At 46.2% G+C, this 288,358-nt stretch overlaps 1 protein-coding gene across 1 annotated transcript; it reads right to left on the bottom strand.

Annotated features, from left to right (window-relative positions):
- Window positions 1-62,731: 62,731 nt before the first annotated feature.
- LOC135057415 (carbohydrate sulfotransferase 15-like) lies at window positions 62,732-166,245 on the bottom strand. Its single transcript, XM_063963305.1, has 7 exons — window positions 165,979-166,245; window positions 132,159-132,480; window positions 129,883-130,029; window positions 129,620-129,776; window positions 92,580-92,736; window positions 86,251-86,398; window positions 62,732-63,000 (listed from the first exon to the last, which is right to left on the bottom strand). Exons 1-7 carry the CDS (start codon window positions 166,243-166,245, stop codon window positions 62,813-62,815), a joined length of 1,386 nt encoding a protein of 461 aa, XP_063819375.1. The 3' UTR covers window positions 62,732-62,812.
- Between the last annotated feature and the right edge of the window lie 122,113 nt (window positions 166,246-288,358).

Raw genomic sequence — 288,358 nt, forward strand, 5'->3', positions numbered from 1 at the left:
GTGTCGGCACTCGGCAGCCCGTCCATAATTGTATATACCACCTAACCGTGGTTTTTTTTTCTTTCTTTATACATACATACTAGTTACGAGTATACTATCTCTTTATCAACCAGTCTATATTAGCAGCAGACACAGTACAATGCGGTAGTTCACGGCTGTGGCTACCTCTGTGTCGGCACTCGGCAGCCCGTCCATAATTGTATATACCACCTAACCGTGGTTTTTCTTTCTTTCTTTATACATACATACTAGTTACGAGTATACTATCTCTTTATCAACCAGTCTATATATTAGCAGCAGACACAGTACAGTGCGGTAGTTCACGGCTGTGGCTACCTCTGTGTCGGCACTCGGCAGCCCGTCCATAATTGTATATACCACCTAACCGTGGTTTTTTTTTCTTTCTTTATACATACATACTAGTTACGAGTATACTATCTCTTTATCAACCAGTCTATATATTAGCAGCAGACACAGTACAGTGCGGTAGTTCACGGCTGTGGCTACCTCTGTGTCGGCACTCGGCAGCCCGTCCATAATTGTATATACCACCTAACCGTGGTTTTTTTTTCTTTCTTTATACATACATACTAGTTACGAGTATACTATCTCTTTATCAACCAGTCTATATTAGCAGCAGACACAGTACAGTGCGGTAGTTCACGGCTGTGGCTACCTCTGTGTCGGCACTCGGCAGCCCGTCCATAATTGTATATACCACCTAACCGTGGTTTTTTTTTCTTTCTTTATACATACATACTAGTTACGAGTATACTATCTCTTTATCAACCAGTCTATATATTAGCAGCAGACACAGTACAGTGCGGTAGTTCACGGCTGTGGCTACCTCTGTGTCGGCACTCGGCAGCCCGTCCATAATTGTATATACCACCTAACCGTGGTTTTTTTTTCTTTCTTTATAGTCATACTAGTTACGAGTATACTATCTCTTTATCAACCAGTCTATATTAGCAGCAGACACAGTACAGTGCGGTAGTTCACGGCTGTGGCTACCTCTGTCGGCACTCGGCAGCCCGTCCATAATTGTATATACCACCTAACCGTGTTTTTTTTTTCTTTCTTTATACATACATACTAGTTACGAGTATACTATCTCTTTATCAACCAGTCTATATTAGCAGCAGACATAGTACAGTGCGGTAGTTCACGGCTGTGGCTACCTCTGTGTCGGCACTCGGCAGCCCGTCCATAATTGTATATACCACCTAACCGTGGTTTTTTTTTCTTTCTTTATACATACATACTAGTTACGAGTATACTATCTCTTTATCAACCAGTCTATATATTAGCAGCAGACACAGTACAGTGCGGTAGTTCACGGCTGTGGCTACCTCTGTGTCGGCACTCGGCAGCCCGTCCATAATTGTATATACCACCTAACCGTGGTTTTTTTTTCTTTCTTTATACATACATACTAGTTACGAGTATACTATCTCTTTATCAACCAGTCTATATTAGCAGCAGACACAGTACAGTGCGGTAGTTCACGGCTGTGGCTACCTCTGTGTCGGCACTCGGCAGCCCGTCCATAATTGTATATACCACCTAACCGTGGTTTTTTTTTCTTTCTTTATACATACATACTAGTTACGAGTATACTATCTCTTTATCAACCAGTCTATATATTAGCAGCAGACACAGTACAGTGCGGTAGTTCACGGCTGTGGCTACCTCTGTGTCTGCACTCGGCAGGCAGTCCATAATTGTATACTAGTATCCATCTCCATTGTTTACCTGAGGTGCCTTTTAGTTGTGCCTATTAAAATATGGAGAACAAAAATGTTGAGGTTCCAAAATTAGGGAAAGATCAAGATCCACTTCCACCTCGTGCTGAAGCTGCTGCCACTAGTCATGGCCGAGACGATGAAATGCCAGCAACGTCGTCTGCCAAGGCCGATGCCCAATGTCATAGTACAGAGCATGTCAAATCCAAAACACCAAATATCAGAAAAAAAAGGACTCCAAAACCTAAAATAAAATTGTCGGAGGAGAAGCGTAAACTTGCCAATATGCCATTTACCACACGGAGTGGCAAGGAACGGCTGAGGCCCTGGCCTATGTTCATGGCTAGTGGTTCAGCTTCACATGAGGATGGAAGCACTCAGCCTCTCGCTAGAAAAATGAAAAGACTCAAGCTGGCAAAAGCAGCACAGCAAAGAACTGTGCATTCTTCGAAATCCCAAATCCACAAGGAGAGTCCAATTGTGTCGGTTGCGATGCCTGACCTTCCCAACACTGGACGTGAAGAGCATGCGCCTTCCACCATTTGCACGCCCCCTGCAAGTGCTGGAAGGAGCACCCGCAGTCCAGTTCCTGATAGTCAGATTGAAGATGTCAGTGTTGAAGTACACCAGGATGAGGAGGATATGGGTGTTGCTGGCGCTGGGGAGGAAATTGACCAGGAGGATTCTGATGGTGAGGTGGTTTGTTTAAGTCAGGCACCCGGGGAGACACCTGTTGTCCGTGGGAGGAATATGGCCGTTGACATGCCAGGTGAAAATACCAAAAAAATCAGCTCTTCGGTGTGGAGGTATTTCACCAGAAATGCGGACAACAGGTGTCAAGCCGTGTGTTCCCTTTGTCAAGCTGTAATAAGTAGGGGTAAGGACGTTAACCACCTCGGAACATCCTCCCTTATACGTCACCTGCAGCGCATTCATAATAAGTCAGTGACAAGTTCAAAAACTTTGGGTGACAGCGGAAGCAGTCCACTGACCAGTAAATCCCTTCCTCTTGTAACCAAGCTCACGCAAACCACCCCACCAACTCCCTCAGTGTCAATTTCCTCCTTCCCCAGGAATGCCAATAGTCCTGCAGGCCATGTCACTGGCAATTCTGACGAGTCCTCTCCTGCCTGGGATTCCTCCGATGCATCCTTGCGTGTAACGCCTACTGCTGCTGGCGCTGCTGTTGTTGCCGCTGGGAGTCGATGGTCATCCCAGAGGGGAAGTCGTAAGCCCACTTGTACTACTTCCAGTAAGCAATTGACTGTTCAACAGTCCTTTGCGAGGAAGATGAAATATCACAGCAGTCATCCTACTGCAAAGCGGATAACTGAGGCCTTGACAACTATGTTGGTGTTAGACGTGCGTCCGGTATCCGCCGTTAGTTCACAGGGAACTAGACAATTTATTGAGGCAGTGTGCCCCCGTTACCAAATACCATCTAGGTTCCACTTCTCTAGGCAGGCGATACCGAGAATGTACACGGACGTCAGAAAAAGACTCACCAGTGTCCTAAAAAATGCAGTTGTACCCAATGTCCACTTAACCACGGACATGTGGACAAGTGGAGCAGGGCAGGGTCAGGACTATATGACTGTGACAGCCCACTGGGTAGATGTATGGACTCCCGCCGCAAGAACAGCAGCGGCGGCACCAGTAGCAGCATCTCGCAAACGCCAACTCTTTCCTAGGCAGGCTACGCTTTGTATCACCGCTTTCCAGAATACGCACACAGCTGAAAACCTCTTACGGCAACTGAGGAAGATCATCGCGGAATGGCTTACCCCAATTGGACTCTCCTGTGGATTTGTGGCATCGGACAACGCCAGCAATATTGTGTGTGCATTAAATATGGGCAAATTCCAGCACGTCCCATGTTTTGCACATACCTTGAATTTGGTGGTGCAGAATTTTTTAAAAAACGACAGGGGCGTGCAAGAGATGCTGTCGGTGGCCAGAAGTATTGCGGGACACTTTCGGCGTACAGGCACCACGTACAGAAGACTGGAGCACCACCAAAAACTACTGAACCTGCCCTGCCATCATCTGAAGCAAGAAGTGGTAACGAGGTGGAATTCAACCCTCTATATGCTTCAGAGGTTGGAGGAGCAGCAAAAGGCCATTCAAGCCTATACAATTGAGCACGATATAGTAGGTGGAATGCACCTGTCTCAAGCGCAGTGGAGAATGATTTCAACGTTGTGCAAGGTTCTGATGCCCTTTGAACTTGCCACACGTGAAGTCAGTTCAGACACTGCCAGCCTGAGTCAGGTCATTCCCCTCATCAGGCTTTTGCAGAAGAAGCTGGAGACATTGAAGGAGGAGCTAACACGGAGCGATTCCGCTAGGCATGTGGGACTTGTGGATGGAGCCCTTAATTCGCTTAACAAGGATTCACGGGTGGTCAATCTGTTGAAATCAGAGCACTACATTTTGGCCACCGTGCTCGATCCTAGATTTAAAGCCTACCTTGGATCTCTCTTTCCGGCAGACACAAGTCTGCTGGGGTTGAAAGACCTGCTGGTGACAAAATTGTCAAGTCAAGCGGAACGCGACCTGTCAACATCTCCTCCTTCACATTCTCCCGCAACTGGGGGTGCGAGGAAAAGGCTCAGAATTCCAAGCCCACCCGCTGGCGGTGATGCAGGGCAGTCTGGAGCGACTGCTGATGCTGACATCTGGTCCGGACTGAAGGACCTGACAACGATTACGGACATGTCGTCTACTGTCACTGCATATGATTCTCTCAACATTGATAGAATGGTGGAGGATTATATGAGTGACCGCATCCAAGTAGGCACGTCACACAGTCCGTACTTATACTGGCAGGAAAAAGAGGCAATTTGGAGGCCCTTGCACAAACTGGCTTTATTCTACCTAAGTTGCCCTCCCACAAGTGTGTACTCCGAAAGAGTGTTTAGTGCCGCCGCTCACCTTGTCAGCAATCGGCGTACGAGGTTACATCCAGAAAATGTGGAGAAGATGATGTTCATTAAAATGAATTATAATCAATTCCTCCGCGGAGACATTGACCAGCAGCAATTGCCTCCACAAAGTACACAGGGAGCTGAGATGGTGGATTCCAGTGGGGACGAATTGATAATCTGTGAGGAGGGGGATGTACACGGTGATATATCGGAGGGTGATGATGAGGTGGACATCTTGCCTCTGTAGAGCCAGTTTGTGCAAGGAGAGATTAATTGCTTCTTTTTTGGGGGGGTCCAAACCAACCCGTCATATCAGTCACAGTCGTGTGGCAGACCCTGTCACTGAAATGATGGGTTGGTTAAAGTGTGCATGTCCTGTTTTGTTTATACAACATAAGGGTGGGTGGGAGGGCCCAAGGACAATTCCATCTTGCACCTCTTTTTTCTTTTCTTTTTCTTTGCATCATGTGCTGATTGGGGAGGGTTTTTTGGAAGGGACATCCTGCGTGACACTGCAGTGCCACTCCTAAATGGGCCCGGTGTTTGTGTCGGCCACTAGGGTCGCTAATCTTACTCACACAGTCAGCTACCTCATTGCGCCTCTTTTTTTCTTTGCGTCATGTGCTGTTTGGGGAGGGTTTTTTGGAAGGGGCATCCTGCGTGACACTGCAGTGCCACTCCTAGATGGGCCCGGTGTTTGTGTCGGCCACTAGGGTCGCTAATCTTACTCACACAGCTACCTCATTGCGCCTCTTTTTTTCTTTGCGTCATGTGCTGTTTGGGGAGGGTTTTTTGGAAGGGACATCCTGCGTGACACTGCAGTGCCACTCCTAGATGGGCCCGGTGTTTGTGTCGGCCACTAGGGTCGCTAATCTTACTCACACAGCTACCTCATTGCGCCTCTTTTTTTCTTTGCGTCATGTGCTGTTTGGGGAGGGTTTTTTGGAAGGGCCATCCTGCGTGACACTGCAGTGCCACTCCTAGATGGGCCCGGTGTTTGTGTCGGCCACTAGGGTCGCTAATCTTACTCACACAGCTACCTCATTGCGCCTCTTTTTTTCTTTGCGTCATGTGCTGTTTGGGGAGGGTTTTTTGGAAGGGACATCCTGCGTGACACTGCAGTGCCACTCCTAGATGGGCCCGGTGTTTGTGTCGGCCACTAAGGTCGCTTATCTTACTCACACAGCAACCTCGGTGCAAATTTTAGGACTAAAAATAATATTGTGAGGTGTGAGGTATTCAGAATAGACTGAAAATGAGTGTAAATTATGGTTTTTGAGGTTAATAATACTTTGGGATCAAAATGACCCCCAAATTCTATGATTTAAGCTGTTTTTTAGTGTTTTTTGAAAAAAACACCCGAATCCAAAACACACCCGAATCCGCCGAAAAAAATTCGGTGAGGTTTTGCCAAAACGCGTTCGAACCCAAAACACGGCCGCGGAACCGAGCCCAAAACCAAAACACAAAACCCGAAAAATTTCAGGCGCTCATCTCTACTTCACATGGGAAACAGTAATTAAATTACATGAGAACAGACAACAAAGATAACAGGATATGCAAAGAAACACTTGGTAACAGTTCACTGTAAAGAGCACTCAATACTTACATCACTTGATCATAAAACATATCAGTAATGATCCTCTCACACATCCTATAACATCAAACATGTATATTAACATTCTCCGGGAATAAAGCAAGAAAAAGCAATTAACCGTACACCTGGACAAACCATGCATTTTACAAAGGAGACATGATTCAATGAGAAGCGCATCATCAAACCTCCAGTTGGGAAGTGGACAGCACCGGGAGACAGTCCAATTCTGTTAGGAGGCCAGGAGAGACCCCTATATTCAGGATTCTTCCAGACGAGTTGCAAATTGAACACATTTCACTCTTAGTACTCCTTATGACAGGAGAGGTGGAAGAGATGAGGGAAGTAATGGGAAATCCTAGGCCAAACACAGTAAGGGTATGTTCCCATTAGCAATTGCTTTACTTTTATACTTCGCAGGTCCCTGCAAGAAAATATTGTCACATATCCCCAATGATTAATGAACTTGGCACAAAAAAATTATGGGGTCTATGTAATAAGACTTGGAGAGTGACAAAATGGTTAAAGATAAAGAAACAGCCAATCAGCTCCTTTCTGTAAATGTTTAAACACAGCCTGTAACATGACCGTTAGGAGCTGATTGGCTGGTACATTATCTTAATACACTTTATCTCTCTCCAAGGCTTAGTATATAGACCCCTATCTGGGAAGTATTGTAGCGCTTGAAACATCACCCTCTTTACCCATGAAAGCTGCACTACCATTAGGAAAATATCGTTCAAGCATTCCTCTTCCATTAGCCGAATCCCAGAGGAAAACTGTTGCAAATAGCAGGGAAAGTGGAATGAAAAGACCAGTCAGAGATTGTTGCTTTGGATTGGCATTCCCCACTCGCATACAAACCCTCTGCTACATTTTAAAGATGGTAAGATATATTGAAATGCTGGTTATGGATTCACCATAGTCAAACATTAGGGCCAGATGCATCATCGCTTGGAAAGTGATAAAATGGAGAGTGAAAAAGTGCCAACCAATCAGCTCCTACCTGCCATTTTTCAAACACAGCCTGTGACATGGCAGTTAGGAGCTGATTGGCTGGCACTTTTTATTTCTCCATTTTATCACTCTCCAAGCGATGATGCATCTAGCCTTTCATACATAGATGTGCGCAGCACATTTTATTAGGGGGTGCACCGTCGGAGGGGAGTGTCTAGCACCACCTTTTGGGCGTGTCTAGCACCATCTATTGACGGTCAACGCAATATAAAATATCCACCCTTGTACCAATCCTAATAAAGCAGATGCATTGTCAGATGTTGTGATGTGCACCAAACAAACACCCCTGATGGCACTCACTGCAATTACAGTGCTCCTCCTCAGCCTGGTCTGGCTCCCCCTCTCTTTCCCCTGCAAGCTGCAGCAGCTTACTTACAAGTCAGTCACTCACTGACACTGACAGATGCAGACTAGTACTGCTGCTGATGGAAAAATGAGTGACGTGTCAATGCTGCAGACCACCTGCCAGTTTTGAATTTGTCTTCCTAAGAGGAACGCTGGCTGCATGCTGCTCCTCATCAGTGGCTGGCGCTGGCATAGCATAGAAGGAGAGAGGTGGGCATGTGGCGGGTGGGCGTGCGAGCAGCATGACATAATCACATCACGCTGTTTTTGTACATGGTGGAGGAGCTGGGAGTTTGAAAGCCGGTGGCAGTGGCACCCTTAATTAACGTCAGTAATGCAGTCCTGACAGGGTGCAGCGCAGAGGGGACAGTAATAAGCCTGCTCGGCGATCGCTGCATCAGGCATGTAAGATCGGGGTGCCAGACATTAGGGGGTGTCTGTGCACACCAGGCCCCTCCCCCCCCCCCCCCCCCTGCGCACACCTATGCTATCATATCTTTTTTACAGTTAAAAAGCTAAATTAGACTTTAGAAATAGTAAAAAAAAAAAAGATCAGTGCTCCAGGGTGGTCAGGGTTAGGACACGTGCAGAGAATGCCAAAGAAGAGGGGATGTCAGGGCAGCAGAGAGGCGGAATCCAAGACAGAAACCTTGTGAAATGGTCATGAAGGAGCTAGAGTGAACCCGGGAAACAGAAGGTTGTGGTTGGCACGATGGTAGAGAAAGACATTATGGGGAAGAGGAGCAACAAACAAGATAAAGTGTTCCAGTGTAAGTTGAATCCACCCTCAGGAGGGCAAGCTAAACCTCTGCTGAGTACTGTTCTAGTTTAAATAAATCATTTATTGCCTTTACCTATATAATTTGCCATTTTGTGAGATTGTCTTTGTTTTAATGCTTGTATTAATCAGTGGTGCAACGCAAAATGTAAAGGCCCCGATTTGCCCCAACTTGTGCACACAAAGACCTAAACACAACCCTAGTATACCAGCAGTTACTTTTTGATTAGGATTCTGGATATTTTAGTTTGTTAGATAAGAGCTGCAATCAGTTAAGTGAGACAAATAACTATCTCTGGATGCACAGTGTGATAAGACTAGTAAGTTGATGATAAATATGTAATGTGTCAATTGGCTTGTTAGAATGGCATTTAGATAAGTGAGTAGGAAATCGTAGTCACTATTTTGTGTTCTATAAGTTTTTGTTAATTAATATTAAAGCTTGCATACTAGTTCTATCTCATCCTATGTGATCTGGATAGTGGTTTAGGAAATTGTAGTCTGTGACAATACTGTGCTTCATTTGCAGTATATGTCAAATCGACTTAAGCAACAATCTGCCCTATATTCTTTATGGTGGAGTCTTTGGTACAATTCTGGGCTGAATCCTGTGTGTGTCTAGGGAGATATCCTTGCCTCTCTGCTGTGGTGTGAAAAGGGGATGTAACAAGAGTGCTGAAGAGAAGAATTGGAAAATACATATTCAACAATATCATACATATATTTATTATGGGCACCACAGGAAGAGTGCACTATATTAGCAGTACTCTAAGAGGAAGAGTGCAGTACTTTAGTAGTCCTTTAGGAGGTAGAGTGCAGTACATTAGGAGTGTTTTAAAAGGAAGGGTGCAGTACTACATTAGTAATACTTTAGACAGAAGAGTGCAGTACAGTAGTAGTATTTTAGGAGAAAGATTAGGAGTACTTTAGAAGCTAGAGTACAGTACATTAGGAGTAATTTAGAAGGAAGTGTGCAGTACATTGGTAGTACTTTAGGAGTAAGAGTACAATACATTAGGGGTGCTTTAGGAAGAAGAGTACAGTACATTACGGGTGCTTTAGGAAGAGTACAATACACTAGGGGTGATTTAGGACTAAGAATACAGTACATTAACAGTACTTTAGGAATAAGAGTGTAGTACATTAGGAGTGCTAAAGTAGGAAGATTGCAGAACATTAGGAAAATATTAGGAAGAAGAGTGTAGTACATTAGAAGTGCTTTAACAGGAAGAGTGCAGCACATTAGGGAAATACGAAGAGGAGTGCTATAATAGGAAGATTGCAGCACGTTAGGGAAATATTAGGAAGAAGAGTGTAGTACATTAGAAGTGCTATAGTTGGAAGATTGCGGCATATTAGGGAAATATTAGAAAGAAAAGTGTAGTACAATAGGAGTGCTATAGTAGGAAGAGTGCAGCACATTAGGGAAATACGAAGAGGAGTTCTATAGTAGGAAGATTGCAGCACACTAGGGAAATAGTAGGAGAAAGAGTGCAGTGCATTAGGAGTGCTATAGCAGGAAGATTGCAGCACATTAGGGAAATATTAAGAAGAAGAGTGTAGTACATTAGGAGTGCTTTAGCAGGAAGAGTGCAGAACATTAGAGTTCTGTAGGAGGAAACGTACAGCTTAAATATTCATGCTAAACATTGGCATCAGTCACTTACAACATTGGGTAGTTAGGAAAAGCATTAGATCAGTATAAGCATGCACTGGTTATCTCCTATATATTTGTCCAGATCTGTGACTCTGACTCATTTGATAATGCTGGGCGTGGCTAGGAGCTCTGAGACATAGAGTCACAGATCTGGATAGGAGAGACCAGGCCTGCATGTGTTGCGGTACGCTTGGGTACGGCATACCGCTAAGAATCTAGCTGCCGGTACGCCGTACCCGCGGGCCGCCACTCAAACCATAGCCGCAGTTAGCGGCTATTACTGTAAAAGCCGCCGATGTGCTCCTCCTCCCCTTCCCAGCCCGCTACTGTGTCAGGGAAGGAGAGGAGAGGAGAGGGTAGCGTGGTCCCGTCCCTCAGTGCTGATCAGTCAGACTTTGGTCTCTGGCCGCAGCGTGTATCTTCTCAACTGAGCACCGGTTCGTTAGGCAATCAGTGCTCGCGGACCGGCAGCCACGGCTCCAGATTGGCTGCCAGTCCGCAAGCTCTAATTGGCTAATGAACTGGTGCCTCATTTGAGAACATACAAGCCGCTGCCGGAGACCACCAGAGTCTGACTGAGCTGCACTGAGGGATGGGACCGTGCTCTGCTCTCCTCTCCTCTCCTCTCCTTCCCCCGACCCTGAAACAGCAGCAGCGGGAGGGAGGTGGGTGTTGTAGGGTGGGTGGGGCATATGTATAACTGGCATTGTGGGGCATATCTGGCACTGGGAGCATATGTATATATGGCACTGTGGGGCATATGTATATCTGGCATTGTGGGGCATATGTATATCTGGCATTGTGGGACATGTATAACTGGCACTGTGGGGAATATGTATATCTGGCATTGTGGGACATATCTGCCACTGTGGGGCATATGTTTATCTGGCATTGTGGGACATATGTATATCTGGCATTATGTGGCATATCTGGTACTGTGGGGCATATGTATAACTGGCACTGTGGGGCATATCTGGCACTGTGGGGCATATGTGTTTCTGGCACTGTGGGGCATATGTGTATCTCGCACTGTGGGGCATATGTAAAAAATACATTTACCAAACATTGTATTTATACCTAAAATATGTACACATAACTTATTACTAACAAACTAGGTAATTCATTGTGCCCTGCATCCACTCTTCACGCCGTCGCAAGGGCCTACGCCCCCTTGACCATCGTACGCCCTTTGGCCATAAAATATTTAACCACTAACAACATTATGCTTGAAGGTTATACTCCATTTAATACAAATATTGCCCGCCCAAAGGACGTGCAGGGGTTAAGGATGCGTAGCCCCTTGCGATGGTGTGAAGAGAGCCCATAGGGCGCGATGAATCACCTAGTATATAATCATTTCTGTTCATTGAGGAATGAAAATATATGGACGAGGCATGAAAATATGATTTGAGTCATCAGCGGGTTGCAAACAAAAGAGATAAGCAACCTGATTTTATCTGGCATGGCCAGGGGTGCCAAAGAGAGTGGGGGGTACTAATTGCCCTGGCCTGCTTGTGGTCCGGACCAGCTGCTGAAGGGGGCAAATCCCCATTTGCAGCGCTGCACACAAAGTGTCTTCCATTCGTTTTTTTCCCCTGGCGCTTCTAAATGTATCCACTGCTCCTTCAGTACCAAGGCCCTGTGGCTGTCTCAGTGACCCTGGACACAGCATACTGCAGACCCACAAGGGGACTAAGCGTGATATACATATTATCATATTTGCCTACTGCTCTGGGAACCAAATCATCATGAAAAAAACTGTGCAGTAATAATTATCAATGGAACTTGCAGCGAGTTCCATGAACATCTCTGAGGCATACCTCGTGCCTCTCTAACTTTCACTTCCGAAAAGCTGCTCTTTCTGCGAAGTTAGCTTTTTGGAAGTGTGAGACCCTTCACCTTCTCCTCCGCTGTTCTGGCTTCTCACTGGTCAGATAGCCCAGTACTCACTCACATGCCAGTAAGAAGATGAGGCCATCACAGAATAAAATGTAGAAGGCAGTTTATAGCAGTCTCAGGGCCAGCGGTGACACCAGCCCCAGCCAGTGTCGGACTGAGGCATAAAGGGAATGCAGTGGTAGGGGCCCATGTTTAGAGGTGTGTCCAGTCTCCTGAAGGGGTGTGGCCAGCCACCACATTGGTTTGCCTAACCATGAGAGAGTGCATGGACTGGGCCCCTTGATAAATATATGTAGTAAATATTGCTAATGCATGCATGATAATGTACCAGAGTAATACACCATAGTCCTGTGCAATATAAGGTAACATGTATACTGTACAATTCAAGTGCACAGTCTGGAACCTGTCTATAGTGGAGGGGAAGGGCCCCTCCAGACAGTGGGGCCCACCGGTGGTTTCCTCTGTACCCCTGTGGGCCAGTCCAAGCCTGAGTATAAAACATAATGAGCTCCACAATTAAATAACTGGTTAATTACAGACCATCGATTTGGGGCAGTTATGAGGCAACTTGGTGCAAGACAGGGTCATGTATGTATAGACTCGGTCCTGCTGTAGTCCACTGAAAATCATCGATCTAATGGGTGGACACGCTTACCCCAGCCTCTATTCAGGTCCGTGAGGTCTGTCCTCCTGTTGCTGGCGACAGCTAGCCAAGCACATTCGGAGCAATAACTAGGGCTGACGGGAGCTTGTAGCAACTGACGCCGTGGATCGGTCTGCAGGCATCAAAGTGTAGCAGTACTTGACGCGTTTCTCAGCCACTGAAGTGGGACTGTTTCCTCAGAAGTCCCACCTATTGAGCTCCATGACTATTTATACTTTAGTAGACTCCTTAATTAAAAAGCACAGCCTTCTATAATTAGAGTCTGCAGCCTTGGCAATGTAGTATCAAAATGAACTCTTTGTAGCAGCTAAAATAACTAATTATAAATTTAGACTAGTATTAAATCTTTATAGACCTTGTACAAATTAATAAGTATTTGTAGTGCCTCACAAGATTATCACCAGAAATTGTATGTATATATATATATATATATATATATATATATATGAAAAATATATAAATATATAAAGATAACTTATAAATTGTAAACACTGAGTTGTTATTATAAAAAGTTATAGTCACATTTCTACATTACGTAACTTCCTATTATTATCTATACAGTTTATATTATCACACAATTATTTTTTGTTTGACTCACAATTTTATTTACAGTCACTCAGCACAGCGATGGGAACCAAGTTCACCCCGTGTCCGCCACCCCAAATGTGGTGCTCTTCAAAGCGCCCCATATAGGGGTTCGCGAAACTCGGGGGGAACTTGGTCCCCATCGCTGTGCTGAGTGACTGTAAATAAAATTGTGAGTCAAACAAAAAATAATTGTGTGATAATATAAACTGTATAGATAATAATAGGAAGTTACGTAACGTCGCTGACATCAGTGGATCTTGTTGTAAAAAAGATTGTACTGCTGATAAACATATATTGTGTGTGATATTGGTACAGTATATAAAGCCTCTACGTCACATGTAATTAATTTGTATGTATCCTTCCAAACAACATTATTAATTTTAATTAAAAAATCTGAAGTATACTTTAAATATGATTGAAGTGACGTTACGTAACTCTGGAGATATGAATCAACAAAAGAAGATAAATTAGTGATTAGTGACCCCACACCCAAAATTATAGGATGACCCGGTGGTGATGTGATGTGTTTATGAATCTTAGGTAAATGATAATAGATAATAGATAGGAATGATGGGATGTGTAGAAAACAAAAAGTACCAAGTGTCTTTTGATAGAGTGCCATCCATAAAAGCTGCATCCAAAAGATCCCTCAACTGCTGTTTAAACTCAGGAGTGTGGTCTTTACAGTAGGTAATTTCTTATAAAAAAAAGTTAAGCTTCAAGGAGACCTAGGCCTCCTTCTTTATCTACTTGTCTGAAAATTAAATTAGTATCAGCCATAAGTTTTTTCAAAGCAGACCTTTCCTTCCCAGTAAGATTATCCCTGAAGGATCCTATTTTTGTCATTAGACTCAGTCTTTTTGCACAACTTCCTGAAGTCCTCCAATGTTGTAAAGTAAAAACTCTCAACAAATGGTCCCTGATACTGTAACGGGTAAAAATCAGAAGGATTTTTAAAAACTTTACATATAGTATCAGCATTATAAATCTTTTAGAATGTCTGAGGTGTCTCTTGACACCCAGAACTCTCTGATAACAAAGATTCCAATATATCCAGTGGAATCTGATCATTAGTATCTAGAATGATAGGGTTTCCCTCTATGCCTCTTTATTAAGTTCTTTAATGGCAAAATATCTTTTACGACTGAGGGTCCTAACAAATTTATTCAAATCAACAAATAGACCAAACATAGTAACATAGTAACATAGTATCTGAGGTTGAAAAAAGACAATTGTCCATCGAGTTCAACCTATTTGTGGTCTCCTATGCATGATGATTTGACTAAAATTTCTGACTGATGCTGCTGTCAGCCGTTGCATTTTATCCCTACTTATAGTAACTATAATGCATGACTATGCACCATACCCCTGGATATCCTTATCCATTAGGAATTTATCTAACCCATTCTTAAAGGTGTTGACAGTTTCCGCCATTACAACTCCCTCAGGCAGGGAATTCCAAACACGTATTGTCCTTACCGTGAAAAAGCCTTTACGCCGTATTGTGCGGAATCTCCTCTCCTCTAACCTGAGCGAGTGTCCACGAGTCCTCTGTGTTGATCTAACCAAAAACAGGTCCCGCGCAAGCTCTGTGTATTGTCCCCTTATATATTTGTAGATGTTGATCATATCCCCTCTTAGTCTCCGCTTTTCCAATGTAAACATGCCTAGTCTTTCAAGCCTTTCCTTGTATTCCAGCGTCTCCATGCCCTTAATTAGTTTGGTCGCCCTCCTCTGAACCTTTTCTAGCTCCAGGATATCCTTTTTGTAGTACGGTGCTCAGAATTGTACACAGTATTCAAGGTGTGGCCTCACTAGTGATTTATATAACGGGAGTATAATACTCTCGTCCCTAGCATCAATACCCCGTTTTATGCATGCTAATATCTTATTAGCCTTCTTTGCTGCAGTCCTACTTTGGGTACTACTGCTTAGTTTGCTATCTATGAGGACACCTAAGTCCTTTTCCAGTACAGAATCCCCTAATTTTACCCCATTTAGTAGGTAGGTGTAATTTTTGTTCTTGTTACCACAGTGCATTACCTTACACTTGTCTGTGTTGAAGCGCATTCTCCATTTGGCTGCCCATGCTTCTAATTTAACTAAGTCGTTCTGAAGAGACTCGGCATCCTCCTCTGTATTTATAGCCTTACACAATTTGGTATCATCTGCAAAAATTGACACCATGCTCTCTAGACCTTCTGTTAGGTCGTTAATGAAAATATTGAACAATAGCGGTCCTAATACTGAGCCTTGCGGCACACCACTTAGCACTTCAGTCCAAGTTGAAAAAGATCCATTAACCACAACGCGCTGCTCCCTATTATCTAACCAGTTTTTGACCCAAGTGCATATTGTGCTTCCTAGCCCTGATTCTTGTAGCTTGTAGATAAGTCTCATGTGTGGTACAGTATCGAACGCTTTGGCAAAGTCTAAAAAGATTACATCCACGTCTTTACCCTGATCTAGGTTTGCGCTTACTGTTTCATAAAAGCCAAGTAAGTTGGTTTGACAGGATCTGTCCTTCATAAACCCATGTTGATTCCTTTTAATGACCTTATTGACTTCAAGGAACTTCTGAATACTATCTCTTAGAATACCTTCCAATACTTTCCCCACTATAGATGTAAGACTAACTGGTCTATAATTACCTGGTTCAGCTTTACTTCCCTTTTTGAATATAGGCACTACTTCCGCTATACGCCAGTCTTTGGGAACCATACCTGATATAACTGAATCCTTAAAGATCAAAGATAGCAGCTTTGCCAGTTCAGAGTGAAGCTCCATTAGAACCCTTGGGTGAATACCATCGGGCTCTGGTGATTTATTAATCTTTAAATGTTTTAATCGGTCACAGACTACTTCCTCGCTTAAATAAGTACCTATCAGTGGGATATTCTCATTATTGAGATTGTGTGTCAGTCCCTGAATTGGGTCCTCTCTAGTGAATACTGTTGAAAAAAACTCATTTAGTGTGTCCGCTATGTCATTATCATTTTTGCTTAAGACTCCCAACTTGTCTTTTAAAGGGCCTATACTCTCCTACTTTAATCTCTTGCTATTAATGTATTTAAATAATTTTTTGGGATTCGCTTTGCTTTCCTTTACTACTAGTTTTTCAGTTTCTACTTTAGCCACTCTTATTTCCTTTTTGCAAATTTTGTTACATTCCTTATAGTGCTGAAATGACTCTGCTTCCCCGTCAGATTTGCATTTTTTAAATGCTCGCCTTTTCTTGCCCATAAATTCCTTAATCTTTTTGTTAAGCCACATTGGTTTATGATTTTTATTCCTTTTTTTGCTGCTCATAGGAATAAATTTGAGTGTATTTTTAGCTAGCAGGAATTTTAGTACCTCCCATTTCTCCGTAGTATTTTTTCCTAAAAACAAACCTTCCCATTCAATATCCCTGAAAAATACCCTCATCTTTTCAAAATTTGCTTTGCTAAAGTTTAGAGTCCTAGCTGAGCCAGTATAGGGCTGTTTATGGAAACTGATATTGAATGTGGCCATATTGTGGTCGCTGTTTCCTATGGGTTCCTCTACTATAATACCTGATACCAAATCCCCATTGTTTGTTAATACCAGGTCTAAGATTGCATTGTACCTAGTTGGTTCCTCAATTAGTTGGACTAAGTAGTTATCATTAAGTGTGTTTAAAAACATATTGCCCCTAGCAGTATCACATGAATCATTTTTCCAGTTTATCTCTGGATAGTTAAAATCTCCCATCACTACTATGTCTCCTACTCCTGCTGCTCTTTCAATTTGCTTTAGTAACAATTCCTCATCAGATGCGTTGATACCAGGCGGCCTATAGCATACACCCAATACTAACTTTTTTATTCCTTTTTCACCGCATGCAATTTCAACCCATAATGTCTCGACAATGTCTACAGTCCCCTCCTGAATATCTTCCCATATATCAGGTTTTAAAATCGGCTTTACGTAAAGACACACCCTTCCACCCTTTTTATTTAGTCTGTCTCTCCTAAACAGTGTATAGCCCTCTAGATTGACTGTCCAATCATGAGATTCATCCCACCAAGTTTCAGTAATGCCTATAATATCATACTGTTTGCTTGCTGCAAGTATTTCTAGTTCACCCTTTTTACCAGTAATGCTTCTGGCGTTTACATACATACAACTAAGATAAGTATTTTCCCTTGCGTTAGGGACATCTTTCACCTTATGTAGCAATGATGACCTGTAATCGTCATTGGTTAGTGCTTTGGTAAAATCTCTTTTAGTACCCATGTTAGTAACCTTACCGCCTGCTCTTACCCTCCCCCCAACTTCTCCCCCATCTCGTTTACTACCGCCATCCCGACTATACTCACTGCATGACCCGTAGTTTCTAGATTAACCCTCCCCCCAGGTTCCTAGTTTAAAATCTCCTCCAACCTTCTAACCATCCTTCCCCCCAGCACCGCTGCCCCCTCCTCAGTCAGGTGCAATCCGTCACAACAAAAGAGATGGCGCCTGACTGAGAAGTCCACCCAGTGTTCCAGGAACACAAACCCCTCTTTCCTGCACCAATCCCTAAACCACACATTTACCTCCCTAATCTCCCTCTGCCTCCCTGGACTAGCGCGTGGCACGGGTAATAATTCCGAGAATATTACCAAAGATGTCCTTGCCTTCAGTTTCTTTCCTAAGTCCCTATAGTCTTTCTTAAGGACATCCCACCTTCCGCTAACTTTGTCATTGGTGCCAACGTGCACCAAGACCGCCGGGTCTTTCCCAGCCCCTCCCAACAATCTATCTACCCGGTCCGCGATGTGCCGTACCCGAGCACCCGGGAGACAACAGACTGTACGGCGATCACGGTCCCGGTAGCAGATTGCCCTATCTGCCTTCCTGATGATAGAATCCCCTACCACCACCATCTGACTAGGTACCTCACTATCTTTTATCCCAACTGCGCCAGAGGGACCGCTCCTCTGGATGCTAGAGGGAGCAGTCTCCTCCGGCACCGTCATTTCTTCACTATCATCCTCCGATTCCTCGTCCAATCGGGCAAATTTGTTCGGGTTTGATAGTTCGGAGATGTCGAGCCTCCCCCTCTTTTTCTTCCTTCTAACTGTGACCCAACTGGCTACCTGATCATCATCCTCTTCTACCAGTGACCCCTCCCGCAACTCCTCCACCGTTCTGTCTAAACTACGCTCGAGATTGTGAATCTCCCTCAGTCGTGTAACGGTTTGCTCTAGATCAGTTACCTGGGCTTCCAGGGCACCCGTTCGCACACACCTCGTGCAGATGTAATCACACTGGGCCGGTAGCTCCAGGTGTGCATACATATTGCACGACATGCACTGAGTGAGGTCCCCAATCACAGCCCCTCCCATATTGTTTGTAAGGTCTAACTCCCTGTTACTCTCACAGAAAAAGCAGCAAAAATAAAAAGTAGAAGACAAGTGTCAAAGTCGGAAAAATATCATGCTACACGTTGCCATATATGCACCCCATGCACGTGCCTGCTGCACGTGCACATTCTCTCCCGTGTGTGCGGATACTCGCAGCCGCGTGATGGCGCCTCGGCCATGCGCACGAGCGCGTGGTATGTGCATTTACGGTAGAGTTTGTGTGCGTCTAGCGGGCGACTCAATCGTTAAATAATAAAACCAAATAGTATGTTTTATAGATAATGTTCCCCTTAATAATGACTGTAAGTTTGTTTAATGTAAATGGTCGCTGGACAGAGGAATTCCTCTTTGTATGGTACGAAGGGTCAGACAGGGTTTGAACAGCTGTGCTTGGTACCTAACTAAAGAACATTTTATTAGAAACAATCCGGTGCTGGTTAGGTAAAGATTAATCGCTCCTGCGCATAGTTATGGCCATTAGTATTTTCTGGACATTTACTATATTTGCGATTCATTACCCATGCGGCGGGAATCTTCAGATTCCCTCCCACCTGAGCAGTTTGATATAGTCGCAGCCCACCTGTTCAAACTAACCTATGACCTTTTGTTATGATGCAGGGAGACATTCCTGTGTCCAATGAACAATGAGATTATAGGTCCCTTTGTAGTATACTGTACTCAGTGTATATAAGATCAGCCAGCCTGGGCAGCTCTCTCACTCTCCACAAACGGTTTTCATACTGACTAACTTGGAGCTGGTACCAGAAGCTGCGCAGCGATCGTTCCCAGTGTGTGTAAGTAATTCTCTGTAATCAACTTGTTCTCTGTTTGTATTGGCCTTTCCCTCTCTCTCTGTTATAGTATAAGTTTGTGACGCTATTGTATATTTCTGTCTAGATATTCTGTTAGAATTATATATTAGCTTGTAGTGTATGACTTGTAAACTGTTTCCCCTTTTCAATATCACTAAAAGCTTGTTAGTAAAGGTGTTGGAACCTTAGCAAGGTATCGTGTGTTTATTATATTGCAGAGGGTAATAGGAGCGTCTCAAACGCTCAAGCAGCTTTAGCATTAACAAGGTTAAGCAGCGTTATATCGCTACAGTATTTCAGTACAAGGTATACAGTATAAGAGTATCCTTTCGGTGCGTTACATTCAAGGTTTACTGATCGTCATCCTGTGAGCGTCTGCGCCGCTCGTGATCTCCTCGTGGTCTCGAGCGTCCGCTATGCTGCCCGACACCACGCATTAAGCTGTGAACGAGCGTGTCACATGTGCGTCTCGATCACGGCCGAGCGTATGCTACGCTAAGTGCGTACCCTTACGGTACCTCATATGCCAATTGCGTACTGTGTCTCTTACCCATTTATTGTGAATGTTATAAGATAAATAGTTAGCTTTATCAATTGGCGGCTCGTCCGTCCTCCACATATCCGCACTAGCGAATACAGACTTTATCTGTCAGCAAGGGCGGGAAGGCAGTATCCCTTCGTATCGGGATACAGTAGTGCTGGCTAGATAAGCGTCTGTTTCGCTACGTTGAAGGAGTGCTGGTGGAATCCGGAACCGGAGGTAAGAACAATACGCTTGTGTCTTTTAAAAACTGTTTATTTCTGTTTTGCGTACACACGCACGCACGCACACACCTGTATTTCTTTTCATTTGTGTATTCTCACATATCACTTTCCTGGTTGCCATTTCACAATTGATAATGTGCTGAGAAAGATGTGTTGCTATTGGTAGTTAAAAGTAATATTAATACGTTAAGGAGTAATTTGTAATACACGCGCACGGCTTGCCTAAGATACAAGGAAGTTTGGTGTGGTGTTCGGTAGATGATTACAGTTAAAGATCATCTACATTGATATAAACGTGTTAAATTGTATTTCTGTGGATATACCTGGCTGGCGTACACGTGTCTCTAACAAAGGGCGGGACTAGTGTACGCGACGCAAGGGCCGACGCACGGAGCGTATATTACGCAACGGAGCGTCTGGGTACGCCCACATAATACAAATCACACGATAGTATTGTTTTAGTTAGGCGATAAGGAGGCAACGCGATAATAGCGCAAATCGATCTCAGTGTCCAAAATTTTAAGCTAATAGATCCTTCTCTAGTTGTAACTCCTCGGGATTAGCCTGCGATACTGAATGAAAGGGATTTCTGCGCAGAAACGAAAGTAAAGAGTATATGAGGTGAAAGAGTGTGTATACATATATATAAGTTTCTAATTTTTGGGGTTGAACCAAAGGAAATCATCGAGTTCTCGTGAAGGTACATACGTGTAAGTGACTGCACGGTGGCTTGGGAGGCATCCCTTGTTAAACATTTAAAAAAAGAGCATTAGAGTATAGCAGACCAGGAGGTCTACTGTAGCACAGACCAGGAGGTCCAGACAGACCAGGAGGTCCAGGTACAGCAGACTAAGAAGTCCGCTATAGATAAAGAGTAAAAGAGCACAACACCAGAAAGGGTTGGTGCGGTACCCATATAGGCCATTAAGCTCAGGCTGAAGGAATTCGCAGACGCAATTTTCGATTCCACTGGTCGCTCCGCACATAAGATTAGTTGCTTATGTGCAGAACGATTGTACCGCACGTAATTGTGTGCATTAGTTAGTAACTTGACCCAGTACCATTTGCGTACGCTAGAGGGGTCATAAACGCTATTTGTACATTCTAACGTGATTTGTGAATTTTTTTTTATTTTAAGGGAAGTTCGCTGGTCACTTGGGAACTATCCAACAACCAATAGTTACTGGAAAGGGTTAAGTGCTCTTCGGATCACACCCACATGTTCCAGTAAATAGAGGTTCAGGTCGCAGGGGCACTAGGTCGAGTACGCCAGCGCTAGGGCAGTGTGTGGGCGTATTGGTCGACGTGGGCGAGTGAGTGGAGTACTCGGTAAACTTCCGCTGCCGGCCTACCCCGGACATCTTGGTTTTTGTAAGGGTTCGCTGAAGATCCTGATTTGAAGGTCAGAGGTAGTGAAAGCAACACCTGCAAAGATGGGGGCCAGTTGTTCAGGTAGGGGGTGATCAACCTCGGTTCGGGTTGACTTAGTAAACCGACCAATCGGGTCGGCAAGGTATGTAATGTGTGAGAAATACGGTTCACACACAGAAGTTTTGTGCGATGAATGGGAAAGAATGACTGTGCACGATGGGGAAAAGTTCCCACGGGTAGGCAGTTTTAGTCCCGAGGTGTTACAGAATCTAAGGAGAAGAATATGTCTCATTAAATCTGCAAAGAGACGGATCAAACATTATGATTATTTACAGTTATGGCAACAGGAAGGTGAAATACAAAGAGGATTGGCTCAAGCGGGTGGATCTAACCCTATCAGAAAACTGATAGCCACCGCGCCACCTCCACCATACATAACGGGAGAGAAGGTGGTTGCAGAGAATGGCACACTGGTGAATGATAAACATGCACTTAGTAACTGTATAAATGTTAAGACTAATGTAACCAAGATTGTTGATGCTAATGTTAACCCGTGCAAGCTGTAACCCGGTTTTAAACTTTCCCCAGGATTGTGACCAAGAGGATGAGCCAACAACAATATCGGCACTCTCTCTAGCAGCCACCATAGCAGAAACAACAGTGGGCATGGCCCAACCCATAAGATTAGTAGCAAAGGCCCCTAGTGGAGGGACAGGTGAGATCGTATCAACTGGTAAGTACGGCACCATACAATATGCTGAAACCATTTCACCACATGCTGTAGAATCTACTCAGAATGATGTTATTGAACTTAATCCCGTTAGGGTAATTGCAGTGCCAAATGGGAAAACTGACACTTCAGGAGTCACTCCTCTCAGACACATCGCCATGCACTGCCCCTTTTCCCGAATGGAATTAAGATCAATGGTGTCTGAATTCCCTGATCCTAGGAAAGATCTAGTTGCAAGCCAGGAATACATTAGAGAGCTAGGAAATACTGTGGAGCCCAATAACAAAGACTGGCAGAAATTGCTGAGGGCATGTTTACCCTCCAATGTCGACTCAGCAAGATTTTTAGCTGACTGTAAATTAGATGAAGATGTACCCCTTACGGATGTGTACAACCAAGATAATGTAAAGAGAATAAATTTACAGTTAAAAGAGTATTTTCCAGCTGTTGTCAAATGGAACAAAATTTTCTCCATCAAACAGAAAGAGAGAGAAACAGCAGCTGATTATTTTCATCGGGCACTACAGGATATGGCTAAGTATACAGGCATAGAAGACATTAAGACAAATGTGAATCATAGAGAAGTAGCAGTATCTGTGTTAATGGATGGTTTAAAGGAAGTATTGAGGACGAGGGTACAGACCACCCAACCATGTTGGCGAGGTCTGTCGGTGGCTACTTTGAGAGAGGCCGCTATTGATCATGATCGGAATATCACCAGACACAGGGAGTCGCAGAGTGATAAGTTAATGGCCGTAAGTATACAGGCCCTGACCACAAGGCCACCTCAGTATAAATCTCAGACCCCTGTTGGTAAGTCAAATGTGGTAACTTGTTATTTCTGTCATAAACAGGGACACTATGCACGAGACTGTAGATCAAAGAATGCACAAAAATCATATCAACCCCCTAGACAACGACATGACACACGAAATTGGGATCAAGGACCGCAGAGACGGAGTTATGAGCCACACGCAGGGGAAACAAAAAGGTATCCCCCAAAAAGAGACTGGCAAGTCACTGATAGATCCCATTTACCCCCCTCACAGGTAATAGCTGCCAGCGCAATGCAGGGAGGCCACCACGCACCATAGGGGCGAGGCCACACCTGTAATCTGCAGCCAGTGAAATTAATTGCGAACCTTGGATGTGAACCCGAGGTCACAATTGATGTAGCTGGTAAATCTCTAAATTTCCTTGTAGATACGGGGGCGGCCAAGTCAGTGATAAATTCGACCGTGGGCATGAGAACCACTGGTAAAACAATTCCAGCCATGGGAGTAACAGGAGTAGTACAGCACTATCCTTTAAGCAAACCTGCAGAGATTACGATAGGGTCTTTGCATACCAAGCATTCTTTTCTGCTGGCTGCATCGGCTCCGACTAATCTCCTAGGGAGAGATTTACTGTGCAAAATGGGATGCGTCATATACTGTACTCCTGAAGGTGTGTTCTTGGACATACCCGAAAACCATGCTCAGGAAGTGCAGGATATGCTAGACTCCCCAACAAGATTAATGTCACACACTGTTGTTGTAAATAGGTGTCTGTCCAAGGTAGAGGAAATGATTTCCCAGATACCGGAATCACTTTGGACCAAGGATGGACAAGACACTGGATTGATGGCAAACGTAGCCCCAGTAGTTGAGCAAGTAAAAGATGGTAGGATAGCTCCAAAAATCCCACAATATCCTCTGAAGCCAGAGGTGGAGTTAGGAGTTTTCCCTGTAATAGAGCGCTTGCTACAACAGGGCATTCTGGTAAGGACGTCCAGCACTGCAAATAGTCCCATCTTCCCTGTTAAAAAGAGTGGGGGGAGGGGTTACAGATTAGTGCAGGATCTAAGAGGGATCAACAAAATAGTTGAGAGTCAATTCCCCGTAGTACCAAATCCAGCTGTCATCCTTATGCAAATCCCTCCCACTGCCAAATTTTTCACTGTGATTGACCTCTGCTCCGCTTTCTTCTCGGTACCTCTGCACCCTGACAGTCAATACTTATTTGCATTCACATACAGAGGAGTTCAGTACACTTGGACTCGATTACCACAAGGTTTCATAGACAGTCCAAGTATTTTCTCACAAGCTCTGCATGATTGTTTACAGTCTTTCCAACCAGAGAGTGGATCAATATTGATACAGTACGTGGATGATTTACTACTGTGTTCAGATTCACTGGAAGCGTCCCTGAGAGATACGAAACAGCTCCTGTTTCATCTTTCAGACACAGGACACAAGGTTTCCAAGGACAAGTTACAATTATGCCAGACCCGTGTGAAGTATTTGGGACACTGTCTAACACAAGGACTGAGACACCTTACCGCTGATAGAATTCAAGCAATTCGTGACATGACCCTGCCACAAACCCAGCAACAGATTAGAACGTTTTTAGGAATGTGTGGGTATTGCCGTAACTGGATCCCAGGTTTTTCCATACTGGCCTTACCTTTGCAGGAGATGGTCTCATCAAGCAAACCTGATCGGATTTCGCACACAGACGAATCTGAGATGGCATTTGAGAGACTTAAACAGTGCCTAACGCAGGCACCAGCATTAGGTATGCCTGACTATGGGAAACCCTTTGAGCTGTACGGAACAGAGAGTGCTGGGTGCGCAGCAGGTGTCTTAACCCAGAAGCATGGTGATGCCAGCAGGCCGGTAGCCTACTATAGCGCTCAGCTAGATACGGTAGCGTGATCCCTCCCCACATGCTTGCGAAGTGTTGCAGCAATAGCATTGCTAGTCACAAAAAGCGAAGATGTAGTGCTAAGACACAACCTCACAATTCATACACCACATGCAGTGTCAGCCTTACTGAATTCTGCCCAAACCAGACACGTCTCATCAGCACGGTTTACAAGATGGGAATTGGCATTGATGGCCCCCGTAAACATCACCATAAGGAGATGCAGCGCATTAAATCCTGCAACGTATCTCCCAGGTGTGCCTGGACAGGCACAAAGGGTGGAGGATGAGAGTAATGGTGAAGGAGGATTTAATACAGGGGATGACACGCATGATTGTATGGAATATTTGACCCAAAATTTCACGGCAAGGCCTGACATCAGTGACAACCCACTGGAAGATGTAGATTTTACCTTCTACACTGACGGTAGTTGTCACAGACAGACGGACTCGGGAGACTTGTGTACTGGATACGCAGTCGTAGATGACCAAGGTACCATAGAAGCAGAACCGCTAGGCCCACCTCACTCAGCACAAGTTGCTGAACTGGTTGCCCTAACCAGAGCATGTGAATTGGCTAAGGGCAAGTCAGCCAACATTTACACAGATTCTAGGTACGCCTTCGGAGTAGTCCATGATTTCGGAGCCCTATGGCGCCTCAGAAATTTCATGACGGCAGCTGGCACACCCGTAGCGCATGCAGCCCACATCAAAAGACTTCTGACAGCGATACAGGAACCCGACAGAGTGGCTGTTATCAAGTGTAAAGCTCACACATATAGCCAAGACCCGGTATCACTTGGTAACAGCCGAGCAGACGAAGCTGCTAAATCAGCAGCCGGTACCCCCATACAGACAGACAGACACCACACAGCTGATGGTATTTAATACTGTAAACACACATAAATTGTGTGAAATGCAAAATTTGTGTTCCCCACAGGAAAAGGCAGTTTGGAGATCAAAAGGATATGGCCAGGAGTGCTCAGGACTCTGGACAGATGGACAGGGTAAACCAGTGGCACCCAGAGCATACCTTCCAAGTCTAGCGGAAGCAGCACACGGGCTGACTCATCTAGGCATAGAAGGAATGTGTAAGCTAGTAAGAGCTTATTGGTGCGCCCCAGGATTTTCTTCCCATGCGGGTAAAAGAGCAATGACATGTCTCACCTGCTTGAGGAAGAATATCGGAAAGGCAATACCGACAGAGCCATCCCATATCCCTCCGACAGATGGTCCTTTCCAGGTAATACAGATTGATTTCATACAATTACCACCTTGTAGAAATTTAAAGTATGTATTGGTCTGTATTGATGTGTTCTCAAATTGGGTTGAAGCATTTCCCGCGGCCACAAATAACGCTGTATTTACTGCAAAGAAAATTGTGCAGGAATTTGTGTGTAGGTACGGTATCCCTAGAATAATTGAAAGTGATAGGGGTACCCATTTCACAGGTGAAGTCTTTCAAACAATGTGTAAGTTGATGGGAATTAATAGTAAGCTGCATACTCCGTACCGCCCCCAGGCGAGTGCGAAGGTGAAAAGAGTTAACAGCACTATTAAAAAATAAATTGAGCAAGGTAATGACTGAAACAGGACTGTTATGGCCTGAAGCTTTGCCAATCGTACTATACAGCATCAGAACGCACTACGTCTACCTCCCCCCTCCTACAGGCCCTCCACTGGCTTCCCTTCCCTTTCAGAATCCAATTCAAACTTCTCACACTCACTTACAAAGCACTCACCCACTCCTCTCCCATCTACATCTCTGACCTTATCTCCCTTTACTCTCCCACCCGTCCTCTTCGCTCTGCTAATGCACGCCGTCTCTCCTGTCTTCTGATTACTTCCTCCCACTCCTATCTCCAAGATTTTTCACGTGCTGCTCCATTTCTCTGGAATTCTTTACCTCTCCCCCTCAGACTCTCCACCTCTCTACAAAACTTCAAACGGGCTCTTAAGACCCATTTCTTTACCAAACGTAGCCAAATCTCAACATAACCCTCTGTTCCACGCTCTCTATGTACCCCATCTGTGTCATCCCTGTCTGTCTACCCCTCCCCTTAGAATGTAAGCTCTCACGAGTAGGGCCCTCTTCCCTCATGTGCTTATACTTTTCTTACTTTAATAATCCTCAACCGCCCAGATCCCACAGTTTTTTGACCACCTGGAACTTATCTCTATGTTTACTGGTGTAGTTATGCTTAGCTGCCCTGTACTTGTCCTATATTGTATTCAACTGTAAGTCACTGTTTTCCTATTTTTTATGTGCATTTGTACTCTGTAATTGGGCGCTGCGGAACCCTTGTGGCGCCATATAAATAAAGGATAATAATAATAATAATAATAATCAGAACCACACCCAGGTCCCCTCTAAATCTGTCTCCTTTTGAAATTCTGTTTGGTCGACAACCCCATGTTATGATTAACCCCCAGGATGATTTGAAATGTAACAATGAAGTAACCGTAAAGTACTTGGTTAAGATGAGTAAGCAATTGAGGAATCAGAATGATAATCTAAAGTTGGTGATTCCTGATTTGCCAGACAGTAATTGTCATGACATTGAACCTGGGGATTATGTAATGATACGGAATTTTCTACGCTCAGGTTGCCTTATTGACAGATGGGAAGGACCATATCAAGTCTTATTGACCAGCACAACTGCTTTGAAGGTTGCCGAGAGAGAGACTTGGGTCCTTTCGTCTCATTGTAAAAAGGTCACTGACCCAGAGAGGCCCCGTGATAAAGAACAGACGGTAGAGGTTGTATCACTAGAGTGTATGTTCAGGGAGGATTGAGACGACACCTGAGCGCTGAGAATAACAAGACCGGAAGCTTGTCGAGCCAGATTTCTTTTTCCCATTTGTTATTTTCTCCAGTTCCCACCTCCCTCCTATTTCCTTTCCCCCTTCTTATTTTTCTTCTTTTACTCCTCTAAGATGGACTTGCCCCAAGAGACTGTGATCCGGATTTTCCTGTTGACCATGATGTTGACCAGAGCAGTCTGTTTCGGTGAGAGTACTGTACCATGGAGGTCGAGAAAAGATCGGGAATGGGTTCTGATGACCAGGATGCAGGCGTAGATTTCCAAGAACAACATAATCTCCGAGTAAAGGCGAGTATCAGAAAACGATCTGGTAGCATTGACAATAGAAGGAATTGTGAAGGATTGTTAGCTGAAGAGAACTGCATCTGTAGGCATTGTGACAATATAGTTGAGGATGGGTGCATAAAGAAATGTCAGTCCAGTTTTAATGTCCACATGGACCGGCATCCATTGAGTGACTATCACTCCTTAGTGGGTAAAGTGTTAAATCAGACAGACTGTTGGGTATGCTCTCAAGTACCTCAAGGCCATAGCAAATCAGGACTAGTACCATTCCCATTAACTGTAGGAGAGGTACTTGAGCTAAGTGGTGGGAGGCCGGTGGACAAGAGGTTTAATATCTCTAGTCCTCCTAGTTTAAAGCTCCACCAATATCATGTGGATAGGTCTTTAGTATGCTTTAACAGTTCCAATCCCCGAAAGCCGGGAAATTGGGAAGTGTCATGGAGTAATCAAACCATGACCTTTTCATACAGACCCGACAGAATGCCCATAGACACAGAGCTTATACGCCAGATAGCCGACCATAGGAAATTTTTCCGGTATAGGTACACCTTAGGAAGTAGGACCATGCGAATTGGAGAGGTATCACCAGGATACTGTGCACAGATCGTACAAACTGATACGTGTACTAAACAGATAGGAGAATTAGGGTTAGGAGATTTCACATGGAAAATTTGTAACATGATAATGTCATACTCCGTCCCATATGTTCTCCCCGATGATGCATATTTCATATGCAGGAGGAAGGCGTATAAGTGGCTTGCCCCAAACTCAGAGGGATTGTGCTATATTGGAAAAGTACTGCCTGAAGTAATGACTGTAACCCATAACAAAATGAAAGATATTCACCGCAGTGCCCAAGCTCCTTATACTCACACTCATTACGAGCACATTGTTAAACGGCACCTGATAGAGAGAACAGAGCATCCGGCCTCTGACCTGATCCATGAATCCACCGGGATTCAATTCCTAATCGCGTTAGATATTACTCGTACCGCCAGAGGAGTGATAAATTATAAATATATATCTGCGCTTGCAAATTTATTAGACAATATCACCGAAATGTATGACGACACATTCAGGTACACTGGGAAAGAGTTACAAACCTACAAAACAGAACTGGTTCAGCATAGGATGATTCTCAATTACCTCACAGCTGTGACAGGTGGGTATTGTGTTACCCTGGCAACTCAATATGGAATAAAGTGCTGCACGTACATTACAAACAGCACGGAGGACCCAGCCGAGGTCATAGACCAAAAGATGGATGACATTTTACAATTAAAGTGGGAGTTTCGAAGAAAACACAATCTCACACTCGCTGCTGTGGGTAATGAGCTGACCAGTTGGGTGTCATGGTTGAACCCACGAAATTGGTTCTCGGGCTTAGGAGAATGGGCCCAAGGTATTATTATGGATGTAGGGAAATTTCTTTTGTGTATTCTGGGAATCGTCATATTGGTTGGCCTGATATTTAGATGCGTTTGGGTTTTAGCGAAGCGTAAAAGTAATACCAGGGTGATGAGTCTAAGGAGCGAGGACACTGTACTAACAACGACTAATTTGATGTATGACCCAACGATAGAGACAATGTTGTGATGAAAATGTGATTCCACTGTCCGTTTCTTTCACCCGTTTCTCCTTTGTTTTCCTCCAAGGTACAAAGACATCCGCTTGGAAGAAGAATTTGACAACCTCTTTTATACAGACCATTGATGGACAATGCCATAGACCCCCAATATCCCTAGTGACTTAAACTTTCACGATAGCCCAATACTTTAAAGATTGTAAGTCTATGGACATTGAGAAAGCTTTTTGCTCACCATTTATAGCAAAAGCATCGGGAGACTACAGTCAACATGTACATCGAGACAAGACACAAGACAAGACCTCAATCGGCAAATGTATATTAAACTCACATAGTTTATGACTGCATTTACCATAATTGCTTCTTATCTTCATTTCTACAATCTTCAGGTAATGACACACATAGTCAATAGGGAATATAGGCACAGATATCAGCACTCACATATCCCCCCAATCATGTATCATCAACTAAAATGTGCTCCCCCATTTTGTTACAACCAAAAGCCGAAAAGAGCTCGGTAAAGTTTGACAGCCCATCCACAGACCCGTAATACGGGATAAGAAGGAATTCAAATGTATACTTCGCAATACCTCGAAGCTTGATCTAAAACACGTACGGCACGATGATACATGACCCCTCAAACATGGATTCATACACACATGCTTCTACTATCTCACTAGGTCATACCTTTTTCCCACCTGATCCTCTTCTCCCTTACCTAATCATAGAAATGTATTTACATATGACATATATTTTTCTTTTTTGAACTGTTTTAGGAAGTGGCAGTTATTGATGACTGCCAAATGGTGGACTGTCAAAGTCGGAAAAATATCATGCTACACGTTGCCATATATCCACCCCATGCACGTGCCTGCTGCACGTGCACATTCTCTCCCGTGCGTGCGGATACTCGCAGCCGCGTGATGGCGCCTCGGCCATGCGCTCGAGCGCGTGGTATGTGCATTTACGATAGAGTTTGTGTGCGTCTAGCGGGCGACTCAATCGTTAAATAATAAAACCAAATAGTATGTTTTATAGATAATGTTCCCCTTAATAATGACTGTAAGTTTGTTTAATGTAAATGGTCGCTGGACAGAGGAATTCCTCTTTGTATGGTACGAAGGGTCAGACAGGGTTTGAACAGCTGTGTCTGGTACCTAACTAAAGAACATTTTATTAGAAACAATCCGGTGCTGGTTAGGTAAAGATTAATCGCTCCTGCGCATAGTTATGGCCATTAGTATTTTCTGGACATTTACTATATTTGCGATTCATTACCCATGCGGCGGGAATCTTCAGATTCCCTCCCACCTGAGCAGTTTGATATAGTTGCAGCCCACCTGTTCAAACTAACCTATGACCTTTTGTTATGATGCAGGGAGACATTCCTGTGTCCAATGAACAATGAGATTATAGGTCCCTTTGTAGTATACTGTACTCAGTGTATATAAGATCAGCCAGCCTGGGCAGCTCTCTCACTCTCCACAAACGGTTTTCATACTGACTAACTTGGAGCTGGTACCAGAAGCTGCGCAGCGATCGTTCCCAGTGTGTGTAAGTAATTCTCTGTAATCAACTTGTTCTCTGTTTGTATTGGCCATTCCCTCTCTCTCTGTTATAGTATAAGTTTGTGACGCTATTGTATATTTCTGTCTAGATATTCTGTTAGAATTATATGTTAGCTTGTAGTGTATGACTTGTAAACTGTTTCCCCTTTTCAATATAACTAAAAGCTTGTTAGTAAAGGTGTTGGAACCTTAGCAAGGTATCGTGTGTTTATTATATTGCAGAGGGTAATAGGAGCGTCTCAAACGCTCAAGCAGCTTTAGCATTAACAAGGTTAAGCAGCGTTATATCGCTACAGTATTTCAGTACAAGGTTTACAGTATAAGAGTATCCTTTCGGTGCGTTACATTCAAGGTTTACTGATCGTCATCCTGTGAGCGTCTGCGCCGCTCGTGATCTCCTCGTGGTCTCGAGCGTCCGCTACGCTGGTAGCGTAGCATTACGGTAGTCGCCCGCCTATAGCGTGCCCGACACCACGCATTAAGCTGTGAACGAGCGTGTCGCATGTGCGTCTCGATCACGGCCGAGCGTATGCTACGCTAAGTGCGTACCCTTACGGTACCTCATACGCCAATTGCGTACTGTGTCTCTTACCCATTTATTGTGAATGTTATAAGATAAATAGTTAGCTTTATCACAAGCAATCTCACTTATACAATAATTAAGCTGGCTTATACTTATCTATCTTTGTGCGGTTCTTGGTCCTTCACTTTTATGCAGCCGTAGTACTCTCTCCTGCGGCACCTATACTCCACTTAGCAGTTGCAGTTGTTCCAGCTCACTGCACCTCCTTTTCACTCGGCTTCCAGCTCCTGCTAAAAAAAAAAAAAATGCCCCTCACACACGCACAATCACAGCCCCTCTGCTACTCCAAGTAAGAGACCCTCTCACTCACTCACAAGGTCAGCCCCTTGCAGCCTCACCAGAAGTTTAATGGTACTGCAAAAGTGTGTTCCTGATTGTGTATTATAAAACTCACCTTTTTCTGTATTCTAACTCACCTTTTTGCTGTTTACAACTCACACTTACAAATCCAAGCAGCACTTAAAAAATACAAGCCCTTACACAAATCAGGTTAAGTCGATGGAGCAAATGTAAGACCCTTCTGGAGTAATGTCATCTCGTCAGCAGAAAGGGATTTATCTGAGAGATTAAAAATACCCGTAGGGCCTATCTCTTTCTGAAATTTTTGTTTGGGTTTCTTGTTATGTTGCCCCCCTCTGCATCCTCTCTTTGTTCTTCTCTCTCTCTTTTTCCATTCTACCTGATCCCTCTTTTCTTTGAGATTGTGGGGATCTTGGATGATTTGTGTAGCGGTCTTTCCCCAAAAAATGCTGTTGTTGTTGTGTAGGGGAATTATTTCTTAAATCTTTAGATGGAGAATTGTCCTGCTCTTGAGTGTTTCTACTCCTAAGTGGCTCAAACCTGTTATATGTAGAAATCTCATTACGTCGGTCGTCCCTTAAATCACTGTATTGGGCAGGGCCGTCTTTTCGTATGGGCTCAATGGGCTCTTGCCCAAGGGCCCCAGGAGTATAAGGGCCCTAGGCTAATAGCTCTTTCCAGGGGTATCAGATTTTTGAAAATCGGCCCTGGGGAACCAGAGATATCCGACTTCAAAGCAGTGGTCCCCATCCAAGCCTGTTAATTGCTCTTCCCAGCCTGATATCTCAGGGTCTGTCTGACTTAAGGTGCATACACACGGAGCGATATAACTGAGCGATTTTGACTATATAGTCAAAATCGCTCAGAAAGTTAGTGCAGATCGCTCCGTGTGTACACAGCCAGCGATAGCGATGTGCGTCCCCGCTAGGTCGCTATCGCTGGGAAAAATAGTCAGTGCAGGCAAGTCAATTTTGACTATGTCGCTGCAAAAGTTAGGCAAAATCGCTAACACTTTAAGAGGCCAGCGATTTTGCCCAGCGATAGCGATGTGCAGGCGGCGGTGGTGCGGGCGGCGGCGGGTTGTGGCGGCGGTGCGGGCGGCGGCGGGTTGCGGTGGCGGTGTGGGCGACGGCGGGTTGCGGCGGCGGGTTGCGGTGTGGGCGGTGCGGGCGGCGGCGGTGCGGGCGGCGGCGGGTTGCGGCAGCGGTGCGGGCGGGGGAAATTTACCTTTCTATTGCAGAGTTTGGCAGCGGAGCGGTACCAGTTTCAAAAATGGCGCCTCAGCGTCATTTTTGAAATTCAAGATGGCCGCCGCGAGCCAATCACGGCTCGCCGCGTCATCGCCCCGCCCCCTCCCGCTGACTTATATAAGTCAGCGCGAGGCAGCGGCTGTCAGTCCGACGGCGGAGGAGGAGCGGAGAAGAGCTCCTGAAGACGCCGTGGAAGTCCTGGATGGGCGGCGGCTATGCAAAAGAGCTTAGCAGCCGCCGCCCACCAGGTGAAGATGCCGGAGCAAGACCACAGAAGCCCTGGGGAGGTGGCGCCCCCCCAGGTGAAGACGCCGGAAGCCCTGGGAAGGCGGCGGCCATGCAAAAGAGCTTAAAGGCTGCCGCCCCCAGGTGAAGACCCAGTTTAATAAAGGATTTTTAAAAGAATGTGTTGTGTTTTTTTTTAAATATTTTCTTTACAGGTGGACTACAGGTGCCAGCGGGCCCTTTATGTCCGGGCATGCTGGCACTTGTGGTTCTCCAAGTGCCAACATGCTGGGGCAGGCTTGCTGGGACCTGTAGGCCTCCTGTAAAGAACAATATTACTATTGAAAGGCTATCAGCCTCCCATCCACCGGGCCACGGATGGGGGGGACAGCCTCGGGCTTCACCCCTGGCCCTTGGGTGGCTGGAGGGGGGGGACTCCTTGATTTAAGGGGTCCTCACTCCTCCAGTGTACCCCGGCCAGGGGTGACTAGTTGGGGGGGTAATGGCACGGCCGCAGGGACCAATATAAACGTGTCCCCCGGCTGTGGCATTATCTCCCTGGCTAGTGGAGCCCGGTGCTGGTTTGGAAAATACGGGGGACCCCTATGTCTTTTGTCCCCCGTATTTTTTAAACCAGGACCGGACGCAGAGCCCGGTGCTGGTTGTCTAAATATGGGGGAACCCTACTCATTTTTTCCTCTGTATTTTAACAACCAGGACTGGCTCAAAGAGCCCGAGGCTGGTTTTACATAGGAGGGGGGACCCCACGCAAATTTTTTTTTTAACTTTCAGCTATTTAAATACCAGCCACCCTGTAAAATCGTCCTATATATGACACTCATCCCCTTATTTAAATGAGATAGTCAAAATCTCCCATAGCCAAAATCTCTTGCATAGTTAGACAAAATCTCTGGTAAAGTTAGTCAAAATCTCCTACTGCCAGTTCAAGGGAAAAGTTAGTCAAAATCTCTCATAGCCAAAATCTCTCCGTGTGTATGCACCTTTAGAGTTTTTCTGAGGGTATACTCCAAAAGCTGGCACTCTACCCTTTCAGTGGACACTGGCAGCTTGTCTCTACTATGCCCAAAACCAGAGATATCAGCCTTCAAGCAGCTGGTCCCTGCTCCAGCTCCACATGTTTAATATGCAGTTTTATATTTTTGTTGGTGGATTGCTCTGGCTCCTGAACTCTGATCCTCAAGTCCCCAGTACCTCGTGAAAGGTGGGATTCTCTAGTCTTTTTTTATCCCATTAAAGCTAAGAAATCTATTTCCAGGAACTGGAGATATCTGCAGTAAAGCAAGCTGCCCTGACCCCCGGAAAATTATGAATATTAAGCCCACTCCACTATCCACCCCTCCCCTGTGTATTAAACACCCCTTGCCACCCTGGAAGTCATGTACCAGGGCCCCTTCATTCAGCAGAATGTCCCCTTCTACAGTTTAGTGTTCTCCCTCCCGTCCCATTTGTGCAGTAAAGGAGTAACTAGCAGAAATTACTGCTCCAGGTCCTACATGCTGAGCGAAAGATAGATCACCCCCTACCGCCCGCAGAACATCAAAGCTGCCGCTGATAGCACCCCCCACCCCTATCGCTGATGGGTGGGTAGGGGCCCCAGTGCATTGCTGTGCCCAGGGGCCTACACTGCTGTTAAGACGGCTCTGGTAATGGGTTCTGTGACCTCTGTGATATCTGTCTGTCTGTCTGTCTGAAACTCTAAGTCAGCGGTGGCCAACCAGTGGCTCTTGAGCCACATGTGGCTCTTTCTTTATTCAAATGTGGCTCCCAACACTCTAAATCATGTGATCAAGACAGATACAGAAACCGCTGCACTCCAGCCAGACACGCAGCAGCACTACAGGGACTGAAAACTGAAGGAGCCAGATACTAGAGGTGAGACACCCACCAGCAAACAGAGGACACATTAGGGTCTGCTGCAATGGCACGAGTTGGTGGGGGGCTGTAGTGATACATGAGAGTGTGCTAGAGTGACACATGGCAGAGCTGGCTGGAGAGACATAGGAGGGTCCTGGCAGGAGTGACGTGGGAGGGTGCTGGCTGGAGTGACTCATGGTAAGCTGGCTGGAGTGACATAGGAGGGTGGTAGCAAGAGTGACACATGGGAGAGCTGGCTGGAGCGACACAGCAGGGTCCTGGCAGTAATGACACATGGGAGAGCTGGCTGGAGCGACACAGCAGGGTCCTGGCAGTAATAACACATGGGAGAGCTGGCTGGAGCGACACAGCAGGGTGCTGGCAGTAATGACACATGGGAGAGCTGGCTGGAGCGACACAGCAGGGTCCTGGCAGTAATGACACATGGGAGAGCTGGCTGGAGCGACACAGCAGGGTCCTGGCAGTAATGACACATGGGAGAGCTGGCTGGAGTGACAGCAGGGTGCTGGCAGTAATGACTCAAGGGAGAGCTGGCTGGAGTGACACAGGGGGGTGCTGGCAGAAGTGACTCATGGGAAGCTGGCTGGAGTGACATAGGAGGGTGGTAGCAGGAGTGACACATGGGGGAGCTGGATGGAGAGACACAGCAGCATCCTGGCAGTAATGACACATGGGAGAGCTGGCTGGAGTGACAGCAGGGTCCTGGCAGTAATGACACATGGGAGGGCTGGCTGGAGCGACACAGCAGGGTCCTGGCAGTAATGACACATGGGAGGGCTGGCTGGAGCGACACAGCAGGGTCCTGGCAGTAATGACACATGGGAGAGCTGGCTGGAGTGGCAGCAGGGTCCTGGCAGTAATGACACATGGGAGGGCTGGCTGGAGCGACACAGCAGGGTCCTGGCAGTAATGACACATGGGAGAGCTGGCTGGAGTGACAGCAGGGTGCTGGCAGAAGTTACTCATGGGAAGCTGACAGGAGTGACATAGGAGGGTGTTAGCAGGAGTGACACATGGGGGAGCTGAAATTTATCATGTGAATCTGGCTTTTTCAATTATTTTATGTGAAAGTGGCTTTTTTAATGGATATGGCTTTAAAAAAATGTATTTTATGTCATTCTGGCTTTTTCAATGTATTTTATACCAGGGGCATGGTCTAGCAAGCACAAGGCCACATTCCATTTTTGCATGCGTGCCGTTGGCTCGATGTCGGCTCTTTGACGTACCTAACAAGGTTTATTGGCTCTTTGTCACTGACTGGTTGGCCACCCCTGCTCTAAGTCATGTATGGACTTTGATAATTCCTATTATGTTTTTAATTTTCACCTACTTTTTTTTAGAAATTAATGGATGATAAATAGACTCCCTGATGCGTTCAGGAGGCTCACAAATGTTGGAGCTGTCACAGACTCCGAGAGAGTAACTCAGCCTTCCACATCTTCTCACTTTTCTGTTAAAGTAGGTAGAACAACAATTTAATGATGAACTTTACAGTGAAATGTGCCATGAGGACATCCCCTGTCTGAGCAGCAGGGGTGAGGCCACAATGATGCATTTATTCACACCATGCCCCATGCCCCGGCACCTACCCTTAGGGCAGTTTTACAATGTCAGCAACTATGTACATACTTTGTGATTTCATTATAACTCCTGTTATCAATTCTGTGCTGGTAAATCTACAGTAACATCATTCCTATTGTGAGATCATAGATATTGCAGAACACTTGTTTCTGATTATAGGGTTTCCAAAACATAACCCAAAGCATGCGTGTACAGGCCTAGTAAAAGCCTTGTACACTAAATTACTAGCAGATATCAAGCTGTTAATCTTCTTACAGAAGCTTTGAGCTACTGCTTGTATGTGATCCTGATGTTACACAATGATACGTAATAGGAGGACATCAGGGAGTCCAAACACTCTCTTCCAGGTTACATACAATGACAAAGCGACTCAAACTACATTTCACTTGGTTTTGTGATTTTCCATTTCTTGGCTTTTAAAGATGCTTCTATTCTTCTTATGTGTATACCTACTGTCATCATGGATATGTGACGTCTTTATTGTGTAATGGATTGTATGTCATCAATGATTGTTTTGTGGTGCTTTCAACAATAAAAACTTCAGCAGTGTGTTCCCTAAATGCACTAAGCGTCTCCATGCCCCCGTGTGCATAGCATCACTACACTATATCCCCCGTATGCGCTGCACTACACCACTGAGCTACATCACCCTGTGTGCTGCACTACACCACTTAACTACATCACTACACTACATACCCCCATGCGCTGAACTACACTACATCCCCCTATATGCTGCACTACATCACTACACTACATCCCCCTATATACTGCACTACATCCCACTATGCTCTGCACTATACCACCACACTACATCCCCTTATACGCTGCACTATTTCACTACACTCTATATGCTCCTATATGGTATATTACATCCCTTACCAAGGCTGCCATCAGAAATTGTGGGGCCCGGGACTGACAAAATAGACAGGGCCCCTTCCCCCCAAAAAAAGATTCTGCTGTACTGCTCCACCCCTATGTGATGTTATACATTGTGACGTTACACATAGGTGGAGTGTTATGGACCTATAGGAGAGCTGATTCGCTGATAAGGCTTCTTTTTAAGTCATTCTCACTGCGCATCAGCCTGCTGTTGACTCACAAACTGGTGCAGCTCTACAGGTACTAGCAGTAGGAGCCAGAGGTGGGCCCCCTCTCTGTTTGGGCACAGGACACCAGTCCCCACAGTCCCCCCCTGATGGCTGCCCAGTCCCTTACACACTGCTCTAAATCACTATACTACATCCCATATATGCTACACTGCATCCCCTATACACTACACTAGATCCCCACTATATGCTGCACTACATTCCCCACAATAACAACAGAACATCCCAGAGCCTCCCTCCACATGAACCTACCATGAGAAAGATCTCTCAGCTACTCTGTCCTGTGGAGCTCCAGACAAGGGTGGCAGGCAGGGTAGAGTGGGAGTAGGGGGCAGGCCTGGTCTTCTGAACTGGAGGGAGCCAAATAGAGGGCAGCAGAGTAGAGGGAATGAAGGGTGGCATGCGAGAGGGAAAAAATGGGGTGGTCCTGGTCCACTGAACGGGAGGGAGCAAAAGAATTGGAGGGGAAGGAGGCCAGATCCTGCAGAAGGGAGGGAGTTCTAGGGATCATACAACTGCAGCACATGGGAGGCTGTTCCTGGAGGAGGGACAACCAAACATGCAAAAAAGGCAGGTGCAGCAGAGATTGAATGCGCTGAAAGTCACTCAAGCAGTGATGATGTACACTGTGCTGCGGTCCTCTTGTAAGAAGGGAGGAGCCCCCTCCTCTTGTCCATTGGCTGTGTCGCCTCCAACTACATTACAGCCTGCAGTGGCTGGCCAAAGGCGTACTATAATGAGTCATTTAGACTCATTATTAGTTCTGCTAATGCCGGCAGCGGGCCCTTTAAGTGCAATGCACTGGCTGCACCACCGGTACTGCTGCCACTGGGCAGCTCTTGCCTTTGCAGGATGGAGGGTCTTGTAATTATGCACATGTGCAGGACTGTCAACATGGTAACTGTCAACGAGCCATTGCACACTAAGGGGGACATTTACTAAGCAGTGATAAGAGCGGAGAAGTGAGCCTGTGGAGAAGTGCCCATGGCAACCAATCAGCACTGAAGTAACATCTATAATTTGCATACTATAAAATTATACAGAGCTGCTGATTGGTTGATGGGGAAATATCTCCACTGGCTCACTTCTCCGCTCTCATCACTGCTTAGTAAATGTACCCCTTAATGTATTAAGCCTTAAAAAGTGATAAAGTGGAGACAGATAAAGAGTGATAGATGACCAGCCAACCAGCTCCTATCTGTCATTTTTCAAACACATCCTGTAACATGGCTGTGTGGCATATCGTGATTTAGGGACATATTGTGTTGCATATTATGTCAGTTGGGGCACAGTGTGGCATATTATGTCAATTGTTGGCATACAATGTGAACGTTTTTAAGTAGCCTAATATGTCAAACAAAAACAGATAGGGGGCGCTCCATATCTGTCTATGTTTGACAGATTGCGTTTGACCTGTGGGATCCCCGAATATAGAGCACAGAAGAAGAGCTGCGGTCCTGATATTGGAAATGGACATTGGGGCAATAATACCCTCACTAGATTATTGAGCAAGTGACATGTTTGAGCACCAGTTAGGAAGGGACATCTCAGAGTTGGGTGGGTGGGAGAGAGCTCCTCCTCCTCTCCTCCTCTCCCATGTTGCTGCTGCCCTCCTCTCATCATGTTTGCTGCTAATTACTTTTATGCAATAAGAGATCATTTACGAAAGGGCGGGGAGATTAATTGTCTCATTCTACAAAAATAAGACTTTGGGGTGGATTAACTAAAGCTTCTAATAATAAAAAGTGGTGGTGCCCACAACAACCAATCAGATTCTACAGTATCTGTCCTTTTCTGGGATTCAATAGATACATTAATAGCTAGAATGTAATTGGATGCTGTGGGCAACGCCACCACTTTTTACATTTAGAAGCTTTAGTAAATCTACACTTTTATCTCCACTGTAATAGGCCCTACACACTGGCCGATAATCCTCAAACATATGAACGATCTCGTTCATTATTGAACGAGATAACATTCATATCTTTGAGTGTGGAGTCACCAGCGATGAATGATGCGCGGCCCCACGCTCGTTCATCGCTGGTGCCTTGTCGACTGTCCATGCAGGCCAATATGGACGATCTCGTCCATATTTGCCTGCACTTCTATGGAGCCGGGTGACGGGGGGAGTGAAGAAACTTCACTCCCCCAGTCACTGCTACCCCCCCCCCCCCCCTTGCCGGGTCGCCCATCGGCCATACCCGCCGTCGGGCAGCTCTGTGGTGGATCATTAAATGTGCAGGGTCCTTAAGGGACACTGTACAGAAATATATTATCGTTTTAAAAGAACAATAAGCAACTGTTTCTGATACATGATGACAATGGTAACACATCACCACTGGCATTAATCTAAAGCAGGAAAATAAATATTAAAACGAGAATGTAATGTAACTACGGCAACATATAAAGTGAGCATTCATTGTAGCATTTCCTCTATACTTCCTGCATTGTACAGTGAGCCCTGACATTAAGATTACCACATAATGAGTAGGTTTGTATTCCATTCTCTAAGTGTCAGCAGTCTGTCTCCCCTTCCACAACCACTGAAAGCAGAAATAGCCTTAGGATACCAGGATGAGGATGTGATCCGTATGAGGTCAAGTTAACGCAAGCTTAAATAAAAATAAGATTACATATTAATATAGTGCAGTACTGTATTTACTGGAACTGAGGGGCATTACTATGAACCCTCTCATAGGGGCAGATTTATTGTGGGGTGTGCCCCCAAATATTAAGAATCCTTGTCACGGCAATAATGATTCATTTTTCCCTTAAATGTACCAATTTAAATCGCCAGGACAAGGTCTCTGATAAGAGCCCGTTCCGGCTATCAGGAAGAAGTAAAGTGATCGCATCTGTGACACCCTGCCGCTATTGCCCATACGCACCTTTCCAGACGTATATGCATAATTAGAGATGAGCGGGTTCGGTTCCTCGGAATCCGAACCCCCCCGAACTTCAGCCTTTTTACACGGGTCCGAGGCAGACTCGAATCTTCCCGCCTTGCTCGGTTAACCCGAGCGCGCCCGAACGTCATCATCCCGCTGTCGGATTCTCGCGAGGCTCGGATTCTATCGCGAGACTCGGATTCTATATAAGGAGCCGCGCGTCGCCGCCATTTTCACACGTGCATTGAGATTGATAGGGAGAGGACGTGGCTGGCGTCCTCCCCGTTAGAATAGATAGAGACACTTGAGTTGATTTACTACTAACTTAGTAATTTTGGGGAGCATTAGGAGTACTCAGAGTGCAGAGTTTTGCTGATAGTTACTAGTGACCACCACCAGTTTTATTTATTATTTAATATAATCCGTTCTCTGCCTGAAAAAAAACGATACACAGTCACATACCATATCTGTGCTCAGCCTCAGTGTGCTGCATGATAATATCATCTATGTATATCTGACTGTGCTGAGTGCTCACTGCTCACACAGCTGAATTGTGGGGGAGACTGGGGTGCAGTTATAGCAGGAGTACAGTGCACACTTTTGCTGCCAGTGTGACTGACCAGTGACCACCAGTATATTGTCTGCCTGAAAAAGTTAAACACTCCTGTGGTGTTTTTTTTTTAATTCTATAAACGCATTCTGCTGACAGTGTCCAGCAGGTCCATCATTCATTATATTATATAAATATTTACCTGCAGTAGTGTTATATTTTTTTTGTTCATCTCTATCATCTTTATCATCTCTATATTAGCAGACGCAGTACGGTAGTCCACGGCTGTGGCTACCTCTGTGTCGTCAGTGCTCGTCCATAATTGTATACCTACCTGTGGTGGGTTTTTTTTTTCTATCTTCTTCATACTAGTAGTTTAGGAGTCTGCTGACAGTGTCCAGCAGGTCCGTCATTATATTATATATACCTGCAGTAGTGATATATATATATTTTTTATATCATTATCATCTCTATACTAGCAGACGCAGTACGGTAGTCCATGGCTGTAGCTACCTCTGTGTCGTCAGTGCTCGTCCATAATTGTATACCTACCTGTGGTGGGGTTTTTTTTTCTATCTTCTTCATACTAGTAGTTTAGGAGTCTGCTGACAGTGTCCAGCAGGTCCGTCATTATATTATATATACCTGCAGTAGTGATATATATATATTTTTTATATCATTATCATCTCTATACTAGCAGACGCAGTACGGTAGTCCACGGCTGTAGCTACCTCTGTGTCATCAGTGCTCGTCCATAATTGTATACCTACCTGTGGTGGGGTTTTTTTTTCTATCTTCTTCATACTAGTAGTTTAGGAGTCTGCTGACAGTGTCCAGCAGGTCCGTCATTATATTATATATACCTGCAGTAGTGATATATATATATTTTTTATATCATTATCATCTCTATACTAGCAGACGCAGTACGGTAGTCCACGGCTGTAGCTACCTCTGTGTCGTCAGTGCTCGTCCATAATTGTATACCTACCTGTGGTGGGGTTTTTTTTTCTATCTTCTTCATACTAGTAGTTTAGGAGTCTGCTGACAGTGTCCAGCAGGTCCGTCATTATATTATATATACCTGCAGTAGTGATATATATATATTTTTTATATCATTATCATCTCTATACTAGCAGACGCAGTACGGTAGTCCACGGCTGTAGCTACCTCTGTGTCGTCAGTCACTCGTCATCCATAAGTATACTAGTATCCATCCATCTCCATTGTTTACCTGAGGTGCCTTTTAGTTGTGCCTATTAAAATATGGAGAACAAAAATGTTGAGGTTCCAAAAATAGGGAAAGATCAAGATCCACTTCCACCTCGTGCTGAAGCTGCTGCCACTAGTCATGGCCGAGACGATGAAATTCCATCAACGTCGTCTGCCAAGGCCGATGCCCAATGTCATAGTACAGAGCATGTAAAATCCAAAACACAAAATATCAGTAAAAAAAGGACTCAAAAATCTAAAATAAAATCGTCGGAGGAGAAGCGTAAACTTGCCAATATGCCATTTACCACACGGAGTGGCAAGGAACGGCTGAGGCCCTGGCCTATGTTCATGGCTAGTGGTTCAGCTTCACATGAGGATGGAAGCACTCAGCCTCTCGCTAGAAAATGAAAAGACTTAAGCTGGCAAAAGCACAGCAAAGAACTGTGCGTTCTTCGAAATCACAAATCCACAAGGAGAGTCCAATTGTGTCGGTTGCGATGCCTGACCTTCCCAACACTGGACGTGAAGAGCATGCGCCTTCCACCATTTGCACGCCCCCTGCAAGTGCTGGAAGGAGCACCCGCAGTCCAGTTCCTGATAGTCAGATTGAAGATGTCAGTGTTGAAGTACACCAGGATGAGGAGGATATGGGTGTTGCTGGCGCTGGGGAGGAAATTGACAAGGAGGATTCTGATGGTGAGGTGGTTTGTTTAAGTCAGGCACCCGGGGAGACACCTGTTGTCCGTGGGAGGAATATGGCTATTGACATGCCTGGTGAAAATACCAAAAAAATCAGCTCTTCGGTGTGGAAGTATTTCAACAGAAATGCGGACAACAGGTGTCAAGCCGTGTGTTGCCTTTGTCAAGCTGTAATAAGTAGGGGTAAGGACGTTAACCACCTCGGAACATCCTCCCTTATACGTCACCTGCAGCGCATTCATCATAAGTCAGTGACAAGTTCAAAAACTTTGGGCGACAGCGGAAGCAGTCCACTGACCAGTAAATCCCTTCCTCTTGTAACCAAGCTCACGCAAACCACCCCACCAACTCCCTCAGTGTCAATTTCCTCCTTCCCCAGGAATGCCAATAGTCCTGCAGGCCATGTCACTGGCAATTCTGACGAGTCCTCTCCTGCCTGGGATTCCTCCGATGCATCCTTGAGTGTAACGCCTACTGCTGCTGGCGCTGCTGTTGTTGCTGCTGGGAGTCGATGGTCATCCCAGAGGGGAAGTCGTAAGACCACTTTTACTACTTCCACCAAGCAATTGACTGTCCAACAGTCCTTTGCGAGGAAGATGAAATATCACAGCAGTCATCCTGCTGCAAAGCGGATAACTGAGGCCTTGGCATCCTGGGCGGGGAAAAACGTGGTTCCGGTATCCATCATTACTGCAGAGCCAACTATAGACTTGTTTGAGGTACTGTGTCCCCGGTACCAAATACCATCTAGGTTCCATTTCTCTAGGCAGGCGATACCGAAAATGTACACAGACCTCAGAAAAAGACTCACCAGTGTCCTAAAAAATGCAGTTGTACCCAATGTCCACTTAACCACGGACATGTGGACAAGTGGAGCAGGGCAGACTCAGGACTATATGACTGTGACAGCCCACTGGGTAGATGTATTGACTCCCGCCGCAAGAACAGCAGCGGCGGCACCAGTAGCAGCATCTCGCAAACGCCAACTCTTTCCTAGGCAGGCTACGCTTTGTATCACCGCTTTCCAGAATACGCACACAGCTGAAAACCTCTTACGGCAACTGAGGAAGATCATCGCAGAATGGCTTACCCCAATTGGACTCTCCTGTGGATTTGTGGCATCGGACAACGCCAGCAATATTGTGTGTGCATTAAATATGGGCAAATTCCAGCACGTCCCATGTTTTGCACATACCTTGAATTTGGTGGTGCAGAATTATTTAAAAAACGACAGGGGCGTGCAAGAGATGCTGTCAGTGGCCAGAAGAATTGCGGGACACTTTCGGCGTACAGGCACCACGTACAAAAGACTGGAGCAACACCAAAAATGCCTGAACCTGCCCTGCCATCATCTGAAGCAAGAAGTGGTAACGAGGTGGAATTCAACCCTCTATATGCTTCAGAGGTTGGAGGAGCAGCAAAAGGCCATTCAAGCCTATACAACTGACCACGATATAGGAGGTGGAATGCACCTGTCTCAAGCGCAGTGGAGAATGATTTCAACGTTGTGCAAGGTTCTGCAACCTTTTGAACTTGCCACACGTGAAGTCAGTTCAGACACTGCCAGCCTGAGTCAGGTCATTCCCCTCATCAGGCTTTTGCAGAAGAAGCTGGAGACATTGAAGGAGGAGCTAACACTGAGCGATTCCGCTAGGCATGTGGGACTTGTGGATGGAGCCCTTAATTCGCTTAACAAGGATTCACGGGTGGTCAATCTGTTGAAATCAGAGCACTACATTTTGGCCACCGTGCTCGATCCTAGATTTAAAACCTACGTTGTATCTCTCTTTCCGGCAGACACAAGTCTGCAGGGGTTCAAAGAACTGCTGGTGAGAAAATTGTCAAGTCAAGCGGAACGCGACCTGTCAACATCTCCTCCTTCACATTCTCCCGCAACTGGGGGTGCGAGGAAAAGGCTCAGAATTCCGAGCCCACCCGCTGGCGGTGATGCAGGGCAGTCTGGAGCGACTGCTGATGCTGACATCTGGTCCGGACTGAAGGACCTGCCAACGATTACGGACATGTCGTCTACTGTCACTGCATATGATTCTCTCACCATTGAAAGAATGGTGGAGGATTATATGAGTGACCGCATCCAAGTAGGCACGTCAGACAGTCCGTACGTATACTGGCAGGAAAAAGAGGCAATTTGGAGGCCCTTGAACAAACTGGCTTTATTCTATCTAAGTTGCCCTCCCACAAGTGTGTACTCCGAAAGAGTGTTTAGTGCCGCCCAGTGCCAGATTAAGGTCCACATGGGCCTGGAGCTGAAATTTCTGAAGGGCCTATTGTGTGCCGCCACAGGAAGTGTGACTAGTGATATGTGGGGCATATCCATTAGCATTTATATAATAGGTGCAGTGTGTGTGTGGTGTACAGGGGAGCCCACACCACCCACACTTATCTTTCTGGTGTCCCGAGTCAGCACTGCAGCAAAAAAAATCACTGTGAAAATGGCTGCTGCACATATACAGAAGTGATTAGTCTCCGGAACATGGCGGCAGCTTGTTTCCAAAGACCTTTGTATGCACAGTCGACTCTGGCACAATGCCAGAGTCTACAGCGCCATAGAGAGGAGTTTGCACATGGGCCCCCTCTGATATCCACTCCTGGGCATGACTAGTGCTGTGGGGGTGTGGCCTGCATCATGGGTGCCCTTCTCAATTTGTTTAAATCCACAGTGTGATTTGAAAGTCTGCAAATGAACAAAAGGAAACACCCCTTGTTAATGTGACAAAAAAAGAAAAATGGCCCAGACCGCAGTGCTTCTGCCATTGGTGGGGTGCTTGCAGCGTCACCTGAGTGCAGAACGCCCATGACTAAGATTTAGAGGATACACCGAAACAGCTGTCTCGAGCAGTGACATCTTACAGGATGACTGCCACTTGATCCATTCCTTATATTGGATAAGAACTGCATTTATGCTACCTATTGGCTTATTCAGTCTCCTGTTTAAGCTGTCTGTTTTTTTAACTTTATGGAACATGCACAATTTGTACAATAAATAAAGACTCTCTGTTCTTTTGCATAGGATGTTGCTGGTTGCTTTTTTCCAGGGCAGTAACTAGGTGTGTGCCAGCAGTGCCTGGGAGGCAGCGCATAAGCACTGTAGGTGCAGAATCGCCGCCCACAAACGCTGGGCCAGGCTGCCCCGCACTAGTAAGTCTGCCTGCCACCATCTGCAGCGTCCGGCTGCTTCTCTGCTGGGCATAGTGCTGCCATTACATATAGCAGTGGAGCGGACAGGGCTGTAGCGGTCTGTCCCCTCCCCGACTCGTCTGCAGGCTTCCCCATGCTCATCCTGCCCGGCCACCTCTCCCATTCGGTCTGCCCACTCCCTGGCTTGCCTGCAGGTTTACCGCTGTACTCCTGCAACCCACCCAGCAGCTGTGAGATGGACTCTGGATACAGTGTGTGGGATGCTGCTGTGGAAGGGTGTGTCACAGCAGCGGTGCTGCGTCTCTGTGTGTCCGTCTCCATCACTCACACTGGCTGATAGCCGCCTGCCTGTGTGCCGCGCAGCTCCTCGTAGGTATTTCCGAGCTGGACTGGCCAGATGGGTGAGCACTGAATATAGCAAGGCCTGTCGGGTGCTGTAGTTCATTCTAACTGAACAATCAGTAGTGCAGAGCGGTGCCAGACTGCCACCTGCCCACTCCCAGCGCCTCCGGTTACACTGGCGGATGGCAACACTCCAGCCTCACAGCTCGTTTCCTTGGCAACCAGCTTCTACCACCGGCTCCAGGCTCCAAGGGCAGTGGTATGGGAAACAACTACTGTGGGCATTAATATGTGTCTTTACGCAGCACAACTACTGTGGGCAGTACGTGTGTAAGCGGCACAACTACATTATGTGTGTAAGGGGCATAACTACAGTGGGCATTATGTGTATAACGTGTGCTACTTGGCATAATGTGTATAAGTGGCTGTATCTGGCATAATGTGTATAAGGGGCTGTACCTGGCGTAACGTTTATAAGGGCTCTATTCTGGGATTTAATGTGTATAAGGGGCACTACTGTGCGGTGTAACGTGAATTACGGACACTATTCTATGGTCGCGCCCCTTCCCCATAAATACCATGTCCCTATATTGTTGGCATGCTGTTTAGGCACACACTGTCCCTATTTTAAATATGGGGGGGGGGGGGGCACCAATTCTCTTTCTGGCACAGGGCATTTATTGTATTGGAAACTCATTGGAACATTGCGTGCGGCTTGCTTCATGCTGGAAATATATATATATATATAAATATATGTGTGTGTGGGTGTATACACACTTACAAGGACGTACTAGAAAATAGTCGTAAGATTTCACAAATATGTTCTTACCAGCCAACCCCCTTCCTCCTCTGGTCCCTTGTCCCTTCCTCCTCTGCAGGATGAAATCGGGATTGACCCACCCGGTTATTCACAGGGCGTTTGGCAGCAGCTCTTACTCAGGGCTTTGCCAAAGGACAGGATGCTAGTGCTGTGTGAGGAAGACATGATCCCCAGTGCCATGCTGGGTGAGAGAGAGGCTGCTCAGTGGCAATATCAAGGTTTCCCTGGCAGTGGTCTCATTTCCAGAACTGAATACAGCAGTAGGGAGGTTCAATGTCATCAGATCCAGGGACTACTGGCAGGTGCGTAACTAGAACTTTGTGGGCCCCCCACCATTGTCACCACAATGCCCCTTAGGGGGGCAGGAGAAAGGGGAGTGAGAGATAGAGTATGTTGGGGGGAGAGGAGGTAAAGCGAGAGAAAGGGATGAGAGGGAGAAGAGAGAGAGGGCATTAGGGAAACATAGAGGGTGTCAGAGGGAGAAAGGGGGAGGAGCAAGAGAGAGAGAGAGAGGGAGGGTGCGAGTGGGAGAGAGAGTGTCAGGGAGGGAGGGAGAGAGAGAGTGTGAGTTTCAGGGAGAGAAAGAGGGAGAGACGGAGACAGACAGTGTCAGGGAGAGAGAGAGAGAGAGAGAGAGAGAGAGAGGAGCAAGAGAGAGACTGTTAGGGAGAGGGTGGAAGAGAGAGCGAGCGCGAGGAGGAGGAACAGGAGAGACACTACCTGATTAAAGCACAGAACAAGGGGTGGGCATAGATGGATGGGGGCCATAGAAGGACAGATGGACGGAGCACTATATGGGGCAAAGACAGACAGATTGATAGACGTCGGTGCATAGAAGGATGGATAGAGCACCACATGGGGCAATAGATGGAGAGATGTACAGACAAACAGGGGGCGGGCATAAACAGACAGAGCACCACATGGAGAATAGATGGAAAGGGGGCTGGCACAGATAGACGGACGGACGGGGGGCATAGACAGACAGAGCACCATATGGGGGCATGAAAGGATAGAAAGACAGACAGACATGGGGGGGCCATAGATGGGCTGGACATAGATGGCTGGGGGGGGGGGGGCATAATTGGACAGAACACCATATGGGGGCATACTGTAGATGCATAGATGGATGGGGCAGGGAATATACGGATGGACGGCAGGCATACAGACAAGTGGGGCATAGACGGACAGACAGTCGGATGGATGGTAGGGGAGATGGGAACTCACCATCAGTGGGACTGTGTGTGTGGCACTGTCCAAGCATGACCTGTCCATCAGCCGTGCAGCGCCACCGCTACTGCAGATATACTTCTGGGTTCTCTCCACCAATTGGCTCTGGTCATACATTGGGGGCGGCTCTACAAACTGCACCTGGCCTCCCTCCCAGAAAGTAAATTGACAGGTCCTGAAACTCAGTAGTACAAAGAAAAAAAAAGAATGAAAATGGAGCAGTGGAATTGCATCCCCTGCACCCTCTAGTTACCCCACTGACTACTGGGACTGCTGCGCTTGTGATGGTGCAGACTGCGGAGGTGGCAGCGCTGGGACCGGCACTACCACGGCTGACGCTGTAATCTGCAGGGTGACACAGTCCCAGAAAGGGCTGTCATTGCCGCTGCTGATACTACTGGGGGCGGGGAGCGGGCATTATGCCCGTGGTTTAGTGTAACCTCTGGTGGAAAGGAGGGACTCGGACATGATTGCCCATGTACACGATTCCCTGCTCAGTAGTGTAACCGCGGGTGGGGGAGCTCCGGCGGCGGGGAGGGGAAGGGGGGGGAGCTTTTGACTCACCTCCTGTGGGGATTGAGGGAGTCCGGGCTGCCCTGTTAGCTCCGGGGTTGGGGTCGATCGGACATTACTGCCCGCGGGTCACTGTGACATCCGGTGGAGGACAGGAGGGGGTGGTCAGTCTGCACTTCAAGCTCCAGGTGTTGGGGTGGGATGCCCAGCCCGTGCCGCGGCTGCACTGTAAACTGTGGTGGAGAGCGGGGAGGCGGAGCTGACATGAATGCACCTGCATTCTCCTGGCGGATAGTAGGGAGGGGAGGTGACGGCCAGCAGGGTTTGCATGGGGTCTGGGAGGACGGCCGTTGGCATTAATGTGATAAAAACAGTTTTTTTTCCTGTCAATTCTGCCTGTCTCTCATGGGCCTATTTTAATGGGGAGGCCTGGAGCTGCAGCTCCATCCGCCCCATTGTTAATCCGGCCCTGGTGCCGCCGCTCACCTTGTCAGCAATCGGCGTACGAGGTTACTTCCAGAAAATGTGGAGAAGATGATGTTCATTAAAATGAATTATAATCAATTCCTCCGTGGAGACATTGACCAGCAGCAATTGCCTCCACAAAGTACACAGGGAGCTGAGATGGTGGATTCCAGTGGGGACGAATTGATAATCTGTGAGGAGGGGGATGTACACGGTGATGAATCGGAGGATGATGATGAGGTGGACATCTTGCCTCTGTAGAGCCAGTTTGTGCAAGGAGAGATTAATTGCTTCTTTTTTGGTGGGGGTCCAAACCAACCCGTCATTTCAGTCACAGTCGTGTGGCAGACCCTGTCACTGAAATGATGGGTTGGTTAAAGTGTGCATGTCCTGTTTATACAACATAAGGGTGGGTGGGAGGGCCCAAGGACAATTCCATCTTGCACCTCTTTTTTCTTTCATTTTTCTTTGCGTCATGTGCTGTTTGGGGAGTGTTTTTTGGAAGGGCCATCCTGCGTGACACTGCAGTGACACTCCTAGATGGGCCAGGTGTTTGTGTCGGCCACTATGGTCGCTTATCTTAGTCACACAGCTACCTCATTGCGCCTCTTTTTTTTCTTCTTTGCGTCATGTGCTGTTTGGGGAGTATTTTTTGGAAGGGCCATCCTGCGTGACACTGCAGTGCCACTCCTAGATGGGCCAGGTGTTTGTGTCGGCCACTAGGGTCACTTATCTTAGTCACACAGCTACCTCATTGCGCCTCTTTTTTTTCTTCTTTGCGTCATGTGCTGTTTGGGGAGCATTTTTTGGAAGGGCCATCCGGCCTGACACTGCAGTGCCACTCCTAGATGGGCCAGGTGTTTGTGTCGGCCACTTGGGTCGCTTAGCTTACTCACACAGCTACCTCATTGCGCCTCTTTTTTTCTTTGCGTCATGTGCTGTTTGGGGAGTGTTTTTTGGAAGGGCCATCCTGCGTGACACTGCAGTGCCACTCCTAGATGGGCCAGGTGTTTGTGTCGGCCACTTGGGTCGCTGAGCTTAGTCACACAGCTACCTCATTGCGCCTCTTTTTTTCTTTGCGTCATGTGCTTTTTGGGGAGTGTTTTTTGGAAGGGCCATCCTGCGTGACACTGCAGTGCCACTCCTAGATGGGCCAGGTGTTTGTGTCGGCCACTTGGGTCGCTGAGCTTAGTCATCCAGCGACCTCGGTGCAAATTTTAGGACTAAAAATAATATTGTGAGGTGTGAGGTGTTCAGAATAGACTGAAAATGAGTGGAAATTATGGTTATTGAGGTTAATAATACTTTGGGATCAAAATGACCCCCAAATTCTATGATTTAAGCTGTTTTTTAGGGTTTTTTGAAAAAAACACCCGAATCCAAAACACACCCGAATCCGACAAAAAAAATTCGGTGAGGTTTTGCCAAAACGCGTTCGAACCCAAAACACGGCCACGGAACCGAACCCAAAACCAAAACACAAAACCCGAAAAATTTCCGGTGCACATCTCTATGCATAATGCTGCAAAAAATGCTGCTTTCAGGAAACACATTAAGAAACCGTACATATTTAGCTGTCTTTCTGCAATGCTTATATACAGGATGTGGGATGTAATACCACTGTCAGCAGATTGAGCAATGATTTAAAGTACAAGATGGGGACATACCAAAAAAAAAAAATATATATTTATTTATTTTTTAAATGCAATAATGTTTGCTAAATTTTCAACAGGGATAGGGCACAGATAAAAGTAAAAAGGGGAGGGAAATACGGGAGAAAGTTACACAATGCAAGTACGGCAAATATACACAGCGATGAAACAGAGTGGCGGAGTTTCATAAAAGAAAAACATGTTAAAAACAATGAGCCGGAGCGCTCCTCGGCTGTCCCCTCCTATTGTTTTTCAGGCCATGAAGATCTGGCAGGCTTTGATACGTATGCTTGGGTACGATAGTATGGACCCGGATACTCCCCTTTGGCACTCCGTATCACTCCCTGAACTGGGTTCTCTTGAGGGAGGGGGGGGGGGGGGGGGGTATGGGCCCCATACTCAGTAACCTCCATATTTCAGTTATATGACAATGGTATATTGGTCCTTTCAACAACTAAAGGAGGAGTTTGGTCTCCCAAACTCTTACTTATACAGATTTTTACAGCTCAGGCATGCTTTACAATCACAGTTCGGGGATTCACCCCCGGCGCTCCTCCCTTTCCCCATAAAGACCTTTCTATGCTCATTGGGTTGGGTCAAGGTGATCTCCTTCACTTACTCGTACCTTATAAAAACAATTCATGCAGACCCGCTCCCGACCCTTCGGGAGCGCTGGGAGCGTGATCTGGGTCCCATAGATGCGGAGGACTGGGAGGTTGCGCTGGGGAACCCGAGCCAGGTCACCAAGTCATTACGGTTCCAACAAATCCAACTCTTTATATTACATAGATCATATATGACACCGAACAGGTTGGCCAGGTTTGGGGCAGGTGGAGCAGCCGCCTGTCCTAAATGCGGGACGGCTGGCGGATCATTCTGGCACCTGATCTGGGAGTGTCCATCCTTACAGACGTTTTGGGTTGGGGTCGGGTCGATTCTGGAACGTACGGGAATACAGAGAGGAATGTTGACTCCAGGATTTTGCATTCTGGGAGTAGGAGGACCTGAATCTGGGTCTTAGTGGGAGGACTTGTATGCTCGCAGTATCTGCGCCCTCGCCAAGGTGTGTATTGCGCGGACATGGATGGCCCCACACTCCTCTACGATGTCTGCATTTAAGGCCCTGGTGAACGACACAGTACTGAAGGATAGGTATATCTATATGAAAAATAATTTCCTAAACATGAGAAGATATGGTCCTATTGGATTAATTCTACATATTCTTCCCCTGCCCTTAGAATTTAGAACCTAAAGAATTTATAATTTGACATGCCGCACGTCCTCTACGACAGCTGGGCTACCTGGGTCCCGTGGGGACGAGCCGGGCTCCTCTCCCGTATTATACACTGTAGGGATAGCGTACCTCACTTCGCACACCTGTATGAATCTAGGATAGATGGAGTTGTTTTGGTTTGCTCTGCTTATGGTTCATGCTGTCTTTTTGGTTGTTTTCCCCCTTTTTTTTTCCTCATCTTTCGGTTCACAGGTGTTTTGTAGGCTTTACTAGGCCTTATAGTGTGGGGAGGGGGGGGGGGGGTTATTGTAGTATTACGGGGAGAAAACAAGAAATGTTAGTATGTGTTTCAATTTTGATTGCAGTTTTCAGAGAATCTGGTGTATTACGGATTGACAACATACAGTCCTGCGAATACTAGCTGCACCGCGTATTTACACATAATGTTTGAGAAGGATATGTGCATGAATATATTGTATAATAATAACTGAAGTTCCCAGTATACACTGAAATGTCTATAACGTTTTCATCCGTGTTGAATAAAAATACTCTATTCAAAAAAAACAATGAGCCTATTTCAATCCTGATCGCAATTTTGCAGAGGTCTGCAATCAGATAGTCGCGCCCGTAGAGAGTGAAAACCCGCCCTGTGCAAGTGTGCCAATGCATTTGTACGCCATGCGAAAATCTCGCCATCAAATTATTTTTCCATTCTGTGTGTAGCCCAGGACTTACTCCTACAGTGCAAAAGAATCAGGCTGATCGGGCCGGAGCTGACGTCACACACCTTCCCAGAAAACGGTTGGGAACGCCTGCTGACACTCAGAGAAAATGGCCAGTTACCAGTGGCGGATCTTGCCACGGGCAAGCAGGACTTTTGCCCGGGGCGCCGCCTTCCGGAGGGCGCTGGCGCCATCTGGAGGGCGCCGCACCGTGGCAAGATCCGCCACTGCTGCCCGCTGTGTCCCTGTCCGCCTCCGCTGCCGTCCCCGTCCCCATCCCCGTCCCCGTCCGCCTCCTGAAGGGAACTAGACGCTATGCGTCTAGTTTCCCTTCCTGGAGAGTAACTTTGCTGAGCGGTGCGCGATGACGTCATCGCGCACCGCACAGCAAAGGTCCTCTCTACGAAGGGAACTAGACTCATAGCGTCTAGTTTCCCTTCGTGGAGAGGACCTTTTGCTGTGCGGTGCGCGATGACGTCATCGCGCACCGCTCAGCATTCAAGCGGCGCTTTTAATGTACAGGGGGCGTAATTGACCACGCCCCCTGTATTAGGCCACGCCCCCTTTCCTGCCCGGGGAGCAGAGCGCCCTTGAACCGGCCCTGCCAGTTACCTCCCCCAAACGTCCGCTTCCTGTCAATCACCTTGCATACGCCTAGCGATCTAAATTTTTGCACCATTCTGACGCTGTTTGGGCTCACGCCTGCGCATTGCAGTGCATACACATGCGCAGTCATTTGATAATCGGCCACTGCGCGATTTCGAACAGCAGCGATCAGGTCTGAATTAGGCCCAATGTACGGGAACTGTCAAAAATAAACACATGCCAGGGAGACCATTTCATTATAGGCGAGTTGGCTGAGGAGGAGTATGGACAGAGCAAGGTTTCCATATGCAAGGTATAAGTGAGTTTAGATTTAATGAGCTCACCAATAACAATTTTTTATAACATTGATCTCTAATTTAATGTATCTGCATTCTGCATTCTAGACGTGAGACGCCACTGTCAGCAGATTGGGAGATATCTAAATGTATAAGGTGAGGAGTGGACTTACCAATATAACTTAGCGACCCCAATACCACTGTGTCAACAGACATAATGGGCCGGATGTAATGGAGTGCGAGACGGCTAAAGCTCAGAGATTCTGGCCGAACTCGTGCGTTTTTTTTTAAAAACAGAAAACATTTACAAGACAAAGCCAAGTTGGTTTTGCCATACAAATGTTTGCGGTTTTAAAAAAATGTACCAGTTCTGCCGGAATCTCGGAGCCCCGGCCGACTCACACTCCATTACATCCGGCCCACTGTACGAATACACATAGTGATAACAGATGGTGAATAATATAAGCCATCCTTTAAATATTTTGTCTGTGTAATAGACATGGCAAAGACTATTACTACTGTAGTAATATACTGAATAGTTTAGGGTCTATCTATACATTGATGGAAGGTGCTTATCATAGCTAGCATCCATTTTCATCAGTCTACATAAATAGACGTGGCCTGGAGCACCATTAAGAGTGGATGTAAATACTTACCCACGAATGACAAGCTCAGAGTGGTCCCATTCACTTGGTTATATGAGATGCAGTTAAAATACCGGCTGTCGGGATCCCGGCAATCAGGAGACCGACACCGGAATCCCAACAGCCGGTGAAATACAGACGACCGGAATTCTGACCAATCTAGGTTATTCGCATTTAGTTAGGGGTTCCATGCCACCAACCGACTGGGAATATAACCTGTGGCGAGCAAAGCAAGCCACCAGACCAGAAGCGTGGTGAGCGCAACGAGCTTGCGAGACTGCCGGGATTCTATTTCAAGATACTGACAGCCGGCATCCTGTCTGCCGGTAAAACATATGTACTGTATTCCGGTTATACATATCCTCTAGCATCTATTAGAACTATACACATAATATACATGTAATTAATGTATCAACAGAACATACAGTAGAATATCATGTACAAAGTGGAACCAATACTCCTCTACATTTGGTCTTTTATATATATTATTAGCATGTAGATGCAATACTATATGTGGAATCTATTAATATAGAATAAGACCTGAGAATCAATAAATAGACAGTGAGTCAATTTTAATCCTTTATTTCAGTTCACTTCACTTTATTTCAATGTATTTTAATTTTCACATACAAAATATATGGAAAACATTTTTTCTTTCTTAGGAATAAAATCTATCAAAGTTAATTTTGAATGATCATGTAATAATAATAATAATAATAATAATTTTATTTATACAGCGCTCTTTCTCCAATAGGACTCAAGGCGCTTATGAAAGTTATGTTTTACTATTTCCTTTTTTAAGTGCGCCAGCAAAGAGACAATTCTTTCTTCTATCCTTTGTTATATGTTTAAATGTATTGTGCATGGCAGCACCCCCACACTGTTACCAGTAATATAACTTACAATTGATATTTGGAGATTTCAGAATAAGTTCTGTAGTACCCGCTGGTGCAGAGGTTCATTCCTTTCCCCTTATTCCCGCCTGTTGTCGATTAAATACTGGCTGCTTAATTTTTACACTGCATATTAGATTTCAGTTTGAACACCCCCCTCTCGATTCTAACCCTCTCTGCACATGTTACATCTGTCCTACCTGCACTGCACATGGGGGGTCATTCCGAGTTGTTCGCTCGGTAAAAATCTTCGCATCGCAGCGATTTTCCGCTTAATGCGCATGCGCAATGTCCGCACTGCGACTGCGCCAAGTAAATTTGCTATGCAGTTAGGATTTTTACTCACGGCTTTTTCTTCGTTCTGGCGATCGTAATGTGATTGACAGGAAATGGGTGTTACTGGGCGGAAACAGGCCGTTTTATGGGCGTGTGGGAAAAAACGCAACCGTTTCCGGGAAAAACGCAGGAGTGGCCGGAGAAACGGGGGAGTGTCTGGGCGAACGCTGGGTGTGTTTGTGACGTCAAACCAGGAACGACAAGCACTGAACTGATCGCAGATGCCGAGTAAGTCTGGAGCTACTCAGAAACTGCTACGAGGTGTGTAATCGCAATATTGCGAATATATCGTTCGCAATTTTAAGAAGCTAAGATTCACTCCCAGTAGGCGGCGGCTTAGCATGAGCAAATCTGCTAAAATCCGCTTGCGAGCGAACAACTCGGAATGACCCCCATGGTTTTTCCCAGTTGCTTGATAATTTCCTTTACTTACAAACATGAATCCGGCTCTTAGTTGTCCAAACTGAAATAAAACCATATTAGTAGAAAATGACTGTTTAGGTTCTATATTTATATTGAAGGGGCAATATTAGGTAATTATTAACTGGTGTTTAAAAATGTATTTTTTTTAATGATGGGGAAGCATTATTTTATGGCTATAGAAATGGTACCCACATCATAAAATATATAATGCTTCCTCTATCATTAAAAGCATTTTAAAACACCAGTTAAAAATGACTTAACAGTGCCCCTTTAATATAAGTAAAAATGGGGACATACGCAAAAATTTTACATTTGCGCCTGCTTATGCGCTGTAACCTCTAAAAATATCTCCAGCGTTTTTCTTAAGCCACTTGCTGAACAGTAGGTACCATGTGAAATAGGATTAATTCATCTCCACGAGGCGGTGGGCATTGAGCACAGAAATATAAACATAACATGGCACAATGAATGCTGAAAAGTATCTATGATGGGTGCAGGGTGTGCCCATACCTCCCAACTGTCCCCATTTTCGCAGGACAGTCCCATTTTTTGTGGACTGTCTCGCTGTCCCACCCATGGACCGCAGTGTCCCGCGGTGGGGGGACAGTTGGGAGGTCCCTGTAGTCACTGCTCTGCTTAGCAGAGCAGCGGTGAAAAGACGCTATGCGCATGTGCACAGCGTCTATTCAGTGGAGACAAAGGGAGAGAGGGCATGCCAGCATCTCACAGAGCGCTGGGCATGCCCCCTCTGTGACAATAACAGGGGCGTGGCTCGTGACCGCGAGCTCTCCTGTGAAGCCACGCACCCTTTCCCATAGGTCACGCCTGCTTTTTGGGAGGGCGGGCGGGACCTAATGTTTCTAATGTTGGGAGGTATGGTGTGCCTATGGAACAAAGTGCCCCCCCCCCCCCCATATTTGATGCCAGCAGTGCCATCTTTCCAGTGATATCTGCGGAAAGATGGCACCAGCACAGTAGATTGCACAGACTCTTGCATTGATAGACAGATGATTGATTGATTGATTGATTGATTGATTGATTGACTGACTGACTGACTGATTGATTGATCGATTGATTATACTGTATATCAATGGTTAACGAATAAACTCTGCATTTAAAAGTCAGAGTTTTAGTCATTTGTGTCACCACCTGTAAATGTTGGTTTTTACATACGCGTCCAAAGAGCAGCCATGACATCAGGTTAGCCTGGGTACTGGGGAAGGGGACACTGGAAGGGGATACATATACCTTGTCGTAGTGCACCAGGGCGCTTGGTTACAGCATTGTAGGAGGCAAGTTACAACTCCCATATACTCCTGGGGCCCTACAGAGGCTTGTGTCCCTATATGGATAAAGGCGAGTTATTAGTATGTGATTGGCACACAGGGGCTCCTCTTCCCTCTCAGTGCTCAGGTGTGCCCATCAGATACTAAAACTTTCTCTCTATTGTAACATAGTAATACATTATCTTATAAGGCAATGTCCAGGTTATAACCTCTTTTTAGTCGTGTTTAAGGAGAATTCAAACAAAAGTGCGTCATCACAGTGCCTGATTCTGAGCAGGACCCAGCGCCTTTTGTGTGTTCATTTTGTGACTGTCACTGAAAGTGCAATAAGTTTCCAAATACACACCAATTATTATATTTACAAACAGTGTAAAACAGACATTAAATATTAAAATACATTTTTAACATATCCATTTACATGCGCGTTAATATAAAACAGCATATCAAACAATGCCACATGCGTAGGCGTGCGCAGCTAATTGTATTTGGGGGTGCACCGCAGGAGGGGCGTGTCTAGCTCTGCCTTTTGGGCGCGTCTAGCACTATTTTACATTCTCTCAGTAAAATCACATGGCTTAGACTAATTTCTCCCTAGTTCCTAATACTACAAGTATAGTATAATACATCCCAGAGAAATAAAAGGAAACATAATGGTGTGATCACCAGAGAATAAAGCTTCAATTGTCTCTAATGTATAAAGGGGTGGTATTCAGTATGTCGCCTGTTGGGATCCCGGCGCTCAGTATACCAGCGCCGGTATCCCGACACCCGGCATACCGACAACTTCTGCCTTTTGGGGGTCCATGACCTTCCTGGAGGGAGAATAAATAGCGTTCATAGCACGTCGCCGTGCCCGCAGCGTGGCGAGCGCAGCGAGCCCACAAGGGGCTCATTTGCGCTCGCCCAGCTGCCGGCATGTCGGCGGTCGGGATCCCAAGCACCGGTATGCTGGGCACCGGGATCCCAACCGCTGGCATAACATACTACACCCGTATAAAGTGAGTGCATAACTTCTATGATTTTTACTTAAACAATGTTGTCACATTATAATATAACATACAGTAACAAAGATGTATCTCTGATTCTGCTGCGGACCCTCCATAGCTTTGCGGTTGGATTTACTGAGCTGTTGGCCCCAGCAGTGTTAATTTTGTTAAAGTACCATAATCGCTGACGACAGTTTAATTTCAGGACTAAAATGAAAACTGGGATCAAGACTAAGGGGGACATTTACTAAGCAGTGATAATAGCGGAGAAGTGAGCCAGTGGAGAAGTTGCCCATGGCAACCAATCAGCACTGAAGTAACATCTATAATTTGCATACTATAAAATGATACAGAGCTGCTGATTGGTCAATGGGCCAACTTCTCCACTGGCTCACTTCTCTGCTTTTATCACTGCTTAGTAAATGTCCCCCAAAATCTTGACTTAATAAAAGAGATTAAAATGTGACTTTACACCTACTACAATTTTAAGTAAGCAACTGAGACTATGGCCTGGATGTAATGAAGTCCAAGTTCGACGGCCGTGTGGGATGCCGGACGAACTCTGACTATTTTTTAAAGGAGCAATCATGTACCGTACAAGGCTAAACCATGCCTTGTAAATGATTGTCACTTTGAAAAAAAACGTCCGAGTTCGGTCGGCATCCTGCACGGCTGCCAAACTCGGGCTTCAATACATTGTAGCCTAAAACGAAATTTAAAAAATCCTTGTCAATATTAACACTGGGCCCCAGCAACTAAACGCCATATTCAGGTGGCATTGACCGTTGTAGCCTATGGGCTACATTAGACAAAAAGTACCAGGAGAGATCCTTGCACATACGCAGTAGCATGCTGGGGTCCAGAAACTGAAAGTACTGTAAAGTGATTGCATCAGCGTTCAATTTTTTCAGAAATTATAATTGTCGTGACTAAAACTTGATAATTGGTAAATATGGACCTTAGGGGGACATTTACTAAGCAGTGATAAGTGCGGAGAAGCGAGCCAGTGGAGAAGTTGCTCAGTAAATGTCATCTCTGATCCCTGAGGAAGTCCCAGCACAGAATTATGGGACGAAACGCGTTGAGCACGCCTGATGACTTTCTGCTATTTACAGTGATTGACAGATAAGCACTTGTATTTCTACTAAATTGTACGAGTCCACCTATATGTTTTTTATTTGTTATAATAAAAGTGTGTTAAAATAGTATCACACTATTAGAGTCTTTTTCTCCCCTGGGAGCATTCTAAATTTAAGGTATTCGTGGTGGGACAGACAACATTGAGACTACCACCCATTCATTGCACCTTAAGAAAAAAAAAACGTGAGTGCTGCCCAGTTGCTAAATTTATCAATATATATAATTTTTTCGTGCCGCACCATTCTGACATCGGTAAAATAAGCACACTAATGGCAGGGTGCTTTTTCTCTCTTTTTTAAGCATTTTTGAGCATTCTTGGCACAGCATAGCACTGTAGCACTTTTTTTGCACTTTTTTGCACCTGTTTGTTTGCACGTTTATTGCACTTTCTATGCACTTTAGCACAGAGTCACTTTATTATTGAGCTGTGCACTTTTTTCTAATACATTGCCTTCCGTCCCACATCTATGCGAAATATCACGTCAAACGTCCGGAAGGACATAAGAGGAAAAGTGAGTGAGGAGGAAGACGGAGATGTAAAAATCCCTCTATAAGCACACAGTCATCTATATCTGGTACGCATATTGGGTATCTATTAGAGGACACTGTACTGAAGGCGCGGCTGATTTACCCTTGATCAATATATATACATATATATATATATATATATATATATGTATATATATATATATTATACACATGCTCTCTGTTTTGTACAGCGACAAGCTTCTCTTCCTCTTTTAACATGGTAATTCTGAGGTAGAATCATACTTGCCTACTTTTGAAAAAGCATTTCAGGGAGATTGTAAAAGTAACACCTATCAGCGCGGACGGTTACTGATACATCTGAGAGGCGTGTCATGAAAATGACTTAAATCCAAATGTAAATGAGCCCCAAAGTTAGTAAGATCTACTTGTTGAAGAAAAGACACTGATATTTTTCAGGGTTTGTTTGTGTATTGTGTTTTACAAGAGGTTCCATATACTGTAAGTGGCCACGAGAAACCTTATTTAAAATGTATGTAGCCATAGGAATTATTGGGGTAAATTTACTAAAATGAGAGTTCGATTTAAGAGCGGATGTTGCCCATAGCAACCAATCAGATTGTACTTCTCATTTATCTAGCACCTTCTTGAAGATACCTGGAATTTGATTGGTTGCTATGGGCAACATCTCATCTTAAATAGAACTCCCATCTTAGTAAATTTACCCCATTGAGTCTTATAACCAATGCAGGGGAATGGCACTGATGATCCCATTTGAATGTATACAGTATATCTCTGATTTCTTTTTTCCCCTCAAGAATGTAACAGCTGCATAATAGGTATAAGGTGCAATCAGGGAGATTGCTGAACTATTCAGGGAGTCAGGGAGATTGCTGCTATTTCAGGGAGTCTCCTGCAGAATGAGGGATGGTAGGCAACTATGGGTAGAATAGAATATTATCCAGATCCCCTGGAGGAGTTGTGATACAATAAATAGTGTAATCTGGGATCTTTCAATATGGACGATCACTGATAAAATACTGTACATCTGTGTTGTCTAATGTAGACATTCCATACCTTGCGACCAATCTTAAAAATACACGACACCCAATGTAAATATTTATTTATATTTCTGTTTAACACGGAAATTGAAACATTTTCTTTGATTTAAGACGTTTCTTTCTCCCACCACAAAGGCTAGCTCTTTCTATTTGTTTTTGTTTATGTATTGCTTGATCTTTTTTTTAGATACCATATACAGCAATATAAAGTATATTATATACCTCAAGGCATTAATGAAGAAATATCACATCTTCAAGGAAGTGCTGCAGCTGCTGCAGATGATGTAGCATCTGAGTGTTGTTCCACAGTTTGGACTAGTAAATTGTGATTCAGTCTGATACATACAATTTCCACATCAGCCACTAGGGGGGATATTCTATTAGCCTCGGTAAAACATCGGGTACGAAAACCGTATGTTGTTTGTGATTTTTCCCGATGTTTCACTGTTTTGTTTTTTTACAGGCAATCCAGATTGATCGCCTGTAAAAAAAAGCCCTTTCTCCCGAAAACACACAGGTTCAGTGAAACCTGTGTGTTTTCGGTAGAAACAGCCCCATTTTCGCACAGGTGAAACAAAATCCCCAATGACCGGGACAACGTGCAGTGTCCCATGCCCGCTGCAGCTGTAGCAGGCTGGGACTGCAGGCATGGCGCTGTGGCCGGAAGCTGTCACTTGGAGCGGTGAACCCCAGCGGGGAAGCCGGGGCAGCGCCGTGACCGCATCGCCCCCTCTCCCCCGCCCCCGGCAGCGGTCACATGACTGACTGAGAGAGGCCATGTGACCGGGGGAGCCAGAGGAGCAGCACTGCACCGGGAGCTGTCAGCAGCTGGCATATGGTGCAGCATCAGGTAGCCCCCGATAAGCCACCGCTCGTCCTGGCTTCTCGGGGTTAATAGGATAGTCCCCGGCTGGACAATTAGCCCCAGTAAATTACCGGGGCTAATTGGATATCCCCCTAGATTTCCGAGCAGAGTTACCCCTTTATATGCAATTGATCATGCAGCAGTGGTAAAAATGTATATTTATTTAGATGATGCTTTCGCTACATCTCCCACATATAAGCATTGTTGGCAAGCACCTGAGACAGCTTCTGGTTGTAGGGTCTGTAAAAATCCAACAGGAGCTGTCTGGTGTGAGGAAGCATAGGCCCCAGGTTACGGTCATCTGGGCGACGGCTGTTGGAAGCTTGTTTGTGTGCTATGGAGGCCGCCTGTTCATCACTCAATGGCCCTGCAAGAATAAGGACAGCACGTATTAGGGTAACCTGCAGTGTTACAGCTTTACAAGTCAGTTGTGGTGGAGAGTCACACAGTAAGAGCATTCAGGAATGAATGGACCAAACATATTTGCTATTGTTATAACTTTGGGCCTAATTCAGACCTGATCGCAGCTGCAAATTTGTTAGCTAATGGGCCCTTAGATAGAAAATAGTTAAATAAAAACATAAACTCTGCACTTATATCTTAAACAAGCAATGTAAGGAGCCCTAGCTCGGAGCCCCGCAGAGGTGCTTACCCTGCGGACGGGGAGAGCTCCGGTCGGCAGGGGGAGGCCATGCGAGGGGGGTCAGGCAGCAGGCACTCCAGCTGCAGCGAGGGCCAGCGGTCACGGTCTAGTGTGGAGGATTGGTGGGGGACCGCACCATTCGTCGTCGGGGGGGCCGGCAGATTGCCGGCGGACCAGGCGGTTATTTGGCCGTCGCGTTCCCCGTCGGCACCTGTCGGCCAATGGGCCAGGAGCAGTGTGCCGGCATCTGCGGGGGGCTCCCGCCGGTGCCGGCCGCGACTTTTGGGGAAGTCATGAGGCTTCCAGCGAGCTGGCGTCGGCCCTCTCTACGGTGGCGGTGGCATTGGGCCCATTGGCCGCGGCCGCATCCCCGGGGGTGGCGAGGCATTCCAGCGCTCGCGCCGAAGCCGGCACGTCCGGTGCGCAGCAGGGGTCAGCGGGTCGGCGAATTGCGCGCGCTTGCCGTGACCTGGGGGTGGCCGCGGCGCAGTTGGGACACCGTCCAGTACGGACGGAGCGCGGGCGCGAGGAGAGGACTTCTTTGCCCCAGAGTGCTAGGAATCCTCCTGGAGTGGCTTCCGGGTCCCGTGCTGTGTCTTATTTTTCAGAAGATTGCGGAGAGGTTGATGTGGTCGTGAGCGATGAGGAGGATGTCGCAGTTTCCACGCGGAGGACTCCCAGGCCGATCAGTCGTCAGCGTCAGGTGAGGTTTACCAGTCGGCGTTGGGGTCCACCACACGCTCCAGCTCTCTCAGTTCCTCCTCCTCTTCATCACTCTCGTCGCAGGCGTCCGACGTCAGTAGCGTGACTAGGGCAAAAAAGCGGGCGACAAAGTACGCTAAGAGGGCAGCGGGGCGGCAGGAGCGGCGGAAGAGGCGTAGGCGGGTTAGCGAGGACACTCGCAGGGCCAAGAAGCGCCGTGATTTGCCTGCGGTGGTACACTGTGATTACACGGCAGTTTTGAGGGGGTTAGGGGATAGCTGCCGTAGGAAGATATGCAGGGGCGATTACGTGGACATGTTCGTGCTGACCAAGGACGCAAAGAAGGATTATAAATCGGCGGCAGCAAAGAAGGGCATTGGAGCTGAAGCTTTCCGTACTTTGCGGCGTGCTACCTCGAAGATAGGCCTGACGAACATATGAACGTCATCCGATACCTGCACTTGATTCACGATATGCAGCGCACTTCGTCGGGTATCGAATGGCGGATGTATGATGAGAAATTCCGAGAAAAGCAGGACTGCTTGCAGGTTATTGACTTTGGTTGCAAAGACGTGGAAGTCTGGCTCCAGGTCACCCGGGCTTCTCAACCCGCAAGGGAGCCCCGGAATCCGGGGGCGGACGGGCAACGCGCAGGGTCGTCCGCCCAAGGGAGCGGCGCGGACGGCGGATCGGGCAAGAAAGGTAGATTGGCCATCCGCGGGGGAGGGCAGGCCGCCGCGAAAGGGAAGTGCTTCGCATTTAACTATGCGTCCTGTTCCTTCGGCAAGCAGTGTCTGTTTCGACATTTGTGCTTGCAATGTGGCGGCTCCCACCCAGCCTCTACCTGTTTTAAATGCAATCGCCAAGGTGCGCGGGGTAAGCAAAGCTACGCAAGACCCGGCGCTAGCGGGATCGCTCCACAGGGCACCAACGCCAATTAATTTGGACGCCATGGCCAAATGGTTGGATTGGTATCCGAATAGTACGGACGCTCAGTTTTTGTTTCAGGGTTTTAAGTTTGGTTTTCGCTTGAATGTTGCGAGCGATGTATCGGTCCGGGCTCTCCGGAATCTTCAGTCCGCTCGCGCCTTGCCGTCTGTTCTGCGCGAGAAAGTTGATAAGGAGGTACGGCTGGGTAGGATGGAGGGCCCGTTTAGCTCACCCCCCCGTGGATGACTTAGTTCCCAAGAAGACTCCAGGTGCGTTTCGGCTCATTCAGCATCTTTCTTACCTGTCAGGGTCGTCGGTCAACGACGCGATACCACCGGCTCACTGCTCGGTGGTGTACCAGTCGTTTGATGAGGCGCTAGAGTTGGTCCGTAGTTACGGCCCTGGTGCCCTGATGGCTAGGATCGATGTGGAATCCGCGTTTCGGTTGCTCCCGTTGCATCCAGACTCATTCCGTTTTATGAGTTTTCGGATCGGAGCAGAGTATTTCATCGACAAATGTTTGCAGATGGGATGTTCCGTTTCCTGCTCGTTTTTTGAACGGTTTAGCACATTTTTACATTGGTGCGTGGAGTCTTCATCAGGGGGTCATGGAGTTGCGCATTTCCCCGATGATTTCCTGTGCAGCGACTTGCTATTCAGCAACCGAGCGCTGTTTTTTCACTTTGGCGTTCCTGTGGCTGAGGATAAAATGGAGGGGCCGGTTTCCTGTTTGTCGTTTCTTGGGGATTGAAATCGACACGGTGGCGGGATCGTGTCGCCTTCCTCAGGCCAAGGTTGCGAAGCTCCGCAAAGTTATTTGCCAGTTCATAAGGTCGCGCAAAGTCACGCTGCGGCAGGCGCAGTCCTTGCTGGGCCTTTTGAACTTTGCTTGTCGGGTGATCCCGATGGGCAGGGTTTTCTGCCGAAAGCTGGAGAGGGCGACGGCGGGGTGTGCCAGGCCGCATCATTTCATCCGCTTGTCCTCCGAGATTAAGAGGGATTTGGCCGTATGGGCCTCGTTCCTGGGGGATTTCAACGGGGTGCGTATCTGGCAGGCCCCAACGGTCGACAGCGCTCGGTTACAGCTGTTTACCGACGCGGCGGGTTCCTCTGGGTTCGGTTGCTTCCTAGAGGGGTCTTGGTGCGTGGCCTCGTGGCCTAAGGAATGGCATCGCGAAGGTTTCACTAAGGACCTTTTGCTGCTGGAGCTTTTCCCCATTATGGTAGCACTGGAGGTTTGGGGCGATCGTCTGGCTCATCGCGACATTTTGTTTAGATGTGACAATCTGGGCAGGGTGCATGCGATCAATAACCAGAGGGCGAAGTCGCTGGTGGTTCTGAGGGTGCTGGGGCGGTTGCTGCTGACATGCTTGCATAAGAATGTATGGTTCCGCGCGCAGCATGTGCCTGGTCTGGAGAACGGAATTGCCGACGCGTTGTCCCGTGGTCAGTGGGAGAGATTTCGTTTGTTGGCACCTGAGGCTAATGAGCGGGGGTTTCAATGTCCCGGTTATGTCTGGCAGGTGATCGGACCGGACTGGAGGGTCTAGCGATGCGGTCAGTGGCTCCGAACACGCTCAAGGCTTACGGTCAACCTTGGAGCGAGTGGGAAGAGTTTGTCTGAGGACGTAGTCAAGAAGGTAAGAGCGGGCATCGGATGATGCTTTCTTTTATTTGGCAGCTCTTTGTCACGGGTAGGTCAGAACGGTGGTGTCCCGGCACTTAGCAGGGATTTTGTTCTTTAATAAAATCAAGGGTGTCCCTGACATGACAAAGACCGGGCTTCTGGTTAAGGCGATGAAGTGGTGGGCGCGCGTGGCGCCAACGCCGCCTGATAGGCGGCGGCCCATCAATGAGGCCTTGCTATACCGGCTGTCATCGAGGCGGTTGGCGGTATTGCGTCGTCTATTTCTCTAACGTCCTAGTGGATGCTGGGAACTCCGTAAGGACCATGGGGAATAGCGGGCTCCGAAGGAGGCTGGGCACTCTAGAAAGATTTAGGACTACCTGGTGTGCACTGGCTCCTCCCACTATGACCCTCCTCCAAGCCTCAGTTAGATTTCGTGCCCGGCCGAGGTTGGATGCACACTAGGGGCTCTCCTGAGCCCTTAGAAAGAAAGTATAATTTTAGTTTTTTTATTTTCAGTGAGACCTGCTGGCAACAGGCTCACTGCAGCGAGGGACTAAGGGGAGAAGAAGCGAACTCGCCTGCTTGCAGCCGGATTGGGCTTCTTAGGCTACTGGACACCATTAGCTCCAGAGGGATCGACCGCAGGCCCAGTCCTTGGTGTTCGGTCCCCCTTACAGAGCCAGAAGCAAGAAGAGGTCCGGAAAATCGGCGGCAGAAGACATCAGTCTTCACCAAGGTAGCGCACAGCACTGCAGCTGTGCGCCATTGCTCCTCATGCACACTTCACACTCCGGTCACTGAGGGTGCAGGGCGCTTGGGGGGGGGTGCCCTGAGCTGCAATAAAAACACCTTGGCTGGCAAAAATACCACAATATATAGCCCTAGAGGCTATATATGTGGTAAATTCCCCTGCCAGAATCCAGAAAAAAGCGGGAGAATAGGCCGCGGAAAAGGGGCGGAGCTATCTCCCTCAGACACACTGGCGTCATTTCTCCTTCACAGATCCGCTGGAAGGAAGCTCCCTGGCTCTCCCCTGCAGTCTACACTTCAGAACAGGGTAAAAACAGAGAGGGGGGGGCACTAAATTTGGGCGCAATACATATATAATATAAAAAGCAGCTATAGGGGACATAACTTAGTTAGTCCCTGCATTATATAGCGCTCTGGTGTGTGCTGGCATACTCTCAGTCTGTCCCCCCAAAGGGCTTTTGTGGGTCCTGTCCTCATTCGGAGCATTCCTTGTGTGTGTGCGGTGTGTCGGTACGGCTGTGTCGACATGTTTGATGAGGATAATGATGTGGAGGCGGAGCAGATGCCTTTAGAAGGGATGTCACCCCCTGCGGGGCAGACACCTGAGTGGATGGGCTTATGGAAAGTAATGAGTGCACGTATAGACTCCTTATATAAGAAAATCGACGACATGCCAAATATGGGACAGCCGACTTCTCAGCTCGTGCCTGCCCAGGCGTCGCATGGGTCGTCAGGGGCTCTAAAACGCCCGCTACCTCAAGCAGACCCAGATGTCGACACGGATACTGACACCAGTGTCGACGACGATGAGTCAAACCTGATGCCCACTAAGGCCATTCACTGTATGATTGAGGCAATGAAAGAGGTGTTAAACATTTCTGATATAACTACTGGTACCACTAAAAAGGGTATTATGTTTGGAGAGAAAAAACTACCCGTAGTTTTCCCCCCATCAGATGAATTAAATGAAGTGTGTGAAGAAGCGTGGGCTTTCCCTGATAAAAAATTGGTAATTCCTAAGAAGGTACTAATGGCGTTTCCTTTCCCGCCAGAGGATAGGTCACGTTGGGAAACACCCCCTAGAGTGGATAAAGCGCTCACACGTTTGTCTAAAAAGGTGGCACTACCGTCTCCGGATACGGCCGCCCTCAAGGAACCTGCTGATAGAAAGCAGGAGGCGATCCTGAAGTCTGTATATACACACACACACAGGCATTATACTTAGGCCAGCTATTGCGTCAGCTTGGATGTGCAGTGCTGCAGCTGCGTGGTCAGATAAACTGTCCGAAAATATTGACACATTAGACAGAGACACGATCCTGTTAACCATAGACCATATAAAAGACTCAGTCTTATATATGAGAGATGCACAAAGGGAAATCTGCCGATTGGCATCTAAAGTAAGTGCATTGTCCATTTCTGCTAGGAGAGGCTTATGGACTCGCCAGTGGACAGGAGATGCAGATTCAAAAAAGCACATGGAAGTGTTACCATATAAGGGTGAGGAATTATTTGGGGATGGTCTCTCGGACCTAGTTTCCACAGCAACGTCTGGGAAGCCAGCATTTTTACCCCATGTCCCCTCACAGCCTAAGAAGGCGCCGTTTTATCAGGTTCAGTCCTTTCGGACCCAGAAAAACAGGCGTGGAAAAGGCGGGTCCTTTCTGTCCAGAGGCAGAGGTAGGGGAAAAAGACTGCAACAAACAGCAGGTTCCCAGGAGCAAAAGTCCTCCCCCGCTTCTTCTTCCAAGTCCGCCGCATGACGGTGGGGCTCCACAGGCAGAGCCAGGTACGGTGGGGGGCCGCCTCAAGAATTTCAGCGATCAGTGGGCTCGCTCACAGGTGGATCCCTGGATCCTTCAAATAGTATCTCAGGGGTACAAACTGGAATTCGAGGCGTCTCCACCCCACCGGTTCCTAAAATCTGCCTTGCCGATTGCTCCCTCAGATAGGGAGGCGGTGCTAGCGGCAATTCACAAGCTGTATTCCCAGCAGGAGATAATCAAGGTACCCCTACTTCAACAAGGCCGGGGTTACTATTCCACACTATTTGTGGTACCGAAACCAGACGGTTCGGTGAGACCCATTTTAAATTTGAAATCCTTGAACACATACATAAAAAAATTCAAGTTCAAGATGGAATCGCTCAGGGCGGTTATTGCGAGCCTGGACGAGAGGGATTACATGGTATCCCTGGACATCAAGGATGCTTACTTGCATGTCCCCATTTACCATCCTCACCAGGAGTACCTCAGATTTGTGGTACAGGATTGCCATTACCAATTCCAGACGCTGCCGTTTGGACTGTCCACGGCACCGAGGGTATTTACCAAGGTGATGGCGGAAATGATGATACTCCTTCGAAAAAAGGGAGTTTTAATTATCCCGTACTTGGACGATCTCCTAATAAAAGCGAGGTCCAAGGAACAGTTGTTGGTGGGAGTAGCACTATCTCAGGAGGTGCTGCACCAGCACGGCTGGATTCTGAATATCCCAAAGTCACAGCTGGTTCCGACGACACGACTACTGTTCCTGGGTATGATTCTGGATACAGTCCAGAAAAAAGTGTTTCTCCCGGAGGAGAAAGCCAGGGAGTTGTCATCTCTAGTCAGAGACCTCCTGAAACCAAAACAGGTATCAGTGCATCGCTGCACGCGGGTCCTGGGAAAGATGGTGGCTTCTTACGAAGCAATTCCCTTCGGCAGGTTCCATGCCAGAATCTTTCAGTGGGACCTGTTGGACCAGTGGTCCGGATCGCATCTTCAGATGCATCGCTTGATAACCCTGTCTCCAAGAACCAGGGTATCGCTACTGTGGTGGCTGCAGAGTGCCCATCTTCTAGAGGGCCGCAGGTTCGGCATACAGGACTGGGTCCTGGTGACCACGGATGCCAGCCTTCGAGGCTGGGGGGCAGTCACACAGGGAAGAAACTTCCAAGGACTATGGTCGAGTCAGGAGACTTCCCTTCACATAAATATTCTGGAACTAAGGGCCATCTACAATGCCCTAAGTCAAGCAAAATCCCTGCTCCTACACCAGCCGGTGCTGATCCAGTCAGACAACATCACGGCAGTCGCCCATGTAAATCGACAGGGCGGCACAAGAAGCAGGATGGCGATGGCGGAAGCCACAAGAATTCTCCGATGGGCGGAGAATCATGTACTAGCACTGTCAGCAGTGTTCATTCCGGGAGTGGACAACTGGGAAGCAGACTTCCTCAGCAGACACGACCTCCACCCGGGAGAGTGGGGACTTAATCCAGAAGTCTTCCAGATGCTGGTAAACCGTTGGGAAAAACCACAGGTGGACATGATGGCGTCCCGCCTCAACAAAAAGTTAAAAAGATATTGCGCCAGGTCAAGGGACCCTCAGGCGATAGCTGTGGACGCTCTAGTGACACCGTGGGTATACCAGTCGGTTTATGTGTTCCCTCCTCTGCCTCTCATACCAAAGGTATTGAGAATAATAAGAAAGCGAGGAGTAAACACCATTCTCGTGGTTCCGGATTGGCCAAGACGAGCGTGGTACCCGGAACTTCAAGAGATGCTCTCAGAGGACCCGTGGCCTCTACCGCTCAGACAGGACCTGCTACAACAGGGGCCCTGTCTGTTCCAAGACTTACCGCGGCTGCGTTTGACGGCATGGCGGTTGAACACCGGATCCTAAAGGAAAAGGGTATTCCGGAAGAAGTCATTCCTACGCTTATTAAGGCCAGGAAAGATGTTACGGCAAAGCATTATCACCGCATATGGCGGAAATATGTTGCATGGTGCGAGGCCAAAAAGGCCCCAACAGAGGAATTTCAACTAGGTCGATTTCTGCATTTCCTGCAAGCAGGAGTGAATATGGGCCTAAAACTAGGCTCCATTAAAGTACAGATCTCGGCTCTGTCGATTTTCTTTCAAAAAGAACTAGCTTCAGTACCTGAAGTTCAGACATTTGTGAAAGGAGTGCTGCATATTCAGCCCCCATTTGTGCCTCCTGTGGCACCTTGGGATCTCAACGTGATGTTGAGTTTCTTAAAATCACATTGGTTTGAGCCACTAAAAACCGTGGATCTGAAATATCTCACGTGGAAAGTGGTCATGTTATTGGCCTTGGCTTCAGCCAGGCGAGTGTCAGAATTGGCGGCTTTATCATGTAAAAGCCCTTATCTGATTTTCCATATGGATAGGGCAGAATTGAGGACTCGTCCCCAGATTCTCCCTAAGGTGGTGTCAGCGTTTCACCTGAACCAGCCTATTGTGGTGCCTGCGGCTACTAAGGATTTGGAGGACTCCAAGTTGCTAGACGTTGTCAGGGCCCTGAAAATATATGTTTCCAGGACGGCTGGAGTCAGAAAATCTGACTCGCTGTTTATCCTGTATGCACCCAACAAGCTGGGTGCTCCTGCTTCTAAGCAGTCTATTGCTCGCTGTATTTGTAGTACAATTCAGCTTGCACATTCTGTGGCAGGCATGCCACAGCCAAAATCTGTAAATGCCCATTCCACAAGGAAGGTGGGCTCATCTTGGGCGGCTGCCCGAGGCGTCTCGGCTTTACAACTTTGCCGAGCAGCTACTTGGTCAGGGGCAAACACATTTGCAAAATTCTACAAATTTGATACCCTGGCTGAGGAGGACCTGGAGTTCTCTCATTCGGTGCTACAGAGTCATCCGCACTCTCCCGCCCGTTTGGGAGCTTTGGTATAATCCCCATGGTCCTTACGGAGTTCCCAGCATCCACTAGGACGTTAGAGAAAATAAGAATTTACTCACCGGTAATTCTATTTCTCGTAGTCCGTAGTGGATGCTGGGCGCCCATCCCAAGTGCGGATTGTCTGCAATACTTGTAAATAGTTATTGTTAACTAAAGGGTTATTGTTGAGCCATCTGTTGAGAGGCTCAGTTGTTTTTCATACTGTCAAACTGGATATAGTATCACGAGTTGTACGGTGTGATTGGTGTGGCTGGTAAGAGTCTTACCCGGGATTCTAAATCCTTCCTTATTATGTCTGCTCGTCCGGGCACGGTGTCCTAACTGAGGCTTGGAGGAGGGTCATAGTGGGAGGAGCCAGTGCACACCAGGTAGTCCTAAATCTTTCTAGAGTGCCCAGCCTCCTTCGGAGCCCGCTATTCCCCATGGTCCTTACGGAGTTCCCAGCATCCACTACGGACTACGAGAAATAGAATTACCGGTGAGTAAATTCTTATTTTTTGAATCGCTTTTGTTCCGGTTGGCGTTCTCCATGGCTTACCACGGAGCCTTTCGGATTTCGGAGCTGGTAGCACCATCTTAGCAGGCAGACTCGCGCATGCTTCTGGATGACGTGGTGGTGGGTGAGTGGTCCTTGCTGTGCAGATTGCGTTGCTCTAAGACGGACCAAGTAGGTAGAGGTCGATGGGTCACCTTGGTTCCGTCGCTGGAGGAGAGCATTTGCCCGGTGAGGTTGGCATCGAAATATGCGGCGGTTCGGCCCGGTGGGCAGGGGTCGTGGTTGCTGCATTATGACGGTTTACCCTTGACGAAATATCAGTTTCGTTGGATGAGGGGTCCCTGTCTGGCGGGCTTGGGCCTCTCACCCGCTGCTTTCGGTACGCATTCCTTCCGAATCGGAGCAGCGACGTCGGCTGCATCGGCAGGTTTTTCCGTGGCGGAAATCCAGGCAGTGGGGCGATGGAAGTCGTCGAGTTACAGACGATATATTCGCCCAGTTCAATGAGTTGTTTTGTTTGACTAACGGTTCTGTTTATTTGTAGTTGTGTAAGTCATGTTGTAAAGTTCAGTACGTCCTTGTGTAGTGTGTCTGTTTGTCTCCCCTGTTCATCCTACTCAGGGATTAGCTACTCGCCGCTGCTGGCAGCGGGGGTCTGGAGTTCTTTTGCGATTTTTTGCCTGATTTGACGGACTGAATTCTAATCTACAATTCGGCTGATCAGTTCAAATCAAAGTCCCTCAGCAGGTTTTTACGCTTTCACCTCCAGCTGAGTTCTTACATGTTTTTCCCAATTTTATACCCCCCCTCCCCCCCCCTGTTTATTTTCCTTCTATTATTTTGATTTTTCCCATTGTGTGTTTATGTTCTGCTTCGATTGGCTGGAAGCTTGTTCAGATCGGCTAGGCCGTGACTTCTACAAAACACGAAACCCCTCTTTTTTCTTTTGGCAGATCCTTCAGGTTAATGCGTTTAATAATATCCGTTTTAGATTCTTATTAACCGAATTTTACTCCTTTCCTTCTCTTCAGGTTGGGTAGAAGATGATTTGGCAATCTGGGTGGTTGGCACTCTTATGTGTACTGGGCAGCCAGGTTTTTGGCCTCGGAGGGGGCACAGATGTTTCCTAGGGCTCATGACGTTCGTTGGCTTGGTTGGCGGGGGATGATGTGGAAAGATCTGAAGAGTAGATTGGTCAGTCAGGTCAGCGAGCATGGAGTCCCTAAGGTGCTGGTTGTCCATTTAGGTGGCAACGATCTGGGGAAGAGGACATCTTTGGAGCTGCGGTGGGCCATGATAGAGGATCTGGCCAGTGTGGCCGCAGCGTGGACCAATTGTGTCTTGGTGTTCTATATGATGGTGCCAAGGTTGCGTTGGCAAGGAGTGGCGGACGGTCGCCTGATTGATGAGGCCAGGCAAAAGGTGAATGGGGCGGTGGCGAAGTGGGTGTTGGCCCACAGAGGCAAAGTGGTTCGCCACCCTAGGATTCGGTTTCGTGACAGCCACCTTTTTCGGCCTGATGGTGTGCATCTGTCCAAGGAGGGAATTATGCTTTTCCTGGAGGATCTTTTTCTGGTGTTACAGGAGTTAGGTTAAGGGTATGGTGGCGGTGCGAAGACTCTGGGGAGGAGTCTTTCGCTGTTGGCGGAAAAGAACGGCAGGTTGTAGTTTGTCTTGTTAGTTGCAGTGATTTACAGTTTGGTGTGGTTTAGGTGCACTCACCTCCATTGACTTTTAAGGCCGCTAGACCACCCGTCAGGGGGCAGCGTCATCACCCATCAGGGTGGGTAGTCAGCATGGAGGTCTGAGTCGGGCACCTATTACCTATTTATGGTTTGTGTTAAATCAGGATTGTTTGGAATTCTAATGTTTTGAGGTTATCGTCAGTTGAATATAGCCGTTCTTTTTTCTGCCACCATATGCCGGCTGAATCGGCATGTTAACTAAAATTTTAACTTTACAGGTTTTTCTAATGGTTAGGGTACAATAAATAGCTAACAATTTTCTGCCAAATTCAAGTCTCCGTGTCATTATTTCTTGGTATTAAAGGTACTGAATGCTTTACTTTTTGAATAAGGGTCCACACATTATCATTAGGAGGTTTAATGAAAATAGTTAAGAGAAGATTAGAAAAAAAAAAGCCAAGGGGGCGTGGAAAAGGTCAACCTTATTTTGGTGGTCATTCCGAGTTGATCGCTAGCTGCTTTCGTTCGCAGTGCAGCGATCAGGCAAAAAAAGGGCACTTCTGCGCATGCGTATGGGGCGCAATACGCACGCGCGACGTACTTTCACAAAAGCCATTGCAGTTTCACACAAGGTCTAGCGACGCTTTTCAATCGCACTGCTGGCCGCAGAGTGATTGACAGGAAGTGGGTGTTTCTGGGTGGTTTCGGGGAGTGTGTTGAAAAACGCAGGCGTGTCAGATACAAACGCAGGAGTGGCTGGGGAAACGTAGGCGTGGCTGGCCAAACGCAGGGCGTGTTCGTGATGTCATAACAGGAACTAAATAGTCTGCAGTGATCGCAAGCTAGGAGTAAGTCTCGAGCTACTCAGAAACTGCACAATCTTTTTTAGTAGCAGAGCTGCAATCTTTTCGTTCGCACTTCTGCCAAGCTAAGATACACTCCTAGAGGACGGCGGCTTAGCGTTTGCATGGCTGCTAAAAGTAGCTAGCGAGCGAACAACTCGGAATGAGGGCCTTTGTGTCAACTTTTTCCATGTCGACCCTGTGCATGTCGACCTTTTAGGGTCAATCTCAGAGGTGGAATTACTGCTAGGCAACCTACTATAGGCATTGACCTAGGGCCCGGCGGGTCTCAAGGGGCCCGTGGTCAGGCCCCCTGGATTCCGGCTCTGATCTGAGGTCCCAGGGCTCAGTGCCGGCCCGCCCATTAAGCGGACTACGCATGTGTGTATAGAACCAAGCTGTAAGGGAGCCGTAGACGCGGCAACTGCTGCCACCTCCGCGGGATAAAGAGGAAGAAGCACTGTAGTGAGATGCTGGCTGGCTACCTGCAGGTGCTGTGTGGTCGGGCTCCGGTGACCTGCGGTAGAGGAGGCACGCAGGAGGAGGCCGGGCTCCAGGGACCTGCGGTTAAGGAGGCAGGCGGGAGGAGCGCTGGGGTAAGGTGCCAGCTGGCTGTGCACCTTGGCCTCAGGGGGACAGGTGCTGATGGTGTAAGTGGAAAGGCTGCTGGCTGGGGTGAGGCGCTGTGCACTGTAGCTCGTGTTCCACAATGAAGCTGCTGGAAGTAATTGGAATTAAACCTATTTTCAGTGCTTGTGTGTATAGAGTGAGGTACAGTGTGTGTGGGGCAGCATGTGTGTACAGTTATGTGGGTGATGTATTTGTGAGGCTATGGGGGCAGTGTGTATGGGGGGTGCCTGCCTATTTTGTCAGTCCCTTGCCCGACAGTTTCTTATAGCAGCCCTGCCAACTGGTCACCCCAGGCTGCCGCTACCTGCCCCTGTCTCTTGCCAACCAGCCAGCGCTTACCTGCCTGCCCGCCAGCTGGATTGTGGACTGCAGAATGAGCTCCTCTAGGACCTTGCAACTGAGCCTGTCGCTGCATTCTACTTTACTACGGTCAGTGACGGTGAGCAGCAGGAACCGCTGGAGGGCAGATCACCCACTGTACTATCTCCCTGTCACCCCTGCCTCCCGGGTCACCCACTGTATTATCTCCCTGTCACCTGTGCCTCCCCGGTCACCCACTGTATTATCTCCCTGTCACCTCTGCCTCCCCGGTCCCCCACTGTACTATCTCCCTGTCACCTCTGCCTCCCCGGTCCCCCACTGTACTATCTCCCTGTCACTCCTTCTTCCCCGGTCACCCACTGTACTATCTCCCTGTCACCTCTGCCTCCCTGGTCACCCACTGTACTATCTCCCTGTCACCCCTGCCTCCCCGGTCACCCACTGTACTATCTCCCTGTCACCCCTGCCTCCCCGGTCACCAGCTGCACTATCTCCCTGTCACCTCTGCCTCCCCGGTCACCCACTGTACTAACTCCCTGTCACCTCTGCCTCCCTGGTCACCCACTGTACTATCTCCCTGTCACCTCTGCCTTCCCGGTCACCCACTGTACTATCTCCCTGTCACCCACTGTACTATCTCCATGTCACCCACTGTACTATCGCTCTGTCACCCCTGCTTCTCCAGTCACCCACTGTACTATCTCCCCGTCACCCCTGCCTTCCCGATCACCCACTGTACTATCTCCCTGTAACCCCTGCCTCCCCAGTCACCCACTGTACTATCTCCCTGTCACCCCTGCCTCCCCAGTCACCAACTGCACTATCTCCCTGTCATCCCTGCCTCCCGGGTCACCCACTGTACTATCTCCATGTCACCCACTGTACTATCTCCCTGTAACCCCTGCCTCCCCAGTCACCCACTGTACTATCTCCCTGTCACCCCTGCCTTCCCGGTCACCCACTGTACTATCTCCCTGTCACCCAGGTCACCCACTGTGCTATCTCCCTGTCACCCCTGCTTCCCCAGTCACCCACTGTACTATCTCCCTGTCACCCCTGCCTCCCGGGTCACCCACTGTACTATATCTCCCTGTCACCCCTGCTTTCCCATTCACCCACTATACTACCTGTCACCCACTATCTCCCTGTGTGGCCATGCCCCTTTCTTGTCATACCACACCCTTTTCGCAGTACGTGCCGCTGTCCCTATATAAAGGTTATTCCATCAAGGGTGTCAAAATCTCTATTTGCTATATTTTCTCTATATGTCTCTCTCTCTCTCTCTCTCTCTCTCTCTCTCTCTCTCTCTCTATCTATCTATCTCTCCATGTCCATCTGTCTTTTTCCCACCTCATGCCTCCCTCTCTCCAAATGTGTCTCCCCCCACTTCTCCCTCAGCTTTGTGTGTATGTGTGAGTGTCTCTCTCTCTCTCTCTCTCTCTCTCTCTCTCTCTCTCTCTCTCTCTCTCTCTCTCATATATATATATATATATATAGTAGAGTTCCTTAATGCGCTCTTATTTGGAAACTACTGTTCTTTTACTTATTCTATATCACTTAGTTTCTTCTATGTCAATTTGTTTATCACTACTTCTTTTCAATAGGCACAGGCACCCCCTAATGTCTGGCACCCCGATCTCACATGCCTGATGCAGTGATCGCCGTACAGGCTGATTACTGTCCCCTCTGCGCTGCACCTTGTCAGGACTGCATTACTGACCGGACGCCTGGGTTAATCAAGGGTGCCACTGTCACCTGCTTTCAAATTCCCAGCTCCACCTCCATGTACAAAAACAGCGTGATGTGACGTGATTACGTCATGCTGCTCGCATACCCACCTGTCACACCCGCCACATAGCACACCCGCCACATAGACACCTCTCTCTTTCTATGCTATGCCAATGCCAGCCACTGATGAGGAGGGGTGGTCTTCAGTATGCCGAATGTCGGCATCCCGGCGCACAGTATACCGGCACCGGGATCCCGACACCCGGCATACCGACAGCTATTCTCCGTCGTGGGGGTCCACGACGCCTCTGGAGGGAGCATAAATAGCGTGGCGAGCGCACTTTGCACTCACCACACTGTCGGTATGCCGGCGGTCGGGCTCCCGGTGCCGGTATGCTGGTCGCCGGGAGCCCGGCCGCCGGCATACCATACTACACCCATGAGGAGCAGCAAGTCCTCTTAGGAAGACAAATTCAATACTGGTAGACGGCCGGCAGCAGCATTGACACGTCACTCATTTTTCAAGCTGCAGCAGTACTAGTCTGTGACTGTCGGTGTCAGTTTAGTTACTGACTTGTAAGTAAGCTGCTGCTGCAGCTTGCAGGGGAAAGAGCGGTGGAGCCAGACCAGGCTGAGACGGAGCAGTGTAATTGCAGTGAGTGCCATAAGGGGTGTTTGTTTGGTGCACACCACAACATCTGACAATGTATCTTCTTTATTAGGATTTGTACAAAGGTGGATATTTTATATGCATTGACCATAAATAGATAGTGCTAGACACACCCAAAAGGCGATGCTAGACACACCCCTCCGACGGTGCACCCCCTAATAAAACGTGCTGCGCACGCCAGTGTCAATAGGCAAGCTTCAGCACAGAGAAGATCCCTTGTCGATAGAGATCAACATAGAAACAAAAAGTATCTCTGTGGAGCTCTCTTTTTTAGTAAATTAAATAATCTAATGGAAACACTTTTTCCCTGAATCTCCTATATATTTGCCTTAGTCTGTGACTCTGTGCCCGTAACGCTGGGCGGAGTCACAGAGCTGGGCGGAGTCAACTGCATCTGCTGCAGGGAGCTACCCCATACCCAGTGCCAGCAGCAGTCAGGTGCAAGACCCTACCTTACAGTATAGGAGGTGAGGATGGCCACTAGCTGCCGGCTGCTGTGCCTGCCCTCCCCCCCCCCCCCCCCCCCAATCACCTGTGACAGCGGGCTGTGTGCTGTGCAGTGCGGGTCCTGAAAAGGGGGCGGAGCTACGGTGGCACGAGGGGCGGAGCTACACGGGATAGAGGGGCGGAGCTACACGGGACCAGACAGCAGAACAGTGGTGGAATCCGCATTGCAGTGACGGCCAGCCAGACTTGGTAAGTGGAGGGTGAGAGAGAAATGTGTGTGCGTGTGTGTATATAGTGTGTGTGTGTGTGTGTGTGTGTGTGTGTGTGTGTGTGTGTTTGTGTGTGTGTGTGTGTATATAGTGGGGGGGGGGGTGTGGGTGTGTGTGTGTGTGTGTGTGTGTGTGTGTGTGTGTGTGTGTGTGTGTATATATGGTGGGGTGTGTGTGTTTGTATATATGTGTGAATTGTGTGTGTGTGAGGTATGTCTGTGTGTGCGCACTTTATGGACGCCACTGCTGGGGGGGCCATTACATGCAAGGACGCTACTAATATAGGGGGGGGCATTACGTATAAGGACGCTACTACTATAGGGGGGGGGGCATTACGTATAAGGACGCTACTACTATAGGGGGGGCATTACGTATAAGGACGCTACTACTATAGGGGGGGCGTTACGTATAAGGACGCTGCTACTATAGTGGGGGCATTACGTATAAGGACGCTACTACTATGGGGGGGCATTACGTATAAGGACGCTACTACTATGGGGGGGCATTACGTATAAGGACGCTACTACTATAGGGGGGCATTACGTATAAGGAGGCTACTAATACTGGGGGGCATTACATATAAGGACGCTACTACTGGGGGGGGCATTATGTATAAGGACTCTATTACTTCTGGGGGGCATTATGTATAAGGACGGTGCTACTACTACTGGGAGGGCATTACATGTAAGGATGCTACTACTACTGGGGGGGCATTATGTATAAGGACAGTACTACTACTGGGGGCACATTATGTATAAGGATGCTACTACTACAGGGGTGGCATTACGTATAAGGACGCTACTATTACTGTTGGGGGGCATTACATATAACTGCTACTACTACTGGGGGGCATTACGTATAAGGACGCTACTACTACGGGTGGGGCATTACGTATAAGGATGCTACTATTACTGTTGTGGGGCATTACATATAACTGCTACTACTACTGGGGGGGCATTATGTATAAGGACACTACTACTACTGGGGGGGCATTATGTATAAGGACGCTACTACTACTGGGGGGGGCATTATGTATAAGGACGCGACTATTACTGTTGGGGAGCATTACATATAACTGCTACTACTACTGGGGGGGCATTATGTATAAGGACACTACTACTATTGGGGGGGCATTACGTATATGGACGCTACTACTACGGGTGGGGCATTACGTATAAGGACGCTACTACTACGGGTGGGGCATTACGTATAAGATGAATAAGATTGTGCTACATTGTGGCGTAATTTTAAATGGGGGTACTATTGTGTGGCCATGCCCCTTAGTTGTGAGACCACACCACTTTTCCCGATGCACAACAAAGGAATATGGGAGGGCGCAAAATTCAGTTTGCAGGGGGGCGCCGAACATCCTAGCACCGGCCCTGGCCACCAGTAGCAAAAGTACACCACGGCCACTGACACTATCTGCAGGGAGGGGAACAGCGCTGATATGGAGGGTACTTGCAGGCAGCGAGTCGCCGCCCGCAACTCCTCTCCCACCTACACACCATACCTGCCGCCTGACACCCACACCCCAGGGAGAGGGCGCTAGCTCAGGCACCGCTAGATCAGCATCTGCAGCATACACACAAGGGCTGCCATGCTCATCGGCAAGCGGTGCGGAGCATGTGCAGCGGGACAGCGCCAGGACGGGACACGCACTAATCAACATTGCTGCTGGGCCGGAGCTCCCTCCGTCTGTAGCCTAAGGACGCGCGCCGCACCTCTCCAGGGAAACACCATGCCTGCCCGCCCACAGGGCTCCGGACGCTTACCTATGCTCCGCGATCACAGCAGCTGACGCTGCCATGCAGGATGGAGGAATGACGCCCGTCAGACGGGGCGGACAGTGTGCCGCGGAACGGGGCCAGGAAGGAATGCTGACCACGACCCATTGCTGCTGGGTCTGAGCTCCCTCCCTCTGCAGTCACCATCTCACAGCAGCAGCCTGGAGGTTAGTGGCCACCACGACCCGCACATCCTTACCTCACACATACCTCACATATACCTCACATATGCCTCACATACCTCACACATGAGAGCAAAGGTACACACACTGTGACATCACACCTGTAGCCCACCCCTATATCTGCTAAGTACTCCCCGTCACTATGCCCTGTCACCCTCATCCTTCTCTCTAACTGCCTGTCTGTGTACTGGCCTTCACCCCTCTTACACCATCACCAACCCTCACTAACTACCACAGAGACTATGTGCACTGATATCTGCCCCTCCACCACCTGCAGCGCCCCTGGACCCCTCCCCATCCCCCGCAAACCCCCGCACCTGCCCCTCCACCACCCGTGGCACCCCCACCCACTGCGCCTTCAGACCCCCTACCCCACCCGCAGTGTCTTCCAAACCCCTCCCCCATCTGCAGCAGCCCCTCCCCCATCTGCTGCACCCCCGGACCCATCCCCTGCACCCCCACCCCTCCAGCAACCGCAACACTTTCGGTCCCACTAGCCCACCCGCAGCACTCACCCCACCACCAACCACTCCACCTGCGGACCCCCTACACCACCTGCTCCTCCACCACCTACAGCCCCTCCCGATCCACCGCACCCTCACCCCCCTCCCTCCCTCCCTCACCCGCAGCGCCTCCAGGCCCCCTACCTCACCCGCAACACCTGCACCCTTCTCCACCAGCAGCGCCTCCGGAACCCCTCCCCCATCCGCAACAGACCCTCACCCGCCTACTCCACCCACAGCACCCCCACCCCTCCCGCATCCCCTGACCCCCTCCCCATCTGCTGAACCCCCGCACTCACCCTCCCCCATCCGCTGCACCCACTGACCCATCCCCTATACCCCCACCTCTCCAGCAACCGCAACACCTTCGGACCCACTACCCCACCCTCAGCACCTACCCCTCCACCACCCACTGCACCTCCGGACCTCCTCCACTACCTGCAGCCCCTCCCCATCCACCGCACCCCCACCCGCAGCGCCTCCAGGCCCCCTACATCACCCGCAACACCTGCACCCTTCCACCCTGCAGCGCCTCCGGAACCCCTCCCTCATCCGCAACAGCCCCTCACCCGCCTCTCCCCCACCCACAGCACCTCACCTCTCCCACACTCCCGGACCACCTCCACCATCCGCTGCACCCCCGCACCCACCCCCTATCCCACCCGCGCACACACCCCTCCACCACCTGCAGCACCTCCAGACCCCCTCCCCCATCCACCGCAAATCCACACACCTGTCCCTCCACCACCCGTGGCACCCCCACCCACAGCGCCTACAGACCCCACACCTCAACACACACGGACCCTCCCTCCTCCGGACCCCTAACCCCATTCACTGCACCCCCCCCTCTCCCACCCGCAATGCCTCCACACCTCCTACCCACCCGCCACACCCTTTCCCACCCGCAGTACCTCTGGAACCCCTCCCCCATCCAGCCCAGCATCTGCCCCTCCCCCACACACAACGCCCCCCCGGCCCCCTCCCCCGGTACCCACCCACGGCGCCTCCAGACCCCCTATGCCACCCGCCCCTCAACCACCTACATCACCTCCGGACCCCCTCCCCCATCCGCCACACCCCGCATCTGGCTCTCCCCCGCCCGCTGCACCTTTGGATCCCCTACCCCACCCACGCAGCAGGCCCTTCCCAATCCGCATCGCCTACACCATTCGCAACAGCACCGCACCCGCCACTCCCCCACCCACGTTACCCCTGCATCCACCCCTCCCCCACCCACCGCGCCCCCTGGACACCTCCCCCATCCACTGCACACCCGCACCCACCCCTTCCCCATCTGCAGCGCCTTCGGAACCCCTCCTCCATCCGCAACAGCCCTGCAGCTGCCATCCCCCACCTGCGACACCCCTGCTCCTACCCCACCCACAGCGCCTTCATACCCCCTCCCCCATCCGCGGTCCCCTCTCACCAAACCCCTTCCTGTTGCAAGGGACTACGCCCCCTTCACCATCGGAAGGCCTTTCATTGTGCAATATTCAAACACTAACAAAACTAGGAATGCAGGTAATACTCCATATATTGAACCTCAGAAAGGCGTGCAGGGGTTATGGGGGCGTAGCCCCTTCCGACGGTGTGAAGAGCGCCCGTAGGGCGCGATGAAGCACCTAGTATTTATAAAGAGAGGATGACCTTACTATTATAAACACTTTGCTAAAATATTAGCCCCTTACCTTACCGCCCTTTTTAACCAGATCTTGGGGGGGCGCATCTTTTGCTCCGGCGACTACCCAAGCTGATATCGCTGTGATCCCTAAGCCTGACAGAGACCCCACTCAGTGCGGTAATTATAGGCCCATTTCATTGCTCAATGTCGATTTGAAAATTTATACCAAAATTCTGGCTTTGAGGTTGGTCCCCCTTCTCCCTGGACTGGTACATCCCGATTAGGATGGATTTATCCCAGGCCGACAGGCCTCTGATAACACCAGAAGGGCCATTGATATTATCCATTCTATCCATCGACAAAGTCCTCTTCCCTGCTGCTAGCCCTGGATGTGGAGAAGGCGTTTGATCGCATTTCGGGGCCCTTCGCCTTCGTTGTTCTCCAACGCATGGGCTTTTCCGGTAATCTTTATGATGGCGTCTCGGCCCTGTATCGCAACCCCTCAGCGCGGGTCTCTGTCAATGGGGTCACTTCTTCATGCTTTAAAATATCTAATGGTACCAGACAGGGATGCCCGCTCTCGCTCTTGATTTTTGCCCTCGTCATGGAGCCTTCAGCGGCCCGGGTTCGTCTCAACCCAAATATTACGGGGATTCAAACCGGCCACACGGAACACAAGATTGCACTTTATGCTGACGATGTACTGGTTTCTCTTTCAAACCCGACATTGTCACTATCTTCTCTCCTCTCTGAGATTGACCTCTATTCGCAACACTCGGGTTACAAGATTAACGCTACTAAAACTGAAGTACTCGATTTTTACATTACTCCTGCGTCTAGGACACAACTTGAATCAACATTCCCATTCTCCTGGCATAACCGAAAACTCAAATACCTAGGTATTTATCTAACCCACAGACACCATCAACTCTTTCAAGCGAACTACCCACGCCTTTTAGACCGAATTCACTCGGATCTCCAAACTTGGTCCTCCTATTTCATCTCATGGATTGGACGTGCCAATTCTGTAAAGATGAATGTTCTGCCCAGACTTATTTATCTTTTTCAGACGCTCCCGATCTACGTTCCCCATACGTTTTTAAATTCTTGCAGCATCAAACTTCCCGTTTTGTTTGGGCCAATAAACACCCTAGAATTAAACTCGTGCTTCTACAACGGCCTTCCGGGAGTGGAGGTTTAGGTATACCCAATTTTAAATACTATTATCACGCAGCTCAGATGGCATCCTGTGTCCAGTGGTGTGATCCGAGGGCGGACAAGGTATGGATAACTATCGAAGCCGGAGAGCTGGGACTCTCCACACTTTCTTCCCTTTTATGGCTTCCGAGAGCCGCTCACCCTCGTGCCACCTCATCTCACCCAGTGATGGCCCGTTCTTTATATATTTGGGATTTTGTAGTGAGGAAACATCAATTGACCCCTAACCCTTCCCCCCTCATACATCTGTTCCATAACCCTGCTTTCCCTCCGGGAATGGTAAAATCTGCTTTCTCACCCTGGAAACAGGGAAACATTGCCTTCCTCAACGACATTGCCTCTGGCACGCCCTTTCCTTCGTTTACCCAGGTTCAGACACAATACTCTCTCCCTCATAGTGAATTTTTTCGCTACCTTCAACTTAGACACTTTCACTCCGGGGTTCAAACCACTCTCTCTTCTAGGCCTCTCACTACTCTTGAAAATATATGCATGCGACGCGCTTCGAGAGGTCTTATATCGGATCTCTATGCTTTACTATTGCAGGGCTCTGCTACTTCCAGAGATCACAGAGAACTGGCCTGGGAGAGAGATCTGGGTGTCACTTTGGAGGAGGAGGAGTGGGGTGAAATTTGGAGTAATGCGTCCTCTAGCTCTATCTGTGTCAGGATAAAGGAAAATGTATATAAACTGGTATACCGTTGGTACTATGTACCTTCTCGTTTGAAGACGATGTACCCTGATGTTTCTGACGGTTGTTGGAGGGGTTGTGCTTCTGACGGGATGTATTTGCATATTTGGTGGACTTGCCCGAAACTAGTGCCTTTATGGAAGGAAGTTGTCCGACTTCTTTCGTCCCTATTTTCTACCCCAATCCCCCTGGACCCTAAATACTTTCTACTGCCTCTGGACCTCCCGACTTTAACTAAACATCAGAACAAGTTATTACGTCATGTGGCTACTGCCACGACATGTCAAATTGCGAAGGCCTGGATGTTGCCCTCCCCACCATCCCTACAGTCCATTGTCGTTTACATTTGGTACATTTATAAGATGGAATATATGACCAGTATCATTAGACATTCTGCCAGGGCGTTCGATAAAATCTGGGCACCTTGGCTCACTACTCAAAATGCCCCCTCCCCATTTAGTAGCTGATTAAGATACGTTATCCACCTTGTATGTTGGCTGCCCGGACCCCGCCACTCGGACCTCCCTTCCTCTTATATCCATTTCCCCTTTTGCCCACGATCTTGCCTCCTCCTTTTCCTATCTCTATTCTTCCTGTTCTCTCACTCCCCTGGGCTGGTTGGCCACACCATGGACCCAGTGGACTTTTTCTTCTCTTGCACTATCTCTGTCATCTCTCTTAAAAAAAAAAAAAAAAAGGTTTACTCATTTGATTGTTATGTTACTTCATTGTTGTGTGTATTTTAATACTGCTTTGCTTTTCTATGTCTGTGAAATGCACCGTTTCTATGTATTACTGTAAATCGACCAATAAAACTTAAAAAAAAAAAAAAGAGATGATGACCTTACACATTTAGACACCCATATTTAAAACACATATCTTTTTAGTATTAAGACAATATAGTTCAAATTCACATTTGCATTAAAAGGAAATGATAATGAACATTTCTTTACAAAGTAATGTTAATCATTGAAAATACAATTGTTTGTTCAATTTAGACTTTTAAAATGATAATAAAAAACTTTCACCCATGAAACTCTGCTAGCACCATCATCTAAACTAACAAGACTATGTTTATGCATTTATGATTTATCCCTTAATATTTTTATTCGACAAATACAAAAGGTCCTCAGACCTAGGTACAGATGAACGTTGAGACAAACTCTGTACATACCCAGACTGAGGAACTTGTACACCAGCCTCATGCTTTGTGAGATATTAGCAGCATGATCTTCTAGTCGGAGAATAAGAAACTGATCCGGGTCAAACACGGACAGCCAGTCCCACAAATAAACCACATAAAGGCCGACTTGTAACCGCACCTGGGGAAGTAGGAAGCAGAGTAGGATGCTGTCTACATTAATATAAACAAGATAATTTATATATTATATACACATATACAAAAATTAGTACAATGCACTCTACAAAATGCAAACATTTCTTAATTTCAGTAATACAGTGATTAAAGTCATTGAGATGTGCAGGCCCCTGTATAAACAGGCCAGGCTATAGTTCCAAGGAATTAATATATATTCTAAACTCTACCTCCTCTTCACTAATAAATACTAGGAACTAGCAACATCACTGAGCAGTAGCTCGCAGCAATAATACAGGTATATACAGGTGACCAGGTGCCATTTCCACAAAACAAGTCAAGACCCAGATCAATAGCATGAAATGTCCTTCCTTATAACTGCAGAGAACAATCACACTTGGGAACAGTCAATCTGTTGCCAGGGATTTAAAGGCCCATATACACGGGAGAGATGTGTGCTGAGCACCGGCGATAGCGATGCGCTATCGCTGTGTGGGGTACTCACGAGTGATCGGTTCTTAAAGTCTAAGCAATCTAGTCAGATTGCTTAGATTTTAAGCAGCGATTGCTCCGTGTGTACCCCCCTTAAGAGTCGATTTCAAATAATTTTGTGTTCCGGATCATCACTATGCCATGCTTATTTTTCAATTGGCTCTAGTTTTTAAGATATGCATTTGGGGGTCATTCCGAGTTGATCGCTAACTGCCATTGTTCGCAGCGCAGCGATCAGTCTAAAAATCGGCATTTCTGCGCATGCATATGCACCGCAATGCGCAGGCATGTCGGGGAGGTACAATGAGCATCGTGGGTTTGCACATTAACGAACATTCCTGTCGCACGGCCAGACGCAGGAAGATTGACATGAAGTGGACGTTTCTGGGTGTGAACTGACCGTTTTCAGGGAGTGCTTAGAAAAACGCAGGCGTGGCAGAAAAAACACAGGTGTGGCTGGGCGTTCGCTGGGCAGGTGTGTGACGTCAAAAGCCGTCCCTCCGTTGTTAGAATCAATTCACACGAAGAGTAACTACAGGGCTGGTCTTGTTTTGCACAAAAAGATTTTGCAGGCGCTCTGCTGCACAAGCGTTCACACTTCTGCAAAGCTAAAATACACAACCCAGTGGGTGGCGACAATGCGTTTGCAAGGCTGCTAAAAACTGCTAGCGCGCGATCAACTCGGAATGACCCCCCATGCCTTTAATATTTATGAAAAACTGAACAATGTTAAAAATATTTAAAAAAAATTTTTTATTCTGATTAAATTTGATTTGTAAAATGTTATAAAAAGACACAGGATAAATACATACATAAGTGTTAGGAAGCTATGAGAACCGTTTTTTGTAGAATTTTCTTTTGTATTCTTGTTGCGGGCAGTCCCTCTGCAGACTCCAACAGTAATCGGCCATCATGTTACAATCCCACCTTCCTTGATATCTTTCTTCCATTACCTGAATATCCTGGTGGAACCATTCACCCTGTTCCTCACTTAAATCTCCTAGATTGGATGGGAAGTGATCTAAATGGCTGTGCAAAAAATGCTAAACATTTTAGCATGTTGTGGACTAATTCCTGATCGTTGTATGCCTTGTGATTTCCTAAATAATTTAGAATGACAGACACATAACTCAGCCATGCTTCAGATTCGGGTTCAGTCATAGATGTTGTAAAATTTGGATCCTTCACCAGTTTCCGTATCTGCAAACCGTCAAAAACTCCTGCCTTTAATTTTTCGCCTGACTTGTCCAATGCTTTTACAAATTGTTTCATTAAACCCAGTTGATATGGAGAGGCGGCAGTATAATTTTTTTCCAGACGATTAAGGGCCCATGAATGATGTGGCCTGCTCCTAGTTATAACTTCTCTTGGAGGCCATACGGTTTGCTGCCAATGCTTTTATTTTGCACGACTATCCAATAAGCATATGTGACAAGGATACTTAGTATATCCACTTTGCTGCCCAAGAAGAAAGTTTACCATTTTTAAATCGAGACAAACAGACCACTGATGCTGAGAATAAGCAATTTTTACTAAGACTAACTTGATATTTTCATACTGTTCTTTAAGTTTTGTTGAATGGCCGATAGCCGACGCAAATGTATTCCCATTGTGCAGTAATACGCATTTTAAGCTCTTATAGAACTATCCAAAAAGAGCCGCCAGTCTTCTGATCGATATTCTGGTAAGTCCATCATCTGGAGAAGTTCAGGAATATTGTTGCAATACACAAGATTGTTATCTTGGCTAAAGAACGGCAGTATGGCTTGCTCTCTATTTCGATACGACGTTATAGTAACATCCGGCTCAAGACAGTTCTTTTCATGAAAGCTCAGCTCCTTTTTTCGATAAATTCATGTCACGAATTAAATCGTTTAGTTTCTTTTGATCAAATTTGTTTGGAGGCATGGGTCTTCAACCTGTGGCCCTCCAGCTGCTGTTAAACTACACATCCCAGCATGCCCTGCCACAGTTTTACTGTTAAGGAATGCTAAAATTGAGGCAGGGCATGCTGGGATGTGTAGTTCCACAGCAGCTGGAGGGCTGCAGGTTGAAGACCCATGGAGTAGAGAAACTTTCATCAAACTCACTTTCATCTGTGTTGTCACCTGCACTGGATGAAATTAACATTTCCACATCATCACATTCAGCTTCACACAAAGAACTGAATGATGGTACAGGTAAATCTTTGCTATGTGGTATCGGTTGCTTTGCAGAATTCATACTTGGGTATTCCCATTTGTGTTTCTTAAATTGATTCATAGCCTTCACATTTACAGCACAAAAATAGCAGTCACTCAAGTGTCTATTGGCTCATACCACATCATAGGGATGCCGAAATTAAATTCTTTTTCGATCACCTTTAATCCAATTGCAGAGTGATTGCACGCAGTTTTTACAAACTTTGTGAGGCACCCATACTGTATCTTGTCTTGCTGGCTTATGTGACGTCCAAAATACTGATACGCTTATTTTACGAATACAGTTATATCTTTTCTGTCTTTTGCAACACTATATTTGCCACAAATATAACAAAAAACATCAGGGTTGATAGTACACTGTCTCTGAGAAGAACATTATGTTTCACACATTCAGTGCTAACTTCCAACAAAAGCCGAGGACGTACTGAACAAAACAAGCTCAACTGGCGGGAAATTGGTTGTGGTGAGACAGAGAGGGCCAAACAAAGGAACAGGAGGTGTGCTTACTGCGTCACTCGATCCTCTCCGTTGCTCCTCTCTGTTTTCTGGAAGGAGGCGTGGCTGTGGAAGTCCAGGCAGACTCAGCAATGCACTGCCACGCCTCCTAACAGCGATAGTGAGGAGATATGAATGTGTTATGTGTCTCAAATGTGACTACCAGCTACGTTATCACAAATAAAACAAATCCTTGTTATTGTTGAAAGAGTGTAGTTGTTAAAAAAGCAAAACTAAGTTGATTCTGTTAAGTAAAGGGACCTAGACTAGTAAGGTACTAATAGGCTCATTTAGCAATGAGTGATACATTTCACTGTGAGTGATAAATTTCACCAGCCAGTCAGCTCCTGTCATTTTTAAAACACAACCTGTGACATGAAAGTTAGAAGCTGATTGGCTGGTGCAATTTATCACTCACAGTGAAATTTCTCATTCAGTGATAAATCAGCCCATAAAAATGGAGAAAATAATAGAATTTTATAATTTTTCATTAATTTGAAAATGAAGTTCTAATGAGAAAATAGGACCCTCAAGTACTGGCAAACTGATCTTAAATCATTTATTTTTTTGTTCCCCAGTGATTTGTCATTAGATAGTAATTACCAATGCGGGTTTGATGGAATGGATACCATATAGTGAATGAATGGAACCACATAGTAGCAGGCAGCATCAGGGAGGGAAGATACTATGCTGCAGCTACAGGCCAGTAAGCCACTGTGGAATCATGGAGAAGGTACAGAGTTTGTGCTGGATGGAGATTAAAAGCTGTGACAGAAAGAGGGAGAGCATGAATAACCCATTCATTACTACTAAGGCTAGCGGTGCAGGAAGATCTACATTTACGCCATAGATGTGGATAGAAGAACCCACAGGTCCGGTGTCAGGGGTTACAAAGGGTATACCCATCCCGGGCCCCGAGGTTCAGGAGAAAAAATCATGGGCCGCAGCGCCAAGTATTAGTTCATTATACACATGAACTGACCGCGCCGGCCACCCACCTGGTTTGGTCTGAGCTTAATAGCTTATGTGCATAAAATGAATGATGGCGCAATGTGGTGATGTCATTACATGGCATAACGCTGCTCCGGCACTTGCAAGACTGCATCTGCCATTGCAGCCCGGGCCATCGTTGAAGAGGAGTTGGAACTTGTAAGGAACCGCCACCCGACAGGCACAGTCAGCCTCTAGCAGCTAGCAGCAGGCCTGCTGCTCCACGGGATCCGGTCTGAAGATCGACATTGTCTAGGTCAACAATGTTTAGGTCGACCACTATAGGTCGACAGTCACTAGGCCGACAGGGTTGGAAGGTCGACAGGGTTTCAAGGTCAACGGGTCAAAAGGTCGACATGAGTTGTTGTTTTTTAAAAATATTTTTTTGAACTTTTTCATACTTAACGATCCACGTGGATTACGATTGGAACTGTAATCTGTGCCGAGTGAAGCGGTAGCGCAGTGAGGCACCTTGCCCGAAGCATGGCGAGCGAAGCGAGCCATGCGAGGGGACGCGGTGCACTAATTGGGGTTCCCGGTCACTCTACGAAGAAAACGACACAAACCCCCCCCATAAAACCCTCATGTCGACCTTTTGACCTGTCGAACTAGCACATGTTGACTTAGAAACCCTGTCGACCTTCCAACCATGTCGACCTAGTGACTGTCGACCTAAACATCGTCAACCTAGACAGTGTCGATCTAATGATCCACACCCCTGTTCCACTCCCTCTTCAGACGGCTCCCTGTCTGGCAATCCCACCCATGAGCCTGGCTGAGGCGGAGCGACACTGATTGGCAGCAGAGCAGCCTGAGCCCTGCACCAAAGGCTGTGTGGTAAGTCAGTCAAGTGACAGTGTATTTTGACTTTATTTTGCATTGGATATACAGTATCTTGGATATTATTCTAAATAAGTATGTGTGTTGCTGCTACTTCAATGTTATAGATGGGGATACATGTATTGGCACATGCAGAGGAGGGACTTGAGGGGGGGGGGCGGGTCAATCCAGTATGGGAGGATCGCGGTGGGGGGAGGATGATCCCCAGAGATAACTGTGTACCAGGTCCCAAGATTTCAGTTGCTGGCCCTGAGAACCCATAACATACATAAATGAGTATTATTTAGATTATCTGTGGAAAACCAGTCATGTCTGGTGAGAGACACCATAATCCTTCATAGCCCATGTGGATGATATTCCTGTCAAGCAATTGTTGACTGTCAAATTCAATTAATTACCAGCTTTTTCAGCAAACAAAACTGCTGCTTCATAAATCAGTGGTTTCTATTCTATTCTTTCTATGGTCAAAAACAATAGGGCTTTGATATTCTGTTCTATTCCATTCTAATATCTGCTTTCTCTGCAGTTTTAGTCTTAGTAAATTGTCAGCTTGCCATCCGCGGGTTTACAATCCGCTTAGTCAATTTTGCCCAAAGCCTGTGAATGCAGACTGAGAGACACAAGTGATAAAGAAAATGAGTTAGCTTAAAATGTCACAGATCAGTGCAGGAAAGATTGCTGGTACATGGACCTGGGAGCCACCAGGCATTCAGTTGCAATCAAGAATTTGGTTTACATCACTGATCATGTGTGGTCCTATAACAGTCAGGGGGATTCAGAGAGTCTATTTAAGCCCTTGATGGAGGTAAAGTGGATGGAGATAAAGTACCAGCCAATCAGCTCCTAACTGTCATTTTTCAAACCCAGCCTGTGCCATGGCAGTTATGTGCTGATTGGCTGGTACTAATACCAGCTAATCAGCAGTGGCGTAACATTTATAATTTGCATACTATAAAAGTATACAGAGCAGCTGATTGGTTGCCATGGGCAACATCTCCACTGGCTCACTTCTCCACTTTTATCACTGCTTAGTACATCTTCCCCTAAGTAACAGAGGGATAATGATGTGTGTAACATTAAATCCCTACCAAATGTTATCTTCCTCAGATACTGATTAGTATAGTGCTTTCCTGGCTGTGTACATACTGAATGCTGAGGGGCAACACGTACCGGCAGTACTTCATTTAAGGTAGTGTTGTAAGCGCAGGAGCGGAGCGAAGAATCCCGCAGGCAGCTCTCAAACATCTGCAGTGACTCATTCACTTTATTGTTGAAGTCAATGGCCGATTTGTTAGCAATTCCAAAGTACAGATAATCTGAATACAACCTGTGACGATAAAAAAAAACAGCAATTACAGTAAGCCCTGAGGTAATGTAACATCATTTTAATTCCTGCCCCTGATTTATTTATTATTTATTTATTAACAGTTTCTAATATGGGGGGTAATTCCAAGTTGATCGCAGCAGGATTTTTGTTAGCAATTGGGCAAAACCATGGGGGTCATTCCGAGTTGTTCGCTCGCAAGTGGATTTTAGCAGATTTGCTCATGCTAAGCCGCCGCCTACTGGGAGTGAATCTTAGCATCTTAAAATTGCAAACGATGTATTCGCAATATTGCGATTACACACCTCGTAGCAGTTTCTGAGCAGCTCCAGACTTACTCGGCATCTGCGATCATTTCACTGCTTGTCGTTCCTGGTTTGACGTCACAAACACACCCAGCGTTCGCCCAGACACTTCCCCGTTTCTCCAGCCACTCCTGCGTTTTTTCCGGAAACGGTAGCGTTTTTTCCCACACGCCCATAAAACGGTCTGTTTCCGCCCAGTAACACCCATTTCCTGTCATTCACATTACGATCACCAGAACGATGAAAATGCCGTGAGTAAAATTCCTAAGTGCATAGAAAATTTACTTGGCGCAGTCGCAGTGCGGACATTGCGCATTAAGCGGAAAATCGCTGCGATGCGAAGATTTTTACCGAGCGAACAACTCGGAATGACCCCCCATGTGCACTGCAGGGGAGGCAGATATAGCATGTGCAGAGAGAGTTAGATTTGGGTGGGGTGTGTTCAATCTGCAATCTAATTTGCAGTGTAAAAATAAAGCAGCCAGTATTTACCCTGCACAGAAACAAAATAACCCACCCAAATCTAACTCTCTCTGCACATGTTATATCTGCCTCCCCTGCAGTGCACATGGTTTTGCCCAATTGCTATCAAAAATCCTGCTGCGATCAACTTGGAATTACCCCCATAGCTCAGCAAATTCCGTTGCGCTTTACATTTGGAAATAATAATGTTATAGCAAAATTGGGTAATAACAAACAGTCATAGAGGTAGGAAGGCCCAGCTCAAAAGCTTACAATATATAGGGAAATAGGATACACAAGGATAGGTGCGATATACTGCAGAGTCGTCCACCAGATTACAAAGGTTCCTGGTGGACTATATGATATGGTCACACTGCAATGATGAACCGGGGACGAGAGGAAGGGAAAGTGAGAAGATGTGTGTGGACAGTGCAGAGTGGATGCAATTTGATAGGATGGTTTATGAAAGTTATGTGGCCGGTTCTGGAATTTGATACGCTTGCCTGAAGAGGTGTGTTTTCAGGGAACGCTTGAAGGTTTGGAGACTAGAGGAGAGCCTTATTGTGCGTGGTAGGGCATTCCACAGAGTAGGTGCAGCCAGAAGAAAGTCCTGCAATCATGAGTCGGAGCGAGTAATGAGTGTGGATGAGAGACGCAGATCTTGTGAAGAATGAAGAGGTCGGGTTGGGAGATATTTTGAGATAAGCAAAGTGATGTACGTTGGTGTAGTTTGGTTAATGGCCTTGTGTGTGAGTAAAAGTATTTTATAATGAATACGGAGGGACTGACAGAGTGGATCTGCAGATGATGAATGTCTAGCGAGGAAGATTAGCCTTGCAGCTGCATTCAGAATGGATTGTAGTGATGAGAGTCTCGTTTTTGGAAGACCATTTAGGAGACTATTGCAATAATCAATGCAGGAGATAATGAGAGCATGGATTACAGTTTTAGCAGTGTCTTGTGTAAGGTATGGTCGTATGTTGGATATGTTTTTTAGATGTATGTAACATGATTTTGAGACAGATTGAATGTGGGGAACAAAGGACACATCAGAGTCAAGGATGACACCTAGGCAGTGAGCTTGTGGGGTAGGCAGCGGTGCAAGTGTGCGGGTATGGGTGGGTACGGCCATACCCACAGCGACGGGCCGCCCGCTCCGTCCCTGCCTCTGCTGCTCACCGCCACTCCCGCTGATGTGAGGGGAGGAGAGCGCAGCCTGCGCCTCTCCTGCCCCTCAGTGTCTTTGTTCAATTCAGCGCCACACATGAGCCAATGAGAGCTCGCGGACCGGTAGCCAAGGCTGCCGGACCGCGAGCTTTGATTGGCTCATGGATTGGCGCTGAATTGAACTAAGACACCCGCACCCGCCGGAGACTGAGGGGAAGGAGAGGCGCAGGCTGCACTCTCCTCCCCTCACACAGACACACTCAGGACAGCAGCAGCAGCAGCGGTGAGCAGCAGGGGAGGGGGGGGGGGTTTAATGTATACCTGGCACTGGGGGGCATGTATACCTGGCAATGGGAGCATATCTGGCACTGGGGGCATATCTGGCACTGAGGGGACATGTGTACCTGGCACTGGGGACATATCTGGCACTGGGGGGGGGGTATCATGTATACCTGGCACTGGGAGCATATCTGGCACTGGGAGCATATCTGGCACTGGGGGGACATGTGTATCTGGCACTGGGGGCATATCTGGCACTGGGGGGACATGTGTATCTGGAACTGGGGGTATATCTGGCACTGGGGGATATCTGGCACTGGGGGCATATCTGGCACTGGGGGGACATGTGTATCTGGCACTGGGGGCATATCTGGCACTGTGGGGACATGTGTATCTGGCACTGGGGGGGGCATGTGTATCTGGCACTGGGGGCATATCTGGCATTGGGGGGAACGTGTGTATCTGGCACTGGGGGCATATCTGGCACTGGGGGGACATGTGTATCTGGCACTGGAGGCATATCTGGCACTGTGGGGACATGTGTATCTGGCATGGGGGGGCATGTGTATCTGGCACTGGGGGCATATCTGGCACTGGGGGGGACATGTGTATCTGGCACTGGGGGCATATCTGGCACTGGGGGGGACATGTGTATCTGGAACTGGGGGCATATCTGGCACTGTGGGGACATGTGTATCTGGCACTGGGGGGACATGTGTATCTGGCACTGTGGCCATATCTGGCACTGCGGGGACATGTGTATCTGGCACTGGGGGCATATCTGACACTGAGGGCATATCTGGCACTTGGGGGACATATGTATCTGGCACTGGGGGCATTTCTGTATCTGGCACTGGGGGCATATCTGGCACTGTGGGGGCATTTCTGTATCTGGCACTGGGGGGCAATGTATATCTGACACAGTGGGGGCATTTGTGTATCTGGCACTGTGGGGCAATGTACATCTGGCACTCTGGGGGCATTTGTGTATCTGGCACTGTGGGGCAATGTACATCTGGCACTCTGGGGGCATTTGTGTATCTGGCACTGTGTAGCAATGTATATCTGGCACTCTGGGGGCATTTGTGTATCTGGCACTGTGTGGCAATGTATATCTGGCACTGTGGGGCAATGTATATCTGGCACTGTGGGGCAACGTGTATCTGGCACTATTGGGGTCATAGTTGTATCTGCCCCTCCCCCATATGTGTATCACGCCCCCATTTTCATTGGCCACGCCCCATGTGGCATTTGGCCACACCCATTTTTGTGCACGCACACAGTACCTGTAAGACATTTTTTCTACTTGCACCACTGGGGGTAGGGTTGATTGTCGAGTTTTCAACAGTGATAGAAATATCAGGTTAGTACCTACTATTGGCCGGTGGAAATATAATTAACTCTGTTTTTGAAATATTTAAGTTTGAGGTAGTGAGATGTCATCCAAGATTAAATGGTAGAAAGGCATTCAGTGACACGGCCCAGTACAGATAGGGACAAATCAGGGGAGGATAGGTAGATTTGAGTATCATCAGCGTACAGATGATGCTGAAATCCAAAAGAGCTGATTAGTTTACCAAGGGATGAGGTATAGATTGAGAAAAGCAGAGCACTCAAGACTGAGCCTTGCGGTACTCCAACTGAAAGAGGTAGCGAAGAGGAGGTAGATTCAGAGAAGCGAACACAATAGTGATTAGATAGGTAGGATAGGAACCAAGAAAGGGCTGTGTCTTTAAGACCTAGGGGTGGTCATTCCGAGTTGTTCGCTCGCTAGCAGTTTTTAGCAGCCGTGCAAATGCTATGCCGTCTCCCACTGGGAGTGTATTTCAGCTTAGCAGAAGTGATAACGAAGGGATCGCATAGGGGCTACAAAATAATTTTGTGCAGTTTCAGAGTAGCTTCAGACCTACTCAGCGCTTGCGATCACTTCAGACCATTCAGTTCCTGATTTGACGTCACAAACACGCCCTGCGTTCGCCCAGCCACGCCTGCGTTTTTCCTGGCATGCCTGCGTTTTTCCAAACACTCCCTGAAAACGGTCAGTTGACACCCAGAAACGCCCTCTTCCTGTCAATCACTCTGCGGCTGCCAGTGCGACTGAAAAGCATCGCTAGACCCTGTGTAAAACTACATAGTTTGTTGTAATAGTACGCCGCGTGTGCGGATTGCGCCGCATATGCATGCGCAGAGGTGCCTTTTTTTGCCTCATCGCTGCACAGCGAACAAATGCAGCTAGCGAACAACTCGGAATGACCACCAGGGATTGTAGTGTTTGTATGAGAAGAGAGTGGTCAACAGTGTCAAAGGCAGCAGATATATCTAGAAGAGTAAGAAGTGAGTAATGGCCTTCATACTTCGTAGTGACCAAATCATTGACCTCTTTAGTCAGTGCTGTCTCTGTGGAGTGTTGGGGACGGAAGCCTGTCTGAAGTGGGTTACACTAAATTGTGTGAGTCGAGTGTAGGCAAGTCTCTCAAGTTAGAGAGGCAATGGCGGTAGTTTGAGAGAGAGTTAGTGTCAGAATTATTTTTTTCAAAATGGGAGTAATCACTGCATGCTTGAACAGTGAAGGAAAAATACCAGTAAAGAGAGAAAGAGAGATTACAGATGTTAGTTAAGGTAGGAATAAGCACTGGAGACAGAGCTTTACTTATTTGTGAGGGTAAAGGATGAAGAGGAGAGGTAGTAGAGAAGCAGAATGAGAAGAGTGATGATACTTCATCTTTATTTGTGGGATCAAATGAAGAGAGAGAGAGAGTGCCAGAGGGTTCAGGTAAAGAACTGAGCAGGTCACTGCCTGATGAAGAGCATACCATTTAATCTCGGATCTTATCAATCTTGTCCTTGAAGTAGGAAGCAAGTGCTTGTGCCTTGATAGTGGCTGGTGGGGTAGGTGAGGATGGATTCAGAAGTGATTTAAATGTATTAAAGAGTCATTTGGGGTAGAGGCTTGAGCAGAAATGAGAGATTGGAAATATGTTTGTTTGGCAGAGTCCAGGGCATTTCGATAAGAGTGGTGCACGGTCTTATATGTGAGGAAGTCACTTGAAATACGAGATTTACACCACTGACGTTCAAGTTGTGAGTTTTTGTAGATGTCTTGTTAATTTAGAGTGCCATGGTTGACTTCTAGGCCTACATGGAGTGTGATGGGTAGCTGTAGCCACTTCATCAAAGGCTAGTTCTAGAGTCTGGTTCAAGTGTGATACAGCCATCTCAGGAGATGTGAATACAGAAATAGGTGAAAGCAGTTGTTGGAGTGAGTTGAAAAGTTCTTGAAGATTAATTGTGTTAATATTTCTGCGGGTTAGAGGAGACTTGGTAGACTTCAGTAACACAGAGTTTGAATTAATGGAGGAGAGCATTCAGGTGATAAGGTTGTGATCTGAGAGGGGGAAAGGAGTGTTACTGAGTTCAGAAACGGAGCATAGTCTGGTGAATACTAGATCAAGGCAGTGGCCCTCCTGATGATTAGAGGCATCAGTCCATTGGGAGAGGCAGAGAGAAAAGGTTAGAGAGAGTAGTTTGGAGGTGTGAGCAGCAGATTTTGGACAATCAATAGCAATATTGAAGTCACCCTTGATGATGGTGGAGATGTCAGAGGATATGAAGTTAGGGGCCAGGCAGAAAAATCTTCCAGAAATTGTTTGGGATGCCCAGATGGGCGATAGATAGCTGCAACACGCAGAGAGAAAGGAGAGTTAACCCTGATGGAATGTACTTCATATGATGTAAATGTGACTGATGGAAACTGTGGTAGAACAGTGTATGCAAAAGATTGGGAAAGTAATAGTTCAACTCCATCTCCTTTATGGTTACCAGGCCTGGAGGTGTGTGTGAAGTGGAGACCACCATGTGCCAGTGCTGCATGGGAGGCTGTGTCTGATTGTGTGAGCCAGGTTTCTGTTATAGCCAGAAGATTGAAGTTGTTAGATATGAAGAGGTCATGGATGGATGTTAATTTGTAACAAACAGAGTGTGCATTCCATAAGGCACATTTTAGTGATCTGGAGGGTAATGGAAGACGTGATGTTTATGAGGTTAGATGGATTTCTATGTTGCTGTGAATCAGGTGAATGTGAGTGATGCAAGTGGTTGGGTCCTGGATTTGGTGAAATGTCACCAGCTGTCAGAAGCAGAAGAGAGAGATAAATGTGGGTGTCAGAGGTTTGTGAAAGTTTTTTATGGTGAGAGGTTGTAGATGTTGTTGTAAATGAATATAGGGAAGTAAAAAGCTCATGAGTGAATAAGAGGGGAGTGAATAAGTGAGGGGGCAACATGTACAGAGGTGTGAGTTGCTGGGAGACTGAATAATGTAATGGCCTTTATGAATACTCCATGAAGAGTAATGCAAATTTATTTCTATACCAAACTCTACATGGGATGCGGTTATGTGACCGGCGGTCAGGAGACTGCCGGTCACAATACCACGCCGGGATCCCGAAGCCTGAATATCCCACTGGTCGGCATGCTGACCAACAGGGACTATTCCCATTCGTGGGAGTCCATAGAGAAGGAATAGAACCTGTGGCAAGCGCAGCGAACCCACAAGGGGCTTTGTTGCACTTACCCTCCCCCCGGCCATCTAACAGCTGGGATCCCAGCGTCACACATACCCATCCCCTCTACACAATATCACATAATACAAAATCATATAAATATATACATTAAGTAATTAATCCGCTCAGCATACCGGCGTTTGGGATACCAACAGTCGAAATCTCGACACTGGTCAGAAGACTGGTGCCAGCATCCCAGCATTGACCACAATGCCGGCACCGGAATCCTAACTGTCAGCATCACGCAGGGGGGGGGGGGGGGGTGTTAGGTTCAGCCATCACCAGGGAGGGTTAGGGTTAGGCTGTGTGGATTAGAGGGTTAGGGTCAGGCTGCAGATAGGGAAAGTTAGGGAGGGGGAGGTTTGGGGTACATACCTGCCAGGTGTCGGAATTCTGCACATCGAATGCCGCTGTCGGTATTCTGACTGCCAGCATCCCAAGCACCAGGATCCTGACACCATCTCATAAGTACAACCATAAACTGGTCACCTGCATATTAAAACAGTGCAATTACTATAGATGGGCATACCAGCGGATAAACCAGATAATTGTACAGTGTATCCGGGCGACCTATCAATCAGTCGGCCATGCCAGATCATCCAGCATGTCTGTCCGATGCAATATTTTCTAAGTCGAAAGTCATCCGTATCGAGCAGTGTATTCCCTGCCATTGATGACCGATGGACATTTCCCCTGTTCCTTCACATGGGAAGGATCAGGGCAAAGGGAGGAGCACAGATATCGGGATACAGATATCGGGTGCCATACACTGTGGGAGATCTGACAGGCATTTTATCGGGCCGTGTATGCCCAGCTTACATAATCATTAGCGATAAGCACAGACCCCTGTGTTTTGGTTTTGTTTCTAACTCTTCATTATGTTTTGGTTATTTAGAATTTATTTAAACATTTATAAAAGCAACTAAAATCATGTAATTTGGACCTATTTCTCTTACGTCCTAGAGGATGCTGGGGTCCACATTAGTACCATGGGGTATAGACGGGTCCACTAGGAGCCACTGGGACTTTAAGAGTTTGAGAGTGTGGGCTGGCTCCTCCCTCTATGCCCCTCCTACCAGTTTAGAAAATGTGCCCGGAGGAGCCGGTCATAGCTAGGGGAGTTCCATAGGAGTTCTTTTAGTTTTATTATTTTAAATAGAGTTTAGGCACAGGGAGGCTGCTGGCAACAGCCTCCCTGCTTCGAGTGACTAAGGGGGGGGGGGGGAGTAGTGTCCACCCTGCGGGGTCTGAGCCACTATCTCCGCTGACAAGACACTGAGCTACTGAGGGGATCGAACGTTCCCCGCTACAGGGGATCGCTCACCCCAGCAGCATGCCACCACCCCCTTACAGAGCCAGAAGATCAGTGGCAAGTTAGTCACTGGCCCCCCTGGCAAGCCAGGAGCCGGTGTGAACATGGCGGCAACAGGGCAGGACCAACTGTGCTCCGGGGCTCAGCAGTACATAGTGTGATGCTGTGAGGGGCGCCCTGAGCCAGCACCTACACCCTACACTGACCACCAAGCCTGTCAGGGTACCAGGATCGCTGCCAGCACTTTTCCTCAGGCCAGTATAATCTTCAGAAGAGCGGGAAGCAGCACCATGAAAGGGGGCGGAACTTCTCCTCAGAGCAGACCCAGCAGCGTTCAGCACCATTTTCCTGCCTGCAGAAGCGCTATCAGTGAGAGCTGTCCCTCCAAATCAACTCCAGCTATCTTATACGGTACCAGGGGGTTGTAGAAGGGGGGGGAGGGGCTGTATATCTGTACTGAGCAACCTATTAAGGTACACAGTAAGCGCTGGTTAGAGGTCTCCCTATCTTGTAGCGCTGTTTGTGGATTGGCTCCAATCTCTGTCTCTCTTGCCATTCTTGGGGGGAAACTCTGCCCTTCCCTGTGTGTGTGGGGAGTATTTGTGGTCTCCATTCAGCTATGTCCAGGGACTCTGTGTCATATGCTGCAGAGGATATGTCCTCTCAGGATGATCCCATTCCATGTAATCAAGATTGCACTGTGTTAGCGCAGGTCCCAGCAAGGAAGACTGAGTGGTTAGCCTCTCTTAAAAGTATGATTTCTCAGATTCTACTAGAGTTGCACAAAATGAGTCTGCAACTCAGGTTTTACTGAACTCTATGGCAGTTTGGTCCGGTTCTGTTATTTCAGGGCCCCCAAAAACGTGCTCTTGCCCAGATTATGCAAGATGACATGGATACCGATTCTGACACGGCAGACAGTGAATGGGATGTGCTGTGGGGGGCGGCATTTCTTTCAACACCTGAGCAGGTTGAGGTGGCTTACTTCACTGACAATAAGAAAGCCTCGCTAACCTTCTCTGCGTCTAAGGAATTAAATGCTATATTTGAGAAAGCTTAGGAAAACCCGGAAAAAAAATTTCAGATCCGCAGAAAGGTTCTGGTTGCTTACCCTTTCCCTGAGGAGGATAGGAAAAAATGGGAAAACCCACCCATAGTTGACGCATCTGTGTCCAGATTCTCTAAAAGGGTGGTTTTACCTGTCCCCGGATCTACTGCGTTAAAAGAACCGGCTGATCGCAAAATTGACACTACGGTCAAATCCATATACACGGCTTCAGGGGCGATACTACGTCCTACTATTGCCTGTGCATGGATTTCCAAAGCTATAGTAAAGTGGTCAGGCACATTACTTGAGTATTTGGATACAACGGATAAAAGTGACGTTGAATTGTTTTTACGTAACATTCAGGATTCTGCAGGATTTTGGTGGAATCCATGAAAGACCTGGGTTCGATGGCTGCAGGGATATCTTCCATGTCTGTCTCAGCTTGTAGAGGACTTTGGCTGCGCCAGTGGTCTGCCGACGTGGAATCCAGGAGAGGTGTGGAGACCCTACCCTACACAGGTCAGGCTCTCTTTGGGGAAGCATTGGATGTGTGGATTTCCACGGCTACACCATCACCTTTTCTTCCCTCAGCTGCACCTGCTATGAAGAAACCTTTTTCTTCAGCTGCATCACAGTCCTTTCGGGCTGCTAAAACAAGAGGAGGTCGGCCAAAATCCAAGAAACCTGCTGCTGTGGGTTCCCAGGAACAGAAGCCTGCTTCAGGTATGCCAAATTCCACAGCATGACGGTGGACAGCGCAGCCTGGAGGTGGGGCCGGTGGGGGCGAGACTCAGGCATTTCAGCCACGTCTGGGTGTCATCCGGCCTGGATCCCTGGGTGCAAGATATTGTGTACCAGGGGTACAGGCTGGAGTTTCAAGATCTCCCTTCTCACCGAGTCTTCAAATCAGGCTTGCCAGCTTTGCTGGCAGACAGGGCTATCCTACAGGAAGCCATCCAGAAGTTGGTGGAGTCACAGGTAATTGTACCAGTTCCACCCCATTTGCAAAACAAAGGTTACTATTCGAACCTTTTCGTGGTACCGAAACCGGATGGTTCGGTCAGACCCATTTTGAACTTAAAATCGCTAAACCCCTTTCTGAGGGAGTTCAAGTTCAAAAATGGAGTCTCTGAGGGTGGTAATATAAGGTTTCGAGGAGGGGGAATTTCTGGTATCCCTGGATATCAAGGATGCGTACCTCCACATTCCGATTTGGCCACCGCATCAAGCTTTTCTCCGATTCGCACTGTTAGACAGACATTTTTAGTTCCAGGCCCTGCCATTCGGCCTCTCCACAGCACCAAGGGTATTTACCAAGCTGATGGCGGAGATGATGGTTCTCCTCCGCAGACAGGGGGTGAACATAATTCCGTATCTGGACGATCTGCTGATAAAGGCATCGTCCAAGGTGAAGCTGTTACAGTCCATTGTTCTCACGACCCATCTACTCAGGGAACACGGTTGGATCCTGAATCTTCCAAAATCACATTTGGAGCCGACCAGGAGGTTGTCATTTCTAGGAATGATCCTCGACATGGAAGTGCAGAGGGTGTTTCATCAGGAGGAGAAAGCGTTGGTGATACAAACAATGGTCCGGGATGTCCTGCAGCCAGCCCGGGTGTCGGTTCAGCAGTGCATTCGCCTTCTGGGGAAGATGGTGGCCTCTTCCGAGGCTCTGCAGTACGGGAGGTTTCATGCTCGACCCTTCCAACTGGATCTCCTGGACAAGTGGTCGGGATCTCATCTACAAATGCACCAGTGAATACGTCTGTCGCCAAAGGCCAGGATTTCACTCCTCTGGTTGCTACAATTACTTCACCTTCTGGAGGGCCGCAGGTTTGGGATTCAGGATTGGATCCTTCTAACCACGGATGCAAGTCTCCGGGGCTGGTGCGCAGTCACTCAAGGAGAGACCTTCCAAGGAAGGTGGTCAAGTCTGGAAGCCGGCCTACCAATAAACATTCTGGAAATGAGAGCTGTCTACAACGGTCTTCTCCAAGCAGCCCATCTTCTGCGGGATCGAGCCGTTCAAGTGCCTTCGGACAATGTAACGATAGTGGCTTACATAAACCGACAGGGCAGAACGAAGAGCAGAGCTGCAATGTCAGAGGTAACAAGAATCATCCTCTGGGAAGAAAAACATGCGTTGGCACTGTCAGCACTCTTCATTCCGGGAGTAGACAACTGGGAAGCGGACTTCCTCAGCAGACGCGATCTCCATCCAGAAGAGTGAGGACTCCATCCAGAGGTGTACACGGAGGTAACAGATCTTTGGGGTGTACCTCAAATAGACATGATGGCCTCTTGTCTCAACAAGAAGCTTCGGAGGTATTGTTCCAGGTCGAGAGACCTACAAGCCATGGCGGTGGACACCATAGTGACTCCGTGGGTGTTCCAGTCGGTGTACGTGTTTCCTCCACTTCCACTCATTCCAAGAGTTCTAAAACTCACAGGGAGAACAAGAGTTTAGGCGATCCTCATTGCTCCAGGCTGGCCAAGAAGGGCTTGGTATGCGGATCTTCTGGATCTACTGGTAGAAGAGCCGAGGCCTCTTCCTCTTCAGGAGAACCTGCTGCAGCAGGGGCCGTTTGCTTATCAAGACTTACCGTGGCTACGTTTGACGGCATGGAGGTTGAACGCCAGATATTAGCTTATTCCTACCCTGATACAGGTTAGGAAAGGAGTAATGTCTAAACATTACCATCGTATTTGGAAAAAATATGTATCTTGTGTGAGTCCAAGACGTTTCCTACGGTGGAGTTTCAACTGGGACGGTTTCTCCTCTTCCTGCAAGCGGGTGTGGATATGGGCCTGAGGTTGGGATCCGTAAAGGTCCAGATTTCGGCCCTATCCATTTTCTTCCAGAAACAGCTGGCTTCCCTCCCGGAGGTTCAGACCTTTTTGAAAGGGGTTCTGCACATCCAGCCTCCCTTTGTGCCACCTACGGCACCATGGGATCTTAACGTGGTGCTGCAGTTTCTCCAATCAGATTGGTTCGAGCCTCTACAAGAGGTTGAGGTCAACTTTCTCACATGGAAGGCTGTCACTTTGTTGGCCTTAGCTTCTGCTAGACGTGTGTCAGAGCTGGGGGCTTTGTCTTGTAAGAGCCCCTACTTGATCTTCCATGAAGATAGAGCTGAGCTCCGGACACGTCAGCAGTTCCTTCCGAAGGTTGTGTCTACGGCAGGATTGCCGTGTCGTACGTCTGTTAAGGCCCACTCTACTCGTAAGGTGGGTTCTTCCTGGGCGGCTGCCCGGAGTGTCTCGGCTTTACAGCTTTGCCGAGCGGCTACTTGGTTGGGGTCGAACGCGTTTGCAAAGTTCTACAAGTTCGATACCTTGGCCGCTGAGGACCTGAAGTTTGGTCAATCAGTTCTGCAGGAGCCTCCACGCTCTCCCTCCCGTTCTGGGTGCTTTGGTACATCCCCATGGTACTAATGTGGACCCCAGCATCCTCTAGGACGTAAGAGAAAATAGGATTTTATTTACCTACCGGTAAATGCTTTTCTTGTAGTCCATAGAGGATGCTGGGTGCCCGCCCAGCGCTTTGTGATCCTGCAGTGGTTACTTTGTTCAGTACTGCTTAGTTCTCGGTTTAGTACTGTTTTGTTACCTGGTTAAGTAATCTTGTTCAGCCGTTGCTGATGTTTCAAGCTAGTTAGATTGGTTTGCCTTGTATGTGTGAGCTGGTGTGAATCTCGCCACTATCTGTGTAATATCCTTCTCTCGAAGTTGTCCGTCTCCTCGGGCACAGTTTCTAGACTGAGGCTGGTAGGAGGGGCATAGAGGGAGAAGCCAGCCCACACTCTCAAACTCTTAAAGTGCCAGTGGCTCCTAGTGGACCCGTCTATACCTCATGGTACTAATGTGGACCCCAGCATCCTCTATGGACTACGAGAAGAGAATTTACCTGCAGGTAATTAAAATCCTATTTTTTGTTCCTATAGTATTATTAGCATCAATAGCATACATTTTTATTCATTTCTAATCAATTTTGACCACCTCACAGTTCACCATATTTTCACCAATATTGAAAGGCTGCAGCGAGTTGACTGGCTAAACTATGCGACAGAACAACGTGACAAACACATGGCAGTTTAAAAGATTATAGCACATTTGTTTTCATTAATCAAGAACTAATAGTATAAAGTTAATAGAAAATATATTATAAAGTTAACACAATATTAATTTGAGGATTAGTATATTAATAAATAATAACAAACATCTTAAACCAGCAAATCAAAGGTTCGAGGCCAGTACAGGTTATTGGGGTGTAATATTATATAGTGGAAGCAAGCAGGGCCGGTTCTTGCCCTTGCGGCGCCCCGGGCAAAAGTTAGGGGCGTGGCTTAACATGGGGGCGTGGTCAGTCACGCCCCCCATTTGTAGCGCCGCTGGAAAAAAAAAAAGTATACTTACTGTACCCCGCTCCTGTTTCCAGACCCTGCAGACCGGCGCCGCTCTTCTCCTCGGATCTATGGGAGAGACGTCAGTCATGACGTCTCTCCCATAGCACAGCATAAGCGCTAGAGGTCAATTATGACCCCTAGCGTCTATGCCACAATGCTGTGCGGTGCGCGATGACGTCATCGCGCACCGCACACCAAAGGTCCTCTTCATGAAGGGAAACTAGACGCTTAGCGTCTGATTCCCTTCAGAGCGGGGGAGGACCAGCGCCACGAAGGGAAACCAGACGCATAGCGTCTGGTTCCCTTCTCACAGCGGGAGGGGGGGCACAGCGGGGGGACACTGCTGGGGCGCACACTGACAGTGGAGGATCTTGCCATGGTGCGGCGCCCTCCGGATGGCGCCGGCGCCCTCCGGAAGGAGGCGCCCCGGGCAAAAGTCCTGCTTGCCCGTGGCAAGATCCGCCACTGGAAGCAAGGTAAAACATTGATTAATTGACTACTAACAGTAATAACTATAAAGAAAAGTAAATTGGAGTCATGGAAGAAATTATTATGAAACAGGATTCCAAAATCCCAATCAGATTTTTAAAATGAATTAGAAACGGAATCCATTCCAAACATCAAATCACAGGCCTTAAGCCAATATAGGCGATTCAAGCTAGAGTAACAGGCTATTACACAATTTTGATAATTAATAAAGTATTGTGTGGAGACTTGTAATGGTCAGTATTTTGCTTTGTAAAAATACAATTTTGATTTGGGCCAAAACCCCCAGTAAGTACGTACTAATTAAGTAGTAGTACTTAAGTAGAGGTTGAGTATCCCTTATCCAAACTGCTTGGGACCAGAAGTATTTTGGATATCGGATTTTTACGTATTTTGGAATAATTGCATACCATAATGAGATATCGTGGCGATGGGACCCAAGTCTGAGCACAGAATGCATTTATATTTCATATACACCTTATACACACAGCCTGCAGGTCATTTTAGCCAATAATTTAATAACTTTGTGCATTAAACAAAGTGTGTGTACATTCACACAATTCATTTATGTTCCATGCACAGAGCCTGAAGGTCATTTAATACAATATTTTTAATACTTTTGTGTATTAAACAAAGTTTGTGTACATTGAGCCATCAGAAAACAAAGGTTTCACTATCTCACTCTCACTCAAGAAATTCCGTATTTCTGAATATTCCGTATTTCAGAATATTTGGATATGGGATACTCAACCTGTACAGTAATATATATCTATGCTATCTTTCTAACACACACAATTTTGGCAAAGCCCATAATGAAAAGTGGTGCATGATGAAATTGTCCTTGAGCCTTCCCACCCACTGCCTTCCCACCCATCCTTATGTTTTATATTAAAAAGGTCATGCACAGTTTAACAAACCAAGCACTGCAGTGACAGGGACTGCCACTTTTGTATCTGAAGTGCTTTGTTTGGGCCTTCTCAAAAGAAAACAACTTGGTAGTTTGGTTAAACCAAGCAACCAATGGGCTTAAGGCTAACAGTGTTGTTTATCATTACCACAGTTGGAAGATGTCATCATCCTCTTCCTCACCCTCATCACTTGTTAATTTCTTTATCACAATATTAATTCATCCCCACTGGAATCCAAAGCTACAGAATTTAGTGTTGTAATTGGCGACAAAGATCTTCATCATAGTATTTGTAGTTCATTTTTATGAACATCAGTTTTTCCACATTTTTTGGAAGTAGCCTCCTACATCAATTGCTCACAAGGTTTCCAACTGTGATAAATAATCTTTCTGAGTACACACTGGAGGGTGGGCATCTTAAGTAAATCATAGCTAGCTTCTACAAGGGGCCCAAAATTGCCTTTATTTTATTTCTCAGTATTCAAAGGGGCTGTGTGAGATGTTAATTTGTACATTATCATTAAAGTAATCCTCCGCCATTCTATTGATGCTTACTGTGTCAGATTGAGTCATAGTAGAGGTCTCAACGTATGTGGACTGACCAACTATCATAATGATCCACTTTGGTGTGCTGAGTTGACTAATCCTCACCAGTGGGTTTATTGGAAAAAAAAAATGTTTTTTCCTGGCAGCTGCATTTGCAAGAGAAACTAAAGCAGGAGACATTGGGGGTAATTCTAAGTTGATCGCAGCAGAACATTTTTTAGCAGTTGGGCAAAACCATGTGCACTGCAGGGGAGGCAGATATAACATTTGCAGAGAGAGTTAGATTTGGGTGGGTTATTTTGTTTTTGTGCAGGGTAAATACTGGCTGCTTTATTTTTACACTGCAATTTAGATTGCAGATTGAACACACCACACCCAAATCTAACTCTCTCTGCACAGGTTATATCTGCCTCCCCTGCAGTGCACATGGTTTTGCCCAACTGCTAAAAAATGTCCTGCTGCGATCAACTTGGAATTACCCCCATTGTGTCATGTGCCACTTGAGTTGACAACTTACTTGCAAGGAGTTCTTCTCTTAAGATCTGTGTCAGTTGGAAAGAAAGACATTGGACTTAAACCTAGGAGCAAGCATGGTTGCCAAAATTGAGTGATCCAAATGTAAGCAAACCCTTTGGCACTGAGAAAGCAAATAAAAAACTATCTACAAGGCCAACATCTTATATCACTTTGATTATTCTCCTCCTTCAGTTTCTCTAACTCCTTTTACAGTAGTTTAATTAAAGGTATGATCTGACTCAGGCTGGCGGTATCTGAACTTACTTCATTGGTAAATGGATTCAGTAGCTTACATAAAACCGATAGTTTTCTCCAGTGTGCTGCAGTAAATTAACATATCCCTAATCTTAGATGGGTAAGCCCTTTTTCTATAACAGCCCTATGTTTTTCCAACAGACTGTCACCGACATGCTTCTTAATGAAGCCAGTGATACAAAGAGCAAACAGTCTGTAAATGAATTGGTGTTGTGTGTTAGATAATGCTGCTGAACGTGATACACCCATCCAGTGGGCTGTATTCAATGTAATCTTTAGTTTAGTTTTACCAGTACCGCTCATCTATATTTATATATATATATATATATATATATATATATAATGGCATTATCAAGACAAAGAATAACTTTTTTAACACCCAGGTACAGGTGAGGAATTGCTGTTGTTGTAAAATAGTATCAAGATGAAATTTGGTAGCGTGGACACATGACCTCAACTGATCGTCTAAAACCAGATGCACGGATGGCGGATATTGGACGTAGATACTAACAAAGCCGTCATGGCATCAGTGACAGGATGGCCACTGTCATAATTGGGTCCTCTTGCAAATGATTGTTTCACAGACAATTGTTTTGTGAAACTACAGGTTGAGTATCCCTTATCCAAAATGCTTGGGACCAGAGGTATTTTGGATATGGGATTTTTCCGTATTTTGGAATAATTGCATACCATAATGAGATATCATGGTGATGGTACCCAAGTCTAAGCACAGAATGCATTTATGTTTCATATACACCTTATACACACAGCCTGAAGGTAATTTTAGCCAATACTTTTTATAACTGTGTGCATTAAACAAAGTGTGTCTACATTCACACAATTCATGTATGTTTCATATACACCTTATACACACAGCCTGAAGGTCATTTAATACAATATTTTTAATAACTTTGTGTATTAAACAATGTTTGTGTACATTGAGCCATCAAAAAACAAAGGTTTCACTATCTCACTCTCACTCAAAAAAGTCCGTATTTCGGAATATTTGGATATGGGATACTCAACCTGTACTAGTTTTCTTCTTGGTTCTCTTATGTGATGATAATTCACCCCCGGCAGCAGCAGCCTTATGGGGTTTTTCAAGTTTTATTAGCAAACCAAAAAGTTAGCAATTGGGCAAAACCATGTTGCACTGCAGGTGGGGCAGATGTAACATGTGCAGAGAGATATATGATTTTCCAGATTTGGATAAATAACTTGAATAAATTCGCTGTAAATTATGTAACAGGGAGGAGGTCACTAGATGTTTAACGTACCCACCTCTACTTACTTTGGCACTACATATGGAACAGATGCCTTTACAAATGTTGGGTATTTGGGTAAAAATGTTTCCACATGGAAGAGGTGGCTTATATTGTCTTAGGCCCAAGCATGACAATGTGGTTCTTCTTATCACTGACAAGACCGACTGTCACTGGTGGCTGACACTGACACAAACATCCTCCTCCTGAATTTTATCAACCTTTTATTCATTATCAACAATCTCATTAGTATTACATACACAATTTTCCCCCTTATCATGTTTCTCCAACACAATAGCATCCTTAATTTCAATTTCTAAACTGTCATCATCATTATTTCTCTAACGTCCTAGTGGATGCTGGGGACTCCGTAAGGTCCATGGGGAATAGACGGGCTCCACAGGAGACATGGGCACTTTAAGAAAGAATTTAGATTCTGGTGTGCTCTGGCTCCTCCCTCTATGTCCCTCCTCCAGACCTCAGTTTGAGACTGTGCCCGGACGAGCTGGGTGCTGTTCAGTGAGCTCTCCTGAGCTTGCTGTGAGAAAGTATTTTGTTAGGTTTTTTATTTTCAGGGAGCTCTGCTGGCAACAGACTCCCTGCATCGTGGGACAGAGGGGAGAGAAGCAGCCCCGGCGGCAGAAGACTCCGTTCTTCACTGAGGTAACGCACAGCACTGCAGCTGTGCGCCATTGCTCCCACACACCTCACATACTCCGGTCACTGTAAGTGTGCAGGGGGGGGGGGGGGGGGCCCTGGGCAGCATATGGACCTCGTTTGGCAAAAGTAAACATATATACAGTTGGGCACTGTATATATGTATGAGCCCCCGCCAAGAAAATGGATATTTAAGCGGGACAGAAGCCCGCCGTCGAGGGGGCGGGGCTTCTTCCTCAGCACTCACCAGCGCCATTTTTTCTCCACAGCTCCGCTGAGAGGAAGCTCCCCAGGCTCTCCGCTGCAGATGCACGGTAGAAGAGGGTAAAAAGAGAGGGGGGGCACATAATTAGGTGCAAAAATCTATATAAACAGCAGCTACTGGGTTAACATTAAGTTACTGTGTTATTCCTGGGTTTATAGCGCTGGGGTGTGTGCTGGCATACTCTCTCTCTGTCTCTCCAAAGGGCCTTGTGGGGGAATTGTCTTCAGATGAGCATTCCCTGAGTGTGTGGTGTGTCGGTACGTGTGTGTCGACCAGGGACGTGCAGTCAGGGGAGGCAGTGCCTCCCCTGTCATTAATGATTAAGATAATACAAAGAAGATGCATATGACACATATTCTGTGTCATATGTATCTTCTTAATATTATTCTTTACATTGCTCCTCTTTTTATGTGTTTGGGAGGCACCGATCGTGGTGCCTCCCGTTGTCACTGGGGAAAGTATGGGGAGCGGGGGGCGGGCACGGGCGGGGACTAGCCATGGGCTGTAAAAGCCCATTGAAAATATATGGGAAAGCGGCACCATTAGTGGTGCCGCTTTCATACAGGGACGTGCTTTCAACCTATGAAAGCACGTCCCTGTCAGTGAGGCCACAGTGATTGGCCAGCGGATCCGTCACTGGATCCGCTGTCAATCACTGTGTGGGCGACGCTGGCGGAGGAGGTGCGGGCGGCTGGATGCGGCGATGGTGCGGGCGGCGGGATGCGGCGGTGGTGCGGGCGGCGGTGGAGCAGGCGGCGGGTTGCGGCGGAAAATTACCTTGATTCTGCAGAGTTTGGCAGCGGAGCGGTTCCAGTTTCAAAAATGGCGCCTCAGCGTCATTTTTGAAATTCAAGATGGCCGCCGCGAGCCAATCACGGCTCGCCGCGTCATCGCCCCGCCCCCTCCGGCTGACTTATATAAGTCAGCGCGAGGCGGAGGAGAGTCAGTCCGACGGCGGAGGAGGAGCAGTGAAGAGCTCCTGAAGAAAGAAGACGGCCGGAAGTCCTGGCTGGGCGGAGGCTATGCAAAAGAGCTTAGCAGCCGCCGCCCACCAGGTGAAGACGCTGGAAGCCCTGGGGGGGTGGCGCCCCGAAGGTGAAGACGCCGGAAGCCCTGGGAAGGCGGCGGCCACGCAAAGGAGCTTAAAGGCCGCTGCCCCCAGGTGAAGACCCAGTTTAATAAAGCTTATTTTCAAGACGTGTGGCGTTTTATTTTAATATTTTCTTTACAGGTGGACTATAGGTGCCAGCGGGCCCTTTATGTCCGGGCATGCTGGCACTTGTGGTTCTCCAAGTGCCAGCATGCTGGGGCAGGCTTGCTGGGACCTGTAGGCTACCTGTAAAGAACAATATTACTATTCTTTGCAGGTGGACTACAGGTGCCAGCAGGCCCTTTATGTCCGGGCATGCTGGCACTTGTGGTTCTCTAAGTGCCAGCATGCTGGGGCAGGTTTGCTGGGACCTGTAGGCCACCTGTAAAGAACAATATTAACACACAATGAACCCCGCACACACCGCCACCAGGGGTGCAGGGCATAGCACTGGGCTATCAGCCCAGTGCTGGTTATTGCTCGGGAGGGGGGACCCCGTTTTTATTTTTTGGGGTTCCCACTTTCCGAGGAATTCCAACCCTGGGCTGACTGGCTGGGGGGGGGGGGGGGGGGCAGCAGATTAATGTTATGGCAGGGGGACCCCATACTGAGTGTCTCCCCTGCTATGGCATTACTCCCCCTGGCTGGTTCTGCCTAGTGCTGGTTTTCCTGATGTGTTGGGGGATCACACTTTTTTTTTTTTTTTTTCGGGGGGGCTTGTTAGCTGCCAGTGCCTCCCCAACCAGTGACCTCACCGCACGTCACTGGTGTCGACATGTCTGAGGTAAAAGGCTCCCCTAAGGAGGAGATGGAGCAAATGTGTGTGTGAGTGGTGTCTCCGTCGACAACGCCGACACCTGTTTGGGTATGTAAAATTAAGTGCAAAGGTAAATTTATTGCACAAAAGATTAGAGAACAGACAGGGAATCTACCCATGTCTGTCCCTATGTCGCAGAGACCTTCAGAGTCTCTCAATGCTCACTATCCAAAATAATAGACACTGATATCGACACGGAGTCTGACTCCAGTGTCGACTACGATAATGCAAAGTTACAGCCAAAATGGCAGGAAAGTATTCAATATATGATTATTGTAATAAAAAATGTTTTGCATATCGCTGATGACTCATCTGTCCCTGACACAAGGGTACACATGTTTAAGGGGAAGAAAGCTGAGGTAAATTTCCCTCCTCTCATGAAGAAAAAGAGCAGGAATCTCCAGACAAGAGACTGCAGTTTCCCACAAAGAGTTCTCAGGGAGTATCCTTTCCCTACTAGGGCCAGGATACGATGGGAATCTTCCCCTAGGGTGTCACGTTTGCCCAAAAGGTAGCGCTGACTTATCAGCTATCCTCAGGGATCCTGCAGATAGCATGCACAGATACCTTATCAGCAGAGATTGAGACCCTAGTATGTATATATATATATATATATATATATGTATATATATAGATATATATATAAAAGATGCTGTCTTAGATATATATATATATATATATATATATATAAACATGCCCAAAGAGACATTAGTCTACTGGGTTCTAGAGTCGACGCTATGTCAATTTCTGCTTGACGTGTCCTGTGGAACATGCAATGGACAGGTGATGCCGACTTAAGAGGCATATGGAAGGTTTACCTTACAAGGCTGAGGATTGTGTGGAGAAGGGATCTCGGACCTGGTCTCCACAGCTATAGCTGGTAATTCTGATCTTTTGCCTTATATTCCAGCACAGCCTAGGAAAGCACGACATTATCAAATGCAGTCCTTTCGATCACAAAGAAACAAGAAAGTCCGAGGTGCGTCCTTTCTTGCCAGAGGCAAGGGCAGAGGAAAGAAGCTGCACAACACAGCTAATTCCCAGGAACAGAAGTCCTCCCCGGCCTCTACAAAATCCACCGCATGTCGCTGGGGCTCCACAGGCGGAGCTAGGTCCGGTGGGGGCACGTCTTCGAAATTTCAGCCACAAGTGGGTTCACTCCCTGTTGGATCCCTTGGCAATAGATATTGTGTCTCAGGGATACAAGCTGGACTTCGAGGAGATGCCCCCTCACCGACGGCCCTGCCGGCTTCCCCCCACGAGAGGGAAATAGTGTTAACTGCAATTCACAAATTGTATCTTCAACGGGTGGTGGTCAAGGTTCCCCTCCTTCAACAAGGAGGGGGTTATTATTTGACCATGTTGTAGTCCCGAAACCGGACGGTTAGGTCAGACCCATATTGAATTTAAAATCCCTGAACATATACCTGAAAAGGTTCAAGTTCAAGATGGAATCGCTGAGAGCGGTCGTCGCAAGCCTGGAAGGGGGGGATTTTATGGTGTCTCTGGACATAAAGGATGCATACCTTCATGTCCCCATTTATCCACCTCATCAGGCGTACCTCAGATTTGTGGTACAGGATTGTCACTACCAATTTCAGACGTTGCCGTTTGGTCTCTCCACGGCACCGAGAATATTTACCAAGGTAATGGCGGAAATGATGGTACTCCTGCGGAAGCAAGGGGTCGCAATTATCCCATACTTGGATGATCTCCCCATAAAAGCGGGATCAAGAGAGCAGTTGCTGATCAGCGTAGCAGTTTCTCTGGAAGTGTAACGGCAACACGGCTGGATTCTAAATATTCCAAAGTCGCAGTTGGTTCCTACGGCTCGTCTGCCTTTCCTAGGCATGATTCTAGACACAGACCAGAAAAGGGTTTATCTCCCGATAGAGAGAGCTCAGGAGCTCATGACACTGGTCAGGAACCTATTAAAACCAAAACAGGTGTCAGTGCATCACTGCACTCGAGTCCTGGGAAGGATGGTGGCATCATACGAGGCCATTCCCTTCGGCAGGTTCCATGCGAGGACCTTTCAATGGGACTTACTGGACAAGTGGTCCGGATCACATCTTCAGATGCATCGGTTAATCACCCTATCCCCCAGGGCCAGGGTGTCTCTCCTGTGGTGGCTGCAGAGTGCACACCTTCTCGAGGGCCGCAGATTCGGCATTCAGGACTGGGTCCTGGTGACCACGGATGCAAGACTCCGAGGGTGGGGAGCAGTCACACAGGGAAGAAATTTCCAAGGTCTGTGGTCAAGTCAGGAGACTTGCCTTCACATCAACATCCTGGAACTAAGGGCTGTATACAACGCCCTACGTCAAGCGGAGACCCTGCTTCGCGACCAACCGGGTCTGATTCAGTCAGACACCATCACCGCAGTGGCTCATGTAAACCGACAAGGCAGCACAAGGAGCAGGGTAGCGATGGCGGAAGCCACCAGAATTCTTTGCTGGGCGGAAAATCACGTAAGCGCACTGTCAGCAGTGTTCATCCCGGGAGTGGACAACTGGGAAGCAGACTTCCTCAGCAGACACGACTTCCACCCGGGAGAGTGGGGACTTCATCAGGAAGTCTTCGCACAGACTGCAAGTCAGTGGGTACTGCCACAGGTGGACATGATGGCATCCCGCCTCAACAAAAAACTACAGAGGTATTGCGCCAGGTCAAGAGACCCTCAGGCGATAGCTGTAGACGCCCTGGTGACACCGTGGGTGTTCCAGTCGGTCTATGTATTTCCTCCTCTTCCTCTCATACCCAAGGTGCTGAGAATAATAAGAAAAAGAGGAGTGAGAACGATACTCATTGTTCCAGATTGGCCACGAAGGACTTGGTATCTAGATCTGCAAGAAATGCTCACAGAGGACCCGTGGCCTCTTCCTCTAAGACAGGACTTGTTGCAACAGGGGCCCTGTCTGTTCCAAGACTTACCGCGGCTGCGTTTGATGGCATGGCGGTTGATCCTAGCGGAGAAAGGCATTCCGGAGGAGGTCATTCCTACGCTGATAAAGGCTAGGAAGGACGTGACAGCTCAACATTATCACCGTATATGGCGAAAATATGTTGCTTGGTGTGAGGCCAGGAATGCCCCTACGGAGGAATTCCAGCTGGGCCGTTTCCTTCACTTCCTACAGTCAGGAGTGAATTTGGGCCTAAAATTGGGGTCCATTAAGGTCCAGATTTCGGCCCTATCCATTTTCTTTCAAAAGGAGTTGACTTCTCTACCTGAAGTTCAGACGTTGTAAAGGGAGTGCTGCATATTCAGCCCCCTTTTGTGCCTCCAGTGGCACCTTGGAATCTTAATGTGGTGTTGAGTTTCCTGAAATCCCACTGGTTTGAACCACTCAAAACGGTGGAGTTGAAATATCTCACGTGGAAGGTGGTCATGCTATTAGCCTTGACTTCGGCTAGGCGTGTGTCAGAGTTGGCGGCTTTGTCACATAAAAGCCCCTATCTGGTTTTCCATGCGGATAGAGCAGAATTGCGGACCCGTCCACAATTTCTGCCGAAAGTGGTTTCATCCTTTCATATAAACCAACCTATTGTGGTGCCTGTGGCTACTACGGACTTGGAGGATTCCGAGTTGCTTGATGTAGTCAGGGCTTTGAAGGTTTATGTAGCCAGAACGGCTAGGGTCAGGAAAACAGAATCTTTGTTTATCCTGTATGCTTCCAACAATCTTGGTGCTCCTGCTTCAAAGCAGACTATTGCTCGCTGGGTCCGTAACACGATTCAGCAGGCTCATTCGGCGGCTGGCTTGCCGCTGCCAAAATCAGTTAAGGCCCATTCCACTAGGAAGGTGGGCTCTTCTTGGGCGGCTGCCCGAGGGGTCTCGGCATTACAACTTTGCCGAGCGACTACTTGGTCAGGTTCAAACACTTTTGCAAAGTTCTACAAGTTTGATGCCCTGGCCGAGGAGGACCTTGTGTTTGCTCAATCGGTGCTGCAGAGTCATCCGCACTCTCCTGCCCGTTTGGGAGCTTCGGTATAATTCCCATGGTCCTTACGGAGTCCCCAGCTTCCACTAGGACGTTAGAGAAAATAAGATTTTACTTACCGGTAAATCTATTTCTCGTAGTCCGTAGTGGATGCTGGGCGCCCGTCCCAAGTGCGGACTTCTTCTGCAATGCTTGTATATAGTTATTGCTTAAATAAGGGTTATGTTATGGTTGCATCAGGGTGGACCTGTTGCTCTGTTGTTGTTCATACTGTTGACTGGGTATGTTTATCTCAAGTTATACGGTGTGATTGGTGTGGCTGGTATGAATCTTGCCCTGGATTTCCAAAATCCTTTCCTTGTACTGTCAGCTCTTCCGGCACAGTTTCTCTAACTGAGGTCTGGAGGAGGGACATAGAGGGAGGAGCCAGAGCACACCAGAATCTAAATTCTTTCTTAAAGTGCCCATGTCTCCTGCGGAACCCGTCTATTCCCCATGGACCTTACAGAGTCCCCAGCATCCTCTACGGACTACGAGAAATAGATTTACCGGTAAGTAAAATCTTATTTTTTAGTACTACTCATCCTCACATTTGCAGAGGGTAAAGACATGGCGTAACATACCCTCCAACATTTTACACATAAAAATCGGTACAAATTCAAAAAGGGGGTGTGGCCGCGGGCAAAGGGGGTGCGGCGACGCCCCTTTTCCTATAGTTTCAATGGAAGTTTGGCAAGCCAAAAATCGGTACAAACCATAAAAAAAGGTACTGTACCTGCCAAAAAGGTACAGTTGGAGGGTATGGAGTAAGGAGACTTCTCTATGATTACAGTGTCAGAATCAGAAATGTCAGACTCACACATTCGTGGACACCCTTTTACCATATTTTATTAAAAGACAAGTTTTTTTTACACCAGAGAAATATTATTATTTGTTTCCACTTTAATTATTTTGAGGTGCAGCTGACGCCACCACAACCAATAAGTATAGTAATTTATGCTGCCTCTCAAAATCACAGACTCTTCAAATAAGATTTAAATTGAATTATAAAAGACTAGATTTTTGTTTAAAACTGGAAAATATGTCTTCTTTTGGGTTCAGCTCACTCAGACACAGCACAGTAGTTTTTTTGACAAGCTTGAAATCACACCATCTCTGTCCTTATACACAAGTGACAATGGGGGTCTGAGTTGATCGCTAGCTACAATTGTTCACAGCGCAGCGATCAGTGGAAAAAATGGCTAATCTGCGCATGCGTATGTAACGCAATGCACACACGCGACGTACGGGTACAAAGTCCTTTGTGGTTTTGCACAGGTTCTAGCGAAGCTTTCAGTCGCACAGCCGAACGCAGGAAGATTGACATGAAGTGGGCGTTTCTGGGTGTCAACCGACCGTTTTCAGGGAGTGCTTAGAAAAATGCAGGCGTGTCAGGGAAAACGCAGGTGTGGCTGGGCGAACGCTGGGTGGGTGTGTGACGTCAAAAGCCGCCCCTCCGTCGTTAGAATCAACGCACACAAAGAGTAACTACAGGGCTGGTCTTGGTTTGCACAAAATTATTTTGCAGGCGCTCTGCTGCACAAGCGTTTGCACTTCTGCAAAGCGAAAATACACTCCCCAGTGGGTGGCGACAAAGCGTTTGCACGGCTGCTAAAAGTAGCTAGCAAGCGAACAACTCGGAATGACCCCAATATACAGTGCCTTGCTAAAGTATTCACCCCCTTGGCTTTTTACCTATTTTGTTACATTACAACCTGTAATTTATTTATTTTTTAATCTGAATTTTATGTGATGGATCTGCACAAAATAGTCTAAGTTGGTGAAGGAAATGAGAAAAACTTATATAAAAATGAATTTTTATAAATAAAAATCTGAAAATTGGCATGTGCATATGTATTCATTTCATCCCCTTTGCTATGAAGCCCCTCAAAAGTTCTGGTGCAACCAGAAACCTTCAGAAGTCACATAATTAGTGAAATGAAGTCCACCTGTGTGCAATCTAAGTGTCACATGATCTGTCAGTATAAACACACCTTTTCTGAAAGGCCCCGGAGGCTGCAACACCACTAAGCAAGAGGCATCACACCATGAAGACCAAAGAGCTCTCCAAACAAGTCAGGGACAAAGTTGTTGAGAAGTACAAGTCAGGGTTGGGTTATAAAAAAAATCTAAATCTTTGATGATCCCCCGGAGCACCATCAAATTCATCATCTTCAAATGGAAAGAACATGGTACCACAACATACCTGCCAAGAGAGGGCCGGCCACCAAAACTCACAGACTGGGCAAGGAGGGCATTAATCAGAGAGGCAGCACAGAGACCAAAGGTAACCCTGAAGGAGCTGCAGAGTTCCACAGCAAAGACCACAATAAGCCGTACACTCCATAGAGCTGGGCTTTATGGAAGAGTGGCCAGAAAAAAATCATTACTTAAAATAAGAAGGCACATTTTGAGTTTGCCAAAAGGCATGTGGAAGACTCCCCAAGTGTATGGAGGAAGGTGCTCTGGTCAGATGAGACTAAAATTTAACTTTTCGGCCACCAAGGAAAACTCTATGTCTGGCGCAAACCCAACACATCCCATCACCCTAAGAACACCATCCCCACAGTGAAACATGGTAGTGGCAGGATCATGCTGTGGGGATGTTTTTCAGCAGCAGGGACTGGGAAACTGGTTCGAGTCGAGGGAAAGATGGATGGTGCTAAATACAGGGATATTCTTGAGCAAAACCTGTTTCAGTCTGCCTGTGATTTGAGACTGGGATGGAGGTTCACCTTCCAGCAGGACAATGACCCAAAACATACTGCTAAAGCAACACTCGATTGGTTTAGGGGGAAACATTTAAATGTGTTGGAATGGCCTAGTCAAAGCCCAGATCTCAATCCAATTGAGAACCTGTGGTCAGACTTGAAGATTGCTGTTCGCAAGCGGAAACCATCCAACATGAAGGAGCTGGAGCAGTTTTGCCTTGAGGAATGGGCAAAAATCCCAGTGGCAAGATGTGGCAAGTTCATAGAGACTTATCCAAAGTGACTTGCAGCTGTAATTGCCGCAAAAGGTGGCTCTACAAAGTACTGACTTTAGGGGGGTGAATAGTTATGCATGAAAACTCACCTCTTCAGACAAGCCTATCAAATTCCAGACCCACCCACATAACCTTCAGTGCTTCCCTATCTAATTACATTCTCTGTAGAGTATTCATAACATCACATATCTTGTCTTTCTTTAGTCTCACACCCTCCTGACACTTGGATAACTTTGTGGGGTATCATCATACAACCCATTAAGAACCTAGCAATCTGGTGGACCATTATGCAATAGGTAGCATCAATCCTTGTGTATCTATGCCTATTTCCCTATAGATTGTAAGCTTGCGAGCAGGGCCTTCCTACATCTGTCTGTCTGTTTTTACCCAGTTTTGTTCTATTACTGTTCTAATTGTAAAGCGCAACGGAATATGCTGCGCTATATAAGAAACTGTTAATAAATAAAATAAATAAATAAATGCTGAAGTTTTCTGTTATTTTGTCCTATTTGTTGTTTGCTTCACAATAAAAAAAAAATCTTCAAAGTTGTAGGCATGTTCTGTGAATGAAATGATGCAAACCTTCAAACAATCCATTTTTATTCCAGGTTGTGAAGCAACAAAACATGAAAAATGCAAAAGGGGGTGAATACTTTAGCAAGGCCCTGTATACTGCAGTGTAGATAGATATCCTTGGGAAAAACAAATGCAAGTTCACTGTTCTAACAAACATACACAAGATCATGTTTGCACTGAATTGCAGGTGGTACTAGTGTCTGACTGATAGAATCCAGAATAAGCACAGCTCAGCAGCTTCCGGTGGGGTTAGCTCTATAGGTTTCAGTCAGTCTCCTGGCAACCAGTCAGCTGTGCAGACTTGGAGTTTTCATTCTGGGTTGTGTTCTGACACTTGATTGCAGTAGCTGAGTTCACAGTTTTGCTTGGTTTCTGGATTTTTGAAGATTAGCTTTTGAGCCCTTATAGAAATTCCCTGACACCCCATTGTGGGTTGTTATCAATCTGATTGCTAGTCCTAGCCACTACATGAATACCTGCTCTGTGATGTTCAGTGGAGCTCATTTATCTGCAGGTATATCTCCACACTGCAACTAATCTGGGTTATTCAGAAGATCTGCCCATCATCACAGTTCAATTACCTGTGCTATTTAGGAGTCCTATAATATGTCTGCACAGTGCATTTAATCTGGGCTATTCAGAAGATCGGCCCAGCATCTATTTTCTGTGTAAATCACCTGTGCTGTTAGGAAGACCTGTTACATTATTTGTGCTATTAAAAAGCCTGCATTTCTCCACAGTGCAAGAGGAGATAAGACTCATGGAGAAGTCACGCATGCACAGTAGCATACTTCTGTCAGGGTCTTTAAACTATAGAGTACCGGAGGGACTCGTTGACGGCAGACGGAGGGAAAGGCAGACAGAGCACACTTCCTTATCAACATATTCAACCCAGCTCCTCCTCCATGCTGAGCCAGTATATCTTACCCAATGCCTACCTTCTTGTTCCTCCAGTATATAAAACCTAGCACCTCCTTCATGCTCAGCCTGTATATCTAACCCAACACCCCCCCATGCTTAGCCATTTTATCTATCCCAGCACCAGCCCCCTTGTCAGCCAGTATAACTAACCAAGTGCCTCCCATGCTCAGTCAGTATATCTAATGCAATGTCTTCCCTCCGTTTATCAAGTGTATCTAACCCAGTGCCTTCCTCCTGCTCAGCCACTATATTTGACCCTGTGCCTACCCCCTGCTCAGCCACCATATCAGACCCAGCCCCTTCCCCCTGCTCAGCCAGTATATCTAACCCAGCGCCTCCCCTGCTCAGCCAGCTCAGCCAGTATATCTAACCCAGCGCCTCCCCTGCTCAGCCAGTATATCTAACCCAGCACCTCCCCTGCTCAGCCAGTATATCTAACCCAGCAGTTCATCCTACTCAGCCAGTATATCTAACCCAGCACCTCCCCTGCTCAGCCAGTATATCTAACCCAGCACCTCCCCTGCTCAGCCAATATATCTAACCCAGCTCCTCCCTTTCTCAGCCTGTATATCTAACCCAGCGCCTCCCCCTACTCAGCCAGTATATCTAACCCAGCTCCTCCCCTGCTCAGCCAGTATATCTAACCCAGCACCTCCCCTGCTCATCCAGTATATCTAACCCAGCACCTCCACCTGCAGTGCTCATCCAGTATATCTAACCCAGCACCTCCACCTGCTCAGCCAGTATATCTAACCCAGCGCCTCCCTCTGCTCAGCCAGTATATCTAACCCAGCACCTCCCCTGCTCAGCCAGTATATCTAACCCAGCACCTCCCCCCTGCTCAGCCAGTATATCTAACCCAACGCCTCCCCCTGCTCAGCCAGTATATCTAACCCAGCGCCTCCCCTGCTCAGCCAATATATCTAACCCAGCTCCTCCCTTTCTCAGCCTGTATATCTAACCCAGCGCCTCCCCCTGCTCAGCCAGTATATTTTAACCCAGCACCACCCCCTGCTCAGCCAGTATATCTAACCCAGCGCCTCCCTCTGCTCAGCCAGTATATCTAACCCAGCACCTCCCCTGCTCAGCCAGTATATCTAACCCAGCACCTCCCCCCTGCTCAGCCAGTATATCTAACCCAACGCCTCCCCCTGCTCAGCCAGTATATCTAACCCAGCGCCTCCCCTGCTCAGCCAATATATCTAACCCAGCTCCTCCCTTTCTCAGCCTGTATATCTAACCCAGCGCCTCCCCCTGCTCAGCCAGTATATTTTAACCCAGCACCACCCCCTGCTCAGCCAGTATATCTAACCCAGCACCTCCCCAGCTCAGCCTGTATATCTAACCCAGCACCTCCCCAGCTCAGCCAGTATATATAACCCAGTGCCTCCCTCTGCTCAGCCAGTATATCTAACCCAGCACCTGCCCCTGCTCAGCCAGAATATCTGACCCAGTGCCACCCCCTGTTCAGCCAGTATATCTAACCCAGAACCTCCCCCTGCTCAGCCAGTATATCTAACCCAGCACCTCCCCTGCTCAGCCTGTATATCTAACCCAGCACCTCCCCAGCTCAGCCAGTATATCTAACCCAGCACCTGCCCCTGCTCAGCCAGAATATCTGACCCAGTGCCACCCCCTGTTCAGCCAGTATATCTAACCCAGAACCTCCCCCTGCTCAGCCAGTATATCTAACCCAGCACCTCCCCTGCTCAGCCTGTATATCTAACCCAGCACCTCCCCAGCTCAGCCAGTATATCTAACCCAGCACCTCCCCCTGCTCAGCCAGTATATCTAACCCAGCACCTCCCCCTGCTCAGCCAGTATATCTAACCCAGCACCTGCCCCTGCTCAGCCAGAATATCTGACCCAGTGCCACTCCCTGCTCAGCCAGTATATCTAACCCAGCACCTGCCCCTGCTCAGCCAGAATATCTGACCAGGCCCCTTCCCTGCTCAGCCAGTATATCTAACCCAGTGCCACCCCCTTTTAGTCAATGTAAATGAGCATTGCTAACATGATATATACAATATTTCCTCCAAAGAAGTTACTTTTCAAGGGGGAATCAGGTGCAATAAACCAATATTCAATAATAAAGCACCTAAAAAATAATACATTATTTTATAGCTGCTCCCAAACGGCAGTCTGGATGCCAAACATCGATATAAAATATTATTGCTCTAGTACAAAACTATAAAGAAGGAGCGCTTATAAAATAAGAATATCTAACCCAGCACCTCCCCCCTGCTCAGCCAGTATATCTAACCCAGCGCCTCCCCCTGCTCAGCCTGTTTATCTAACCCAGCGCCTCCCCCTGCTCAGCCAGTATATTTTAACCCAGCACCACCCCCTGCTCAGCCAGTATATCTAACCCAGCACCTCCCCAGCTCAGCCTGTATATCTAACCCAGCACCTCCCCAGCTCAGCCAGTATATCTAACCCAGTTCCTCCCTCTGCTCAGCCAGTATATCTAACCCAGCACCTGCCCCTGCTCAGCCAGAATATCTGACCCAGTGCCACCCCCTGTTCAGCCAGTATATCTAACCCAGAACCTCCCCCTGCTCAGCCAGTATATCTAACCCAGCACCTCCCCTGCTCAGCCTGTATATCTAACCCAGCACCTCCCCAGCTCAGCCAGTATATCTAACCCAGCACCTCCCCCTGCTCAGCCAGTATATCTAACCCAGCACCTCCCCCTGCTCAGCCAGTATATCTAACCCAGCACCTGCCCCTGCTCAGCCAGAATATCTGACCCAGTGCCACCCCCTGCTCAGCCAGTATATCTAACCCAGCACCTGCCCCTGCTCAGCCAGAATATCTGACCAGGCCCCTTCCCTGCTCAGCCAGTATATCTAACCCAGTGCCACCCCCTTTTAGTCAATGTAAATGAGCATTGCTAACATGATATATACAATATTTCCTCCAAAGAAGTTACTTTTCAAGGGGGAATCAGGCGCAATAAACCAATATTCAATAATAAAGCACCTAAAAAATAATACATTATTTTATAGCTGCTCCCAAACGGCAGTCTGGATGCCAAACATCGATATAAAATATTATTGCTCTAGTACAAAACTATAAAGAAGGAGCGCTTATAAAATAAGAATATCTAACCCAGCACCTCCCCCCTGCTCAGCCAGTATATCTAACCCAGCGCCTCCCCCTGCTCAGCCTGTATATCTAACCCAGCGCCTCCCCCTGCTCAGCCAGTATATTTTAACCCAGCACCACCCCCTGCTCAGCCTGTATATCTAACCCAGCACCTCCCCAGCTCAGCCTGTATATCTAACCCAGCACCTCCCCAGCTCAGCCAGTATATCTATCCCAGTGCCTCCCTCTGCTCAGCCAGTATATCTAACCCAGCACCTGCCCCTGCTCAGCCAGAATATCTGACCCAGTGCCACCCCCTGTTCAGCCAGTATATCTAACCCAGAACCTCCCCCTGCTCAGCCAGTATATCTAACCCAGCACCTCCCCTGCTCAGCCTGTATATCTAACCCAGCACCTCCCCAGCTCAGCCAGTATATCTAACCCAGCACCTCCCCTTGCTCAGCCAGTATATCTAACCCAGCACCTCCCCCTGCTCAGCCAGTATATCTAACCCAGCACCTGCCCCTGCTCAGCCAGAATATCTTACCCAGTGCCACCCCCTGCTCAGCCTGTATATCTAACCCAGCACCTGCCCCTGCTCAGCCAGAATATCTGACCCAGTGCCACCCCCTGCTCAGCCAGTATATCTAACCCAGCACCTGCCCCTGCTCAGCCAGAATATCTGACCCAGTGCCACCCCCTGTTCAGCCAGTATATCTAACCCAGAACCTCCCCCTGCTCAGCCAGTATATCTAACCCAGCACCTCCCCTGCTCAGCCTGTATATCTAACCCAGCACCTCCCCAGCTCAGCCAGTATATCTAACCCAGCACCTCCCCCTGCTCAGCCAGTATATCTAACCCAGCACCTCCCCCTGCTCAGCCAGTATATCTAACCCAGCACCTGCCCCTGCTCAGCCAGAATATCTGACCCAGTGCCACCCCCTGCTCAGCCAGTATATCTAACCCAGCACCTGCCCCTGCTCAGCCAGAATATCTGACCAGGCCCCTTCCCTGCTCAGCCAGTATATCTAACCCAGTGCCACCCCCTTTTAGTCAATGTAAATGAGCATTGCTAACATGATATATACAATATTTCCTCCAAAGAAGTTACTTTTCAAGGGGGAATCAGGCGCAATAAACCAATATTCAATAATAAAGCACCTAAAAAATAATACATTATTTTATAGCTGCTCCCAAACAGCAGTCTGGATGCCAAACATCGATATAAAATATTATTGCTATAGTACAAAACTATAAAGAAGGAGCGCTTATAAAATAAGAATAGAATTGTAGATTTATTTTTATCACATAAAATACAAAAATTAATACAATAGCATGTATATATATATATATATATATATATATATTTTATATATATATATATATATATATATCTAAAAGGCAGTGTACTGCAAAAATTATATAGCAGTCTAAGGCAGAGTCCTGCAAGGGTTAACATGATTTGGCAGAGTGGAGGACTCTGAGGCTGATGTATGTCCAAGGGATAATGCAGATTACTTTGTAGCAACAATAGTAAAGTCCCGGGCTTGGATTAAATATGTAGCAGGTACGCTATGCTCTACCCCTATGTGTAAGGGTTGTATCTCACCCGCTGTTTGTTTAGGCAATAGCCATCCATTACTTCTATACAGGCATAGGGCTCAGTCAACTGCTGGAATCCTTTATATAAACATACAGTTTATAGAAAGGATTCATACGGCACAGTATACCGGCGCCGGAATCCCGACAACCTGCATACCGACACCTTTTCTCCCTCTTGGGGGTCCACGACTCCCCTGGGGGGAGAATAGATAGCATGGCGTGCGTAGCGTGCCACCGTGCCCTCAGCGTGGTGAGCGCAGCAAGCCCGCAAGGGGCTCATTTGCGCTCGCCCCGCTGTCGCCACACCGGCGGTCGGGATCCCGGTGCCGGTATGCTGGCCGGCGGGGACCCGGCCGCCAGCAACTCATACTACACCCATTGTAGCTGCTCATGGTGCTAGTTCATAGCGGCGACAAGGTCGAAATTGATTATCCCAGCACAGCGGGCAACAGGGGGAGGTCGTACCCAGATTTTTAATGGTGATCACTTCAGGTTTTAGCCACGCACACTTGCTCTCTGTCCACTCTCAATGTGTTTCTCTGCCAATATGCCTGGCGGTTTCTTCAGGAGGTGTGTGTGTTAGGTTCATGGGTAGGTGAGTATTTAATCTAGCTGTATCCAATCAGATCACAGTTTTTTTTATATGCACACCTGTAGTGTTTAATCACTCTAATTAACTGCCAAGAAACAGTCTAATACATTAAAAACATCTAGCTTCATGCATAATATAGGTGCTTTATATGAAGAACTATACAAAGTATACATCAATAAAATTATCAAAAAGTAAGGCATCACAGAGAAGGTCCAAAGTCTAGCTGGCCAAAACAGCAAGAATGTATAACATCCATTATTTTCTTATCTTTAACTCAATAAAGCTGCCATGGCTCAGCCAGTAGAGAACAGGATTGTAACAAAAGGGGTCGCAGGTTCGAGACCCTACAAAACAACATCATATATACCTTTTGTTTTTATTTTTATTTTTACATAGACAATATTCATATATAAGTAAAAGGGTAAAAAAGGTACCAAATAATTATAATTAACAATGAGAAGGTGGAATACAGTAGATAACACTTTAATTGAGTACTTAAATGTAGCTGGCCATAACAACAAAGATATATAGCATCCATTGTTTTCTTATCTTTAGCTCAATAGAGCCATTGTGGCTCACAAAATAGAGAACAGGACCACAACAAACAGTGTCACAGGTTCAAGACCCAACAAAATCATATGCAGTTTTGTTTTTATTTTTTCAGTTTTTCATAAATAATATTCATATATGAGTAGAAAGATAGAAAATGTGCCAAATAATTATAATTAGCAGTGAATTACAAGGGCACAGCGCTAATCTTAAACATTGATGATATTTAAACAACAAGGGAACCTGGTATAAGTCTCATTGAGACAGGTAGGGGAGAGGAAACTTGTCTTACTAGAGAGATGGAAGCTTGTCTTACTAGGTTATATAAAGTCCAAGATATCCAAGAAATCCAGGAAAAAAGGAAAAAAGCTAAAGAAGATAAGGAAGGGGGGGGGGGGGAAGAGAGAAGAAACCTTAACTTAGATATTTTTCATCTCAATATTTTCATTAAAGCCCATAGGAAATAGGGTATCTAGGATGCATATCCAATAAGCTTCCCTTTTACAGGGGTGGTTGTATCTATCTCCACCTCTGAAGGTTTCATTTGTATATTCGATACCTTGACTGGACAGAGCATTAAAATCATACTGTGGACAACAGATTTCTTAAGAGTAACTCTCCTATGTTCCAGGAACCTTGTGTTTAGTGATCGAGTAGTCCTACCTACATATTGGATTCCACAGGTACAAGATAATAAGTAGATAACGAAACTAGTTTGACAATTAATGGACCCTATTATATCAAACTTTTTCTTGTCTCTAGGTGATGAGAATTGCTGGCTTTCATTTAAAAAACTACAAGTGATACATCTTGGTTTCTTACATTTGAAGCTGCCTATATTAGAACAGCCTCTTTTTAAGATGGCAGTAGTAGAGACGATGGTACTCATATTAGTATTATTGAGACTAAATGATTGGGAATCCTTAGTTGGCTCAAAATGACTGGGTGACAAATGGTTTTGTAAATTATTTGCTTTTTTAAAAATCACCCTAACTTCATTTTCTGGGGATCCTCACAATACTCTATTCATTTTTAAAATGGGAAAAAATTTATTAATAATTTTCTTAATTAAATGTGAGGCATTATTATATCTAGAAACGAAAATAGGCTCATTATTTATTGACGCTATTTTGCAGTAACCTTTAGATGTGTTCATTATTAGCAGATCCTCCCTAGATTTTTTTGTTTGTATCATCCAGAGCCTTGTCCAATATATATTTGGGGTATCCTTTATCACAAAAGGACTGCGTAAGTTCATTAATTTGAGTTTAAAGGTTAGTCTCCTCAGAGCAGTTCCTTTTCAATCTGAGGTACTTACTTTTAGGAATATTATTAAGCCATGGTCTATGATCGCAACTGGCATAATTAAGAAAGATGTTGCAATCCACTTTCTAAAGTTTTTGTGTACAATTTTCCATTAGATTTCTCAGCATGCAGCGCAATATCCAGGAATGTTATCTCAGTGGGGTGAATTGTGCTCGTGAAGGTGAGACCATATGTGTTAATGTTTAGATAGTTAATGAAGGACGTGACAGAATGGGTGTGTCCCCTCCAAATAAAGAAAAGGTCATCTCTGTATCTGCCATAGAGCACCAGGTTCGGCCCAAAACGGTCCTCTCCATATATATTGATCCTCAAGGTGCCCCATATATAGGTTGGCAAAACTTGGGGCGAACCTGGTGCCCATGGCCATACCGTGTGTCTGCGGAAAAAATTCACTGTTAAACATAAAATTATTTTGTGATAAAATAAACTGAATAGCGTCCAAAATGAACTTAATCCTTTGGAGATTGAAGTGTGAAGACCCAAATAATAATCAATTACTTTCAAACCGTTATGTGGTATATTAGTATATAGTGACTCTGCATTGCAGGTCACTAATAAGTACTCCACCTGCCATTTAATATCTTTGATATGCAAAAATGAGTAGTATCCCTGATAAAGGATAAAGTGAGTGCTGATCTAGCGGTTAGAGATTGGAATATCTTGGAACCAGGTCAGTGACAATAATATTAAATGGTTGCATCTAAAGTTTTTCAATTCTTTTGGAACCAATGATTTGGAAATATTTGACATGAAGTGGACACCTTGGTGACGATGTGGGGTCTTAGTGGTTTTATAGCCTCATATTCATATATATTTGTCCAGACCACATAAGACACAGCTGAATCAGCAATGAACTACTGTTTTAATTCTCCATCTCGGAAACCCACCCTAGCATTAGGAAAATAGCATTAAGCATTGTCTGACCTCTCCACTGGATCCCGAAGGATGGCAATGAACTTTGCCCGTGGCTGGATGGCATGGATGAAGTCCTGGATTAACACTGGAGGTTCTGTGTTGGTGACATTATCATAAAAATAAAACCAAGGACTGTTGTCCCACATGGTGGATGGACTAGCCTCTCCTGAATCAAAAGAGGTGGAAAGACTTTCATTGTCTGGCAATTATCAATGTTACATAATTAGCAGGTATCACATTCAGTCCTATATTATTTCTCTGCAATTACCTACCTGTGAGGATGGGATCAGTCCACCCTGTTTCTAATTCTGTGTCTTCTCTGTGATGATCATGGATATTTTGTGATGCCAAATCAAAGAGGTCCAGATAATCCTCCAGTGGGAAAGGCTTCTGGAAAGGTTCATCTAGTTCCATAATTCCTTAAGTGGAAACATACAAACAACTCATGAAGTATCTCCTGATCATACTGTAACCAGTATGTCTTTACTCCATACATTCTCTCCCATTAACTCTGTCCCTCTTTCCTGTGCCCTCTGGAATGCCAGATCAGTCTGTAATAAACTGGTCCCCACCCACCTTTTCATCCCTGAATCTCCTAGCCATTACTGAATCCTGGCATCACTTCTGATGCTCTCTCTTCTGGGGGCCCAACATTCTCTCATACTCCCTGGACTGGGAATCACCATGTTGGTGGTGTTGGGATACTTCTATACTCTGGTTACTCCTACCAACTCATATCCTCAGAACCGTCTCTTATATTCTCCACATTTGTGGCTCATACTATATACATTTTCCAACCTAATCACCTTCGAGTAGCTGTCACTTACCATCCCCCATGGCCCTCCCTCCAGATTCCTTGACAACTTTGCATTCTGGTTCCCTCACTTCCTCGCTTCAGATCTTCCCTCCATTATCTTAGGTGACTTTAATATCCCAATTCATATCCCCACAGATGCTTCTGCCTCTAAACTCCACAACATCACATCATCATTTGGTCTCTACCAATGGACCTCCTCATCCTCCCATGTGAGTGGGCACTCACTTGATCTGAGTTCACCCACCATTGTGATATTTCTGACTACTGTAACCTATGTAGTGCACCATAGAAGGCTGCCTTGGCAGGTAATTTAAAGCCAGGATGAACAGTCCCACTGAATTGTTTATACAGTGGGTATCTGGTTAGAGCACCGTTCATTTTATCTTTGTGTGTCCTTTTTCCATGTATTGCTTATTCGCACATTGTAACCTATGTAGTGTGTCCACGATGGCTGCCTTCCCTGGTACTCAATGCAGAATGAAAAACACATGGCTCTGATGAACCTGAAAGGATACCTCCTAGCAATTGTATTTCTGCCATTATGTGTCATCAATTCCAGGCATTGCATATTCTGCCCAGAGTAATCCTTTATAGTGTGCCTAAAGTGGCTGCCTCACTTGGATCCTTCATGTGAAAGATGAATAGTCCTGCAACTGATGACCCTAAATGTTCTTTATGTTACAGTATATCAGTTCTGAATCTCTGTTCTGTGTGTGGGGGATGGGGGAATAGGTAAACTTATGTATCATGTTATATATTCCTGTCAAATGCCTTGAGTTCTACCGGAGAAAGAGTGCTATACTATATAAATAACAATTATTATTATTATTAATGAGCCACCAAAACCCTTCACTGCCCTTATGGGCCATCAGAACCTTCCACATGACCGTTATGGGCCATCAGAACACTCCACGTGCACCTTTATAAACAGCTTTCTTTGAATATTATCCCTAGCTTGCAATATTGTCTAACTGTGGGTGACAGTCTAAGCATTAGCATGGATATAAGAATTTGTTTTCCCACAGAGAGAGTCTCTATCCTTCTATGGGTATCCGGTCTTCAGGTCGACAGTAATTAGGTCGACACTCTTTAGGTCAACCACTATTGGTCGACATGGTCATTAAGTTGACATGATCACTGAGTCGACGTGGCAAAGGTCGACACAAGAAAAGGTCGACATGAGTTTTTCACTTTTTACACTTTTGCATACTTTACGATCCACGTGGACTACGATTGGTAACGATAGCCTGTGCCGAAAGCAGCTGTAGTGGAGCGAGGCACCTTGCCCGAAGCATGGCGGGCGAAATGAGCCATGCGAGGGGACACGGCACACTAATTGAGGTTTCCGGTCACTTTACGAAGAAAACGACACCAAAAAAACAACAACATGTTGACCTTTTCCATCTCAACCTTTTCCATGTCGACCTAATGACTGTGTCGACATATTTCAGGTGTTGACCTAATCACTGTCGACCAATAGTGGGTGACCTAATGATTGTGGACCTAGTTACTGTCAACCCAATGATCCACATCTCTTCTATGTACCATTATACTGAAATTAATCTTGAGAGAAAAATAACTCCACCACATCTGTCTCCGTGTACACTAAACAGACCACTCATTTATTTGTCAGCCCATCTTTATTTTTCCCTAACATAAAAAAATCTGATCTAACCATCAGTAAATTTACTAACGCTTGGTTAATGTTGTTACTATAATCTGTCATCTTACCAAAGCGTCTCCTTGTCCACCAGTGTGGCTCCTTGATAACAGAGAAGTGGATGTTGGGGTGGAGGCGTAAGCGGTCATAGAGGTCTGTAGTGCCGCATTTGGGCTGTCCAATTATATAAAAGTGGGGCAAACAGCGCAAGCGGTACTGGTGACCCTTTTGAAGTTTAAGTCGTGACTGGAACCCTTGGCGCATCTCCTTAAAGATTTTCTGCAAGGCATACTTGTTCATCCCATAGGGATCACTTCCATTACCATCATATTCCTGGTACCAGCACGGGCTACTGCTCAGATGGAGGAAGCGTTGTGGGATTACAGAGAACAGCTGGGAAAGGAACAAGTAAAAAATTAATATTTCAGGTTCATCTGCTTCCTTTATATTGAGAAGAGGCAGCTCTTTTGTGGTGGAACAAATATCAATGGGAATGCAACCTATCACCTTCTAGGACATTGCGATGTCACTGTTTCCTAGTATCTCCTAGAACTGGCATCACTAGGGGGGGTGGGGGGGGGGGGACTACACCTGGCTGTCACTCTACAAGGGGGTGACACCTAAATGCTTATACCTCCTCAGTGACAGGGAGCTGGGTGCTGTACTGTGACATTATCATGCATCGCCTGACTCCTGTCACTGAGGAGGAGCTGGCAGGACAAGCATAGTCTCCATGGGTAGTCCAGAATCCAGGGACGTAGACAGAACTTTGTGTGCTCCATAGCAACAATTTGAAGGGGCCCCGGTCCCAATGCTTCTAGCGAGACACCTCTCCACAAAAAGTTGGTAATTTTATGGCACATAGGGGGTAATTCTGAGTTGATCGCAGCAGGAATTTTGGTAGCAGTTGGGCAAAACCATGTGCACTGCAGGGGGGAACAGATATAACATGTGCAGAGAGAGTTAGATTTGGGTGTGGTGTGTTCAATCTGCAATCTAAATTGCAGTGTAAAAATAAAGCAGCCAGTATTTACCCTGCACAGAAACAAAATAACCCACCCAAATCTAACTCTCTCTGCACATGTTATATCTGCCTCCCCTGCAGTGCACATGGTTTTGCCCAACTGCTAACAAAAATCCTGCTGCGATCAACTCAGAATTACCCCCATAGTGCCTTAGTTTCATTTTATGAACCATAGTAGTGCCCTAGTTAATGTCATGTCACACTGTAGGGCTGCCAGTACAGATTATGCAACACAGTGCCTCTAGTTTATATTATGTTACATTACAGTGCCCCCAGTATATTATGCCCCATTATAGTGCCTCCACTTCATATTGTGCCACATTACAATGCCCCAGTTCATATTATGTAATATTATAATGCCCTCCATCCGGTTCTATTTATACCACATCACAATGAACAGATCAAAGGGCATAACTAGATATATTATAGGCTCCAAGGCAAAAGTTTGCAATGACACCTATGTACCACCCAATGGTGAAAAATGTATAAAACACATGTAACTGTGACAGGGAAGGTGGCCCCTCTCAACTCTGGGCCCCATAGCAGCTGCACTCGCTGCACCTGTGGTAGCTAAGTTGAACTGCACGACTGTCCTGGTTAAGGATCATATTCCACTTATACCCACTGATATCATTAATAAAACTAAACTTATACAATGTGATCGATGGGTTGTCAGACAGGTCCCCAATGTACAGTAATGTTCCCATTACAGATCCATTATCTTATTTTTGTCTCGATTTCTACCCAACTGTCACCTCCACCACCCTTGCTGGAATCTTAATCCTCCGCACTGTAGTAGTCCATTTATCATGCATTTAGAAAATAAAGCTTATTCTGCTTCTTGGACCATTTTGATTGGAATATCTATTCTTTCGTTCTCTACTTGTCTCAGTCCAATTGCATGCTTGATCACAGAGGTCTCTAAACTATATCATGTATTTTCAGACAAGGGGGTATATTTACTAAAATTCGTATTTTTCATAATGAGGTTAAAGTTCAAACACGAATGACATCGAAAGTGTAAATTTGCAACTTTTTTAATTTATTACGACTAATTTACTAAACTGTCGTATTCTGCATTTTCGTGTTTTCCGATGTCGATGTCATTCGTATTTTTTTGTAGTGTTTTACGGGAGTGAATAGTAAAACACTGCCGACATTAACACAATGAATCTCGGCCGGATCTGTGAGATCCGTGCAGGGCTTCATTGTGCACCTTTCGTAAAAAAAAATAACATTGTTACAAATCTAAAAAAAAAAGAATGCGTGGGGTCCCCCCCCCCCCCCCCCCCCAAGCAAAACCAGCCTCGGGCTCTTTGAGCCGGTCCTGGTTGACAAAATATGGGGGGGGGGGAAATTACAGGGGTTCCACCATATTTCATAAACCAGCACCGGGCTCTGCGCCTGGTCCTGGTTCCAAAAATACAGGGAACAAAAAGCGTAGGGGTCCCCCGGTATTTTTGAAACCAGCACCGGGCTCCAATAGCCAGGTACATAATGCCACAGCCGGGGGACACTTTTATACTGGTCCCGGCGGCCCTGTCATTACATACCCAACTAGTCACCCCTGGCCGGGGTACCCTGGAGGAGTGAGAACCCCTTAAATCAAGGGGTCCCCCCTCCAGCCACCCAAGGGCCAGGGGTGAAGCCCGAAGCTGTCCCCCCATCCAAGGGCGGCGGATGGGGGGCTGATAGCCTTTTGAAAAAAATGTGAATATTGTTTTTAGTAGCAGTACTACAAGTCCCAGCAAGCCTCCCCCGCAAGCTGGTACTTGGAGAACCACAAGTACCAGCATGCGGTGGAAAACCGGGCCCGCTGGTACCTGTAGTACTACTACTACTAAAAAATTACCCCCAAAAAAACAGGACACACACACCGTGACAGTATGACCGAAAGTAACCTCACCGCTGACCGCAAAGTTCCCACCATTGGATACAATGGAGCGCATAGGCGCTACATTGTATCTCTGCCGTGTGAGGCCTCAAAGACACTACAGGAGCACACAGCCAATCAGGAGGGTGCCACGACGTGGCGCTCCCTGATTGGCAGAAGGGACCCTCTTTGACAGGAGTCAGGGGGGGTCCTGGCAGTCGGGGAAAGGGGTCCCATGTGTAAACATGGGGCCCCTTTCAGTGCGTGGTCGGGTTTCCATTTTTTTATTTTGCCAAGTACGTGGATTATACAAAGAACAGAAGGTACAATGGATTATGTGAGTATAATTTTTTCAAAAGGTACCCCTAGGATTCTACATGGAGAAGAGGACCGAGCCGCGTGTGAACATAGGTAAGTATGTATGTTTGGAGGTGTGCATGTATGTAATAAACTTATACAGTCACGTTGTGTGTGTCCTGTTTTTTTGGGGGTAATTTTTTAGTAGTAGTACTACAGGTACCAGCGGGCCCGGTTTTCCACCGCATGCTGGTACTTGTGGTTCTCCAAGTAGTACCAGCTTGCGGGGGAGGCTTGCTGGGACTTGTAGTACTGCTACTAAAAACAATATTAAAATTTTTTTCAAAAGGCTATCAGCCCCCCATCCGCCGCCCTTGGATGGGGGGGGACAGCCTCGGGCTTCACCCCTGGCCCTTGTGTGGCTGGAGGGGGGGACCCCTTGATTTAAGGGGTTCCCACTCCAGGGTACCCCGGCCAGTGGTGACTAGTTGGGTATGTAATGACAGGGCTGCTGGGACCAGTATAAAAGTGTCCCCCGGCTGTGGCATTATGTACCTGGCTAGTGGAGCCCGGTGCTGGTTTCAAAAATACCGGGGGACCCCTACGCTTTTTGTCCCCCGTATTTTTGGAACCAGGACCAGGCGCAGAGCCCGGTGCTGGTTTATGAAATATGGGGGAACCCCTGTCATTTTTTCCCCATATTTTGTCAACCAGGACCGGCTCAAAGAGCCCGAGGCTGGTTTTGCTTAGGAGGGGGCACGCATTTTTTTTTTTTAAATTAACACTTTCCCACCCCTTCCCACTGATAAACATGCACGGATCTCACGGATCCGTGCATGCCTATCAGAACACGGTAAAAAAAAGCAGGTCTATTGTAAAACTGCTTTTTTTTTACGATTTGTATTTATTCACGGCAGTGTTTGGCTATTGCTGGCAGTGTTTGTGAAATACAAATTTTAGTAAATGACCGAGTTCTATCAAATAACAGGCGTATTTGACCGATGGTGTATTCATTCGTATTTTTTTTCTTGGACTTCAAAAAAAATACGAATGCTCTCATCACTGCCGAGATTTGTGCTTAGTAAATTCCCGAGATGACACTTTGAAGAAAAAACGCAAAATCGGTCAAAATCGGGACCTTAGTAAATATACCCCAAGGGGTCTGATTCTCACTGATGTCTCTTCACGGACAGCAAGTTCTTGCATATATTGCATGCGTAGAAGTGACTTTGCGCATCTTTGCATGAGCCTGTCCTATTAATCGCAACTTGGCCAGATCTTTCTGTTAAATATGGCGTTTTTGGGGAGGGCACTAGGTAGTAAAACATCGATTACACGGAACCACCGTGACAGTACCTGTTGAGAAACACTCTGATTACACTGTGATTACTGCAACTACTTGTACCAAGGCCCTGGACACGGGAACCTTAGCCTGATCTTGCTACGATAGATAGATAGATAGATAGAGAGAGATAGATAGATAGATAGATAGATAGATAGATAGATAGATAGATAGATAGATAGATAGATAGATAGATAGATAGATAGATAGTCCTTACTTCCATGTGGAGATGTATTAAGCCTTGGAGAGAGATAAAGTGCTAGCCAAACAGCTCCTAATTGTCATGTTACAGGCAGTGTTTTAAAAATGACAGTTAGGAGCTGATTGGTTGGTATATCTCTCCACTTTATCACTCTTCAAGCCTTAGGGCCTAATGCAGACCTGATCGCTGCTGTGCGTTTTCGCACATCAGCCATCAGGTCTGTACTGTGCATGCGCCGCTGCTGCAGTGCGCCGGCGCATGCCAGACAGCTGATGGCCATCTCAGCCCAGCGATGGCCTCTGCCTGATTGACAGGCAGAGGTGTTCGCTGGGAGGAAGGGGGCGGGCTGGCGGCGTTTGGCTGCCATTCTGGGGGCATGGTACGGCCAATGTAGGCATGCCTGGACCGTGCAGGGGGCATGCCGTGGCAGCTGCGTGACGTCACACGCAGCCGCTGTGACCGGGACAGCGACGATTAGCTCCGTGCCAGCGCGCAGGAGCTGCGCTAGTAGGGAGCTACTCGACAAGTACAAAAGCATCTCCGCTGTGCAATGTTTTTGTACTTGTGCGGCGGGGCAGAGCCAGACATGCGGGGCGGACTAGCCCTGTGCTGGGTGTCCCCCCGCATGTCTGAGTAACTGTTCTTAGCCGTGCAAAATTTTGCACGGCTTTGATCAATTCTGAATTAGGCCCAAAGTTTTCTCAGTGCTGTACAAGGAAATGTACATGTCAAAGTCGAAAAATATTGCAGAACACACAGCACGTACAAACTGCACACACATGCCCACTGTGCGTGCACTTGTTCTGCCGTGCGTGCACATATCCGCAATTTGCGTATGGTCGCTCCCACGGTCCTGTGCATCGGCGCGTGGTATGGGTATTTACGGCAGAGTTTGTGTACGCATGGAGGGCCATCAAAACACATTACATATTTAATCCAAATAGTGCACAATGTACACATAGTCTCCTTGCACCACATCAGAAAGTTATAGCTGTTTAAATGGTTGCAGAACAAAGGGATTCACCTTTACAGGATAAGAGGGGACAGACTAAGGTTATAAGGTGGTATTTGGTATCCAGCTGTAGAGTATTTTAAGGGTAACATTCCGGTGTTGGTCTGCGGAAGATCGCATGTTCCTGCGGATAGTTATGTGCAGAAGCAGAATATAGATATAAACTGTATTTACTGTATATTATGTATGCGGCGGGAATCCAGAGGAGACCACCCACCAGAGCAGTTGAGAAAGACATCGCCTACCTTTTCAAATCAACCTATGACCTCTCCTGTACTGTAAAAGTGCATTCCTGTGTCCAATGGACAAAGGGATTACAGTATCCATTGTATTGCTTTTGGAAGACTTGTATAAATAAAGCCTGCTGCAGCCCGGCCTGACACAAGACTCACAACGTTATCTATTTGATGATGGAGGACCGGACCGGGAAGCGCACGCGAATATACTCACGTATGTACATTGACCTGTAGCCATTATTCTGTTATATATTGTCTTGTATTGTAGTGTATAATTTGTATTGTAAACCCCCTTTCAGAAATAATCCACTGTGGTGTCGGAACCCAGCGGTAAAATCACAATTGGTGTTGTGTGCTCATTGCACTGCTAAGGTTTAAAGTGTATTATTATTATTGCATTGCATTGCTGTAGAAGGTTTAAAGTGTATCTCTGGGTGTGTACGCGCTGTGAGTACTTTGTACCGTCAGCGCGGCGTGTGTACGCAAAGTCCGTACCCTGTATGGGACTCTGTACGCTAATAGCGTAGAAGGTGCGTAGAGTGTGAATTAAGTATTGCGGCCGCTGTGGCTAAAGGTTTAGAGTGTATTTAAGGTATGTTTAAAGTATAGCTTTCCTTCCTGTAAAGATAATCAGCTTTATCAATTGGGGGCATCGTCCGATTTTCCACATTTTTACAGCTTAACAGGTCACAAGCAGACATAATATATCAGCATAAGGGTGGACAGGGATCCTACGTATCCTTTTCTTGGTCAGTGGATACACTGAAAACCCTACTTAATTGCTGATTAGATGGTGTCTGCTCTGTATGGTTTGTAGGGATGCTGGTAAGAACTCGTAAGGTAAGCAGGAAAAAAGCTATTTAAAATCTGTGAATTTATTTTTGGCGCCAAATGCGTACACAACAAAAGTGTACACCCATACCCTGTGCATACTCTCCCACATTGTTGCCATAACACTCAGATTACTAGATTCATAATATAAATATTAAGGAAGTAAGTGTAAAACACAAACACAGTCTGGCCTAGTTATAAAGGTTTATACAGAAAAGAAACTGTGTGGCGTGTTAAGTGAGCGATTATAGTTATATTGCTCACATTTATAGAAATTGTGTGAGTTGTTTTATTGCGTCCGCACATTGGTACACGTGGTACGGAAAGTGAGGACAGCGTACACAAAACGTGCACGTAACGCAAGGCCGCCCACGTGGCATAAAGGTACGCACGGTTGCGTAATTACGCAAGCTTGCGTAGCGTTGTGTGCGCATAATAAAACCACACGATAGTTCGTTTAGTTTAAAGGTGGGATAGTAGCCACGCTACAATAACACAAGATTGCCCAGCTTCCAAAGTTTAGTATAAAACCCTTATTTACTGTATTGCCTCTGGGAGTAATGCTGCTTGTCTGAATGATAATATTCTGTACAGAAAAATAAAGTGTATCTGAGTGAGCGAGTGCAGGAGTGAGTGGATAATGAACCCAAGAACTAGGTGGACTGCTAGGTGGTCTAGGTGTACACACTGGGTTAGTAGAGACCCGGTGGCGTAGGGTTCGCAACCCTGCGTTATTAAAAAAAAAAGTGGACTAGGTGGTCTTGGTGGACTGAGTGGTATCCCATACAACTCTAGGTGGTCTACTAGGTGGTCTACTAGGTGGTCTACAACAATCGTAGGGCATATAGATAACTAGTATCTATAGGCTGTGCTATTGCATCACATGTCCGTTTGTTCTGCATAGCGCAACGTGATATTATTGTGTCACATTTGCTGTGGAAGAGCATACGCAGACGTGATTGTATAGACAAAGGGGTTTTTCTTTGATAACTTCGGGAAATCTCCCTGGTGGGCTTCACTGGAAAGGGTGAAGGATAGTTATCTAATTTCTCTGTTTTTCACCCTACAAACAATTCCAGTTGAAAGATACCGAAAAGGAAATTTTCACTGCCTCTCTCAGGAAAATATTCCAAACAGAACTTCCACCGAAAGAAATTACGGTGTAAGGTCTGATAGGAGCCCTAAGTTGGGTACATTGCGATCCGCTATCAACAGTGTATCGTTGTATTGGCCAGCGTGGGCGCGAGCGAGTGGAAGGCGCTCAGGTATACTTCCACCGTCTACTTATATTGAGTATTTTGGTGTTTGTGGGAATTTTTTAAAGGTATTAGAAGAGACCCACAAATATGGGAGCCAGTTGCTCAAGTAAGAGACGTTTAGACAGGGTTCAGGCAGAATTGTGGCCAAAAGGCTCAGCAAGGTTTATCATGTGTGAAAAATATGGTTCACACACAGAAGGTTTATGCAATGAGTGGATATGTATGACCAACAATGATAGGGTACCATTCCCTAAAGTGGGCAGCTTTGAACCAGCGGTATTACAGAACTTAAGGTTAAGGATATGTCCGATAAAATCCAAGAAACAAAGGATTAAACATACAGACTGTTTAAATTTATGGCAACAGGAGGGGGATATGCAAAAGGAATTAGCTCGCGCAGCAGGTTCCAAACCTAGCGGGAAAACAATGGCGACGGCACGACCACCACCATATATTGTTGGGGAGAAAATGGCTACAGGCAATGATACATTGGTACAGAATAAGAGTGTAATTGCAAAATGTACTAACCCTAACCCTTGCCAGTTGTACCCCGTTTTAAATTTTCCCCAGGACTGCGAACAAGAAGATGAGCCCAGCACAATATCGGCACTCTCTCCAGCAGCCACCATACAAGACACTCAGGTGGGCACGGCCCAACCAACAAGAGCAGTAGTCAGGCCCCCTAGCGGAGGGATAAGTGAGGTCGTGTCCACAGGTAAGTACGGTACCGTACATTATGCAGAAACCATAGCACCCCACATTGTAGAATCAAACCAGAAGGATGTAATTGAATTAAATCCTGTCAGGGTGATTGCAGTCCCCAATGGGAAGACTGACGCTCAGGGAGTCACTCCCATCAGGAACATTGCCATGCATTGTCCCTGGTCCCGGACAGAATTGAGGTCAATTATGTCAGAATTTCCCGATCCCAGAAAGGATCTAGTCGCATGCCAGAGGTTCATTAAAGAGTTAGGTAACGCCACCGAACCCACAAACAAAGATTGGCGAACAGTGCTACGGGTATGTTTACCCTCCAATATTGACCCCGCGAAGTTCATAACTGATTGCAATTTAGACGAAGAAGTACCTATCACTGATGTGTACACTCAGGAGAAGGTACGACAAATCAATCTGCAGTTAGGAATATATTTCCCTACTGTTGTCAAATGGAATAAAATCTTTTCCATAAGACAAAAGGAAGGTGAAACGGCATCCGAATATTTCCATCGAGCACTGCAGGAAATGACTAGATACACTGGGATCGAGGACATTAGAGACAATGCACATCATAGGGAGGTAGCTGTTTCAGTATTAATGGACGGGTTGAAGGAGGCACTCAGAACAAGGGTACAGACCTCTCTACCAAACTGGAGAGGTATCTCAGTGGCTGCATTGAGAGAGTCCGCTGTCGAGCATGATAGGAACATCATTAAACACAGGGAGTCACAGGGGGAAAAACTGATGACGGTAAGTATACAGGCCCTTACGGCAAAACCCTATCAGCTGAAAACCCGGACCCCTGTTGTTTGGGACAGACCTAGAACATGCTACATTTGTAGGAAGGAAGGGCATTTTGCCAAAGACTGTAGGATTGGTAGAGCGCATAACCAAGATAGAACCCTAGACAGAGAATACGAACCACACTACTACTCACATAATCGGGATCAATTGACATATAGTAAGGAATCACGAGACATATAGAAAAAACAGATTCGGTTAATGGGAAGAATAGAATAAATGCAACTTTACCCTTTTGACAGAACTTACTGGGGTTAGGAGGAGGCCTCTAAACTTCTGCTTCTCTCTCTAGTAGAAGTGACCTCTAAGTAACTTAACAGGAGTTTTGTTAGAGATGGTATACATATAGAGTGCTCCCACCCAGGAAGCACAAAATGTGTTAGATACCCACGAAGACTAATGTTGCATTTCACTGTTCTAGATGCATGTCCATCACAGGTAGAGGAAATTATCTCAAAGATACCGGGTTCCCTATGAACTTAGAATGGACAAAACACTGGATTGATGGCTGGGATAGTCCCAGTAGAGATATAACACACATAGAATATTTTTTTTAGGGGAACAGACCGATTAGGGAATCATTCCCCGTAGTGCCCAATCCAGATGTCAAACTTTGTAAAATCTTATTTGCCTCTACAAACTTATCAGTTACTAAACTCTGTGATTTGTCTTCAAAGTTTCCTCTTCATCTCTTACGTTCACCGACAGGATTACAGTTCAAACGTCACATGCCTACTCGGTCTTTTCAGAGTTCTGCCCAAACCCAGTATATCTCACCAGCATAGGGACACCAGTATCAGTGTGCCTGGTCATGCACAAAGGGTGGAGAATGGGAATACTGGTGAAGGGAGACTGTGCATAGATACCGATATACATGATGGTGTGACAGCCTGATGGTGAACGCAAATCTGACAAATTTTCTTTTTATTATTTCCCCTCTCTTTTCACTTTTCACAGATGGTTTACTTTACACAACTGATAATACACAACAGTTAAACACATTGAAATGCAAGATTTATGTTCCCTACAGAAAGGTCGCTGACCCGGAGAGAACCCGTGACAAAGAGCAGAGTGTAGAGAACATTGTATCACTGGAGTGTCTGTTCCGGGAAAGCTGAGAGGCAGGACTGTTGAGACGACACCTGAGCGCGGAGAACAACAAGACCAGAGGCGGTTGTCGCAACCTTTTTTATTTTCTCCATCCCCCACTACCCTCCTTCTCTCCTTCTCTTTCTCCCCCTTCTTGTTTCCCTTCTCTTCCCTTAACAAGAAGAACTTACCCCAAGAGACTGCGTTCTGGGTTTTCCTGTTAATCCTGTTGTTGACCAGGACAGTCTGTTTCGGTGAGGGTCCCAGAGAGGTCGAGAAAGGATCTGGAATGGGTTCTGATGGCGAGGATGGATTTGTATAATCTCAAGAGCAACACATAACTCGAGCAAAGGCGAGTATCAGAAAGCAATCTGGTAGTCAGGGAGCTCGGAGGCACTGTGAAGGGTTATTGGCTGAGGAAAATTGCATTTGTAGGAATTGTGAGAACATAGTCGAGGATGGGTGCATCCAGAGATGTCAGTCCAGCCTTAATATCAACATGGACCGTCATCCATTGAGTGATTACCACTCACTAGTGGGTAAGGTCTTAAACCAGACAGAATGCTGGGTGTGCTCACAAGTACCTCAAGGTCAGAGCAAGTCAGGATTAGTACCGTACCCTTTAGCAATAGATGAGGTACTCGAATTACGGGGTGGGAGACCGGTGGACAAGAAATTCAATTTTTCTAGGCCCCCTAGTTTGAAGCTCCACCAGTATCATGTAGATAGATCATTATTATGTTTCAATATTTCCAATTACCGAAAACCGGGAAATTGGGAAGTGACGTGGAATAACCAGACAATGGCCTTTTCGCACATAGCTGATAGGATACCCATAGACTCTGAACTTGTACGCCAAATAGCCAACAGTGGAAGGTATTTTCGGTATAGGTATACTCGAGGAAGCAAGACCATGTGGGTTGGAAAATATCACCAGGATACTGTGCTCATATCATCCAGCCTGATACTGAGCAGATGGGAGAACTAGGGATTGGGTTTTTTCACTTGGAAAGTTTGTAATATGGTAATGTCATATTCTGTCCCCTATGTTCTCCCCGATGATGCCTATTTCATATGTGGGAGGAAGGCGTATAAGTGGCTTGCCCCGAACTCAGAGGGATTGTGTTATGTTGAAAGAGTGTTGCCAGAGGTCATGACCATAACCCATGATAAGATGAAAGATGTTCACCGCAGTGCTCAGGCTCCTTATACTCATACTCACTATGAACACATTGTCAAGAGGCACCTCATAGAGAGGACAGAGCACGTAGCCTCTGATTTGATCCATGAATCCACCGGGATTCAATTCTTTCTCGCATTAGACATCACCCGTACTGCCAGAGGAATTATAAATTATAGGTATATCCATGCGCTAGCGAACTTGATAGATAATATCACTGAGATGTATGACGACACCTTCAGGTATACGGGAAGGGAGTTACAAGCTTACAAGATGGAACTGATCCAGCACAGGATGGTCCTTAATTATATCACAGCCGTGACGGGTGGGTACTGTGTCACTTTGGCAACTCTGTATGGTGTGAAGTGCTGTACGTATATTACAAACAGCACTGATGACCCCACAGAGATTATCGATCAAAAGATGGATGATATCTTGCAGTTGAAGTGGAAGTTCCGGAGGAGACACAACCTTACCCTTACCACTGTGGGTAATGAGCTGACCGGCTGGGTCTCATGGTTGAACCCACGAAATTGGTTCTCAGGATTAGGAGAGTGGACTCAAAATGTTATTATGAGTGTAGGGAAGTTTCTCCTTTGTATCCTGGGAGTCGTCATAATTATTGGCTTGATATTTAGGTGTGTTCGAATTCTGACGCGGCGCAAGCACGGCACAAATTTGATGAGTCTAAGGAGCGAGGGCATTGTTATAGCAGCAGATTTAATTTACGACCCATCCATAGAGACAGTGTTATGATAAGGATTGCAAATGAATTCCATGGCCTGTTTCTTTCACCCGTTTTTCCTTTGTCTCCCCCTCTGCCCAGATACACCCATCCGGAAAAGACATCAGCCCTACCCAAGAATGTTTATGTAAATGTTATGTGAATGTATTTTAGATATGTGTCTTATCTTCATCTCTACAACCTTCAGTTAATGACACACATAGTCGACAGGTGATATCCACATATACTAGCACTCACATATGTTCCCCCTCCATGTATCATCAACTAAATGTGCACCCCATTTGTTGGAACAAGAAGCCAAAAAGAGCTCAGTAGTGTTTGTCGGCCCACTTACAGACCCTTAATACGGGATAAGAAGGATTTTATGTATACTTCGCAATACCTCGAAGCTTATCTAGAACATATACGGCACGATGATATATGCCACTCAGACATGGATTCATACATACATGCTTTTTACTATCCCACTAGGTCATACATTTCCAGCCTACAACTCTCCTCCGACCATCCAATCATCTGTAGATATTGTATTGATATTTTTCTGTTTAGTGATTAGATAGTGGCAGTTATTGGTGACTGCCAAAGGGTGGACTGTCAAAGTCGAAAAATATTGCAGAACACAGCACGTACAAACTGCACACACATGCCCACTGCGCGTGCACTTGTTCTGCCGTACATGCACATATCCGCAATTTGCGTATGGTCGCTCCCGCGGTCCTGCGCATCAGCGCGTGGTATGGGTATTTACGGCAGAGTTTGCGTACGCATGGAGGGCCATCAAAACACATTACATATTTAATCCAAATAGTGCACAATGTACACATAGTCTCCTTGCACCACATCAGAAAGTTATAGCTGTTTAAATGGTTGCAGAACAAAGGGATTCACCTTTACAGGATAAGAGGGGACAGACTAAGGTTATAAGGTGGTATTTGGTATCCAGCTGTAGAGTATTTTAAGGGTAACATTCCGGTGTTGGTCTGCGGAAGATCGCATGTTCCTGCGGATAGTTATGTGCAGAAGCAGAATATAGATATAAACTGAATTTACTGTATATTATGTATGCGGTGGGAATCCAGAGGAGACCACCCACCAGAGCAGTTGAGAAAGACATCGCCTACCTTTTCAAATCAACCTATGACCTCTCCTGTACTGTAAAAGTGCATTCCTGTGTCCAATGGACAAGGGATTACGGTAATCATTGTATTGCTTTTGGAAGACTTGTATAAATAAAGCCTGCTGCAGCCCGGCCTGACACAAGACTCACAACGTTATCTATTTGATGACGGAGAACCGGACCGGGAAGCGCACCCGAATATACTCACGTATGTACATTGACCTGTAGCCATTATTCTGTTATATATTGTCTTGTATTGTAGTGTATAATTTGTATTGTAAACCCCCTTTCAGAAATAATCCACTGTGGTGTCGGAACCCAGCGGTAAAATCACAATTGGTGTTGTGTGCTCATTGCCCTGCTAAGGTTTAAAGTGTATTATTATTATTGCATTGCTGTAGAAGGTTTAAAGTGTATCTCTGGGTGTGTACGCGCTGTGAGTACTTTGTACCGTCAGCGCGGCGTGTGTACGCAAAGTCCGTACCCTGTACGGGACTCTGTACGCTAATAGCGTAGAAGGTGCGTAGAGTGTGAACTAAGTATTGCGGCCGCTGCGGCTAAAGGTTTAAAGTGTATTTAAGGTATGCTTAAGGTATAGCTTTCCTTCCTGTAAAGATAATCAGCTTTATCATACATTTCAAGAGACACTTGCCATATTATAACTACAATACATGTAAATTGATATAGCTAGAAAGAACATACAGCAACGAACAACAGAATAAATAAGGGTGGAAATACACCACCACTCCAGCAATATATATACATACCATACAATACAGTACTGCAGTGCTCAGGAATAAATTATTAGGGATGTTTCATTACCATAGGGACCTTGGGGGGAAATTCAATTCAACGTGATGGACAGGATGTGCCATTCCAGAATATCACATCGTACCCACTGGCATTGCAAGTTTTCCCTCATCTGAAAGAAGTGTGAGTGAAAACTTGCGATGTTGATACTGGCTGATATGTGCACATCTGGGCACCATGACGATGCCTGGCAGCACTCTGTGCTCTACTGAATCAACCACTATGTGTGTAACTCATACTTGCCTACCTGACCCTCTCCATGAGGGAGAAAATGCTCTGTTCCTGGACTTTCCCGGTAATGTATGATTGCCATCACCTGTGGTGAAACACCTTTCTTATCAATTAACTAGCTCACCACAGGTGATGGCAATCATACATTACCAGGAAAGTCCAGGAACAGAGCATTTTCTCCCTCATGGAGAGGGTCAGGTAGGCAAGTATGGTGTAAATGAAATGTGCGAAACGTGCGTCAGGCGTGGCTGCGCACGGGATGTCTGCCAGTTAACTTTAAATCATGTCCATGCAGTGATATTTTCAATGTTTGACCCCGGAAAGGCAGGATTTAATTGAATCATTACCTAGATAGTACGCACTGTAGTATTGACACGCTGTACCAACTATTTTATAAAGCATAAGTTGTGATAGTAGTCAGTATCTGATCAATGGGACATATGAGTTATATATGATTGGGACACACACTTATGGGTTAAAGAGTGTGTGATTCTATGCACAAACAAATTGAGGCATAAAACATTGTGTATGTGAATAGCTACAAATTACAGCATTCAACATATTGGGCAGTGAATAATAGATAAAGATCTGCTGAGGTAGTAACAACCTTTATTTACCAGCAGCTTCATATGAGTCACAGCAAAGCTATTCAGCAGTGTTGTTAGCAAGGAATACTGATACTTTGTAACAACACACCATTGATTTGGGACACTGTATCAGTTACACACAGCTATAGAAATAAAACAATATTTGAGGAATATCCACAGCTATACATGCTGAATTCTGTCACTATATATTAGTGTAAAATATATACACTGATATTCTCAATATTTAATCCCGGAAGGGTAGGACTCAACTGAATTATAATCTAGATAGCACAAACTGCAACACTGATATGCTGCACTAACAACTCCATAAAGCACAGGCTGAGACAGTAATCAGTAGACAGTAGTATTTGTTCAGTGGCACATATAAGCTACATATGAGTGTGACACACACTTATGGGTCAAAGAGTGTGTGATCCTACGCACAAACAAATTGAGGCATAAAACCTTGTGTGTTTAAATAGCCACAAATTACATCATCTAACACACTGGGCAGTATATAATGGATAAGATATGCTGAGGTACTAACAACCCTTATTTACCAGCAACGTCATATGAGTTACAGCAAAGCTATTCAACAGTGTTGTTAGTAAGGAATACTGATACAATGTAACACACACCATTAACATCTATAACTCTATATGCTGATTCTGTCTTAACATATTAGTGTAGTGCATGCAGTGATATTTTCAATGTTTAATCCCGGGAGGGAGGGACCCAATTGAATTATTGCCCAGATAGCATGCACTGTAGCACTTATATGTTGCATTAACAACTCTATAAAGCATAGGCTGTGACAGTAATCAGTATTTGATCAGTGTTATGTATGAGTTACACACCAGTATGACACACGCCTATGAGTTAAAGAGCGTGTGACCTCATGCACAAATAAATTGAGGTACAAACCATTGTGTATTTAAATAGCCACAACCCAGAGCATCTAACACACTGGGCAGTGAATAATAGACAAGATTTGCTGAGGTAGTAACAACCTCTACTTACCAGCAACGTCATATGAGTTACAGCAAAGTTATCCAACAGTGCTTCTAGTGAGGATTGCTGATACCTTGTAACAACACACCCTTGAATTGGGACGCTGTATTATTTGCTTAAATGAATATCTGACAAATATTCACAGCCATATATGCTGGATTCTTTAAGTTACAGAGAATCAGATATGCCCAAGTGAGTGCATAATACATATTTACTATAACACTGAGAGGTCCGACTACACAGACCTACTTTTGGCCGTAAAGACACAATACTTCTACAGTGTGTTCAAACACATATATCTCATTGAGAATATTTTAAACTACAACAGTGCTATACACACACTACTTTCCACTAGGTAACATTGATACTGCATAGCATGTTTGACGAATCAATGCGGATATAAGTAGATAGATACGCTATAACAGATAGTCACACTAATTTACTGTCTGGCGGACGTCCCGTGCGCAGGAAATTATATTTTTTAAACTCTTTTTCTAATCTCTTTACCTGTATGTGTTTTTTATATTTTGCAAGTTTTTTTAAGTATAATAAAGAATAAAAGTTATGTTTTACATGTACCAATGTGCACCAATTTAAGGCAATTCTTTTTTCTTCTCTCGTGTATAAGTTTCTGAGTAGCTCCAGACCTGCTCCTAGATTGCGATCAGCTCGGTCCGTTTAGTTCCTGGTTTGACGTCATAAACATGCCCTGCGTTCGGCCAGCCACTCCCCCGTTTCTCCAGACACTCCCGCATTTTTCCCTGACACGCCTGCGTTTTTTAGCACACTCCCGGAAAACGCTCAGTTACCACCCAGAAACGCCCCTTTCCTGTCAATCACTCACCGATCAGCAGAGCGACTGAAAAGCGCCGCAGGATCCTCAGCAAATCTACTAAGTTTGTAGTTAAATAACTAAGCGCATGCGCCCTGCGTGTCTTGCGCATGCACATTTAGCAACAAATCGCAGCATAGCGAAAATCGGCAACGAGCGAACAACTCGGAATGACCCCCCATATCACTCACCTCCTGAGTGTTGCATCTGATTAAATAGCACAGAACTACCTTACTTGGACATTTCAAAAACCATCCATTTCACCAACAAATGCTTTTATCTGTATTTTTGTAATTTGTTTTTTTATGCACAGCTGCACCAATGCAATTTTACCTCTTTAACACTTAAAAATCCTTTCAGAATTACCATTGCTTTTTAACACTTTCACAATCCTCTCATTTCTTACAGCCCAAATACATTTCTGCACCCACTTTATCTACACTTTTGATTCACTTCAAACTAAATCTACACCCATTGTGCCTACACTACTTTTCTCACCTGCATTTCTGCAACTTTTCTGCTCTGGTTCCCTTACAGCCTGCACTCCTACTTCCAGTTTCCATCACCCTATTTACCTACTTAACACTATGTCAAGGTTTTCTTCTACTCCCCACATCACTCAGAGTCTACCTAATCATACATCTTGCCCCCTGTTCACACCTTTATCCTTCCTTCCTAGTCTCCTACACCTTCTCCTCTCTCCCCTCCTCTGTCTCCCCTCCATCGCTCTGTTTCCTTTCCCCTCCTTTCCTGTTACCCCGCTTTCATTCACCTCTGCCCCATGGTTCTGCTACCCCACAACTCAGCCCTGCTCCCTCCCTCCCTTCCCTGTCATCTCCCCACACCCCCATCCACATCACACTGACCTCCCTCCCTGCCCACCTCCTGCAGTTTCCCCTCCTAGCTCAGGCACCTGCACCATTACCACTCTCTCATCATCCCTGCCCTCAAAGTTAATCTCTCCTCATCGCTACAGCAACCCTGATAATCTCATTCACATCTCTCCCACAAACTCATACCCCCTATCCTGTGCCCTCTGGAATGCCAGATCTGTTTGTAACAAACTGGTCCCCACTCATGACCTTTTCATTTCCAACTCCCTGCACCTACTAGCCATTACTGAAACTTGGATTACGCCCTCTGACACTACTTCTCCTGCTGCTCTCTCTGCTGGGGTCCTCGCATTCACACACACCCCGAGTCGCCACAGGGGTTGTGTTGGGGTCCTTTTACCTTCTAGTTACTCCTACTAACTCATACCACCAGAACCATCCCTTACATTCTCTACATTTGAGGTCCATACTATACGCCTCTTCCAACCAGTCCATCTTAGAGTAACTGTCATTTACCGCCACCCTGGCACTGCCTCTAAATTCATCGACAACTTTGCTTCCTGGCTTCCTCGCTTCCTCTCTTCTAACATTCCCTCCATTATCCTAGGCAATTTCAACATCCCTATCGATATCCCCACACAGTACCCTGCCTCTAAACTCCTTAATCTCACCTCTTCACTTGGTCTCTCCCAGTGGACCTCCTCACCCTCCGATGTGAACGGAAGCTCACTGGATCTGGTCTTCACCCACCGTTGTTATATTTCTGATTTTTCCAACTCTCCATTTACCCTCTCTGACCACCACCTGCTCTCCTTTAACCTATCTCTCTCTGCTTCCCCAGCTCTACCTCCTAAGGCTACCATCACTAAGCGTAACATTGAGGCTATTAACACCACATTCCTTTCCTCCATGTTTGACTCACTTCTCTCTCCTATTCTCTCTCTCATGCCCTGAACAAGCCACTTCCACATACAATGCATCCCTTAGTTCTGCTCTTGACTCTGTTGCTCCACCAACCACTATTCACCCTTGCAAATTAACACCTCAACCCTGGCATACCAAATGCACCAGATATCTGCAAGAATGCTCACGTACTGCTGAGTGACACTGGAGGAAATCACGCTCTAAAGCAGACTTCCTCCATTTCAAACTTATGCTCTCATTCTTCAGTGCTGCCCTTTCTCTTGCTAAACAGTCATACTTCAAGAACCTCTTCTCCTCCCAGTCTTTTAACCCCCGGCGCCAGAGCCGGCCCTAACCAATATTATGCCCTAGGCAAGATTTTGGCTGGTGCCCCCTAGCACCACCGCTGGTTCTGCCTCTGACCTTGCACCTCTTTCCCAGCACCATCACCCCTCACCCATAGCAGTCCTTGTACCCCCTATATTTTAAATAGGAACAGTTCGCACATTTGACACACAGCCCAAAAAGGGGCATCTTCTTGCTGGGAAGGGGCATGACCACACAATAGTAACCCCAATTCCAATTACGCCACACAGTACTGCAACTTTATTCACATTTTATCTTGCGATAGTGTCCATAATTCATATTACACCCCACAGTAGTATCACTTTACCTTATAAACGTTACTCCTCACAGTAGAGCCCCTTATTCACATTACATCACACTGAATTGCTCCTTATTCACATTACACCACACCTTATTGCTCTTTATTCACATTAGACGACACAGTAGTGCTCTTTCTATTTGCAACGCCACATAGTAGAGCACCTTATACACATAATGCCACACATTAGTAATGCATTTATACAGAATTCCACACAGTAATGCCCCTTACACATATGAGACATATTAATGTCCTTATAAACATAATGCGCCTTACACATTATGACAACCTTTATTAATGCCCTTTTACACAAAATGTCCCTTACACATGTGCCGCACATCATCAATGCCCTTATACACATAATGACACACATAGTGCCCCCTACACATTTGCTGCACATTATTAGTGCCCCTATACACATAATGACACACATACAGTAGTACCCTGTTACACATATGCCAAACATTATTAATGCCCTTATACACATAATGACACACATAGTGGCCCTTTACACATATGTTGCACATTATTAATGCATTTTTACATGACACACATAATGCTCCTTACACATATTCTGAACACTACTGCACAACCAACCCACTCACATGCACACAGCACTCACACTTCCACTAACACTGTGACCTCTGCCTCTGTTTGGATACAGATGTGTCCTCACAAATCTTGCATCAATGCTAACGTCGGGCACATTTTTTAATGAAAATGCATCTTATTTGCATTGCTATGTGGCTAGGATGCACAAGCAGCTTAACAAAGCTAAATATTTATCTTATATAATACCCTTTATGAGGTCTAAGAACACTGTACGCTATCTACGTATGAAGTACCGTAAGGGTACGCTCGTTGCGTAACAATCGCTCAGCCGTAGTCGAGACGCTCAAGCGTCACGTTCGCTCACGGCCAAGAGATCACAGGCAGGCACGCTATTGGCTGCTGACTAACGTAATGATTCGCTATAGCGTAGCGGACGCTCGGGACCACGAGGAGATCACCAGCGGCGCTGACGCTCACAATGTTAAACCTTTGTATCTAAACCATAAACAGTGTATTGTGCAGTAAAACCTTAGTGTAATGATAGAGTGTAAATGCAACACAGTATAACCTTATTACCTTTAAAGCTGTTCTAGCGTCACCGACGCTCTGAGAATACTTAACACTATAAGAAATACACAGATACCGTGCTCAGGGTCCAACGCCTAATATATATATTATGAATGATATACTTGCAAAAGAATTAATACAAATACAAATCATACACTACAATATAACATAGACTACCTAACCAGATAACTACAATAGGAAATACAATACAATTACTATTTAAGGGAAAATAAGAGAGAAAGAGGAGAAGAGAGAGAGAGAGAGAGAGAGAAATGGCTCACAATAACAAGAAGATCAATATGATTGCAGCGAAGCTTACACATGTGAGGAACAATCGCTGCGCAGTTATTCAATGCTGAGAATCTTTGTGGAGAAAATACTTGACCTTACCCATACTGGCAGTCCCTATATACACAACCCTACAATACCGCATGGGACAGAAACTAGACTCCATTTTGAGAAAACTCCCATGAAGACTGCAACACATGGTTGAAAGGGGGAGGGGAAAACACCCGGCAGCAGCCATTTTAGATTTGCAGGTCCAAACACATGGCACTCTCTACTACACCACAATCACATAGCAGAAGACACAAGACTCCATTTTATTCCAAAATGTCCAAGCCTCAGAACAATGCATATGTTCTGATTTTACAATTCCAAACCATCTAAATCACCTTTCACAATTTCAATCCAACTTCCTAGAACCATCTTATTCACTTTCACATTCCAAACAACTTCAGTATCTCAATAACCAGAGCATATTCATCACAAGACCAGATCACAATGTAACCACACATCTCAGCCTGCCATTGCTACCAGCACATGTTCAAACGTAACTGCATGGTGGTATTTATGATTAACAAGATATATTATAACTAACCAGCACAATCTATTTTAAATCACCATAGGCAAACAAATACCACAAATGCTATGCTACAGGTTGTCTAATGTCCCAGCTACCATCACAGATTCCCAGATCTATCACACAAACACCCAACAATCACACAACCAAGTTACAATATCCTATTTAAACCAGAAAGCAATCTGTCTATATTTCCTTATCTAGCCATGTGAATTCAATACTTAGCCTTTGGTGCCTGGTGATGATCCAGCCATGCTTCTGGGAGCTTTGTTCTGAGTGCAGCTTCATTACATCTGTTCTCTGAGGCCACCTGCAAAAACTGACCCCCAACCCCCCCAGACAGGAACTATCCTCCTGTGTGTCTGTTCCTAGGGGAGGGGTCTCTCTCTCTCCTTTGTATATGTTAATCAGGTTCAGCCCTGAAAATCTTAGTAAAAGGTTGGCTTGATCATCCATTGTTCTCAACAAAGTGATCTCAGCTTTTATACATATAATCATATCTATCCGCTGCAATGTCCCACAACTTCACAACCAGCATCAAACTAACCCACACATCATTCTGCTTGCTTCAATACCAAACATGATGGGCGCATCTGGTTCTGTTCAGATAATACATATTCATGACATCAATTCATCAGCCAATTCTAAATCTCCATGATGTCTGGTGCTTGACATTATTATAACCATGTACTGTATGAAACAAGCGCCGAATCCATCTCCGTGCCATGTCCGAGCAAATGCGTGTGTTTCCATATATTGCTGTGCTCGCTGCGCATATTTGCAAGTATATCGACTTAAATGTGTGTGTGGTTTGTATGTTCTCTCTATGTAATATTTTTGACTTTGACAGTCCACCCTTTGGCAGTCACCAATAACTGCCACTTCCTAAAACATTTCAAAAAGAGAAAAATATATGTCAGGGGTTAATACATTTACATGGTTGGGTAGGGGAGGAGAGGAGAAGGTAGAAAAAGGGTATGACCTAGTGAGATAGCAGAAGCATGTGTGTATGAATCCGTGCTTGGGGGTCATGTATCATCGTGCCGTACGTGTTTTAAATCAAGCTTCGAGGTATTGCGAAGTATACATTTGAATTCCTTCTTATCCCGTGGTACGGGTCTGTGGATGGGCTGTCAAACTTTACCGAGCTCTTTTCGGCTTTGGTTGTAACAAAATGGGGGAGCACATTTTAGTTGATGATACATGAATGGGGGAGATATGTGATTGCTGATATCTGTGCCTGTATTCCCTATCGACTATGTGTGTCATTACCTGAGGGTTGTAGAAATGAAGAAAAGACATAATTACGGTAAATGCGGTGGTATTCTATGTCAGGTAAATGAACATTCGTCGATTGAGGTCTTGTTTGGTGTCTGTTGAATGCAGTCTTCTTTGTGCTTTTGCCCATAAGGTGCGAGCAAAAGCTGTCAATGTCCATAGATTTACAAAAGTGTTGGGCTAGCGTAATTTTAAAATTTCTAGGGAAACTGGGGATCCATGGCATAGTTCATCAAAAATCTGTGTATCAGGTTGTCAAAACTTCTTCTTTAATCCATCTGTTGTCTGTATATCGGCTCATCAAATTCCTCGTCCAAGTGGGTCTTTTTACCTTGGAGGAAACGGAAAAACAGGTGAAAGAAACGGACCGTATAATCGCATTTTCATCACATCATTGTTTCTACCGTTGGGTCATAAATCAAATCCATTGGAATTACAATTTCCCCACTCCTTAGACTCATTACCTCAGGTAGTACTTTTCCAATATAACACAATCCTTCTGAGTTTGGGGCAAGCCGCTCATACGCCTTTCTCCCGCATGTGAAATATGCATCATCGGGGAGAACATATGGGACTGAATATGTCATTACCATGTTACACATTTTCCATGTGAACTCTCCTAACCCTAATTCTCCCATCTGTCTAGTACACCTATCAGTTTGTACGATCTGTGCACTGTATCCTAGTGATACCTCTCCAACTCTCGTGATCCTATTTCCTAGGGTATACCTATATCGGAAAGATTTTCCTCTACTGGCTATGTGGCGTATAAGCTCTGTATCTGTGGGCATTCTATCTGCTCTATGCGAAAAGGTCATGGTTTGGTTACTCCATGACACTTCCCAATTTCCCGGCTTTCGGGGATTGGAGATGTTAAAACATAATAGGGACCTATCCACATGGTATTGGTGGAGCTTCAAACTAGGAGGGCTGGAGATATTAAACCTCCTGTCCACCGGTCTCCCACCACTTAACTCAAGTACCTCCCCTAACGTTAAAGGAAATGGTACTAGCCCTGGTTTGCTATGACCTTGAGGTACTTGAGAGCATACCCAACAATCTGTCTTATTTAACACACTACCCACTAAGGAGTGATAGTCACTCAATGGATGCCGGTCCATGTGGATATTAAAACTGGATTGGCATTTCTTAATGCACCCATCCTCAACTACATTGTTACAGAGCCTACAGATACAGTTTTCTTTTCAGCTAACAATGTTTACAAATAACATGGCTGTTAGATCGTTTCCGGTACTCGCCTTTGCTCGGTGCTTGTGTTGCTATTGGAAATTTACACCTCCGTCTTAGTCATTGGAACCTTTCTGGATCCTTTCTCGACCTCACTGGTACTCTCACCGAAACAGACTGCTCGGGTCAACGTCATGGTCAACAGGAAAATCCATATCACAGTCTCTTGGGGCAAGTCCATCTTACAGGAGGAGAAAAGAAGAAATTTGTAATGGGGGTACAGGAAAACAGTTTGAGGGGGAGAGAAACTTGTCACGATAATTAAGTTCTCTAGTCTTGTTATTCTTCTTGTTCTGCTGTCATCTCAAAGGTCTCAGTCTTCCAAACGAACATTCCGATGATGCAATATTCCTTCCAAATCAGCGATCTCTCTGTAAGGAGCAAAAAATCTTGCATTACCATTTGTCTAACTGATGTGTGACATACCATCTTTTAAACATGAAAACATGAGTGAGAAGAGAGAGGAAACAAAAAAAACAAAAAAAAGAGAGAGAGAACAATTTATATGCATATATAACATAACACATCAATAAACAACAGAAAAAAAAGAAACATTTTTCAAACATAAACATTTTCTAAAACATTGTCAGATCATCAGGCTGTCATATCTACATGTCCCATGGTTTCCTTGCGCAGTCCCTCCCCCCAGCACTTCCATATTCCATTGTCTGTATCTGGCCAGAATACATTGGTGCGGATAGGTCATGCTGGGGTTTGGTAGACTTCTGCAAAGACCAAGTATATATGCAATGTTTGAATCCTACCAATAATCGTCAGAGGTGGGGAGAGGGAAAAAGAAAACATTTCACAGATACATTTACAACGTTTCACCCGGTCATTCCTGTGTCTTCAGGGAATGACCTCCCAATTTATTAACCGTTACCTCAGGCTTACCATCAGTCCTAATGATCACCTTTCCTGACTATATATTATGGGTGTGGCCCAAAATTCTTCCTATATGATCCCTGTTTATAACTTGGTGTGTCCTAACTTTTGCTCATTTTCATGTCTAGGGGGTCTGACTTTATGTGGGCTGTTGCAGTTACTGGCATAATGCCCTTCTCTTCTACAATGATAACAAACCCTGGGTTTCCTCCAAGTGTCAATGACCTGAGGTTTTGGTTGATTTGATGCCTCCTCAAACGCTCGGATGCTCATCGCCATCAACCGCTTTCCCTGTGCTTCCCTGCTTCCTTGGATATCATGGTTATGTCGTTGTCTAGGGCGTTGATATGACTTTTGTATTCCTCTTGATCTACAATCTCTCGCAAAGTGTCCTTTTTTATGACAATTGTAACAGACTTCCACATTTAAATTTCTCGCAGGGGTTTGGGGCTTATGCTGGAGTGGTCTTGTGGTTAGGGCCTGTATACTTGCGGCCATTAATTTATCACTTTGTGACTCTCTGTATCTGGTGATATTTTGATCAATATCAATAGCGGCCTCTCTTAATGCGGCCACCGAGATATTTCTCCAGTTTGGGTTGGTGGTCTGTACCCTTGTACTCAATACCTCCTTTAAACCATTCATTAATACCTTAACCGCTATTTCTCTATGCTGTGCGCATGTTTTGATGTCTGTGATCCCAGTGTTCCTAGCCATTACTTGCAGTGCTCGATTGGAATAACTGGAGATACTTTCCCTTTCGTTTTGTCTTATGGAGAAGATTTCATTCCACTTGACAACGGCAGGGAAATATACTTCCAACTGTTGGTTTATCTGCTTAATACATTCCTGATTGTGTTCCTCCGTTTGAGGTACTTCTGTGTCTAATTGACAATCAGTAATAAATGTCGCAGAGTCAACACCGGAGGGCAAACATGCCCTCAGCACTGTCCGCCAATCTTTGTTGGTGGGTTCTGTTGAGTTTCCTAGTTCTTTAATGAACCTTTGACATGCGACTAGATTTTTCCGTGGATCAGAAAATTCGGACATGATTGATCTCAATTCTGTCCGGGACCAGGGATGGCGCATTGCACTGTCCTTGACGGGAATGATTCCCTGATCGTCAGTCTTCCCATTGGGGACTGTGATCACCCTGACAGGACTAAACTCAATTACATCACCTTGTTTTGGTCTTACAATATGGGGTACATTTGTTTGTGCGTGATATAAAACATTGTACGTACCTGTGGACACGACCTCACCTGACCCTCCGTTAAGGGGTTTGATTATTGCCTTTACCAATTTGGTCGCGTCCACCTGGATGTCTTGTAGGCTGGCTGCTGGAAGAGATGCCGACATCGTTCTGGGCTCACTTTCTTGTTGGTAATCCTGAGGGAAGTTTAACATGGGGTGCGACTTGCACAGGTTAACATTTGTGATTTTTATACATTTATTTTTATAAACATTATTACATTTGTTACTTTCGTTCTTAATACAGTTACTAAGTGCATTTTTATCATACAACATTGTGCCATTTCTCTGCAACCATAATCCTCTCCATTGCCATGTCTCTCCTCTCAAGATGAAAGTTAGGTATGTAAGTTACATTTCTTTGCATTTCACTTTCCTGTTGCCATAACTGCAAACAATCATAATGCTTGATTCGTCTCTTTGCTGATTTAATGAGACATATCCTTCTCCTTAAATTCGTTAACACTTCTGTGCTGAAGCTACCTACTCTTGGGAATTTCTCCCCGTCATGTACTGTCATTCTCTCCCATTCATCACATAAAGCTTCTGTGTGACTTCCGTATTTCTCACACATTACATACCTTGCCGACCCGACTGGTCGGTTCACTGAATCAACCCGAACCGAGGTTGATCGCCCCCTACCTGAACAAGTGGCCCCCATAGTTCGAAGGTGTTGCTTTATTCAGCCAACCCTTACGCAAACCAAAATGTTCAAAATAGGCTGACGGTGGCGGTTTACCGAGTACCCCACTCACTCGCCCACGCCGACCAATACGACCTGATCACACCGATATGGTGCTGGCGTACTCGACCCAGGGCCCCTGCGACCTGAACCTCTATTTACTGGAACCTGTGAGGGTGATCCGAAGAACACTTACTCTTTCCAGTAACTATTGGTTGTTGGATAGTTCCTGAGTGAGCAGCGAACCTCCCTTAAAATAAAAAAAATTACACAAATCACGTTAGAATGTACAAATAGCGTTTATGACCTTCGTACACAAATAGTACCGGTCAGGTTTACTAATGTACACAATTACGTGCGGTCCAATCGTTCAGCACATAAGCAACTAATCTTATGTACAGAGCGACCAGTGGAATCGAAAATTACGGCTGCGAATTCCTTCAGCCAGAGCTTGTATGGCCTATATGGGTGTTGCAACAACCCTTTCTTGGTGTTGTGCCTGTGGACTGTATAGCGGACTTCCTTGTCTGCTGTACCTAAACCTGCTGGTCTGCTATGACCTCCTGGTCTGTTACAGTATGACCTCCTGGTCTGCTACACTCTAATGCTCAAATTGTATGTTTTAACCAGGGATGCCTCCCTAGCCACCATGTACGTCACTTACACGCATGTACCTCACGAGAACTCGACTTTTCTTGTGGTTCAACCTCAAAAATTGTAAAAACAAACACTCACTCACCACATATACACTTTTGTTTCTATTTCTATTTCTGCGCAGAAATTTTTCTTTAGACCAGATGTGTTACCAATTAGGAGAAGGATTTGTTAATTTAAATTTCGAATGTTAGAATAGATTTGCGCGATTTATCGCCTTGCGTTATTTACCGCGTTGCGCTATTTATCGCGTTGAAAAAAATTAACACTTGTGATTTGAGTTACGTGGGCGTACCCGTACGCTCCGTTGCGTAATATACGCTGCGTGCGTCGGCCTTTGTGTTGCGTTCGCGAGTCTCAGTCTTTTGTTAGAGACACGTGTACGCTGGCCACAAAAATACAATTAGCACGTTTATCAATGTAGATGATCTTTAACTGTAATCATCTACCAAGCACCACACAGGTCTTTCCTTGTATCTCAGGTAAAGCTGTGCGTGTGTCTTACAATTTACCCCTTAATGTATTACTTTTACACTTTAACTATTTAAATAGCGACAAATCTCTCTTAGCACGTTTATCAATTCAAATGGCAAACAGGAAGGTGAGATATGTGAAAGTACACAGATGAAAATGCAATTCTAAATTTAATCTAATAACATACATTGATGTAAGCACACGCATATAGATTTTACATATAAGTACCAATCACTATTACTTATGATTGACTATGATATAGATTAAATAAATGCATTAAAAAACTCATTAAATGATGATTTCTTTTTGACAATGGATGGCTGATTATTTCCTGAGTCAACTGAAAATCAGCCGTTCAAAAAAAAAAAAATTTGACCTTCCCAAAATGGCCGCTGCTCCTCCCCCTTCCACCTCCATGAGGGTCACACAAAATGGTGGACAGACCATGCGGCCTCTCCTGCCATAAAGAAAATCACCATGCTAGCTCCCAAAGTAACTTTTAAATGTACTTTTAAACCTACTTAAACAGATAAACAATCTAATCTTAATCAAACACGATATGATCCATTTGAACCTGGTTTTGCGACAATAAAAATACATTTTAGCATCTTAAATATTATGAGAAACGCCTTGTCCCTTAAAATTTCCTATCAGCGTCTTACTGATACCACAATACATTAACGTGGATTTTTTTTTTTTTTTTTCAGCATTTTGCGAGATGTCCATCATTAGCCGGTCAATTACAGCCACGTTTGTAATGTACAGTGCATCATTAAGATCGTGATATCCCGGACCAGAGCCCCCATCTAACAAAGCTAAATATTTATCTTATATAATACCCTTTATGAGGTCTAAGAACACTGTACGCTATGTATGTATGAAGTACCGTAAGGGTACACTCGTTGCGTAACAATCGCTCAGCCGTAGTCGAGACGCTCAAGCGTCACGTTCGCTCACGGCCAAGAGATCACAGGCAGGCACGCTATTGGCTGCTGACTAACGTAATGATTCGCTATAGCGTAGCGGACGCTCGGGACCACGAGGAGATCACCAGCGGCGCTGACGCTCACAATGTTAAACCTTTGTATCTAAACCATAAACAGTGTATTGTGCAGTAAAACCTTAGTGTAATGATAGAGTGTAAATGCAACACAGTATAACCTTATTACCTTTAAAGCTGTTCTAGCGTCACCGACGCTCTGAGAATACTTAACACTATAAGAAATACACAGATACCGTGCTCAGGGTCCAACGCCTAATATATATATTATGAATGATATACTTGCAAAAGAATTAATACAAATACAAATCATACACTACAATATAACATAGACTACCTAACCAGATAACTACACAGGAAATACAATACAATTACTATTTAAGGGAAAATAAGAGAGAAAGAGGAGAAGAGAGAGAGAGAGAGAGAGAGAAATGGCTCACAATAACAAGAAGATCAATATGATTGCAGCGAAGCTTACACATGTGAGGAACAATCGCTGTGCAGTTATTCAATGCTGAGAATCTTTGTGGAGAAAATACTTGACCTTAAACATACTGGCAGTCCCTATATACACAACCCTACAATACCGCATGGGACAGAAGCTAGACTCCATTTTGAGAAAACTCCCATGAAAACTGCAACACATGGTTGAAAGGGGGAGGGGAAAACACCCGGCAGCAGCCATTTTAGATTTGCAGGTCCAAACACATGGCACTCTCTACTACACCACAATCACATAGCAGAAGACACAAGACTCCATTTTATTCCAAAATGTCCAAGCCTCAGAACAATGCATATGTTCTGATTTTACAATTCCAAACCATCTAAATCACCTTTCACAATTTCAATCCAACTTCCTAGAACCATCTTATTCACTTTCACATTCCAAACAACTTCAGTATCTCAATAACCAGAGCATATTCATCACAAGACCAGATCACAATGTAACCACACATCTCAGCCTGCCATTGCTACCAGCACATGTTCAAACGTAACTGCATGGTGGTATTTATGATTAACAAGATATATTATAACTAACCAGCACAATCTATTTTAAATCACCATAGGCAAACAAATACCACAAATGCTATGCTACAGGTTGTCTAATGTCCCAGCTACCATCACAGATTCCCAGATCTATCACACAAACACCCAACAATCACACAACCAAGTTACAATATCCTATTTAAACCAGAAAGCAATCTGTCTATATTTCCTTATCTAGCCATGTGAATTCAATACTTAGCCTTTGGTGCCTGGTGATGATCCAGCCATGCTTCTGGGAGCTTTGTTCTGAGTGTAGCTTCATTACATCTGTTCTCTGAGGCCACCTGCAAAAACTGACCCCCAACCCCCCCAGACAGGAACTATCCTCCTGTGTGTCTGTTCCTAGGGGAGGGGTCTCTCTCTCTCCTTTGTATATGTTAATCAGGTTCAGCCCTGAAAATCTTAGTAAAAGGTTGGCTTGATCATCCATTGTTCTCAACAAAGTGATCTCAGCTTTTATACATATAATCATATCTATCCGCTGCAATGTCCCACAACTTCACAACCAGCATCAAACTAACCCACACATCATTCTGCTTGCTTCAATACCAAACATGATGGGCGCATCTGGTTCTGTTCAGATAATACATATTCATGACATCAATTCATCAGCCAATTCTAAATCTCCATGATGTCTGGTGCTTGACATTATTATAACCATGTACTGTATGAAACAAGCGCCGAATCCATCTCCGTGCCATGTCCGAGCAAATGCGTGTGTTTCCATATATTGCTGTGCTCGCTGCGCATATTTGCAAGTATATCGACTTAAATGTGTGTGTGGTTTGTATGTTCTCTCTATGTAATATTTTTGACTTTGACAAGCTTCTGCTGATTAAACTGATATGCAGCATGCCAATATACTGTGTGAGACTGTGGCTGTATCTGCATATAAAATGCTACATACAGAATATAGGCATGCCGCATATCATTTTAATCAGCAGAAGCTGATGATGCCCCTAGGCATATCAAATGCCCTAGGCACTTGCCTAGTTTGCCTATGCCTATGGCCGGCTCTGCCCGGCGCCTCTTTTGCCACTCTCAACTCACTCATCTGCCCACCACCACCTCATCTCCCTTCCTCACTCTCTGCTCTTGACTTTGCCACTTACTTCACATCCAAAATTGTGTCCATACGTCAGCACATCACATCACACCAGACCATGAGCAGCCAGCCTCCTCCCATCCCTTAGCACCTCTCCCCATCCCTCTCACCAACTCTGACATCTTTCTCCCTTGCATCTGATGAGGAAGTCAGGGCCCTCATTTGTTCCTGTCCCCTCCCCACCTCCCCACCTCCCCACTTGACCCTATCCCCTCCCGCCTCTTCTGCTACCTCTCTCCTTCTGCCTATTACCATCTTTCCCACCTTCTCAATCTCTCCCTCTCATCAGGCACAGTCCCCTCTGCCTTCAAGCATGCACTCATCTCTCCTATTATTAAAAAACCTACCCTTGATCCAAACACTCTCTCCAACTACCGACCGATCTCTCTTCTCCCTTTTGCCTCCAAACTCCTTGAGTGTATTGTCTACAACCGCCTTACTTTCTTTCTTTCTTTCTTTCCTCACACTCACTGCTTGACTTATTCCAGTCTGGCTTCCGTCCTCTCCACTCCACTGAAACTGCCCTTACAAATTCTGCAATGACCTCCATGCTGCTAAATCTAAGGGCCCCTACTCTCTACTTATTCTTCTTTCTGCTGCTTTTGACACTGTGGACCACCCAGGGCTGCCATCAGAAATTGTGGGGCCCGGGACTGACAAAATAGGTAGCCCCCCAACCCTCAAAAAAAAAAGTTAAATAGAAATAAATGTATATTTAAAAAAATCAAAAATAAAATTTCTATGCTGACAAAGAGCAACACTATTTTATGCCCCTTGCACCATATTAAGTCCCCACAGTAATGCCCATCACCATATTATGCCCTACACAGTAATGCTCCTGACACCATATTGTGGCCACACAGTAATTATGCAAGTACCTGTTAGTTATCAGGGCAGGGGTTCTGCTCATTGTCAGAGGATTCCTTTCTTCTCTCCCCCATTGACGACGGGGACAGCGGCAGGGGGGCAGTAGGCTGCATGAGCATCACTCTCTGTCAGAGATGCTGTGCCCGGGATAACTGTGCCCCCAGCACCCCCCTGATGGCGGCCCTGGGACCACTCTCTCCTACTGCAAATCCTTCACTCCATTGGTCTGCGTGATACTGCCATCTCTTGGCTGTCTTCCTACCTCTCTGAACGTTCATTCTCTGTCTCCTCTCATGACTCCACCTCCCCCTCACTTCCACTAACTGTAGGTGTACCCCAAAGAATTCCCTACCTCTCCCCCTCAGACTCTCCACCTCTCTACAAAACTTCAAACAGGCTCTCAAGACCCACTTCTTCACCAAGCTCAGCCAAATCTCATCCTAACCCTCTGTTCCACGTTCTCTATGTACGCCATCTGTGTCAACCCTGTCTGTCTACCTTTTCCCTTTAGAATGTAAGCTCTCGCGAGTAGGGCCCTCTTCCCTCACGTGCTTATCCTTTTTCATACTTTAATAATCTTCAACTTCACCAAATCCAGCAGTCTTCTGCCACCTGATACTTATTCCAGTGTCATCTGCTGATGTAGCTATGTTTATTTACCCTGTACTTGTCCTATATTGTCTTCAACTGTAAGTTTCTGTTTTCCTGTTTTGATTATTTGTTTATGTACTCTGTAATTGGGTGATGCGGAACCCTTGTGGCACCATATAAATAAAGGAAATAATAATAATGATACTGCGCCGTAGAAGACTTTAGGGAATTTCAAACACGCACAGTAGCAAAAAAATCAATATTCATGAACGCTGGCATTGCGGCTCTGAATGGTCCAAAGTGTGTAAACTGATTGTAGATAACCCTATATTCATTGATATATGATTGCAATGAGGGCAGGATGTACTAACGGGAAAATGCGTCCAAAAGCCCGTTTTCAGGTTTTGGACGCATTTCCCAGATGTACTAAGCCCTTAATGGCGGGTCTTCAGTGCGGAGAAGGCTCTGGGCCTCCTTCCGCATTCTTCGTGAGAGGGATCCAACCGGATTCCTCCCAGCACCGCCCCCACCCCCACCCCAGCAGCCACCTCGTCCCTCTGCGCATGCGCAAAAGAACTCCCGGGTCTGAAACCCGGAAGTCCAGTGACTGCCGCAGATCGCAAAGGGCAGTAGTACATTTGCGATTAGTATCAATACGATGTGTGGCAGGATGTACTGGACAAGGTTGGTGCATCCCACCCATAGACTGATAAAATGGCCTATGGGATACGGAAAAGCTCATGATATGATGACATATGTGGGAGTGGTTTATCATGTTTTCTACAGACCTTACCCTTTTATTCCCACCAGAACCTTCAAACTCACATAGATTACTTCCCCATAAGCCGGACCGGACTGCCCATCTGGCACTTCTGACAAATGCCTGAAGGGTTCCCAGAATCAGGGGCTGGCCGAGCAGCTCCGCCTCCCGGCGCTCTGCTCGGCAGCCTGAACATACAGAGATATGGGAGGTGCCACAAGGCCAGGCTCCCGTGACTCGTGGCACGTCCCTGTGATGCTTGACCACGTCCCCCCTGGTCGTGCACGCCACACAGTACTTTACCAGGGCTGGGTCACATACCCCGTCTGTCCCTGCCCATAAGTCATGCTTCTGATATATTTAGGTGACCTGTTCCACATAAGCATCTACCAAGATCTTTAATTTTGAAATAAAATACAGATAAATTTAACTGAATATAAAAAAGTTTGTGTGTTAAAAAAAAAAAACTTACATGTGGTTCATATTTCTCCAGCTCTTTTGTGTCCGGGATCCTCCGTCCTGCCAGCCAAATCCCTCTTTCATCTGGAAGCGAAATCCCCGTGCGAGGGGTACTAGATTTGCTGGAAGTGAAGACAGAGAACACCTGGACCAGATCTAATCTACTCACCGGCAGTATAAATGATACTACCATTACAGCAGTTATTAATAACGCCACACGCAAGCTGCACAGTTTTATTCTGCCGAAGCCCTTCTGAAGATAGCATCTGCTGCCCTCCATTAGTGGCGTTCCTAAGGTGGGCAGCCGATTGCAACAGTATAAGTTGGGGCACCGTATATCAATTCTACTTTAACTCTGAAATCCGTCAGTCGCGGCAAAGTCCATTTTTATCCTTATACATCACTTGATCCAAACATAACTACAAATAATGGGGACAGTGGGTGGACAGAATTCATGCTGGCTCTAGTAACAATACATGTGGTGGTAGGGCAGCCGAGGATCTTTGCTAGAAGATTTGAAAATATAGGATTTATCAAGCACACATTGACTCCTCAGTGTTTTCAATCTTCCAGTGTCCTGCAAGTAAAATAAATTAATAAATCAATGGTTAAAAGTGTAAGTCTTTGTTGGAACAGTTGCGTTAAACAGAATACATATAGACCATTTCAATACTACTTCACATAAATATTATTTTAATCTTATTATTCCAGTAATTATATGTACTTTAATTTTTATTTTTTAATAGCTTTTATTAATGTTTGTACTTTCGATTTTATTTATTTCCTGCCACTATCACTCCATACATTCTTTATTAGGCCATTAACCAAACTGCACCATCATACATCTCCTTACTCATCTCAAAATATCTCCCTACCCGACCTCTCCGCTCTGCACAAGATCTGCGTCTCTCATCCACATGTATTACCTGTTCCCACTCAAAATTACAGGACTTTACCCGGGCTTCACCCACTCTGTGGAATGCACTCCCACGCACAATAAGACTCTCCTCTAGTCTCCAAACCTTTAAACGTTCTCTGAAAACTCATCTCTTCAGACAAGCCTACCAAATTTCAGACCCACACACATAATCTTCACAGCTTCCCTATCAAGTTACATCCCCTCTGTACAGTCCACATAAACTCACATTTTGTCTTCCAACATTGCTGGGTGATCATATCATATATACAACCCATTAAGAACCTATCAACCTGGGGAACCATTATGTAACAGGTAGCATCTATCCTTATGTATCAATGCCTATTTCCCTATAGATTGTAAGCTTGCGAGCAGGGCCTTCCTACCTCTGTCTGTCTGTCTGTCTGTCTTTGCCCAGTTTTGTTCTATAATTGTTGTTCTAATTGTAAAGTGCAACGGAATATGCTGCGCTATATAAGAAACTGCTAATAAAATAATTATTTGTACCTATAGCAAAGTAGTTGAATACTTAATTACATGTGAGGCTATATAAGCACCCGGGCTTTTATGTAATGAGTTGCAGTGAAGGATTTAGGAGTGGGCAGAGGGCAGTTTAAGGGGTTGTGTAAGTGACAGTGCAGCCAGAATATAGGGCTAAGAAGTGTGGTCTATCTGTGAGGATATATAAGGAGAGGAAGAGCAGACATCTTCCTCTTGTCCAGTCGACGTCCATTAGAAAAGGTTTACTGAGTATCTGTAAAAAAACAAGTGCTTGGCCAATATTTACTAAGAATTCGAGTTTGTCCGTTTTGTGTTTTTTTTTTCTAAGTCCCAATCCGGGAATTCACTAAGCACCAATCTCGGCAGTGTTTGGACTATTCGTAATGGTTCCGAAATACGAATGAATAGACCCTCGGTCAAACGCGGCTGTTATTTCCTACAATACGGGAATTCACTATTCATTCGTATTTGGGTGTTAGTTTCTGAGTGTTCAATTGCGGTCGTATTTTTTTGTGAATCGGTAAAAAAAGCGGCAAAAAAATAGACCTGCTTTTTTCAATCGTGTTTACATGTGTTGCAACTCAAAAATCAATCACACCTGAATTAGGATGCCTATAAAAGGATGTTAGGCCCATTTCAATACACCTACACTCAGAAATGGCAGCAGGACTGTGGGCCAGTGATCTTTTGTGTGCTGTGGGATTCCTCAGACTCAGACATCAGCCTGTAAGTACCCAGGGCCAAGAAACTGAACATGGTCAGCAGGTTGTACAGGTTCCGCGGAGGCTGCGCAGGCCTCGTTTTTTTAGGGGGCGTTTAAACTTGAACGCATTGTCCGATGATAAGGTCATACAGATGTTCCGTCTAAATCGTAACAACATTTTCCGTCTGTATGACCTTGTCAAACTGGGCCTAGACCCTGAGACAGCACGCTCTCGCTCTGTCTCAGGCCTGCACAAACTCCTGGCTGTGTTGCACTTTCTGGCTACTGGCAGTGTCTGAGGATGTCATAGGATTCTCACAGCCCTCATTTTCCAGAATCTTAACACAGGTGATGTATACCTAACTACCTCTTCTGTTTTGTGTTTGTTTTAATTTCTCGGTGGCCAGTTCTGTCCTAAAATCTCATGTTTATTGTTCTTTAAAATATACACACAGGTGTTGGCTGTTTTGCAGCCCCACATCGAGGCCTCAATCTGCTTCCCTACCCAGGAGTCTCAGTGGCATGCCATCAGGGTAGATTTCTATGAGCTGGCTGGCATGCCTAATGTGCTTGGAGCCATAGATTGCACACACATTCAGCTGAGACCACCTAGGGGCAGGCAGCACATATATACGAATCGCCATTTCGAACACTCCACAAATGTGCAGGTGGTTTGTGATGCAAATCTCAAAATAATGAGTGTTGTTGCTGGTTACCCTGGGGGCTGCCATGACTCCTTCATCCTCAGTCAGTCATCCCTCTTTGATAAGTTTGAGGACGGACAAATGCCAGATGGATGGCTGCTGGGTATGTAATTTGATATGTGTAGGCCTGCGTATACTTTGTCCAAATACAGGGGCAGATGTATTAACCTGTAGAAGGCATAAGGAAGTGAGAAACCAGTGATCTGTGCAAGGTGATAAAGGCACCAGCCAATCAGCTCCAATATGTAAATGAACATTTAGGAACAGATTGTCTGCTGCCTTTATTACCTTGCACATATCACTGGTTTTTCACTTCCTTATGCCTTCTACAGGTTAATACATCTGCCCCACAGTGTGTTACTTATGTGTTGCTGTATCTTAACATGAATAACGTTACTATATCTGTCTTTTAGGTGATGGAGGATATGGCTGTTTCTCTTGGCTTCTAACTCCATTGTCCCGACCTGATACCCCTGCTGAACACAATTACAATCATACACATAAGTCCACGCGGAATGTGATAGAAAGATGTTTTGGTGTGCTGAAATTTAGGTTTCGGTGTCTGGATAAGTCTGGTGGCCTTTTGTTGTATAGTCCCTCCAAGGTGACTCAAATTGTGTTCTGCTGCTGCTTTCTTCATAACATGTGTTTGTAACAACATCTGCCACATGTTGAGGAGGAGGAGGAGGAGGAGGAAGAAAGCAGCCAGCAAGCAGAGGAATTAGAGACATCTGGTGATACTTGGAGTACAGATGTAGGGAGGCAGGTTAGGCAAGAGATCATCACTCGCTATTTCTAAGGTAAGTTTGGTTTGCTTATTTCATTTGTTGTGTAATCATAAATAGATGTTTTGCCATTTTTATTGCCAAAACCATTACTCAGAATGTGTCTGTCTCCTTGACACATACAAACATACCCTCGCTTTATGAAAAACAAATGTCGCATGTGTATTGTGTGTATTTTTTAACTCAAAACAACAGATTATGAGTGGCATGCATTAAGTCTGGATAAGTGATCGTAAACTTGCAGTGCAAATTTCTTACAAGCCCACATAATCCATGTAGTATTTCACTTTATCATTGTGTGTAACGTCCTAATTCACAGGTTCACAAACTCAGCCCTCAGGACCACACACAGTGCATGTTTTTCACGTAACCCAGTAGAAGCACAGGTGTATGAATTACTCACACATATGTTAAAAGGTTCACAGGTGGAGCTAATTATGTCACTTGTGATTCTGTGAGGAGACCTGCAAAACATGCACTGTGTGGGTTCCTGAGGGCCGAGTTTGAGAACCTGTGTTCCCAAAAAACACTCCTCAACATATAATATGTTAGCCTTGAGGAATACATGTGTCCCTATGTGTGATGCACCATCATATTTAAGACACAAACTTACTGTAATCAGGAATAATTTATTTCCTAATGTTTGATGCAGTAAACTTGATGATGTGTAAGTAAATACACAGTTTGCCACATATATACATTATTATACACATTCTTTGTTTTTTGTTTAAAAAGTACATATTTGTTTGTTTCAGCATCATGTGTAATAACATTCTTACTAATTTTTAACACACACAAACATGTCCCAACAATACTGACATTCATTTTGTCAATGTTTTATTAAAAATTCAAGGCCAACATATTAAAAGCTTTTTACGCAACTCAATTGTGTTCTTCTTGTAATGTTGTATAGAGAAGAAAGGTAAAATATGTATCAATAACATTGTAATTTGGATTGTCTGCAGGAAAAGTGAATGATTGGAATCTAGAAAGAGTAATGATTAGAAAAAAAATCAAGTGGTCAGTTTACTTCCTGCTAAAGACATTCTGCCTGGCTGCCAATTATTGTGTCTGCAGGAAAAGAGAATGATTGGAATCTAGAAAGAGTAATGATTAGAAAAAATCAAGTGGTCAGTTTACTTCCTGCTAACATGTATGTGCGAGCCGCAATTCCCTCCTCCAATACCGAAAAAAAATGGTAAAGAATAAATGTGCCTACAAATTTAATGTTGTTGTTTGTACCACTTGTAATTAATGATGTTGTAAAAATTGTCAAGGAGCTAAGTGTTATATATTTTTTGCCAAACATACACTTACTAACTATTTTGAGTTACTTATCACAAATGTCTAACTTGTATTTTTTTTACGTTTTTTTTGGTGGCTGCTTGTCCTGCCCTTTGCCTTTAGCACTGTCATGTTGTCGTGCTCTGGTGGAGCGTCTTGGTGGTGACGAGACTGGCGTGATATTTGAAGTAGTCGTACCAAAACTGCTGCTTGTTTGCGGTTGGTGCATGCATCTGAGTGGTTTCATTCAGGTTAGTGAGGGTGGCATTGAGTTCACGTGTAGCAGCATTTTGATTGTCTACTATTCGGAATAAAGTTTCATTAATCTTTTGATTGTTTTGAAAAATGTTCATATAACTTTGCTGTTGTCTGTGCTGTTCTTCCATTAGTCTGTGCTGTTCTTCCATTAGTCTGTGCTGTTCTTCCATTATGCGCTGTAAGTTGCCCATGACCTGTGTAATGTCTGTACGCATGAGTTCCATGGTATTGCCTATTCTGGTTGTTTGTTCATTTTGTCTACTCAGATTTCTTGATATTCTTCTGAGGTGAGATGGTAGGCTTGCAAACATTTGTGTCTGCCTACGCAGGCAATCTTCATTAGTGGCCTGCTGTCTAGCCCAAATGGACCAAAACACCTGATCAGGGCCTTGTGTTCCTGGTGTTGTTGGGCTGTGTTGTGGTGGTGGTGGTGTGCTTTGCTGTGGTGGTGTACTCACAGGTGCTGGGTGGCTCATTCCTTGCCTTAATGGCTGCATTTCTAAGATGTTTGTCTCCTCCATGTCACTGTGTTGCTGTTGTTGCGGAGGGATGCTGTTCCCAGGACTAGAAGCTGAAATGTGACAAAAATATCCGTTAGCTATCCATATGTTTGAGAAATGTAAACAAATCACTACACATGGAACACATGTCATTCACTGTTGCTTTCAACTATTCTGCCTAGCAACATCATCACTCATAGCTTAAATACATACATATGCCTGTTTGTGGCAAATGTGTCTGGTTACTTAATTGTGAAAGCAAACACTTTAGTTTTATTGTAGCTCACACATACTCCACCATAAAAACACATTGGAATACATAATGTGTTACCTTATAGCTTTGATCAAACAAACATAGTAATGTTTTTATATGTATTTTGCAATGTCACCTCAAACACACATGTGAAATTTTGAAAAACCACCTTACTTTTTGCAAAAAAAAACATGTTTTTTTGTTGCAGCATCTTACACACAATGTCATACTGTATGGCTCAAGTGGACATACATATCTTTACTGGATGTGGACAAGGCCATTTAGCTTGGATTCCATTTCAGCTTTTACTTACTGCGGTAAGTATTTAAGTTTTTTATGTGTTTTGACTTAATGCGGTTATGAAATATTTTGATTACGTTCTTTAATTTTTCACATTTATTTCAGTTTGATACTCACAATCAAGATGAGGGGAGTGTGGATGATGTCTTGGAGGTGTGTCCAAAATTTGGAGTGGGGGGACAGAACATACGGACGATAATCTTCGTGGCGGGGTAGCCTGCTGTGTTTGGGCCGGGACATACGACCTTGCTTTCTTTTCGGCCACAGGTTTTTTGTGGTGATGTCTTACAGAAGTGCCACTTCTGCTGCTCCATACTTCTTTTGATGGACCTTTTAATGAAAGTGCAATTTTGTTATGGCCATTCCTTTACAAGCATACCCTATACTACAATGGACACTTTACCTGCTTCCGCAGCGTCATCAGATGTGATAGGAGTTACTGGCCGACGAGTAGTACTGCTTTTTTCTAACACTGTATAAAATAAAAAATATAAAATTTTTCATGCTATTGTGTATACATCCACCCATTACGCTTATAAACATTTATTCTTTTAGAAATGCTTTGGGGTTTTTTTAAAAAAAACATAAGGACCAGAAAAACAAAATTAAAAAACATAAAACAATAAACATTGTCCAATAGACATATGCTCTATGGCAAAATCAACACAAGAAAACATGTACAGGACACTGACATAGGCCACAAGTAAAAAAAAAAAAAAAAAAAACAACAACCAAAAACACACACATCTTCATTTTGTATTGAAAGGATAAATATTACAGATGCAATATATAAATTGCTCTGTGATGTGGCACTCCAAACACACATTACTACTATATGAGCCAAAACAAAATCTAGCAATATTTTTAAAATTACACTGCAGTGTGGTGTCACGCTACAAATACAAGCAAAAAATTATCAAAGAAATAGTGTTATTTTGATTAAAAATTTAACATTATCTAATAATGACATTACACATGTAAGTGGTTTCCAAACCACTTTCCACTACTCCAGCCTCTAACATGACAACCACTGTTTTTTAAACATTGCACATGGATCACTTTAATATAAAACATAGTCACAATTTTAAAATAAAAAATGGCCAAAGGAAAACAGTATTGCAGGACAATTCAGAGACACACCAAGTCCAAACTACACATGCAAAATATCTTTCAGAAAAACACATGACATACAATAAAGTAAGATATTAAACAAATACCAAAACAATGTATTGGCTGACACACACTTGAAGATGGGAGTAATATGCAACGTCACATTACACACATTTAAAAAAAAAAAAACTAACATAGAATGTAAATGCAAATACACATGCTCACCATTCTTCCTGGGCGGATCTGAATCCCGGACATGGGTTGCAGAGACAACTTCAGGAGGTATTACACTCCGCATGGGCTCCTCATACTCCAGATATCTTGCAATATAGGGCTGCCCACCACCGGTTTTCCGAGCCGACTTGGCCTCCTTGGCCATTTTGGACTTGACACGTCGCTTTATGTCATAGTACCGTTTGTGGCACGTGTCCTCCGTCCGCTTGACCACCCCCTCACTATAGACAGCAGCAACAACTTTCGCCCACAACACCGTCTTCCTCCGTGTTGGCACCTTAGCGGACTCAGGGCCAAATAGCTGCCTCTGATACTTCATCAGCTCACGCACCAATGCCACATTTTCAGCAAAACTAAACTTTACATTCCGCCCAGTCTTAGTAGTGGTGCGTGGCTGCGGAGCACTCTGACTGTCACTATCACTTGAGGCTGCTGCAGCAACCTCACCCACCTCCTCCACCTCACTAACCTCACTAACACTCACCTCCTCCACCTGACCGACCTCCTCCCCCTCACTCACACCCTCCACCTCACCCACCTCTGAGTCACACATAATTGTGTGTCTAAACAGTTAACACAGAAAAAAAAAAAAAGCAACACACTCCTCCACTACCACTACACAACTCACACACCCACACCCACACACACGCACACAAACACTGACAAGGGACTATAAAGAAAAATAACTAGGACTAAAAATGAGACAAAACCACAAAATACAAGACAACAAGAATGACAAGACGACTTTCAAACACAATACCACACTCAGAAATCGCTACCAACACTCCTCACCAAACCACAAATTCACCTACCTCCACAGCACAACCTCCCTCCTCCTCACCACTAACTAAACCCACAAGGTGCGGACGGTTTGGGGCGTATTTATATGGTTGCGCACAGACACTCCTACCATCTGAAACACAACCAATTACGAAAGGGGATGAAAATCGAAACTGAAAGTGAAAATGCGGCTGCGGGAAAAAAAAAACCCTGCCGCGTTTAACTTAGGAAAAAAACCAGCAAATACAACAAAAACACGTACACAAATGACAATGACGGCCGTAAATGTGCCCAAAAAAATGACTGGCATCGACATCGGAAAACACGACAACCATAAAGTCGACTGCTTCGTAACTTTGCGTATATGGGCCCTCATTCTGAGTTGTTCGCTCGGTATTTTTCATCGCATCGCAGTGAAAATCCTCTTAGTACGCATGCGCAATGTTCGCACTGCGACTGCGCCAAGTAACTTTACTATGATGAAAGTATTTTTACTCACGGCTTTTTCTTCGCTCCGGCGATCGTAATGTGATTGACAGGAAATGGGTGTTACTGGGCGGAAACACAGCGTTTCAGGGGCGTGTGGCTGAAAACGCTACCGTTTCCGGAAAAAACGCAGGAGTGGCCGGGGAAACGGTGGGAGTGCCTGGGCGAACGCTGGGTGTGTTTGTGACGTCAACCAGGAACGACAAGCACTGAAATGATCGCACAGGCAGAGTAAGTCTGGAGCTACTCTGAAACTGCTAAGTAGTTAGTAATCGCAATATTGCGAATACATCGGTCGCAAATTTAAGAAGCTAAGATTCACTCCCAGTAGGCGGCGGCTTAGCGTGTGTAACTCTGCTAAATTCGCCTTGCGACCGATCAACTCGGAATGAGGGCCATGGATTCAAAAAGTTGCATGAAAATGCACCCGATACAAAACGAGTTTAAACACTACACAAACCGACTCAAACACGAATATTAGTAAATATTGCCCCTTGTATCTTCTTCATTCGTTCTCTTTGTTTTCATTCCTGCTTCAGTATACACCAGTCCAGTACCATAACTAGACATTTTAGCGCTGTGTGCAAAAAAACTGCATCGGCTTCATGGGGAAGGGGCGTAACCACAGAGTTCCCTTTTACACGGCACAGAGTTCCCTTTTACACATTAGGCAGGTAGAGCTCCCTTTTACAAATTACGGCAGGCAGAGCTCTCTTTTATACATTACAGCAGGCAGAGCTCACTTTTACACAGCACGGCAGGTAGAGTCCCCCTTTTTACACATTACGGCAGGTAGAGTCCCCCTTTTACACATTACGGCAGGCAGATTCCCCCTTTTTGACACATTAGACAGGCAGAGTCCCCTATTTTACACATTGTGGCAGGCAGTCCCCCTTTGTTACACATTATTGCAGGCAGTCCTTTTTTTTTTTTACACATTATGGCTGGCAGTCCCCCTTTTTCACACATTATGGCAGGCAGTCCCCCTTTTTCACACAATATGGCAGGCAGTCCACCTTTTTTACACATTAGGCAGGCAGAGTCCCCTATTTTACACATTATGGAAGGCAGTCCCCATTTTTTACACATTATGGCAGGCAGTCCCCCTTTTTCACACAATATGGCAGGCAGCCCCCTTTTTTACACATTAGGCAGGCAGAGTCCCCTATTTTTCACATTATAGCAGGCAGTCCCCATTTTTTTTTACACATTATGGCAGGCAGTCCCCCTTTTTTACACAATATGGCAGGCAGTCCCCCTTTTTACACATTAGGCAGGCAGAGTCCCCTATTTTTCACATTATGGCAGGCAGTCCCCATTTTCTACACATTATGGCCGGCAGTCCCCCTTTTTCACACAATATGGCATGCACTCCCCCATTGTTACACATTAGGCAGGCAGAGTCCCCTATTTTACACATTATGGCAGACCAGGGCCGTAACTAACTACGTGTGTGCCAAGTGGGCCTGGCACACAGCGCAGTTGCCCTGAGGGCGCACGGCCAGTGGCATGTAATGAGTCAAACTGACTCATTACATGCCGCCTCTGAAGTCTCCGCCGCTGCCGCACTGGGGAGGAGAGCTGCAGCGCCGGGCAGTGGAGAAGGAGGAGGAGGGAGAGGGACTGGAGCCGCAGAAGCGCTATTTCATTGGTAGTAAGCGCCGCTGCAGCAGCCCCCTCTACTTCCGTATTGGCTGCCCGTCGCTGCTGTGGATGCTGGGATGCAGTTCCTCCCTCCCAGCATCCCCAGCAGCGCCGGGCAGCCAATACGGAAGGAGAGGGGACAGCTGCAGTGGCGCTTACTACCAATGAAATAGCGCTGCTGCGGCTCCAGTCCCCCTCCCTCCTCCTCCTTCTCACCTGCCTGCACCGAGGGAGCTGCACGAGGAGCCTGACTGCCAGCGGGGAGATGGTAAGTATCTCTCTCTCTCACTCTCTCTCTCTCTCTCGGGGACACCGTCTGCCATAATGTGTAAAAAGGGGGACTGGCTGCCGCAATGTGGAAAAAGGGGGACACCATCTGCCGTAATATGTAAAAAGGGGGCCTGGCTGACGCAATGCGTAAAAAGGGTGACTGGCTGCCGCAATGTGTAAAAACGGGGACGCTGTCTGCTGTAATGTGTAAAAAGGGGACGCTGTCTGCCGTAATGTTAAAAAAGGGGACGCTGTCTGCTGTAATGTGTAAAAAAGGGGAACGCTGTCTGCCGTAATGTGTAAAAAAGGGGACGCTGTCTGCCGTAATGTGTAAAAAAGGGGACGCTGTCTGCCGTAATGTGTAAAAAGGGGGACTGTTTGCTGTAATGTGTAAAAAGGGGGACTGTCTGCTGTAATGTATAAAAGGGTCTCTACCTGGTGTAGTGGCGCTACTGTGCAGCATAATTTGAATAATGGAGACTACTGTGCACCGTTGTATGAATTGCTATTGTTTTGTGGCCACGCCCCTTCACCATGAAGCCACGCCCCTATATATTTTTCTTGCGCCTACGGCGCGCACTGCCCCTATCTTACATGGGGGGGGCGCCAATGTCATCTCTTGCACACAGCGCTAAAATGCCTAGTTACGGCACTGTCCCATTTCTTATACATTATGGCAGGAAGTCCCCATTTTTTTACACATTATGGCAGGCCAGAGCCGGACCTAACCAATATGATGCCCTAGGCAAAATTTTGTCTGGTGCCCCCTAGCACCACCGCTATTTCTGCCTCTGACCCTGTACCCCTTTTCCAGCACCATCACCCCTCACCCATAGCAGTCCTCATTTTGGAGTTGCTACCCCTATATTTAAAATAGGAACAGTGTGCACATTCGTCGTGCAGCCCAAAGAGGGTATGTTTTCGCTGCAAAGGCACATGGCACACAATAGTACCCTTAATTTAAATTATGACACACAGTGGTGCAACTTTATTCACATTTTATTATGCAATAGTGTCCCTTATTCACGTTACATCACACAGTAGTACCACTTTACAATATATACATTACTCCTCACAGTAGTGCCGTTTATTCGCATTACACCACACTGAATTGCTCCTTGTTCACATTACACAACACAGTAGTGCCCTTTATATACATTATGCCACACATTAGAGCACTTTATACACATAATGCCACACATTAGTAATGCATTTATACACATAATACCACACAGTAATGCCCCCTCACACATATGACACACATTATTAATGTCCTTATAAACATAATGCGCCTTACACATTCTGCCAACCTTTATTAATGCCCTTATACACATAATGTCCCTTACACATTTGCTGCACATTATTACTGTATTTATACACATGACACGCATAATGCCTTTTATGCCGAACCCTATTGCACAATCAACCTACCTGCACACAGCACTTACATGGCCGCTAACACTGTGACCTCTGCCTCTGCTTGGATACAGATGTGTCCTCATACATCTTGCCTCAATACACCATTCAGCAGGAGATGCCTTGAGTGAGTCAGCTGGCAGCTCTCCTAACGTCAGGCACCTTTTTTTTATAAAAATGCATCTTATTTGCATTTCTGTATGGCTAGGATACACAAGCAGCTTCTACTGAATAAAATGGTATGCGGCATGCCTATATACTGTGTGCGACTGTGGCTGTATCTGCATACGAAATGATACACACAGAATATAGGCATGCCACATATAATTTTAATCAGCAGAAGCTGCTGGTGCCCCTAGGCATGCCAGATGCCCTAGGCAGTTGCCTAGTTTGCCTATACCTAGGGCCGGCTCTGTGGCAGGCAGTCCCTCTTCCATGGGGGGGGGGGGAGAGAAAGAAAGAAAGAAAGAAAGAAAGAAAGAAAGAAAGAAAGAAAGAAAGAAAGAAAGAAAGAAAGAAAGAAAGAAAAAGAGTGGGTTATACTCACCTTCATCTGTGACCTGCGATCCGGCATCCACGGCAGGCTGTCAGGGGTGCTCCTGAGTCACCTGTAGAGACGGCTGCGGTAGGCACCGCCGGCAGCGGCAGGCAGTCAGGCGCCGCCGCCGGTGGGAGGCAGGCGCCACTGGCTGGACTCAGAGGAGACCAATGATCGCAGCAGTGAGGGAGGGGGTGAATGGGGCACTCTCAGAGTCCCGGCAGGAGACAGGCGGGCTCCGGCAGCTGGTGGGAGACAGGCGGCAGCAGCACTGGTGTACTGTGAGTGAGTACTGACAGTGGCTGCGGCCATGCGGAGGGAGGGGAGATGTGCTGCCAATGGTGCGCCTTCAGAACATGTGCGCTGTGGGCAAGGCACCATCGACACACACCTAGTTGCAGCTCTGCACCAGTCCCCTTTTCTTTCCCTCCTTCCTTTTCTCCTTTTTGCCCCATTCTTCACTGCCCCCCGTCCATTTGCTTCCATGCCAACTCCACAAATGAATACCCCCCTCCAAGACAGCTCGCGTAGACCTCCAGGTCCTTATCTTCTCCTCACATTACCAGCCACCGCCTGTCTATCACAGGGTTACAGGGATTGCATTGCGATCCTCAGCTTTCCCATTGGGGTTAGTGTCCCGGCTCACAGGGGGTGCAGCAAGTCATACGTACACCCCTGAGTCTGTCCCTAGCTCTCCAGTAGCAGCAGCTAGGCCTTGCTCAGTTCGGCGGCAGCTTAGCAGTGCTAGGCAGAGGAGGGCAACTTGTCTCACCACCAGTGTAATTTGTAGTAACAACAGTTAGCAGATACCAGTGGGACAGGCTGTTGTCCCTGCAGCTACTGTTGCAATTAGTGAAATCCTTGGACATGGGTCCCACATGGGGTCAATTAGTAGTTGCGCTCACGTGAGGGGAAGTTCCAACGACTCATACATGTTAAAGTTTCCACACTGACTAAATTCCAGTTCACTAATGTGTTTAGGAAATGTTTGGGAGCTCTACATTGTGGATGCCAATTATGGCACTCATTCTTTTAGAGTTGGGGATGCAACTTACACTGCCGCTGCCGATCTTTCATCAACATCATTAAAAAGTTAGGTCATTTGAAGTCTGGGGCTTATAGAGCTTATAGAGTTTATTTTAGGGGATATAGTTAAAGTGTGTTCCCTGCATGTTTTTGGGAAACCCAAGGCCTTATGTTGACCATCACTTTGGGAAAATTAACTTATTTCCAATGCCTTTAAAGAGGTTTTTGTAGTTTTCACCTTCACATGGGTTGCCCCAAAACTTTTGAAGCTTTTATTTATTTACTGCGGACCTTTCCATACAGGTTTTCTCACAAAGTCATGCAAGGTGTGGTTCGCAGAGCCAGCCCTAGGCATAGGCAAACTAGGCAATTGCCTAGGGCATCTGGTATGACATGGGGCACAAGCAGCTTCTGCTGATTAAAATGGTATGTGGCATGCCTATATTCTGTATGTAGCATTTCGTATGCAAATACAGCCACAGTCGCACCCAATATATAGGCATGCCGCATAACATTTTAATCAGCAGAAGCTGCTTGTGCATCCTAGCCACATAGCAATGCAAATAAGATGCATTTACATAAAAAATAGGCACCCGACGTTAGCAGAGCTGCCAGATGACTCACGCCGGGAACTATATGTGTCATTATATGTATAAGGGCATTAATAATGTGTAACATATGTGTAAGGGGCACTATGTGTGTCATTATGTGTATAAGGGCACTAATAATGCGTGGCATATGTGTAAGGGACATTATGTGTGTCATTATGTGTATAAGGGCATTAACAATGTGTGGCATATGTGTAACGTAATTTATGTGTATAAGGGCATTAATAAGGGTTGGCATAATGTGCAAAGCGCATTATGTTTACAAGGACATTAATAATGTGTGTCATATGTGTAAGGGGCATTACTGTGTGGTATTATGTGTATAAATGCATTACCAATGTGTGGCATTATGTGTATGAGGTGCTCTACTGTGTGGCGTAACCTATAGAAAGGGCACTACTGGTGTGGTGTAATGTGAATAAGGAGCAATTCAGTATGATGTTATGTGAATAAGGGGCACTACTGTGAGGAGTAACGTATATAAGGTAAACTGGTACTACTGTGTGATGTAATTTGAATTGGGGGTACTATTGTGTGGCCATGCCCCTTGCCAGCAAAAACACATACCTTTTTGGGCTGTGCGCCGAATGTGCACACTGTGCTTATTTAAATTACAGGGGGTAGGAAAGTAAAAAAAAGTACTGCTATGGGTGGGGGGTGATGGTGCTGGGAAAGGGGTGCAGAGTCAGAGGCGGAACTAGCGGAACTAGCAGTGGTGCTAGGGGGCACCATCCAAAATCTTGCCTAGGGCATCATATTGGTTAGGGCCGGCTCTGGTGGTTCGTGGGACACTCTTACATCTACTGGGCCAGCAGGCATCAGCTTGTGCGGTTTCACAGTTGTTGGAACTGATATGGAAGGAAAATAGGGGTTCTGCGGAGTTGATAAAGGCATGGGTAGGTAACAGAATATGTATTAGTTGTGGTTGTGTAAAAATTGCTTCTAAAGCATTTATACTTTTATAACATAGCAATTAATCAGAAACTGTCATATTTAGAGAGGCATGTAACCTTCAGTCTATAGTAAAAACTTCAGCATATATACAGAATGCGCTGAGATGTTTTTGGCACAATAAGATAATATTTGATAGAGACAGAGGCATAATTAAGGTTTGTATGCAATGTGAGGTAATATTGGCAGACTGCGCTTGCCCCGAGATCGTACTGCGCACGCACCAAGGTACCTTTGCGAGGGCGCTCACAGTGAGGATTTCATCACTGAATGACTGAGAGGAAGTGGCCATTTAGGGGAGGTAATGGGGAATGGTGGCAAAAATGCAGATACATCATGACCATTATCGTGGAGTGTATCTGTCTTCAACTGTGTTTATGTAGTAAATAAACATGACGCCAGCATGGCTACTGCCGCGGTCAGCCTCTCGTTATTGCAGCAATGCTGCATAAGTGTACGCAAGTGCTGAGGACTTTGCAACGGCTCCTGTGGGCGTCTGTATTCTTTTCTGGGTGGCAGCTTCACTTCCGATGATTAGCAATTCCGTAGACTGAAAAATCGCAGCTACATAGGCAAGTGCGCACAAACATAGATTATACCCAGAATGCCCAAGGCTTGAGACACCATTCCAAGCTTAAGCCTTGATCTTATGGTCATATTCCCCGTATTACGTATTCTAATGTGTGTCTTTTATCATGTGTTGTGATTCGCTAGTTCAGGTAATCTGTCCTCATGCCGTATGATGTATCAGTTGGATATCTTTTTGGGAGATGTACTAAGCCTTGAAAAGTGATAAATTTCGCGGTGATAAAGTACTAACTGTCATTTTTCAAACCCAGCCTGTAACATGGCAGTTAGGAGCTGATTAGCTGGTACTTTATCACTGTGAAATTTATCACTTTTCAAGGCCTAATAAAATACCTTACTTTTGCACTCCAAACATTATTTTGTGAATCTGGTTATTACTGATTCAGATTTTCATTTCAGGTGCATGTGAGGTGAGATGGCTTGGTATTGGTCGTATGGGATTGAGTCATTTACTTGAACATCTGTTTAAGGCTGAGGAGATGTTTGGGACCCAAGAATGGATGGTGGTGCAATTAGGAGATAATGATTTAGGTACTTTGAAGTTTATTGAACTAACTAATACCATTAAAGGGGATCTGAAGGTGCTTTGTACACGCTAGCCATGAGTGGGGATTGTATGGTCGGAAATCATCCCCTGGAGGTTTTGGATGAGTGCTCAGGGTGGTGCAGCCCTAGACAGAGCTAGGATAAAAGTAAACTTTGCCATATCTTGGTTGGTTGTGAGTTTGGATTGTAATGTCATCAAGCACCCTCACTTGAAGTTTAAAGAGGAAGCATTTTGTAGGCCTTATGGGTCCATCTGTCAGATGAGGGATCAGTAGCCTCTAGAACCTTTGGTTGGCATTTCCCCTTTCAGAATAGTGTGATTGTCTTCACCCCAGAGGAAGACCTTTGGGTATATTTGTTAAAAGTCAATTTTAGTTTTTTTTTTGGTTGATGTTTGATTTTTGGTTGATGTTGCGTCAAGTCTTGATTGATTTTGTGTTTCAAGGTTTAAATCACAAAAGAGGACCACACAAGTTTTTTTTTTTGGATGTCATTTTGTATGTTTACCCATATCTAAGCACAATTATTGGAAAAGTGTACCCTGCGGGCTCGCTTCACTCACCACGCTTTGGGTAAGGTTACTATTCTCAATCACAGTCCATGTGGAAAGTAAATCAAGCAAAAGTTGGAAAAACATTTAAAAACAAAAGGAGATTTATGGTACACTTATCATGGTTAAATATCTTTCTGCAAGGTACACTGGGTTCCACAGGGAATACATTGGGGTGTAGAGATGGTTCTTGATCCGAGGCACCAACAGGCTAAAGCTTTACAATGTCCTAGAATGCAATGCGGGGCCTCCTCTATAACCCTGCCTCCAGGCACTGTGAGCTCAGTTTTGTTAACCAGTCCAATGCAGAAGCAGGTAAAAGAGAAGGCAGATGTTAGTCACATAGAACCACGTTCTCACGACAGGAGACGGGACTAGCGGTTAATGCCATATAAACCCAAAGAAGCTAAGTGCGTCAGGGTGGGCGCCCTGTGGAACCCAGTGTACCTCGCAGAAAGAGATTTAACCATGGTAAGTCTACCATAAATCTCCTTCTCTGCAGCAGGGTACACTGTGTTCCACAGGGAATACATCGGGGATGTCCTAAAGCAGTTCCTCAAGGTAGGGGACGCACCTTAGCGGGTATGAGAACCCGGCATCCAAAGGAAGCTTCCTGGGAGACAGAAGTATCAAAGGTATAGAACCTAATAAACGTGTTCACTGAGGACCACGTAGCCACCTTGCTCAATTGTTCTGCAGACATGCCACGATGGGCCACCCAAGAGGGTCCAACAGACCGAGTAGAATGGGCTTTAATAGCAGCAGGAGCTGGGAGTCCAGCCTGCGCATAAGCTTGTGCAATCACCGTGCTAATCCATCTGGCCAAGGTTTGCTTATTCGCAGGCCAGCCACGTTTGTAGAAACCAAACAGTACAAAGAGGGTAGTCCTCTCCACATATATAAGGAGAGCCTGTACCACATCCAAAGACCGTTCTTTGGAGGACAATTCGGAAGAGATGAAGGCTGAAACCACAATCTCTTGATTAAGGTGACGAGATGACACCACCTTAGGTAAATAACCAGGGTGAGTTCTAAGAACTGCTTGGTCATGATGAATTATAAGGGTGGACAACAGGACAAAGCACCGAAGTCTGACACCCTTCTAGCAGAGGCGATAGCCAGCAGAAACAGGACCTTGGCTGTGAGCCATTTAAGGTCCTCTGACTCAAGAGGTTCAAATGGAGACTCTTGCAGGGCATTCAGGACAACAGACAAATCCCATGGAGCCACAGGAGGGGCATAGGGAGGTTAAATCCGCAGTACGACTTCAGTGAATGTATGAATGCCAGGTATAGATGCAATTTTTCTCTGAAACCACACCGACAAGGCAGATATGTGAACCTTGAGGGAGGCCAGACGAAGTCCTAAATCCAGGCCTTGTTGCAAAAAAGCCAGAAGTCTGGAAGTACTGAATTGGTAAGCATTGTAATTCTTAGCAGCACACCAGGTGAAGTAAGAATTCTAGACCCTATAATAAATCCGGGCAGATGCCGGTTTGTGGGCCTTCAGCATAGTTTAGATGACCGCCTCGAAGAATCCTTTGGCCCTCAGGAGTAAAGCTTCAAGAGCCACGCCGTCAAAGCCAGTCTGGCCAGGTCTGGATAGACACGAGGGCACTGAACGAGGAAGTCTGGGCATTGAGGAAGTAGAAGAGGACGCTCTATCGATAGACCCTGCAGGTCGGAGAACCAATGCCATCTGGGCCACGCTGGAGCGACTAGAAGAAGTATTCCTCCTTCTTGTTTGAACTTCCGTAGTATTCTGGCCAGGAGTGACACTGGAGGAAACACGTAGGGCAGCTAAACGTTCCATGAAAGTGCCATAGCACTCTGCTTGAGGATCCCTGGTTCTTGAGCCGAAGATCGGTAGTTTGTGATAGTGTCAAGACGCCATCAGGTCAACATCTGGTAAGCCCCACTTGTTCACTAGGAGTTGAAAGACTTCCTGATGAAGACTCCACTCTCCGACAAGCATGTACTGAATACTGAGGAAATCACCTTCCCAGTTGAGGACTCCCGGAATGAATACTGCCGATATTGCCGGCAGAATGCGTTCCGCCCAACAAAGGATTTTTGACACTTCCATCATTGCCGTGCAGATTCGAGTGTTGCCCTGATGGTTTATGTACGCCACCGTGATGGCGTGGTCTGGCCGTACTTGAACTTGTTCTGTATCAGAGGCAGGGTGAGAGACAAAGTATTGGGCGAGAGACAAAGTATTGAACACTGCCCGCAATTCCAGAATGTTTATCGGGAGGAGTGATTACTCCATGGTCCACCGACCCTGGAAAGAGTATTGCTCCAACACCGCGCCCCCAACCCATCAGACTGGCATCCATAGTCAATAGGACCCAGTTAGGGGTCCAGAAGGGACGGCCCCTGCTCAACTGCTGGTCCTGTAGCCACCAGGTCAGCGACAGGCGTACCTCTGGAGTCAAGGAGATCATGTGAGACCTGATCCAATGAGGCAGGCCATCCCACTTGGAAAAGAATAACCTCTGTATAGGGCGGGAATGGAATTGAGCGTACTGTACCATGTTGAAAGCCGACAACATGAGGCCTAGTACTTGCATCACCGAGTGTACCAACACTCTTGGGCGAGAAAGGAAGCATCTAATCCTGTCCTGAAGTTTCAGGACCTTCTCTGGAGACAGAAACAGCCGTTGACTGTGTATGTCCAGTAGTGCCCCCAGGTGCACCATGCTCCGAGCAGGGACCAGCGAGGACTTCTCCAGTTGATGAGCCATGCGTGGGCTTGTAGGAAGTTTACCGTCAGTTGTAGATGACTGAGGAGGACATCGTGGGAGTTTGCCAGAATCAGCAAATCATCCAGTTACGGCAGAAACCTGACTCCCTGGCGAAGCAGATGAGCTGTCATCACGGCCATAACCTTGGTGAAGACCCGAGGGGCCGTGGCCAGTCCAAACGGCAGTGCCTGGAATTGATAGTGTAGGTTGCCAATAGCATACCGCAGACATTGCTGATGCGATATGGCAATAGGCATATGCAGGTAAGCATCCTGTATAACCAGGGATACCATATAGTCTCCGGGTCCATGGCCAGTACAATTGAGTGCAATGTTTCCATACGAAACTTGGACACTCTCACAAACTTGTTCAGTGATATGAGGTTGGGAATAAGCCGGAAAGACCCACAAGTTTTGGGACTAGAAACAGGGTCGAGTAGCATCCTCTACCTCTCTGGGACAGAGGTACCGGCACTACAACTCCTGTATCCAGGAGAGAACGCACAACCATCAGTAGAACTTGCGCCTTTAATGGATCTGAAGGGATAACCGATGTGCAGAACTGGTGAGGGGGTCATCTCTGGGAAGAGACTGCGTACCCATGAGAAACAACTTCTTCCACCCTTGCATCTGAAGTGGATATTAACCAGACCTGGATTAATCGTATAAGTCGGCCTCCCACCCTGGGATCCCCCAGAGGGGGGCCTGTCCCATCATGCCGCAGGCTTGTCATGAGAAGCAGGCTGATGAGCAGCCCAGGAACCTTAGGCCTTGGGCTTAGTGGTTGTTGGGAGCACGAGACAATCTCGGGTATGCCTGACCTTCGCTTTCCCTTAAGGCCAAAAGCAGAGAAAAGTGGTACCTTTTGCCTTCTGTGCAGAAGGACTAGCATTTGGGAGTAGCGGCAGTCATAGTAGCCACCGATTCAGACCCCATTTTTAATAAGGTCTTCCCCAAATAAGATGTCCCCAGTAAAAGGGGAATACCTCCAAGGACTTTTGGAATCCAGGTCCACCATCCACGACCTCAACCACAGAATACGGCAATCTAGGACAGACGTTTTCGACACCTTGGCAGCCAACACACCCGCCTCAGGGGATGCTTCCTGGTGAAGAAAAAGGTGACAGGGAATGTCTGGCATTGTCATATCCTTGGGCTGCTCATCCTCTAATGCCTGAACCAGTCATCAATCTATTTTGCAGCCCCAAGAGGACGAAATCGTGGTCTATGTACACCCGTAAGGGAGTAATAGACTTCAGGCATCCCTCCACATGCTTGTCGGTTCCTACAGTGAGGGGACAGTGGTGAGAGGCAGAGTGGACAAAACCCGATGGGTGACACATGAGTTCACTAGCAGTGAATTACCTACTCGTCATATAACTCTGCAGGGGGAGGCTATTGAGCTAATTCCTGTTGTAGACAGGGGGAATGTCTTCCCTGGATTAGACCAGGAGTCTCGTTTAATGTACACTTAATGGTCAGATTGCGGTAACAGAATTTTAATTACCCTCTGACGTGTGAACATATCAGTTTGCTTAACCACAGTTGGGGAATGCTCTTATCATCAGTGATTTGTAGAATTTGTTACCATGTAACTACAAGGGCAGTGGTATCATTTAGCAATGGTAAATCCTTGTCAGGAACACATAATATAGGGACTGACAGGACAGCATGATCTCCCTCTCTTCAGATAAAATATCAGAGCGATTATTGGATAGGGAGGAAGAAGCAGCCCGTTCAGATGACCCAGAGATACGAGAGTGACCTGGAATAGGGTTTTGCCTGACCAGGGAATGAGAGTCATACGCTACAATCCGTGAGGCAAAATTTTCCCGCCCAAAGCGGAGTAACCATGGGGACATCAGAGACTGTAATGTTACAGGTTGTCCCATAGTGTCACGCTCGGCGTAATTTGGGGTTCCGACAACCGAGTTTTGGCTGAAGGGACAGCTACCTGTGAGGAGAGTAAACGAGGTGGCTGAATGTAATTCCTCCTTATGGGGTGGAAGCCAAACTAAGTGTTAACGTTGGCCGGAGGGCGTAAAGAAAAGGAGGACTTCGTAGGAAGATAACTGTAGTTTTAATTAGAGATGAGCGGGTTCGGTTCCTCGGAATCCGAACCCCCCGAACTTCAGCCTTTTTACATGGGTCCGAGGCAGACTCGGATCTTCCTGCCTTGCTCAGTTAACCCGAGCGCGCCCGAACGTCATCATCCCGCTGTCGGATTCTCGCGAGGCTCGTATTCTATCGCGAGACTCGTATTCTATATAAGGAGCCGCGCGTCGCCGCCATTTTCACACGTGCATTGAGATTGATAGGGAGAGGACGTGGCTGGCGTCCTCTCCGTTAGAATAGATAGAGACACTTGAGTTGATTTACTACTAACTTAGTAATTTTGGGGAGCATTAGGAGTACTCAGAGTGCAGAGTTTTGCTGATAGTTACTAGTGACCACCACCAGTTTTATTTATTATTTAATATAATCTGTTCTCTGCCTGAAAAAAAACGATACACAGTCACATACCATATCTGTGCTCAGCCTCAGTGTGCTGCATGATAATATCATCTATGTATATCTGACTGTGCTGAGTGCTCACTGCTCACACAGCTGAATTGTGGGGGGAGACTGGGGTGCAGTTATAGCAGGAGTACAGTGCACACTTTTGCTGCCAGTGTGACTGACCAGTGACCACCAGTATATTGTCTGCCTGAAAAAGTTAAACACTCCTGTGGTGTTTTTTTTTTTTATTCTATAAACGCATTCTGCTGACAGTGTCCAGCAGGTCCGTCATTCATTATATTATATAAATATTTACCTGCAGTAGTGTTATATTTTTTTTGTTCATCTCTATCATCTTTATCATCTCTATATTAGCAGACGCAGTACGGTAGTCCACGGCTGTGGCTACCTCTGTGTCGTCAGTGCTCGTCCATAATTGTATACCTACCTGTGGTGGGGGTTTTTTTTCTATCTTCTTCATACTAGTAGTTTAGGAGTCTGCTGACAGTGTCCAGCAGGTCCGTCATTATATTATATATACCTGCAGTAGTGATATATATATATTTTTTATATCATTATCATCTCTATACTAGCAGACGCAGTACAGTAGTCCACGGCTGTAGCTACCTCTGTGTCGTCAGTGCTCGTCCATAATTGTATACCTACCTGTGGTGGGTTTTTTTTTTCTATCTTCTTCATACTAGTAGTTTAGGAGTCTGCTGACAGTGTCCAGCAGGTCCGTCATTATATTATATTACCTGCAGTAGTGATATATATATAATTTTTATATCACTATCATCTCTATACTAGCAGACGCAGTACGGTAGTCCACGGCTGTAGCTACCTCTGTGTCGTCAGTGCTCGTCCATAATTGTATACCTACCTGTGGTGGGGTTTTTTTTTCTATCTTCTTCATACTAGTAGTTTAGGAGTCTGCTGACAGTGTCCAGCAGGTCCGTCATTATATTATATATACCTGCAGTAGTGATATATATATATTTTTTATATCATTATCATCTCTATACTAGCAGACGCAGTACGGTAGTCCACGGCTGTAGCTACCTCTGTGTCGTCAGTCACTCGTCATCCATAAGTATACTAGTATCCATCCATCTCCATTGTTTACCTGAGGTGCCTTTTAGTTGTGCCTATTAAAATATGGAGAACAAAAATGTTGAGGTTCCAAAAATAGGGAAAGATCAAGATCCACTTCCACCTCGTGCTGAAGCTGCTGCCACTAGTCATGGCCGAGACGATGAAATTCCATCAACGTCGTCTGCCAAGGCCGATGCCCAATGTCATAGTACAGAGCATGTAAAATCCAAAACACAAAATATCAGTAAAAAAAGGACTCAAAAATCTAAAATAAAATCGTCGGAGGAGAAGCGTAAACTTGCCAATATGCCATTTACCACACGGAGTGGCAAGGAACGGCTGAGGCCCTGGCCTATGTTCATGGCTAGTGGTTCAGCTTCACATGAGAATGGAAGCACTCAGCCTCTCGCTAGAAAAATGAAAAGACTTAAGCTGGCAAAAGCACAGCAAAGAACTGTGCGTTCTTCGAAATCACAAATCCACAAGGAGAGTCCAATTGTGTCGGTTGCGATGCCTGACCTTCCCAACACTGGACGTGAAGAGCATGCGCCTTCCACCATTTGCACGCCCCCTGCAAGTGCTGGAAGGAGCACCCGCAGTCCAGTTCCTGATAGTCAGATTGAAGATGTCAGTGTTGAAGTACACCAGGATGAGGAGGATATGGGTGTTGCTGGCGCTGGGGAGGAAATTGACAAGGAGGATTCTGATAGTGAGGCGGTTTGTTTAAGTCAGGCACCCGGGGAGACACCTGTTGTCCGTGGGAGGAATATGGCCATTGACATGCCTGGTGAAAATACCAAAAAAATCAGCTCTTCGGTGTGGAAGTATTTCAACAGAAATGCGGACAACAGGTGTCAAGCCGTGTGTTGCCTTTGTCAAGCTGTAATAAGTAGGGGTAAGGACGTTAATCACCTCGGAACATCCTCCCTTATACGTCACCTGCAGCGCATTCATCATAAGTCAGTGACAAGTTCAAAAACTTTGGGCGACAGCGGAAGCAGTCCACTGACCAGTAAATCCCTTCCTCTTGTAACCAAGCTCACGCAAACCACCCCACCAACTCCCTCAGTGTCAATTTCCTCCTTCCCCAGGAATGCCAATAGTCCTGCAGGCCATGTCACTGGCAATTCTGACGAGTCCTCTCCTGCCTGGGATTCCTCCGATGCATCCTTGAGTGTAACGCCTACTGCTGCTGGCGCTGCTGTTGTTGCTGCTGGGAGTCGATGGTCATCCCAGAGGGGAAGTCGTAAGACCACTTTTACTACTTCCACCAAGCAATTGACTGTCCAACAGCCCTTTGCGAGGAAGATGAAATATCACAGCAGTCATCCTGCTGCAAAGCGGATAACTGAGGCCTTGGCATCCTGGGCGGTGAGAAACGTGGTTCCGGTATCCATCATTACTGCAGAGCCAACTATAGACTTGTTTGAGGTACTGTGTCCCCGGTACCAAATACCATCTAGGTTCCATTTCTCTAGGCAGGCGATACCGAAAATGTACACAGACCTCAGAAAAAGACTCACCAGTGTCCTAAAAAATGCAGTTGTACCCAATGTCCACTTAACCACGGACATGTGGACAAGTGGAGCAGGGCAGACTCAGGACTATATGACTGTGACAGCCCACTGGGTAGATGTATTGACTCCCGCCGCAAGAACAGCAGCGGCGGCACCAGTAGCAGCATCTCGCAAACGCCAACTCTTTCCTAGGCAGGCTACGCTTTGTATCACCGCTTTCCAGAATACGCACACAGCTGAAAACCTCTTACGGCAACTGAGGAAGATCATCGCAGAATGGCTTACCCCAATTGGACTCTCCTGTGGATTTGTGGCATCGGACAACGCCAGCAATATTGTGTGTGCATTAAATCTGGGCAAATTCCAGCACGTCCCATGTTTCGCACATACCTTGAATTTGGTGGTGCAGAATTATTTAAAAAACGACAGGGGCGTGCAAGAGATGCTGTCGGTGGCCAGAAGAATTGCGGGACACTTTCGGCGTACAGGCACCACGTACAGAAGACTGGAGCAACACCAAAAACGCCTGAACCTGCCCTGCCATCATCTGAAGCAAGAAGTGGTAACGAGGTGGAATTCAACCCTCTATATGCTTCAGAGGTTGGAGGAGCAGCAAAAGGCCATTCAAGCCTATACAACTGACCACGATATAGGAGGTGGAATGCACCTGTCTCAAGCGCAGTGGAGAATGATTTCAACGTTGTGCAAGGTTCTGCAACCTTTTGAACTTGCCACATGTGAAGTCAGTTCAGACACTGCCAGCCTGAGTCAGGTCATTCCCCTCATCAGGCTTTTGCAGAAGAAGCTGGAGACATTGAAGGAGGAGCTAACACTGAGCGATTCCGCTAGGCATGTGGGACTTGTGGATGGAGCCCTTAACTCGCTTAACAAGGATTCACGGGTGGTCAATCTGTTGAAATCAGAGCACTACATTTTGGCCACCGTGCTCGATCCTAGATTTAAAACCTACGTTGTATCTCTCTTTCCGGCAGACACAAGTCTGCAGGGGTTCAAAGAACTGCTGGTGAGAAAATTGTCAAGTCAAGCGGAACGCGACCTGTCAACATCTCCTCCTTCACATTCTCCCGCAACTGGGGGTGCGAGGAAAAGGCTCAGAATTCCGAGCCCACCCGCTGGCGGTGATGCAGGGCAGTCTGGAGCGACTGCTGATGCTGACATCTGGTCCGGACTGAAGGACCTGCCAACGATTACGGACATGTCGTCTACTGTCACTGCATATGATTCTCTCACCATTGAAAGAATGGTGGAGGATTATATGAGTGACCGCATCCAAGTAGGCACGTCAGACAGTCCGTACGTATACTGGCAGGAAAAAGAGGCAATTTGGAGGCCCTTGCACAAACTGGCTTTATTCTACCTAAGTTGCCCTCCCACAAGTGTGTACTCCGAAAGAGTGTTTAGTGCCGCCGCTCACCTTGTCAGCAATCGGCGTACGAGGTTACTTCCAGAAAATGTGGAGAAGATGATGTTCATTAAAATGAATTATAATCAATTCCTCCATGGAGACATTCACCAGCAGCAATTGCCTCCACAAAGTACACAGGGAGCTGTGATGGTGGATTCCAGTGGGGACGAATTGATAATCTGTGAGGAGGGGGATGTACACGGTGATGAATCGGAGGATGATGATGAGGTGGACATCTTGCCTCTGTAGAGCCAGTTTGTGCAAGGAGAGATTAATTGCTTCTTTTTTGGTGGGGGTCCAAACCAACCCGTCATTTCAGTCACAGTCGTGTGGAAGACCCTGTCACTGAAATGATGGGTTGGTTAAAGTGTGCATGTCCTGTTTATACAACATAAGGGTGGGTGGGAGGGCCCAAGGACAATTCCATCTTGCACCTCTTTTTTCTTTCATTTTTCTTTGCGTCATGTGCTGTTTGGGGAGTGTTTTTTGGAAGGGCCATCCTGCGTGACACTGCAGTGCCACTCCTAGATGGGCCAGGTGTTTGTGTCGGCCACTAGGGTCGCTTATCTTAGTCACACAGCTACCTCATTGCGCCTCTTTTTTTTCTTCTTTGCGTCATGTGCTGTTTGGGGAGTATTTTTTGGAAGGGCCATCCTGCGTGACACTGCAGTGCCACTCCTAGATGGGCCAGGTGTTTGTGTCGGCCACTAGGGTCACTTATCTTAGTCACACAGCTACCTCATTGCGCCTCTTTTTTTTCTTCTTTGCGTCATGTGCTGTTTGGGGAGTATTTTTTGGAAGGGCCATCCGGCCTGACACTGCAGTGCCACTCCTAGATGGGCCAGGTGTTTGTGTCGGCCACTAGGGTCGCTTAGCTTACTCACACAGCTACCTCATTGCGCCTCTTTTTTTCTTTGCGTCATGTGCTGTTTGGGGAGTGTTTTTTGGAAGGGCCATCCTGCGTGACACTGCAGTGCCACTCCTAGATGGGCCAGGTGTTTGTGTCGGCCACTTGGGTCGCTGAGCTTAGTCACACAGCTACCTCATTGCGCCTCTTTTTTTCTTTGCGTCATGTGCTGTTTGGGGAGTGTTTTTTGGAAGGGCCATCCTGCGTGACACTGCAGTGCCACTCCTAGATGGGCCAGGTGTTTGTGTCGGCCACTTGGGTCGCTGAGCTTAGTCATCCAGCGACCTCTGTGCAAATTTTAGGACTAAAAATAATATTGTGAGGTGTGAGGTGTTCAGAATAGACTGAAAATGAGTGGAAATTATGGTTATTGAGGTTAATAATACTTTGGGATCAAAATGACCCCCATATTCTATGATTTAAGCTGTTTTTTAGGGTTTTTTGAAAAAAACACCCAAATCCAAAACACACCCGAATCCGACAAAAAAAATTCGGTGAGGTTTTGCCAAAACGTGTTCGAACCCAAAACATGGCCACGGAACCGAACCCAAAACCAAAACACAAAACCCGAAAAATTTCCGGTGCACATCTCTAGTTTTAATGAATAATCAGGCTGTACACGAATATTGGAGTAATTGAAGAAACTGGAAGAATTAGACACTATCAATCATTTCTATAAAACACAGCGCTTACAAAACCACCAAAAACTCCATTAAGAAGAATTAGAGTCTATGGTTAAATGACTTGAAGAGTGAAGCTGAAGAACTCCGGTAAAGAAGAACTGAAGACTGTGTTTTATGATTAAAAGATGAGGCTGAAGAACTTGGACTTTGAAGAAATGAAGACTGTGGTTTGTGATTGAAAGACGAGGCTGAAGAACTTGGACTTTGAAGAAATGAAGACTGTGGTTTGTGATTGAAAGACGAGGCTGAAGAACTTGGACTTTGATGAAATGAAGACGTTTGCGGGAACCGCCGTTAGCACCTGGAGCTCCTCTACGACCTGGGACCCGTGAGCACTTCCACGAGTGGCAACGGACTTAGACAGCAGGACTGCAGCAGCATTTAGGTAACCGATGGATGAGAGAAACCAGGACCAGGGAACCAGAAGTAACCTGGGAGCACAGAGCTGGAGAACCTTTCACAAGGAGGTAACATGAAGCACTGGCGCTCTCCCTCTGAGCCAGCCCCATTTTGTAAGGGGAGAACACGCAGGATTGGCTGGACACAGATTGGGAACTTCATTGGTAATACTCTGGTCTCCAACATGGCTGCCCCCAGCACAGGAGACATTCTTAGCTGTTAGCACACAGCTTTAGCTAGCTTCTGTCTCTGACACACTATACTGTGTCACCACTAGAGGACCTTACCGCAGCGATCCCCGCCGCAGTGCCCGGCTCTCCAGACCCTCGCCCCTTGGCAGCCGCACATCCGTCCAGAAGAACCCGCCGCCAGCAGCTCCCTGACGCTGCAGCCGCGCCAACCAGCGGGATGGTAACCCGCGGGAGCACCCACCGGAGGTAAGGCTCCGGAGCCTGACTCATAGGGGGCATAAAGCGTTCAACTAGAGAACCCAGCAGGTTGGAGAACGCAGCTTAGGTTGGCACCTGATTGATTACAGGTGCTGCGGACTGATTGGGAGATGTATGAGACATAGCACACAGACCATCACACAAAACTTCCCCCTCAGGTAAATCCGTTGCTCATGCTCTGCAGTATGCAGGAGCGTCCCCAGATGTACTGCCCTACATGTTAAACATTATACACAAATGTAACATAGAGCGGTTTAGTACGATGAAGCAAGACAGAGTACAATACCTGTGAATAAATACGTTAGCATGTGACTGAGTACACAGTAGAATACACATAATAGGTAAATTCTGTGATGCACTATATATGGACCCAGACGCACCTAGTCCCCAGGGTACAGTATACAGTGATAGATATATCTGGAATACACCGCAGTGAAATCACAAAGTAGAAACAGGCACACACAGTCACATTTGCAATGCAGATAATTATTTTCATGACAATATGACGTATCACCAGGGCCGGTTCTTGGGCGCTGGGCGCCCCGGGCGACAATAGGGGGCGTGGCTACGTACAGGGGGCGTGGTCATTTACGCCCCCTGTACAGACTGAAATGATGTGCGGTGCGCGATGACGTCATCGCGCACCGCACAGTAAAGGACCTCTCCACGAAGGGAAACTAGACGCGTACGCGTCTAGTTTCTCTTCACAGCGGCAGCGGGGGGCAACGGGCAGCGGGGGACACAGCAGCAGCGGATCTTGCCCTGGTGCGGCGCCCTCCGGAAGGCGGCGCCCCGGGCAAAAGTCCTGCTTGCCCGTGGCAAGATCCGCTACTGCGTATCACGCAGCCACTGCGGCCAGCGGCAGCGAGACACAACTCCCGGCCAGCCGCAGGAGCTGCGCTGGCCGGGAGTTACTCCACAGATACAAAGGCATCGCCTCTGTGCGATGCTTTTGTATTTGTGCGGGGGGCCGGCACTGACATGCGGGGCGGACTAGCCCTATGCTGGGCGTCCCCCCGCTTGTCTGAGTTTACGATCGTAGCTGTGCTAAATTTAGCACAGCTATGATCAACTCGGAATGACCCCCAATGTACGGATATCTTCAGGGGCACCTATTGTACATACAAATTTTGTTGGTAACCGATTGGCTTCAATACAAATGGTACCTTCATACGACCACTGACCTTGCAAACAATTTATTTAATACATGATTTTAAAACATTAAAAACAGTTTTTCAATCCATACAATACATTAGCAGAATGCTTTCTTTAGTTGACAGTCTATCTTGTAGATCCAATTTTTTTTGTTAACATCGGATCTAGCAACCCGCATATCACCCAACACGTTTCGTCAATGCTGACTTCATCACGGGTGTCTGTTCTCTGAATCACACTGTTCTTACTGTGTATTCACGTGGGGACTAATTTCTCTATGTCCATGGACCGATTAGGTTGTTCTTTGAATGACTTATATCTTCTAAGGAAAAGATCTTTTGTGCCTTTTCAGATTATCCTCTTGATATATTAAAGAATAAAGTACAATGCGCTTTTATGTCAGTCTGTATTAACTGTAGCTCCGATCAGAAGTAACAATCTTTAGCAAGATCCTCTCTCCTGTTCTTTCCCTCCAGCAGTCCAGATGGCAAGATTGCATATATATAACCGTATGTCTATATCAGAATACTCATACAATATATTCTGGCGCAGGTACACTTTTTCTTTACTAACGCTGTCTTATTACCAACATGTAGAATACTTAAGTGTTTGTAAAACCACGGCGCTGATGTACAGGCGGTTTTACAGAGACCAGTCGCATCTAATTTAGAAAATGGTGCCCAGCGTCTCAGTCAGGGAGTGAGGGAGAGTGTGAGGCAGCTCCAGGGCGGGAACACCAGTAGTAGATGGCTCCCGGAGCTGGGGGAAGGGCTACAGCTCAAATGCCTTTTCCCCTATGCTGGTCCTCACCACCTGGTACTATGGAGGCTTATTAAAGTGGATATTTTACTATCCGACCTGTGCTCCCATGCCCTGGAAGATATAGTGGGCTCCCTGCTCTGTCGCAGTGTCCACGCCAGCGTCGCGGTTCGTCTCCTTAAACTGCGACCGGAACGCGATTTAATGGCGGGACCCACCTGGGGGACCCTCTTTTCTCCTCCCTTAGTAGCAGCCACGTGAACTAGGAGAGCGTCTGCGGTGGTGTGCCTAGGAACCGGAGCGCCTCCGCCGCAAGTACACGGGAACAGACCCAGCGGGAGTATGCGATGCCGCTGGGGAGGTGATGGAGCCGCAGCACAGAATGACATACTGACATATGAGGTGCTGCAGCCCTTGAATACTTCTAAAAAGCTTTTTCAGGGCTGCCTAGTGCTTCATGCAGGCACCAACTCTAAACTGAGCTTACAGTGCCTGGAGGCAGGGTTATAGAGGAGGCCTCGCAATGCATTCTGGGACAGTCTAAAGCTTTAGCCTGTTGTTGCCTCTGGATCAAGATCCATCTCTACACCCTGATGTATTCCCTGTGGAACACAGTGTACCCCGCTGCAGAAACTTGGTTTGACTGTGTGTCAACTATTGTCAAGTCAACCTTTTAACCATGTCGACCTTAAGCAGTTTACCTTTTATCTGTCACTTTTTTCTGACCATGTCAACCTTGTGTACCTGTCGATCTAATGCATGTCGACCATAAGGAGTCATCTATTGACTGTCGACCTAGACACTGTTTGCCTATACTTTGGAACCCAGTTTAGTTTGCACTTAGAATAGAAAAGAATATACAAAGGCAAAACTAAAGATCATGACGAGATGGCACTAGAATTTATTAGTGATGAGCGGGTTCGGTTTCCGAGAAACCGAACCCCCCCGTACTTCACCCTTTTTAGACGGGTCCGAGCCATACTCAGATTCTCCCGTATGGCTCGGCTAACCCGAGCGCGCCCGAACGTCATCATCCCGCTGTCGGATTCTCGCGAGATTCGGATTCTATATAAGCAGCCGCGCGTGGCCGCCATTTTCACACGTGCATTGAGATTGATAGTGAGAGGACGTCGCTGGCGTCCTCTCCGTTTATATAGTTATATACTACACAGTTGATCTGATTGCTTAGCTTATTGTGGGGAGTATTGGGGAGCAGCTGTTAGGAGGAGTACAGTGCAGAGTTTTGCTAATAGTGACCACCAGTTTTTTATCCGTTCTTTGCCTGAAAAAAACGCTCCATACCATATCTGTGCTCAGTGCGCTGCATGATATATCTGTGCTGAGTGCTCACACTGCTTAATTGTGGGGACTGGGGAGCAGCTATAGCAGGAGTACAGTGCACAGTTTTGCTGACAGTGACCACCAGTATACGTTTGTCTGCCTGAAAAACACTCCTGTGGTGTCTTTTTTTTTATACTATAAACGCAGTCTGCTGACAGTGTCCACCAGGTCCATTATACTGTATATAGCAGTACGGTAGGCCACTGCTCTACCTACCTCTGTGTCATCACTCGTCGTCCATAAGTATACTATCCATCCATCTACATTGTATACCTGTGGTGTCTTTTTTTTTATACTATAAGCGCAGTCTGCTGACAGTGTCCACCAGGTCCATTATACTGTATATAGCAGTACGGTAGGCCACTGCTGTACCTACCTCTGTGTCGTCACTCGTCGTCCATAAGTATACCAAGTATCCATCCATCTACATTGTATACCTGTGGTGTCTTTTTTTTTATACTATAAACGCAGTCTGCTGACAGTGTCCACCAGGTCCATTATACTGTATATAGCAGTACAGTAGGCCACTGCTGTACCTACCTCTATGTCGTCACTCGTCGTCCATAAGTATACTATCCATCCATCTACATTGTATACCTGTGGTGGCTTTTTTTCTTTATACTAGTTTAGCAGTTTGCTGACAGTGTCCACCAGGTCCATTTATTATACTGTATATAGCAGTACGGTAGGCCACTGCTTTACCTACCTCTGTGTCGTCACTCATCGTCCATAAGTATACTAAGTATCCATCTGTCTACATTGTATACCTGTGGTGTCTTTTTTTTTTATACTATAAACGCAGTCTGCTGACAGTGTCCACCAGGTCCATTATACTGTATATAGCAGTATGGTAGGCCACTGCTGTACCTACCTCTGTGTCGTCACTCGTCGTCTATAAGTATACTAAGTATCCATCCACATTGTATACCTGTGGTGTCTTTTTTTTTTATACTATAAACGCAGTCTGCTGACAGTGTCCACCAGGTCCATTATACTGTATATAGCAGTACGGTAGGCCACTGCTGTACCTACCTCTGTGTCGTCACTCGTCGTCCATAAGTATACTATCCATCCATCTACATTGTATACCTGTGGTGCCTTTTAGTTGTGCGCATTAAAATATGGAGAACAAAAATGTGGAGGTTAAAAAAATAGGGAAAGATCAAGATCCACTTCCACCTCGTGCTGAAGCTGCTGCCACTAGTCATGGCCGAGACGATGAAATGCCATCAATGTCGTCTGCCAAGGCCGATGCCCAATGTCATAGTACAGAGCATGTAAAATCCAAAACACAAAAGATCAGTAAAATGACCCAAAAATCAAAATTAAAAGCGTCTGAGGAGAAGCGTAAACTTGCCAATATGCCATTTACGTCACGGAGTGGCAACGAACGGCTGAGGCCCTGGCCTATGTTCATGGCTAGTGGTTCAGCTTCACATGAGGATGGAAGCACTCATCCTCTCGCTAGAAAAAAGAAAAGACTTAAGCTGGCAAAAGCACAGCAAAGAACTGTGCGTTCTTCGAAATCACAAATCCCCAAGGAGAGTCCAATTGTGTCGGTTGCGATGCCTGACCTTCCCAACACTGGACGGGAAGAGCTTGCGCCTTCCACCATTTGCACGCCCCCTGCAAGTGCTGGAAGGAGCACCCGCAGTCCAGTTCCTGATAGTCAAATTGAAGATGTCAGTGTTGAAGTACACCAGGATGAGGATATGGGTGTTGCTGGCGCTGGGGAGGAAATTGACCAGGAGGATTCTGATGGTGAGGTGGTTTGTTTAAGTCAGGCACCCGGGGAGACGCCTGTTGTCCGTGGGAGGAATATGGCCATTGACATGCCTGGTCAAAATACAAAAAAAAATCAGCTCTTCGGTGTGGAATTATTTCAACACAAATGCGGACAACAGGTGTCAAGCCGTGTGTTGCCTTTGTCAAGCTGTAATAAGTAGGGGTAAGGACGTTAACCACCTCGGAACATCCTCCCTTATACGTCACCTGCAGCGCATTCATCATAAGTCAGTGACAAGTTCAAAAACTTTGGGCGACAGCGGAAGCAGTCCACTGACCAGTAAATCCCTTCCTCTAGTAACCAAGCTCCTGCAAACCACACCACCAACTCCCTCAGTGTCAATTTCCTCCTTACCCAGGAAAGCCAATAGTCCTGCAGGCCATGTCACTGGCAAGTCTGACGAGTCCTCTCCTGCCTGGGATTCCTCCGATGCATCCTTGAGTGTAACGCCTACTGCTGCTGGCGCTGCTGTTGTTGCTGCTGGGAGTCGATCGTCATCCCAGAGGGGAAGTCGGAAGACCACTTGTACTACTTCCAGTAAGCAATTGACTGTACAACAGTCCTTTGCGAGGAAGATGAAATATCACAGCAGTCATCCTGCTGCAAAGCGGATAACTGAGGCCTTGGCATCCTGGGCGGTGAGAAACGTGGTTCCGATATCCATCGTTAATTCAGAGCCAACTATAGACTTGATTGAGGTACTGTGTCCCCGGTACCAAATACCATCTAGGTTCCATTTCTCTAGGCAGGCGATACCGAAAATGTACACAGACCTCAGAAAAAGACTCACCAGTGTCCTAAAAAATGCAGTTGTACCCAATGTCCACTTAACCACGGACATGTGGACAAGTGGAGCAGGGCAGACTCAGGACTATATGACTGTGACAGCCCACTGGGTAGATGTATTGCCTCCCGCTGCAAGAACAGCAGCGGCGGCACCAGTAGCAGCATCTCGCAAACGCCAACTCGTTCCTAGGCAGGCTATGCTTTGTATCACCGCTTTCCAGAATACGCACACAGCTGAAAACCTCTTACGGCAACTGAGGAAGATCATCGCAGAATGGCTTGAATTTGGTTGTGCAGAATTATTTAAAAAACGACAGGGGCGTGCAAGAGATGCTGTCGGTGGCCCGAAGAATTGCGGGCCACTTTCGGCGTTGAGGCACCGCGTACAGAAGACTGGAGCACCACCAAAAATACCTGAACCTGCCCTGCCATCATCTGAAGCAAGAGGTGGTAACGAGGTGGAATTCAACCCTCTATATGCTTCAGAGGATGGAGGAGCAGCAAAAGGCCATTCAAGCCTATACATCTGGCCACGATATAGGCAAAGGAGGTGGAATGCACCTGACTCAAGCGCAGTGGAGAATGATTTCAACGTTGTGCAAGGTTCTGCAACCCTTTGAACTTGCCACACGTGAAGTCAGTTCAGACACTGCCAGCCTGAGTCAGGTCACTCCCCTCATCAGGCTTTTTCAGAAGAAGCTGGAGACATTGAAGGAGGAGCTAAAACAGAGCGATTCCGCTAGGCATGTGGGACTTGTGGATTGTGCCCTTCATTCGCTTAACCAGGATTCACGGGTGGTCAATCTGTTGAAATCAGAGCAATACATTTTGGCCACCATGCTCGATCCTAGATTTAAAACCTACGTTGTATCTCTCTTTCTGGCAGACACAAGTCTGCAGGGGTTCAAAGACCTGCTGGTGAGAAAATTGTCAAGTCAAGCGGAACGTGACCCGTCAACAGCTCCTCCTTCACATTCTCCTGCAACTGGGGATGCGAGGAAAAGGCTAAGAATTCCGAGCCCACCCGCTGGCCGTGATGCAGGGCAGTCTGGAGCGAGTGCTGACATCTGGTCCGGACTGGAGGACCTGCCAACGATTACTGACATGTCGTCTACTGTCACTGCATATGATTCTCTCACCATTGAAAGAATGGTGGAGGATTATATGAGTGACCGCATCCAAGTAGGCACGTCAGACAGTCCGTACGTATACTGGCAGGAAAAAGAGGCAATTTGGAGGCCCTTGCAGAAACTAGAGATGAGCGGATTCGGTTTTACTCGGTTTTACTCGGTTCTCAAAACCGAATCTTATTGGCTATCCAAAACACGTGACATCCGTGAGCCAATAAGATGTCGTTTTGAGAACCGAGTAAAACCGAGTAAAACCGAATCCGCTCATCTCTAGCCAGAAACTGGCTTTATTCTACCTAAGTTGCCCTCCCTCCAGTGTGTACTCCGAAAGAGTGTTTAGTGCAGCCGCTCACCTTGTCAGCAATCGGCGTACGAGGTTACTTCCAGAAAATGTGGAGAAGATGATGTTCATTAAAATGAATTATAATCAATTCCTCCGTGGAGACATTCACCAGCAGCAATTGCCTCCAGAAAGTACACGGGGACCTGAGATGGTGGATTCCAGTGGGGACGAATTAATAATCTGTGAGGAGGGGGATGTACACAGTGAAAGGGGTGATGAATCGGACGATGAGGAGGAGGTGGACATCTTGCCTCTGTAGAGCCAGTTTGTGCAAGGAGAGATTGATTGCTTCTTTTTTGGTGGGGGCCCAAACCAACCAGTCATTTCAGTCACAGTCGTGTGGCAGACCCTGTCACTGAAATGATGGGTTCGTTAAAGTGTGCATGTCCTGTTTATACAACATAAGGGTGGGTGGGAGGGCCCAAGGACAATTCCATCTTGCACCTCTTTTTTCTTTCATTTTTCTTTGCATCATGTGCTGTTTGGGGAGTATTTTTTGGAAGGGCCATCCTGCGTGACACTACAGTGCCACTCCTAGATGGGCCAGGTGTTTGTGTCGGCCACTAGGGTCGCTTAGCTTAGTCACACAGCTACCTCATTGCGCCTCTTTTTTTCTTTGCGTCATGTGCTGTTTGGGGAGTATTTTTTTGAAGGGCCATCCTGCGTGACACTGCAGTGCCACTCCTAGATCTGCCAGGTGTTTGTGTCGGCCACTAGGGTCGCTTAGCTTAGTCACACAGCTACCTCATTGCGCCTCTTTTTTTCTTTGCGTCATGTGCTGTTTGGGGAGTATTTTTTTGAAGGGCCATCCTGCGTGACACTGCAGTGCCACTCCTAGATGGGCCAGATGTTTGTGTCGGCCACTTGGGTCGCTTATCTTAGTCACACAGCTACCTCATTGCGCCTCTTTTTTTCTTTGCATCATGTGCTGTTTGGGGAGTATTTTTTTGAAGGGCCATCCTGCGTGACACTGCAGTGCCACTCCTAGATGGGCCAGGTGTTTGTGTCGGCCACTAGGGTCGCTTAGCTTAGTCACACAGCTACCTCATTGCGCCTCTTTTTTTCTTTGCATCATGTGCTGTTTGGGGACAATTTTTTGGAAGGGCCATCCTGTCTGACACTGCAGTGCCACTCCTAGATGGGCCAGGTGTTTGTGTCGGCCACTTTGGTCGCTTAGCTTAGTCACACAGCTACCTCATTGCGCCTCTTTTTTTCTTTGCGTCATGTGCTGTTTGGGGAGTATTTTTTTGAAGGGCCATCCTGCGTGACACTGCAGTGCCACTCCTAGATCTGCCAGGTGTTTGTGTCGGCCACTAGGGTTGCTTAGCTTAGTCACACAGCTACCTCATTGCGCCTCTTTTTTTCTTTGCGTCATGTGCTGTTTGGGGAGTATTTTTTTGAAGGGCCATCCTGCGTGACACTGCAGTGCCACTCCTAGATGGGCCAGATGTTTGTGTCGGCCACTTGGGTCGCTTATCTTAGTCACACAGCTACCTCATTGCACCTCTTTTTTTCTTTGCATCATGTGCTGTTTGGGGAGTATTTTTTTGAAGGGCCATCCTGCGTGACACTGCAGTGCCACTCCTAGATGGGCCAGGTGTTTGTGTCGGCCACTTGTGTCGCTTAGCTTAGTCACACAGCTACCTCATTGCGCCTCTTTTTTTCTTTGCATCATGTGCTGTTTGGGGACAATTTTTTTGAAGGGCCATCCTGTCTGACACTGCAGTGCCACTCCTAGATGGGCCAGGTGTTTGTGTCGGCCACTTTGGTCGCTTAGCTTAGCCATCCAGCGACCTCGGTGCAAATTTTAGGACTAAAAATAATATTGTGAGGTGTTCAGAATAGACTGAAAATGAGTGGAAATTATGGTTATTGAGGTTAATAATACTATGGGATCAAAATGACCCCCAAATTCTATGATTTAAGCTGTTTTTTAGGGTTTTTTGAAAAAAACACCCGAATCCAAAACACACCCGAATCCGACAAAAAAATTTCGGTGAGGTTTTGCCAAAACGCGTCCGAACCCAAAACACGGCCGCGGAACCGAACCCAAAACCAAAACACAAAACTCGAAAAATTTCCGGTGCACATCACTAGAATTTATACAAGCGTCTTCAGCAACTTCATATGGACATGTCCTCTCAGACATTTCCTCAAATTGGATTTCAAAAACACCTCTTTAAAGACTAGATGGATGAGCCATAACTGTAATGGTCATAAGTAATTACACTTAGTGTTTGTTACAGGTTGTTAATCTTATGCTTTTAAAGATAAGGCACGGGGGTATATTTACTAAGGTCCTGATGTCTTTGTGGGCTGCGGCTAACCACGAGGATAAGTGGGGTCACCCGCAAGAGTGACCCCACTTAACCTCGTGGTTAGCAGCAGACCGCAAAGTTCCCATCATAGCCTAGAATGGAGCTGCGCTAAGCTCTATTGTAGCCGGAGCGATCCGCCTGATTGACAGGCCAGGAGCACACAGCCAATCAGGAGAGCGCTCTGACGTGGCATTCCCTGATTGGCTGCTGAGACTTCTAGTGACAGGAGTCACATTCGGGGAAAGGGGATCCATGTGTAAACATGGATCCCCATTAGTTAGTTTGGAGCCGGTTTTCGGTTTCTTATTTTATTAACCCTGGATTGCCTACTGGAACGAAGAAGACCGAACTTCACCAGATAATAGGTGAGTATATTGGGGGGGTTTCACAGGTACCCCTAGTGGATTCTACTGGAGATGGGGACGTGATTGGGCAGCGTGGGATGTAGGTAAGTATGTATGAGTGTGTAAGTGTGTTTAAATAAATTTTTACTTTCACGGTGTGTGTGTCTTGTTTTTATTTGGATATTTCTTTTGTTGTAGAACTACAGGTACCAGCGGGCCTGTTATTTCCCCCTCATGCTGGTACTTGTGGTTCTCCAAGTACCAGCAAGTGGAGGAAGCTTGCTAGAACTTGTAGTTCTAAAACAAAAGACAATATTTATTTTTTACACAAAAAAAGGTTATCAGCCCCCCATCCACCACCCAGGGATGGGGGGACAGCCTCGGGCTTCACCCCTGGCCCTTGGGTGCCTGGAGGGGGGGATCCATTGATTTAAGGGGTCCCCACTCCCCCAGGGAACCCCGGCCAGGGGTGACTAGTTGGGGGGTAATGCCACGGCCGCAGGGACCAGTATAAATGTGTCCCCCGGCTGTGGCATTATCTTCTCAGCTAGTGGAGCCCGGTGCTGGTTTTAAAAATACGGGGGACCCCTACGTCTTTTGTCCCCCATATTTTTGGAACCAGGGCCAGCCCAAGAGCCTGGTCCTGGTTGTCTAAATACTGGGGAACCCCAGTCAATTGTTCCCCGGTATTTAAACAGCCAGGACCAGCTCAAAGAGCCCGAGGCTGTTTATACATAGGAGGGGGGACCCCATGCAATTTTTTCCCAAATTTTAACTCTTTTAATACTGTACACAATGAAGCCCTGAATGGATCTCACTGATCCGGCCGGACTTCATTGTAGCAGTGTTTTACTCATTACTCCCGTAAAACACTGCCCGACAATACGAATAACATTGGCATCGGAAAATACGAAAAACAAAAGCTCGTCAGCTTAGTAAATTATCGAAAATGACCTCAAAAAGTTACAGAAAATACGTCCGATAAAATTTGAGATCAAACTCCCACCAAATTGGCAGAAACACGAATCTTAGTAAATATACCTCACGGTCTATTATCAAGATTGCAGCAAGACAATTTCACTTCCACATTTTTCTCTGTTTTATATATTCGGGAGTAGAATTTGTTGAAGCTCGCTTGAAAGAATTGCTGTATGATATCTCTTGTACTATTCCTTTATATTCATGAGTTTTGGCAATGGACAACTCTATTCATAATTAGTAATCAGAGCTGTTATTTGTAGGGGCGGGCGAGCTGGGCAATCGCACGTGGAGCCCGCTAGCCCCCAACTCCTGCTGGCGGCTTTGCTGTCATACTGCCCGCCACCGCTGTAGACTTGTTTGACTGGCCCGCCCACCCTCCCGGTTTCCTTTGTACCTGCATTTTTTTCAGTTCGCACTGGGCGCGATTTTGGCTAGAAACAGCCCTGTTAGCAATATATGTATAGTACCAAGGGTGTAACATGTTGGATGTAGCCATAAAAAATTTTTGGACAAAACAATACAATTTTTTTTCGTATAAATAACCCTTCCTAGACAGGATGATTTCCTTCACAAAATATCCTGTGGGGTATGAAACGCATCGCTGAAGACCACAAGGCAGAGTGACACCTGTGGCTAGATGCCCCATTGGTAACCCATGGACATGTAATCTCTAACAGACCACCAGGCACCAGCTGAGTAAGATAGGGAAAGCTTCTGTAGGGGTAAGTGAGAGCACTGCCATCCAGGAGCAGATGATCAGTTCCGTGCAGCACTGTGAGAGTTCCGTCTCTTAGTCTTGTAAAAGAGCTGTAAAAATTGTTTCTTTATTTACTATTACGTTGCAATGTCAAACAAATGACACTGTGCTAAAATAGTCTTTGATCATGTTTTAATGATGTTTTTAACTTTACTTGATTAGTAGAGTCTGTGCATACAATTACTGCACATTTATGTTTATTCCATTCTAACCTTTGCATTAACCTTTTATATCTGAGCGGCTAAATACATCTCCAAGCGCAGTATACCACCACCAACATTACTACAACATGGGATGTTGCTGACCAACAGCTGACTAACATGGGATATTTATATTATACAGTATGAAGAAGGTACAATACTCATAGAATCCCAAACAGCTCCCTGTCTATATGCCTGCGAAGCATGAAGCATGGCATTTAGCCATGATTGGGTGGGGCTTGGATCATTGGTTGCGGCCTTGGCTGGTCAGGGGGAGCTTGTGAGTACACCACTCAACATAGACACACAGAGCATCAATAAGATTGGTGTCGGGAAGGCCAAATAGTCTGTAAAGGGAGAGTAGATGCGGGAAACACATGCCGGTTGGGAATTGCTCAGTTGTTGCAGCCACACATTCTTCACATAGCAAACAACAGAAGCGCATCCAGGACTATTTTTATTGTCAATCAAAGGAAAATATAATTTACATGTAACCAAGGAAGCCAACAGGGGGAAGGAGCAGGTACTCTTTTTGTCTACTAGAAAAATAATTCTTATTATTGAAGTTGCTCAGTTGTTCCTGCTGCTTATCATATTAGAGCTGCTGTGTTAAATAAGCATAATGCATACAGGGTGCCTGGACTGCAGTATATGTAATGTACCAGCTATCTAACTACAGCTAGTGACAGTCATAGCACTTTTTCAACATCTTTTAAAGTGGTCAAGGGGAAAAAGGGTGTACAAAAGGGCACCCCAAATCTAAACAACAATTCAAAATGGTAAAGAAAATATTACCTCTAGCCATGAAAGGAAAATGTACTGCTGAAAACTTGGTAATATGCCATTCACCACACGCGGTGGTAAGGAAAGGCTTTCTCTGCAAGAGGTGGTTGTGCTACTTTTGTTTAATGCAATAAAATGCCTATTTCAGAATTTGCAAAAGCCAGGGCCAAACACAGTCAGGCATCTTCTGTAACATCACATTCAACACCTAGATGTGTCACCTTTAAAACAGACTCCCCCCTACCAAAAAAAAAAAAAAAAAGGCAGATGAACAAACTATGGCCCTCATTCCGAGTTGTTCGCTCGCTAGCTGCTTTTAGCAGCATTGCACACACTAGGCCGCCGCCCTCTGGGAGTGTATCTTAGCTTAGCAGAATAGCGAACAAAAGATTAGCAGAACTGCTACTAAATAATTCCTTGCAGTTTCTGAGTAGCTCCAGACCTACTCATAGATTGCGATCAGCTCGGTCCGTTTAGTTCCTGGTTTGACGTCACAAACAAGCCCTGTGTTCGGCCAGCCACTCCCCCGTTTCTCCAGCCACTCCTGCATTTTTACCTGGCACGCCTGCGTTTTTTTGCACACTCCCTGAAAACTAACAGTTTCCGCCCAGAAACACCCACTTCCTGTCAATCACACTACGATCACTCGAGCGATGTAAAAACGTCGCTCAAGCTTGTGTAAATCTCCAAAGTTTTGTGTTAAATTACTGAACGCATGCGCGCTGCGTACCATGCGCATGCGCATTTTCCACCTAATTGCTCCGTTGCGAAAAACGGCAACGAGCGAACAACTCGGAATGACCACCCATGTTAGCTATTCTGAGGTTGACATTTCTGTAATCCTAGAGAAGCCTCCTTCCACCATTTATGAACCCCCTGCAAATGTGAAGATGATAGTGATGGTGATGGTTTAGACATGGAAACTGAGGATGCTACTGTGGAAGTGCAACAGAATGAAGAGGCTATGTCCAAAAATGGGGTAAAAAAGTGATGTTCATTAAAATTAATTACAAATTTTATGGGGACAACCTGTGAAGCCAATTGCAACAAACAGAAACTCCTTATGTGATGGTGAATTCCAGTGGGGATAAGCTAATATTGTGTTCTGATGACAAAGATATTAACAACAGTGAAGAGGGTAATGACTGAGGATGATGATGAGTTTGACATGTTCTAAATGTGATGATGAATAACAACACTTTAACTGCCTCTTAAGCACATTTGTAGCTTGGTTTGTGGGGGCCCAAATAAATCAAACATTTAAACCACAAAGTGTCAGTTCCCGTCGCTAAAGTGCTTGGTTTGCTAACATGTGCATGTCCTTTTTAATATACAACATAATGATGGGTCGAAGGTCCCAATGACAATTCCATCGTGCACAACTTTTACTTTCATTATGGGCTGTATTTATGGGGGGCATTGGTGACGTTCTTTTGTCTCTCACAAGTTGATCCTTTGTTCTTATCATGCTGTCTTGTGTGTGTTTGTCTAGCAGCATATAATAAATTCATTAGAAAGAATAATAATTGTATAGTACTGTTTATTGGGGGGCACATTGTTGCCACTATTTTTTGCATAGGGAAACATTTTTATTGATTCCTCTAATACTTATTTGCAGCACATTTTTAATCAGACACAATGTGGTGCCTCTCAAAAATAAATTAACAGAATTATGGAGCATATTTAGTGCATATTCACATGAGCAGTTATTCACAACATGATCTACAAGCTTGCAAGCTTGTAGATCATGGCTAAGCAGAAAATCTCACTGATGTGGACTAGATTTAGGAAAAAAACTTGGTATTTATAGGCAAATGTAGGGAGGGTTTCCAGTTGAACGAAACCCCCCTTCCCCACAGCCTGGCCAGTGGCCACTACGTGCAGTATAAAGGGCAGATTGGAGCTGCTGTACATGTCCAGTGCAGCAGAGTTTCCTACCAAGTCTGCTGTGTGTGTCTGTGGATCTGAGTGCTCAATTATCGCACTAGAGAATCTGGTAAGTGGCTTACCGTGATCACTTGGCCTGCATATGTCTGAAGTACTGTGTTACATAAACTGCACTTTGGGGCAGACTATAGCTTGTTACATGCTAATTATGCATCCTTCATGGGCTGGTGACAATCATTCTAAAATCAAACGATTGGAAACCCCCTTCCAGAAATCCTGCATTTTTCCCTGGTATTATCCCTCATACTCAGAATCTCTGGTGCTCCTCATCAGTGTACTACAGGGGTATGTTACACAACTAGGAAGGAGGGGTAGTATGGCCAGCAGGTGAGCCTCCTAATATTTGCTAGTGTAAAGACCCGTACACACTGGCCGATATATCGGGCGTTCCCGTGAACGGCCGATATATCGCGGGTCCGTCGGCCAGTGTGTACGGCCGATACGTCTGTGAACTCTGTCGTTCAAGACGTATCGAGTCGGCCCCGCAGCACAACCGACGGCCAATATATCTACCGATATATTGGCGCGTCGCTGTGTGTGTACGGCGGTCGGCCGACCGTCCGTACACATGCTGCGGCAGCCGGCGGTGATTGACAGCTGAACTGGGCGGGCATGTGTACACGCCCGCCCAGTTCATGACGTCAGTCCCCGACGGATCGGGCAGTGTGTATGCTCAACACACTGCCCGATCGTCCATAGATATATCTGCAGATCAGTTGATCTGCAGATATATCTACTAGTGTGTACCCACCTTAAGATAACAAATGGCTGATTTGTAGCTTGCGCTCTGCAGTGCAGAGCCTCACCGGTCATACTCACTGATGGATGCTGTGTATCCTGCATGAGCTGGTATGAAGTCAGAATGTCTCCTGTTACAATGTGGACTTTCACAGTCTCAAGTTACAGCAGAAGATCTACACTGCTTAGGCAGACATGGTTAAAATGTTGACATGATTACTGTGGACACCTACAAAATGATGGCATAATGTCGATATCAGAGTGATAACATAACGATGACATTTCCATTAATGTTAACTTAATATTTAGGATAAGGGTTACCATTAGGATTAGGTAAGGGTTACCATTAAGGCTAGGGTTAGCTATAAGGTTAGGGAAGGATTACCATTACAGTTAGGGTTAGCGATAGGGGTAGGGAAGGGTTGTTATTAGGGATAGGATTAGGGAAGGTTTACTGTTAGGGTTAGCTATAGGGTAAGGGTTACCGTTAGGGTTAGCTATAGGGTTAGGGAAGGGTTGCGATTAGGGATAGGGTTAGGAAATGTTTACCATTAGGGTTAGGGTTACCTTTAGGGTTAGGGAAGGCTTACAATTAGGGTCAGAGTTAACTATAGGGTTTGAGAAGGGTTACCATTAGGGCTAGGGATAGCTATAGGGTTAGGGAAGGATTACCATTACGGTTAGGGTTAGCGATAGGGGTAGGGAAGGGTTACCGTTAGGGTTAGGTATAGGGTAAGGGTTACCGTTAGGGTTAGCTATAGGGTTAGGGAAGGGTTGCGACTATGGATAGGGTTAGGAAAGGTTTAACATTAGGGTTAGGGTTACCTTTAGGGTTAGGGAAGGCTTACAATTAGGGTTAGCTTTAGGGTTAGGGAAGTCTTACAATTAGGGTCAGAGTTAACTATAGGGTTTGAGAAGGGTTACCATTAGGGTTAGGGTTAGCATTACAGTTAGGGAAAAGGTTACCAATAGGGTTAGCTATAGGGTGAAGGAAGGGGTTACCATTTGAGTTAGCAAGGATTAGCACTAGGGTTAGAATTACCATTAGGGTTAAGGTTACATATAGGGTTAAGGAAAGGGTTACCATTAGGGTTAGCGTGAGGCTTATCACTAGGGTTAGAGTACAGGTTACCATTAGGGCTGGGAAAAGGGTTAACATTAGGGTTAGTGAAGGGTTACTATTAGGAATAGGGTTAGGGATAATGACCCAAATGTATTAATCCTTAACAAGTGATAAAGTGGAGATGGATAAAGAGTTATAAATGACCAGCCAATCAGCTCCTGACGGCCATGTCACAGGCTGTGTTTGAAAAATGACTGTTAGAAAGCTGATTGGCTGGTCATTTATCACTCTTTATTCGTCTCCACTTTATCTCTTGTTAAGGCTTAATACATTTGGGCCATGATTAGTGATTCGGTAAAGGAAAAGGTGACCATTAGGGTTAGGGAAGGGTAACTATTAGGAATAGGGTTAGGGTTATCTATAGGGTTATGGTTAGTGATGAGGTTAGGTAAAAGGTGACCATTAGGGTTAGGGAAGGGTAACTATTAGGAATAGGGTTAGGGTTAGCTATAGGGTTATGGTTAGTGATAAAGTTAGGGAAAAGGTTACCATTAGGGTTAGCGATAGGGTTAGAGTAAGGGTTACCATTAGGGTTAGGCTTAGAGTTAGCATTAAGGTTAGAATTAGACGAAAAGCACATTGTGATGATATGATTACTGTCAACAATATTAACATGTTGACGTGTCCACATTACAACCATGTCAACATCTTTTTGACACAAAGAAGGTCCACATTGTGAAGGATGACAAAGTATACTACAGCCTGTGAACTACCAGAAGCTGACATCACAGACAAGGGAGAGAAGGGTCAGAGTTCATGTCAAACTTGAGAACTGTCATGTGCCTGACACGGAGTAATCATGCTTTATATTACTCTCTTACATTTACCTCAGTCTTTGTTAGCGCCAATCTACAGATGATAATGTTAATATACAGTATAATATTATTACAGGAGATTTGGAAGCCAGTGAGTGCGTCATTCATATCTGGGTTAAATGTGCGGAGGTGCAGAGATCTTTCATGTTTCGGTAAAATGTAAGAGAAATGTCTTGAGAATAGTCCTGTGTTATAAATTATTTCATAGATATGTCAGGTTGAACTGTTGACAATGTTTAAACTTTATGGTTATTCTTTACGTAGCTAGTTGTAAAGTTTATATTAGAGATGAGCGCCTGAAATTTTTCGGGTTTTGTGTTTTGGTTTTGGGTTCGGTTCCGCGGCCGTGTTTTGGGTTCGAACGCGTTTTGGCAAAACCTCACCGAATTTTTTTTGTCGGATTCGGGTGTGTGTTGGATTCGGGTGTTTTTTTCAAAAAACACTAAAAAACAGCTTAAATCATAGAATTTGGGGGTCATTTTGATCCCAAAGTATTATTAACCTCAAAAACCATAATTTACACTCATTTTCAGTCTATTCTGAATACCTCACACCTCACAATATTATTTTTAGTCCTAAAATTTGCACCGAGGTCGCTGTGTGAGTAAGATAAGCGACCCTAGTGGCCGACACAAACACCGGGCCCATCTAGGAGTGGCACTGCAGTGTCACGCAGGATGTACCTTCCAAAAAACCCTCCCCAAACAGCACATGACGCAAAGAAAAAAAGAGGCGCAATGAGGTAGCTGTGTGAGTAAGATTAGCGACCCTAGTGGCCGACACAAACACCGGGCCCATCTAGGAGTGGCACTGCAGTGTCACGCAGGATGGCCCTTCCAAAAAACCATCCCCAAACAGCACATGACGCAAAGAAAAAAAGAGGCGCAATGAGGTAGCTGTGTGAGTAAGATTAGCGACCCTAGTGGCCGACACAAACACCGGGCCCATCTAGGAGTGGCACTGCAGTGTCACGCAGGATGTCCCTTCCAAAAAACCCTCCCCAAACAGCACATGACGCAAAGAAAAAAAGAGGCGCAATGAGGTAGCTGACTGTGTGAGTAAGATTAGCGACCCTAGTGGCCGACACAAACACCGGGCCCATCTAGGAGTGGCACTGCAGTGTCACGCAGGATGTCCCTTCCAAAAAACCCTCCCCAATCAGCACATGATGCAAAGAAAAAGAAAAGAAAAAAGAGGTGCAAGATGGAATTGTCCTTGGGCCCTCCCACCCACCCTTATGTTGTATAAACAAAACAGGACATGCACACTTTAACCAACCCATCATTTCAGTGACAGGGTCTGCCACACGACTGTGACTGATATGACGGGTTGGTTTGGACCCCCCCCAAAAAAGAAGCAATTAATCTCTCCTTGCACAAACTGGCTCTACAGAGGCAAGATGTCCACCTCATCTTCACCCTCCGATATATCACCGTGTACATCCCCCTCCTCACAGATTATCAATTCGTCCCCACTGGAATCCACCATCTCAGCTCCCTGTGTACTTTGTGGAGGCAATTGCTGCTGGTCAATGTCTCCGCGGAGGAATTGATTATAATTCATTTTAATGATCATCTTCTCCACATTTTCTGGATGTAACCTCGTACGCCGATTGCTGACAAGGTGAGCGGCGGCACTAAACACTCTTTCGGAGTACACACTTGTGGGAGGGCAACTTAGGTAGAATAAAGCCAGTTTGTGCAAGGGCCTCCAAATTGCCTCTTTTTCCTGCCAGTATAAGTACGGACTGTGTGACGTGCCTACTTGGATGCGGTCACTCATATAATCCTCCACCATTCTATCAATGTTGAGAGAATCATATGCAGTGACAGTAGACGACATGTCCGTAATCGTTGTCAGGTCCTTCAGTCCGGACCAGATGTCAGCATCAGCAGTCGCTCCAGACTGCCCTGCATCACCGCCAGCGGGTGGGCTCGGAATTCTGAGCCTTTTCCAAGCACCCCCAGTTGCGGGAGAATGTGAAGGAGGAGATGTTGACAGGTCGCGTTCCGCTTGACTTGACAATTTTGTCACCAGCAGGTCTTTGCACCCCAGCAGACTTGTGTCTGCCGGAAAGAGAGATCCAAGGTAGGCTTTAAATCTAGGATCGAGCACGGTGGCCAAAATGTAGTGCTCTGATTTCAACAGATTGACCACCCGTGAATCCTTGTTAAGCGAATTAAGGGCTGCATCCACAAGTCCCACATGCCTAGCGGAATCGCTCCCTTTTAGCTCCTTCTTCAATGCCTCCAGCTTCTTCTGCAAAAGCCTGATGAGGGGAATGACCTGACTCAGGCTGGCAGTGTCTGAACTGACTTCACGTGTGGCAAGTTCAAAGGGCATCAGAACCTTGCACAACGTTGAAATCATTCTCCACTGCACTTGAGACAGGTGCATTCCACCTCCTATATCGTGCTCAATTGTATAGGCTTGAATGGCCTTTTGCTGCTCCTCCAACCTCTGAAGCATATAGAGGGTTGAATTCCACCTCGTTACCACTTCTTGCTTCAGATGATGGCAGGGCAGGTTCAGTAGTTTTTGGTGGTGCTCCAGTCTTCTGTACGTGGTGCCTGTACGCCGAAAGTGTCCCGCAATTTTTCTGGCCACCGACAGCATCTCTTGCACGCCCCTGTCGTTTTTTTAAAAATTCTGCACCACCAAATTCAAGGTATGTGCAAAACATGGGACGTGCTGGAATTTGCCCATATTTAATGCACACACAATATTGCTGGCGTTGTCCGATGCCACAAATCCACAGGAGAGTCCAATTGGGGTAAGCCATTCCGCGATGATCTTCCTCAGTTGCCGTAAGAGGTTTTCAGCTGTGTGCGTATTCTGGAAAGCGGTGATACAAAGCGTAGCCTGCCTAGGAAAGAGTTGGCGTTTGCGAGATGCTGCTACTGGTGCCGCCGCTGCTGTTCTTGCGGCGGGAGTCCATACATCTACCCAGTGGGCTGTCACAGTCATATAGTCCTGACCCTGCCCTGCTCCACTTGTCCACATGTCCGTGGTTAAGTGGACATTGGGTACAACTGCATTTTTTAGGACACTGGTGAGTCTTTTTCTGACGTCCGTGTACATTCTCGGTATCGCCTGCCTAGAGAAGTGGAACCTAGATGGTATTTGGTAACGGGGGCACACTGCCTCAATAAATTGTCTAGTTCCCTGTGAACTAACGGCGGATACCGGACGCACGTCTAACACCAACATAGTTGTCAAGGCCTCAGTTATCCGCTTTGCAGTAGGATGACTGCTGTGATATTTCATCTTCCTCGCAAAGGACTGTTGAACAGTCAATTGCTTACTGGAAGTAGTACAAGTGGGCTTACGACTTCCCCTCTGGGATGACCATCGACTCCCAGCGGCAACAACAGCAGCGCCAGCAGCAGTAGGCGTTACACGCAAGGATGCATCGGAGGAATCCCAGGCAGGAGAGGACTCGTCAGAATTGCCAGTGACATGGCCTGCAGGACTATTGGCATTCCTGGGGAAGGAGGAAATTGACACTGAGGGAGTTGGTGGGGTGGTTTGCGTGAGCTTGGTTACAAGAGGAAGGGATTTACTGGTCAGTGGACTGCTTCCGCTGTCACCCAAAGTTTTTGAACTTGTCACTGACTTATTATGAATGCGCTGCAGGTGACGTATAAGGGAGGATGTTCCGAGGTGGTTAACGTCCTTACCCCTACTTATTACAGCTTGACAAAGGGAACACACGGCTTGACACCTGTTGTCCGCATTTCTGGTGAAATACCTCCACACCGAAGAGCTGATTTTTTTGGTATTTTCACCTGGCATGTCAACGGCCATATTCCTCCCACGGACAACAGGTGTCTCCCCGGGTGCCTGACTTAAACAAACCACCTCACCATCAGAATCCTCCTGGTCAATTTCCTCCCCAGCGCCAGCAACACCCATATCCTCCTCATCCTGGTGTACTTCAACACTGACATCTTCAATCTGTTCTTTGCTGTGCTGCTTTTGCCAGCTTGAGTCTTTTCATTTTTCTAGCGAGAGGCTGCGTGCTTCCATCCTCATGTGAAGCTGAACCACTAGCCATGAACATAGGCCAGGGCCTCAGCCGTTCCTTGCCACTCCGTGTGGTAAATGGCATATTGGCAAGTTTACGCTTCTCCTCCGACAATTTTATTTTAGGTTTTGGAGTCCTTTTTTTTCTGAAATTTGGTGTTTTGGATTTGACATGCTCTGTACTATGACATTGGGCATCGGCCTTGGCAGACGACGTTGCTGGCATTTCATCGTCTCGGCCATGACTAGTGGCAGCAGCTTCAGCACGAGGTGGAAGTGGATCTTGATCTTTCCCTAATTTTGGAACCTCAACATTTTTGTTCTCCATATTTTAATAGGCACAACTAAAAGGCACCTCAGGTAAACAATGGAGATGGATACTAGTATACAATTATGGACTGCCTGCCGACTGCAGACACAGAGGTAGCCACAGCCGTGAACTACCGTACTGTACTGTGTCTGCAGCTAATATAGACTGGTTGGAAAAGAGAAGATGTCTATGTAACTATGTATGTATAAAGAAGACTGAAAAAAATCCACGGTTAGGTGGTATACAATTATGGACGGACTGCCTGCCGAGTGCAGACACAGAGGTAGCCACAGCCGTGAACTACCGTACTGTACTGTGTCTGCAGCTAATATAGACTGGTTGATAAAGAGAAGATGTCTATGTAACTATGTATGTATAAAGAAGAATGAAAAAAAACCACGGTTAGGTGGTATACAATTATGGACGGACTGCCTGCCGAGTGCAGACACAGAGGTAGCCACAGCCGTGAACTACCGTACTGTACTGTGTCTGCAGCTAATATAGACTGGTTGATAAAGAGAAGATGTCTATGTAACTATGTATGTATAAAGAAGAATGAAAAAAATCCACGGTTAGGTGGTATTACAATTATGGACGGACTGCCTGCCGAGTGCAGAGACACAGAGGTAGCCACAGCCGTGAACTACCGTACTGTGTCTGCTGCGACTGGATGATAAATGATATAAAAAATATATATATATCACTACTGCAGCCGGACAGGTATATATTATATATTATATAATGACGGACCTGCTGGACACTGTCTGTCAGCAGAATGAGTTTTATTTTTATAGAATAAAAAAAAAAAAAACACACAAGTGAAGTCACACGACGAGTGTTTAACTTTTTCAGGCAATCACAATATAAGTATACTACTAACTATACTGGTGGTCAGTGTGGTCAGGTCACTGGTCAGTCACACTGGCAGTGGCACTCCTGCAGCAAAAGTGTGCACTGTTTAATTTTAATATAATATGTACTCCTGGCTCCTGCTATAACCTATAACTGGCACTGCAGTAGTGCTCCCCAGTCTCCCCCACAATTATAAGCTGTGTGAGCTGAGCAGTCAGACAGATATATATAATATTATATATAGATAATAGATGATGCAGCACACTGGCCTGAGCCTGAGCAGTGCACACAGATATGGTATGTGACTGACTGAGTCACTGTGTGTATCGCTTTTTTCAGGCAGAGAACGGATATATTAAATAAACTGCACTGTGTGTCTGGTGGTCACTCACTATATAATATATTATGTACTCCTGGCTCCTGCTATAACCTATAACTGGCACTGCAGTAGTGCTCCCCAGTCTCCCCCACAATTATAAGCTGTGTGAGCTGAGCAGTCAGACAGATATATATAATATTATATATAGATAATAGATGATGCAGCACACTGGCCTGAGCCTGAGCAGTGCACACAGATATGGTATGTGACTGACTGAGTCACTGTGTGTATCGCTTTTTTCAGGCAGAGAACGGATATATTAAATAAACTGCACTGTGTGTCTGGTGGTCACTCACTATATAATATATTATGTACTCCTGGCTCCTGCTATAACCTATAACTGGCACTGCAGTAGTGCTCCCCAGTCTCCCCCACAATTATAAGCTGTGTGAGCTGAGCAGTCAGACAGATATATATAATATTATATATAGATAATAGATGATGCAGCACACTGGCCTGAGCCTGAGCAGTGCACACAGATATGGTATGTGACTGACTGAGTCACTGTGTGTATCGCTTTTTTCAGGCAGAGAACGGATATATTAAATAAACTGCACTGTGTGTCTGGTGGTCACTCACTATATAATATATTATGTACTCCTGGCTCCTGCTATAACCTATAACTGGCACTGCAGTAGTGCTCCCCAGTCTCCCCCACAATTATAAGCTGTGTGAGCTGAGCAGTCAGACAGATATATATAATATTATATATAGATAATAGATGATGCAGCACACTGGCCTGAGCCTGAGCAGTGCACACAGATATGGTATGTGACTGACTGAGTCACTGTGTGTATCGCTTTTTTCAGGCAGAGAACGGATATATTAAATAAACTGCACTGTGTGTCTGGTGGTCACTCACTATATAATATATTATGTACTCCTGGCTCCTGCTATAACCTATAACTGGCACTGCAGTAGTGCTCCCCAGTCTCCCCCACAATTATAAGCTGTGTGAGCTGAGCAGTCAGACAGATATATATAATATTATATATAGATAATAGATGATGCAGCACACTGGGCTGAGCCTGAGCAGTGCACACAGATATGGTATGTGACTGACTGAGTCACTGTGTGTATCGCTTTTTTCAGGCAGAGAACGGATATATTAAATAAACTGCACTGTGTGTCTGGTGGTCACTCACTATATAATATATTATGTACTCCTGGCTCCTGCTATAACCTATAACTGGCACTGCAGTAGTGCTCCCCAGTCTCCCCCACAATTATAAGCTGTGTGAGCTGAGCAGTCAGACAGATATATATAATATTATATATAGATAATAGATGATGCAGCACACTGGCCTGAGCCTGAGCAGTGCACACAGATATGGTATGTGACTGACTGAGTCACTGTGTGTATCGCTTTTTTCAGGCAGAGAACGGATATATTAAATAAACTGCACTGTGTGTCTGGTGGTCACTCACTATATAATATATTATGTACTCCTGGCTCCTGCTATAACCTATAACTGGCACTGCAGTAGTGCTCCCCAGTCTCCCCCACAATTATAAGCTGTGTGAGCTGAGCAGTCAGACAGATATATATAATATTATATATAGATAATAGATGATGCAGCACACTGGCCTGAGCCTGAGCAGTGCACACAGATATGGTATGTGACTGACTGAGTCACTGTGTGTATCGCTTTTTTCAGGCAGAGAACGGATATATTAAATAAACTGCACTGTGTGTCTGGTGGTCACTCACTATATAATATATTATGTACTCCTGGCTCCTGCTATAACCTATAACTGGCACTGCAGTAGTGCTCCCCAGTCTCCCCCACAATTATAAGCTGTGTGAGCTGAGCAGTCAGACAGATATATATAATATTATATATAGATAATAGATGATGCAGCACACTGGCCTGAGCCTGAGCAGTGCACACAGATATGGTATGTGACTGAGTCACTGTGTGCTGTGTATCGCTTTTTTCAGGCAGAGAACGGATTATAAAGTAAACTGCACTGTCCTCACTAGTAAACTCTCTCCACTCAGTCTCTACACTTCTACAGTAACAGTACTCCTCCTAGTCAGCTCCAGTAAATCTCTCTCAGTCTCTTATAATCTAAATGGAGAGGACGCCAGCCACGTCCTCTCCCTATCAATCTCAATGCACGTGTGAAAATGGCGGCGACGCGCGGCTCCTTATATAGAATCCGAGTCTCGCGATAGAATCCGAGCCTCGCGAGAATCCGACAGCGTCATGATGACGTTCGGGCGCGCTCGGGTTAACCGAGCAAGGCGGGAAGATCCGAGTCGCTCGGACCCTTGAAAAAAAACATGAAGTTCTGGCGGGTTCGGATTCAGAGAAACCGAACCCGCTCATCTCTAGTTTATATATAAATCTACTTACACGTATCAATGTAGAGATAAATGCCACGATTGCCTAACACTCCCATATGTGCCGATTACTTTTTAGAGCAATTTATCAATCCCTCCTGCGTGGGACAGGTGCGCCAATAAGTAAATGTCCTTCTATCTCTGACACTGACACTTAAGGTGGGTATATACACTGATAGATATATCTGCCGATCAATTGATCGGCAGATATATCTATGACGGATCGGGCAGTGTGCTGTGCATACACACTGCCTGATTCGTGGGGGACTAACGTCATGAACTGGGCGGGCGTGTACACACGTTTAGCTGTCAATCACCGCCGGCCGCCGCGGCATGTGTACGGGCGTCCGGCTGGTCACCCGTACACACACACCGATGCGCCAATATATCGGTAGATATATTGGCCATCGGCTGTGCTGCGGGCCGACGCGATATGTCTGTGAACAACGGAGTTCACAGACATATCGCCCGTACACACTGGCCGACGGACCCGTGACATATCGTCCGCTCAGAAGAACGGCCGATATATCGGCCAGTGTGTACCCACCTTTAGTTACTGCCCAGTATACAAACCAGGGATGTGCAGGGAGGCACTGGCTAGTACCAGAGCCAAATTTACACACAATATATGAGCCAAAGGGGGCATGTGGGCATTATACACAGGTGAAGCAGTATATACATGTGAGCATTATACACAGGTGAAGCAGTATATACATGTGGGCATTATACACAGGTGCAGCAGTATATACATGTGGGCATTATACACAGGTGCAGCAGTATATACATGTGGGCATTATACACAGGTGAAGCAGTATATACATGTGGGCATTATACACAGGTGAAGCAGTATATACATGTGGGCATTATACACAGGTGAAGCAGTATATACATGTGGGCATTATACACAGGTGAAGCAGTATATACATGTGGGCATTATACACAGGTGAAGCAGTATATACATGTGGGCATTATACACAGGTGAAGCAGTATATACATGTGGGCATTATACACAGGTAAAGCAGTATATACATGTGGGTATTATACACAGGTGAAGCAGTATATACATGTGGGCATTATACACAGGTGAAGCAGTATATACATGTGGGCATTATACACAGGTGAAGCAGTATATACATGTGGGCATTATACACAGGTGAAGCAGTATATACATGTGGGCATTATACACAGGTGAAGCAGTATATACATGTGGGCATTATACACAGGTAAAGCAGTATATACATGTGGGTATTATACATAGGTGAAGCAGTATATACATGTGGGCATTATACACAGGTGAAGAAGTATATAAATGTGGGCATTATACACAGGTGAAGCAGTATATACATGTGGGCATTATACACAGCTGAAGAAGTATATACATGTGGGCATTATACACAGGTGAAGCAGTATATACATGTGGGCAGTATACACAGGTGAAACAGTATATACATGTGGGCATTATACACAGGCGAAGCAGTATATACATGTGGGCATTATACACAGGTGAAGCAGTATATACATGTGGGCAGCATTATACACAGGTGAAACAGTATATACATGTGGGCATTATACACAGGGGAAGCAGTATATACATGTGGGAATTATACACAGGTGCAGCAGTATATACATGTGGGAATTATACACAGGTGAAGCAGTATATACATGTGGGAATTATACACAGGTGCAGCAGTATATACATGTGGGAATTATACACAGGTGCAGCAGTATATACTGCTGGAAATTTTGTGAGATGTGATCAGAGATGTGCGGAGAGATAGGCGGGGGGGCATCTTTTTTCAGGGTGCATTATGTGCTGGCAGATTCGAGGCAAATTCTGTTCAAATCTCTGTGAGCCCCTCTATGTCTTTTGTAACTTTTCCAGCTACCATACGCAAGTGTGAATAAATAACGGCCTGATTCAGGGTAATACTGTATGTAAACCTGATGGTTTACATACTAATCTGAGGATTGTGGATAAGAAAACAGCATGCTGCACACAGCAATAATTCTCAGTGCTTATATGAGCCATATGTATTCTGTACTGCAAACGTGTAACGGGAAATGCGATCTGTCCGAATTTACTAAAATTAAATTGTAAATAAAGACAGGAGAGAGCCCTGTGGTCATAACTGTTCCCCAATTCCTGCACAGCCTTCCCTGCTAATCTGATATGAATATAAATTGCTTTGTGCACTTTTATGTATTTTATGTATTTTATGCTGTTTAAATAAATCTTTTGCATTGCTTTCTAAGCTTACCATAACACAAGATGTGGCCAACTCTGCAAGCACAGCATATGGAGTATGGACCCCCTAAAGAACAGCACAGCCGACATGCCGATATATCTGCATTTACCAGCTTTGTCTTCTGAAGAAACAAGAAACTTGCCAAGGACTTTAATAACACACGTCTCCCGTCTGACTACACTATGGAATATCTCTATTAGGCATGACACTGTCCTCTTAAGACCGGTGCCTCCCACTTCTACCGGCTAGGTGCCTGAGTGCATCATTCAGTCTCCGCTAGTAAAGGGACCCACCCACATATGCTCAGTTACCTCGGTCCGCCCCTTCGCTGCCCAGTCCTTGTTCCCGCTCTATTCTATCCCTTACCTGCACCATCCTGCCCCATTCCCATTGTATACTTACCCCATTGTTCCATGTGCAGAGTGGTCCTCTATCCTCACCGGCTGGTCTGTCCCGATGCTGCAGTGATAACTATTTGGGAGGGGGGCTCAATGCAAGCTTGTTGGAGACAGGAAAGACCTTAACTGATTATTATATAGATCAGAGGTTCCCAAACTTGGTCCTCATAGCACCCTAACAGCAGGGGCATAACTAAAACTTTGTGAGCCCCATAGCAAAATCTTGAAACCCCCCCCCCCTCCCCACGTTGTCACTTCAATGCCCCTTGGGGGAGCAGGAGAGAGAGTGAGGGGAGAGAGAGAGACATAGAGGGTCAAGAGCGAGAAACAGAGGACGAGAGGGATGGGGGGAGAGGGAATGAGAGAGAGAGTCAGGTTATCATGGAAAAGAGGGGGAGAAAGGGGAGAGAGCATCAGGGAGAAAGAGAGAGGGCGCATGAGAGAGAGGGGGAGGAGCAAGAGAAAGAGTCAGGGAGGGAGAGAAAAAAATAGAGGAGAGCAAGAGTGAGAGATTGTCAGGGGGAGAGAGGGAAAGAGAGGGTGTCAGGGAGGAAGAGAGAGGGTGTCAGGGAGGGAGAGAGAGACAATGTAAGGGAAATGGAGAGAGAGTGTCAGGGAGAGAAAGACAGTGTCAGGGAGAGAGTGTCAGAGATAAGGAGAGAGATAGTGTCAGGGAGAGAGTGAGGGAGAGACAGTGTCAGGGAGAGAGGGAGAGTGACAGTCTCAGGGAGAGAGAAAAATAGAGGAGAGCAAGAGTGAGAGATTGTCAGGGGGAGAGAGGGAAAGAGAGGGTGTCAGGGAGGAAGAGAGAGGGTGTCAGGGAGGGAGAGAGAGAGACAATGTAAGGGAAATGGAGAGAGAGTGTCAGGGAGAGAAAGACAGTGTCAGGGAGAGAGTGTCAGAGATAAGGAGAGAGATAGTGTCAGGGAGAGAGTGAGGGAGAGACAGTGTCAGGGAGAGAGGGAGAGAGACAGTCTCAGGGAGAGAAAAAATAGAGGAGAGCAAGAGTGAGAGATTGTCAGGGGGAGAGAGGGAAAGAGAGGGTGTCAGGAAGGAAGAGAGAGGGTGTCAGGGTGGGAGAGAGAGAGACAATGTAAGGGAAATGGAGAGAGAGTGTCAGGGAGAGAAAGACAGTGTCAGGGAGAGAGTGTCAGAGATAAGGAGAGAGATAGTGTCAGGGAGAGAGAGAGAGAGGGAGAGACAGTGTCAGGGAGAGAGACAGTCTCAGGGAGACAGAGTAGAGCACACCATAGTAGGCATAAATGGACAAACAGATGGATGGGGGCACACAGACGAACAAACAGGTGTAGGGGGGCATAGGCGGACAAACAAAGCACCATATGGGGGCATAGACAGACTGACAGATGGACGTGGGGTCCTAGACATACAGTCGGATGGACCAATAGGGGGCATAGACAGACATACGGACAGGGCATAGGCGGACAGATGTGGGGCAGACAGACAGGCAGATCACCATATGGGGGCATAAACTGACAGATGGATGGGGGCATAGATGGAAATAGCACCATATGGGGGCATGGACAGACAGACGGAGCACCATATTTGGGCATAGACAGATGGACTGAGCATCATATGAGGACACAGAAGCATAGACGGCCAGAGCGCCATAAGGGGGCATAGCCAAACAGGGGGAGGGGTGCATAGACCGACAGAGATAGCACTATAGAAGGACAGACGGATGGGGGGATGCATAAATGGACTGGAGAGATGGACAGTGTTTCATATAGGGGCATAGATGGACAGGGGAAGCGTGCATGGACGGACAGACACATGAGGGGTGCATAGATGGACAGAGCACCATATGGGTGCATAGACGGACAGATAGAAGGGGGGGCATGGATGGACAGAGGGAGGGGGCATAGACAGATAGAGAGAGCACCATATGGGGCCAGACAGACAGACAGACTGATGGGCGGGAGGCACTCCATCAGCGGGACTGTGTGGCACTCTCGGAGCACGAATGGTAAGTCAGCGGTGTGGCGCTGCTGCTGCATATATGTTTGATTCTGGACAAGACTCTCCAGGACAAGAGACTCCACCAGGCACCAGGCGTGCGGCCTAATAATTAAAAAATATATAAGTAAATCCAAAAGGGGTGCAGTGGGGATTGCCTGCTGAGCCTTGGGTCTCCCCAATCAGCCAAGCCCCACAGCAGTTGCATTTCCTGCACCCTCTATAGTTACGCCACTACCTAACAGGCCATGTTTTACGGACAACCATGCTTGGGCACAGATAAATGAATTAGTACCTCAGTCAATTTGATTTAACCATCTGTGCTCAGCCATAGATATCCTTAAAACCTGGATTGTTAAAGACCAAGTTTGGGAGCCCTGATATAGATGTTTGGAGACTAGCTGTGTTTTTTTTTTTTACTACAGGCAGCATAGAGTTGTGGTTCCACTCCAGGAACTGCCATGATTGGAACCCACACAGTGTAGGGACTTTCTTATTCCAATGGTTACATGCGCTCAAGCTGATATTTGGCCACCTACTGGAATCCAAAGCCTGTTTTGCACACCAAATAAGAACACAAGCCCTTTTCATCGCAACAGACAGGACTTAAGTTCCTTAAGTTAAGCACCTCCATCAATATTGAATAATATATGTTCTACATGCCAATTCATTTCCTTGCATATACTGCAGCCAGTATTTCATATGTGCACTTTATATGTATTTATTATTGGGAATGATGTGTGTACAGGTGCTGATATTGCAGCGTTATATAGGCACACACCAGTGGATTATTTAAACTATGAACAGTCCAGTTACTTAACCAGTGGTGTTGTTTTACTGAAGTATAATAGGTACAGCTGTACTCACTGTTGTATACATCCTGGTTCTCATGGGTCAAAGCTTCAGCATAGAGAGGTTCTATACTGCTCATCTACCGGTGACATACCTCCCAACTGTCCTGATTCCAGCGGGACAGTCCCGCTATTCGGACACTGTCCCATCTACGGGCAGCAGTGTCCCGCGGGCGGGAGGGGGGGCAGTTGGGGGATCCTTTGATCATCCACTGCTCTGCTAAGCAAAGCAGCAAGTGGTCTCCGAATAGATGCGCATGGCATCTATTCAGTGAGGGGAAGTGAGCTGGGGGCTGGACCAGCTGCTCAGGGAGCGCTTGGCACGCCCCCAAAATGCTGAAAATAGGTCTGTGCCGCGAGGCTATGCCCACTCAGCTGTGGCCACACCCCTCACATCCGAGGCCACACCCCCTTTTTGCTGCGCGAAGGTCCCTGGTCACTGAGGCCAAGAGTTGGGAGGTATGCAGTGAGTGTATGCAGCATGCAGGTAGTGGGGCAGGATGCTGGAACAGCTTCATGCAGGTAATCACTAGGGTCTCTCTGGAGCTAAGACTTACAGTATGTCTCCACCATGTTATTTGTCACAGTATCACACAATACTAAGGAAGGATCTACAAGGTGGCAGCAGTCACATGGTGCAGCAGTACAACAGATTGGAAAACAGACCTCCCTGGGTCCTAGTGCCCAGCATGTACAGTATGCATAGTAAGGAACATACTGCTCTGTAACATTTTTGTAATGTTTAAAAAAAACTAAATAGTTCACTTAAATATCAACCGGTTTCTGTATTTTTGTTGTGTTTAATCGCTTTCCTTATGTCATTATCTTACTAATAGCTTAGTATTTAAAACAGACAATACAGAGGTGCCCATGCAGAGTTAAACATGAGTCCATTTGCTGTGTGTGTCTTGTGTGAATTTGTATTGCACATGCTCTGGAATTGTGACAGTTTGGATGTAATGGAGGATTTCCATGATGTTCGGAGAGGAGTGTTGTTGAAATTGTGGGATATGCAGAGTTTTGTGTTACACCTGTGTTCAGATGCATCTTTTGTGCCTACAGTATTTTATAGAAATATAGAATTTAACTGCAGAATAGATAAGAACCACACAGTCTGCCCTACACACACATACTAGGGTTAATTTTTTCGGGAGCCAATTAACCTACCAGTATATTTTGGGGAGGAAACCCACACACATACACAGTTATGAACAAGGTGGGAATTGAACCCATGACCTCAGTGCTGTGAGGTAGTAAATGCTAACCATTACACCATCCGTACTGCCTATTATAGGGCTGATCTAAGAACACGTAGTAATGATGATGATATAGTATTAAAACCAATGGTATGGATAGGAGTGGTCCGACTGCAGAGAGAGAGTACGAATATTTAAATCACAAATATGTTTTCCTACTTTTTCAAATACATTCTTTAGTTTAACAATATTTCACTAACTTTATAGTCCATGAATCTTGCAGAATTAAAGGACAAAATACATTTTAAGTGTCAATAATTATTAAAGTTTAATGTGTTAAGATACAATTCAAGAGAGCGCAACCATAATATAACTCTGTTCTTATGTTTGTTCTTAGGATTTTTATATTTGTCTATACTATGCAGCAATCTCTATGAGAATAACTAGTGAGGAGGAATTTATATTACGACACAAAAAAAAAACAACACATACAGTATACTGATTTACTGAGCATACTAAACTTGTACTATAATAAACTTGTAAAAATGAGATACTGCAGGACATTATTGGGTACAAATGAAACAATTTGTCACAACAGTTTCTATCTAACACCTTATCTGTGCCCTTAAATGCTGGTTCTCAATTATTTTCTACCTTGGCAGTCCATTTACATTATTTTGTATCATCAGTAAGTATTGCAAGGCAAATCATTTGTAATGTATATAATTGCTATTAGATAAAATGTTCTGCTATATATTAAAGATATACAGCTGCTGATACGATCAGAACTTTAAAGGTGTGTCTTTATTGTATACTGACACTCGGCAGCTGGTTAGGATACACTAAAGACGTACCATTTAATTCTGACTGTGCCAGGATTTTAATTAATACACGGTCATCAGAGCACACAGAGTATCAGCAGAGTCATACCAGCCTAACCAGTCTGAGGAAGCAGGCAGTGCACCCACGAAACGCATAACGAGTTTATTATCCCTCTACAGAAGCAAGTGTGTGCTATATTTTCCTACATGAATAGCAAGACCATCTGTACACGATTTAAGAACTTTCAAAAATATTTAGTTACTCCATATTTTTGGAGTGATTGACATATAGTGGAACCTGTTCTTCTTGTCATACCAACTGAGGTTTCTGTAGTCCTCTCTTTGTTTCTTTCTTTGTTTGTTTGTTTCTTTCTTTCTTTCTTTCTTTCTCTCTCAATGGCAGCTAACACAAGAAAAGAACTATGGGGTGATATATAAAACAGTGGAAACAGTAGAGAAGTGGACTAGTGAAGAAGTTGCCCATAACATCCAATCATAAGAAACCTACTATGTACTTTATAAATGTTACCTCAAAGCTGATTGGCTACAATGGGCAACTTCTACACCTCTATACTCTTCACTGCTTGATACCTAAACCCCTAAAAGTGCATACAAACGGTGCGACGTGTGCTTACGATTTTGACTATGTAGTGTGTACACCGTGTGTATACAGCTTCTACGGAAAAAAATAGACTGTGCAGTCAAGGCTATTTTGACTATATTGTGTACAATCTAGTTTCTAGTATAGTCAAAATAGTATATAGTCAAAATTGTACATAGCCAAAATTGCACCATGTGTACAGTACAGTCAATATCGGTGTTTCAAGGGAAACCGCAAAGTCAAAATCATCCTTTAGCCAGAATCGCACCAAGGGGCTGATTCAGACCTGATTGTTGGACTGCAAATTTTGCTGTTATGCATTTGGATAGTCACCACCTCCAGGGGGAGTGTAAATTCGCCATGCAAGTATGCGATCCCATGTGTACGCCGAGCTGCAAAAATACAGTGTGTGCAGTGTGTGCGCAGCCCAGGACTTTCTCCTACAGTGAGATGAGAAGAGGCTTACCGGGGCCGGAGGTGACGTCAGACACCCTCCCTGAAAACGCTTGTGAACTCCTGCGTTTTTCTGGACACTCCCAATAAATGGTAAGTTACAACCCACAAATGGCTTCCTCCTGTTAATCACCTTGCGAACGCCCACGCGATCGGGATTTTTTGCACCAATCCATCGCTGACTGGCGATGCCCTTTGTTGTTGTCCGACGCGCATGAACAGTTACTACCTGATTGCCTGCTGTGCGTTTATCAGGTCTGAATCACCTCCAATGTGTATGCACCTTAAGTTCCTTAACTGGAAGGGCACAGATCCTATTCTCTACGTTTGCTGCTCCCTACAGACTTTGAGCAAGGTCATATACACTCAAATTTTACTGTTACTCTACTGTAATTATAAACCGAGGCGAAAGGAGGAACCGCAAATGCCAGAAATCTTAGACAATCTATATGGCTTTTTGTTTTAAGGTTTCTTAAGTGATCAGATTATAAGGGACCTTCTGAAATGTCAAAATATTGCAATTTTCCCCTGTCAATCAACAATAAGAAAACACTAGTATAACACTATTCTTATCAACAGGTTTGCACCTGTCCAGCTCTTGTGGAACTATACGTTTCAACAGGCTGGAACTTCATGCTCCAATGCAGGTTGCCTTAAGGCCAGTACTCACTGGCCGATGTGGGAGAGATGTGTGCTGAGCGAACCACTCCGCACACATCTCTCCCGCTGCTCAGCACAGCGTGATGTGTGCTCATTTCACCCCAGCGATAGCGATGCGCGGGGCTGCGCATCGCTATCGCTGTGGGGCATACACACGAAGCGATCATGCTTAAAATCTAAGCAATCTAGTCAGATTGCTTCGATTTTAAGCAGCGATTGCTCTGTGAGTACCCCCCTTTACTCTAGAATACAGGATCTAGAAGCTTACTTTCTTAATGTCTGCTATTCAAATGAGAATGGGGAAAGCAACATATAAAATGTATGCTGCATGCAAGTATTCCAGATTGGAACACATATTTGGCAGATACTGTAATCGTCCCTGTACATTACTCTACTCTGTAAACCTATAGTATACAGATCTCTATGCAACAGAATGAAGGGTTAAGGGTTATAACCAGCAAAGGTGCATATGATGGTCTTCATTCAGCACCTCTGACACTGCATCAATGTACTTTACTAAATTGAGCAAGTATCAAATACAGAGAGTATACCCCAGATTACCCCAATGATACAATGTACCTTTAGCAGGACCCCATTCCTTGTCTTAATCTGTATAATGCACTCTGCAGCCTGTGCACCTAGCAATGTGTCCAGGAAGATGGGAGAGGGTTACCTGTGCAAGCACGATCTAGAAGAGAATTCAGCATTTGTCTGTCTTCTAGGTATACCTGTGCTGTCTGGGATAAGGTAGCAGGACACAGCCCTGTATGTCACTCATGACACTCCCACTTAGGTACTATCCTTATTGTCAGTGTGTAGCCAGGCAGGGTTAGACAGACCTGCATACACATGCTTTTCAGAGCAAAACCAACCTGGGCGCCTTCCTCTCTGGTCAGAGGATGGTCATCATTGGCACATGTGGCCTCAGACTGGTTGCACCCGTGTGCGGGGCACGGTGGATGCAACCTGGATGGAAATGCCCAAGGGGAGGGGGATGGGTAACGCACGACACAGAAAACAGGCTCTAGCACCCTCAACATCTGCAAGAGGGTCCTGTTGAATCTTTCACAGGACCATTCCCTTGGGGGTGGTAGGGGGTGGTCCGGGACTTCTGCATGCCATAGGTCTAGCAGAGTCGCTCCATTACTTGGCCTTAGAAGCACACCCCCTGGAAGGAATTGATGCCTTCTGGGCAGCCGTACTTATGGATTAACAGTATATAACAAGTATATAGTCAGGTGCTGTGATGAGTGGTCTCGCCTAGCAGCTGTAGTAGATAAGGGTAGTTAGACCCTTTAGATGTAGACAACTGTAGAAAAGGGGGGTATACAGCGCTTAAGACACAGAATAATGTTAAATATACATTTTATTACTACATCAGAGAAAATATTTTACTTATGGACTAACTGCTCCTTGATGGCCTTGGCAGCCACCTCTGCCGCCTAGTCTCTGGTGGGGATCTCCACGGTGAACTTGGTGAAATGATCTGTCATCACCAGGGCATACTTGTATCCACCCGCTGATTCACCTAGCGACACATAGTCCATCAGCAGCAGTTCCAGGGGCCTAATTGTCTTGATGGTCTATATGGGGAGCTATAGAACCCCACTACATTCAAGCTCCGACATCAGCAGTGTGTATACAACAGTAAGTACAGCTGTATCTGTTATATTTCACTAAGCCGATACCACTGGTTAAGTAATTGGGCTGTTCATAGTTTGAGTCATCCACTGGTGTGTGGTTAGATAACTCTGCAAGTATCTATACCTGCACAAACATCATTCCCAACACCCTGCACTTACCATGGCCGCCAACTCTCCCTGTCTCAGACAACCTTCTTTTATGCATGTGTATGCTCATGCACTTTAGATGATGTCTATCACTAGCTCAGACTGACACTTGCTAAACAAGTATGGAACCAAAATGCTCACCAAGAGTTCGTCAGGGGTCTTCATATGTTCCACTGTCATCTATGCCTATGGCTGAAACAGCTGCTCTCCTACAGAAGTTACTCCATAGCTCTGCTCGACCTGACATAGTGTACCATCCACCCCAGCCTCACCCATCACTATGCCGCTGTCCTACCCCTAGACAAAGGGGAGATGTATTATAGTGGCATGGAATGGACCGCTATAGCTCTACCTGCTTCGCCTCTTTACCGAGGCAAGGCAGGAAGCAGTACCATCAAGATGTATTAACATCTTGGGGTCTATCATGAAGCAGTGAAAAGGGTGGAGAAGTGAGCCAGTGGAGAAGTTGTCCATGGCAACCAATCAGCATTGAAGTAACATTTAGAATATGCATACTATACAATTGCATGGAGCAGCTGATTGGTTGCTATGGGCAACTTCTCCACAGGCTAACTTTTCAACTCATGTCACTGCTTAATGAATAGACCCTCTCGTCTCCTGGAGTAGGGGAGCCAGACATCACCTCCCAATCACAGACCTCGCAAGCATCGCAAGATCTCCTGTGTACAGCTTGGAGCCCTGCAGCCAAAACATCCAGGGCCAGTGCTGTCTCTGCTGTGTTGGGGCAACGACAGCTGCAGCTGTCGAAATCAGTGGCTGCAGCTGTTGGAACGGTCAGTGCCACTTGTAGATAGCAGTGTCAATAAAGACAGGAGCACTTAGCCCCCCCATTCATTACTGACATATCTCATTAATACATTGGGGAGAAATGGAATCAGCAGCACATAACATGCGCTGATACCACTAATCTCCATAACGCAGTTTCATACATTTCCCAATTGGTGTGGTGCACCATACCTCCCAACTGTCCCGCATTCAGCGGGACAGTCCCGTTTTCCTAGGACTGTTCCACCCAGGGCCGCCATCAGGGGGGGTACTGGGGCACAGCCTGCACCCTGCCTCTCTGACAGAGGAGGGCCTAGACTGCTCATGCCACCATCCACCTGCCACAGCCATCCCTGTCCGTCTGCCTGCCACTGTCTGCAGCACTGTATTGAAAATGTCCCTTCCAAAATGGCCTCCTCCTCAGAGAAGACAGTTATTAAAGATACTAGAGGAGCAGCCTCTAGTATCTTTAATGGGATGCAGTTATATTGCCAGCTGTTGGGATCGCGGCGGTCAGGATACCGACGCCGGAATCCCGACCACTGACAATGCTGACAGAACGGAATCCCGGTTAACGGGCTATTACCACTCATAGGTGTCCACCCGCAGCGTGGTGAGGGCATCGAGCCCGCAAAAGGCTTCATTGCGCTTGCCCCCGTGCCGGCATTTTGGCGGCCGGGATCTCGGTGTCGGTATGCTGACCAATTTTGTTTTAAATATACTGTATATTTATTTTTATATTGTGTGTGTGTGGGTGTATATATATATATATATATATTTTATATTTAAATTTGGGGGGGGGGGGTAAAGGAGTGGTAGGCCTGCCTATTTTGTCAGTCCTGGGCCCCACAATTTCTGATGGCCGCAGAGTCCCGCAATTGGGGGTCAGTCAGTTGGGGAAACCACACCGCTGCTGTGCATAAAGTCCCTATTCCCAGAGGCGCCACCCCTTTGCATCCACAAGCGTGCCTTTGGTGTGCCAAAGGTCCCAGTCCACTGGCCACCAATGTTGGGAGGCATGATGCACCGCCTAAGGGATTACTCCAGACAGTTTGGTAATCTTAATGTATGTTCAGAGCAGAGGCGTATCTAGGGTAGGGCGAGTGGGGCACGTGCCCTGGGCGCCTTGGCAGGCCCAGGAGAGGGGGCGCCACCGGCGGCCAGGGCATCATGCCCCACTCGCCCCCATGACGCCGAAATGTGAGGGGAGGAGAGCGCTGCATTTCTCCCTCCCCTCACCGCCGCTGCCAGCAGCGCTGCGTATGTCCGGTCTCCGGCATTAGCCAATCAGAGCTTGCGGACCGGCTCCTGATTGGCTGCTGGTCCGCGACCTCTGATTGGCTGGCGAACCGGCGCCACACAGCCGCCGGAGACCTGGAGCGGTGAGGGGAAGGAGAGGCGCTGCGCTGGGCTCTCCTTGCCTCACATAGACACAACAGGCGCCGGTGAGTGACCGGGGGGGACAGACTCAGGGGAGCACAGTGGGGCATGTATCTGGCACTCGGGGAGCACAGTGGGGCATGTATCTGGCACTCGGGGGAGCACAGTGGGGCATGTATCTGGCACTTGGGGGAGCACAGTGGGGCATGTATCTGGCACTGTGGGGCATATATCTGGCACAGTGGGGCAATGTATCTGGCAATGTATCTGGCACTGTGGGGCATTGTATCTGGCACTGTGGGGCAATGTATCTGGCACTGTGGGGCAATGTATCTGGCACTGTGGGGCATGTAACTGGCACTGTGGGGCATGCATCTGGCACTGTGGGGCATGTAACTGGCACTGTGAGGCATGTTACCGGCACTGTGGGGCAATGTATCTGGCACTGTGGGGCATGTATCCAGCACTGTGGGGCATGTAACTGGCACAGTGGGGCATGTATCTGGCACAGTGGGGCAATGTAACTGGCACTGTGGGGCAATGTATCTGGCACTGTGGGTCAATGTATCTGGCACTGTGGGGCATTGTATCTGGCACTGTGGGGCTATGTATCTGGCACTGTGGGGCAATGTATCTGGCACTGTGGGGCATGTGACTGGCACTGTGGGGCATGTATCTGGCACTGTGGGGCATGTAACTGGCACTGTGGGGCATGTTACCGGCACTGTGGGGCAATGTATCTGGCACTGTGGGGCATGTATCCAGCACTGTGGGGCATGTAACTGGCACAGTGGGGCATGTATCTGGCACAGTGGGGCAATGTAACTGGCACTGTGGGGCAATGTATCTGGCACTGTGGGGCAATGTATCTGGCACTGTGGGGCAATGTATCTGGCACTGTGGGGCAATGTATCTGGCACTGTGGGGCATGTATCTGGCACGGTGGGGCATGTATCCGGCACGGTGGGGCATGTATCCGGCACGGTGGGGCATGTATCCGGCACGGTGGGGCATGTATCCGGCACTGTGGGGCATTGTATCCGGCACTGTGGGGCATGTATCTGGCACAGTGGGGCATGTATCCGGCACAGTGGGGCATTGTATCTGGAACTGTGGGGCAATGTAACTGGCACTGTGTGCCATTTTCAGTGGCCACACCCCTTCTGGTGTGTGGCCACGCCCATTTTTTCGGCGCGCGCACATGCTTCTTTTGCTTTGTTTGTTTGTTTTTTTTTTTTGGGGGGGGGCGCCATTTTACATCTTGCCCTGGGCTCCAAAAACCCTAGCTACGCCTCTGGTTCAGAGTCTACAGATCAGTTATCCCAGGATGGTAAATGTCAGTCAATTTAGCCAGTAGACCCCCACACAGACATGCTTATCTTCCTCTATATCAGGCATTTAAAACCTTGGTCCTTAAGGCACACTAACAGTCCAGGTTTTTTTATATCCATGCTTGAGCACAGGTGACTTAATTAGTATCTTATTTAATTTTATTTAACCATCTGTGTTGAAGCATGGATATCACACTAAAACCTACACTGTTAGTGTGCCTTGAGGACCAAGGTTGGGAAGCCCTGCTCTATATCCATGAATCAAAAAAAATATAGATGAGCCGGTCCGGTTCTCTGAAACCAGACCCACCCAAACTTTGGCATCTAAGTCCGCATCCAAGTCCGTCTCTGGACTTCCCGCCTTACTCGGATCCCAAATTGAGGCTGAATGTCATCATCCCGCTGTCGGATTCTTGTGGGTATTGGATTCTTTAAAGGTCCCCGGTGATTGGCGCCATCTTCACTCCGGCTGTGGAGATTGTATTGGATGGACATGTCTGTCTCAGTACTGTGTTGCCTGGTGTGGGGCAGGTACTCTGTCTGCTGTATCTGAAAGGGGTGCTCTGTCTGCTGTATCTGAAAGGGGTTGCCTGTCTGCTGTATCTGAAGGGGTACCCTGTCTGCTGTATCTGAAAGGGGTTGCCTGTCTGCTGTATCTGAAAGGGGTGCTATGTCTGCTGTATCTGAAAGGGGTGCTCTGTCTGCTGTATCTGAAAGGGGTGCTCTGTCTGCTGTATCTGAAAGGGGTGCTCTGTCTGCTGTATCTGAAAGGGGTTGCCTGTCTGCTGTATCTGAAAGGGGTGCTCTGTCTGCTGAATCTGAAAGGCATGCTCTGTCTGCTGTATCTGAAAGTGGTGCTCTGTCTGCTGTATCTGAAAGGGGTTGCCTGTCTGCTGTATCTGAAAGGGGTACCCTGTCTTCTGTATCTGAAAGGGGTGCTCTGTCTGCTGTATCTGAAAGGGGTGCTATGTCTGCTGTATCTGAAAGGGGTGCTCTGTCTGCTGTATCTGAAAGGGGTGCTATGTCTGCTGTATCTGAAAGGGGTGCTATGTCTGCTGTATCTGAAAGGGGTGCTATGTCTGCTGTATCTGAAAGGGGTGCTCTGTCTGCTGTATCTGAAAGGGGTGCTATGTCTGCTGTATCTGAAAGGGGTGCCCCTTCTGCTGTATCTGAAAGGGGTACCCTGTCTGCTGTATCTTAAAGGAGTGCCCTGTCTGCTGTATCTGAAAGGAGTGCTCTGTCTGCTGTATCTTAAAGGAGTGCCCTGTCTACTGTATCTGAAAGGGGTGCTCTGCTGTATCAGTCCAGGCGGGGTGCTCTGTCTGCTGTATCTGAAAGGGGTGATATATGCGTCCATAAAGGGGCTCCGTCCAAGTGTAAAATTAAAATAATAAAAGCTAAAAACAAAAAACATTAAAATATAATTATAAATATATATATATATATATATATATATAACACAAATATTCAGAGTGCGCACAGATACAATGACATAATTAAAATTGAAATGAATATTCAAATTAAAATCCAACCAGCATGACCAGAATGACAGAAAGATTATTTTTAATACACATTAAAATTTGTAGTATACGTTGTTCCATAAGCACAATACACACTTATGCAGAAACAGTGTATATTATATATATCTCATAAAACCCAACGCGTTTCGTCCATTATGGACTTCATCAGGGGTACAAGTCACAGCTGGTAGGGTAAATAGAGGAGAGAAGAGGAGAAAAAAGAGCAAATGAGATACATCAAACAGTATCATATCTTCATCAACCAGTTCATTTCATAGATTCATTTCATAATATATATCAGAGATCACGAGGGGTATGGGAAAATACCTCATAGTATAAAGTTAAAGTTTAATAAACATATCTCTACAATCAAGAAGACTAGATGTTAAGGAAAGAGGGATATTCTCAAATATCTTCTTAGGTATATAATTCTGATAATATCGTACTTACTGGAATAATGCTTTAGCAAATTTCCTACAAGATGATCTCACTGTGTAGAATGTTAAAACGTGCTATATATCTCTAATGGAGAGAAAGTGTTAATTAGATTCAATCAAGCTAACTCAAACTACAGTCTGCTGTATCTGAAAGGGGTTGCCTGTCTGCTGTATCTGAAAGGGGTACCCTGTCTTCTGTATCTGAAAGGGGTGCTCTGTCTGCTGTATCTGAAAGGGGTGCTATGTCTGCTGTATCTGAAAGGGGTGCTCTGTCTGCTGTATCTGAAAGGGGTGCTATGTCTGCTGTATCTGAAAGGGGTGCTATGTCTGCTGTATCTGAAAGGGGTGCTATGTCTGCTGTATCTGAAAGGGGTGCTCTGTCTGCTGTATCTGAAAGGGGTGCTATGTCTGCTGTATCTGAAAGGGGTGCCCCTTCTGCTGTATCTGAAAGGGGTACCCTGTCTGCTGTATCTTAAAGGAGTGCCCTGTCTGCTGTATCTGAAAGGAGTGCTCTGTCTGCTGTATCTTAAAGGAGTGCCCTGTCTACTGTATCTGAAAGGGGTGCTCTGCTGTATCAGTCCAGGCGGGGTGCTCTGTCTGCTGTATCTGAAAGGGGTGATATATGCGTCCATAAAGGGGCTCCGTCCAAGTGTAAAATTAAAATAATAAAAGCTAAAAACAAAAAACATTAAAATATAATTATAAATATATATATATATATATATATATAACACAAATATTCAGAGTGCGCACAGATACAATGACATAATTAAAATTGAAATGAATATTCAAATTAAAATCCAACCAGCATGACCAGAATGACAGAAAGATTATTTTTAATACACATTAAAATTTGTAGTATACGTTGTTCCATAAGCACAATACACACTTATGCAGAAACAGTGTATATTATATATATCTCATAAAACCCAACGCGTTTCGTCCATTATGGACTTCATCAGGGGTACAAGTCACAGCTGGTAGGGTAAATAGAGGAGAGAAGAGGAGAAAAAAGAGCAAATGAGATACATCAAACAGTATCATATCTTCATCAACCAGTTCATTTCATAGATTCATTTCATAATATATATCAGAGATCACGAGGGGTATGGGAAAATACCTCATAGTATAAAGTTAAAGTTTAATAAACATATCTCTACAATCAAGAAGACTAGATGTTAAGGAAAGAGGGATATTCTCAAATATCTTCTTAGGTATATAATTCTGATAATATCGTACTTACTGGAATAATGCTTTAGCAAATTTCCTACAAGATGATCTCACTGTGTAGAATGTTAAAACGTGCTATATATCTCTAATGGAGAGAAAGTGTTAATTAGATTCAATCAAGCTAACTCAAACTATATACCGGCTAGAGAGTTGATTATTACTTACATAATGATACTAAAAATTCTCGTGAGCTTCTAGTCAGATACTCCTTAATCGTGGTTCCTTGTAGGTACTTTCTATGGAACACACAGATTTTTTGCTACTGATAGAGATTAACCCATTATAGGCCAATTTGTCTATAAGGTATATTCAGATACTTACATTTAATTATAGGGCAAAAGACTGATTAAATTGTGTCCTCCAAGATTAATAAAAGACCACAAGGAATCTAAATAGATTGAATAATGTTCATGATAATTTAGAACAGTAATATTATAATCGGACGGTAGGTTAAGATAGTGAATCTACTTACTTTAAAGTCAAGCCGATAACACCAAACAAATTGTCCAGTGAGGAAAGCAGCTGTAATAAATAGAGATAATCAGATCTTTACCTCACACTAAATTAGGTGAGAGGTTGATCAATTTGATTTAGGGCCATAGAGTAGTACTTACATAAAAGGTTCTGGGTGTGTGTCAGCCTCCTCTCCTGGATGGTAAGTGAACAGGAGAGGCTATATCTGGCCTATTTATACCTATAAGTGGATTACCTCACTTCCTATGCTCTAATGATTGGTTGATCGAATAGATCTGAATAAGTGTATGTCTAAGATGTAACAGTGGAAATCCACCCTATATTTTATACAGCATGAAATTGTCTTCAATATGGGTATTAGAAAATCACCCTAAAGTTCGTGTAGCAGCTTAAATAGCAGACTTCCGTCCTGCGTTCCACCTGGATCATGGTGGAACGCATGGACGTCCGCCCTGTGCGTACTTCCTGTGACTATGATGAATAGGTAAAACCTAACATCATTAAATAACCCCATGAAATTGATTAAGCCCAGAGAGGGGGAAAGTATATTAAGCCCAGGGAGAGACGTATTGAGGCTGGGGGGCTTTGAGATCCCATTCGGCACGTCTGCCGCGGATCTCCCCGCTTTGCGTTCCAGCCGCGTCACCTGTGGAGCGCACCGCGTCATTTCCGGATGTTTGTGCTGTACCCAAGTGTACTATACAATTTTTATCTTATTTTCATAAGTACTGTGACACTGCCGGTCAGACCGCAGTATATTATTATTTCGTATTGTGCGACACTGTTGGTGAAGGTCAACCGCAGTGTTCGATTACTATTTCTGATGCACACACATGTTGTGTGATGATGTGGGTGAAGGTGGTACCACAGTAATATATTTTATTTCCTACTCATATACGTATTGTGTGACACCATTGGTGAAATTAAACCACAATATTTAATTACTGTTCCTAGAGGGTGGGAGAACCCATTGACAATTCCATCTTGCACCTCTTTTCTTGCATTATGCGCTGTTTAGAGCATTGCTGACTGTCTACTTGTGTAGACGACATACATTTGTGTAGTTTATTAAACTGCCACCCTGTCTGCCACTGCAGTGCCATTCTGTTTCTTAAGGTGGGTACACACTATTAGATATATCTGCAGATCAATTGATCTGCAGATATATCTATGTACGGATCGGGCAGTGTGCTGTGCATACACACAGCCCGATCCGTCGGGGGACTGACGTCATGAACTGGGCGGGCGGGCGCTCGCGCCCGCCCAGTTCACCTGTCAATCACCGCCGGCCGCCGCAGCATGTGTACGGGCGGTCGGACGACCGCCCCGTACACACACAGCGACGCGCCAATATATCGTTAGATATATTGGCTGTCGGCTGTGCTGCGCGGCCGACGCGATACGTCTGTGAACGACGGAGTTCACAGACGTATCGCCCGTACACACTGGCCGACGGTCCCGCGATGTATCGGCCGTTCAAGAGAACGAACTGAAAGGGGCCCCATGTTTTCACATGGAACTCCTTTCCCCGAATGCCAGAAACCCACTCTGACTTCTGTCTAAGTGGGTTTCTTCAGCCAATCAGGGAGCGCCACGTTGTAGCACTCTCCTGATCGGCTGTGTGCTCCTGTACTGAGTGACAGGCGGCACACGGCAGTGTTACAATGTAGCGCCTATGCGCTCCATTGTAACCAATGGTGGGAACTTTCTGCTCAGCGGTGACGTCACTTTAGGCACACACCTTGACAAAGGGGTTACGGACCCCGAAACGTTGGAACAGTGATGGAATAAAGACACAAAGATTTTTTCATAAGCCCTGGAGTGACGCTGCAATTTGTTTTAGCGGTATATATATATATATATATATATATTAAAAAAAAAATATATATATATATATATATATATATATATATATATAAAAGTGATGTGCACCGGAAATTTTTCGGGTTTTGTGTTTTGGTTTTGGATTCGGTTCTGCGGCCGTGTTTTGGATTCGCACGCGTTTTGGCAAAACCTCCCTGAAAATTTTTTGTTGGATTCGGGTATATTTTGGATTCGGGTGTTTTTTTTACAAAAAACCCTCAAAAACAGCTTAAATCATAGAATTTGGGGGTCATTTTGATTCCATAGTATTATTAACCTCAATAACCATAATTTCCACTCATTTCTAGTCTATTCTGAACACCTCACAATATTATTTTTAGTCCTAAAATTTGCACCGAGGTCGCTGGATGGCTAAGCTAAGCGACCCAAGTGGCCGACACAAACACCTGGCCCATCTAGGAGTGGCACTGCAGTGTCAGACAGGATGGCAGATTTAAAAAATAGTCCCCAAACAGCACATGATGCAAAGAAAAAAAGAGGTGCAATGAGGTAGCTGTGTGACTAAGCTAAGCAACCCAAGTGGCCGACACAAACACCTGGCCCATCTAGGAGTGGCACTGCAGTGTCAGGATGGCAGATTTAAAAAATAGTCCCCAAACAGCACATGATGCAAAGAAAAAAAGAGGTGCAATGAGGTAGCTGTGTGGCTAAGCTAAGCGACCCAAGTGGCCGACACAAACACCTGGCCCATCTAGGAGTGGCACTGCAGTGTCAGACAGGATGGCAGATTTAAAAAATAGTCCCCAAACAGCACATGATGCAAAGAAAAAAAGAGGTGCAATGAGGTAGCTGTGTGACTAAGCTAAGCAACCCAAGGGGCCGACACAAAAACCTGGCCCATCTAGGAGTGGCACTGCAGTGTCAGGATGGCAGATTTAAAAAATAGTCCCCAAACAGCACATGATGCAAAGAAAAAAAGAGGTGCAATGAGGTAGCTGTGTGGCTAAGCTAAGCAACCCAAGTAGCCGACACAAACACCTGGCCCATCTAGGAGTGGCACTGCAGTGTCAGACAGGATGGCAGATTTAAAAAATAGTCTCCAAACAGCACATGATGCAAAGAAAAAAAGAGGTGCAATGTGGTAGCTGTGTGGCTAAGCTAAGCGACCCAAGTGGCCGACACAAACCCCTGGCCATCTAGGAGTGGCACTGCAGTGTCAGACAGGATGGCAGATTTAAAAAAAAGTCTCCAAACAGCACATGATGCAAAGAAAAAAAGAGGTGCACCAAGGTCGCTGGATGGCTAAGCTAAGCGACCCAAGTGGCCGACACAAACACCTGGCCCATCTAGGAGTGGTACTGCAGTGTCAGACAGGATGGCACTTCAAAAAATAGTCCCCAAACAGCACATGATGCAAAGAAAAAAAGAGGTGCAATGAGGTAGCTGTGTGGCTAAGCTAAGCGACCCAAGTGGCCGACACAAACACCTGGCCCATCTAGGAGTGGCACTGCAGTGTCAGACAGGATGGCAGATTTAAAAAATAGTCCCCAAACAGCACATGATGCAAAGAAAAAAAGAGGTGCACCAAGGTCGCTGGATGGCTAAGCTAAGCGACCCAAGTGGCCGACACAAACACCTGGCTCATCTAGGAGTGGCACTGCAATGTCAGACAGGATGGCAGATTTAAAAAATAGTCCCCAAACAGCACATGATGCAAAGAAAAAAAGAAGTGCAATGAGGTAGCTGTGTGGCTAAGCTAAGCAACCCAAGTGGCCGACACAAACACCTGGCCCATCTAGGAGTGGCACTGCAGTGTCAGACAGGATGGCAGATTTAAAAAATAGTCCCCAAACAGCACATAATGCAAAGAAAAAAAGAGGTGCATCAAGGTCGCTGGATGGCTAAGCTAAGCGACCCAAGTGGCCGACACAAACACCTGGCCCATCTAGGAGTGGCACTGCAGTGTCAGACAGGATAGCACTTCCAAAAATAGTCCCCAAACAGCACATGATGCAAAGAAAAAAAGAGGTGCACCAAGGTCGCTGGATTGCAAAGCTAAGCGACCCAAGTGGCCGACACAAACACCTGGCCCATCTAGGAGTGGCACTGCAGTGTCAGACAGGATGGCACTTCAAAAAATAGACCCCAAACAGCACATGATGCAAAGAAAAATGAAAGAAAAAAGAGGTGCAAGATGGAATTGTCCTTCGGCCCTCCCACCCACCCTTATGTTGTATAAACAGGACATGCACACTTTAACAAACCCATCATTTCAGTGAGAGGGTCTGCCACACGACTGTGACTGAAATGACTGGTTGGTTTGGGCCCCCACCAAAAAAGAAGCAATCAATCTCTCCTTGCACAAACTGGCTCTACAGAGGCAAGATGTCCACCTCCTCCTCATCGTCCGATTCCTCGCCCCTTTCACTGTGTACATCCCCCTCCTCACAGATTATTAATTCGTCCCCACTAGAATCCACCATCTCAGGTCCCTGTGTACTTTCTGGAGGCAATTGCTGGTGAATGTCTCCACGGGGGAATTGATTATAATTCATTTTGATGAACATCATCTTCTCCACATTTTCTGGAAGTAACCTCGTACGCCGATTGCTGACAGGGTGAGGGGCTGCACTAAACACTCTTTCGGAGTACACACTGGAGGGGGGGCAACTTAGGTAAAATAAAGCCAGTTTCTGCAAGGGCCTCCAAATTGCCTCTTTTTCCTGCCAATATACGTACGGACTGTCTGACGTGCCTACTTGGATGCGGTCACTCATATAATCCTCCACCATTCTTTCAATGGTGACAGAATCATATGCAGTGACAGTAGACGACATGTCAGTAATCGTTGGCAGGTCCTTCAGTCCGGACCAGATGTCAGCACTCGCTCCAGACTGCCCTGCATCACCGCCAGCGGGTGGGCTCTGAATTCTTAGCCTTTTTCTCGCAGCCCCAGTTGCGGGAGAATGTGAAGGAGGAGCTGTTGACGGGTCACGTTCCGCTTGACTTGACAATTTTCTCACCAGCAGGTCTTTGAACCTCTGCAGACTTGTGTCTGCCAGAAAGAGAGATACAACGTAGGTTTTAAATCTAGGATCGAGCACGGTGGCCAAAATGTAGTGCTCTGATTACAACAGATTGACCACCCGTGAATCCTGGTTAAGCAAATTAAGGGCTCCATCTACAAGTCCCACATGCCTAGCGGAATCGCTCTGTTTTAGCTCCTCCTTCAATCTCTCCAGCTTCTTCTGCAAAAGCCTGATGAGGGGAATGACCTGACTCAGGCTGGCAGTGTCTGAACTGACTTCACGTGTGGCAAGTTGAAAGGGTTGCAGAACCTTGCACAACGTTGAAATCATTCTCCACTGCGCTTGAGTCAGGTGCATTCCCCCTCCTTTGCCTATATCGTAGGTAGCTGTATAGGCTTGAATGGCCTTTTGCTGCTCCTCCATCCTCTGAAGCATATAGAGGGTTGAATTCCACCTCGTTACCACCTCTTGCTTCAGATGATGGCGGGGCAGGTTCAGGAGTGTTTGCTGGTGCTCCAGTCTTCGTCACGCGGTGGCTGAATGCCGAAAGTAGCCCGCAATTCTTCGGGCCACCGACAGCATCTCTTGCACGCCCCTGTCGTTTTTAAAATTATTCTGCAACACCAAATTCAATGTATGTGCAAAACATGGGACGTGCTGGAATTTGCCCACATGTAATGCACGCACAATATTGGTGGCGTTGTCCGATGTCACAAATCCCCAGGAGAGTCCAATTGGGGTAAGCCATTCTGCGATGATGTTCCTCAGTTTCCGTAAGAGGTTGTCAGCTGTGTGTCTCTTATGGAAAGCGGTGATACAAAGCGTAGCCTGCCTAGGAACGAGTTGGCGTTTGCAAGATGCTGCTACTGGTGCCGCCGCTGCTGTTATTGCTGCGGGAGGCAATACATCTACCCAGTGGGCTGTCACAGTCATATAGTCCTGAGTCTGCCCTGCTCCACTTGTCCACATGTCCGTGGTTAAGTGGACATTGGGTACAACTGCATTTTTTAGGACACTGGTGACTCTTTTTCTGAGGTCTGTGTACATTCTCGGTATCGCCTGCCTAGAGAAGTGGAACCTAGATGGTATTTGGTACCGGGGACACACTAACTGAATAAATTCTCTAATTCCCTGTGAATTAACGGTAGATACCGGACACACAATTAACACCACCCAGGCTGCCAAGGCCTGAGTTATCTGCTTTGCAGCAGGATGACTGTTGTGATATTTCATCTTCCTCGCAAAGGACTGTTGGACAGTCAATTGCTTACTGGAAGTAGTACAAGTAGTCTTCCGACTTCCCCTCTGGGATGACGGTCGACACCCAGCAGCAACAACAGCAGCGCCACCAGCAGTAGGCGTTACACTCAAGGATGCATCGGAGGAATCCCAGGCAGCAGAGGACTCGTCAGACTTACCAGTGACATGGCCTGCAGGACTATTGGCTTTCTCACTCTCACTAGCCGGGGACGCCCGGCCAAGTTTATACCAGCCCTTGCCGGAGAGGTAGTATATGTTTACATTTATCTGGAACTACATCTACAAATTCTCCTGTTCCCTCCCTATTGCACAATTAGGATTTAATATATTGGATAGCCATTTTTATCACACGGCTGAACCTTTATATCACCTGAGACAGATATAGGTGTATTATTAACCTACATGTTTTATAACTATATTGATTAAGATAATAAATTCTTTACATTTTATACGTTGTGCTCTCTATTTTATATAGCTGCTGACACACAGCGCAGCCACTTTTCTTGCTCTATTGGCTTTCCTGTCTAAGGAGGAAATTGACACTGAGGGAGTTGGTGGTGTGGTTTGCAGGAGCTTGGTTACAAGCGCTCCAGGTGACATATAAGGGAGGATGTTCCTAGGTGGTTAACGTCCTTACCCCTACTTATTACAGCTTGACAAAGGCAACACACGGCTTGACACCTGTTGTCCGCATTTCTGTTAAAATAATTCCACACCGAAGAGGTGATTTTTTTTGTTGTAATTTGACCAGGCATGTCAATGGCCATATTCGTCCCACGGACAACAGGTGTCTCCCCGGGTGCCTGACTTAAACAAACCACCTCACCATCAGAATCCTCCTTGTCAATTTCCTCCTCAGCGCCAGCAACACCCATATCCTCATCCTGGTGTACTTCAACAGTGACATCTTCAATTTGACTATCAGGAACTGGACTGCGGGTGCTCCTTCCAGCACTTGCAGGGGGCGTGCAAATGGTGGAAGGCGCCACCTCTTCCCGTCCAGTGTTGGGAAGGTCAGGCATCGCAACCGACACAATTGGACTTTCCTTGGGGATTTGTGATTTAGAAGAACGTACAGTTCTTTGCTGTGCTTTTGCCAGCTTAAGTCTTTTCATTTTTCTAGCGGGAGGATGAGTGCTTCCATCCTCATGTGAAGCTGAACCACTAGCCATGAACATAGGACAGGGCCTCAGCCGTTCCTTGCCACTCCGTGTCGTAAATGGCATATTGGCAAGTTTATGCTTCTCATCAGACGCTTTTAATTTTGATTTTTGGGTAATTTTACTGAACTTTGTTTTTTGAATTTTACATGCTCTCTACTATGACATTGGGCATCGGCCTTGGCAGACGACGTTGATGGCATTTCATCGTCTCGGCCATGACTAGTGGCAGCAGCTTCAGCACGAGGTGGAAGTGGATCTTGATCTTTCCCTATTTTACCCTCCACATTTTTGTTCTCCATTTTTTAATGTGTGGAATTATATGCCAGTAATATATATCAATAGCAATGGCCTACTGTACCGTACTGCTATATACTGGTGGTCAGCAAAATTCTGCACTGTCCTCCTACTATATACTGCACACAACTAAAATGCAGCACAGGTATGGATGGATAGTATGCTTGACGACACAGAGGTAGAGCAGTGGACTACTGTACCATACTGCTATATATACACTGGTGGTCAACAAAATTCTGCACTGTCCTCCTACTATATATACTACGCACAACTAAAATGCAGCACAGGTATGGATGGATAGTATACTTGACGACACAGAGGTAGAGCAGTGGACTACTGTACCGTACTGCTATATATATACTGGTGGTCACAGCAAAATTCTGCACTGTCCTCCTACTATATATACTGCGCACAACTAAAATGCAGCACAGGTATGGATGGATAGTATACTTGACGACACAGAGGTAGAGCAGTGGAGTACTGTACCATACTGCTATATATATACTGGTGGTCACAGCAAAATTCTGCACTGTCCTCCTACCATATATACTGTGCACAACTAAAATGCAGCACAGGTATGGATGGATAGTATACTTGATGACACAGAGGTAGGTAGAGCAGTTGACTACTGTACCGTTTGACTACAGCAAAATTCTGCACTGTCCTCCTACTATATATACTGCGCACAACTAAAATGCAGCACAGGTATGGATGGATAGTATACTTGATGACACAGAGGTAGGTAGAGCAGTGGACTACTGTACCGTACTGCTATATATATATACTGGTGGTCACAGCAAAATTCTGCACTGTCCTCCTACTATATATACTGCGCACAACTAAAATGCAGCACAGGTATGGATGGATAGTATACTTGACGACACATAGGTAGAGCAGTGGACTACTGTACCATACTGCTATATATATACTGGTGGTCACAGCAAAATTCTGCACTGTTCTCCTACTATATATACTGCGCACAACTAAAATGCAGCACAGGTATGGATGGATAGTATACTTGATGACACAGAGGTAGGTAGAGCAGTGGACTACTGTACCGTACTGCTATATATATACACTGGTGGTCACAGCAAAATTCTGCACTGTCCTCCTACTATATATACTGTGCACAACTAAAATGCAGCACAGGTATGGATAGATAGTATACTTGACGACACAGAGGTAGGTAGAGCAGTGGTCTACTGTACCGTACTGCTATATATATATACTGGTGGTCACAGCAAAATTCTGCACTGTTCTACTATATATACTACGCACAACTAAAATGCAGCACAGGTATGGATGGATAGTATACTTGACGACACAGAGGTAGAGCAGTGGACTACTGTACCGTACTGCTATATATATACTGGAGGTCACAGCAAAATTCTGCACTATCCTCCTACTATATATACTGCGCACAACTAAAATGCAGCACATGTATGGATGGATAGTATACTTAACGACACAGAGGTAGGTAGAGCAGTGGACTACTGTACCGTACTGCTATATATATACTAGTGGTCACAGCAAAATTCTGCACTGTCCTCCTACTATATATACTGCGCACAACTAAAATGCAGCACAGGTATGGATGGATAGTATACTTGATGACACAGAGGTAGAGCAGTGGACTACTGTACCATACTGCTATATATACTGGTGGTCAACAAAATTCTGCACTGTCCTCCTACTATATAAACTGTGCACAACTAAAATGCAGCACAGGTATGGATGGATAGTATACTTGACCACACAGAGGTAGGCAGAGCAGTGGACTACTGTACCGTACTGCTATATAATACTGGTGGTCAGCAAAATTCTGCACTGTCCTCCTCCTCCTCCTACTATATACTACAATGCAGCACAGATATGGAGCATTTTTCAGGCAGAGAACGTAGATATTTTCAGCACACTGAGCACAGATATTTGCAGCACACTGAGCACAGATATTGACAGCAGACTGAACACAGAAACTGAGAGAACGCTGCACGTCCTCTCGCTATCATCTCCAATGCACGAGTGAAAATGGCGGCGACGCACGGCTCCTTATATAGAATACGAATCTCGCGAGAATCCGACAGCGGGATGATGACGTTCGGGCGCGCTCGGGTTAACCGAGCAAGGCGGGAAGATCCGAGGCTGCCTCGGAACCGTGTAAAATGGGTGAAGTTCGGGGGGTTCGGATCCCGAGGAACCGAACCCGCTCATCACTAATATATATATATATATATATAAATACTGTATATATAGAGTTGTGCGGTGGGCACTTTACGTGTTTTGTGTTTTGGTTTTGGATCTGGATCCTCATTCGTGTTTTGGATCTGGATTGGTTTTGCCAAAACCACCCTTTCGGGTTTTGGTTTTGGATCTGGATGATTTAAAAAAAAAAAATACAAAAACAGCTAAAATCACAGAATGTGGAGGTAATTTTTATCCTACGGTATTATTAACCTTAATAACATTCATTTCCACTCATTTCCAGTCTATTCTGAACACCTCACACCTCACAATATTGTTTTTAGGTCAAAAGTTTGCACCGAGTTAGCTGGATGACTTTTCAAAGCGACACAAGTGTGCAGCACAAACACCTGGCCCATCTAGGAGTGGCACTGCAGTGGCAGACAAGATGAAAGATTTAAAAACTCGCCCCAAACAGCACATCATGCAAAGAAGAAAAAAAAGAGGTGCAATGAGGGAGCTGGATGACTAAGTTAAGCGACACAAGTGTGCTGCACGAACACCTGGCCCATCTCGGAGTGGCACTGCAGTGTCAGACAGGATGGCAGATTTAAAAAATAGGCCCCAAACAGCACATCATGCAAAGAAGAAAAAGAGGTGCAATGGGGTAGCTGGATGACTTTGCTAAGCGACACAAGTGTGCGGCACAAACACCTGGCCCATATAGGAGTGGCATGCAGTGGCTGAATGTCGAAAGTGGCCTGCAATTTTTTTCGGGCCACGACAGCATCTCCTGCATGCCCGTAATTTTTTTAAAATTCTGCACCACCAAATTAATTGTATGTGAAAAACATGGGACGTGCTGGAATTTGCCCAGATGTAATGCATGCACAATATTGGTGACCTTATACGGCAGCACTCCTGAACTTATACGGCAGTACCCCTGAACTTATATGGCTGCACCACTGGACTGGACTTATACGACAGTACCCCTGGACTTATACGACAGTACCCCTGGACTGCACTTATACGGCAGTACCCCTGGACTTATACGGCAGTACCCCTGGACTTATATGGCTGCACTACTGCACTGGACTTACACGGCAGTACCCCTGTACTTATACGGCAGTACCCCTGAACTTATACAGCTGCACCACTGGACTGGACTTATATGGCAGTACCCCTGGACTTATAAGGCAGTACCACTGGACTTATACGTCTGCACCACTGGACTTATACGTCTGCACCACTGGACTTATATGGCTGCACCACTGGACTTATACGGTAGTACCCCTGGACTTATACAGCAGTACCCCTGGACTTATATGGCTTCGCCACTAGACTGGACTTATACGGCAGTACCCCTGGACTTATATGGCAGCACTACTGGACTTATGGCAGCACAGGACACCACCACTTGACTTATGGCAGCACAGGACACCACCACTTGACTGATGCAGCACAACACAGCACTACTGCACTGGACTTATACAGCAGCAGCACTGGATTTATGGCAGCACAGGACATCACCACTGGAATGAAGCAGCACAACACAGCACCACTGCACTGGACTGGATTTATACAGCAGCACTGGACTTATGACAGCACAGGGCACTACCACTGTGAATGGACTAATGCAGCACAAGACACCTCCACTGGACTGATGCAGCACAAGACAGCACTGGAATGACACATAAGAGTGTTATGAGCCACGGCTGTGGCTCATTCCTGTTTTGCATTTTGGTTATGTATTTTATGTTATACTTCTGTTCATGTTCCCCGTGGGTGTCATGGGGTGTTCGGAGCTCACCCTTAAGGAAAGGGTACTGTTATGAACCACAGGTAGTGGTTCATTCCTATTTTATGTTTATAGTTGTCTTGCAGGCCAGGTTTTCCCGTTGCTCTGGTTTAAGAATATTCTTGTTTGCTGCCAGTGGTGAGTCTGTGTAATTGCAGCTTGTTCCCATGTGTTCAGCCTCACCTGGCTGTTGATTGCACCTCCCAGTTGTGCAGCAGGGCAGCTGCACGACATAATTAATTAAGACTCTCTGTTATATGCTGGCTCAGTGCAATTCACAGACGCTGGTGATATTTCCAGGTTTCCAGACTTCCAGAGTTCTTGCGTTCTGAGCTAGTCCCTGCCAGTTCCTGAGCTCCTGTCTAGCAGTGTCTGTCTAGCTGCTTCCAGTGTTGGTTCCTGTGTCGATTCCTGTGTCGGTTCCTGTGTCCTGCCGTGAAGTGTTCCTGTCCAGAAGTCCTGTGGCTTTGTCTGTGCCTAGTCGAGTTTCTGGCTTCTTGGTGTCCACCGGTCTGTCGTTTGGGATTCTGCCTGTCCTCCGGTTCTGAGAGTCTGTGTCGGCTACATTGGGGGTTCCTGTCCATTTGCCAGTGTTTGTACCGGTTCCGTGAGTAGCGGCTTTGCCGCGTCCGTCGGCCTAGGCCGCAGTATTCTTTGGTTATATTTTGTTACTGGTGTTTTGCAGACGGTTCTGCTTATGCTGTCACCGCCGGTACACAACAGTATTGTGTCGGCGAGTGGACAGCATTTCCTTGGTTGTCCTTTTCTTTTTGGCGGCGTGCCGCACATATATTTAGTTTTAGGGTAGTTAGTAGCCCCTAGCTTTCTGTTGTTTTAGTCAGAAGTCCCCTTGTTATTATCCTGTCTCGGTTCACGCCTTGTCTCACGCTAAGACCTGGGGGCATCGGAGTTGGGCAGACATAATCCGCCCTTCAAACACGGCTGCCGTGGGCCCAAGAAACCATAGTCACTCAGGCGTGAACTGACCACACGGGTAAAACAACGGAGGTAGGGTGCTAGGGGCTATTTCCACACCACACCTTATTTCAGCGTCATGTTCTGGTGCTCAGGACTCACTACGCAACATCTCCCTTGTTCTGAGCACCAGGAACCTAACATTATCACCAGCCATACAACAAAAAAGAAATAAAACTTTTTTTCTTTTTTGGCCTAGTCCAGTGTCTTGTCTAGAATCCAGTCCTGTCTAGAATTCAGTGTGCAGAATCCAGTCTGGTGTTTAGAATCCAGTCCTGTCTAGAATTCAGTGTGCAGAATCCAGTCCGGTGTTTAAAAATCCAGCCCAGTCTTGTCTTGTCTAGTTTAAAAATCCAGTCCAGTCTTGTCTTGTCTAGAATCTTGTCTAAGAATCTTGTCTAGAATCTTGTCTTAGAATCTTGTCTTAGAATCATGTCTGGAATCATGTCTAGAATCTTGTCTAAGAATATTGTCTAAGAATCTTGTCTAGAATCTTGTCTTAGAATCATGTCTAGAATCGTGTCTTGTCTTGTCTAGTTTGAAATCCTCCTATGCCTACTATGCAAGCCCTGCAAGCATCTCTCTCAGCCCTGAACTCTGCTTTCAGTACTTTGAAACCTGAGCAGCTGGAAGTTTTGCAGCAATCCTTAAAGCAACTGCAAAACCTTCTGACCAAAATTTTGCTTATTTTGCCAGAAGTTGTTGAGAGTTCATCCTATAAAGAGACTCTTGCTCACAGTATGGTGACAAGTGAATCCTCAGGTTTAATTAAAGAGAAAAGGTTTAAAAGTTTTCTGCGGCCCAGGCTCTCAGAAGAGGAGCGTCTGCGTCGCAGAAACTTAGATTTATGCCTATATTGTGGGGGTTTAGGCCACTATCTGCAGACCTGTGAGTTGCGCAAGCCAAAGTGTGGCGACAAGTCCTGCCCTCTGACCAAGTTTAGTCAGGATACAAGACCTACTCCTGTCTCTACTGTGGCAGAGGTACTTGTCACACAACCCACACTAAAAAGCACTCTGTCCTATAATTGGGGTCCTTGAGCTAGGGAGCCCCATTATAGATTCAGGAACCAAAGGAGAATGTTTCTCTCCTCTCTTGATTTTCCTGTTGAAGCAGAGTTGCAAGCCCCTGGAGCGGTGCCCGATGCCCGGGGTACTGGAGTGGTGCCCGATGCTCAGGGTCCTGGAGTGGTGCCCGATGCCCAGGGTCCTGGAGTGGTGCCCGATGCCCAGGGTCCTGGAGTGGTGCCCGATGCCCAGGGTCCTGGAGTGGTGCCCAATGCCCAGGGTCCTGGAGTGGTGCCCGGTGCCCAGGGTCCTGGAGTGGTGCCCGGTGCCCAGGGTCCTGGAGCGGTACCCGATGCCCAGAGTCCTGGAGCGGTACCCGATGCCCAGAGTCCTGGAGCGGTACCCGATGCTCTAGGGACATCGAATATTATAGCTCAGGTGTCAATACCAGAAGGGGTCTCAGAAGCTGTTACCCCAGGTAGAGACTTGAAAAGCGCAACTCCAGAGAAGGTGTCTAAAACCATAGTTCCTTAAGGGAACTCGAGAAGCAAAACCCCAGAAGGGATCTTTGAAGTAATATCCCCAAGTGGGGTCTCGAGAGACAAAGCCCCAAAGAAGGGTCTAGAAGTCGCTTCCCCAGGAAAGGACTCAAGAGGCATAGCGTTAGTGGAGGTTCTGAAGGTTATAGCTTCAGCAAAAGTCCCGGAAGTCATAGTCCCGGGAGAAGTTTCGATAATTATCGACTCAGAGAGGGAGGCCGACGGCTCGGTCCCAGTGAGGGAGGCCGACGGCTCGGTCCCAGTGAGGGAGGCCGACGGCTCGGTCCCAGTGAGGGAGGCCGACGGCCCGGTCCCAGTGAGGGAGGCCGACGGCCTGGTCCCAGTAAAAGAATCTGAGGTTCTGGCCCCAGCGGGGTTCCCGGAGGCCACTGCCCCAGCGGGGTTCCCGGAGGCCACTGCCCCAGCGGGGTTCCCGGAGGCCACTGCCCCAGCGGGGTTCCCGGAGGCCACTGCCCCGGGTGGGGTTCAGAAAGTCACTGCCCCGGGTGGGGTTCAGAAAGTCACTGCCCCGGGTGGGGTTCAGAAAGTCACTGCCCCAGGTGGGGTTCCGAGGGTCACTGCCCCAGGTGGGGTTTCGAGGGTCACTGCCCCAGGTGGGGTTCCGAGGGTCACTGCCCCAGGTGGGGTTCAGAAAGTCACTGCCCCAGGTGGGGTTCAGAAAGTCTTAGCCTCGAGTAAGGTCAATAGTGACCAGGTCCTAGCAAAGCACTCTAGTCAGTCAGATGGGAAGGAAGCAGATCCTGACTCTGTTGATATCTCAGCATCTATAATCTTTGATGGGGACTTAGTCCAATTTCTGGCGCTTTACAAACACTATTACACCATTTTATTGTTTAGACCATTTCTGAGCATCACTTCAGAGAACCTTGTGCTTTATCTGATATATTCCTTTAGAGGAGAGCCTTTTGAGTGGGCAACCAGCCTAATGAAAGCTGAAGATCCCATTCTTCAGGATCCCCCGGCATTCAGTGATGCAGTTATTAAGAGATATGGTTCCAAAGATATTGGTTCAGGTTCCTCTAGGTCACCCGTCTTATCTGCTGAGAGTTCACCGTATTCTGTAAATTCGGCACAAGAGTCTCAGCCCGTTGTTTTGACTGCAGGATGTGCTTTTCTCTCTTCTTCTAATAGTAGTACTTTGCCTGAAAGTTCAGCTCCCAAGGTTAAGAAACCAATCTCTGATTTGAACCCAGCCTTGCTGGGAGGTACCATCAGTTCAGACAATGTTTGGGGAATTACCTTGGTCAGACCTCAAGAACTTTGTAAAAAGAAGAAGAAGAAGAAGAAAAAGAAATGATTATTGACTCTTGCCTTGTTAAAAAAAAATAAAAAAATATATATTTTTTTTTCTTTCCTTGTCTTGTGTCCAGTGGCCACCGTCAAGGGGGGAGGGCACCGTTACAAGCTGTTGTCACAGCTTGTTTCTGTTAGACCAGTGTGTCAGGTTTTTTTTTTTATCCCTTGTTTTGGAAAGTCTGAATTTTGGGGTCCTTTGACCCCTCCTCAAGGGGGGGGGGGTAATGTTATGAGCCATGGCTGTGGCTCATTCCTGTTTTGCATTTTGGTTATGTATTTTATGTTATACTTCTGTTCATGTTCCCCGTGGGTGTCATGGGGTGTTCGGAGCTCACCCTTAAGGAAAGGGTACTGTTATGAACCACAGGTAGTGGTTCATTCCTATTTTATGTTTATAGTTGTCTTGCAGGCCAGGTTTTCCCGTTGCTCTGGTTTAAGAATATTCTTGTTTGCTGCCAGTGGTGAGTCTGTGTAATTGCAGCTTGTTCCCATGTGTTCAGCCTCACCTGTCTGTTGATTGCACCTCTCAGTTGTGCAGCAGGGCAGCTGCACGACATAATTAATTAAGACTCTCTGTTATATGCTGGCTCAGTGCAATTCACAGACGCTGGTGATATTTCCAGGTTTCTAGACTTCCAGAGTTCTTGCGTTCTGAGCTAGTCCCTGCAAGTTCCTGAGCTCCTGTCTAGCAGTGTCTGTCTAGCTGCTTCCAGTGTTGGTTCCTGTGTCGATTCCTGTGTCGGTTCCTGTGTCCTGCCGTGAAGTGTTCCTGTCCAGAAGTCCTGTGGCTTTGTCTGTGCCTAGTCGAGTTTCTGGCTTCTTGGTGTCCACCGGTCTGTCGTTTGGGATTCTGCCTGTCCTCCGGTTCTGAGAGTCTGTGTCGGCTACATTGGGGGTTCCTGTCCGTTTGCCAGTGTTTGTACCGGTTCCGTGAGTAGCGGCTTTGCCGCGTCCATCGGCCTAGGCCGCAGTATTCTTTGGTTATATTTTGTTACTGGTGTTTTGCAGAGGGTTCTGCTTATGCTGTCACCGCCGGTACACAACAGTATTGTGTCGGCGAGTGGACAGCATTTCCTTGGTTGTCCTTTTCCTTTTGGCGGCGTGCCGCACATATATTTAGTTTTAGGGTAGTTAGTAGCCCCTAGCTTTCTGTTGTTTTAGTCAGAGGTCCCCTTGTTATTATCCTGTCTCGGTTCACGCCTTGTCTCACGCTAAGACCTGGGGGCATCGGAGTTGGGCAGACATAATCCGCCCTTCAAACGCGGCTGCCGTGGGCCCAAGAAACCATAGTCACTCAGGCGTGAACTGACCACACGGGTAAAACAACGGAGGTAGGGTGCTAGGGGCTATTTCCACACCACACCTTATTTCAGTGTCACGTTCTGGTGCTCAGGACTCACTACGCAACATCTCCCTTGTTCTGAGCACCAGGAACCTAACAAAGAGCAGGTCGCCACCCCACGCGCCACACCACTTTCCTGCACAGACACTGAAGAGACACGTCCTCTCGCTACACTCTCCTATTCCAGAGTCAAAATGGCGGCAGCACATGGCTCCTTATATGGAATTCAAAACCCGCGAGAATCTGACAGCTGGTTGATGACGTTTTGCCTCATTGTGGTTTCCAAGTCTGGCGGGAAAACCCGAGTCAGGCCTGGATCCGGAATCGGGAACGTGATGTTCGGGTGGGTTCAGTTCTCAGGGAATCAAACCCGCTCATCCCTATAAAAAATACAGTGTTATATATAGCACACACTGCAGGACTGGTATATTACAACTGGGTGTGGTATGAGTTGCCGGAGGCCGGGTTCCCGGCGCCCAGCATACCGGCACCGGGATCCCGACCGGGTGCTCGCCACACTGCGGGCATGGTGGCGGCTACCATTTATTCTCCCTCCAGGGGGTCGTGGACCCCCAAGAGGGAGTATAGGTGTCGATATGCCGGGTGTAGGGATTCCAGCGCTGGTATACTGTGCTCCGGGATCCCGACAACCGGCAAACTGAATACCACCCTTACAACTAATTCTAAAGAATAAAATATGTGTATACACACCGTAAATATAAAGACAAGTATGCTGTATATTATAACTGCAGTGCTACAACACCTTTACATAAAATGGTTGGCATTACCGCATGTTGAGCTAAGGGGAACACATACAAACTCTAAACAGATTAAAATCACATCTCTCGGAAACAACCTGATGTAACAATTTAAAAAAAAAAAAAAAATGTTGTCAAGGCATTACATCACCCACTTAAAGCGGTAATAAATGATATTCTTAATTAAATGTTTAAGCACAAAAAAGATATTCTATAAAAAGGCTCATGGAAAATGATTAAGACCCAATGTCTCATTAAGGACCCTAGGGCTGAGTGTATTTAACAACAGGATTCACCGTGTCTCTAATTGTAGGAGTTTTTTGGTCTTGTTTCCCCCACCCACCTTCTTATTGACATGGGCACTTGGTCTTTGATTCTATAACGTAGAGTCGCCAAGCTGTGTTTTGCCACGTCAAAATCCCTGGCAACAGGTTGTTCACTGGACCCAGTGTTTATGGCGGCCCGAATAGCAGATCTGTGTTGAGTCATACGTACTTTAAAAGTACATTCTGTCTTGCCCACATAGTGTTATCTGCAAGGACAAGACAGCAGACAAACCACAAATTTGGAATTGCAGGAAACTGGAACTTTTATAGAGAATTTCATGCCAGTATAGGGATGTTTGAATGTATCTCCCGTAACTAAAAAATGTCTCCTGAGTGCCGCCTATTGCACAGTGGATATAGGTAAAGGCAGTTAACCCAGTGGAAAGGCACCGGAGAAGCGTAACAAGTTTCTGCCTAGTGGAGATTGAACAGCATAAGGTATATGAATGGCTTGAAACAAGCACACAAACTCAACCGCAAGGAGCAAAAGGAACGAGAATACATTATCAGAAAAGGTACACTGCCCACTGCTCTAGTACCTCAGCCAGTGAAAATGAGGAAAGACAGTCTGGATCTCCAGGACAGGAACGTCCAGAGGGCCCTTTAGGGGTATATATATACATGTATATATATATATGGTGCTCAGAACAAGGGAGAACAAGGGAGATGTTATGAAGTGAGTCCAGAGCACCAGGACGTAACGCTGGGAAAGGGGAATGGAAAGGGAATAGCCCCTGGCGCCCTATCTCCGTTGTCTCGCCCGTGCTGTCAGTACACTCTTGTGAGACTATGGTTGCTTGAGCCCATGGCAGCCGCGTTTGAAGGGCGGATTACGTCTGCCCAACTTCGATGCCCCCTCAGGTCTTAATGAGAGACAAAGAGTGTACCGAGACAGGGTGATAACAAGGGGCCCTCTAACTGAAACAACCAAAGCCAGGGGCTACTAACTAGCCTAAAACTAAATGTATGTGCGGTTTGCCGCCAAAGGAAAAGAACAACAAAGGAAATGCTGACCACACGCCGACACAATACTTTTGTGTACCGGCGGTGACAGCATAAGCAGAACCCTCTGCAAAACACCAGTGACAGAAATAATAACGGAATACAGCGGCCTAGGCCGACGGGCGCGGCAGAGCCGCTACTCACGGAACCGGTACGAATACTGGCAAACGGACAGGAACTCCCAATGCTGCTGACACAGACTCTCAGAACTGGAGGACAGGCAGAATCCCAAACGACAGACCGGTGGACACCAAGAAGCCAGAAACTTGACCAGGCACAGGCAAAGCCACTGGACCTCAGGACAGGAACGCCTCACGGCAGGACACGGGATCAGACATAGGAATCGACACAGGGACTGACACAGGAATCGACACAGGAAGCAGCTCGACTGACACTGCTACACAGGAGCTCAGGAACAAGCAGGAACAAGCTCAGAACTCAAGCAGACTGGAAACCTAGAAATATCACCAGCGTCTGTGAATTGCACTGAGCCAGCATATAACAGAGAGGCCTAATTAATAATATAATGCAGCTGCCCTGTTGCATGACTCCAAACTGACAAGATGCAATTAGCAGCCAGGTGAGGCTGAACACATGGGAACAAGCTGCAATTACACAGACTCACCAGCGGCAGCAACCAAAAGTATTCTTAAACAGAGCAACGGGAAATCCTGGCCTGCAAGACAACTTACAAACATAAAATACCTAACCGACATGAGCCACGGCTGTGGCTCATTCCTGTTTTGCATAACAATATAAGAGCTGGTATCAATGGCAGAAGACTAAACCCACAAGGTGGGGTGGGCAGGTCGAGGAGCCAGAACCAATGCAAGACCACTGAGAGGGATGCACAATAGATTTTTAAACTTTCCTCTAAACCACTCTCTGTTGAAGCCATCAAAGTATTGAGCATAGGTTTATCGTTTGTACCAACACATTCATTAAATGAGATACAATGGAAGATTGATCATAATAAGTTACAGAGGAATTTGAAGTTAAAGGAGTATTACGGAAAAAATCCTAAATCGCAGACAACGATGGACAATGCGCAAATCCCCAATAATTTACGAAAAACTTTGCCAAAGTCCCACTTTGAACCCATTTCTATGAATCCTTCAATCAGGACTTTTCACCGGATGCTGGAATCATCAGCTTCTAATAGTTCTCTGAAAAGCTTCTCTAATCTTTCCAGAGAGGAACATCAGGCCTTAAAGGAACTAAATGGAAGACAGGATTTAACAATCAGAGGAGCTGACAAAGAAGGGGCCATTGTGGTGTTGGATACAGAGAAATACAAAATGGAATGTTATCGTCTCTTATTGGACAGCTCTACATATGTATCTTTATCCACTGATCAAACTGCTAAATATCAAAAAGAGCTGGACCAATTATTGGGTACAGCAGTTTCTGAAGGCATAATCACTCCTATGGTGCAGAAGGCTTCAACTAAAATGCACCCTATAGTACCAGTATTTTATGTGATTACTAAAATTCACAAGGATGCACAGGACCCTTTTGGCAGACCCATCATCTCTGCCAGGAGTCCTCTGAGCGTACCTTTGGCTATTTACCTCGACTCATTCCTCCAACCCTGTTTACAAAACATCATCACACCTTAAGGATACGTCATCCCTTTTGAGGGTATTGGCCAAAATTACTTTAGTTCCCCCTGATATGGTTCTGGTCTCTATAGATGTATCGAGTTTATATACTTGTATACTGCATGTGGAGGGGTTACAGGCAGTCAGGAGGCTGATTACCTTACCAATAATCCATTATACAAAGGCCCTGAGATACATTTTTATCTGTCTCTTCTACAATTCATGCTTACTCACAATCACGTCATATTTGACAGCTGCTTTTATAGGCAACTGACAGGCTGCGCAATGGGGTCTTGCGTGGCTCCAGCGTTTGCCAATACCTGCATGTTGTTTGTATACATGAGATATATAGACAAACTCCTAGGGGTCTATTCATGAAGCAGTGAAAAGTGTGGAGAAGTGAGCCAGTGGAGAAGTCGCGCATGGCAACCAATCAGCATTGAAGTAACATTTATAATTTGCATACTACACAATTGTACGGAGCAGCAGATTGGTTGCCATGGGTAACTTCTCCACAGACTCACTTCTACACTCTTTTCATGCTTCATGAATAGACCCCCTATTATTCTGGACTGGTCCTGGAAAGAAGCTAAGAGAGGCCATTAAGGCTCATAATGAATCTGATAGTTCAGTCAAACTCACGCTATGTCTGGAGCAACAAGAAAATATTTTTTGGGATGTAAAGATAACGATAAATAAAAGAAGGTTATATACCTTTTTATACATTAAGGGGGATATTCAATTGTTTGAACAGTCGGTTAGGTGTCTGTTTTTTCCTGTCTATTAGACAGGAAAAAACAGACAACCAACTGACTTTTCAAACAATTGAATACCCCCCTAAGAATATTGATCGTAATAACATTCTGAGGTTTGACAGTTCCACCCTAGATCTACAGTGTATGGCCTCCCATATTCGCAGATGATACGGGTTTGCCGCATCAACAATGACACAGTCCGGAGGGACCAACAATTGTCAGAGATGGTTGATACATTTTTGGATAGAGGTTACCCATTTCCACTTCTAAAACAATCACGTGATAAGGCTTTAAAACAATCCAGGGAATCTTTATAGTCACCAAAAGATTTTTAAAAAACCAGGAGGATGTGCTACCTTGGGTAAATCAGCATAACACCTTAAGGGGTCTATTTACTAAGCCTTGGATGGAGATAAAGTCGTTGGCGATAAAGTAGCAACCAATCGGCTCCTAACTGCTATGCCACAGGCTGTTTTTGAAAAATGACAGTTATAAGCTGATTGGCTGGTACTTTATCTCCAGCGACTTTAACCCCATCCAAGGCTTAGTAAATAGACCCCTAAGTCCTGCTACAAGTAAACAGGCCAAACAGTTATGGCCCATTATTAAAACTGACCCTCAATTCAAGATGTTTGAGAATACTAGATTAATGCAGAGTTATTCAAGGAGTGCCAACATTAGGAACTTAGTGGTAAAAACTGATATCTCGAGAAAAAAAACAGTAGGGGCCCAACATTTTTTAAAGCAGAAAAAGGATGTTACAGGTGCACGACCTGCAATTTCTTAGTTCTAGGAGATACATTCAAACATTCCTATACTGGCAAGAAATTCTCTATAAAAGTTCCAGTTTCCTGTAATTCCAAATTTGTGGTTTATCGGCTGTCTTGTTGTTGCGGACAACACTATGTGGGCAAGACAGAATGTACTTTCAAAGTACGTATGACTCAACACAGATCTGCTATTCGGGCCATCATAAACACTGGGTCCAGTGAACAACCTGTTGCCAGGCATTTTGCCGTGGCAAAACACAGCTTGGTGACTCTACGTTATAGAATCATAGACCAAGTTCTCATGTCAATAAGGTGGGGGAAGGGGGGGACAGGGCCAAAAAACTCCTACAATTAGAGACACGGTGGATCCTGCTGTTAGACACACTCAGCCTTAGGGACCTTAATGAGACCTTGGGTAAGAATATCATTTATTACAGCATTATCATGTTAGCATACTGTTTATTTATGATCATGTTTATGTAAGACATGTCTAATCCTGCTTTTTGATATTTGTATTTGTTTTTGTGACACTAGTTATTATTATTGTGACTAGAGAAGATTAACCCTACAATCTTTGGTTAACTCTTATTAACTGTGGCCACAAGCTTTTTCATGCACCCCTATGTAGACTCAATTATCCTTAACCTGTGTCAGCTGTTCCTTAATAATTTATCAGCCAGTGTCAGGTGACTAGTGTACTTTTAAAAGCCATAAGATATTTGACAGATGCACATTAAACCAAGTAGGCATATTTGCAGTTATATTATGTGTGAAACAGTTGCCAGGTTTTAAAACTCTGTGATAGTGTAGGACCTGCAAGAAGGTGGGGTACCTTGTAGTGATGAGCACCGGAAATTTTTCGGGTTTTGTGTTTTGGGTTCGGTTCCGCGGCCGTGTTTTGGGTTCGAACGCGTTTTGGCAAAACCTCACCGAATTTTTTTTGTCGGATTCGGGTGTGTTTTGGATTCGGTTTTTTTTTTTTTCAAAAAACCCTAAAAAACAGCTTAAATCATAGAATTTGGGGGTCATTTTGATCCCGAAGTATTATTAACCTCAATAACCATTATTTCCACTCATTTTCAGTCTATTCTGAACACCTCACACCTCACAATATTATTTTTAGTCCTAAAATTTGCACCGAGGTCGCTGGATGACTAAGCTCAGCGACCCAAGTGGCCGACACAAACACCTGGCCCATCTAGGAGTGGCACTGCAGTGTCACGCAGGATGGCCCTTCCAAAAAAAACTCCCCAAACAGCACATGACGCAAAGAAAAAAAGAGGCGCAATGAGGTAGCTGTGTGAGTAAGATAAGCGACCCTAGTGGCCGACACAAACACCTGGCCCATCTAGGAGTGGCACTGCAGTGTCACGCAGGATGGCCCTTCCAAAAAAAACTTCCCAAACAGCACATGACGCAAAGAAAAAAAGAGGCGCAATGAGGTAGCTGTGTGAGTAAGATAAGCGACCCAAGTGGCCGACACAAACACCTGGCCCATCTAGGAGTGGCACTGCAGTGTCACGCAGGATGTCCCTTCCAAAAAACACCCCCCAAACAGCACATGACGCAAAGAAAAATGAAAGAAAAAAGAGGTGCAAGATGGAATTGTCCTTGGGCCCTCCCACCCACCCTTATGTTGTATAAACAGGACATGCACACTTTAACCAACCCATCATTTCAGTGACAGGGTCTGCCACACGACTGTGACTGAAATGACGGGTTGGTTTGGACCCCCACCAAAAAAGAAGCAATTAATCTCTCCTTGCACAAACTGGCTCTACAGAGGCAAGATGTCCACCTCATCATCATCCTCTAATATATCACCGTGTACATCCCCCTCCTCACAGATTATCAATTCGTCCCCACTGGAATCCACCATCTCAGCTCCCTGTGTACTTTGTGGAGGCAATTGCTGCTGGTCAATGTCTCCACGGAGGAATTGATTATAATTCATTTTAATGAACATCATCTTCTCCACATTTTCTGGATGTAACCTCGTACGCCGATTGCTGACAAGGTGAGCGGCGGCACTAAACACTCTTTCGGAGTACACACTTGTGGGAGGGCAACTTAGGTAGAATAAAGCCAGTTTGTGCAAGGGCCTCCAAATTGCCTCTTTTTCCTGCCAGTATAAGTACGGACTGTCTGACGTGCCTACTTGGATGCGGTCACTCATATAATCCTCCACCATTCTTTCAATGGGGAGAGAATCACATGCAGTGACAGTAGACGACATGTCCGTAATCGTTGTCAGGTCCTTCAGTCCGGACCAGATGTCAGCATCAGCAGTCGCTCCAGACTGCCCTGCATCACCGCCAGCGGGTGGGCTCGGAATTCTGAGCCTTTTCCTCGCACCCCCAGTTGCGGGAGAATGTGAAGGAGGAGATGTTGACAGGTCGCGTTCCGCTTGACTTGACAATTTTGTCACCAGCAGTTCTTTGAACCCCAGCAGACTTGTGTCTGCCGGAAAGAGAGATCCAAGGTAGGTTTTAAATCTAGGATCGAGCACGGTGGCCAAAATGTAGTGCTCTGATTTCAACAGATTGACCACCCGTGAATCCTTGTTAAGCGAATTAAGGGCTCCATCCACAAGTCCCACATGCCTCGCGGAATCGCTCTGTGTTAGCTCCTCCTTCAATGTCTCCAGCTTCTTCTGCAAAAGCCTGATGAGGGGAATGACCTGACTCAGGCTGGCAGTGTCTGAACTGACTTCACGTGTGGCAAGTTCAAAAGGTTGCAGAACCTTGCACAACGTTGAAATCATTCTCCACTGCGCTTGAGACAGGTGCATTCCACCTCCTATATCGTGCTCAGTTGTATAGGCTTGAATGGCCTTTTGCTGCTCCTCCAACCTCTGAAGCATATAGAGGGTTGAATTCCACCTCGTTACCACTTCTTGCTTCAGATGATGGCAGGGCAGGTTCAGGCGTTTTTGGTGGTGCTCCAGTCTTCTGTACGTGGTGCCTGTACGCCGAAAGTGTTCCGCAATTCTTCTGGCCACCGACAGCATCTCTTGCACGCCCCTGTCGTTTTTTAAATAATTCTGCACCACCAAATTCAAGGTATGTGCAAAACATGGGACGTGCTGGAATTTGCCCAGATTTAATGCACACACAATATTGCTGGCGTTGTCCGATGCCACAAATCCACAGGAGAGTCCAGTTGGGGTAAGCCACTCTGCGATGATCTTCCTCAGTTGCCGTAAGAGGTTTTTAGCTGTGTGCGTATTCTGGAAAGCGGTGATACAAAGCGTAGCCTGCCTAGGAAAGAGTTAGCGTTTGCGAGATGTTGCTACTGGTGCCGCCGCTGCTGTTCTTGCGGCGGGAGTCCATACATCTACCCAGTGGGCTGTCACAGTCATATAGTCCTGAGCCTGCCCTGCTCCACTTGTCCACATGTCCGTGGTTAAGTGGACATTGGGTACAACTGCATTTTTTAGGACACTGGTGAGTCTTTTTCTGAGGTCTGTGTACATTTTCGGTATCGCCTGCCTAGAGAAATGGAACCTAGATGGTATTTGGTACCGGGGACACAGTACCTCCAACAAGTCTCTAGTTGGCTCTGCAGTAATGATGGATACCGGAACCACGTTTCTCACCGCCCAGGATGCCAAGGCCTCAGTTATCCGCTTTGCAGCAGGATGACTGCTGTGATATTTCATCTTCCTCGCAAAGGACTGTTGGACAGTCAATTGCTTGGTGGAAGTAGTAAAAGTGGTCTTACGAGTACGACTTCCCCTCTGGGATGACCATCGACTCCCAGCAGCAACAACAGCAGCGCCAGCAGCAGTAGGCGTTACACGCAAGGATGCATCGGAGGAATCCCAGGCAGGAGAGGACTCGTCAGAATTGCCAGTGACATGGCCTGCAGGACTATTGGCATTCCTGGGGAAGGAGGAAATTGACACTGAGGGAGTTGGTGGGGTGGTTTGCGTGAGCTTGGTTACAAGAGGAAGGGATTTACTGGTCAGTGGACTGCTTCCGCTGTCGCCCAAAGTTTTTGAACTTGTCACTGACTTATGATGAATGCGCTGCAGGTGACGTATAAGGGAGGATGTTCCGAGGTGGTTAACGTCCTTACCCCTACTTATTACAGCTTGACAAAGGCAACACACGGCTTGACAAATGTTGTCCGCATTTCTGTTGAAATACTTCCACACCGAAGAGCTGATTTTTTTGGTATTTTCACCAGGCATGTCAATGGCCCTATTCCTCCCACGGACAACAGGTGTCTCCCCGGGTGCCTGACTTAAACAAACCACCTCACCATCAGAATCCTCCTGGTCAATTTCCTCCCCAGCGCCAGCAACACCCATATCCTCCTCATCCTGGTGTACTTCAACACTGACATCTTCAATCTGACTATCAGGAACTGGACTGCGGGTGCTCCTTCCAGCACTTGCAGGGGGCGTGCAAATGGTGGAAGGCGCATGCTCTTCACGTCCAGTGTTGGGAAGGTCAGGCATCGCAAACGATACAATTGGACGCTCCTTGTGGATTTGTGATTTCGAAGAACGCACAGTTCTTTGCTGTGCTTTTGCCAGCTTGAGTCTTTTCATTTTTCTAGCGAGAGGCTGAGTGCTTCCATCCTCATGTGAAGCTGAACCACTAGCCATGAACATAGGCCAGGGCCTCAGCCGTTCCTTGCCACTCCGTGTGGTAAATGGCATATTGGCAAGTTTACGCTTCTCCTCCGACAATTTTATTTTAGATTTTTGAGTCCTTTTTTTACTGATATTTGGTGTTTTGGATTTTACATGCTCTGTACTATGACATTGGGCATCGGCCTTGGCAGACGACGTTGCTGGCATTTCATCGTCTCGGCCATGACTAGTGGCAGCAGCTTCAGCACGAGGTGGAAGTCGATCTTGATCTTTCCCTATTTTTGGAACCTCAACATTTTTGTTCTCCATATTTTAATAGGTACAACTAAAAGGCACCTCAGGTAAACAATGGAGATGGATGGATACTAGTATACTTATGGATGGACGAGCGACTGCCGACACAGAGGTAGCTACAGCCGTGGACTACCGTACTGCGTCTGCTGCTAATATAGACTGGATGATAATGATATAAAAAAAATATATATATCACTACTGCAGCCGGACAGGTATATATTATATAATGACGGACCTGCTGGACACTGTCAGCACTGCAGACTCCTAAAGTAAGCTACTAGTATCAAGAAGATAGAAAAAGAAAAAAACACCACAGGTAGGTGGTATACAATTATGGATGGACGAGCGACTGCCGACACAGAGGTAGCTACAGCCGTGGACTACCGTACTGCGTCTGCTGCTAATATAGACTGGATGATAATGATATAAAAAATATATATATATATCACTACTGCAGCCGGACAGGTATATATTATTTAATTAATGACGGACCTGCTGGACACTGTCAGCAGAATGCGTTTATAGAATAAAAACACCACACGACGAGTGTTTAACTTTTTCAGGCAGACAATCACAATATACTGGTGGTCAGACAGTGGTCACTGGTCAGTCACACTGGCAGTGGCACTCTGGCAGCAAAAGTGTGCACTGTTAAATAATATGTACTCCTGCTACTGCTCCCCAGTCTCCCCCACAATTAAGCTGTGTGAGCACTGAGCACTCAGCACAGTCAGATATACATAGATGATGCAGCACACTGAGGCTGAGCACAGATATGGTATACTGTTACTGTGTCACTGTGTATCGTTTTTTTTCAGGCAGAGAACGGATTATATTAAATAATAATATAATAAAACTGCACTGGTGGTCACTGGTCAGTCACTAGTAAACTCTGCACTCTCTGAGTACTCCTAAGCTCCAGTAAATCAAGTGTCTCACTCTCACTCTCTCTCTTCTAATCTAAATGGAGAGGACGCCAGCCACGTCCTCTCCCTATGAATCTCAATGCACGTGTGAAAATGGCGGCGACGCGCGGCTCCTTATATAGAATCCGAGTCTCGCGATAGAATCCGAGCCTCACGAGAATCCGACAGCGGGATGATGACGTTCGGGCGCGCTCGGGTTAGCCGAGCAAGGCTGGAAGATCCGAGTCTGCCTCGGATCCGTGTAAAAAGGCTGAAGTTCGGGGGGGTTCGGATTCCGAGGAACCGAACCCGCTCATCACTAGTACCTTGGCGATCGGTTTGCAGGCTTCTGTACATTGGCCAATTCACTAACTAAACCCCCATCATTTATTTATTGATGTGGTGAGGATAAGTGAGCTTGCTATGGTGAGTGCTGAATTTTCTGTTTGTATATATATATATATATATATATATATATATGGAAAAGAATGATGAAGGCGCACTCAGTGAATCAAGGTATAAAGTAGATTTACTACAAATAACAAGCTCACATACATCATAGGTTTAAAATCACCGGCTCGTGGAAATCGAAAACGCTGTCTCCAATGCCACTCGCAGCAGTCCGTCTCTCAGGTTGCCGGCATGCAGTAATACTCAGGTCAGCGTCTAAGCTTACGGAACAGGTGTTCATGAATGTAACGAACACGTCCTTGTTTAGGCCACGCCCAACGCGCTTCGTCACTGTATGACTTCGAAACGTGTTGGGCGTGGCCTAAACAAGGACGTGTTCGTTACATTCATGAACACCTGTTCCGTAAGCTGAGACGCTGACCTGAGTATTACTGCATGCCGGCAACCTGAGAGACGGACTGCTGCGAGTGGCATTGGAGACAGCGTTTTCGATTTCCACGAGCCGGTGATTTTAAACCTATGATGTATGTGAGCTTGTTATTTGTAGTAAATCTACTTTATACCTTGATTCACTGAGTGCGCCTTCATCATTCTTTTCCAGTTAACTCTAACAGTGTGGTTACACTGTTTAGAAGTGCCAGCACAGACATCAGAAACTAAATACGGAGTATATGGATTCTTAAGGACGTATAACATTGATTGCACAACCTTCTCCTTCTCATATATATATATATATATATATATATAGTAACAAGCGGCACTTACAGCATTGTAGAAACTGATAAATAAACGGTCAGACTCCGTATAGATGAATCAACGTTTCAATTTCATTATAAATTGTTGTCAAGATACAAATAAAACATTAGCATTCTCACCTTATTTCCCCACCGCTGTGTGCATTTCTCCCGCCGCGGCGCCAGCCCAGGACGCCAGAGCGGGACGCTGTCCGATGACGTAGCGGCTATACGCCGTCACATTCTCTCTAAGTCCCATCACCATGGAAACCATAAACACCTCCAAGTGCTGCAATAAATTACAAGAGCATAACAATAGAATTCCCACTATCAATATAAATCGGTTGAACCAACAAGCACATATATTTCTTAATAGTGCCCGCGCTGCACAAACATGCACGGGAGATCACAAGATATCAACTCACAAAAATAGTGATAAAGGCAAGTTGATGCATATATGACATAATCAGTATAATGGATCTGAACATACATATCTACAAAATGACTAGTTAAACTGGATAAGATTAATCAATAAATACAGATATAGCAACTACCGGCAATATATTGCTCATTAAACCTCCTAAAAACATGATAAAGGGAGCTTCTCATTCAAGCCTCGTGGGGCCAGTACATCAAGTCTAGAGATCCATCTGGCCTCACACCTAAGAAGGGTTGCCCCCCTATCACCACCTCTCAAGGATAAAGGGATGTGATCTATCATGCGGTACTTGATACTGGCTACGCTATGCTTTAATTCAGCGAAATGCCTGGCTACTGGCTGATCGCTTGTGCCAGCAATAAGCGCCTGTCTGATGGCTGATCGATGTACTGTCATCCTTTCCTTAAACTTTCTAATAGTTTTTCCTATATAGGAGAGCCCACAGGGGCATATAATCTGATATACAACGTAAGTGCTCTCACACGTTAAACGATGGTGAATTTTAATCTTGGTTCCAAGATGAGGATGATAGAAAGTATCACCACTGATTAAGTACTTGCATGTAGTACACGGACATTTATTGCAACCTGTTTTACCTACTGTCAAAAAAAAAATTTTGACGGTGGTTGCCCTTTCCCTGTGATGTCCGTTTTAACTAGAATATCTCGTAGATTACTAGATCTAGAAAAGCATGGCATCAAGTCCACTCCACTCAATCCCAGATTTTCATCTGACTTAATGAGATGCCAATACTTTTTAGTGATTTTACTGACCGTTTCTGATCGTGAATGATATTGATTCACCCAAAGAAGTTTAGAGTTTTCTGTAGCCCTATCCTTTTTAACTAGTAAATCCTTTCTGTGCATAGCCAATACTTTTTCTTTATCAAGGAGTAATTTGTGCAATTTATACCCCCTAGCTACAAACTTAGAAATTAAATTATCAATCTGAATGGTTATATATATAAATTGACAGGAGTGTTGCTAGAATGTACTCTGCCACAGAAATTCCACCAGCGACGACTCCAGGCTAAAATACCTTTTATTCAGATTGCTCAAGTACAAGGTGACACTTAGATCAAAAATCACTGTCTTCAGCATACCTTACTCCCTTTCCCTTAATAAGGCTGTTCTACCTGTTCTTCGCACGGGAGTTTCTGATTTTCATAGTTGTGCATATAAATGAGTGTTAAAAATGTAGTAAATCTATAGAGATGTAAATCTGAGATGTTTTAATGTAAGTAAATATTAATCCATGGTTCTTGGCGTTAACCGAAGAGCACCAGTAGCAGATACGGTAAAAGTGACAGGACCATTTTTGTAGTTTATTAAATTCTACACACTGGAGGTGCAATCATAATTTTGATCCGACTGTCCGTTTGAGCGTTATCGTTCAGGCAACGCAAGCCATGCATCGGTGACAAACATCATTATGTCAACCCTCTTCGTCCACTTAGGGGAGGTTTATTAAAATTCTAATTACATATATATATAAATTTAAATTGACTACCTGATTATTGTGACGGAGCCTGCGATTTATATGTTGTTAGATACTGGTATAATGTTTATTTGATATGGGGTTATATGTCAATATTTATTATATTTTTAATGATATCTGTTTTCTTATTGTAAAAGTGGCAATTGAAAAAGTACTATGTATAATTGTATCTTGATAATAACAGTATCAATATAGGTTGTTATATTATAAACATAGGTTAGGGTAGGGAATAATAGTTCTTATTTAGGGGAGTATATGATGCTTATTTGTAAAACCGGAATTAATGTGCATTCCACGGATCTTTAATCTTGGTCCGTGGATAGGAAGTAGCGCCGTTAACAATAGGTGTGCGTTCCACCATAATTTGGGATGGAATGCACGGCGATTCAGCCACTAAGGTTAGCCAGAGGTGACGTCACCGGAAGTGGCTGTGCATATCACCGGTAATAAAGGTGGAACGCTTAGATGAGTTAACCGGAAGTGGCGTCACCGGAAGTAGTAGTGCCTTCCACCGTTAATGAGGATGAAACGCTTAGATGATTGGTGCATTAGCGGTCCCCGTGGGTGGTTGTTTGATCCCCGGTGGGGCTCAGTGTGAAATGTACTGCTCGTGTGGCAAGTTTGGGGACGTGAACAGAGCCTCTAATTGGTGTCACTTCCGGTACCCAGGATGGTTATTAAGAGTTTGGGGGGTTTTCCATTTGAATTGTGTTTATAAAAAGCACTAGTGTGACTGTTCAGATTAGTTTTTAAGGAGAGTTAGATCAAAATTTCATATAAGGGTTATTAGTAAGGTTATAGAAGTTTTTGTATATACCTCTTTCTGATTGGCTATTGAGCTCAGAAAGTGAGGTAGGATGATGTTAGCAGGGGCATCAGAACGTTTTTTGGTTGGGGGGGCCAAGATAAAATCTCAGTTTGGCGCCCCTAGCTCCTTGCCACCTTAGACAGGTCTCTTGAACCTGTATGGAACTCTATGGAACAGCTGGGAGTGGCCCCTTGTACACTTTACACCTGATAGAGCACCTTATACACATTATGCCAAGTAGAGCCCATTACACACATTATGCCAGGTAGAGCCCATTATACACATTAGGCCTTGTAGAGCCGCTTGTACACATTACACCTGGTAGAGCCATTTGTACATATTACTCCTGGTAGAGTCCCTATACACATTACGCCTGGTAGAGCCCATTACACGTTACACATTACGCCTGGTAGAGCCCATTACACAATGCACCTGGTAGAGCCCCTATACACATTATGCCTGGTAAAGCCCATTATACACATTATGCCTGGTAGAGCCCATAACACATGTTACACATTACGCCTGGTAGAGCCCATTTCACGTTACACATTATGCCTGGTAGAGCCCATTACACATTACAGGAAAATATAGGTTTAACTGCACACTGAGTCCCTTCTTGCTCGGATAAGCTGCTGCAAATTGAGGTAACCAACCTCACAAATGGCAAATAATACAGAATAATATGCTGCGCTCAATCCTGATGATTGTAGTGGGCTACCAGCTTGATTAAATATGCACCGATTGTCTGAAATGCTATGTGTATGCTCCGTTTAAACTATATCCTTTTCACCTTAATGGGTAAATGTGAAATTCAAATGTATCCCTTACAGATGATCTATACAGAATATATAATGTACCGAATAAATGATGGAAAGGATAGTAGTAAATAAATTTATTTTAAGCACTGTGCTTTTTTATTTGATTGATTAAGTCCGTTGATAAATGTCCATGAAAACGTGCCTCACAGTCTCTCTTTCTTATTACGGCGTCCCGCATATAGGTTGTATCACACGTCTAGTTAAAGTCTTTTTAGCACACAGGTAACTTTGTATTAGCGCTGCGGTGAAGTGCTTGGGGTCTTCACGGTGTGGATAAACTCAGTTAAAACAGCATAGAGTGGATAGACAGAAGAGCTTTTCCGGACTGGCCTCTCCTCTCTCACCCCGGCCGCCCGTGGTGCGTCTTGCTACAGAAAATAAGAACCATTAGAAACAACTGTGTATCTAAAATTATGTAAAAAATATAAATATGTATATAAAAAGTTCCGTATATAGAAAAAGCAGCTTAACTGAGGATTTCAATAGTAGCAGGAATCACCCAACGCGTTTCGTCTGGTCTGACTTCATCAAGGGGTAATGAGCACAGTGGGACACATCATCTATATATACTCATGTGGGAAAGGAAGTGATTAATGACATCACTTCCTGTAATTGATTGACATTTTTGGAAACAGGATTCAAGAATACATGTATAATTTAGGAACACATAATGAGTGTGGCCAATAGTGAGGGAGGCTGTAGATATAGTAAAGCGCTTGATTTACGCTTAGAAACTGTGCAGGGAGTCTTTGTAAACCATAAAAGTCTTTTAAGCTCGTTTATTCCGATGTATGACGCTAATCGCGTCATTTCCGCCCCACATCCGGTGTCCGTGGCTTCCTTCTGCGCATGCGCCGGCCAATGTGAAGGGAAGTGCGGCGGCCATCTTCTTGGAGTCCGTAAGGCAGGACCATTACTTGTGCTGGAAGCGGGTGCCGGCGGCCATATTTTCATAGATAATGTTCATTTAGTTAAATAGGTCGGACACATTCGCATCGCCTCCATACAGGAAGCCGCATATGTAAAAAGGATGAGAGCAAGAATCAGTGCATATAAACGATTTAGGAGTCATATATAGTCCGTATTAGATATACAGATTCTACAGACTAGGTGTAAAGTATGTTATGCTGTGGTTCATCATCTTACTCTGATAGACATAAATACAGTATTTCTCCTATGAAAATGACATCCATATAAAATGGTATTTCTCAAAGACATCAAGGGATTTCAATTGGAGTACATAGGAGTTATACATGTATTTGATAAAATTAATAAAATTAGTAAATAAATGGAGAGTGGATGTGGCAGTCAGGGTCATATTTATAAATATATAGGCATATACCGTCATAGATAGAGAAGAGATTTTAATTAATTTGAATGCAGAGATAAAAGAAAGAGAGATGTATAGAGAGATATGAAAAGATATAAGAATAGCACGCCCCTGATCCAGTTGTTATTACAGCACCCGGTCTTCTTGGGAAGTTTCCTTACCCAGTACTGGCCGGGCCAACACTGCTTGGCTTCCAAGATCGGACAAATTTGGGCATATCCAGTGTGGTATGACTGTAATCTAAGATCTGGGTGGTGGGAGAGGGGGTCCAGAGGTTGGGGAGCCTCCGCTCCGCATTCCAACCTGGACCTAGCTAGGAAAAGGCAAGTGGATGATGTCAGGAATTGAGGATTGGGAATATAGGCTTACGTTTATAAAAAAAAGGAGCTATTTCGTAGCCTTCATTCAGTCCGTCCAGATGAAGAGATTTAATTTTGTGTATCCAGAACATTTCTCTCCTTGATAGAAGGTTGGAGAGGTCCCCCCCTCTTTCTCCAAGTGTCACTAGTTCTAGACCCTTGAACGTGAGTTCCTCTGGGTTAGAGCCGTGGTATTGTAGGAAGTGTCTGGATACGGCATGTGTTTGGACCCAGTTTTTTATGTTTCTTACATGCTCCTGTATACGGATTTTCAGTGGCCTCTTTGTCTTGCCAATATACTTCATCTTGCAAAGGCATTCCAGGAGGTAGATAACTGAAGATGTGTTGCAGTTGATAAAGTGCTTAATCTTGTACTCCTTAGTTTCACCTGTGTTCTTGAATGTCTTTCTATTTGGGTTCACGTACTTGCAGATGTTGCAATGGCCACATTTGAAACATCCCACACACTTCGGTAGTGTACTCTTGGGAGTATCACGGTTTCTTAGCATACTTGGTGCAAGGAGGTCCTTTAAATTCTGGGATTTCTTAAACACCACATGAGGTTCAGTTGGTAAATAGTCTTTGAGAATGGGGTCCATTAGCAGTATGTTCCAGTGTGATTTAAGTGCTTGTTTAATCAGGTTGTCATGTTTACTGTAAGTGGTGATGAATCTAACGTTATCTTTATTGTTCTCCTTTGGTTTATATTCCAGAAGTTTGTTTCTTTCCAGGGTTTTTGCTTTAGTATTGGCTGCTGCTAAAATATGTTCAGGGTATATATATATATATATATATATAAGTAACAAGGGTGTCCGGCACTGCAACAAGTATATCAACTGGTCCCGATGCCAGAGTCGGAAATGGATATGGTAATGATGAAAAAACGGCACTCAGGAAACTTCAAAGTAGCAAAAATACCAAGTATTTTTGCTACTTTGAAGTTTCCTGAGTGCCGTTTTTTCATCATTACTATATATATCTCCTATATATTAGCCCAACTCTGTGATTCTGTGCCTGGCCGTAACGCTGGGCGGAGTCACAGGCACATATCTGGGCAGGAACAGTCCCCTCCCTCTCTCCGCCCAGTCCCCTCTCCATCTCCGCCCAGGGTCCTGTCTCCCTGTCTCCCTTCTCCCCGTACACTCCCTGCCCCTGGTGACATCGCAGCCGCTGAGTGTGAGCGGAACTCACACTACCCGCCTCACAGTCTTGCGGCTGCCGCTGAGTCAGGGGGACATGCTGAGCACTCACAGCCGCACTCGCCCCCCCTCCCATCCGCGGCCCTCCCGCAGTACTAACATCCGCGGCATCCACCCGCGGCACTCCTGCCCTCATCCGTAGCACAAACACCCGCCGCATCCGCCCCCCACCCGCGGCACTCCCGCCCTCTCCCCCTCCCGCAGCTGCAACATCCGTGGCATCCACTCGCGGCACTCTCGCCCCCTCCCCCATCCGTAGCACAAACACCCGCCGTATCCATCCACCACCCGCACCACTCCCGCCCCCACCCATAGCACAAACACCCGCGGCACCCACCCGCGGAACTCCCGCCCCCTCCCCCACCCGTAGCACCAACACCCGCGGCAACCAACCGCATTTGCCCCCCACCCGCGCCACTCCCACCCTCTCCCCCACCCGCAGCACCAACACCTGCACCACCCACCCGCGCACCAACCGCATCCACCCACCACCCGTGGCACTCCACCCCCTCCCCCACCAGCAGCAGCACCCACCCGCGGCACCCACCCACCACCCGTGGCACTCTGCCCCTCCCCCACCCACAGCACCAACACCCGCTGCCCCCCCCCCCTGCGGCACCCAACGCATCCCCCACATTTGCTCCCACCCGCAGCACTCCCGCCCCCACCCGCAGCTCCCACACCTGCAGCACCCCCCACCCCTCCCCCACCCGCTGCATCCCTGCCCCTCCCCCATACCCACCTCTCCCCCCCCCGCTACACCCCTGCACCTTTCACCCAACCCGCACCACCACCGCATCTGCGCCTCCTGCACCCCCCCCACCCGCACACCCCCCCCCAACACTCGGAACCCCTGCAGCTGCCTCCCACCGCCCAACTGCACCACCACTGCTCCAGCCCCTGCCCCCCCTCCGCACCTGTCCCCCCACCCATGGCACCACGCCCCCACCCCCAGCACCCCCCCTCCCCCATCCACGGCACTCCCACAGCCCTCCCACACCCACATCACCCCTGCTCCCAACCCCCTACCAATGGCACCCCCGCCACTCCCCTACGCACAGCACCCCTGCTCCCGCACCCCCACCCCTCCCCTACCTGTTGCACCCGCCCCTGCAACCGTGGCACCCTCAAACCCACCACCCCCCCAAATGCACCAAACCGGCAAACCGCCCCCTCCCCCACCCGTGGCACCACTCCACCCCCATACCCACCTCTCCCCCCGATACACCCCTGCATCCTCCACTCCACCCGCACCACCACCACATCTGCCCCTCCTGCACCCACCCCTCCCCCATCCGCAACAACCCTGCTCCTGCACCCCCTCCCCCACCCATGCCACCCCCCCAACCCTCGGAACCCCCGCTGCCGCCTTCCACCCCCCATCCGCACCACCACTGCACCCGCCACTGCCCTCCCACACCTGTCCCCCACCCATGGCACCACGCCCCCATGCCCAGAACCCCCCCTCCCCCACCCACGGCACTCCCCATCCGCGCCCCCTCTACACCTACCCCTCCCCCACCCACTGCACCTCTGCACCCTTTCCGCCATCCGTGCCCCTGCACCCACCCCTCCGCCACTCACAACACCTCTGGACCCCCTCCCACACCCACCCCTCCACCACACGTAGCACCTCGGACACCATCCACAGCCGCTACAAGTTATTCCCTGAATCGGGCTGATCAGCCGCACGGATAGGAACCTCACTGAACCCACCCCCTTTCCATACCTCCCAAACTTTTGTGAGTATAGTTGCTACCAATGGACATTAACACTAATACTTTGGCCATTATGTGTATAAGCAACACTGCTACCTGTGCCCATTGTGTATAAGCGGCTCTGCTACCTGTGGGCACTGTGTGTATAAGCGGCTTTGCTACCTGTGGGTATTGTGTGTACACATGGCTCTGCTACCTGTGCCCATTGTGTGTATAAGCACCTCTGCTACCTGTGGGCACTGTGTATAAGCGCCTCTGCTACCTGGGGGTATTGTGTGTATAAGCGGCTCTGCTACCTGTGGGCACTGTGTGGATAAGCGCCTCTGCTACCTGTGGGCACTTGTTAGGGTCTCCTGCCCTGTGCTGCCACGTCGTCATGGCAACCGGGAGACAAGTGCTAGTGGAGTAACCTGAGCGCAGCTGATACTCCGGTTCGGGTCTTTTGCTGTGCAGTGGTTATAGGCTCTGTGCACGGCAGGGGATCCGGTGCTGGTTTTTGTGCTCACAGTCTGTGAGGTCTGAGTGGGGCGTGGACAGCACCTGCTTTATAAGGCCTCTTTTCAGGGTAAGCAGATGCTGCTGAATCTCTGTTGGTTAGTCAGTTCATGAAAGTTAGCCAGTACTGTGTAGCTTTGTATTTGTTTGTTGCTTACTGCAAATAGGCCTGGGGATTTGGTATTACACTCTGCCAATCCAGACCTAGCAGTAAGACTGGAGTCAGTCGTTTAGCTTGCTGGGGTTCTGTTATTACTCTGTGAACTTAGCAAGTTTGCGGCTGTATTCTAACACTTGCCTGTCTAATCCTGTCTCACTGTGCTAGGTGTCAGGGGTCAGTTTAGTGGCAGTAAGCTTAAACCTGTGCACTGCAAGTGAGAATCAGGATTGTGGAGGCTCTCCTTGTGTCTATCATTCCATCTCTGACCAAGGAGTTTACTGCCACACCCGTTGGTAACCCTTTAGGGTTTTGCTGTTGCCCTTAGCAACAGCATTTCGGGTTCTCTACGTATTAAAACACAACATCTTGCTTTTTACATCTGAGCAGTTCTAATACAAGGGAGATACCCAGTTCCTTAGCCTCTGGGCTTCTCTGTTCACTGTGTGTGTATTTTGTTACCCTATCACCTTCTGTGTACGTTATGTCATATTCCCCAGTTTGTCTGTGAGTCCATTTGTTTTGCATAACAGTTCAAACACCAGTACATTCCTGCAGACACTGGAGTGCATAACAGTTCTGACACTAGTACTTTCCTGCAGGCACTGGTGTGCATAACATATTCAGCAGCCCAATACTCCTGTTGAAATTTTGTGGGAATATGGAGCATACCCCTCAAAATACGTTGCAACAGGTGGTCGATCAGGTGCAGGTCCTGACTCGACAATTTAATGATTTGTCCATTAAAATGCACACCTCCCAGGCTGCTGGCGGAGCTCCCGCAGCAGCAGCACCTGCAGGGGTTAAGGAGCCGAAAGTAAATCTCCCGGATCGTTTTTCTGGAGATCGCTCGCAGTTCTTTTGTTTCAAGGAGAGCTGCAAGCTATACTTCCGGCTTAGGCCTCAGTCTTTTGGGTCGGAGATTCAGCGGGTGGGCATAGTGATTTCCTTGCTACAAGGAGACCCACAGGTCTGGGCATATGGGTTGCAGCCTGACTGTCCGTCGCTTAAAAGTGTTGATGCTTTTTTTACGGCACTGGGCATGTTGTATGATGACCCTGACAAGACGGCCTCAGCCGAGGCTCAGATTTCGATCCTTAAGCAAGGGCGAAGGCCAGTTGAGGTTTACTGTACGGAGTTTCGGAGGTTGGCCCATGATACCCAGTGGAATGACCCAGCCCTGAGACACCAGTACCGAAGAGGTCTTTCTAACCAGATAAAGGACCAACTGGTACAATATCCCTTGCCTGATAGCTTGGATCAGCTCATGCAGTTATCCATCCGGGTGGATAGACGGCTGAGAGAGCGTAGGCTTGAAAGGGAGACTGAGATTTCCTTCCTTCCCAAGGGAACCTCAGACTCTGAGGAATTTTCTGAGGAGCCTATGCAGATTGGGGCTACCCGCCTCTCCTCGCGTGAGAAGACGCGGAGGAGACAGCAGGGGTTGTGTTTGTACTGTGGGAATAAAGGTCATGTGGTAGTATCATGCCCAGAAAAGCCGGAAAACTTCAGGGCCTGAGGGTGATGGGAAATATCCTGTCAGGCCAGAAGTCAGAATTTCCCAAGAAGACTTTTATCATTCCGGTGACCTTGAAGATCCTCGGTCAAACTGTCAAGACTGAGGCCTTTGTGGACAGTGGGGCCGACGGGGTTTTTATGGACCGCCAATTCGCCCTAAAACACTCTGTTCCCTTAGTACCCTTGGCATCGGAAATTGAGATTTGTGGGTTAAACGGGGAACCATTATCCCAAGGTAAAATTACCTCTTGCACTAGCCAGATTTCTTTGTTTATTGGAGCCACACACTCTGAAAAATTGTCCTTTTATGTGACTGTCTGTACTTTTGCCCCATTGGTGTTGGGGTTACCCTGGTTAAGGGCCCACAATCCTCAATTTGACTGGGTCTCTGGGGAGATTCTTAGTTGGGGTACTGATTGTTTCAGGAGTTGCTTGAGCCTTCCAGTCAGGCTCTCGCAGCTAAGTTTGCCAGGATTGCCAGGGTGTTATGCAGATTTTGCGGACGTGTTCTCCAAAAAAGTTGCAGAGGTACTACCTCCCCATCGCCCCTATGACTGTGCCATTGATTTGTTGCCAAATGCTAAGCTTCCCAAGAGCAGGTTGTACTCCCTGTCACGTCCTGAGACTCAGGCTATGGCAGAGTACATTCAGGAGAACTTGGCTAAGGGATTTATCAGACCTTCACAGTCTCCAGTTGGGTCGGGGTTCTTCTTCGTGGGTAAAAAGGACGGTTCGTTGCGACCCTGCATCGACTTCAGGGAATTGAACCGTATCACGATTAAAAACTCATACCCACTGCCTCTCATTTCGGTCTTGTTTGACCAGCTTCGTACTGCCACCATTTTTTCTAAGATTGACCTACGCGGTGCGTACAATCTAATCCGAATAAGAGAGGGGGATGAATGGAAGACTGCCTTTAATACCCACTCAGGGCATTATGAATATTTGGTGATGCCTTTTGGGCTCTGTAATGCCCCGGCAGTCTTCCAGGATTTCATGAATGATGTGCTCAGGGAATATTTGGATAGATTCTTAGTTGTATACTTAGATGACATCCTAATCTTCTCCCATTCCCTGGAGGAACATCGGAAGCATGTACGCTTAGTCCTCCAGAAACTCAGAGACCACCGGCTTGGGGCGAAGCTGGAGAAGTGCGAATTTGAAGTTCAGCAAATCGCATTTCTAGGATATATTATCTCCCCAGAAGGTTTCCAAATGGAGGGTTCCAAGGTACAGGCAGTCCTGGATTGGGTGCAGCCCACTAGTTTGAAGGCGCTTCAGCGTTTCCTGGGCTTTGCAAATTTTTATAGACGATTTATCGCTGGATTTTCGTCTATAGTGGCGCCCTTGGTGGCACTCACTAAGAAAGGGGCGGATGTTGCTCACTGGTCTTGTGAGGCTAAAGCGGCTTTTGCCCGTCTCAAAAGGGCATTTGTTTCGGCCAAGGTGCTGCGACACCCAGATCCAGAGCGTCCTTTTGTGGTGGAGGTGGATGCCTCTGAGATGGGTATTGGGGCAGTGCTTTCTCAGATGGGAGTGTCTGATAATCGCCTTCATTCCCTGTGCTTACTTTTCCCGTAAATTTTCGCCTGCCGAGATGAATTATGACGTGGGTAACCGGGAATTGTTGGCTATTAAGGATGCACTCGAGGAGTGGAGACACTGGCTTGAGGGGGCTAAGTTTGTGGTCTCAATTCTCACTGACCATAAGAATCTGGCATATTTAGAGTCAGCGAAGCGTCTCAATGCCAGGCAGGCACTATGGGCTTTGTTTTTTGCTCGCTTTAATTTTTTGATAACATATCGCCCTGGGTCAAAAAACATCAAGGCTGATGCGCTCTCGCAGAGTTTTGCTCCAATCCAGGAGACCACCGAGGAGCCGTTGCCCATTGTTTCCCCATCATGTATTAAAGTGGGCATTACCCAGGACCTCTTATCATTAGTCCTTAGAGCACAGGAGCAGGCTCCTCCAGACCTTCCGGTAGGTCTTTTGTTTGTGCCTCCTAGGTTAAGACAGCGAGTGTTCCTGGAATTCCATGCCAAGAAGTCGGCAGGTCACCCGGGTATTGCCAGAACTCGGGAGTTGCTATCTAGGGCGGTGTGGTGGCCCTCGGTGGCTAAGGATGTGGATCAGTGGGTTCGGGCATGTGACATCTGTGCCCGAAATAAGACTCCTAGAGGGGTTCCTGTTGGCCCATTACATCCACTCTCTATCCCATCTAAGCCATGGACCCACATTTCAATGGATTTTGTGGTGGACTTGCCCAAATCCTCGGGGATGACAGCCATCTGGGTTGTCGTTGACAGGTTTTCGAAGATGGCGCACTTCGTTCCACTGGTTGGGCTGCCATCAGCCAGACGCCTGTCTGAATTATTTATGCTGCATGTTGTGCGTCTCCACGGGTTGCCACTTGATGTGGTCTCTGACCGCGGATCCCAGTTTGTGGCCAAATTCTGGAGGGCATTTTGTTCCGATCTCCAGATTTCTGTCAGCTTGTCGTCAGGCTACCATCCGCAGTCTAATGGGCAGACTGAAAGGGTGAACCAGTCCTTGGAGCAGTTCCTCAGGTGTTATGTCTCCAAGTGTCAGACTGACTGGGTTGCTCATCTGTCCATGGCGGAGTTTGCCTATAACAACGCGGCTCACTCTGCTACAGGGATCTCTCCCTTCCTTTGTGTGTATGGGCATCATCCTAAGGCCAATTCTTTTGACCCCCTGGACTCCACGCCTGGTGGTTCCTCTGTGGTTTCGGTCCTTAGAGGTATTTGGCGGAAAGTGAAGAAAGCCCTTGTGTCTGTGTCATTAGTGACCAAAAGGGTTTTTGATAAGCGGAAAAGACCCTGCAGCTTCAAATTAGGAGACTTCGTCTGGTTGTCTACCAAGAATTTGAAGTTGAGACAGCCATCTCATAAGTTAGGGCCCCGGTTCATCGGCCCTTATAAGATCACCAGGGTTATCAATCCGGTGGCATTTCAGTTAGATCTGCCCCGTTCTTTGGGTATCAATAAAACATTTCATTGTTCCCTTTTAAAACGGGCGATTAGTAATCCTTCTTCCAGTGGAAGACCTTCCCCTCTTCTGATACGTGGCCAGAGGGAGTTTGTTGTTGAAAGGATTCTTGACTCCAAGGTGGTTCGGGGTCGGCTGTCATTTTTGGTGCACTGGAAGGGGTATGGCCCGGAGGAGCGGTCGTGGGTGCGCAGTTGTGATCTTCATGCCCCCAGACTGATATGCTCTTTCTTCTCGCAGTTCCCCGATAAACCCGGTGGTAGGGGTTCTTTGACCCCTCGTCAGAGGGGGGGTACTGTTAGGGTCTCCTGCCCTGTGCTGCCACGTCGTCATGGCAACCGGGAGACAAGTGCTAGTGGAGTAACCTGAGCGCAGCTGATACTCCGGTTCGGGTCTTTTGCTGTGCAGTGGTTATAGGCTCTGTGCACGGCAGGGGATCCGGTGCTGGTTTTTGTGCTCACAGTCTGTGAGGTCTGAGTGGGGCGTGGACAGCACCTGCTTTATAAGGCCTCTTTTCAGGGTAAGCAGATGCTGCTGAATCTCTGTTGGTTAGTCAGTTCATGAAAGTTAGCCAGTACTGTGTAGCTTTGTATTTGTTTGTTGCTTACTGCAAATAGGCCTGGGGATTTGGTATTACACTCTGCCAATCCAGACCTAGCAGTAAGACTGGAGTCAGTCGTTTAGCTTGCTGGGGTTCTGTTATTACTCTGTGAACTTAGCAAGTTTGCGGCTGTATTCTAACACTTGCCTGTCTAATCCTGTCTCACTGTGCTAGGTGTCAGGGGTCAGTTTAGTGGCAGTAAGCTTAAACCTGTGCACTGCAAGTGAGAATCAGGATTGTGGAGGCTCTCCTTGTGTCTATCATTCCATCTCTGACCAAGGAGTTTACTGCCACACCCGTTGGTAACCCTTTAGGGTTTTGCTGTTGCCCTTAGCAACAGCATTTCGGGTTCTCTACGTATTAAAACACAACATCTTGCTTTTTACATCTGAGCAGTTCTAATACAAGGGAGATACCCAGTTCCTTAGCCTCTGGGCTTCTCTGTTCACTGTGTGTGTATTTTGTTACCCTATCACCTTCTGTGTACGTTATGTCATATTCCCCAGTTTGTCTGTGAGTCCATTTGTTTTGCATAACAGTTCAAACACCAGTACATTCCTGCAGACACTGGAGTGCATAACAGTTCTGACACTAGTACTTTCCTGCAGGCACTGGTGTGCATAACAGCACTGTGTGTATAAGCGTCTCTGCCCCCAGTGGGTATTGTGTGTATAAGCGGTTCTGCTACCTGTGGGTAATGTGTGTACATGTGGCTCTGCTACCTGTGCCCATTGTGTGTATAAGCCCCTCTGCTACCTGTGGGCACTGTGTGTATAAGCGGCTCTGCTACCTGTGGGTATTGTGTGTATAAGCGCCTCTGCTACCTGTGGGCACTGTGTGTATAAGCGCCTCTGCTACCTGGGGGTATTGTGTGTATAAGCGGCTCTGCTACCTGTGGGCACTGTGTGTATAAGCGCCTCTGCCCCCTGTGGGTATTGTGTGTATAAGCGGTTCTGCTACCTGTGGGTAATGTGTGTATAAGCGGCTCTGCTACCTGTGGGTATTGTGTGTATAAGCGGCTCTGCTACCTGTGGCCATTGTGTGTATAAGCGGCTCTGCTACCTGTGGGTATTGTGTGTATAAGCGGCTCTGCTACCTGTGGGTATTGTGTGTATAAGTGGCTCTGCTACCTGTGGCCATTGTGTGTATAAGCGGCTCTGCTACCTGTGGGTATTGTGTGTATAAGCGGCTCTGCTACCTGTGGCCATTGTGTGTATAAGCGGCTCTGCTACCTGTGGCCACAGCACTTTGGTATCTTATCTACAGTGCATTGCTGTTACTCATCTGGTACTTCATAATGCAGACACTAGCAGTATATACTACACTATGTTATTAATTGTGCCATGCGGCCACTCTGCACGCCCTCACAAAGGCCTACGCCCCTTTGACAATCGCACGCCCTCCCCCCTTACAATATTTACCCACTGCCATAAAAAAAAAATCAGGTAATACTCCATCTAAAAACAATTATAGCACAGCTGAAGCCCGTGCAGGGGATAACGGGTCGTAGCCTCTTGCAACGGTATTTTCTGTCTAACCCCTTGCCTCTCTTTATCCTCTCTTTACCACCCTGACTCTCCCTATCCTTTACCAATCGCACAGCGTTTCTGTACATTCCTTTTCTCCCTCTCCCCTACGCCTCTCTATCTTATCTCAACCGGACACCATTTCTGTATGCCCTCTATACTGCCCTGCGTTTCTGATTCTGTTATCTACCGCCCTGCGTATGTTCAAAGGCGTGCAGAGGTTAACGGGGCATAGCACCTAACGACGGTGTGAAGAGCGCCCGAAGGGCGCGATGAATCACCTAGTATATATATATATATATATATACATATATATATATATATATATATATATGGAAAAGAAGTTTGAAATAGTACCCAACAGTGCGCATAGGCAGCTAGTCAGTGCAGTACCTTAATGGGGGCTTTCCCAACCCCAAAGACAAATAGTGGAAACAAAAAAGGGAAAAGATACTACTTCACCAGCGCCTGCCCCGTTTAGAGCGGGGTCATCCACCTCTTACTTTCCGATAGTATCTCTTATTTAGGAGTATTCGTATAAATTGATACCGGAAAGAGAGGAAAAGGCAAAAATAGTGTAATACCATAAAAACACGAGCTTTAATTAACACATCATTCTAAAACATATGAAAGATCATTCCAATATGGAAAACACTGGTCAATGACACAGCATGTGTCATAAATAGACAGAAACATTCACATAAAAATCCACCCTCATGAGAGGAACAGAAGAAATGGCTGATTACCGATTCCTGATGAACTGACATGCGTCAGTTCTAAAGTGCATGTAAACCTCGGTGGTCTCTCCCAGCTGCAGCAAGGGGATCTCCCGGTCTCAGTAATATTCAGGTGTCGGCTCAGTCCATAAATCTCAGTGTCAGCATGTGGGGGAAGAAAAGGCAAGGTACCCACGCGTTCCGACCCGCCTCGGGTCTTTCTCAAGGTCTGCTTTTGGCACCCACCCTTATGTTGTATAAACAGGACATGCACACTTTAACCAACCCATCATTTCAGCGACAGGGTCTGCCACACGACTGTGACTGAAATGACTGGTTGGTTTGGGCCCCCACCAAAAAAGAAGAAATCAATCTCTCCTCGCACAAACTGGCTCTACAGAGGCAAGATGTCCACCTCATCATCATCGTCCGATTCATCACCCCTTTCACTGTGTACATCCCCCTCCTCACAGATTATTAATTCGTCCCCACTGGAATCCACCATCTCAGGTCCCTGTGTACTTTCTGGAGGCAATTGCTGCTGGTGAATGTCTCCATGGAGGAATTGATTATAATTCATTTTAATGAACATCATCTTCTCCACATTTTCTGGAAGTAACCTCGTACGCCGATTGCTGACAAGGTGAGCGGCGGCACTAAACACTCTTTCGGAGTACACACTGGAGGGGGGGCAACTTAGGTAGAATAAAGCCAGTTTGTGCAAGGGCCTCCAAATTGCCTCTTTTCCCTGCCAGTATACGTACGGACTGTCTGACGTGCCTACTTGGATGCGGTCACTCATATAATCCTCCATCATTCTTTCAATGGTGAGAGAATCATATGCAGTGACAGTAGACGACATGTCAGTAATCGTTGGCAGGTCCTTCAGTCCGGACCAGATGTCAGCATCAGCAGTCGCTCCAGACTGCCCTGCATCACCGCCAGCGGGTGGGCTCGGAATTCGTAGCCTTTTCCTCGCACCCCCAGTTGCGGGAGAATGTGAAGGAGGAGATGTTGACAGGTCGCGTTCCGCTTGACTTGACAATTTTCTCACCAGCAGTTCTTTGAACCCCTGCAGACTTGTGTCTGCCGGAAAGAGAGATCCAACGTAGGTTTTAAATCTAGGATCGAGCACGGTGGCCAAAATGTAGTGCTCTGATTTCAACAGATTGACCACACGTGAATCCTGGTTAAGCGAATGAAGGGCTCCATCCACAAGTCCCACATGCCTAGCGGAATCACCCTGTTTTAGCTCCTCCTTCAATGCCTCCAGCTTCTTCTGCAAAAGCCTGATGAGGGGAATGACCTGACTCAGGCTGGCAGTGTCTGAACTGACTTCACGTGTGGCAAGTTCAAAGGGCAGCAGAACCTTGCACAACGTTGAAATCATTCTCCACTGCGCTTGAGACAGGTGCATTCCACCTCCTTTGCCTATATCGTGGCCAGATGTATAGGCTTGAATGGCCTTTTGCTGCTCCTCCATCCTCTGAAGCATATAGAGGGTTGAATTCCACCTCGTTACCACCTCTTGCTTCAGATGATGGCAGGGCAGGTTCAGGTTTTTTTGGTGGTGCTCCAGTCTTCTGTACGCGGTGCCTGTTCGCCGAAAGTGGCCCGCAATTCGTCTGACCACCGACAGCATCTCTTGCACGCCCCTGTCGTTTTTTAAATAATTCTGCACCACCAAATTCAAGGTATGTGCAAAACATGGGACGTGCTGGAATTTGCCCAGATGTAATGCACGCACAATATTGCTGGCGTTGTCCGATGCCACAAATCCCCAGGAGAGTCCAATTGGGGTAAGCCATTCTGCGATGATCTTCCTCAGTTGCCGTAAGAGGTTTTCAGCTGTGTGCGTATTCTGGAAAGCGGTGATACAAAGCGTAGCCTGCCTAGGAACGAGTTGACGTTTGCGAGATGCTGCTACTGGTGCCGCCGCTGCTGTTCTTGCAGCGGGAGGCAATACATCTACCCAGTGGGCTGTCACAGTCATGTAGTCCTGAGTCTGCCCTGCTCCACTTGTCCACATGTCCGTGGTTAAGTGGACATTGGGTACAACTGCATTTTTTAGGACAGTGGTGAGTCTTTTTCCGACGTCCGTGTACATTCTCTGTATCGCCTGCCTAGAGAAGTGGAACCTAGATGGTATTTGGTAACGGGGACACACTACCTCAAGAAATTGTCTAGTTCCCTGTGAACTAACGGCGGATACCGGACGCACGTCTAACACCAACATAGTTGTCAAGGCCTCAGTTATCCGCTTTGCAACAGGATGACTGCTGTGATATTTCATCTTCCTCGCAAAGGACTGTTGGACAGTCAATTGCTTACTGGAAGTAGTACAAGTGGTCTTCCGACTTCCCCTCTGGGATGACGATCGACTCCCAGCAGCAACAACAGCAGCGCCAGCAGCAGTAGGCGTTACACTCAAGGATGCATCGGAGGAATCCCAGGCAGGAGAGGACTCGTCAGACTTGCCAGTGACATGGCCTGCAGGACTATTGGCTTTCCTGGGTAAGGAGGAAATTGACACTGAGGGAGTTGGTGGTGTGGTTTGCGCGAGCTTGGTTACAAGAGGAAGGTATTTACTGGTCAGTGGACTGCTTCCGCTGTCGCCCAAAGTTTTTGAACTTGTCACTGACTTATTATGAATGCGCTGCAGGTGACGTATAAGGGAGGATGTTCCGAGGTGGTTAACGTCCTTACCCCTACTTATTACAGCTTGACAAAGGCAACACACGGCTTGACACCTGTTGTCCGCATTTCTGTTGAAATACTTCCACACTGAAGAGCTGATTTTTTTGGTATTTTCACCAGGCATGTCAATGGCCATATTCCTCCCACGGACAAAAGGTGTCTCCCCGGGTGCCTGACTTAAACAAACCACCTCACCATCAGAATCCTCCTTGTCAATTTCCTCCCCAGCGCCAGCAACACCCATATCCTCATCCTGGTGTACTTCAACACTGACATCTTCAATTTCACTATCAGGAACTGGACTGCGGGTGCTCCTTTCAACACTTGCAGGGGGCGTGCAAATGGTGGAAGGCGCAAGCTCTTCCCGTCCAGTGTTGGGAAGGTCAGGCATCGCAACCGACACAATTGGACTCTCCTTTCGAAGAAATTGGAGTCTCTCATTTCGAAGAACACACAGTTCTTTGCTGTGCTTTTGCCGCAAGTCTTTTCTTTTTTCTAGCGAGAGGATGAGTGCTTCCATCCTCATGTGAAGCTGAACCACTAGCCATGAACATAGGCCAGGGCCTCAGCCGTTCCTTGCCACTCCGTGTCGTAAATGGCATATTGGCAAGTTTACGCTTCTCCTCAGACGCTTTTAATTTTGATTTTTGGGTAATTTTTTTACTGATCTTTTGTGTTTTGGATTTTACATGCTCTGTACTATGACATTGGGCATCGGCCTTGGCAGACGACGTTGATGGCATTTCATCGTCTCGGCCATGACTAGTGGCAGCAGCTTCAGCACGAGGTGGAAGTGGATCTTGATCTTTCCCTATTTTTTTAACCTCCACATTTTTGTTATCCATATTTTGCGCACAACTAAAAGCCACCACAGGTGTACAATGTAGATGGATGGATAGTATACTATTATTACTTATACTTATGGACGACGAGTGACGACACAGAGGTAGGTACAGCCGTGGCCTACCGTACTGCTACTTATATATATATAATATACTGTATAACGGACCTGGTGGACACTGTCAGCAGACTGCTAAACTAGTTTGAAGAAAGAAAAAAAAAACACCACAGGTATACAATGTAGATGGATGGATAGTATAGTATTACTTATACTTATGGACGACAAGTGACGACACAGAGGTAGGTACAGCCGTGGCCTACCGTACTGCTGCTTATATATATATAATATACTGTATAACGGACCTGGTGGACACTGTCAGCAGACTGCTAAACTAGTATGAAGAAAGAAAAAAAAACACCACAGGTATACAATGTAGATGGATGGATAGTATAGTATTACTTATACTTATGGACGACGAGTGACGACACAGAGGTAGGTACAGCCGTGGCCTACCGTACTGCTGCTTATATATATATAATATACTGCATAACGGACCTGGTGGACACTGTCAGCAGACTGCTAAACTAGTATGAAGAAAGAAAAAAAAAACACCACAGGTATACAATGTAGATGGATGGATAGTATAGTATTACTTATACTTATGGACGACAAGTGACGACACAGAGGTAGGTACAGCCGTGGCCTACCGTACTGCTGCTTATATATATATAATATACTGTATAACGGACCTGGTGGACACTGTCAGCAGACTGCTAAACTAGTATGAAGAAAGAAAAAAAAAACACCACAGGTATACAATGTAGATGGATGGATAGTATAGTATTACTTATACTTATGGACGACGAGTGACGACACAGAGGTAGGTACAGCCGTGGCCTACCGTACTGCTGCTTATATATATAATATACTGTATAACGGACCTGGTGGACACTGTCAGCAGACTGCTAAACTAGTATGAAGAAAGAAAAAAAAATACCACAGGTATACAATGTAGATGGATGGATAGTATAGTATTACTTATACTTATGGACGACGAGTGACGACACAGAGGTAGGTACAGCCGTGGCCTACCGTACTGCTGCTTATATATATATAATATACTGTATAACGGACCTGGTGGACACTGTCAGCAGACTGCTAAACTAGTATGAAGAAAGAAAAAAAAAACACCACAGGTATACAATGTAGATGGATGGATAGTATAGTATTACTTATACTTATGGACGACGAGTGACGACACAGAGGTAGGTACAGCCATGGCCTACCGTACTGCTGCTTATATACATAATATACTGTATAACAGACCTGGTGGACACTGTCAGCAGACTGCTAAACTAGTATGAAGAAAGAAAAAAAAAACACCACAGGTATACAATGTAGATGGATGGATAGTATAGTATTACTTATACTTATGGACGACGAGTGCACTGACGACACAGAGGTAGGTACAGCCGTGGCCTACCGTACTGCTGCTTATATATATATTATATAATATACTGTATAACGGACCTGGTGGACACTGTCAGCAGACTGCTAAACTAGTATGCAGAAAGAAAAAAAAACACCACAGGTATACAATGTAGATGGATGGATAGTATAGTATTACTTATACTTATGGACGACGAGTGCACTGACGACACAGAGGTAGGTACAGCCGTGGCCTACCGTACTGCTGCTTATATATATATTATATAATATACTGTATAACGGACCTGG

The sequence above is a fragment of the Pseudophryne corroboree genome, chromosome 3, assembly GCF_028390025.1.
Source record: "Pseudophryne corroboree isolate aPseCor3 chromosome 3, aPseCor3.hap2, whole genome shotgun sequence".
In the NCBI taxonomy this organism is placed as follows: Eukaryota; Metazoa; Chordata; class Amphibia; order Anura; family Myobatrachidae; genus Pseudophryne; species Pseudophryne corroboree.

Coding starts and splice junctions, on each gene's coding strand:
- LOC135057415 (XM_063963305.1), bottom strand. CDS start 166,245: ATGGAGGGCAGCAGATGCTATCTTCAGAAGGGCTTCGGCAGAATAAAA. Junction 132,481..165,978: donor TGGAGAAATATGAACCACAT/GTAAGTTTTTTT, acceptor TTCCTTTCCCAG/CTGTTCTCTGTAATCCCACA. Junction 130,030..132,158: donor GTGGACAAGGAGACGCTTTG/GTAAGATGACAG, acceptor TTTCCACTTAAG/GAATTATGGAACTAGATGAA.